General features: G+C 36.0%; 2 protein-coding genes across 3 annotated transcripts; one reads left to right on the forward strand and one right to left on the reverse strand.

Moving 5' to 3' along the window:
* Positions 1-5748: 5748 nt before the first annotated feature.
* Positions 5749-236955, forward strand: LOC133519649 (uncharacterized; the record flags this gene model as incomplete). The annotated part of the gene is made up of 8 exons (XM_061853696.1): positions 5749-5961; positions 26777-26912; positions 148019-148152; positions 170541-170693; positions 172748-172864; positions 174162-174336; positions 235984-236053; positions 236851-236955. Coding segments are annotated over 8 exons (1011 nt in total), but the record flags the coding sequence as incomplete, so codon positions are not given.
* LOC133519648 (uncharacterized) lies at positions 70700-76937 on the reverse strand. Of its 2 annotated transcripts, none has more exons than XM_061853694.1 (2): positions 75385-76937; positions 70700-74751 (listed from the first exon to the last, which is right to left on the reverse strand). In XM_061853694.1, the coding sequence occupies exon 2, from the start codon at positions 74584-74586 to the stop codon at positions 71254-71256; it is 3333 nt and encodes a 1110-aa protein (XP_061709678.1). In that variant the 5' UTR covers positions 74587-74751; positions 75385-76937; the 3' UTR covers positions 70700-71253. Both variants share the same exon structure in this region, with proteins under 2 accessions (XP_061709678.1, XP_061709679.1).
* Positions 236956-254405: the final 17450 nt, after the last annotated feature.

Consider the following 254405-nt stretch of genomic DNA (forward strand, 5'->3'; position numbering starts at 1 on the left):
GCAGTCCTACCCTAGTGTGTATGGCCAGCTTTACGCACAATTGTAGTTTATTGATTTTTTACACGTTACGAACAAGGGTAACTGTCATGAAAAAAATCACATGATAGGCAACGCGTACGTACTCGCATATTAGCGCGAGCGAGATGTATTATATAGAAAGTAAATTATGCAGACGTTAGGCGTCTTCGCACGTCAGTTTGACCTTGTTAAGGCAGTCGTGGTAAACCAGACTATATTTTGTGAGGGCAGACTCCAACCAAAACTTTGAAACGTCAAAAAAAAACAGAAAATAAAAACACAATAAAATGTCTAATTTATTACTTATTTATTTGCAGTTTGTTTATCGTTACCCTGCATAAGTAAGTATAAATATCTTCCATCCCAAATTTTCCGCGGCTGTATCTTATCCATCCAGATCTTACCTTCTAATTTCCTTGCTTTAAGCCCCTTCTTAATTGTGTATTCGTCGTATTTATTATCATAACAGTGCCCACTTAGTCGGCTTAAGCGAATTTGCGTAGGATAGCCTTCGAATCGTATATTTGTCTTAGCATCGTGCCAAATCAACTCAATTGTCTAGGACTGTTAGATAAATAGCCCTGTCTATGAATATTGGTTTATTATCGTCATTTATATATTTATATATAAAACCTATACGTACTTTATATGTGATCTAGTAAGTGTAACTTAGGGAACCAATCAAATTATTTTATTACAATAGGATATAATTATTTTTATTCGTGAACACCAACGAGACAAATTGCATAATATAAAAAAAAAAAACAGAAAGTATAAAGTGCCACGAAATAGCCTCATCTCAGCATGTTGCTGGTGGATTCCAACGCTGATCTTCGATGCGACCATCAAGTGAAAAGAGCCACGGAAAGTAACAGACAAGGGGAAGAAAAACATCATAAAACATAAAGTGAATAAATGGTTAAATAGGAAAAAGTTACACAGCAAGAAGATACAACATAACGCCGAAATTATATAAGGATCATTTAAAGCCTTACCAGTAATATATGATCACGCGCCATATTGAGAAATTTCATTGGAACAAATTTTTTCATACTAAATTGAATTTGTCACCCTATACACAACAATAACAGTGCCCTCTTGAATATGATCATACATTTCTGGTCGGGCTTTATATAAATCAAGCTTCGTAGGTACACATAACACTGTATCGATCCGGTCCAACCATACCTTGGCTGAACATTACAGCTGCATATGCAACTAGCGCCAACGGTAGCTTCTAAAGAGCATATATTCACTACGTTCTACGCTCGTATGTACGTATTAATGTCTAGTTGTTGCCTCCTTGGGAACATTATCGCCAAGCGTTTCTTGTCAACAAGGGAGTTTTCAAAGACTGGTAGCTTCACGAACTAAAAGGCAATGACAGACCAGACCAATATCGAGCGTTCATGAAATTAATTTCACAAGAAATGTTTATTATCAAAACAGCATCAGAAAAAGTCGAATACTCAAATAAGTATGGGGTATCAAGAATGATGCGCTATTGCAATGCAGAAGGAACAAAAACTCGTGGTAAGCATAAGTCAAAGTACAAACTACAGGGTAAATATTAACTAAATATTTTTATTATGATTTTGACACTACTATATATAAATTATTAACTTAAATAGATGGCAACAGAAGGTTTATTCTATAGTATATAAAAATTAACCAAGTTTTCCATAGCCCGAGGCTGGATTACAACCGGTGTCTTCTGCTAAAGTAGCTAACGCCCTAGACCAAGGCTATCCCAATTTCGCTCCCATCACAGGAGAGCTTGGTCACTTTTCTCTAGTATATGACATCTATTTTAGTTTATAATCTAATAAATGTGTTAGAAATGTACGTACTTATATATATTTTGGGAGTTTTTTGCTAACAAAAACTTGAAAATTTGATAACATACTTAAACTTAACACAATTAGGATCGAAAAACCTCGTGAATCTGAATAGAAAAAAGTGTAACAACTCAAAATAAAATGGCCCTCATACACGCATGAAATCTTAACGAATTTGTAAAAATATATTCAACAAAAATCAAGCCTCAAACTTAGCAAAAAGTAAAATCTTGAAATAAATTATTAATATTAACAGGAAACTAACTATTACCTACAGGCGCAGTACCGATCGTGGCAACAATTACATTAAACCCTCCTCAATGCAATATATTACGCTCCGCCGCCATTGCTGCATGTTAACCGATCGGTTACTGTTACACGTGTTTAAGTGGCTGTCAATTAGCGCATAGCTCTTGACTATTTTAGTTGAATAAAATTTATAATATTGATATCGAATACTAAAATCATTTGTCGACTTTTTTTCACAGCTGTAAAGCAGCCGCACTAATGTAAACACGAAAAACATGTTTTTTTTAATAAGGTGCAGTTTGGTAATTTCGAGACCGGGATGATTTTGAAATGGCCTACATTGATTAAATTAGAAGCACTTTCAACTGCAGCAACTGTAAGGGTTTAATCCAGTGGTTGACTGGTAGAGAATACCTTAAGGCATTAAGTCCGTTATTTGTATCTTCATGTATTGTGCAGTTAAGATTAAATAAATAATAAGTAAGGGTAAGTGTTGCTTAAGTATGAAATACCATGCCATTTTCAAAATTACCCCGCCTTCAAAAATTATCTCAATGCACCTTATTGCGTTTATGTGTGTGTGTGTGTGTTTTTTTTAATGAAGTGAAAAAAGTATCTCCATCTCCTCTTTCTTCTTCCTATCATTGTCTCAGGGTTTTGCCACGGCTTATGGTCTGCTTTTTTTGGGGGGGCCTTACCTTTACTATTGTACCTATGTGTTTTCTTGCTCATTTGCTACCTCTTTATTAAATATTATAATTATACAGAATCCAACAACCCAATTGCATTAAACTGTCCTTAATGTAATTGACACAGCCGCCGTTCCCGCATGTTAAACGATCGGCTAATGACACACGAAGGTATATAATTACCAGCCAAATTGTATTATGAATACTTGAGCACATGCGGATATCGAGTTATTCAGATGTTAGCAATTCTACTCACCTCCACTATTTTAAATTTTAAATTAAAGCAGTGATAGCAAGATGACCTGACAGAGACTGGTGGAGGCCGTCCAGAGTTCATGTTACGTTTAGGAGGGGGGTGGGGGTAAGAAAAATATCATATCAAGAATGATCACGATGGGGGTTGGGGGCAGAGAAGATATTATAACGTGTAATTTTTTTTCAAAGCGGAAAAGCCAAAAAGAACAATATTACTCAAAAATTTAATCAAATAAAATAATCCGCTCTATTTTGTATGCGTATTTACCCAATAAAAGAAAACATTCATCGCACCAACATTAAAGCATTAATAATAAAAGTTCGCACCGCATCGCATATTTTAGTGATTTTCGTAGCGAGTAAGACTCACGATTTCACAGTTATAAATAGGCCAAATATGATCACATGATTTCTGGTTAAGACTCGAGTCTTTTGAGTCCTATGCTTTAAGACTCGATTCAGTTTTTCAGACTCTTATAATTAAGACAAAATTTGAGTCCTTTTCGGACAACTTGTATTTTTTTTACAAATAATTTCAAAATGCGTCGTTTTTGTTAATTCATGTACTTAACACAAATCACACTATAACGCCTATTTCCTTTACTGTTGTTTCGGTAAAACCTATAAAATGATTGACTGAGTCTTTATTGAGATAGTCGAGTTTTTTTTTGTTGCGTTTAAACAATACCCAATAAAGGATTTAACTGGGGACTAAAAAGACTCAGAAGTTTTTTTAGCTCTGAGTGTCGTAAAAACAAGTCAAGTTCTTCAATTTAGACTTAATAGACTCGAGTTCCTACTAACACTACCTGATACAGATTTATCAACTTGTTACGGCAATGAACTGAAATAGATGTCATATATTTAAAAAAAAAGTGACGAATTCATCCAGTGGTGAAGGCCGAATTCAAACTTGCGTTTTTAGCTATCCGGGCTAACGCTATGAACCCTTAGGCCACCTCGCCACGGCGGAACAGGTCCCAATTTCTCGACTATATGCCATCCTAGTAAGACTAGGCGACTATGACCTAATATAAGGACAAGCCTAATATATGACGATATAAAAAATATAGATACATCACGGAATAAAATTACATAGGCATATAATCTTATTTTGAACGTTTGAATTTTATCAAAAATTTGGCTATAAAATGAATAACTAATAACTAAACATTATTTTAAACTTGACTGTCTATTGGTTAACGATATTTTGTAACACGATTTTTTTTGCACAAACCTCTATGTGCACATTCATCTCAAAGATTTTGCAATAGTATTGACTGCGGATATCCAACCAAATGTTTAAGAAATCTAATACCGATCGAAGTATTTAAATAGTCGATTATGCTTTTTGTTACTTGCTTAACACACCCACAATGCATAACAGCAGTAACAGGTATTGGAAATCTAGTTAAAATTTTGAATTTAAATGCAAAAATAATATCAACAATTTAATGACTTTTCTAATGGCTATTACGGGCAGAATTGAACGTTTAGGAGAGGTACAAATAATCGTAAAAATTAATTAACATACCCCAGGGCTTTGGGTGCGGGAATAATTTTACACTAACCAAAAATTAAGTAAAAACGGTAGTACCCGAAACTTATGTAACATTTCTAAGTACATTTGGGGTAAGCTTCACCACCTATTTTTTTTCGTAGATTCGTTACTATTTTATAATAAACAAAGTTATAAATACACGAAATAATTTCTACATACAAAACCCCGGGGTATATTAATAAACATACCTAACAAATGTCCTTGAATTTTCGGAAGTTCCTTGTGGAGCCTTTCCCAAGAATTTATCGATATGACTGTTACCGTTTTTAGTGAGAACGCGTTTTCCCTAGTTAAAAGGCCTCGGTGATAACTATTCATAACTAAGATTTCTCAGTCAAAAGTCAAAACTAGTTTTCGTAAAGTGCCTTGGTGAAGACTAATTTTTGAATAATTGTTCAAAAAATATATTTGAATTGGTGGGTTGCAGCAATGACAATTACGGTCGAAATAAAATCAAATTGGAAAAACCACAAATTGGTCAGGGCGATAAATATAAACCCGTTTCATTAAGCAACAGTTGAATGTAATGGTTGCGGTTGCCTGTTAAACCATGTTGACATCAAAGCTTGAACTATTTTCATTTTATCTGAAAACACGCAAAGTTTATGAACAAATGTCGTTGAAGATAAGACTTATATCACTTATAGAAAAACAATACAACAGTCGTTTAATTATTATCGATGTAAGCAAGCAAGCAATGAGAGTGACCGTATAACGACGTGACAATATTTAATGCCTTACGGATGTTTGAACCTGAAATGGCATTAGTTACAACGAATTTGACCACAATCTTCTTAATTTTAGATAATTGCCTAAATTTGTAAAAATACGAATAAATATCATTTATTTCCACTAATCTTTTCAATAAACGTAGCTTTTATTATTACTGACGTAATTCAGAAATATGATATGGGCACAGCTTGGTTAGTTTTAAAGCTATCCAGCGCCATAAAGGGGTCTTATCTGTCTGTTTGGCAGCGTGATATTAACAGTGTCAACTACTTTCCCTCCTGTAAAGTTCCCTACCGAAAAAAATATCTTCCAGGCAGCGTCATCCATCATAGGCTTACTTTTTTACTGCTCTAAAGTGTAATACTACTATTACACTAAATCAACTAAATGTATATATCTCCTTGTTTCAGATACAAAAGCCCTAAAAGACGTCCAACTAATAGCACCATCCGCCGTCCGCCTCGGCGACGAGGTGCAGCTGGGTTGCAAGTGGACGCTGGAGGGGAACGAGACCCTTTACAGTGTGAAGTGGTACCGGGGCAGGCAGGAATTCTTCAGCTATCTGCCTAAAGAGTATCCTTTTACGAGGATATTCCCTCAGCCGGGGATTGATGTTGATGTAAGTATTTTTTCTTTATACTTCAAAATAAGTTTAACGAGCGGTCTAGCCTAGTGGGTAGTGATCCTGCCTATGAAGCCGATGGTCGTTGGTTCGAATAAGCAAGAGGTAAGAGCATTTATTTGTCTGATGAGCACATATATTTGTTCCTGAGTCATGGGTATTTTCTATGTATTTAAGTGTTTATATATCGTTGTCTGAGTACCCACAACACAAGCCTTCTTGGGCTCACTGTGGGGCTTAATGAATTTGTGTAAGAATGTCCTATAATATTTGCAAAAAAAAAGTTTTAAGGCATAAGTTTAATTGGTGCAAAATAGACAATTTTAATTATTTGATTTATTATTCTGATTATTTTTATGAGAAAGTACCTGACAAATCATAAACAAAAGTAGTTATATAATTCTCAAGAAGGGACTGAGGCATGTCTCGTGGTTGACGCCGCATTCGAACCGGAGTCTTCAGCATTCGTAGCTAAAGCCATCACCATAACTCAGGTGCCACGTTTAAAATCCATTGAATGAGATAGTTTCCACTACCCTGAGGGCCTACCGCGAACCACGTTCCACGTGTTACCTCTCTGTCGCGCTTGTAAATGCGTACGTAAGTGTGACAGGGAGACAACACGTCGAACGTGGTTTGCGGTAAGCTCTCTGTTATTCAGGTTGACTAAGTTTTACTTGAAGTTTCGGCTGCTTGAGACTGAATTTTAATATAGTCGACAAAAAAAAAATAAGTCAGATTTACGAGTCATCCCTAAAGGCTATCTTTTACTTACGAGTATAACAAAAGAGGAGTTATTACTCCTCAACTAGATATTTCATGAACAATCTGAGTCAAGCGGAATAGATGTTAATTTCAACTGTTAACATGTTTGGTTAGTAGCAGTAGCGCCGCTAACAATTTCTCTGCTTAGCCTTCAGGTTGACTGGTAAAGCATGCTTTTTGGCATTAAGTCAGCCTTTTGTACGATAAGTTTTTTCAATTATTAATTTATATTAATAATTATATATTAATTTATAATAGTTATTGATTATTGATTGATAAATTCTACCAGCTAACATGAAAAACTACTCAAAAACAGCATCGAATTAATCTTTCTCATCAGTTTTTGAACACTCAAGAGGGTCTTTACCAGCTGGTGTGGTGAAATGAAAATAAATAAACATGAAGATGGGTCCATGGGGTCCCAGCGCGCACAAGTTTTTTGGAGAAATCGCGAAACGTCTGGTTGACGTAACTGGTGACCGAAGAGCTGGCGGCTTCCTCGCACAACGTATCAGTATTGCGATACAACGAGGAAATGCCGCCAGCATCCTTGGTACAATGCCTCAAGGGCCTATTTTATATATAAGCTAGTTATAGTATTCATCTGTATATATCCATTATGTATATTGTTACTGTCAATAAATAGAATTACATAATAAACATGAATATTAGATCAATACAGGGGCTGTAGTAGGTACTTAACTTGATAGGTAGAGTAAATCAAATTTTTGGTCCCAAAAACTTCACATTTCCCTCAACGTGTAATGACGGCGGACGGCGCTTTACACACGTCTACACGTTCCACTACTACACATTTTTCTCACCACCGACACAAATAAATTCTTTAATATCATACACGTGTACGTTCCCAAACTTATTCAATCATGCATATTTACCTCAAGCATTACCAAACTCCTTATCCTTATTGACTCCACAAAAATTACACGTACGTACAATTTAAATTACATTTAATATTTTTCTTATATAAAGAGAATATCTAAAACCCTAAAAAGGTTTCAAAATAATTTGTTAAAAATATTTTGAACTTGTAAGAGGAACTCTTGAAGATTTAATTAATCATTACGGCAAATGACTTCAATTTGCCTTTGTTCTTTGAGGCATAGATCTTAACAAGTTAAAACGTGTTTTGTTTTCATTAGAGGTAGGAGAGGCTCAGGAAATAACTTTAAGGAAGGACTTCAAAGATTGAGATAACAATAGTTAAATCTAGCGAACAATGAGTTTAATCACGATCTGAATAAAATATCTAAATAAAGTGGCGTGTATATCTTAAAAGTTAACAAGGTGAATCGGATTTTTTTCATCATTGGAACGCGAGACCGATACGCAATTTGCCGTTTTTAGGATTCCGTAGCCAAATGGCAAAAAACGGAACCCTTATTTTATTTTATTTTATTTATTCATTTTAATTAACACAGTATAACAGTTAAAACTAAAGCACTGTGAAATTACATATTGAACCTAGACAATCTAGACATGTATAATTGGAAAGAGTTGACATGAAACATCAAAATACTAATTAGAATACAGGTGACACTTATAACACAGAGGGACGAATATCCATCATCTCGCTGAACCTCAGACATTCATTTATAGATTCGTCATATCCGTTTGTCTGTCCGATAATGTCACAGCCACTTTTTTCCGAAACTATAAGAGCTATACTGTTCAAACTTAGTAAGTGGATGTATTCTATGAACCGCATTAAGATGTTCACACAAAAATAGAAAACTACGGAAGCCTAAAAAACAATAAATTTTGGGGGTTCCCCATACTTAGAACTGAAACTCGAAAAATCTTTTTTCATCAAACCCATACGTGTGGGGTATCTATGGTTAGGTCTTCAAAAATGATATTGAGGTTTCTAATATAATTTTTTCTAAAATGAATAGTTTGCGCGAGAGACCCTTCCAAAGTGGTAAAATGTGTCCGTCCCCCCCCCCCCGTAACTTCTAAAATAACAGAATGAAAAAACTAAAAAAAATATATGATATACATTGTCATGCAAACTTCCACCGAAAATTGGTTTGAACGAGATCTAGTAAGTAGTTTTTTTTTAATACGTCATAAAAAATTTAAAATTTTTTTTTTTTTCATCAAACCCATATGTGTGGGGTATCTATGGATAGGTCTTCAAAAATGATATTTAGGTTCCTAATATCATTTTTTTCTAAACCGAATAGTTTGCGCGAGAGACACTTCCAAAGTGGTAAAATGTGTGTCCAAAGTGGTAAAATGTTGAACAAGATCTAGCAAGTAGATTTTTTTTTAATACGTCTTAAATGGTACGGAACCCTTCATGCGCGAGTCCGACTCGCACTTGGCCGCTTTTTTTTTGCAATGAAACAGCTTTGATATAATTATATGCATATATATATGTGTTTAAGTATATAAATAAGTTGACAAGCGGTTACTATTTTGTTTCCTTCACTGTCTTGAACGTTTACGTAGTTTATGACTACTGATTACCCTTCCAAAGTGGTAAAATGTGTGTCCCCCCCCGTAACTTCTAAAATAACAGAATGAAAAAACTAAAAAAAATATGTGATAGACATTGTCATGCAAACTTCCACCGAAAATTGGTTTGAACGAGATCTAGTAAGTAGTTTTTTTTTAATACGTCATAAAATTATAAAAAAAAAAAAATTTTTTCATCAAACCTATACGTGTGGGGTATCTAGGGATAGGTCTTCAAAAATGATATTTAGGTTTCTAATATCATTTTTTTCTAAACTGAATAGTTTGCGCGAGAGACACTTCCAAAGTGAAAAAATGTGTGTCCCCCCCCCCCTGTAACTTCTGAAATAACAGAATAAAAAATCTAAAAAAAATATATGATATACATTACCATGCAAACTTCCACCGAAAATTAGTTTGAACAAGATCTAGTGAGTAGTTTTTTTTTTAATACGTCATAAAATTAAAAAAAAAATTTTTTCATCAAACCCATACGTGTGGGATATCTATGGATAGGTCTTCAAAAATGATATTTAGGTTCCTAATATATTTTTTTTCTAAACTGAATAGTTTGCGCGAGAGACACTTCCAAAGTGGTAAAATGTTGAACATGATCTAGCAAGTAGATTTTTTTTTAATACGTCTTAAATGGTACGGAACCCTTCATGCGCGAGTCCGACTCGCACTTGGCCGCTTTTTTTTTGCAATGAAACAGCTTTGATATAATTATATGCATATATATATGTGTTTAAGTATATAAATAAGTTGACAAGCGGTTACTATTTTGTTTCCTTCACTGTCTTGAACGTTTACGTAGTTTATGACTACTGATTACGTTTGGTGAACAATGGACATTTATTCAAGAATGAACATCGTGTGCAGTGCTCAAGAAAATACCGTGTCGCTTTAACAAAATACACGCGTCGCGTCGCCAGGCAAATGTATTGAATAAACTAAAGCTATAGGGTTTTAACTCTTGTCAAGCTCACTGAATACACTCTGCTCAGAATATATCGTTCGATCGGGTTAAGAATAAGTAAAATCATCTTTCAGCTCGATTCAAAGAATGATTAAGACACGTTTAAGATCTTTAAAAGATCGATTACTAAATGACATGTCAAAATTGACGTTTATATCGATTCCGCAATATGATCCCAATAAGATCTATCTACAATATTTCTAACGTCAAAGTGACATTAGTTGCCCGAATCGAGCTGCTTCTGTCAATTATACGACATACAAACGATATCTAATATAGATAGTTTTCATAACTTATCTAAACCAGAACTTTTCGTTATCGTATCTCCTTCTATTATTTTTCATTTTTCTATTATTCTTAATTCATTTATCTATTTTTCAATTTGTTCACTCTATATTACTTATTTTATGTAGTTTACTTCTTGTCTGTTACTTTATACTTTTTCGTGGCACGTTATACTTTCTTTGTTTTTGTTATATCATGTAATTTAATGTCTTTTTTGTGTTTACGAATAAAAATTATTCTATTCCATTATTTTCTTTCAAATCGGGCCGTTTGTCCGCTAGCCTAACGATGATCGTAACCAACAAAGTCTTTCCTAATTATAGAAAGTGTGCCTTCAACTTGATATTCTAATTAGGAAAGATTTGGTTGGTTACGGGCTTGGCTAGGCCGGCGGACAATGACTTAACTCGAAAGAAATGTAGAGTGTAAATCTGTGGGCTTATTATGTATTTACGCGTAAATATATTATTATTGACGATGTCATTTAACAGTATTAAGAATAGCCGTTACGTACTTAATCAGCGATTTTTGAGAAATAGGGAGTTGATTTTAGAACGCAAGTTTAAGAATGTTATAATTAATTTGGTTGGCAACATACCTATATACATGGTGAACGCTTTCAGAAACCAAATCATTGTAGTTGTAAAATCGATGATCAATGTTTTCCGTGATTCAACGTCACCCCAGTTTACCAGTAGCTGATATTTTTGATTAAACTGATACATCATATTTCTAGTATTATATTCGAACTAAAATCAAACAAATTCTTGTTATATACTTTCCGGTACGAGTATGTATGCAACTATTCCAAATGTTTTTTTTTTTCCGTAGGATATTTTAATATAAATATCATTTCTCATGCTCTAAAGGAGGGTCACAGTTGTTCTGAAAAAAATGCGCAGACAGTGAGCCGTTTCTGCACTAGAAAATATTACTTTCCAAATACGTTTCTTTTTTCTTTTTTTGCGATAAGCAAATGAAATTTGATTTGATTTACATTCTGATATTTTCTCCCCATTCCAGAAACAATTAAGGGGGTATTCAAATCTTCTCGGGTCAGAGGTGTAGGGTTAGAGCCAGTGTAGCTTTATTTGACGTTCATAAGCGCATTGTAATATGCCTACTTGAATAATAAAATATCTTTATCTTTAATGATACTTTTATCTAAATGGCTGATTGTAATTACCCTCAAGAAATGCTATAAAAGTTATACATAATTAAAAAAAAAAACATGTCCATGTCATGTAATTGATGTCCTCGTATTCGAAATGAAAAATAGAGTGTTTCTTAAGTCTGTTGAAAAACATGATGCCTATCATCAACAACCAACATATTTTCTACATCGTTTAATATGCATCTAAACAAATTACTACTTATTACTTGTTTCTAGCAATTTAAGGCATCTATCACACGCGCTCTACATTTGTAGATTTATTAGCTTTAATTGCATGTAATTATTTTCTTTGATTTTGCTTTTTACTGATTTGAGGCAAAAATGGTTAGGTTAGCTTATTTGTCGTGGTTTTTATAATGTGTTTATATGTATTTTGTATTATGATTTACGTGGTTTTATATTTTACTTTTATATGCATTATGTAAAAATCCAAATCTAAGACGGAAAATATTTTTTCGTTCAACCTTATCTTTACGGGGCTAATGTAAGAAAAGCTGTTTTAAGAGTAAAATCTGTCAAACTGCATTTTAAAATCCATAAATCTAGTGTTTTATAGAAAAACAAGCCAAGTCATGCTCCTTCAACCGAGAAACTATGAATAATCGATCGCGGAGCATTCCTACTGACCGTCCACTTCGCTAGTTATTAATGAATCCAACTTTTATAGTTCACATCGCTTTAAAGTTGTTCCGGATAAAAATTATATAAGATTTTCCGAGTAAAATTTTTATTCTTGTTTTTCGTTGTGATAGCTAGTTTGGTTTTGGCTTTTGCAACAATTTATAGTTTTTATAAAATAAGTTTATAGCGATTTGGATTTAATAAATGTTATTTTATCAGGAAACAGTGGAAACCACATATGCTTTATTTTGTAACAAGGAACTTTAAGGGACGTTATAATTTGTGAACATTGAAAACGATCTCAAATGGAAAAAATCGACTACATCGATACCTAAATATCGTAAGTTTAAAGATAACAAGAGGAAATATGTACTCACTGGCTCAAACGTGCATAGATTTGAATTTTGTTCTTTTACGTTTTTGAAGAAGATATGTAGTAAATAAAGACTTGGGAAGTATTAGCAGTACTGTATGCTAAATCAAAACCAAAGGGGATAATGTCACGTGACATATAGAGAAGCGCCATACACATGTAGTTCCCATTTTCCTTATACGAGTATATATTATATGGAATATATTAATAGTATAGAAAATATTTCTACGCAATTTGAACTAAATTATCCACAGCTATGCCCCTTCGTTTGTTTGAATTATTATTAGAGTTAGGAGCTCTTAATAATTTGTATGAAATTCGTTATTCACTACTAACTCTGATAATAACCAAAAATCGAAAAATTCAACCGAAGGTGCATATATATAATGATTCAGGAGACGTGAGCAGAATCAAGTCTGCGCATTCATTACGAGTATAAGCAAATGTTTCGTACCACTATTAGTTGTGACATTAAAGTTATTATTTACTATTCAAAGAAAAGTTTTAATTTAGTTACGACATTTATGTTCATCCTCTTTGTTTTATCCATAACAAGTGACACACTGAATGTCATCGGAGTCTGATTACTTTTGAAGAATTTTCTTCATAATCGAAGTGCTGACATAACGGTTAAAAAGTTTTTATTTTTGTTAATGAAGTGTTATAGGTTGTCCATGATCGTAGGTAATTAAATTTGTCTTTAACAAAAAGTTAAATAACAGAAAAAAGCGTGATGGTTTTTCTTAAATGATTGTCTATGATGGTGGACGATTATAAGAAAATTATATAGTTGCTACATAATGAAGGGCATTAAAACACAAGTGTGGGTTTAACCCCAAATTACAGCCAACATTGGGGCATCGTTGCTCTCTTGGCGGAACTCGCGGATATGTGGCGGTGTCGCCGAAATATCTTTACTTATCGCTCATTTTAAACGAAACTTTTGATATAGTTACTTTAAAAACAACAAAAATAATGTTGTACGTCAAATGGCGGTAAATGAAAACTTTTTTCTTGCATATACGCTTTCGTAGTTTTTTTTATTTTATTCAGTGACAAACTAGAGTTGGGGACCTGTTTCCGTATCATTCGATACAAAATAACATGCGAGATTTGTCAAAATTGTATGCAATTTACATTTCATGTCGAACAAAACGGCATCTCGACTGACATTAAGTAGAATAGAGGTCGAATCGAATTGCTTTTTTTTCAGAGATGTTCGATATTTGAATGTAATTACCAAATCGATTTTGATGTAGCAATTACAATATTTTCACAGATAAGAAATTTGTTGTAAGAAACCAGTGTATCTTAATATTGGCCATTATTTACGGATTTTAAGGCATCATAGAAGGTTTATAATATGTGTGTGGATAAAGTAAATAAATAAACACTAACCGTAACCGATTCCAAACCGAGTCAGCGTTCGATTCGGTTGAGCTACGGCAGTAAACTAGGTTATATAGGCCGTTAACGCACTTTTCATGTTTTATTGTTCTCGTTGTTATAATCCCTTTACGGCCCGCACTAAAAATCTCACCGGGAGTACGCGTAAACAGTAACTGATATTGTTGTGCTATTGATGGCTGCTGTTGGATGCTTTGGCGATCAGATGTCAATTGCACCAGCGTTATTATTGCACCGCAATCCTGCTGGTACGCACGGTAATGCTGCAATAAACGTCAAAATTAATATAAATGTAATGATAAAATGACCTTTCTGACATTTTCTGCAATACCGCTGTAGTAATGGTACTGTGAAGGTTTGAAACCTTCACAGTATTTTGGTAGGTAACTGGCAACGATTATGTATTTGAATTTAGAATTATCGCCCTGCTAGATGAATCTGTCTGCAGGCGGGAAGTCCGAAGGTGGCAATGATTGTAGTTGACTGTGATCTAGCTGAATGATAAAAAAAAATATATAAACCCAGAAATCGACAACGAGTGTTCATCTTCCACCACAATTATAGGCGTCCGTACAGTACATAGCAATAATGCAGACTTAATTTTTTCAGAAATATCAAGCTGTGTTGATGCTTGGATTTTTGACATTTTATTCCGCAATGCTGTATGCTGTTACGCTGGTGCAGCCTGAATCCGCGTGTTAGCTATATGAGTTTTACCTTTAAGTAGTTATATATATATATATATATATAAAGATCATTTGTTCAACTCTTTATCCTTTTTTTTAACTCTTATTTGATTAGTATTACTTCTACTGGTACCTATTTGATTTATCCAACAGATGTCAGGATCGTCTTGATAATGGAGTGCTGGAGCGGAATGATTATTCCTTTTTTCCTCACTCCAAGTGAAGGTGATGCTTAAAATCAAACGTTTCTCTATTTGGCTAACAGGCCAATCCATTCCATACTGACACCAGAATAATATCTGAATGATGGCATTTAGATATCTTACATCTTGCTAGCGCCAATAATGTACGAACAAGAACGATGAAATGCACGATAGCTTAACGTCATCATTTGGATATCAGTTTACGTTCGAATTGGCCTGAAAGACAGCACGAGTTGACAGCACGTTTTTGTTCATCAGACAATGGAGGTTGTAAAGGTATCCACTTTTACAGTCCACATTTGGCGTGTATCTTACCAACCGTAAATAAATATAGATGGTTTCATTTACAAAGACACGTGCCTGGAAGATTTGATAAATCTGCGCGTCATCGTGGTTGACACGACCTATAAAGGATGACTCACGCTAGACAGAGTTGGGGCCGGGCCGGAGCTTCTGGCGCTTCGTTTTCTATGGCAAGCACCACAGGATCACCGATCAGCCATTATAGAAAGTGACGTGTTGGACGCTCCGGCCCGGTCCCGGTCCGGTCTCGGCCCGGTCTAGCGTGAGTCATCCTTAAGATGCGCGGTTTTTTTATAGGTCATTATTAAACAAATTGACTAAGTCCCACAGTAAGCTCAATAAGGCTTGTGTCGAGGGTACTTAGACAACGATATATATATATATATATAATATATAAATATTTATAAATCCTTAAATACATAGAAAACACCCATGACTCAGGAACAAATATCCATGCTCATCACACGAATAAATGCCCTTACCAGGATTTGAACCCGAGACCATCAGCTTCGTAGGCAGGGTCACTACCCACTAGGCCAAACCGGTCGTCAAAAGTCGTGTTATCTATGTGGAAATTGATATTAGTTTTTATAGACATTTTCCGGAAATCGACAAACATTGTACCTACTTATTTTGTGTGAATAACTAGTTAGCGCTACCTCTAACCACCCCAGCTCCTCTACGAAATCTAGCAAAGATTTTCGGTTGCTAACTGCCTCCGTTAGTGTACCCGGGGGCCTTAGTTGCTACATACTTCTACCTGTTTCCAGTCCAGAAGAATGTATTTTGTTGTTTTCTCTGTTTTCATGCAAGCTCTACACATGGGGCTAATTACCCATATTATAGATATGTCTTTTACTGTGTTATGTCCTATAACTATCCTTCTATTTTTTGTAGTCGCTCTCTAGGTGTCCTAAGTAATATTCTTGTGAATTTGTAATTCAGTCCAAATATAACTTCTTTGATCTGCCTACATCTGTTCAGTGCATTTCAGTATTTTAGGTCTGTGATGTTGGTCTATCCGATTGTGTAATGTAAGAAATTCATAGAGGTAGTATGATGGACTCGGGTCCATATGCCGGTTTTTCGGAACCTTTCCGGGCCAGCTCATCCGCTGAATCGTGTCTTCTTCTGAAGTTGATTATTAAATATGTATTGAATATAAATTTGTGAGATCAAGCTAAATCTCTTCGATCTCGATCAGATCATCGGTAGTTTCACCTTGTTACATTCTCTTGCCGCATCTTTCGGTTTACAGCCGCAACTTACCAACTTTACCACTTAATCGTAGTGCAATTTACTCGTATCGTAACATAAATACTCTTTATTGCTCACCTCAGTTATTAAATTAAACATGTATAAGATCTCCCCCAACGCAATGAATCGATTTTTTTAAAACATATCTAGGAACCACCGCTAGAACACCTGCTTTAAAATAATGCTGGATCTTCCCGAGCCCGACCTTCCCTCCGACGCCTCTGTATTAATCAGAGTTTAAATTACAAGACATTTAACAAAACTTAACGTGAAATCCTGACTACTGGAATTACGCCACAGCGTGGTAAATAAATTCTGCTGGATAAGCAAGGAATGATATTAAATAAGAGGAAAAAAAGACTCGACAATCGCATCACTTATACTCGTTCTTCGAGAATTATAATAATGATTTTGATTATACGTGGTCCTTGACCCGGCTGACGTCGAAGATATATAGACTTATTTCCCTGGCAACACGAAATCGCTCTCAACTCGACGGTCAATCGACACTATTTGAGACACAGATTTAATCGTCCGTTAGGCTCAATAGATGTATTTTGCTATCAAAATATTTTTTTCTATTATAAAGCGGTCAAACTTATAACAGAGGGGCTTTTTGCATCGGGAGTTAAAATAGAAAAGAAACATAACTATTTGCAAATCTTAACATTATAACCTTTCATGCAACCTTTTGATAGCGGAAACTATGACAGTTTTGGATAGAAACCCGAATCGGATTTAGTTCAGCTAAGGGAACCTTAATCCCTAATCAAATCAGGCAAGATGCGAGCGTTCATAAACTAGTACACGTTTTATACTTTTAAACTACGAGCCAGCAGAGTATCTTAATAAACTTTATCGTAGCTGAGCTCAATTCAGAAACTGGCTCCAAAAATACCTCATAATCTTTTACGAGCTGATTATTTTTCATCGCATTATTCCGACGTACGTGCGAATCACAACTTTATTATAAGAAAATACTTTATTATTCTGAACTCGTATTTCTTTGATAATATCATTAAGCTATTCATGAAGGAAATTTTCCAAATTGTCTTCGAGGTTATATTTGTTTACGTCAGTTGGTCTTCCTTGTGCTTCAACGTCGGGTTAAAAATCATTTTATTATTCTCTATTCTATATATCTCTATTCATCCATTTTATTGATCTGAAAGTTAAAAAACTAATTCTAGTATTTTTATAACGCTTTTCCTGTAACTTAAAAAAATGATAAATTAACTTTGTTTACCCAGCGGCCTAATACATTACTTTAAGTCTTTTCGGCCAATTCCAACTTTGGCTAAATCCTTGAACCTTCATCCCTAAAACGCTACTTAGGTACATCAAAGTGGAGCGGCAGAGACCGATGATTTCAAAACCAAAATGCCTTATCTCAATATCAATTTCATACTAAATTGCCGTTTCAACTTTGCGGCGTTAGCGGTAAGCGTTACGCAAGTCTTAGCTCTAACAAAAACAGTCGTTTATAAATAAGGTCATTTTATTTGCTGAAATGAGATGAAATTATTAAATTAATACGACAATTTGATTTCGCTTGGGGCGTTCCTGATTATGTTTCGTATCTTGCTCCCCGGGGTTTATTTTCGAGGTCTTTTTAAAATGTCACGCAGTTTCGTTTGCGGAGGTAAGTGCTGTAGTATGTTTTATCTTTGACTTTCTTGGAATCTATAATCGGTCGAGTATAAATTATAGAAACATCTTGACAAGCCAACGCTCCAAAAAATTTATTTACACGACCGTATTTTCAATGTATAAGGCCGCGGACTGGACGCAAGCAGCGCGCAGGACGTACATATATTTGGTCGAGCACAATGTCTTGGTTTGGCGCTCGCCACGCTGCGCGCCGTTTGCGTCCAGTTCGCTGCCTTAGAAGCGTGTAAATATATTTTTGAAACGTTGGCTTGTAAAAATGTTTGTGAACTCGTCTTTACTTACTTATTACTTTGTATACTGTAATACAAAGTAGTATATTATAATAATTGCTTTTTGGCCGTCTAGTATGCCCTGGAGATTGGAAGATCAGATGGCGATTGCTTTCGTAAAACCAGTGTCACTGGCAATCCTTTGAATTTAGTTGCCAAATGCGCAATCAAGGGCTCCTTGTTTTTTTTTTGTTTTTTACTTTTTATATCGTATATCAAATGTAAGCTTATTTTATATATAATCGAACTGTAATAGGTTGCCTTATTAAAAAGTTGTCTAGTCCGTGGTTGCCTAGATTAAGCGCTTTTTAGGGTTCCGTGGTCAACTAGGAACCCTTATAGTTTCGCCATGTCCGTCTGTCTGTCTGTCTGTCTGTCTGTCCGAGGCTTTGCTCCGTGGTCGTTAGTGCTAGAAAGCTGAAATTTGACATGGATATATAAATCAATAAAGCCGACAAAGTCGTACAATAAAATCTATAATTTATTTAGGGTACCTACCGTACACGTAAAGTGGGGGTGAATTTTTTTTTTGCTTCAACCCTACAGTGTGGGATATCGTTGGAAAGGTCTTTCAAAACTAATAGGGGTCTTCAACAAACATTTCTTGATAAAGTGAATATATTCGGAGATAATTGCTCCGAAAGAAAAAAAAATGTGGGGGGACACATTTTTTTTTTCTTCTCTCTAATTTTTGAACCATAGGTCCAAAAAATATGAAAAAAATCTTGTAAGTAGAGCTTAAGAAAGACATTGAATGAAAACTATAGCGGATGTGATCAGTTTAGCTGTTTTTGAGTTATCGCAAAAAGTTTCCCCTTCTTAGTAAAAATACGTACACCCACAGTTCATCCCTTGGTTAACAATCTACCATACTTTAAGCTCCAGTTTACTCTGAGCATGGCCCGACATGCTCTTGGCCAGTTTTTATTTAATATCTACGCGTAGCCGATATTGGCGTTTTCCCGCTTTATAGAGGATCGCTTTCCTCTACGAACAGAGCGCCCGTCGAGATTATAATACAGCAGATGAGCGATATTACTGACGCAAAAGTCAAAATCAATGTTTCTGCCTCGATTTTTGACATTTGCGGCAGTAATGCAGTCGACAGATATGTCGCGCCGCAATGCTGCAGCTGTAATGCTGGTGCAGTATCAGCCGAACGGGGCTTTTCAATGTAACCTGCTGACAAACTTTTACAAGGAACTCTTTCAACCTATTCGCACTGCGTAATGCTTTTCTTAGAGGTCTCCACAGAGACCGGGCGTGTTTGCGTGTCACTCTCGGTCCTCCTTGTTGGGCTTAGAGCATTTAACCAACCCGAGTCGCCTTTAAGAGCTTACCCCCTGTCAAAAACCTCGGCCAATGGTCATACTGTTTTGTACAGAAAATTACAGACAAGGCGTCTCCAGTTGGTTAAATGCTCTAAGTTGCTGGGATCTTCTTTTAGTACAATCGCCATCAGACATATCGGAGCGGCCAAGGTGTTTACAAATATAATATGAACACGCACTCTAGCTTAAAAATAGAGGTGTGTTTAGATACTTATGAGCATCCTGGCCGCTCCGATATATTTATCTGATGTCGAGTGTACCTTCCCCTGGTTCACGGGCACCGCTCGAATATCATTTTCGCTAAAGACCATCGAAAAATGAGAAATAAAAAATACCAAAGTCGAATTTAAAGGCAATCCCCGTGAAGCCCATTATTACCAGATGGTTACCGCATAATAGCTTAATTCTACGCTTGCAAACGTTTTTCCATTAAATCTATCGTATTGCAAATAACACGGCCGTTACGGCCCAAATCTAATAAACACGCAATAACCCTGAGCGCCAATGAAGGTGTTGCACGGATTGCTTACTGCTGGATGGAGCATATAACCTCATAATACGGTCAGGTCTGAAAATATCGATACTAACAAAGTGCCAAAAATATGTATACACTACCCTAATATATGGGCCATAAAGTGGTGTATACATATATTTGTCTCTGCATTCGTGTCGATGTTTTCAGACGTGACTGTACCTAGCTATACAGATGAAAAATCCAAAATTTGCTATAAAGTTTGAACCTACGATATAGAAAATAGAGTTCATTTTCCTATGTTTAAAAATTAAACTGTACAAAACAAATGCAAGTTTGTCCCTATTTAAAATGATTTATTTTTCATCAAACTGAATAAGTACAGCTAGTCACGTTGCTCAAGCCTCAGGAGGATAAGACGACTCGTGTTCACAGGGTCTCTATTGTTTCCCATAAAGTTTTAAGTCATAATGTATTGTTTTTCCGCATTTTCGTCGTAATTTGTTTTTCCTTGGGAACGCGTAACTTCTGACTATTGCCATAAAACAAACCTAACCTAACCTAACCTATCTATAGGATAACCTTACGAAAATCCTAAGAAGTTAACGGTTTCAGAATTATGTTATGACTAATGATAATTATGTTATATATAGAAAGGGATCCCGTGTTCACAAGATATGAAACTCGGAAACATCTCATATTTTTGTACAGGAATCGAAATTATACATTTCCAAATGAAAGTATCCTTTGTTTCCTGTTTATTTATTTCTTTAGTTTCCGAAAATTTTCAATATTTAGGATTTTTTCCGCAACTTGCACAATTGTTTTGCGGTGTCTATGAGACGCAGTCCATATGTTACGGTAATCGTTTCAATCGTATTGGCATCGATCCTGGACCGTTGTAATATTGGATTCTCGAATAGGTTTGTGAGTTAAGAAAATATATTCTATCCAAATTCTGGTTTAAATTACCTGAAGTGACCATGATTACCTGTTATCACTGAAATGGAGACAGTGTGTGCGTTTGGGATTAGAGGCTGATTGTTTGTGTGTTAGTTTGTATTCAGCATCAAAAGTAGCGGATCAGACTATGCGTGAAAAATATCTACATACTATTCTGTAAGAATTTAACAAAAAGAGATATGCCTTCTTCTTCTTCTTCTTTCCATGTTTCTTCCCATTATTTGGGGTCGGCCCTCCTCGGTCTCAAGCGCCAGGTCAGGTTGTCTTTTTGCTCAATTTGGCCTTTATCAAATCCATTGATATGGTACACCACCAAGTAGCAGGCGGGCTACCTCTGCCTCTCTCATTGTCCGGTAGTGCAAAGGCTTTCCTCACGACATGGTCTTCTCATGATACGCCCGTACCATCTCAAATACGATTTGGTCTTCGTTACGCACTTTCTAGAGTCTCATCCAGATATATTGACCAATTAGAAATACTTTTGAACATGAACTGTAGTGATTTATCTCATAGAGAGGAAGATACTTTTGGCGCGTTGTCTCCGCTACTGAGGGCCTACCGCGAACCACGTTTGACTTGTTGCCTGTCTGTCGCACTTGTAAATTCGTACATAAGTGTGACAGAAAGGCAAAATACGTCGAACATGGTTCGCTCTGTTGGTGCGACAGTACATCGATTTAGCTGCGGTTTTCTGCTAAGTACCTATTTTGTAATAAATACATCAGCGATGATTCTTAAATTGGTTTTTAATTCAACAAATGCTATTAGAACAATTTTGTGGGGCTGTACATTTTTAACTTGAAATTAAATTTTATGTATGTTAGCCCAATGAATAATCCAAATTTGTGACCTCGAGCGCCGAACGCAACTTTGTCAAAAATCGAAAAAAATACGTGACTTTTTTTTTAGATTTCAGTGGTTTTAACCCTAAAGGACTAGTTTTTGATAGTACATTTTTAGAGCGTTTTAAAAGTAGACTAAATTCGCTACAATACGAGGCTAGAATTGTCTCTATAGATTTAATAGTTTCTGAGATAAAGCCTTTCCAAATTCATATTTGTTTTCGAACTTGTATTCGTAATAGAATCGCAGACACTATTTGGTTGTCATAGCCAATTGGACCCGCAAAACGTCCTCATAACACTTAGGAGCAGGATTTCACGTAACCGACCTTATTTGCGACGGGCTCCCGTAAATGTGGGATCCTAATTTACCTTGATTGTGTCAATTTTGTAAGGCCTTGATCCCCGATTGATGTCCGGCGCTGCGTACAGCGTCACATTGTAAAGGGTCGAGGGTAGGTTCTATTATTGAACACACATACGAAGAAAAAAAATAGGAATAACTAAGTAAAAGCTAAATTAATAATATAGTAAACTATCTGAAACATTAATTAAAGTAAAAGTAAACAAAGATAGAAGAGAAACCTAAAGATATACTTACTTAAAATTATTGTTATCAAAGTCATTAAAAGAATGTTGGAACTAATAAATTGTATCAGGATTACCATCTACAAATGTACACAGTACTGCAATAAATCATTAAAAAAAAAAGATACCTGGTCTAGAGGGTCTGCCTGCGGCATTGACCCTATAACGCTTGCCGCTTTATTGATTACTGTATGCTTGCCGCGTTACCTCTCTGTATTTCCAGGAATATACGGACGCTGGGATAGGTAAGCGTCAACCAGTAACGGCTGTCAACACGACCCTCTTCCAATGCGTCCCCCCCTCCCATGAAGGCTTTTATATCTACAGACTAGGATCCATATTGCCTCCATTGTAAGCGCCGCAAACTCATAGACTTGCAATAAAAAAAAACTGCGCGCTTGAGTAGTTGGGCTTGATCGGCGGCAGCGTCGATAGTTTTCACATAAGACATCCAAGATTGCAGACACGTGGTTAGTACAAGAAAGGTGAAAAGAGTCAAGCAAAATATGTTATTACCGACACTTAAACCTCGAGTCTTTGTAGACTACAACCAACTAAGCCTCTCATGTTTCCATATAACCTGGGCATGTCGAATTGCGAATATTTGGATGCCATAGCCCATTGGACCATCCCCATAACACTTAGGGACAGGATGACACGTTACCGACCTTCTTTGTGACGGACTCCCGTAACTGTGGGATAGTTGAATCCTAATTTAGCTTAGTTGTGTCAATTTTGTGTAATTTTTTTAATACCACTTCGGTGGCAAATAAGCATACTGCCTGCCCGATAAGCTTAAGCGGTCTTCATAGCCTATGGAAGTTTTCAACTCCAGAGTGTATTAAAAACCGTGTCACCGTTTAAAAACCCGTACACTCCTTTTGAAAGAACCCCATACTGTAGCCCCTCGAGAAAACCTCAACAGGGAAAACCTCAAAAACCTCATTCCACAGCCGGTACTTCCCAGGGAGAAAATCCCTCTCAAACTGAATGGTGTGCGAACATTTAAGTTCTAGTTCTAGGGTGTGAAAATGAACTTAAACACCATGCCGACGGCGAGCAGTGCGGTGATAGAAAGCGGCCTTTGGCATCATGTCAAACGATTCACCAGAGCAAAGCCCATTCTATAAGCGGTAGAACACACAAGGAGGCATCATTTCTCCTTAGACAAGGGTTCTCAATATCGCGTGTAAGTTCTCTGCTTCGGAACTCAAGTAGTAATGATATCGTAAGTTGTTTTATTAATTCTCAAGGGAATAAGTTCCCTCGTTCTATCCTACTATGTACACATTTTTGGCAGCATTATTATGCCTACATCGCTACCCTACACCACAGATTAACGTAGAATTATATTTATTTTCTTTACGCTGCACGCTAGTCACTAGATTTGCTTTGAATGAGCCACACTAGGGTTCGTTGGTTGCCAAATCACCGCGCAGTAGTAGTTTCGAATAGTTTATATAGCTCGTCGGAGTAAAAATGGCGTCTGAGCACGTAAATCGGGATTGTAAAATAGTCCTTAGGGTTTATTTTTATTTGGAAAAGGATTTTAGTAGACGTTTGTAGCAAATAATGTGAGTCATATTGAAGACGCATCGAAATAAATGAGTCCTAAGCGGGTTCAAATAAAAATGACAATAGCTAGGGTTATAGGTACAAATATTTCGTTAGATCTTTTTTTATGATATAGGAAATAAACGAGCAGACAAATCACCTGATGCTAAGCAATTACTGTCGCGCATGGACACCTGCAATAACTAAGGGGTTGCAAGTGCGTCGCCGGCCTAAGAGGGAAGTACGCTCTTTGTGGCAAATGTGTTTGGTGGACAAATTTGTAATGATTAATGAATAGCGAGAATTAGGCACAGATGTGCCTACGCACAGATCTCCGGCAAACACATCCGAGTTTAACTCTCGCCAAATATTAGCACGTTTGTCCGCAAGCATAACAGCCAGACAGGTCTTACGTTGACATCTTGGGCATATTATTTGTACAGTTATATAAAATAAAACTATGGCTCTCAGACGAAACATTAATTGTAAGGTAGGAAGGTGTAAGCGGTCAAAATATGTGTTTTATTTTGTAGGTTTAACATATTTTATTTACAAAATTAGCAGTCCAAACTTTACGAAATTTATTATTTAGATTTAAAATCAGTGCTTTACGCGCGTTTACCTAAACATCCATTAGAAAAAAAATCATTACTAAAAGTAAGTCTGGTTTAAAAAATTTGTTTTATTAAAATGAAAGATAACAAGCCGTGATAATAGAATCTGGTACTTGTTATTTCTAATAGTTAACAAAAGGTGTTCAATTTCATCGACTAAATCTATCAATTTGACATTTTTGCGACTAAAATCGATAACGGCCTCTTAAGTTTCTCGCACAACTGTTATGGAAATTATAGGGGAAAAGCTTTTTCCTGTTAATATTGTCCGATCGTTCGATTTTATAATTCTCAAACATTTTTGCAGCCCGGTCGGCGATTAAAACCTACATTGTTAAAAAAATAAGTCAAGACACAGCAATACGGAACGGAAAATGTCATTTTTATTAACAACAAAGGAAAGTAATCGGTTTTCAAAGTTAAAAGAGAAACAAGGAACAGCATTTTGAAAACAAATCACTCTTATTTTATTAACTGACTGAACTGGAACTTTGTAAATAATATTGGAAACCGTAACATAAAGCATAACCATAGTAAGCTTAGCTTAGAGTGTTTTGTTCACCCCATATATAGATAAATATTCATTTATTTTAAATTGATGATACTTTAGTGAAAGCGTTTTGTTTTATCACTTAAAGTAAAGTACCTAATAACTATGTCTTTTGCTTGACGAAATAAATTAATCTAATCTAATCTATAATAAATTTTAAGCAAGCTTTAAGAAAACTTATTTATAATAAGATTTAAGCATACCAAGTATACCATCTTCACCAAGTTTTAAACTTACGTTTTACCATAACTCCCGGTTTTTTGATAGGCTTGCGTGGGGATATTCCAACACGTAATGTAGAACGCCTGCTGGAATCCGTTCACAGGTACAAAAAAACCCCCATGAGCCGGTCTCAGCAGGGAGTGGGACTATTTCATATTACAGCATTATTATTAAGAACACTCATATATGAGTGAACACTCTAAGCGTACTTATTTCTTTATGCCTAAAGTAAGGAAAGAGCCAAGTCAGGCGAAAGACGATTATTTGATACAATAACGAAGCTCTTATTCATTCCCCTTATAAAAATCAGCTTCATATAAATGGCAGTAATAACCCTTTATTACTGCTCCTTTTTGTTGTCGCAAATATAACAATATCTTCTAAGCGATCTTTAACTTAGTCTCTCGTTCCTTCAAATTTGAACTTTAATGGAACGACTTAACAGTTGGTTTCCTGCCGATTTGTGGACAAAGATACGATGTACTTATAGTTGCTGGCGTAGAAATTAAAATGAGACGACGGGTCAGTGTAAACAAGGGGCGATGGCAGCGTTATTTTCCAATGTTAGATCAATACAGCGAAATGGGGCACAGGATATTGCTGGACGTTTCTAGAAAGAGTTGTTTTTTTTTTTAAATAAAGTCGCCATAATTTTATCACAGGATTTTGTTTTCTATCAAAAGACGGAGTGGTATTATTGATACCCCGTTAACAGTTGTTGAAGATATTGTGAAAATAAATAAAATATACTGGAACTAAAGGTGAAGCGTAGTGGCAATAGCTGTTGACGTGTCCTATATGTTGTGACACGTCAACTGCTATTTTGTGAGATTTTTGTAAACATGGTTTTTATTTTAAAATATATTTGGGTTAAACTAGTTTTTATTTTCAATTAATAATAATAGTAAGCATCCAAAGAATCGAAATATAATATGTGTGTAAAGCCCGACCAGAAATATATGATCATTGTCAAGAAGGCGCTGTTATTCTCATGTATAGGGTGACAGTTCAGGCTTTATATAAATAAAGCAATGTGTGTAACTGTATACAAATAAGCATTAAGACACTTGTGTGATATTTTTATGAACATGAATATAAACTACTATAACTTTCCCTCTGATCCTATACCATCACAAACCTATAAACGTTTGTGATTTGGCTAGGTTCCCTGGACTTTAAACACTGAACAACTACCTTATTTCCAGGTGTCGAAGTCAACGTCGCAGCAGGTCGCGCTGCGAGAGGCAACGCGCGCACTCGCCGGCCGGTTCCGCTGTGAGGTGTCAGCGGATGCACCTTCCTTCCACACGCAAGTGCGGTCCGCGTTCATCCACGTCGTAGGTAAGTTTAGGCATACACGAAACCCGATTCAGATTAACCAATTTGTATCGGTTTTGATTTTATTTTGATACGATTGAAGATCGCTCACGCTGACTGGTGCGTGCGAATTGAAGTTAAAGTCGGGCGTTAAGGTGACGTTGGGATATTAACTGCAGCTGTTGCGGCTTCTTTGCCGCCATTGTATCTGCACATTTCTTTGATAAAATGAGTGATGGAATGAGCGACATAATTGTGATAGTAATGCTGCGATAATAGGGATGCTTCCTGTGTTTAAAATAAATTATTTCACACCATGGACGAAATAAAGCAGAAGACAATTATTAGAAAAACATAGAGAGCAGAATTTTTTGGCATGATTTCTATTTAATGTCTCGGATAGAACTAAAAAGAGTAGGTTACTTATCGTGACGTCACAATTCAGTTTTCATATAAGTTCCATAGTGGCAAATCATTTTTACAGTTCGAAAAAAGAAACTGATTTGACTAGTAAGAAAGTATCCTATTTCACTCATTTTAAAAGAAAATTAACAGATAAGTACAGCAGCGCCGCGACAGCGAACAACGAAGCCGCAACAGAAATAAAGCTAGAGTTAAATAAGAATGAACCTCACGATGCTCTTAATATCGTGTCGATGATCGTGGCAATTCTGTCTTAGTGCAGCGAATATCGCTTATAAAAACGTGTTGACACTCGTGCAAGGAGTAGCGTAGTGAATATCGTTGCATAAAGCGCTAAATCATGACGTCATGAGAAAAGGGTAATTTTTTTTAAACGCCCAACGTTGTCAGCGTTCATGTAAAGCAAATTTACTCGTGGCGTTATTTTCGTAGCCGAGACGCATTTTCATCACTTGCGCAATGTATCGGACCCGTACTGTATCGGTGAGCTTTCCGAGTGGGGTAGCTTTTACCTCTCGAAACATTTAAAACTCATTTTAATATTTACTTTTGGCTACTTTATTCACAACTAGTTTCGTTATGCGTTAATAAACCTTTGATATATGAACCTAAACCCATCATGAATTTAAATTAAGTATTCGCATTTTGATCACTAAGAGAATTCCGTGACTACATGAGTACCTATATCGCTAATAATTTTCCTTAAGAACCCGTATTACTTTCCGGTTCCTGTTCCATGCACGATGTTTCCATATACGGCATCAAAATGCAGATTTCAGTTAGTTTTTTCCGGTAGGAAACTATCTTATAGTCATTTCAGATTCACCCTCATGAACCAAACTATGCGCATGCAAATTGTACGAATATACTTCAAAGAGTTGAACCATAAAATAGCGAATATAGTAACCTACTTATAATATTAGGAAGGATTCATCTTGTTTTACTAAGGTAATACACATAAAGAAAGGCTCCGTTTCCATAAATATAAACTTGTTATGTAGGTTGGTTTTACGCACTTACAAGATAGGTATAGAATGGCCTTACATGATTGCTTTGGCAGAAAATATATGGAGACTCCAACAGAAATTGTAGGGCGTAACAAAATGACGTCGATTTAAAATAAGTTAACAGGCGTATGTGTGGTCAGCTTAATTATAATGCATAGATTTAGTTTTAGATTTATTTCTTTCATAATATTAAATTACAAATAAATTATTATAAGCTATATAGATATGAATTTATATTATGATCGTCAACTATTTATTATGTACAATGTCAAGACAGATAAAATCATTATCTTAGTTAAATATCAATAGCAAAATAAATTTATCACAATGTCAAATAAATATTGGGATATAATTGGGAAATAAATATAATTAATATTATAATACGGCATGGCAGGTTTCCGAAACTCATTAAGTTGTTTTATCTACACACAAATCACAAAACCGCTATGATACGTTAAAGAAATGCAAATAATGGCCAGTATAAATATAAACTTTTTTGTTACAACAAGTTTCTTACCTGTGAAAATATAAATACATATTGAGTATTGAGTACTTTTTATTGCACACCTCAATACAAGAAAATAACACAGAAAGGAAAAAAACAACAACACAAGTAAAGGGTAAACAAGAGGCGGTCATGATAATCACTAAAAACTCTTCCAGACAACCTACAGGTAGTAGAAATTAAAAAAATGTTGACTATCTACTGTGTATCTGTGTTGCAAATGAAATCTATCACACAGTACATCCAAAACAAACAATTTATTTACCATGCAAATGCAAAATGGTTGTATCGTGTAATAATAACGTCGATATCGATTTAAATATGACATTTAACTTTATAAATATCTCTGAAAAACAAAGGAAATTGATTGGACCTCATTTCTAGTCTCAGTCGAGGTGACGTTAAGTGTGTGAAAACTGTGAACAAGTGCCGTAACATGGCGGTTTGAATATTCGATTCCAGAAGACACCATAGAGAGCTTCTAATAAATGTGTAGATAAAACAGTGTATGTGACAATGTGTGTAGTGTGTGTGTTTAGTCTCTGAATGCAGGAATTAGGTATAATAAATACCTAATTATTCGCTTTAGCACAATTCATAAACCCACACTCATATTTTAATGCCTTTAATTATGTAACAGTAACAAAAACTAATAGTGTTAGATGTTTCAGACAACTCCTAAATTTACAATTTGGTCCTATAATTTTCTCGATCCTTAATTAAGCTGATATAGTAATATACTGTCTTGATCTCGCAAAAAAGCAGCATTAAATAAGTTTGAGCGAATTCAAAATGTCTGTATACAGTTCTTATTTAGCTAATGTAAATACGACTGTTTTATTTTTATACGCAACTCCAGCGGCCCTCTATTCGTTATCGTCGCGACTTTAACGTTTTCACTCTTCTTTGTAGTGTATTTTTTAATTCGGAGATATTCTGCTACAATGAACATTTAAGTTGTAGGAAGCATACCTACTCATACTTTCGACTGATACTAGAAACTATACTAAAAAAGTCAAATCAAATTGCTTCGTTTTTCGGAGATGTTATAAATTTAAATGTCATCATCAAATCGATATTTACGGTCTTTAAATTCATTATAGAAGGTTTATTATATGTGTGAAGGTACACATAATTATAAGTACCTACACTTGACTATTTAATATAACTCTCCTATTCATAGTCGGCTAAATAAATTATACATTCAGCTTTTTGTAGTCAACTAAAAACAAACAGAGACCTAAACATATTTTATGGCCCTGTCTCAAAACAACTAAAAGTAATTCCTTTCGCCCGCCAATATGAATCCTGATTCCACATAGTAAGCAATCTACATGTCCGTCCATCGATTCCCGGATCCGCTGGCTCATCAACGAGTCCCTCATATCCGTATCCTGCCTACGTACGATATGTGGGGTAATTTGATGCAAGCTCTATGTAAATATGTGGGGTTGCACAGAATAAAGTGATTGAGAACAAGAATGAAGAGCTTTTAACGCTTACGAAGGGGGATCTTGTATATTTTGTGAATTAAGAGATAGGTTTTTTTATGGCGATGTTAGTTTGAATGGACACACGAAAACTTCCATATGCGTTTTTTATTGGCAATTTTTAAGTATAATAAAACTGTTTATTATATTTTGAGTTAGTACACATTTCATTATTTTCCAAAATATAAGTTTTTTCAATTGACTGATGTATCAACCGACCTTCCATTACCTGTACCACACCAAGTAGTTACTGGCCTCCGCAATCCAGGCTTGCCTAGTGCGGGGACCACCGATACCGACATAATAAATTAGTGAATAAGTCTGTATAATTATATAGATAACTTAAGTTAATTTTACTTGCTTATCTTAAATAAATATATTTTCATTTTAATTTTCCTTTTTTTTCAATTTTTCTTATATATGTACTTAAATTTAATCTTTTACACTTTAACCCCTTACTTCATGTCATAAAAAATATTTGTTTAAAATTTAACTTTAATAGCTGTCAATAGAGTTGGAAATTTAAACCTGCCATAATTTTTGTTTCTTCTATTATGTATCGTTGGCATTACAATGTTGTGTATATTTCCGTCGCAATATTTTGTAATGTGTAATTTTGTATGATTATTGTACAAAATTGTATCTGACGTGTACCTGTATTGTACCAATAAAGATTATCTTATCTTATCTTATCTTATTTTATTCATAAGTTCTGGTGCCAGATTTCTACATAACTGCCCAAATTCTCACGTAAAACCTATTCCAGCTTTCCTAAATCAATCTATAAGTAAATAAACGATAGTGCAAGCTGGATAGATAAACTTTTGTCATTCTTATATTTGTCAATACTTCTCGATTAACGTGGTTATATTTAACTTAATTATTTCCAACGATTACTAACTGTAGGAAAATGTTAAGCAGAAATAAAAAAGCAAAGCCAAGATAATGAGCTTTACAATTTGAATTTTCATAAATCACCCAAAAGATTTCAGTGTCATCCAATTTTTCTGCCCATTCTTAATATACAGAGCGTCAGAAATATATGCGTCGAATAAAACTCCGAGGTCCGCAAGTTACGCTTTAGATCACCCCGATGTAATGAGCAAATTTATTTCATCCATCAGAAACCCAAATTTTCGGTCAGCCTTTTTGTGCCTCGGAATTTTTTCATGGGCAAACTTATTGCGGATCGCAAATTGATACATCCCATTTCTTTGAATATACCTAATTTAGTGCCCTCGCGTACTTTCGCCAGCCAAACTTTTAGTGATACACTTTCGCAAGTTTTGCAAGTTCGCCGCAATCCATTTGAATTAGAAAACTTTCCGTTTGTTATGATAATAATTAACGTACGATATAGACCGCGAAATTTCGAAAGGAATTTTTCATTTAGAAAATTTATGCGCGCTTTATAGCTCTAAATAAAAGGTATGCCGTAAATTCTGTAGTACCAAAAGTCATTAAAAGCCAGGGCACTCTAAAATTTTATATTCCGTTTTGAACGGGAAAGATTGTACTCAAATTTATTCCGTCTCCGAAACCTAATGAAAATAAATTTAAAGGAATGATATTGTTTAATTATCTTTACAGAGGAAGTTAAATGATATGTTTTTATTTAATTTAGCGCATAGCACGCATGATCTGTATTTAAATTATGATTTTATATATTTACGATCTGATCTGGCAGTAAAAACCCGTTAATATTTTTACGTTGCTTATACCACATAATGTACCTACATATATTAAAGACTCTTTTTTTAAATGTAAGAAATAAAGGAAAAAAAAATCAGTTGTGGTGAGAAACCTACCTGTTTTAAGTAGTACGGGTTTTACCTTAGACGCATCAGTATCAATTGTATAATATACAATCAATCATTTTATTGACCATGATAAAACACTTTGTAGGTACCTATTTTACAAGTTTTTATTTAGTTTCACCTGTCCCGTCGTCTGTCTGTAATCAAATCTTGCAAGTTAAATTTGACCCACTTCCCGGTTTCCAATGAAGCTGAAAATTTGCATACAATGTAAGACTGTAAGTCGGGTGACAATGCAATATTATGGTACCATCGAGCTGATCTGATTATGGAGACAGGAGGTATCCACAGGAACTCTGTGATAAAACAACGCAACCTAATTGTGTTTGGGGTTTTTAGAATTGTCTCGATGAGTATTAGTTGCCTGTGGAAAAAAAGGTACAGTCAGCGATAAAAGCTTGTACCAATAATGTAATTATAATTTGATGCCCCTTTGCAGGTAGTTGGTATTACTGTGCACGGTTTACCGTTTTACTAGGTGTTGTTTTTATCGTATTAGAGAGTTTCTTTGGTAGCCGGACTTCAGAAATGAAGTTTGCGGTCTCGAGCCCCGAGGGGGTAAATAGTTCTGATTAGCTCGCTCGAGCACGGGAAGTTGGAGCTGTATTAAAAATTATTATCCCCAAAGACCGGCGAACGTTAGAAGTTACGTAACGTTTAGGTACGCCAACGTGAATCAGGATGCAACTACCTACCAGCCAATAAGAATATTCATTAATAAATAAATATTAAATATAACGACTGGTCCGGCCTAGTGGGAAGTGACCCTGCCTATGAAGCCTTTGGTTCCGGGTCCGAATCCCGGTAATAGTATTACTTGTATGATGATGATGAACACAGATATTTGTTCTTGAGTCATGGGTGTTTTTGTGTATAGGTATGTATTTATCTTTATACGTATTGTATATCGTCGCTTAGTATCCATATTACAAGCTTTTGGGGCTAAGTCGTTCTGTAAGATTGTCATTATGGAGAGGGCTAGTCACTCGGGAGCCGAAACATGATATCTTTTAGTTATTTTAAAGTTTTTAAAAGTCACATGAACCCCCCGCCGTTCGTGCCAAGTTTGATGTAATTTAAGAATGTGGTTGTAAAATGAGAGCGTAACTTCAATTGAATTACGGTTGCTATGTTCATAGGGCTGCTAGGAACCCTTGATCTGTACAAACTTGAAATTATAAGAAGAGACAGGGCCGTTAAGACAAAACTGTGATGTCATTAACACATGTGTTTACATCCGAAACAAATACATTCACATCACGAGAGCTGGAGAGCAATTCGAACTTTATAACCTGCTATAAAACGGTTCTAAAGATATAAGATATAAGATAAGTATAAGACTTTTATGCGTTACGACCACAAAACATGTACGATCAAAAGCAGAAGAAAAATTATAACTTTAAGGTTATACGCATCGTTAAACAATAAAATTTAATAATTCGGCGCTTGCTTGCCTGCTTGTTATAATTATAATAAGACTACTACATATAAACTAAAACATGCAAAACTATTCCAATTTTATGACAAATACGGAAAATGGCTTGCGGGTTATTTGTTTTTTACGCACGATTCCAATGCGCACGCAAGGCAAAGGCGCGAACGAAATCGACAAACAGCCAATTGTTTTTTTAAATAAAGCTAATATTTTCGTATTTCTATTCGACGGATGGAGATCAAATCAATAAAATGTTATGTTTATTCAGTAATGTAATTTACGAGATAATTTAATGTATAAATTATGTTTGGTGTGATAAAACCTCTTTGAACTAACATTTGAAACCTTAAAGTTGGTTAAAAAAATGTATTACTCGACCAAATTAAGAAGGCTCCGTTTCCATGCATATTATTAGCAATCAGTTACCTTCTTAACGCAATCGGATAATATAATGAAAAAGCACGAGTGTTATAATATACTGAAAAAGCACGCGTGTTTAATATCTAGGATTATAAGCCAAAATCGGTGGAATAAAAACGTCGTTTTGAGCAAGTGTGTTGAAAATAACTATTCTGTTAACTCTCTAGTTGTTGACTACTACTGAGTACTACTACTTAGTATACGTACAAAACGCTGTACTTCTGTAACATAAGCAGAATTTCAAGTTAATGTTTAAGTACATTTTTCAGGAATATTATATTTCTACAAATATTTACGACATACTTCACTTCCGTAACAGAATTCGAGTATTAATTATCAAAAACGTCAAGAAATGTAATAAATACAAACATCAAATGCCTTTTACACACAAATAAGTGTCCCGAATTTCTCTTTAAGGAAAGGTCAATAGCAATTTATTATTTTCCCGCGGTGCCGAAATAAAGAATATACTCCCGGCGTCCGGACCGAAAAATAATATTTTACTAGATCATTCGCCCGGTGGTGTTGTAAAAAATTTAACGAATTCACTTTTATGCTAGAAGTCTTTACGACTTCTGTATGGGAGGACAATCGGGTGAATAGTGCACTATAAACTATAAGTGAAATCGTTATTGTGTTTAGAAGAGCAATTGTTGTAAGAATTTAATGGTTTTGGCGACAGCTTCACTTTGTTACTACAATTGAAGTTTTATGCTGTAGTTTCTAGCGCTATTAGAGAACGAAATTTTCTCGAATGATATATAAATTTATGAGTTTTTCGTAACTTATGTACGAAATATTATTTGATATTTACCACTAGATGTTCGGTGAAGGAAAACATCGTGAGGAAACCTGCATACATCTGCGAAGAAATTCGAAGGTGTATGTGAAGTCACCAATCCGCATTGGGCTAGGCGTGGGGACTATAGCCCGAGCCCTCTCGCGCAAGAGAGGAGGCCTGTGCCCAGCAGTGGGAGGTATATAGGCTGAATTATTAATTATTTTTATACATACATTAGCAGAGACCGGAATTTTCGTAGCACTTTTGGATTGTCATACTGACTTCTCATTTATTTTATCGACTTCCGATATACCTACATGATATACCTGGGGGACTGTTCAGAGGATGGGTTTTTTAATGTTTTTATTTATGTTAATTATTTTATTACATTTAATTTAGTTGTTAAATTTAATAAAGACTTATAAACCTACATGCATACATCGAAATATCGATACGAGTACAATTATTATTATAAATTCTTTACTTCAGATTTTATCCATATAATTGTTAGGTATAATTGTTGCTGTGTGTTGTTGTTGTTGTTGTGGTGTTGTCCATGTAGTTGTTGTTGTACAATATAGAACACATCATATAAAAGAAGATTCATTGTAGCAGTAAACATTAGAGCGATCTCTTCCAGATAACTTTTGAATAGTGCTAACAATAAAATAATTGTTCTATTCGATTTTAATGTCAATGAATGTCTCATAGTGGCCAGTATAAGCGGCCAAGTGCGAGTCGGACTCGCCCATGAAGGGTTCCGTACCATTTTTGACGTATTAAAAAACAAACGGTCAAGTGCGAGTCGGACTCGCACAGAAAGGGTTCCGTACCATTATCTATAAAAACGGTCACCCATCCAAGTACTGACCCCGCCCGACGTTGCTTAACTTCGGTGATTGGATGAGAACCTCGAGATTGGAAAGAAATATTTATTTTATTCTGTTTTTTAGTATTTGTTGTTATAGCGGCAACAGAAATACATAATCTGTAGAAATTTCAACAGGCTAACTATCACGGTTCATGAGATACAGCCTGGTGACACACAGCGGATGGACAGCGGAGTCTCAGTAATAGGGTCCCGAACCCTAAAAATTATCATTACAGACCAGATTTCTTGTAAAAACAAATAATTTATTGGTCCATTTTGGAGTTTATTATTGCTTAAAACGTGTAATTTTCATGAGAATGATAAATGTTCCGCTTTAAAATTTGGTGTCTTGGCAAGATTGTAAATTAGAGGCTGCGGGAAAATTTTGGATACTTTGGTGATATTTTAGTAAAGAAACGTAAGCGGTATTTAACCTTGAAGTCTAAGGAGAGACTTTGCCTCCTTGTGTGTGTTCTACCGCTTGTACAATGGGCTGTGCTCTGAAGAATTGTTTGACATGATGCCAATGGCTACTTTCTATCACTGGCGCTCGTCGTCGGCAGGGTATTCATCCTCTCACCCTAGAACCCAAATCGTCACGTACGTTACGGTTTAAGAGGAATTTTCTCCCGCTTCGGCTGTGGAATGAACCCGAGGTTTTCCTGAGGGGCTCTACAATATGGGGTTCTATAACAGGAGTATACAAGTTTTTAAAATGTCGCCAACGCACATCATCATAAAAAAAATATTCTACTTTTTCCTCATCAGAACACGATAAGTACTGAATATGCCCTTAAACGGATCGCCATTATTTTTTTGTTATTATTATTTTTATATATTATGCACTTATCATAAATAAACAATTGAACTAAAGAAACAACATGCAAATTGTTATTCATTTGCCTTTTCCTTCTTTGATATCCCAAACTACAAACTCTTACTTTCTGCTTTCCTTCTCAATTTAAGTTGGATTTGCTACTTGTACAACGACGAGCAGAAAAAAATAAGCTAAAAAACAATAAAAAATCTTAAAGTGAGCAAAATAAGCCGATTTCGCCGAGCAAGGAATCGAGCTTTGTTTGCTAGTTGTGGATGACTTGTGGTATTCATCAGTTTATTCGGCCGCCTAGAAATAGTAAAGTTTTTCAATCGTCATCATCATCATTTTCCCACGCAGACGAGATTGCGGGCGGAAAGTAGTAACTAATAAACATTTTACGAACAATCTCTGCGTAAAGCAATCCTCATTGCTATTCTATCAGCTGAAAACAAAAATGGCGTCACATCAACACGTTTATTATGAACCTTTATGAGTCTGAGAACCCCATTCGCCACAGATATTCATGTGTGTTGAAGTAGACAATGCAAACGCACCTTGTTTACCAGTTTACTAAAATAGATTGTACGAGTTACATACACATAATATATACATTTTAGTATTCGGATTCAAGGTATGTAGTTTTTAAGAGGTCGTAGTACTTTTTAGATTAGAATACGGCTGCCATAAATTTAATTAGCAATCTTGAGGCCTTGCTCGAGGGACAGCATCGATTAGAATCCTTTTAATTTATATCGAATAAAAAATGCACTTAAAAAAAATATGCACAAAAGCTAAAAATATGAAAATTGCTTATTGAAAATTGTTTGGGGGAACGTATTTCTGTTTTATTTATGCAAACGTACACAAAAATAACATAATGTTCGCGCTCCCGGCCATACACTTCCATCTTTCTTTACTTACGCTCAGTGAGAGTGAGAGAAGAACACGAACTTACATGGCCTTAATTTAATTTAGCATTTTTAGCCAGGGACCCGAGCTATCCTTTCTGCGTAGCTGGTGGTTCCTATATCAGTTAATTTGGGCATATCGTTTTAAAATGAAAACCATAATAAGGGCATTTATTTGAATAATATGCGAATCTTTGTTTATTTACTCATTTATGCGATTTAAGTTTCCGTTAAACACAGATTTGTTTAAAAAGTAATGCTAAATGAATTAAATTAGTATAAGTATTGTAAAGTTAGCTAGTCTATTTTAAAATATAATATGTCCGTACCATGCGCGCTATCTACGTCACTAAAGCCTCGTGAAGTTAAAAAGACTCATGAATTAAATATATCACGTCAGCTACTGACCACACCGCGTCCGGCGACCATCTTTTCGTGCTTTATTTTATTTTGCATTCTTGCTTGGATCCACAATCCGATTTGCGTCTTGAGAGTTTGAACCAGTGCAGTTCCGTTTGAAACGAATCGAGATGCAAGTTGGGATTACGGATATTTTGTAGGCGTTCCTTTTTTGTTACCAGTGCCTGGAAAAGGTGCTTGTAAAGCAAACTTTACACTATTGTACTTAGTTGAGTATTTGTTCAAAGAGGGATGAAGACGGTTGTTGAGGGATTTATGATTCTGTTATTTATTTAGTTTAGATAAGCCTCTAGAATAGTAAAAAGCTTTTTATATTTTCATTTTACATAAAAGTATTACTTTATCGTAAATTTTTCCACTCCAACTTTTCTAAATATTAAATTTGTCGATCGCTATTATGTGAGAGATGATAGCTGATTACGAGTAAGACCGGCGATTTAAAAACAAAAACTTTGAGAATTGTATGAAACAAATTCATTTTTAAAGTAGTTCTCATTGCCTATTTTTTTTTCTATCTCAATGTAGCGTACCGCTTTAGGCCAATAGGTAGATGTTTTTCAAAAACTAAAAGGCCAAAAATCATGAATCTTATTGAATTTAGATCCTTGGTTGACTGCGCTTCAATCATTAGAAATGAGCTCTAGAATAACTCTTGTCAATATAGGGCAAACTATTAATAATCCTGTTTAAAAAAAATTACCTACATCTCATAACCGACCTTAGCCGCGTAAAATTGGAGTCTAAAATCTAACGCATATGCAAACTCGATACAAGGTTTTGAAAATACCCATGTTATTGTGAATAGAAAAAGCGATTCCATTGGTTTTGTTAAAAGTAAATTGCTCTATGTCAGTCCCGTGGGGTACCTCGGCGGGCTTTTCCAATTATACTGCTTCTGTGCCTTCGGTGATCCCCTTTCTAATCCTTAAATTCAGAGGGAAGATGGTATTGCTATCGCTTATGAAGCTTGCTTAGAAAACCAATATAATTTGGTCTTAGTTACATAATCGAAGACTACGACTACACTAACTAGGTTTAGACGACGCCAGTACTGCCTGCTAGTTTCACTGGCAACCAGCGCTGGGCTGAGGCAACCAGCGCTGGCTGAAGCGCTGGTGGTGGCCTAGCTATGCGAGCGTGCGACTTGCAATCCGGAGATCGCGGGTTCAAATAAAGTCTGTTTCCTAACATAAGTATCAACGTTTCTATACAATTAGTATGGCTACTTGGAGTACTTGGTTACTTAAGTTGGGGCACCGACGGTACCAAAGAGTTTTTCGGAACTTATGTACAAAATATCATTTGATATTTACCAGTCGCTTTTTGGTGAAGGAACTAGGCCCCAATAAGGCCTAGTTTACCCTCTGGGTTGGAAGGTCAGATGGCAGTTGCTTTCGTAAGAACTAGTGTCTACGCCTGCCAAGCAGACTCCAGGCTCCCACGAGCCGTGGCAAAATGCCGAGACAGCGACGCAAGGAAGATGCTGGCTTGTTATTGGCTTCGTACAAACACTAAACAGTTTTTCAAGACAAGCCAGTCCTGGCAGAATAGAGCGCTGTGGTTCTATTCCCGCCAGTACTGGCTTGTCTGAGGACTGGCGCCAGCGTTACTGGCTTTGTCTAAACCTAGCTTATGTCCTATTCCTGGACACATTGTACAGTCGCCATCAGATATATGAGAGCGGCCAAGGTGTTCACAAATAACTGAACACACCCCTATTCTCAAGGCGTTACGGTGCGTGTTTTTATATTTCTGAGCATCCGGCCACTCCGACAAAACTGATACAAAAGGTTTGTATGAGTTTTTGCTTATTTACGAGTATTAGTCAATTAAAACCACATATATGTATTTTCGGTTCAAATTGATGATTGTTTTGAAAAAAAAAAATAGGAAACCAAAATTCTAATGGCGTTATTCATGAATTTCTGTCAGATCCTAAAAACTGATGATAATCGTTTGTCCCTATCCGCCACTTGGACATTTGTGTGTGTTAAAGGTTTAAAAAAGGCAGAGTTTTATGAATAAGGGGGTTAGTAAGTATGAGAGGGTTCCATAAGTCAAGAGTTCTACTATCCCGCTCTCTGTAATGATTCTGAATATGGGACCAGCTTACAGTGCCCCGTAGGTTGGCCTGTCCATTATTGGCGGGGTGATTGAATTTTTGGTTTGTCGGGACCTATTTGCTACCGTTTAGCCCCCGAAAAGGTTTATTAAGGACCTTATGGGGAATTTAAGCCGTTTATGTTACCAATCATGATGCGAAAGCGATTAAGGGTGCAGTCAGTCTGTCATAGTGAAATTACTTTTGGCTAATATGTTTTTTTTTTTTTTTTGTAAATTTTAATTGTTTGCTTAATTAGTGTAGCGCTTCCTAAGTGTGCAATAAAAAAATAGATACTTTAAATTATATAATTGTTACTTTTGAAATATGCATTCCCTAAAATATATTAAACTATATCCAGTGCGACCTTTGTGACAAAGAGTATGGCCACCAACTTGGATTCCAAAATAGTCATTATTTTTTAAATCTGCATATCCTGAAACCAATTAAACGACATCTATGATGACTTTTATGGCAAATGGCCACCATCTTGGATTGAGAAATAGTCATTAGTTTTGAAATATGCACTCCCTAAAATCTATTACGATACTCATACATTAAGAAATGCCTATTTCTGATACATAAGTAATTAGAAAAAGTAATCAAAAAGTAACCGTGCAGCTACAATTAATAGTTACTAATCAAACCTTTTAACTACTTTTAACGGTTATTTTTGATTACAAGAATCACAAATTACTAACTACAAAATGGAGTTGTAGTTAGTAATCAGTAGTTCGATTACATTTTACCCAACATTGATCAGGATATTCAGACCACCCTGTATTACCTGTACATGATGAAACAAAATTTACCGTTGATCGTTTGTTACATCATGATAGAAACCATCTAAGAAATACAGACAATTTAAAAACTACAACAATTTTTCAAAGCTGAAATACAAGATGGGGAAATGGAGTGTTAAATCACCTGTTTTCTCACCTACAACGGATTTATTTGATTCCTTTGTGGTTTATTTTTCTATCGCTACTGCCGATCACAATACTGCCCTTAAATCACAGAGATCGGAACTAACTCTTGGAAGTACAACGTCTTAACGACTAAAGTAGTTACTATTTTCTTGGAACGTTTTTACTTACATCAATGGTTTTACCCGTAAGAAAGTAATGTTTTGTATAAAGATGACGCTATCTCTTTTAAAAAGTCGTAAGTCTTAGGAGCCACAGGGTAAACAAAGACGATAATAAAATTAAGAATAAAAAAATAGGGGAATTCTATACAGATCGTGCTGATTCCAACTGATGATATTGGTACAATCACGTCTGAAAATATCGATACGGTCAAAGTGCCAAAAATATGTATACACTACCTTAATATATGGACAATAGGGTCGTGTATACATATTTTTGGCACTTTTTCCGAATCGATATTTTTAATTATTAAATATACACCTATATACGTACGTAGAATACATAGATAAGTACTTAACATATGTGTCTAATAAGAGCTCACACTGTATCGAAAATGATGATATACACTGAAAGAAATGGTTTGCATAACTGTAACAAAATTTTGGTTACTGTTTACACAAAAATTGGAACTTGCGAACTATGTGTTATATGTTACAAAACCGTGTTTGGCTATCAGTGTTCAGGTACTGGGTATACACTACAAAATAAGTTTGTAAATTTATGCAAAGTTTATTTTCTTATAACCGTAGTTTAGTTATTTAGTAAAGTTACAAAACCAGTTCGGCTATCTATTTTTTCAGTGTAGATCGAATCGTTTAAAGAAATATTAAGTTTGTGTTTCCTATCAGGCTAATGGACGTACATTGAGCTGCGAAATCACATGGAGATTATGAATGAATTCATTAATAAAGTCGTCATGCACTTTACGGCTGATAGTACATAGGTACCCTGACATTAGAATGATAATAATATATAATACATTTAGTTATTCTGCGTCTTGTTCGTGCCAATACATTTACGGAAAAATATAAAATATATACAAATATTTTTAAATATATACATACAAAAACAATCTGTTAGATTTTCATTGCGTCTCCAATATTATCCTGTATTTCACATGATGTTCTCGGTGTGACATTCTGTACAAACATAGTCGTAATAAGTTATGGATGTATGAAGTGATGTTTTTATTGCTACCCCCTTGTTTACATTTACACTTGTATGGAGTCAATGGACTACTCCTGGCATGATAAAAGTCAGGGCCGTGTACGAGTTTATATATTTTTTACCTAATATAATGGGATAGATGGTATTATAAACGTGTAATTGACCAAGGTCAGGTACAGTCAAGACTGTACAGTAGGAAAATAATAGTACATTATGCAACGAGGGAGGTTAGTGCCATTTTGTAAATGCGATCTTTAGATGTAGGCAGTTGTTGCAGGCTGGAGTGCATTAAAGACTCAGGCACGATTGAACATTTTGTAAATATATTTTTTTAACTTTAATAATAAAAATAAATTATAAACGTCAATATTTTAAAAGTAAAACTCATTTATACCCACTTGGTTCGTATGAATTAGTGACACAATAAAACAAATATAACTCCCTCGGGAGTTATAGATTTTTTTCTCCAAATATTTCGTAGCTCTAATTATAATATTGAATGTTTAAATTTATTGTATTACTAGAAACGAGGCCAAAAATATAAAACATAAAATAAGAGATAGCTCCTGGCCCTAACTAAGTACTTTTTTTATTCCCAATAGTAAGCATATAATATTTATTATCAACTATTGAATAATAAATGAGTAATACAGTCAACAAAATGTCAACTCAGAGACAATTGCCGAAAGCCGTATGCCACGTATATTTACAAATGGCAGTATATTACCACGTTATTACTGCGAGTTGTATTTTTCTCGCACAGAATCGGATTAACCTCTGACATGATCATTTATTTGATCGTTGGATAACAAAAGTTTTTCGAATTATTTGTTTCGTTATACCAAAAGAATAGAGCTATGTGGATAGGATTTGGTTGTCTACAGCTTTGATGTTTTCTTTGATAGTAACATAAAGAGAAATTGTCGATTTAAACTACTATGTAATAATAACATTTACCTATTATAACGTATAACGTATAACGTAGGATACGTTACCGGTAGGTACATATTACCTATTATTCCAGTACCTATTATTTTCAAGTATTATTATTTATGGTGAAGATATGGATGCTTCCTTTTACTATGTCTATAGAGTTGGGTCTTTTTAGGGTTCCGTACCCAAAGGGTAAAAACGGGACCCTATTACTAAGACTACACTGTCCGTCCGTCTGTCTGTCTGTCATCAGGCTGTTTCTCATGAACCGCGATAGCTAAAGACAGTTCATTGCTGTTGCGCCTATAAGAACAAATACTAAAAACAGAATAAATTAATTAATTAATTAGAGCTTCATACAACAAAACTATTTTTTTGCCGTTTTTTGCGTAATGGTACGGAATCGCACTTGACTTATACCACGATGGTGACAAACAAACGTTATAGTAGATTATGTTGTTGGAACGCTCGAAATTCAAACAAAACAAAACACGAAATTTAAAGAAATCACTATATTTTCTACCGTTTAAAACCGATTTTAAGTGGAAATGCATTCTCCTTAGTTAAAACAATTTTTCCGAAACATATAGATAAAAACACGTTTTCACCAGTAAACTACTTTTCAGTAACGCAGTGGTAAAAATTGGCTAACATAAAATACAGGATGGATTTTTTACACGAGTCTATGAGGGCAGCTATCACATCCCATGCTTCTACGCCATAATGGTTTTCGGAAACCGTGTCTAACTAATAACTAACGGTTATTAACATTTACAGATTATGGAAAAAAAAAATCTTGTCCGGGGTACTGCTTTTAGTGTCCCATTCAAAATCGTCCCCGGCAAGCTCGAACAAATTTCACCTTCCTTTACAAACGAGCTTGTAAAAGAGCCCTTAAGGCCTACTTGCAGAATAATTTTTTTAATTTTGAATTTTTTGAATTTTGGAGTTTCGTTTTCATTTTAAAACTACAACTTTGTTCATACAATACCATGAGGTACGAGTCCTGTAATTCATTTATATAGCTTCAGTTTATAAACCAGACAAAATAGAACAAAAACAAGTTTTGTATAAAAAAAATCTCTGTATTACTTTAACTATTGGTATCTGAAGCTACATAAACTTATTACAGGACTAGATACCTTATCCTATTGTAAGTACACAGTTTCTGAGTAAATATAGCTAGTCGTATTAAAATGAGAGCGTAATAGAGCATATTACGTATATTCATGTTTCGAACAGCCAACATTTTACAGCAGCGTACGATAGTTAAAAGTCTATGTAAGTATATAAGAAAGTAATTATAAAGACATTATTTCGATAATCAACCCGCGCCATATCTGTCCCCGGTTTAATATCCATTATTTAAATATCACTCGAAGCGAATCTCATCGAAACCCCTCCGGGCTTATCATTTGACATCGACTGAGTGTTCCAATCCGATTTATTGCTCGACAATACAGATTCCCGCAATTTTCATGTTTAACGTCAATTTTGTGAAATCACGGTTATGTTTATAAACGTTATAGATAATAAAACTTTTACCGTAAAACGCAGTTTTAGTGAAAACGCGTTTTCAATAGTTAAAACTAGTTTTCCGAAACTCCTTGGCTTAAACGACTCTTCACTAGATAAAACTATACTGTTACTACAACTTTGACACTGACATATTCGAGTGAGCGTAACTTACTTTCTATGCATCTTGCTTGTACTGACATATTAGTGCGAGCGAGATGTATAGAAAGTAAGTTACGTAGACGTTAGCGAATATGTCAGTTTGACACTAATAATTAAGGCAGAGTCGTGGTAAGCTACCTACTAGGTTTCCGTAACGCCTTTTTAGATAAAAAAAATCTTCTATTCACTCTATGTTTTTTTTTTGTATAAACATATTTAGCAACGAAAATCACCAGACATAGATACATAATTGACCGAAACGTTAGCGAAGCTCTCCGTTTTGATTCGGGCATTTTACTTTCGTATGTCCGGATGTTCTCGTCACTCTTTACCGATTCTCGTGAAATTTTGTGACCATATTCTATGATTAAATTGAATTTTATTGTCGATCCAGTTTCGGCTTTTTTTAATGCGGAAATTGGCATAAAAAGACTTAAGCGCCAATAGCGTCTAGCGTCGCTGTGATGACGACTCAACGAACTAAGTATTTTTCACTTTGTCTAAGTTTAACGTGAGCTCACAGAGCCAAGAGAGAATAAGTTTCATGGAATTTAGGTGTGTCGTTATAAAATGAGAGCGTTATTTCGATTGTATAGGAGTGGCATTAGCGGCAGGTTCATGTCACTCTTAAGACGAAAGTGGAGGGCCCGCGAGAATCGCCTTTTCATACAAATGTAGTCCTCATTTTCCTGTCTGGATATTAACATTATTGGAAATATTTTGACACAGTTTATTGTATTTCAACCACAGCTATGCCCCTACGTTTGAATACTTCAAATTTTTAATGATTATATAAGTTAGGAGCATTTAAAAATTTGTTTGAATCTCTTTTTGGCTCCTAATTTTCACAATTATCAAAAAATCTAATAAAGGCAAACGTAGGGGCATAGCTTCGGTTAATATACATCAAATTATGTATATATATTTTTTCCATAATGTCAAAATCCAGAGAGGAAAATGAACACTACGTTTATATGGAGAAGCAGCCGCCCCTTTCCTCTTAAAGAATCGAGCAAAATGTAGTATCATTATTTACAAAAACTTTCAAATAATGGTATATTGACTAAACTTTTTACAAAAAAATACCAGTCCGTATCTTTACTTCGCGAGGAAGAAAATTACAAGCGAAATAAATGACACGTGCTACACAGGATGTTGCGCAAACAGATGTAAGCGGTTTATTGCACACAGCGAGAGCAAAACAACGCGCAATTTAGTTAATCGCACAAAAGTAACACCCCTTACGTGACATCACAGCTTGTACTTCTGTACTTTTATCTTTATAAGGTCGTATCTTGCTATAAGTTGATTATGAAAATCAACTTTATTCTGTTTAAAATACAGTTGGTATTCTTATATAATGCAGTATGTTTGCTGAAGGTTTTCAAAATGGACGTTGCTTTAATTCTAATTAAAAGCGTAATTGTTTGTACTATTTCATACATCAAAAGTATTACTCTATTTTTTTGTTAAATATTACTTTTAATATATTTTGTTGCCCGAGTATGTATATTAAAAAAGTTCGTTTCACTTTGTAACATGATGATAGTTGATGCAAGTTTTAAAAAAGGTTAGTAGTTTAGAAATATGCAATACAAACAATACAACGCAAATCCTCTTTACTGCACAACCTCAGAATAAATGTACATGGAAACACATATAATACTCATGTATTCTATGTCATCATCATCATCATCATCTATGTGTATGTTTCATGTATCTTCATAGATAGAGGTAAGCAATAGGCCGTCTTATCGCTACAGAGATTAGTATATGATATACGAAGAAAAATTAACTAGAAAATGAGTTTACCATTGTAATATTTTTCCAAATGTTTTGGTAGCTATTGTTCCACAATCCACCAAAATAAGGTATACATTGAAGTAATTATGTGTAATGTAATTTGGAAACACATATAATACTTACATGAAGATAGAGGTAAGCAATAGGCCGTCTTATCGCTACAGAGATTAGTATATGATATACGAAGAAAAATTAACTAGAAAATGAGTTTACCATTTTAATATTTTTCCAAATGTTTTGGTAGCTATTGTTCCACAATCCACCAAAATAAGGTATACATTGAAGTAATTATGTGTAATGTAATTTTTATACCTGAATGAAATGATATTTAGGATGAAATTTTAATCACCATACATATACATACCTACTCTACGTAATGACTTTATAGGTCATACTGAACAACTTTTACATGCTTTAACGAAAAAGAAATTGGCTGTTTCATACATTCCGGCTGATGTGACGCCGCTGATTTGTTTGTTTGTTTAAACTTTATTGCACAAATTTACAAAAAGAGTACAAATGGCGGACTTAACGCCTTGAGGCATTCTCTACCAGTCAACCATTGGGCTAAACAGAAATAGTTTGGTGCAGGATTGTAAAGAGTTGACATGGAAATAGACACAAGTCGAGACTACTATGATACTATACTTACACAAATATATATTTTAAATATACCTACATACGAGTATATACATGATTTCCATGGGACAGCCAAATATTTTTTTCGCGATTTCAGCATTGGCCCCATAATAAAAGTTGTTCAGTATGACCTAAAAATTCAGTACACAGAGAACGATGAACGGTGGTTACAATTTCAACCTGTATATCGTTTTCTGAGTACTCACAACACGAGCCTTCCTGGGCTTACTGTGGGGCTTAGTCAATTTGACCAATTCTTACTAACATTAACTAAGCCCCCAACTAAGCCCAAGAAGGCTTATTTTCTGTACAATAAAAAAAAACCTCTCCAAACTTCTTCTTCTTCCTCGCGTTGTCCCGGCATTTTGCCACGGCACATGGGAGCCTGGGGTCCGCTTGACAACTAATCCCGAGAATTGGCATAGGCACTAGCCTACTACAGTTGTTAGTAGTTGTTAAGACCTAGTGGTCTTAAGAACCCAGAGGCTAAACTAAGCCTTATTGGGTTCTAATCTCTCCATTCATCATCATTTCATTCATTCATTATCATTGTAATACAATTTTACGTGCATCTCATTTATTTAAAGTATGTATTATACTCGTAATTATTAATGTTGACAAACTTTTCTAATCCTCCTAGCACATACACAGTTATTTTTCCAACCACAGAAACCTTATCGTGGCTTGTATAGCAATAAATAAGCGCGATAAATCAAGTAAATGTTCCACTAAATGAATTTTAATAAGCCCCTGGTAATCCGTTAACGGCCGACATAACTTAAACCCAGTGCAAAGAATTATTGGCTAACACGTAGCGCGCTTAGTGACGTGGTAATAAGCGTTCCCGGTAATATTGCAAGGTTTGGGGAATTTAATTGGGAATATGCATAAATTCCTGGTAATTATTCACTATCAGTAATTTTGGTAGTCATAAATGTTACAATAAAGGCTTGTTATCGTAAAACCCCGTTTTTAGTGAAAACGCGTTTTTTTAGTCATTTCATAGTAGTGTGACTATCAAGATGGCGCTCGAACCGGAAGTCCACGTTATATTTAGGTCTAGATACGTTATGGATCGGATATGTCAGTGTCAACAGTGACGTTTTGTTTGAGGAAACGTCACTTTACTTTACTTAACGTCACTGATGACATATCCCATCCATATCGTATCTAGGCCTAATATTTCACATATCTTAAAGCTCGAATCAGTAATACTGGGAATTCTCTTTTTGAAGTGATTTATTTAATATAGTCGTGGAAAAATCTGCAGATTACAATACTTCGTTTTGTTAGGAATTTAGGATAAACAATAAATTAAACTATATCTGACATTATTAAACTGCGCATTCATCCACGGAAAACCAGTACTACCCAATATTTATTCTATCAGGGAATTCTACGGGGCACGTTAGCAGATTGTTCCCTTTTTATCTAAGCAATGACATATTCCTTACAATCTAGATAAATAAACCGGTAACGCTGACGGCACATCACTACAGATACCCTGCTACCACATAAAAATTATAACACTGAATTTTCTCTTAATATGTATAAGGAAAAAGATTTAAATATCAGTAGTACTTACTTTACTAACAAGGAAGGGTACCCAACTGTCCGACTCCGATTTGATTCATTTTGATATATGTCATAGAGTAGTCTAAAATAACGGACACGTATTTTTTTTAGCTGCCCAAACTCAACCTGTTAGGAGAAAATGGCCTTCAAAGTACTAAAAAGTTAGTAAATCTTCTAACTCCTATAGAAAGTGATGCTCAAGCAACTTGCTAGTTAATGGCTGGTTTGAGTATATGTTTGAAAGCAGCAAAAAATAATGAGCACGTGTTTTGTTATATCTGCTTAAACTCAAGTTTTCCCAAAAAAAATACCTGTCTTTACGTGTAACTTTAGCGATAAGATATTATAAAACTTCGAAAGTCGATTTTTTTAGGAAAAAATGAGTTTTAGCCGATATAACAAAACACGTGCTCATTATTTTTTGCTGCTTTCAAACATATACTCAAACCAGCCATTAACTAGCAAGTTGCTTGAGCATCACTTTCTATAGGAGTTAGAAGATTTTGTAACTTTTTAGTACTTTGAAGGCCATTTTCTCCTAACAGGTTGAGTTTGGGCAGCTAAAAAAAATACGTGTCCGTTATTTTAGACTACTCTATAACATATAACAAAATGAATAAAATCGGAGTCGGACAGTTGGGTACCCTTCCTTGTAAGTATTAGGAATTTATTTCGACAACTTAAATTTTAATATCCACAGTTTAAAATAACGATTATTATCGTATTGTATCATGGGTATTAAATACCTCATTTAAATAGTATACATTTTTTTTAAATACCTAGGCACACAAAAAAAAAACATTTTGTCTCCAAAAGTTAACGACCTGAAGCTCATGCAGATTGTGATTTAGGCCTGAATCCAATTTGTAGGTATTTAGAGAAAACTAATGCTCTTAAATTAGAGAGGAAGAAAAATAATACAAATTAAACCCTCTTTATGACTCAACTTGTCAATGAAACTTCGAAAACTCCAAAGCAATTAAAGCTTAGTCGGCCAAAAAAGTTTCAAACGACGTACAAAACAATCGTGTTAGAGGACAAAGTGTGAAGCCCGCAAACCGGCGTTGGGCTGTGGCGGATGTGGGCGAACGGGCGGTTTCCGGTCCCCGTGGCGGCGGAATTAAAAACAAAATCGCGTTTCTGAGGTCTAAAGGCTTTAGGTAAGAATGATGTGTACATTTTTTCATTTCTCATGCTCTGTCTGTTGCTGAATGTGCCTCATTGTTTATCTATGAAGCGGGCTGAAAAAGATAAGTTTCTTCCTTAGGGCGTTTAACTTTCAAAGTACGTTTTTTTCTCTTTTTTTACGATAGCGAATTCGGTTCTAAATGGATTCCAGACGCGATTCCATATACCGATCCTTTTACTGATTGAAAGGGTCCTAAAAATACAGTCATGGTTTGGAAAATGAATATTAATTTAACTTAACTCATATCTATCCGAAATTAAAAGTATTTTTTTTTTGGCTTGGGTGAAAATCACCCATTCTGACTTGAACTATGACGACCGGTTTGGCCTAGTGGGTAGTGACCCTGCCTACGAAGCTGATGGTCCCGGGTTCAAATCCTGGTAAGGGCATTTATTCGTGTGATGAGCATGGATAATTGTTCCTGAGTCATGGGTGTTTTCTATATATTTAAGTATTTATAAATATTTATATATTATATATATCGTTGTCTAAGTACCCTCAACACAAGCCTTATTGAGCTTACTGTGGGACTTAGTCAATTTGTGTAATAATGTCCTATAATATTTATTTATATTTATTTATTTATTATAACTTTCACTCCGTTGGAGCGCCAAAATGCGTCGTTATAAGAGAGTGCCTTTCATTCTTCGGTTAATGCCATGGTTACGTACCCCTGTCTTTAAACCCTGTTTTTATAGTATTTAAAATTACCCAACATGCATTTCTAGCCAATCCCACAATTGGCCATCAACTAAGCATGTTAGTAAAACGCGATACAACATTTCTTCCAACAAGCTGTAGGTACCACAATCATCCCTTGGACAACGGGACACAATTACAACACAAAATAGTTCATCGATCTACAATATGTATTATGCTGATCCCAGATAACTGGCAACTTGGCAAGTCAAGTAGGGATACCAACCAATAAAGTCAGTACTATAATTAAAATTACAAAATGTTCAGCTAGAGTTCAGCAGAAGAATTTCGTACATTGACCCGGCATTTCCTATATATGTCGCACGCGCACTATTACATTGCTGTCTCGCTCGCACAGCGGCATTGACCGTCGGTATCATGGGAACTGGGCCCGGTTGATGCTGGCTGGTAGCAGCTGTGCAACTGGTAATAATTCGCCAATATGCAGAATTTTTTCTTATTTGTACCTACTTAATGATTTTTTTATTAATAAATATCAGAATCAGAAGATGCCAATTCCTTAAGCGGGTTTGCAAATACAACTTTCATCGCATTTATACCAAAACAAGGCAGTGTGTTAAACACTCGGGTCATAAAATAACCAAACTTCTAATAGTGAAAGTTCCAATAAGTAATGACGCACGATGGGGTAAGTGTGCCGGTCGAGAACCACTTCCAACTTTGGCGGTACAATCAGCGTGAAATTGTGCCGTAAACAATAGAACTGTGAGTGTTGCTAGTATCGATATACGGTACAAAGCCGTGGTCGCTCGCGATTTCTAATAGGAATCTAACTTCTCTAGACGAAAGGTCAGAGGTTATAATGGTCTCCAAATCAAATTAATTTTTAACAAACAGAAACGTCTGCGAACGATAATAATTAACTAATTTAGTATGGGTAGCACGTCGTTACTGGTGAATTTCCAATATGACTTGGAACTCCGGTAGCCGTCGAAGAAGTGTAACGTCCTTACGGTAGATGTCGCTAGGATCCCCTAGACCCATATGGTGGAAAAATTTGCTGCCTATGGATGAGGTCGTGGTGGCTCAGATGGCAGAGCGCTGGAGTATCGATCCAGAGGCCGTGAGTTCAAGTCTTACCCAAGACAGTAATTTTTCCACTTTTAAATTTATTCTAAGTTCAAATCAAATTTCCTGTACATATATTACGTACAAAGATTTACATCATACCTGAGAGCAAATCACTGCAATTTAAGCCAAAATAATGTAGTTCCGAAGTTACCAAACAGGAAAATATTGACTAAATAGTAAGTCATTTTGGTAGTTTTTGTACTTTAGAAAATCAAACATCCAATTGGCTTAGGGCAAAGTAGGGTAGCACTGGACAGTTAAGGAAATTAGATCATGATTAATTAATTTGGATCGAAATATTTTTAACAATATACTTCAAAGGAAGACTTTGTTAAACTTAATTGGCATTTCCAAGACTTTAACCGAAAATAGGAAAGAAGAATATCTAATACGAACGGAAGTTTTTCTTGTCGTAAATCGAAATATTTAAAAATTGTACATGAGGATCAGCAAGTAATTGACTAACATTTGGTATTATTAATGATAATAGATTGATGAGAGAGATTAGTGGTGGAATAATGAATATCATCTTAATACTGGCCTAGCTCGCAAGATTTATCGATGTAATTAAAAAATACTCTTTTTTGTACAGCTGCATAAAAAAACACTTTCACGAGCAAGTTAACTGGAAATTGCATTACTAACCATATGCGTGACTAAGTTATTATTCTGTTAAGCTACAACGCGAAAGTTGACATCCTCTAACTTGTGTTTACTCGTTTAGATTGTTTAGCGGTGGGAACTTACTGGAGCAGTTCACTAAGCGAAGTAAACGTATGCAAGCTGATAATAACGTCTTAGCTCGTTATGCGAAGGCATCAGGTAGGAAATGAAAGCTAGAAGATTTTGACATAAAGCCTCATGCGCGTTGTGGTTGCAACGCTGTATGCGGTTGCGTCCAAACAGAACATTCAAACGCGGTCAAATCGCGGCGGAATGGAAGCCTATTCAGATAGTACTTTTATGAACAAACGGTTATGGATATGATCTGTCAGCTGTCAACGGTGACATCTCTGTCTGATAGACTTCATGGTCACGGTAGCACCCGACCCGGGACCGTCCTTAAACTACGTCCAAAAGAGAGGTATGAGTATTGTGAATGTCATCTCGCTTTGTGTGGTAGGGCACAGCACAGCGGATATCATTCCAAATCTAGAGCAGAGTCAAACTTACAGAAAATCGCATACGCATCGCACGTATAGCAGTCCGCAAGACCAATCGTATCAATGCGGTTCATAAGAATAAACGATTATTGACGCTGAAGAAAAGTTTTACGGAAACATTTGCGTATAAGTCCAATTTGGTTTATATTCGCTAAGAAGCTGACAAAATTCAATTTCATTGGCGTAACATTATATAATGAGGGGCGTTTCAAGTTCATCGAATGAAGACAATGACGGCCTGTGTTCACTACCTCCATAAGTAAATAAATAACATATGCACACCAATCTTCAAAGCAATTCACACAACTCTAAAACCAATTCACCACTTTCATAGTAATCCCAACGATTGGCCAACAGAAAAACAGAATGGAATCGGTGACTTATATATCCAGGGTGGGTAGACAAGAATGCTAATCGTTAACGCTCCGTAGCGAACGAAACGCAACTGTCTCTGTCGCACTAATATGGAAGGGTGATAGAGAGATTGGCAGCTTGTCTATGCACCCAGGGCAAATTGGCCAGTTAGTGTTTCGGAGAGGCAGTTCTGAGTCAAGTCAAATGGTATTATTCGGCCACGGGTAGGCCCCTTTAAGAGGGGGCTAAGGCAAAATTGTAGTTTTTATATTGAATTATTACACGTTTGTACAGACACCAAAACCTTAGGGTCGGCAACGTGCATGTCTCCTCTGGAGTTGCAGGCGTACATAGGCTACGGAGACTGCTTACCATCAGGCGGGCCGTATGCTTGTTTGCCACCGACGTAGTATAAAAAAAAAAAATTCATCATTTAATTGAATTATATACCATAACCCTACTTACCACAGCATTATAATAAAATTATACTATAAAATAGCTAGTAATATAGCCGATGGATTTGACAGGATTTTTTTTTTAAATAAAAGTATAGCTTCATACTTTCAGAGTTATTAGGGTAAAACTTTAAAACCCGCGCAATAGTCTAATCTTCCGTCCTTCTTAGGCCACTCGTAAAGTTCCTAAGTATAATAAAAATATAATAATTTGTTCTCTAGCCCCGTTATGCTCAATGTTCTCAATATAAAACAAAATATTTTATGTAGCTCCTCTCAGGAATTCAGAACAAGGAAAAAAAAGTGTCCTTAATTGAGTGAATCCTAAAGTTCCTTAAAAATGCTTGGACAGGACAAGGCTTATTTAGGGGCTCAAGGGGTATTTAGATCCACTAGTGACTACCCGCGACTTTGTCCGAGTGTAATTCGGCACTCCATAATGTAGCCACGCTCTGCCATCACATTTGTTATATCTAACTACCTAAGAGAAGTAGCACTAAGAATGTCATATCGCTTTGTGTGGTAGGGCACAGCACAGCGGATGTCATTCCAAACCTAGAGCAGAGCCAAACTTACAGAAAATTGCAGCCAAATAACACTACTGATAGTGTTGTATTCCTGCTGGCGAGTAAGGTTGCCACATGTAAATCCTCCGAAGTTGCAGGCGTACATAAGCTAGGGAGACTGCTTACCATCATGCGGACCGTTTGCGACTGACGTAGTAAATAAAAATCTAGCCAAGAAATAAAAATGTTAAGTAAAAATTAGATGTGTGGTTTAATAATTATTTATTTATTCTATTTTACTTCACAAATGTAGTAAAACTGGCTCTAAACATTTTGCACTAACCATAACAATCCAAACGATTGCGTTACAACAAAGCAGAATGGAATCGGTGACTTAGATTACCAGGGTGAATTGGCCAATTAGTGTTTCGGTGGGGCAGTTCCGAGTCAAGACAAACGGTATTGTCTGCCACCTGCCCGCCCGTTCTTTAAGCTTCACTCGTTGGAGAACTGATATAATTTGACCCCTAGAATTACGATTTAACATAATTCAGCTAAAATACGGGTGTTTACTGAAATCATTTACGGGCTGAATATATTGTAGGTCATACTGAGAAACTTTTACTATGAGACCAACCCCGAAAACGCGAAAAATTATTTTGCTCTCCCATTGAAAATGTCAAGCAAAAATGATTTCGGGCTTGGTCCCATAGTAAAAGTTGCTCAGTATGACCTGTACGAGTATATTCACTCCGTAAATCATTGCAGGTGACTAAATGACCGTAGACCGAGGCGAATCGGATCACAAGGCGAATCGGGTCAGATTAAAAAAAAAAATTGAATTATATTGAAAAATATTGCTTATGACTAGCGTCACAGGCTAACAGAAGCCATTGTACCGCGCTATTTTAGTGAACTCATATCAATGCTATATTTCACATCAACGGATTTTTCATCACCAATTCACCCTGTGATCTGATTCGCCTTGGTCTACTCTACTGTTCCCGTCTTCGTTTGCTTGAAACTAGGCACTTTTGACCTTTAATTGTTAAAATTCTGTGATGTGATTCTACCTTTTGTCTATGCCTACCTACCATGTTTTTATCTATCTAAATACAGTGTCATCTTGCTTTTTTTTGTATTTGTTACAAATCATCTTGTTCATATAAGAGCTCAGAAACACAGGGAAATAGTGCAGCTGTGAACAATTTTGTGAATTACCGCTCCACTCTGGTCTCTAGTGCTGCGCCTAATTTGACTGGCTGTGCTTACTGCCCGTAAACTCCATAAGGTTACAGACAAAATTAGGCAGAAATTCGAAATGAACAGCCGGACTAGGTTTGGTACAAAGCAGAGCGTTTTAATGGACATACCAATTTTGGGATAAACTATTTTGCGGTTGACAATTAGGCAGGTATATTTCTAGAAACAAGAAGAGAGATGAAATTATGCCAAGATAACAATCGTTAAGAGGGAAATATACCACGATGATCGACCATACAAAAAGAGAAAACGTTTTTCCACTTCTAAATATTTTCCATTCTCCATTATTTTAAGTATGTTATTGACACAATTAAAAAGGTTTAATAGGTTTTCCTTTTTTTCAAAATTTGCATTAATTTTTTTTCTTTAGTGTGACCATTAAACCTAGAATATATTATGCTGAAGTGATTGCCATCAAAATCACAGTGATTTGTGAAGATTTCGTTAGTGTAAAACATTTTCTCCCGAAATGGAATTTCATAGCAAAAGTACCATTATTTCGCTAGGATCGCAAAGCTATTCTTACTCCATTTAGAACTAGGAAGTAGTCACGTGACTATTCGTAGCATCTATCGTCCCGATACTTTTACACTTTTCGTTTGGCGGTTGTCGATATACAAATTGTCGTCTTCACTAGGCCCCCTGAATAGAACACAGTAGTGTGTTTGGCCAAATTCACAGAAAAAACGTGTATAACTGTATATTCAATGCCGGTCACTTTTTTCAATCCCGGTCACTTTATATTGATTTAAACCAACACGATTTTCATTCGTAATTTTAAAACTAATACGGGACTTAATCGCGTAAACTTACGTTTATTATATGGCCTGACGTTTCGAAAGTGAATAATCAAGATCAAGTGCGGGTAGTTCGCAAAACCCGCGCAACAAGATGTTGATACAATTCCTCGCCAGTCTGCCTGTGACCACGAACATAACGTCCCGGTCACTTTTTTTCAATACCGGATACTTTTTTCAATCCGTTCACTTTTTTTCAATTTCGGTCACTTTTTTCATCCCGGTCACTTTTTTCAAACCCGGTTACTTTTTTCCAGTGCACGTCGTGCCTGGACTACCCTATATTTTTATAGTCCGTCCTATAATTATTTATATAGTTTTTCTGTCTTAAAAACTACTTGGCTACCAAGGCCCTACTCGTGTTGTAGGACCTTAAGTTATTTATTTCTCGTATAGAATTACAGTCATTGGATATAATTAAAGAGTAATAGATAAAATGAAGTCAATGTTCCATGAAAGCTGTTGTTTAGTTTGGATATCCGGATTAAACCGACGATATTGTGTAAACTTAAAAATAAACTAGATTAATATCCAAATCCCCTTTGTCACAGGGGTCTCACAAGACTAGAAGTAAAGACTTTCTTGAATTTTAACATTTGTCAAATACGTGCATTAAATTTCCACATCTCATTTCGATAGAACGTAATAGATCTTAAGCTAAGATTTATGATCGCCAATCCGATATACTCACACCACGATACGGCAACTCGCGACAAAACTCAATTTTGGTGACGCATCCGATACTTTCCGCACTTTGGTAATAGTCTCACAAGACAGATTAAAAACAGTAAGACCTCAGTTTGCATCGGTTAGTAAACGCAACGGAGCGAAAATACGAGTAACTGTTTTTTGCCTCTAGCCATCCAAAAGCCTTTAAAATGGTCTTTCATAATATTGTATTTTGAATGTTCATTTTGATAAATGAAAATTGTATTTGTTTTTGTAAGTTTTAAGGTGTCGGCGGTTAGATGGTATGTTTTTTATACGTAAGATTTCGGTAAGTTGTTGACGCCATGCGCTGCGTAACGTCACATAGTTTGAGAGGACTGCAAACACGATGACAAAAATTTTTACTTTGGTATTGGGATCATGCGAAGTGCATGGTGGGGGTAATCATATAAAAAAAATATTCCTCCTGAAATATTCATTTAAATTGTATGTTGTAAGGAACCATTGTCATCTGTATGACCCATTTTCATTGTCTTAATATAACTAACGTATTTAATTTGATAATTATTAACACTGTATCCGTGTAAATAGCTTTGCAAATGCCACATATTATGTGATATTTTTCTAGAATAGAATAGAAGAATGGGTATAGTGAGTTATCTTTAAAAGATAAACATTAAACATCGCGGACTTTGTTGTAGACCCATGTAGATGAAAGAGAGTCAACCCCACCATACATCGTGTTGTTATAGCTCAAACGGATTAGGCAGCGTTTTCGATTAAAGCTCCTAGCCAGTTTATTTTTTTCCGACAACATCGTTATATTTCAACCTTTTATTTACACAAAACCTTAATAAATTATAGAACGTAAACCTTCCTCAAGAATCACTCTATTGATAGATGAAAGTCGTATGAAAATCCGTTTAGTACTTTTTAGTTTTGGAGTAATCGAATTTAAACTGTCGTGAGACATACTAACATTTAAATAATTCTACAAATTACACTTACGTCATTTTAGTCACTACGTGAGTGTAATCCGTAGAATTATTTTAGTTTTGGAGTAGTTTTATAAGATGTAGTAAATTGACGTTTTCCCCTAGATTTGCGGCTGTTAGGTTGCGTGACAGTCATGCACATAGCGAATACTGCTGATAATTTACAAACCTTTGCGTTTGTGTATCACAGCCAAAGGAAAATATTTTGAAGATAATATGTTTTATTTTAGTTTAATAATTGTAGTTCTCATTTTCAAAGACATTATGTAAAATAACTTCCAAGGCGTCTATCCTGAAAAAACTTGAAATTCCAATAAATGATTTTTCTTTTTGATGGAAAGTTCTAATTTTATCGACAGATTTTGTAGTTGGATCCTTTTCTCTAAGTTATATAATTATTATCAATAGTATTTGTGAATGAAGCTCTTACAACAGAGTTCAAACTAAAAGATAGTCTCTAAATCGTCCATTTACCAAGGGACCAGACTAGGCCTCGTTTTTAGGGTTTTCAGTCAGTGGTTGTCATCACACAATATAAGAAAAATTGAATGCCAGCATTTAAAACATTGCTTGAGATTTCAAAATGAATGCACTTACAATTGTTAGTCATTACAGTATGTATTCCATATTGTCTTTCTTGACTAGTTAATTAAGATATACATAATGACATACGTACTGTCTTCACTATGTGTGCTATGTAATAGCTTGCTGTAACCAACGTTTTTTCCACTCAGCCGTGCGAAGAAGACAAAAAGCGGGTCATTTAGGTTAATATCCTCCCGGAGAATGTATTGTCTAATTACAGAAAATGCTTTGCTTTTTACCGTTTTCCTCACAACACTTTCTTTCGCTTCCACTGTAACACCCTTTCTTTCATATAGCCTATGTGTGAGAGAGAAGGAAAACTAATGGGCTGACTGCGGCCGCCTTTCGTCACTTTTTTTCTGATTAGTATTAATGTTGTCATATTTCTTTGGCGGTATACACGGAAAGTTACTCTATTATGGTACAAGGTAATAATTTCTATGGCCATAAAAAGAAAATATTTTCAAGATGCTTGAAAATGTAGGATGCTATGTTTACTTTTATGATAATTATAAAGAATGAGAACAGTTATATGCAAAAGTATTATAGTTTCACCTTGGAACAGCAGTGAGGCATGACGAATTGTAGATCTTCAAATTAGAAAAAAGCCTTCAGGTATCAATTTTCATACGCAAAAAGATAAATTTGAGCAATTTATGACGCCATTTACAAAATGATTGTATCATGAAACTAAATTTTACACAATTTACACTTTTTATCCAGACTAAACTTAATAATCAGATTATGAATGATATATTAAATATATCTAAATGGGTCACTCACATATTCGAAGACTGCTCGACATGTTTCGCTCCATAACGAAGAGCTCCAACAGGAGCACGCGTTGGCACACCAACGCAGACTCGGCTCCCGAAGCAAACGCTTGATCCGTTGAAGCTCCTCGGTACGGAGAGAAACATGTCGAGCGGTTTTCGACTTAAAAATACGTAAGTGACACGTGTCTGTGTCCCACGGTAGTTTTTTATTAAAATGTCTATGATGTGACGTATGTATAAAATGCGAGCTTGAAGATTTTACGTGACAAATATCAACCATTGCTTAAATATAGAGGTAAATTCTAGGTTGAAATATCTCGCGAGACGTCTGAAAATCAGTTATCCGCCGAAATAGCGAATTAGAGCCGCCGTTTCATAAGTTAAATTGACTAAGCTAGTCGTAAAATTGGCGGGTTTTAGGAGTCTCGGTCTTGGCAGGCCCTGGCTTGTTAGGCGATCGCCTGGCGTGTCGCCAAGTGACAGTTAACCTGACCGTTGCCGTTATGGCGCGGTTGGGGCACGTTGCATGAAAATCGGTCAAGTTTTCGGGCGAGGTAAGGTGACTTGGGGCTCTTGCCTTAAGAACGTACGTACTAATAAATCCTGCAGATAATCGACGTGATTAAAAAGGATAGTGGAAGACGGCTTTTCCATACAAAAGTAGTCCCTATTTTCCTCTTTGAATACAATACAATAAAAATCCTCTTTATTGCACAACCGCAAAATAACATTTACAGAGAGACATGTAAGGTTTAGAGAAAATTATTATTGATTAGCGAATGCGCAAAACCATTACATGCACAAAAAATCTTGCGGAATTAGCGCTTAAGAAAGGGCTATCGCAAAAAGTTTATAAATTTAATTTTTACATGTATTAATTTAAAATTAAACTATATTTATTTGCCAGGGCCCAATGCACATGTGTATTTTTCATTTTTTTTCAGTTATATATCGTCACTCTGCATACCATACCAGTATAAGTTTTTAGAGAGAAAGACAAACCTTAATAAATAAAATTAAAATAAATTTTAGTATAAAGTAGCTCTGCTAGTATAGCCGAGGGATCTGACGCTATAATTTTTAAACAGAAATATCTTTTTTAAAGTAATTGAGGTAAAAGTTAAAAAACCACGCGACGGCCATATCTTCCTTCGCGCCGTATCTTTTGTTTCCTTCTACATTCCTGTTTTTTTGACCCCTCTTAATACACGCAAAATTTGTCATGCTCGTATTGTATCAACAACAAAATCAAGTTGAAGTTGTTAATTTTGAATAGTTATCTAACTCTGTACCCCTAGTGTAAATTTATTCGATAGCAAAACGTGACGTACGCGTTTGCGATAAGTCTCATTTTGAATGGGATTTTGAGTTTCTAAATTCAATACAAAATGAGACTAAACGCAAACGCGTACGTCACGTTACGATATCGAATAAATTTACACTAGGGGTTCAGATAGCGCAGTCAGTGTCTCGTAATAAAGTGAATTTCGATGATGACATTCACTTAATAACGACACGGCTTTATATTACCCAGTGGACTCGAAACTCAAAAGAACTTTACGCTGTGACATTCTGCCAGTTTCTGCCACTCGATATTCGCGCAGCGCCCGCTTTGACACCTCGGAATCGGGCCAAAATTTATAGTTGGACGTTCTGAGTAATGCGCTCTGCGGAATCAAGCCATTGTCACTTTATTTTATACAGAAATGTTACCAACTGTTTGATTGTTCATGTGTGAACGGGCTGAACAGCATGACAGTTAAGGTGAAAATTTTAGAGATAAATTAATACCTATACTTGGTTTTAGTAACTTGGTATTAAGGTTTGTAGTTGAGGAGTGTCTTTTCAAAAGGGCTTATTTCCACTTTAAAACTTTTTTTTAACTATGAATGTAATTTTGCTAAAAGTAGAGAAATACATATATACTTTGAGTTTCAAGTTCTAATAAGTCTTCTTGTCCTCAAAAAAAATTAATTTAAAAATCAAAGTCCGGATCAAAAGGCTTTATTTCTCTCTTATAATATGAGAAACAAATAGGCCTTTTTATAAGTGTGTATTATACATTATTTTTTATCTACATTGAATCAGAACTTTTTGTAGGACTCTAAAATTTGAAGCTGGCTATAAAAAAACCAGATAAAGAAAAAAACAAATGCATTGGATACTTTTTGTCAATGTCGTTGGAATAATTTCCCGATAGTAAATAATTAATTTTATTATGGCACCTAAATCGCTTTTAGATTTAACAATGATCGCTATTTCAAAACGATTAGCAATCAAAGCTGTATATTCTTTTCATTGGATGAAGGGTAATAGAAAGAAAAAGTAAGTTGAAACATTTATTTCATTTAAAATTGGCTCTATTCTGCTTAAACTTAAGTTAGCTATTTGCTGTAGTAGTTGTTAAGTTAATTTCACAATAAAAAGGTATCCGTTTCAAAAGAGTTTATTTCTGTGATGTACAAATCAAAAAGGTTTATTTCTCACAAGGCCGCAACAAAACGGCTTAATTCCAAAAGTTCGCATCAAAAGGACTTAACTCTGAAAAAGATATGTTAATTAACAAAATTAAGTAGGTAGATTAAGCAATGTATGTAGTGCCTTACCTTTTATAGCAACTTAATTTAATATAATATCGAGAAAAAAGCAATTATTTCGAAATGGAAACCGTGGATTTATGTTTTTCCAAATTTCCCAAAAAAAGTTCAAAGTGGAAATAAGCCCTTTTGAAAAGACACTCCTCAGTTGACCCCTCATGTCTTAGTAATTATCTGACTGCTTATTACAGCCGTTACAGAGGAAAGGCGATAGTCGCTTCTCCATACAAACGTAGTCCCCATTTCCTCTATGGATATTAAGTATAGATTTTTAGACAATTTGATGTATATTAACCATAGCGTAGGGGACGTTCGACTTTTTTTGATTATTGTAAAACTTAGGAGCGAGAAAATAGATTTCATAAAAAAAATATAAAGCTCCAAACTAATAACATTTTTAATAATGTTAATATCCAGTGCGGAAAATTAGGAGAGCGTTTGTATGAAAAGACGATTTCCATTGTCTTAAGGTATCGCGCGCGACCCCAAATCACAGATCCGAGTAATGGATCTTGACTATGCCTTATTGGGATTAGTCCGGTTTCCTCACGATGTTTTTCTTCACCGAAAATCTACCCGTCGCTTTAGGTATAAGTTCCGAAAAACTCATTGGTATGAGCCGGGGTTTGAACACGCGACCTCCGGCTAGGCCACCAGCGCTGTTTAGGATATAAATAGGTGTGTGATTATAACTTGGAAACATTGTTTCAAACGCAAATAATTTGCTCAATCACATAGGTATTAATACTTATATTATTATTTATTATTCTTATATTGTCTGAATTCAATACTTCCAACGCCACTTGACATCATTCCTATTTTGGTCGCACTTTTGATATTTGACAGGCAATCTTGTACATGATTACTATCAAATAATGCTTTAATATACGTTAAGAAACTTGACGTGGGGCTCGTACCGGGTGATTATGACCCCCGGTTTGGCCGGTCAACAATTTTATTGTTTAGGTTAGAACAGTGAGCTGTTTGATAGTTCACCCCTTTTTTAAGCCAGGTCATGTTTGACCTTTTACTTACCTTCTTCGTAAGTTTGGAACAAAATAGTCAGTAATTTACCAGTTTAAACTATCCCAGCCAAGTCAGAGTGAAAATGTCCCTGTAATTATCTTTCAAGTCGGCCGTTTGAGTTGGGTTATACGGGCAGTAAGTCCACTTTACAGATCACTGGGTTAAAGACCTTCAGTGCATTCGAACTTTCAGAATCTGATCTTGATTTGATATTTATCTAAATTCAGATCGCTCTTTTTTTGATATTTTTTAATTAACAAGCAGACGAATAGCCTGGTGGTTTCTTTTCTTAAAGATTTGAAGGTCACACCCATGGATAAGTGCGCGTGAGATGCGCTGCGATTTTTTTTTTGCAGATCAGTCCGTAGCGATCGAAACGCAACTATCACTTTCGTACTATTTGGAAGAGTAATAGAGAGACACAAAGCGTTTCGTTGTCGTAGCAATAGCGATTGACACCTTGGCTAGACCGGCAGTACCTACAGCTATGGAGTTATACTAGTATCGACTACATTGGCTATCTCGCTGGTCCAGCGCTGGGCCATTGTTTGGAGAAGCCATATCCATCGCAAGGCTATCTTGCTGATCCAGCGCTGGGCCATCATGTAGAAGAGCCGTAAAACGGTTAAAAACTTCAAGTTGAAACTCTTCCAAGTTTGTTAGTTAAAATAGACTATGACAACCGAGCTATTAAAACAAAACGATAACAAAAATGTGGTCAATTTGATTTAACGCTTCTAGAAAATATACCTCAAAATAACAAATTACCTATAGACAATAATTAGACAATTTACCTATAGAATACGACAATATGCCGTACAGTACGCCGTAGTTTAACAAAAAACCACACTGCTGCAATTTCACCGGCTAAGATTACACTCAATATTAAATGGACATGCGCTGCCAAATGTGCACTAAAATCCTAAATCGTTCCTAATTTGGCAATTATGTGCAACGGATAATGCGCGAGGCTTACTCAGATCTTTTAAATATGATACTGATTTTAATACTTCTGAATTGAGTACTTTTTCAAACTTTTTTGGAACTTTTTTCACTCCACCGAACCAACCAAGTCGAAACGTTCACCTGATAACTAACTACTATGAATCGATTCGATTATTGTAGTGCAACGTTTAGTATAAAAATTCTTTATAAGATTAGTAATTTTGATTATTGAGAAGGAATAAGAGCCATAATTGCTTGAAAGCCCGATAACCGTAACACTACTGTAACAGAAAAATCTCAGTTTCTGTTACAGTAGCTGTGTGTGTGTGTGTGTGTGTGTGTGCGCGCGTGTGCGTGTGCGTGTGCGTGTGTGTGTGTGCGCGCGTGTGCGTGTGCGTGTGTGTGTGTGTGTGTGTGTTGTGTGTGTGTGTGTGTGTGTGGCACAGGCAACAAAAACAGAAGAACAGAGCATTAAGTGCGCATCACAAAATGGGCCCAACTTAGCATAATGATAGCTATGAAGACAGCGCTGTTCTTCCGTAGGACCCATTCGGTGATGACAGATAACACATACATTAAGTATAACATTACAAAGAGAAAATCCAAGAAAAAGAATTACGATTTCGTTAGATTTGTAGCTGGCCCCGACGGGCTAATCCTTTGTCTATTGTTAAGTAAAACGGCACGTGTACCTGCAAAAAAGGGTCGTACAATTCTAATGGACACCTGAGCGCGGGCTAGTCCAACGCTAAAAAAACCCAGTGTAGGTGCGCCCTCCGATAACGCGCCTTTGTTACTCATCTCGAGGACACCTTTTTGACTGATTCTGTAGCGTTTGACTCACCGGCACTCAGTAACCGTAGAGGGACCACACAAGAAATTGCAAATTATCTTTCCATTTGTTCATTTTGAATCTTATTGCAATTTCCATAGGAGTTGTAATTCAATAACCGGTTAAAGTGGCCGGACCATTTTTTTATGCAGGTAGTAGCACGGGCGGTTTAACTTAACAAGTACCTGGGCGACCAAGCTTTGGTCGGTTATAACTATATTTTTTTACTAAATTAAACTTGTCTAAAACAATAAAAATTATAAAATTATATATAAACTTGAACATATAAAAAAAAAAGTTAGTCACCGGGCGAGATTCGAACCCTCAACACTCGTTTAGCAGTCCGCGTCTTAACCCGCTGGACCAGACAGACAGTGGCCGGCAATACGAAATTAGCGACCATATTCTACGTCGAAAGAAAAACGCATGAAAACTCGAAAACATGCGTTTTCCCAAACATAAGACTAATCTAGATAGATTGTATACCCCCAAAAACCCCCATATACCAAATTTCAGCGGAATCGTTAGAGCCGTTTCCGAGATCACAGAAATATATATATATATATATATATATATACACAAGAATTGCTCGTTTAAAGGTATAAGATAGACAAATGACAATAGGACACTGGGGCCTGCTACAAATCGAACGACTAAACAGAGATTACACAAAAATACACTACTAAAAATAACTAAAATAAATACTTACATGGCGCAGCGAACCAAAGTGTGTCTTAGCCTCCAACACGACTGCTCGCTACCGATCACGGTCCTGCCGGCTTAGTGGCCAATGCCAACGATATAATGAGCAGATTTGCATAGAGTTTTTACTTTATCAAATGATCTGCGGTCGCCGCTGTAGGTGACCTAATAAGGCGGACAGATGTCGTATTTACACTGCTTCGGTCACCTAATAAGCGACAGCAGCTGTCGATCGCCAAATGCGGCCGACTAACTTGTTCTTTACACTTTTGTGGTCACCGGCGGCGAACAACATAATGTAATTGCAGCTTCAGCCAAGAAGACAATCGCTATCGTTACGTCAACGAATCGCTTTGTGTCTCTCTTACATATTAGTGCGACAGTGACAGTTGTGTTTCGATCGCTACGGAGCGTAAGCGATTTGCATGTTGGCTACGCGGCCTGTGCAGTTTCTAGTGTTTCTACCCAGTATACAACCTGCAGCTCGCACAGATCCACTTCCACCACATTTTACAGGCCTGTGCACGTTGTTTTTAATATTAGCACGTAATTTCATTTATTTACCTTTCAAAATATCAGAAAAGCAAGCTCTAAAACTTAATATGCAAATTTCTCAAACATTTGCTTTAGATGTTAAGACTATCCGATTTCCGTAGTCAGCAGGTATGCACAAAGACAGCGGAAACAAAAGACGACTAGTACTGTCTCAGATATATTAGAGCGGCCAAGGTCCTCACAAATATCTGTATATGCACTCTAGTAGCTTGACAATAGAGGCGAGTTCAAATGTTAGTAAGCACATCGCCCGCTTTGATATATCTGACGGGATTTGTACCTAGCACAGTTACGAGTAGCCGGCAGGATGACACTAGATACTTCAAGATCTCTTTCAAGATTTCTTTTCCTCGTTGTATAGCGATAGGGTAAAGTATTTTTGGAACACATACATTTAGCCACTAATTTTAAAAATACACCAATGTAATGCGATTGGTTAGAAGAGCTGACCCGGACTAAAAAAGGGATATTATGGTCAAACACATTTTAGAAAAAGGTCACTTCTGTGGACAATGCAATCAAAGTTAACGACTCTTGTACATACACCATCATACCGTCAGGTGATCCGTCGGCTCGTTTGCCTCCTGTATCATAAAAAAAATCCCGTTTTGCTTATCCTGTATGTAATTAACTCTTACTACTAAGCTATTCTTGTAACTACGTTTATTATAAAATATATTATTAAGATTAGTAATCAAAAGGAATTAGAACCATAAGTGCTTGAATGCCTATAAATTTCGTACAACGATGGAAAATCCGTGGAACTAAATTAAGGTTTAATGGGCGATTAATTTAATCCACCTAGAAAAGAAGGCTGGAACAAATCCACTACTTACATAAAATGATGTCTGTACCAGTGGTGTGGTGAATAAATGAATAATATTATATAAGAGGCAAACAAGCAGACGGATTACCTGATGGCAAGCAATTACCGCCGCCAATGGACACCCGCAACAAAAGAGATATAATAAAATCGACATTCGAAGTTTTATAATATCTTATCGCTAAAGTTACACATAAAGACGGGTGTTTTTTTTTAGTAAAACTTGAGTTTAAGCAGATATAACAAAACAGGTGTACATTATTTTTCCTGTTCTCAAATATATACTCAAATAAGCCATTAACTAGCAAGTTGCTTGAGCATTACTTTCTATAGGAGTTAGAATATTTAGTAACTTTTTAGTACTTTGGAGGACAATTTCTCCCAATAGGTTGAGTTTGGGCAGCTAAAAAAAAATACGTGTCCGTTATTTTAGACTACTCTATAACATATATAAATATAAATCAAATCGGAACCGGATAGTTGGGTACCTTTCCTTGTTAGTTACATGTTATAGTGGCAATGATAATAATTATATCCCTTGTGGCTTTCATATTAATTGTCATTGCGACTTCGAATTCTTGATTATTTTACTTACTTTCTTTTCGGATGGATGGATTGGAATGGATCACTTCGTTCTAATTTTTACTGCTCTCAAATGCGTATATGATATTTATTTTTTATTTAAATTGTTCTCTCTAAACGCACGCCATTTCCCTCCTCTCTGTTAAAAAGTTCAAGGGAACAACTTCAACAAACCTGTTAACTGACTATGTAAATATTGCAACTTCTCCCGTTACCGAATTGGAGTGCTTTGAACTACATTTTATAGTGTTGTAAACATAAATCCGTAAACACCAGAAAAAAGTTGATAACGAGAGAAAAATTTAAGAAATTTGAGCTTTATGTTATTCTATTATAAATTCAAATTTCTTCAATTTTATATCTTGAGTTGTCAACTTCTTCCCGCCGTGTACCGAAATATAATTATGAATTTGCGTATCTATTGACTTGTGCATTGTTTTCTCTTTCAAGGTTGTATTTAAAGTGTCTTAATGTTCTAATCACATTAAAGCGATAGTAAATAAAATTGATCCACTTCTTATTAAATAACCTGATAATCGTATCATCAATGTGTATTGTGTACCCAGTTGATAAATGTGCGAAGTAAGGTTGCCTATAATGTGGGCTTTTTTTCCTCTATTCTCTTTTCGTATCAGTATCTATCTCTGTGTGTGTGTGTGTGTGTGTGTGTGTGTGTGTGTGTGTGTGTGTGTGTGTGTGTGTGTAATAAATAGTTCATGTTATATTGGTAAGTTATATATATTTTTAGAAACTGTGACACTTTTTCTATAGAGACTGTTCTCAGTTCAGATTTGAACGGAAACCATCAAATCTTAGGGGACTAAGCAAACCTAGGATAACAACATGGCTTGATAGAACAAAATCACGAAAGCTTGTCTAATTTTCATGAATTTTCAGTTGTATAACGTTATCCTGCATACCATAGTGGTATAGGGAGCGTGCATTAACTGAACGTGTACGAGAACTTGCTTTGGCGTGAAGTGTCAATGTACTTACATGTTTATGTTTCTGATTCAGGCCGCAAGATCCGCAGGCCGTCCACTCCAACGCCCACGGCCCCTATAATTTAGTAGCTAGTGATACAGCCAAGGGGTCTGAAGAGCATAATTTGAAACCAATTTATATTTGCAGAGTTATTGAGATAAAAGTTAAAAATCTCCGCAATGTTCTTACTCATACCTTTCGCGCGGCACGTCATATACTTCGTTCCCTTGGAGGATTTATCTTGGAGTCGCCTTTAAGAGCTTACCCCTCTGTCGAAAACCTCGGCCAATGGTCATATTTATTGTATGGACTGACGTTTATCTGACGTGTCATACATTTGCTGTGCCCCGCAAAAATTGGTAGAAGTTCTTGAACAGAAAATTACAGACAGGGCGTCTCCAGATGTTAAATCCTCTATTAAGTTCGTTCCCTTCTAATTTTCTGACTTTACAACCCCTCCTAAAGTGACTGTAGTTAAACGTAACACAATATCACTTTTCCACAAAAATCTGCGTGTGTTACGCGGATATTACAAAGAATAGGTATGCAAAAATACCTGTCCAAAGTTATAAAATAAGCGCTCAGCAAACGTCAACGCTCAACATTCGCACACGACATAAGTACGTGACATTAACACTTTAATGCCCAAGATGTCACCGACAGGGCGGTCGCCATTTTCATAATCGGGCCCCGATATGCGCCGCACGCCTAAACTCACTTGAAATAAATTAAAATTCCTTTAACATACAGCTGGGAAATCGTGAGGAAACTGTGCTTGTGTTACTTTTGTTTTAATTATTTCGAGTAAAGCTGAGGTAGTATTGCCGTTTCAATTGTTCTTGTTCTATTTTCGTTTTGTGTTCTTAGCAATCTTACTGTCAAGAAGTGCTTTTCCGATTACTTATAAACTCACAATGAAGAATGGGAGGCTCAGCACAGTGTAGACAACACCATTTTTGAGTTAGACCCAGGGAAACGGCCCCAAGGGTTCACGGAAAGCCGAGAAATATGGTGCAGACTTAACCGCCTCAGAACTGGCTTCGGTAACTGTGCGTGCCTCTGGCACAAGTGGGGGTGGAGCGAGTCGGCGGCGTGCGAATGCGGACACCCAGAGCAGACGGTGCAGCACATGGTATTCGAGTGCCCCGTCACGAAATACAACGGACCAGCTGAGGATTTTAAACACCTGACAAAAGATGCGAGTATTTATCTGCAGAAATGTAAATTTTGAATTAAGTTTTTTTATATATGTATAACCAGTGTGTAAACGCCATACGATAAATAAATAAATACAATTAAACAGAAATTATTGGGTCGCCAAAAATAATTGCTACAATCTACTTAGCCGGTTTAAATCTTGAAACTTGCTTTGACTGCGTAGGCGTACGCCGTTACTTGTATAAGCTTTCTTGGAGCAACGAACACAATAACTGACGATGTTTTTAAATGTTCAAGGCAGCCAAAGGGCTAAAATACCTACATGTACCTACAGTTAGTACATTTTGTAAAAACCTTGTTTATTACTTAGTTTTTCACGGTTAGTGCTTGTTCCGTTGGTACAGATTTTTTAATAAACTGAATCGATCAGAACCTTCCGAACCTTCAAAGTCAATCCCGAACCTTTTGAAAAAATATTAATTTAGCGTTTGCCGCTAACGACCTTATTTACGTTAGCGTGATGCAGCACGGTATAGCGACATCTAGTAAGATATTAGGTCAACATACATACATGATAGACACGAGCAGTGCCAACTATTACGAAATCAGATCAGCAGGCACGTCAATTTATAATCTCACAAACGTGCACCAACATAATCGCGTCTCTCAACCATACTGTGGCGAATTAAAGCTACAGGGACTGGCTCGTTCGTCGAAATTAACTTGATCATGCTAATTGACCGCATTAATCCAGTTATAAGCGGTAATAAGCGGTTCAAACCGGGCCGGCTGTCGCTTCGCGAGCGTGTTTTATTCATTAATGTTTGGTTTGAGTTTCGATGACGCCGCGCGGTGTGAATTTGTAACGAGCCTGAAATATTGAATGTTTATTTTTCCGATTAGCGTTGGTTTTAGTTGTTGTTCAATTCTAGTATGGTTTCGTTTTGAAAGTATCAAATATAAGCTTTTGCATGCAATTTCTTCAATGTACGAGTACAATCGAAGTGAACTATAAGTAGTAGGTTTTTCTTAGAATATGATTTCCGGAATACTATTTATCACGCGTTTTATCGTAATATCCACTAGACTTGCATTATGAATGTACATTGGATATCACTAAGTATAACATTTCTATAATTACTTACGGCCCGATTCGAACTTTAAGATACCTAGGTCAAATATTAGGTCTAGATACGATATGGATCGGATATTTCAGTGTCAAAAATGACGTTAACCTTGACCTTGAAACAAAAACATCACTTTTGGCACTAACATATCTGTTAAAGGCTGAACTATGGCCGTAGGGTCCAAATAAGTAAATTTATGAATAAAAAATGCAAAAGTACGTTCATTACGAATATTATATTGTCTAAGAAGAAAAATGTTGACATTGTTTCATGTTACCATGGAAACCAGTAAAGTTTTTAATGTTGCTATACAAACTCCATTCTGCAACATATTCCGCCAACAGAAAATAACATAACTAGGCACAAAATCAATACCTTATTAAAATTTAATATATACTACATTTTACATTAGCACCTTGTATACTTGTATTACACAGATTAATATTTAGAGTGGACTGTAATCTTTTAAGGTTTGTGTAATTGAAATTAATATAACTCTTACTAAAAACTTAATAAGTTGCTATGTAAGCAAGTTCACAAGATTGCTATGAATGTAGTTATGAAATAGTACGTAAAAACATAAGACACATTTCATAGAGCTAAATAAACATTTTAAACATTAGATGCGACCAGCATCCACATATTAAACATATAGTATATGACTACCTACTTTCAGTTATAAATTAAGTATAAGTACAATTCAGTAGGATAATTAGCCATAAATCTTAACTAAAATATCAAAATAGAAATATATAACATTTTTTTAAACATTATTCATCTAAAGGCAGTATACAAACTTTGGTAATGGATGTTGTATGAACCTTACCATTAGCCTTTTTTACTTCTAAGGCTCTTACCTTCCCATCCTGACCTGGAAACACCTTGGTCACTCTAGCCATAGGCCAAGTCATAGGCGGAGTATCTATTTCACGCAAGATAACTAGATCACCTACTTTAATATTAGGCAAGGTAGTCTTCCATTTAGGACGGTTTTGTAAGACATTTAGGTATTGCTTAGACCAATATCGCCAAAAGTGCTGCTGCAGAGCAGTACATTTCCGCCAAAACTTTAATCTATTATCAGGTAACTTTGTGATATCCTGTTCAGGATAGCAAGTTAAGGGCGCACCGGTTAAGAAATGTCCTGGCGTTAAATAGGAGAGATCCTCGATGTCTGATGACATTGGCGTGATCGGCCTTGAGTTCAAAATGCTCTCAATTTGAACTAGCGCAGTGTACAGAAGTTCATATGTTAAAACATGTGAGCCCAACATTCTTTTCAAATGATATTTAACACTTTTTACTGCGGCCTCCCATAGACCACCAAACACTGGAGAGTAACTCGGTATGAAATGGAATGTTGTTCCCATTTTTGCAGTTACATTTTGAACTTGAATTTGATGACATTTATTGTTATTTAATTTATATAGCTCAGACAACTGAGTACTAGCCGACTTAAAAGTAGCGGCATTATCACAATACACCTCTGTTGGAACATTACGTCTCGCAATAAATCGTTTAAAGCTAGCCAAGAATGTATCAGTGGTCAGATCTGACACTAACTCTAAATGTATGGCTTTGCTAACAAAACACACATATACAGCAATATAACCTTTAGTAGTGACAACACTTCTCACTCTTGACTGCTTTATTAGGATTGGGCCCGCAAAGTCTATTCCAACCTTAGCAAAAACACGATCTATGCTGACTCTACCAGCGGGCAATGAACCCATCAGCTGTTTTGCTGTTAGACCTTTTAATCTAAAACATGTGAGACATTTATTCACAAACTTTTTTACCAATCTCAAACCATTAACTATATAATAACGTTGACTTAAATTGCAAAGTACCTCTTTCTGACTGGCATGTAAAAGTTTTAAATGTTCATTTTCAATAATAAGGTAAGTTACCTTAGATTCTTTTGGTAAGATTATCTGATGCTTATGGCTATAAGGTAAGGAGGAGTGTTGCAAACGTCCACCTATTCTGAGAATACCGTTAGCATCAATGAAGGGGTTGACAGATTGTAAATATGACGAAACCTGCCTACCTGCCCGCAAAGAGGCCATCTCGTTGTCAAAGAACTTACTTTGTTCATTTTTTATAAAGAAATGCAATGCCTGAGTTGCCTCGCTAAATGTAATAAAATTAAGCTTTATTTTTTGAGAACCCGGCCTTACATTATTACAGAATCTTTGTATGTAGGCAAGCACGCTAACTGCCTTATTAATGTTAGAGAACTTATCTAACAAATCATTTGCAAGAGAAGCCGATCGATATGATGCCATACACACCGGCTTGGAACCATCAGCATGCTTGATCTCTGGTAAGTTGTCAGGTAAGTTATCACTATCACCGGTGAATTTATACTCTGGATCAGACATGCTATCTGGACCACTCCACCACAGCTGGTTACTTTGTAGTTCACTAGGTTTTACACCTCGACTCAAACAATCAGAAGGATTGAGGTCTGTTTTTATATACAACCATTGGAAACCCTTTGTATATTCGTTAATTAATTTGACTCTATTAGCAACATAAGCATTTAGTTTTGTTGGATCCGTTTTTTGCCATGCCAAAACAACCTGAGAATCACTGAAAAGATGCACACTTTTAATAGATATTTTTTTACTTAATGTATTGTATGCTCTCAGGCATAATTTTGCCATCAAAAGAGATGCATTTAATTCTAATCGTGGCACAGTCAATTTCTTGTCTTTAGACGCAATGCGACTTTTAGAACAAAGAAGCGACATAGTTACTTTGCCATGCTTGTCAGTGACTCTTAAATAAATCGCTGCCCCATAGGCAGTAATAGAGGCATCACCAAATGCTACTAGCTGAGCAGACTGAATGTTATCAACAGTAACATTTCGTTTTATTTTAATTTCTTTCATTGCCTGCAAATCATTATAAAATTCAAGCCATTCTTTTAGTAAAATAGGCGAGGGCACAGAGTCCCAGTCGGAACAAGCCTGAGCTATTTTTTGCATAATTATTTTGGCTTGGACAAAAACGGGTCCAGCCAGACCTAACGGGTCATAGAACTGGCTTATGTAGCTTAAAATTTGTCTTTTTGTGTTAGGGAAATTTTTAGACACTGGACATGAAAGTTTAAAAGAATCTGAGTTGATATCTAACTTTAAACCTAAAGTTTTGATGTCCTTATTCAGTTCCAGCTCCCCAACAACCTGCTGCTCTGCTGGAATATTTGTCAAAATTGTAGGGTCATTAGCCGCCCATTTATGTAATGTAAAATTACCTTTAGTAAGTAATTCTATCAACTGGATTTGAGTGTCAACAATCTTTGTCAAACTATCCTCTGTATGAATGATATCATCTACATATGTAGAGTTAAGTATTGCCGAACTGGCTAGAGGATATTGCCTCTCAAATTTCGTAGCCAGCTCGTTCAAGCATCTTGTTGAAAGATAACTTGATGACTTCATTCCATAGCAAACTGTATTTAGCTGAATACATTTTATTGACTCATTAGGAGTGTCTCGCCAGAGAATGTTTTGCAAAGATCGCTGATCTTTTTGTACTAAAATATTTCGGAACATACGCCTGATATCACAAACAATAAAATATTTGTGCACTCTAAATGACAACAGTATATCAAACAGCTCCTGTTGAACAATTGGCCCATTCATTAAAATATTATTCAATGATATCTTATTACTCGTTAACATAGATCCATCTAAGACTACCCGTAGCTTGGTACTTACTGCATCCGGCCTTAAAACAGCTGAATGTCCCATAAAGTACACAGGATCTTTAGTAAGATCATATGAAGAAATGTCAACATATGACCCATGACCTAAGTCGAGATATTCATGTATGAAATCCTTATAACCTTCATACAACTTTTGATCCTTTTGAAATCTCTTTTCAAGATTATAAAATCTCTTTAGAGCTAGCCCGAATGAATCCCCCAATGTATTATTCACATCATAGATAGGTATCTTTAATGGCAATGAAACTGTAAATTGATTGTCTTCAAGTATGACAGTTTCAGTAAACAATTTTTCGCACTGTTGTTGTTCAGATGTATGTTCCGCATATATTTCGGGTACCTTTTCTGTTTGCCAAAAATTGGACATAGTATCGCGTATATCGGTTTGACATTCTTGACAGAAAAGCGTAACAGCAGGTCGTTTAAGAATAGAAGATGGGACATCACCTCCTACTACGTAACCAAACTGTGTGTGAACCAAGCTGGGTGCGGCATCAGGATCGCGCAGCTCCTCAGGCTGCGACAACAGGCACTGAAAAAAGATATTTGCAGCCAATAAAATATCTATCTCACTTGGAACATGGAAGGAGTCATCGGCTAACGTTATATTTTCAGGGATCACAATCTTTGAAATATCAATTTCAGTTTGTGGCAACATTTCGTTAGTAAATTTTTCTACCACTAACAGATTTGTTTGTGTTTTATATGGATAAACACATGAGAAAATATCTAGTTGCAAACTATGTTTGATAGATTTTTCTTTTAGGGTTACACCAGTTATTGTAGAACCTGGCAAGAGTGGATAACCTAGTTCCCTTGCAAGCTTTGTTGTAATAAAATAATTCTGAGATGCACAGTCAAGCATCGCTTTAACTATGATCTCCTTGCCACTTTTCGAAACTACTTTGACTTTTGCCGTTGGCAACAACACCAGTGTCTTTTTATTAATGTTAGTTAGTGACACCGATGGTTTCTCTTCATTCACATGAAGTAGAGAGTTGTGGGGTTCCTTGCACTCCTTACATTTAAAATGAAATTTGCACTTTCCTAGGTGAATGTTAAGACATAGGTATCTTGCAAAGCTTTGTTTCCTTTACAAAACCTAGTCGTTCCGATATGGAAGCTAGAGCAAATTTAGGGCATGCATATAATTTGTGTTCCTTACCGCAGTACAGACAGCCTTGGGATGCTTTGGTAGTGACAAACGATGATGATGTCACCTTCACTGGAGCTACTTTGCTAGCAGCACAGCTTGCTGTGTCACCCCGTCCCTCACTGTTCTCTAGGGCAAGGGCCCGACCTTCTACAAATTTCAAAAAATCATTAAAGGTTGGCTGTTTTGTGGAATCCCTATGCAAAAAATACTCTCGGTTAGTCAACGGGTCAAGTTTTTTATTCAATAGGCAAATGAGAATGCTGTCCCATTTTTCAATGGCCTCATCAATGTTTTTTAATGCAGCTAAATGCTGTTTTGTAATTGAAATCAATGAGCGTAAAGCACTAGGACTTGACTTAGTTAGCACTGGCAACTCAAACAAAGCATTAATGTGCTCATTGATGATTTTGTATTTATTATCGTACCTGTCAGCTAAAATTTTTAGAGCTTCCGAATAACTTTGACCGATGACAGGTAAGTTTTTGACTAAATCAAATGCTTCAGATTTTAAGAAGCTTCTCAGGTAGAAAAACTTTTGTATACAATCAAACCCTTCATTATTGTGCACAAGTGCAGTAAACATTTCAATAAAAGGTCTATAATCTGTATATTTACCAGCAAATGTAGGTATTTGTATATTGGGTAACTTAACTTTTGACGCAACTTGAGGCGACGCTGCCGGTAAAGCGCCAGCGCCAGAGGTGGGTCCAGGTCCAGACAAATCTGAAATACGTTGGCGCATCGCGGCGACGCATTCATAGTATGTAGTTTCTATCGCTACGGGATCTTCCTCATCCCCTATCTGCAGGCTGAGATCTTCGTATTCATTAAATGCCACCTGGGCCCTCTCGACCATCAATTGTAACATTTGCTTATCATTAATATAGGAGGCATCCATTTTATTTTTGATACGAGTTAACGTCGCTTTCCTTGAGCCTCGGCGTGCAATAAGCTCACGCTTTATTTGTTCTTCGGTTTTTTCCATATTGTTATAAAGACCACACTATGCATATATAACAACTTTTCGTGCACAATCACAAATTGACGTGACGGCAATGGTAAAAACCAGATTTTTTAAGATGTTTGTCACCAAAATCACTCAATAATATCGGGAAAGGAACAATTCACAAACAAATTTAAAAACCAAAAACGTTACTTGTTATTCCATTTTCCACGCGCGGGCTCGCTGCGCAGTGAGTGGTGATGCGTTTATGGAACGCGTTGCTCCCGGCTCGTCGAACGCTGCAATGGTACAGCACAATGGCGGCACCTACAAAATCGGCTACGCCAGACGAGACGAAAGAAAAATTTTTCGTGCTTCTTAGAATCCGCTTCGACGCACTTGATTTTATTTACTTACGGTTCCCGACTCAAAAGGACCATGTTAAAGGCTGAACTATGGCCGTAGGGTCCAAATAAGTAAATTTATGAATAAAAAATGCAAAAGTACGTTCATTACGAATATTATATTGTCTAAGAAGAAAAATGTTGACATTGTTTCATGTTACCATGGAAACCAGTAAAGTTTTTAATGTTGCTATACAAACTCCATTCTGCAACAATATCCGATCCATATCGTATCTAGACCTCAATAATTGACGTACCTTAAAGTTAGAATCGAGCCAATTGTCTCTGCTAATTATCAAATAAAAAATTTACATTCTAATTGATGTAAATAACTAATACGTGTACCCTCCTGAAAACTTTAATAACTCTATATTTTTGCATGTTTTTAAATTGTTGACTACGTTTTTAACTGGAGAGTAATTTTCCTTTTGAAAAATCAAATTCCCCATTTGAAATACACCTTTAAAACCCACGTACTATGTAAAAAACACGAACAAGCTAACGTTGATTTTCACGCGCGACGTCCCCCGAAAAGGGATGGAATTGGCACCGTCACGACGCCAATAATTTACGTGCCAACGAAAAAAGGATGTTTTTGACAAGACTTCTAATAGCTTTTCAGATCTACGGGCGATGTTACATATTAAATAACGTAATTTGCGAGTGAAACTTACACTTTGTTCTGACGTTTTGTACATACTATTTACACAGATAAAATAAAAGGTCTTGAACCAAGGAATATTATTTGATTCAAATTCATCGTTGACTGTACAGGCAACTAATACCCACCGAGACAATTCTAAAAACCCCAAACACAATTAGGTTGCATTGTTTTATAAGTGTTCCCATGGCCACCTCCTGTCTCCATCATTTGCATCGAGTAGTTAGCTCAACTAGGCCTAAGAATTTTATTTTTTCCAAACTCGTCTGAATAAGTATTACCGTCCAACAGTATTTCTTTTTAGGTCTTAAAAATAACTTAGCCGGTGTTAAAGAAGATTATAATTTACAATCTGCCAAACTTATTCGCACCCGCGTGAACTTTCCTCATGAAAACTTGCGATGTTCGCGAAAGAATCGTAGTTGTAAAGTGATTTTCAGGAATATTCCTAGCATCCTTTGGAATTTTTAAGAAAAGTACGCTCTCCGTTAAAGTTTTGAGTTCTCTGTGTTCTTTTCAAGAATCGATGCATTCAATCAATGGAGTTTGCCAAATTTCGCCTAGTTTTACTGGGACTTATGCTTCTTCATTATTTGGTTTAAATTGTTATGCACGTTTTTATACATCCCAATAATGTCTAATAAATGGGATAGCTTATAGTTTCACGTTAAGGTGAAATTTGGCATAAAATTCATATAGACAGAGAGATTAGTTATAAGCTGCAATAACATATTGGGATATAACCACTGTGGGGAATAAACCTATCACTATTTAGTAGAGACCTATGGAAGTTAAGCAAAAGATTGAAAAATCTGTAAATAAGTCGGTCAATAACAGTTCTCATGTAAACACTGAATAAATTTCTAGTATACACTTTCTTAGTTTAACTGTGCTATAGATCTCTGCTAAATAGTGATAGGTTTATTCCCCACAGTTATTACAATGTTGCTGACAAACAACTTACGAGCCTATGGCTGCTTAATCAATAGGTATCATAGTACCTATTAAAGATGTAGGTACGATAACTCGTGTACGATATTTAAATCGTTGCATGTGATGTTTTCGGGATATAATTCAAACAAAAACTACATTCAACGTGGCAACGGGGCTAGTGCAATGGGTAGCTTTGCAGCAGGGACAGCTCGGGGAGAATTTTTGACCAGGCTTACGGTATTGTTAAATTATAATTGTTTTGTTATTTTTTGTGTTATGTTTTTTTACTGACATGAATTAATGTACGTTTTCAATTAATCGTGAGATGTGGTCATAAGTTCCTTTGTGATACGAATAAGAAATATTAACAAAAATACTTGTATAAGATTTCATTTTGATATGTTAGAACCGTTCCCCATCACTGTTACAACACTTACAACCAACCACAGTATGGAGACGGTTGTAACAATAAAAATGACTTACTGAATTCTTTTTGATTCTTAGATCTGTGATTATAATAATATAAGCGATCGACGTAAAATTGTTACAACCACACTCATCGTCCCCTATAATGGCGTTTGAAACTGCTATTAGTTGTAGTTTTTTCTTGTCAAGATCCAAATCTTTAATGTGGTCGATCTGTAAGGCAAAATTGAAATGCCTACGCTAAAATACCCCTATGTTTAATTCAAAACTTCTGTATCTATAAGAATTTACAATGACTATCACTCGGTGTTCAACTTTGGCCTGCTTTCGGACGGTTTACCACCAAATGTGAATTCGAACGGACCCAAGTTGAAGACTTGCGTTTGCTAGTATAATAGGCCCCACTTTTGGATTCTTTGGCTATTTAATCAGCAAAATAGATACGTTAGATTTAGATATTGGAAAGTAGCAGAAAATTATCAAAATTTCCGCAATTTATGGAAATTTTCTGTTCATAAGAAAATTTTCAAAGCAAGTTCCCACTTAGAAAGTTCCCGATCAGATTAGGAATTATAACCCAGTAATTGTTTACTCAATTGACGACTGTTTTATTTAACAATTACGTAACACATTGGTATCTTTTTCATATGTCATAGAATTTGAAACTCGAAACTAACTGTAAAAAAGGTTGGCAATAGACACGCAGAAAAAAATACCGAGACTATTTCATGAGAACTTTGCAATTTTTGAAAATTCTCTTTGGCACATTGCTAGTTACATTAAATAAATAAATATTATACGACATTATTACACAAATTGACTAAGTCCCACAGTAAGCTCAATAAGGCTTGTGTTGAGGGTACTTAGACAACGATAGATATAATACATAAATATTTATAAATACTTAAATACATAGAAAACACCCATGACTCAGGAACAAATATCCATGCTCATCACATGAATAAATGCCCTTACCAGGATTTGAACCCGGGACCATAAGCTTCGTAGGCAGGGTCACTACCCACTAGGCCAAACCGGTCGTCTGTAAGTATAAAAATTACATAGATAATATAACTTGTTTTTGAAACGTTTCAAAGCTGGTTTAAAGTTTATTCAGCGGAAATTTTGAGCTCGTGTTTTTGTTCTCGACTGCTCATTGAAATGAGGGCAGTTTCAGAATTTGCCTCGGGTACAATTTAGCATTTGATATCGGAAAATTTTAATCCGATTCACCCAATTCACCCAGCAAGGCTTGTCAGTGGCTAGCTTTAAGTAAATTTCATTACGGTCTACCAACTTCTAGTTTATTCTAGAATTTAGGAGCAGACTTGTTTTAATTCATTCAATTTGTCAAAGGGTCAGTCGGCCCAGGCGAGACCTATCAAATCGAATTAAGAGCGAATTCTCAAGTCCCAAATGCGACTTAACTCCCAATTTTATTTCGACTCGAATAGCTAATGGCGTCCGCTGCGAACAAAAACGCTTGATTAAAATCGTTTGTCGTAATAAAAGGAGCACTAAAAAGTTACAACCGATCGGAACCGGTAGGCGCGTAAAATCGATCAATTCGACGACAAAAATTTAACGTCGCTCGAGATTAGGGAGGTTTAATTTAGTGCTGGAAATTAAACGCGAAATATTAAATTGGAACCAGACCTCTAGCCGGCACGGCCGTCTTCTGCCAAATGAGCCGTGAGCTGCGCCGAGTATATTTTATTAGCCCCCCTCCTGACGTGTTCCCCCCACCCTATTTACATTCACGACAGAACCAACGGCGTGTGAAATTTTATTTCTTCGACAATCTGAGATGAGATTAGCTGTAAATTGAGTTTATGATGGAATCAAATATGCATGCTCCCGGGCTGCGTTCATGGCTGATCGCATCCATAAATTCTGTATTTGCCTTTCTCACTAGTCGCGTCGGGATGCGAATGAAATATTATTCGAAACGCTTCATAGCCTCGATAATTTTCTAGTAAAGATTTCATTTCGCATTTGTTTTGTTTTTACAGTTGTATTTTCTCACGCATCAGGCGGCTTTCTGACTCGATCTACAATGGATTTTTTCAATAAAACATTTCCAATTTTTGGGCATTAACTCGTAATCCGCTGTTTGTGTGGCTTCAATATACAGAAAGATTTGCAAAAAATTGCAGGATTTTTGACAAGCCTTATAGAGCTTACTGTGCGAATAGGTCGATCTATGTAACATATTCCTATCATATGTATTTATTTATATGCCGGTTTTTAGTGACGGCAAATTTAAGAAAATATAAATACCTTCTGTGGATGAAGCCTATTTACATTCAGATATCTAAAATATTGGATTATGTAGCACTACGAAGCACTTTAAATATAGTCTAACAAAATTTTGTGAAACCATTTTAAATTGAATCTGTATTATACCGGTGAAAAAGCAGAACGGTTTTATTATTACTTAAATCTTATTGTATCGCTCTGCTGGTACTCGTACAGTAGCAGTCTTTTTTAGGGTTCCCTACCCAAAAGGTAACTGGACCCTATTACTAAGACTCCGCTGTCCGTCCGTCTGTCTGTCCGTCTGTCAACAGGTTGTATCTCATGATAGCTCGACAGTTGAAATTTTTACAGATGATGTATTTCTGTTGCCGCTATAACAACAAATTCTAAAAAGTACGGAAACCTCGGCGGGTGAATCCAACTCGCACTTGTCCAGTTTTTTAAATTAATAGATCTGCATAGCAATCGAATAAAAAGAAAATTATCATTCTATAACCTTAATATCCTACTGTTTTAACTACACCAGCGGTGCAAGAGCCGACCATCTTAGGCCTACTGTAGGGCTAAGATGGTCAGCTCTTTATCATTTGTCACCATGCCTGTCATGTTTTAACAAGTATGTAAGTGCGAAAGTGACGGGATAATGACAAATGATAAAAATGGAACCAATGCTGCCACCACAGAGATCTATAAGTCTTAATGTACACGATTACTTGTCAAAATTTAAAAGAAGTATTGAATTGAGAATAATTTAGTGACAGAAAGAATTAAGAAATAGAATTATAAAATAAAATGTTACATATCTACTACGTTTTTGAGATTATAGAAACTTTCGATATGAGTCATATCATATCATATGACCTAAGTATGTAATTCCGTAAATTACTTTTGTAACAGTATTATTATTATTAAAGCCTTTTTCATACGAACTGTTGGCATTCTATTTAACAATTCCTTATTATATTTAAATTTCTATGAACATGTTCGTAATGAATGACTTTTGACCTAGGCCTCTTCCGAATCGCCTTTTTCTATTATATTTAGGTATTTGTCCAACATTTTCTTTCATTCCTGTCTATCTATTGCCATTTATTTCCAGTTTTTTCCGATTGTTTCTATGAGGTCTTTTTCGCATCTTGTTTTTGGTTTGCCCTTGTTTCTTTTGCCAACTTTTGACTTGAATAAGACGAACCACGAACAAACCAATTATACGACATACAAACGATATCTAAACCAGAACTTATCGTTATCGTATCTCATTCTTGGTATCGGGCCGTAAGTATGGGACTTTGATAACTGATCCGTTCGACATTACATTGGCAGCTAGATATTTGATAGGATACCATGTCATCTCTTCACGTCATAATAATTATTTCTATCTTTTTCAGGTATGTACGCATTCTATGGATACACAGTTATATTATTGTGAGTATTTGCTAGAGCCATAAAGTATAGCCTCAAATATAGACATGTCAAACTCTTCATAATCAATCAATTTTTCGTGTTATGGCTCCATCAAGGTGTTGATGATTCTGCCAATGTCGAGGAACTCTTCATAAGTTATAACCTAAGTTGATAATACTCGATGAACGTCAAAGTAGGTACTATGTAGCCCTCTGTGGAATATTGCTGGTATATTGCCGTGCCCTTACAGGGCGTCACATGAACAGCTTTATAATTAAGAACACCTTTACAGTGTACCTGCTATATAATACGCAATAAACGACTTCAGTTTCAAGTTAAAACGAATCAAAATATTAAAGAGGGAACTAATGCAAAATTATAGTTTTTGTATATAATTGTTAAAAATGCCAATACAAATCACACGAAAATATGACTATAATTTGCAAGGGCAGAATGCAATCAAAACCATAAACGATTAAAGTTGTCTCGATAGGAAAAAAAAACACGAATCATATCTAATTTTACAAACTATGTTCTGTATATCGTTAACAGCGGTGTCATCATGGTTCCATTTTTGTCGCCTGTCACTATGCCCGTCACGTTCGCACTTACATACTTGTTAGAACGTGACAGGTATGATAATTGACAAAGAGCTGACCATCTTAGCCCTACAGGGTAACTAAAGCAGTACCTATAAAATAGCTAGTGATTTACCCCCTTATTCATAAAACTTTACGGGCCTGATTTAGTTAAATTATGTTTTATCCCTTTCTTACAAATACATAAGTCAAAATGACAGATAAAGGCAAACGATTCATAGCAAATCCAGGCTAGTAACGCGTTTATGAGGGATCTGACGAGTTTTTTTTAAACAAAATATATATTATTTATTTAAACATTATTGCACAATACGTGAAAGTAAAAATGGTGGATATAATGACAGAAGGCATTCTCTACCAGTCAACCATGGGCTTAACTGAGAGATTGGGTTGGTGCAGGGTCAAAGTGATCAAACAGATTTAACTTAAAAAGATTCTAATACGGAACTATATAATACGATATATAAATAAATAATATATACAGAACAAATAAATATACATGCACATACAAACATATATATACACTATGTATCTGAACGTAAAGCTACTCAAACGCGTTAACGTTTAGGTCATACTGAGCCACTTTTCCTATGAGACTAACCGCAAATTCGCGAAAAAAAATTAGTCTCCCATAGGAAATTTCAACATCAGACCAGCAAAATGTATGACTCAGACAAAAATTTTTTCGCGATATCAGGGTTGGCCCCATAGCAAAAGTTGCTCAGTATGACCTAAACATTTAACGGGTTTAAGTAGTTGCTTTACGTTCAGATACATACTGTTTATACTATACCCATTATAAAAAATCATGAGGACTGCGATAAAACCTTGTCAAACATATACTTAATTGAGATATAAGGTAAAAACCTGCCCGAATGGCCAACGCATATATTCCGTCATAAGTCTCACGCGGCGCGCCATATCTTTTGTTTCTAATTTCCCGACTACATGCCCCCTCTTAAACAATTATATGCTAGCACATTCCCGTGCTCAAAGACAGCTTCAAGTAATTCGTCCGCGAACCTAGTGATCCCAGGTCACTGACTATACAGACACCGCATTTACGAGTTGAAGCGTTTACATATACCACAAGTAGCCTTAGCAGTGTCGCTAACGTCTGCTCTCGTATTAACATTTTTTAGTACGAGCGAGATGTATAGAAAGTAAGTTACGCATACGTCAGTGCGTATGCGTAACTTACTCAGCGAATATGTCAGTGTCAAACTGGTGATAGCTGTAGAGGTCATCACACATGGGTTCAATTTTACTTGTAAAGGGTCATGCTCAAAATATATGACTGCGGTCAGGCTCAATTCCGTCAAACTTTGCATAGATTTAGTATGGTTTGACGGAGTTTAAACGCAGACAAAAATCTAGCGAGTTATATTTTATACTAGTCCTAGTTACACCCTCAAAACTAAATATTTGTTAATATTTTAAATTTGCACGCGTACTGGTCGTAATTCTGGGCGCAAATGAATTAAGCGGTTGCGCCCTCATACAAAATTTGTACGGGAGCGCTTGTGCGCGAGTGGTAACACTGGTAACCACGATTGACTTACCGTACACGGTGGGAAGAAGTTGATAACTCCAGAAAAAAAAAACTAATTTGTACATTATATGATTCCTTTTTAAGTTCATATTTCTTAAATTTTACATCTCGATTTATCAACTTCTTCCAGCCGTGTACCGTATAAATGGACTGTTGGGATATTACATGATTGACGATAAAAACGATTATTTTTACCAATATTTTGAATTTATTCGTTTGTTTGTACAAACATGATAACAACCAATTTACAATAAATATTCTATGACGTCTTCACTATAACTTGTCCGTATTCGAACTGGCCGCTTGTCACTGCTTACCCGCCTTTTTATAAAATTTCAAAATGGCGGCAACCAGTACTAAGAGTCAATTGATACTCTTTTATGAAAATGAAATGAAATATTTTTATTTAAGACTTTTTCAAATCCTTATTTTTGTTAGTAGTTACACATGTAGAAAAATGGTTAGTAAACAATGATGACTATCAATAAATTAATAAATATATATATTTTTTTTATAAGCTAGTCATAAATAAAAGTAAGGATGGTAAAAACCCTAAGCTATTTATAAATAATGATCTTTACAGGGGCCTATTTCTCGAACAGTATTTAGTCTAATATTATTAGTGTGTTGCTATGGTAACCCTAACCTAACCTAATAGTTCGTGGACAAATAATATTAGACCATTACCGTTCGAGAAATGGGCCCCAGTACGTCTAGTAGTTGAGGTGGTCTATGTCCCCGGTATTCAAGGGATGACTATGTTGCATGCAACGTGCACATGTCTCGGCTGAGCTAGCCGGCTATCCCAACAATTTACCTGCTGCAGTGCTGCATTTGATGCCAGTGCATTGCTGCTGCAATTGCCTGGAAGAGACACATAGAGTCAGACCAAGATAAGTTGGCAGCGACTTTGATAGCCCAGATAGTGCAAGTGTCACAAGTAAAGGTCAAATTTCAAACTCGTGCATCGTCTGGTTTTCTAAATCTTGGCTTCACTCTAATAAATTTTGTTAACAGTTTCCAGGTATGCCTTAAAAGTACAATGCAATACAAATCCTTTTTATTGCACAACCTCAAAATAACATTTACAGAGAAACACATACTTATACATAAAGACGGAGGTAACAACAGGCGGTCTTCTTGCTAAAGAGCGATCTCTTCCAGATAACCTTCAGGTAGTGGAGGAATGTTAATATTAATTTAACTTTGGAGGTGCAAAAAACTAAATTAGAAATTAAATAGCTCGAAAGAAAAAAAGTAATAAATATTAAATCTACAAGAATATGACAATACTTATACAGCATACATGTATAGGTACGAGTACATATATAATACAGACATATATAAGTTTACAATACTATAATTGTAGCCAAGTGTGATTTCCAGCAACACGATCAGAGACACTATCCCCCTTATTCATAAACGTCTACTAAAGTTGACAAGCTGCTAATAATCGTTTGTCCCTTTCCGACGTATTGGTATGATGGAAAGGGACAAACGATTATTAGCGGCTTGTCAACTTTAGTAAACGCTTATGAATAAGGGGGTAAGGAAGGAGGATCTACATGTTGTATTAAAATACTGAATATTTAATATGAAACAATGTGTACACGCAAATGTTTGCTGATTTTAAAGTTTTGAGTACGAGTAAGGAGAGCGGAATTAATAAAGTGGACGCACTTCAAAATGGTCTTTTGAGAGTTTATCTAAGGAACGTCTCACATCTCACAAAACACATTCACTATTCAAAATCCATTTTTATGTTTAATCTAATAAAAGAACGAACAGATTAACGGAAATATTCGTAGGAACAGGTTGAAATTAAGAATTTCGGTTTTGTGATTTCGGAACCCCATAAACGGCAATTCCAGTTGCCAAACTATATCCATGTATATTATTCCGGATGACGTAGATGTAGTAATTCAAAGCTCGACTAATGGTTTCTGAGCTGAAACTCTGATTAAGAGCGAGCTTTAAAGTGTAGATATATGTATATTGATTGCATAGGTAAGAGTTGAGGCACCATTATTGGAAATTAATCAAATTAAAATCATAAATGTATAGCTAAGGAGTCAAAATGGCTAACAAGGTCTTCAGAAAACAAGCTAGAGACTACTTAAGAGGCTGTCAATACCTAAAGCGCGCACACTGTCTATTTGTATCAGAGTAAATGAGATAGCACTGTCGCATGTTACTGGGCCTGGGCAAGGGAATAATAAGAAAAATATTTAAATAAAAAAAGTGGATTATTAGTGTAATATTTAACTCGACCACGGTTTAGATATAAATGTTTTGAAATTGTGATTTTAATTGCAGACCCATAAGTCAAAACAATAAAGACATAAAACCGTTTAATTGTGATTTTAAGACCAATCTTTGCAATTATTTTCTATCGAGCCGATTTCGTTCAATCGTGTATCGAGTACAACCACGGTCTTTGAAATATAATTAATATGAACATATATTTTTCTTACTTGACTAAAACAAATAGTCTTTCTTAAAAAACTGTTTAAGTAACATCAATTTCAAGGACATTGGGTGTTGACAGCCTCTTAAGATTTCGCACTAATCTCGGTCGAATTTCACCTTCCCATACAAAAGGGAGTCTTGTTCTCATTTTAAAACTACGTGTTAGATTATAATGAAACTTTGGACATACAATGACATGAGGCATGAGGTATATCTATGCCTGTAATTAGTTTATACGAGTATATCTCCAGTTTATAAAACAAACGAAATAGAGCAAAAACAAGTTTTGCAAGAAAAACTTAATATCGCCGTTTTTTTGTTTACCTTATCCTACTGCAAGTACAAGGTTTCATAGTAATCTAGCTGGTCGTTTTAAAATGAGAGCGTAACTACGTTTGTTTGGACAACCGAGCTTGCTGCGGACTAATCTCTGCCTGTGACTTCGTGAATGTAAAATCGTTTAACATTCATTTTAAAAGTATTGCTCTTCGGTCTTTTAAAACAGACACACATAGCATTTATAACACAAACGATAACTTCTTTTAAAATAACTGTCATACTTTATATTAATTTTAAGTCAGATACGTAAATTGAAATTGCCGCTAATGCAAGATTTTCTGGTAATGACAGCGTTGTTGTATCCCCTTTATATGAAAGCTAATTTGCTGTTCAATAGCAATATTGCCGCACTAGGGAACTAACGATCGGATCATTACAGGTCTCTGACTTAGGGTTATTGTTAATTAAAATTACCGTAAAATGAAGGCAGCTTGCGAAATATGAAATGAGGTTATAATAAAAATACATATAATACAAATACGCACGTAACACACACCGACATAGATTATGCAGACCGTCCGTCCGTCGCTCATTTTGACGTGGAGATTGTCAGCGGCAATGCCCGTTGCCCGATGCTGCAATTTTTGGGCAGTAATTCTTTTGAAAACGGAATATTAACCTTTTTACTACTATTTTGTAGGTACTCAGATTTTTGTTGAGTAACCTTGCTAAGGATGTATTGAGGATGGCGATGGGCTTCTGAGTTCGCAAGGTGTTGGTGGTGAGGGACTTTTATTTATTGCTCTAAATCATTACATATTACATAATTGAGAACCCGTACATAAGAGGAATGATGCTTAGACAACAGAATGCCTAACTAATAAGCCAATGGTTCGCTCCGGTCTCTTCCATACACAGAAAATCTTCCATATTAGTGCGACAGAGAGACGTTAGCGTATCGTTCGCTACAGAGCGAATGGTTGGCATCTTGCCTGGTCACCTTGTTACGATACGATGAATTTATCAAAAACACTACAGACGTGAGGAGTTGAAGCTTAGAGGAAAAAATAATATCAAGGAAAGGGTACAGGGATCAAATAAAGGGATAAGTCTACATCGTGTCATATCCGGCTGTCAGGGAGAGCTGTTGATCGACACACATGTAAATCGCTCCACTGATAAGAGTTTTAGATTAAGAGTAACTCTTAAATATACACAGTGTATCACGAGGAACCCGAAGGATTTTAACCACACATTTCTGAGGTCAAAAGAAGGAAAAAATGCTATATGAGTTTAGGCAAATTTCGACAAAAAAGGTTTTGTGTTTGATTTTTTAGGCGAAGTCCAGAAAAGTTTACAGGACATTTCGATCTTTACATATGGATGGATGTCCTTCGATATCTCTCTGGAGGGAGGTATGCGTGGCCGTATCCTCCTTTCGGCTGCGACGACTGTTGCGAGTCGCTCCGCACCGATGTGGGGAGGTCAATCTTCGTCGTTTTGTGGACGATGAGGCTGCTGGTGTTGGCCAACTCTTCGCTACCGATTGTTACCCAACTCAACGATCCCTAGCCTGGTGATACCGTGAGCGGGGCCAGGTTTCGGAGCCGCGGTGAAAACGACCAGTTAGTTAGCATATGCGGCTTGCTGGTTAGGCTTCATCAGAAGTGTGCATGTGTGTTGTGCTTGCTGGAGCTCTGCTACAGGTGGTCTCGGGGCAAGTACCGAGCCGGCCCAACTGTTGTTAGTTTTTTACCATTTTTGTAACTTTCTTAGCCTAGCACTGCCTTATAAAAATTATTACGAGTAAAGCCTGAACTAAATAACACTAGATTCAATTCTCTTTTTCTAATCTAAATATCACTCTTGTAATCTGTCAATCATGACTTGAGTACTTCTGACTTAATCTATAAAGGAAATCAAAGAGCATATTTTGTCAACTGGAAATCTGCAATATCTACGCACCCCTCCGGAAAACAGCCGCGAATATATGTATATTTCAAAACTCATCAGAACCGTAAAGTGTAACTTCCCTGCCCGGTTTTCCACTAGACTAACCTTTGATTGGGCACATCTCGCTGGTTATTTGCAATATCTTTATCCCCCTAAAAAGTAAGTTGCTCGGAGGCTCTATCAAGATTAGGTGGGGTTAGGGAATTATTTGAAAAGCGTGCGTTAACTTTTCGAGTAGTCTAAACGTAGATTACGTAGATTTATTGCTGATTGCTATTATAACTAGTAAACCTGTGAGCGTGAAGCTTAGAAAATGTAAAAGTGAAAAATAATTAGTTCGTTAAGTCGTTATCACAGTGGTTTTAAGCGCCATAAACGTTTGGCGCTTGAGTCTTTTATGCCAATTTTCCAAAAAAACTGTATCGACAACATTTTTTGTTGAATCATAGACATGGTCACAAAATTTGTTGAGAATCAGTTAATAATTGCAACCTGTAGAGGAGAACATCCGGACATAAGAAAGCAAAATGCCAGAGTTAATACGGAGACCTTTACTAACGCGTCAATAAAATCCTTCGCTTACCAACTAAATAAATTAATGTATGTTTTTTTACATTTTTATTTTAATACCACGACGGTGGCAAACAAGCATACGGCCCGCCTGATGGTAAGCAGTCACCGTAGCCTATGGACGCCAGCAATACCAGAGGCATTACATGCGCGTTGCCGACCCTTTAAAAACCTGTACACTCCTTTTTTGAAGAACCCCATACTGTAGCCCCTCGGGAAAACCTCGGCAGGAAGCTCATTCCACAGCCTAAGCGTTCGCGGGAGGAAATTCCTCTTAAACCGCACAGTACGCGACCATTTAGGTTCTAGGGTGTGAGGATGAACACCCTGCCGACGGCGAGCGGTGCGGTGATAGAAAGCGGCCGTTGGCATCATGTCAAACAATTCTTCAGAGCACAGCCCATTGTACAAGCGGTAGAACACACACAAGGAGGCAAAGTCTCTCCTTAGACTTAAAGGTTCAATACCGCTTGTGAGTTTGGGATCGTCGACGATTCGTACAGCGCGCCTTTGGACTGAGTCGAATGGTCCGAGCTGGCATGCAGGTGCTCCTGCCCAAAGGTGACAGCAATACTCCATATGGGGTCTGACTTGCGATTTATAAAGCAGCAGTCTCACATTATGATGATTTCAATTAAGTTGTACCATGCTAACCCTGCATGGTATTTCAAATGTCAACTTATAGCATTGTCATTACATCAAATTTCTAAGAAAATATGACGTTTATAACAACACGCTTTCTCACACACACTACTCCTATGTCTTGTTCAAGTAGGTGCGAATTAGCTTAGACAGGTAAAGATAAAGATAGTTTATAATTTAAGTAGGCATATAAAATGCGCTTATGAACGTCAAATAAAGCTACACCGGCTCTAACCCTACACTTGAGAAGATTTAAATCCTCCCTCAATTGGAGGACAGTAAGTATCCCAAAATGGGACCGGCAAAAAACTCGGCGGGACACATATTTTCCAAACATTACATCTTATGATTAACATGCATTAAATTAGAAAAAATACAATTTAAATTACTATAAAATTCTGATGCTATGATAAAACACAGAAAAATCGATTATCACCTTGAGTCGTTATCCATTAATTAGTGGGCACCCAGTATATATAGACAAAGGTAATAAGTTATGTACATTATTTAACTACTTACCATGTGGTGTCAGGTTAAGAATTCCACCATCCTCTTTCCTCTCATGGGTGTCGTAGAAATCTGTGGAATATGGACGAAATGTTTTCAAGTGTGTTGTGGGCGATGGGCTGGCAACCTGTCACATTGTGCAATATCACAATTTATTTTGTTTTTTAAACCCCGTTATTGCTAGAAGTGGAATCTAGCAGTTTCATATGCCCTGCCTACCCTTCTTGGGAATACAAGCATGAGTTTATGTACATAATTTAAAGATGGCAATTTTCGTGAAACAACGTCGACCAACGATTCCCAAAACGAACATTGTCTTTAGAATGACTAAGATACAGGCGGAAATCACGAAATGATTGCGAAAAGGAATGGCTTTTTAACCCTCTATATGTCCCTTTCTTACGTCGTCTGAACGGCATTGCCATTACGAAGCAACGATACACGAAATTTCAATAAAACCCAATATAAGGGTGATCCAGAATTGGTACAAGCGTATCCTGGGGATGAATGGTGTTTAGTAATGTTGGCTTGTGTAAGATTACATTTTGTTCGGATAAACGATTTAGAGTTATTTATATAGTCATTTCACGTTATTAAGACGAAAACCGACGGAGACCGCTCGGCTTCTAAATATACAAACGACTTCATTTTACATAAAAAAATACTCTCTGAATATTACCATTACCTATAGAAATATTTTTTAGGCAATTTGATTCATTATGTTAACGTAAAATAAAAGAAAATAATAGAACTGGTAGAGAATGCCTTAAGGCATCAAGTCCGCCGTTTGTACTTATTTTTATTATGCAATAAAGTTTAAATAAATAAATAAAACCCCGTTTGCCTCATTGGAAACTCGATTTCACTAAAAACGTAATAATATTTTCTATTATTTCAGTATCAAAGGAGGAAAATGGGGACTACGTTTGTATGGAGAAGCTGATGTCCACTATCTTCTTAAAGTCGCAGTGGTTAAGAAATATTTTAGTAATATGGTCACCACTACTGCATTGAAATTTTCATTAACTTCGATATAATATAATGTATATAAAATAGCTCGTGCTAATACTGATACCCGAGTAAGCGAAATATTCCAAAATTGAACCACGGAGCGCTCGTGGTTCGAAAAGTGGAATCTTGAGGGTTGCGAGGGTTTCATAATTCATACATACATACATACATAATTATTTATTTGAAATTTTTCGCTGGTATTCATCGAGGGTTAAACAAACATGGCTCCCGAGAGAAACACAACATTTTTTACTACACCAACGTGAGGAAAATACTTACTGTAAACCATTACAAATCAAATTTCAAATGAACGTTATTAAATATTCATCATTCAAAATCATCGCTTAAAACTCGATTCTATCAGCCATTTTTCACTACACCAACACAATAAAAGACTAACTGTAAAATATCAAAGAAAATCAATTCAAAGTTAATGTTGTTAAATATTTATCATTCAAAATCATCATTTAAAAGTCAATTGTAATAGTCAACATAAGGAAACAACTCAAAATTTACAAGTAAATAATTATACTTTGCGCCACATGCGGATAAAATGCAACTTTCTTATCAATTTTTTAACAACCAAGAGAGCCTTTACCAGTTGGTGTAGTGAAATATAAATTATATATATATTACAAATATTATTTTACATTTTGTAATAAGATCCAAGCCTTTTAAAAAACATTTTCGCTTAAAAACTTACACGAGCTTTGAGCGGAAAAATATGGCCGTATATTTCAAAAGATAATTCAATACCCCTTGACCATAACTCAACATAACACCGCTTTGCAAAAAATACCCAAATATTGCCGAATAAATATTCCTTATGCGCGATATTTAAAAATCTTTTTCAGATTGCTGGAATTATTTAGCACTGGGCTTTTAATGAAATCAAATATTCTGAATATTTGCTTAAAATGTTGAGGCTACGTCACAACGTTTTAGCAAAAAGCGTGTTATTTTATGTAGGTAACTAAAAAAAGAAGTTGGTTTTAATTGGGAATTCCTTATGATTTATTTAATTGGGGATTACAGGATGTTTATTTAGTCACCGGCAATAATTTCCGGGGTGAAAATATAGGTCATACTGAGCAACTTTTACTGTATGACTAACCCCTGAAATCGCGAAAATAAATTACTCTCGCATAGAAAATGTCAAGGTCAAACAGCCAAAATGTATGAAAATGTCAATATTTTTTTCGCGATTTCGGGATTGGTCCCATAGTAATCGTTGCTCAGTATGACCTATATATTCATCCCGCCAATTATTGCAGGTGACTAAATAAACATCCTGTAAAAGCGAACTACCAATATATTTTTCCTCGAAGCAAGGATCCCTAAAAATAAATAAGAGTAAGTCAGATATTCTTTACACATCACCGTCCCCTGTCCGAGCCTTCCTTCATAATTCTGTCCAATGTCCAGCCTACGAAGCGTGGTTCCGGGATAAAAATATATTAGAAAAGGACAGAAGGCTTCGTTGGTTTCGTGGCCATAAATCATTTCGGTCGCACGGTGCAAGAAATATGTAGCGCCTGAATGTATTTATGGCGTGGATCGCAAAAGAAAACAGAATGCCGCATTTGACAACTACGGGATTTAGTGCAACGCGAATTTTAGTTGGCTTTGCAGGTATTTAAATTATTTTTCATTTCTCATGCTCATTGTTCTTCTAAAAAGTGTGCAGAAGATGATTCGTTTCTGCTCTGGTTTGTTTACTTTCTAAGTTGGTTTTTCTGTTTTTTTTTACGGTAAGCAAATTTTTTAAGCAATTTCCATTCTGATAGTTAACTCTTCATTTTACCAAAATTGTTAATTCAAAAGTATCCACAAGAAATACTGCTGAAGCTTATACCTATTTAGCCGTGTTTTTTTTAATGCACATTTATTTTACTTTCCTCGTATTTGAAATGAAAAGTAGAGTAATAAACTCTGGTGAAAGGCACCATTTTAATCTTTGTCTATTGGCGCTCTCACTGCATTCGAGCGCCAAACTAATTTGACAGAAATGAGTGCCTTTCATCCTTTGGTTAACAATCTACTATAGGTACTTACCAGTCGCTTTTCGGTGATGATAAACGTCGTAAAGAAATCTTATTATAATCCGAAAAGAGCCAGGTTACCTGATGTAAAAGGTCAAAGTAATCATTACTTCTGTCAAATCTAGTACCTGCGTTTAGGTATTTAATTCTCGGGATTAGGCTGTAAACGTGGGTCCTGGATCTTTATTATTATATACTGGGGTTTAGGGTGCGGGTGCTTTATTCCCGCGCTCAAAACCACGGGTTTATAATTCAATAGTCGAAAGCGCTAAGATGATTTTGATGATGATTTTGAGCTTAAATTATTTATATTTATTACTATGAGTATACTATTTTGGTAAAATAAGTAAAAGTACCTAAATATACATGGTGTGTTTTTGAAACTCCGTTAATTTCGGGGTATGGTTAAGTACATTTAAGAAAATGAACGGCATAGTTATTTTAATTTTTTATTTTTCTAAAAAAGTACTTAATAGCGTTATTGTAACACGGACATTATGTTTAAATTAAACCAAACAATTGAAAACTAGGATATATCAATGACATTTCGAATATCGATCTTCGAGATAGTATTTGCGTTTATTAAACACTAATCAAAATGTAAACAGCCCCTTAGGCAAATGTACACGCTCGTAGAGAACTTATTAGAAAAAAAAAACATTAATTATGTCCAAAATGGAGTTAAGTATACTTGTTTCTTTGAGAAAGAGGTACTTAATTTAAGCTCTGGAAAGCACCATTGGAATTATAGCATGTGAATAAAAACACCGTGTATAAGTAGTTAGCTCGACAGAAAATTCATTATGTAATCAAAAATGTTGTATAGGTTGTATCTGCCCATCTCATCTCAAACAAAATCCGTTGGTATTAGCACTCGAGTTACACAAATACAAGTGCCAAAATAACATCGCTGCTTTTTAAAATACAGGTACATTCATAAAATACCTTAAAATTTACAGTACCTATATGCGATTCCAGGACCTATAAAATATAATGTGAAACTGCAGTAGCGTGACTCGGTCTTAACGTCTAAGCCTCTTAAATTACGATGCAAATGTTTTTATGTGACGTCTCCGTGACACAGCGCAGTTTCGTGACTGTTTTATTACATATCGAATTATAAATCCGCGGGCTCGTATTGCAATGATTTTATTTTTCCAAAATACAACCTTATTGTCTGTAAATAAAGGTGAAAATTTAATGCAGGAGCTGAAGCGAGTTTGGTTTGAATATTGAGGATTTGCTGATTCTGTAAACAAAACATACGAAAACTTGCCAAAGCCGTTTTTGATGCGTTGTTTATAGTAGTGTAATGTTTTTATTGGCTGAAATTCGATATGTATATTCGTTTTTCTTTTAACCTTCATTTTCTTGTACCGTTTAACTTGTTTTCACATTGATAACATTTGTTACTTTTAACGAACCGAGACAATTGGCTACTTGACAGTTTTTACAAGCTTTTAATTACTTTCACCTGACCGTTTGTCTGTTTGTAATCAAATCTTGCAAGTAAAATTTGATCCACTTCCCGGTTTCCGATTGAGCTGAAAATTTGCACACATATGTAAGTCGGGTGGCAATGCAATATTATGGTACCATCGAGCTGATCTGATGATGGAGACAAGAGGTGGACATAGGAACTCTGTGATAAAAGAACGCAACCTAATTGTGTTTGGGGTTTTTAGAATTGGCTCGATGAGTATTAGTTGCCTGTGGAAAGAAAAGTACAGTCAGCGATAAAAGCTTGTACCAAAAATTAAATTTTTGCCAAAAACTTTTTTGTAAATAACGTCAATCGACCTAGATTTTCCTGAGGATCAAATGTCTATATAGGACTCATGTCAGACATGAGAGTAAAAGTCTGACGCTCGCACTCGACGATTGAAACGCCTCTAACAAAATGATAATGTAATGTGACGTCACAATAGTCTGTCCCTGTCCTAAATGTATTTCCATACATAAAATTGCTATTTTGACCGTGAAATATTACGTTTATGGATATAGTTGTTTTACAATTTATTTTTCAATAACATGTAAGGAATTGAATGTTATAATTTTCTTTTTTATATTTGAAAGTTTAAAAAAAAATTGTTTCAGCATTTGAAGCCTTGTATTTTTTTATAATCTCAATGTGTCTTTTTAAATTCCTCTTTTTTTATAATGAATGGCCAATTTTCTATCCATTTAGCTGAATTTTGTTATAATATTCTACATGTGTCAAGTACCCGATTGTGTAAACACTCCTATCCACCCGCGGTATTTCTGGACCAATACGACCTTCAAAAAAGGACGTATGTACTCTCATTTGAAATACCGGCAAAGCGCTTCAATCCCTCTGAATATTGCAGGTGTCCATGGGCGACAGTAGTTGCTTACAATCAACAATTCATTTGCGCGTTTGCCTCCTATTTCATAAAAAAAATGCTAAGTTATTACGTGAAGGGTCGGAATAACTATTGATTTTTGTTTCGTTTAATATATTTTAAAAAAGGTCATAAGTTCAGCAATGTTTATTGTCCAATGAAAAATACGACAAATATGGAAAACTACAGTCAATTTTAGCGTGCAGCGATCGTAAATCCCTCCTATTGGTTTTTGTTCACTGTTCAACGGAAATCTAGTGGCTGGTTCAGTAGAGTGGGCGAAGAACAGAAAGCCGTCTTGATGGTCACATTATATTAAATAATTAACAGCGCAGAGATGTACTTATGCACTTAAACATGGCGACAGATTGCTCGTCCGTCGAGAACGGAGCAAACGTTAGAACGAATGCATGAATGAATGGTTATATTACTGTTGGAGTAACCAAGATTTACTATAATAGTTTTCGTCTAGTTTCCTATGCATGGTGTCTTTACATGCCATTTTATTTATTTAAAATTAAAACAAATTGTTATTAGCAAAGTACTGCCTTAAATAACATACAATATTTAGCCAATTAACATAAAGATTTAGAAAGCAACGTAAAAGTTATTGCGTTTAAAATACGAAAACTGATTTGAAATAAAAATAAATATAGAAGAAACAAAGAAATATTTTTATCGTAAATTTGTGTATTTCTATGTATCTATGTAACTGTTAATATAAAACTGTATTTATGACTTAATTTATTGATTATTTAAATAGTAAGACCCAAGCTGCGAACCAAAATTAGCATAAACATACTCGTTTGATTTACGGGTTAGTTTCCAAAAACGATACTCCATTATTCTACGAAAGCACTTTACATTTCCCTAACTCATAACTCCCTAGCGTTAGAAATCGTAACAATAAGTGGGTACTAAAACACTTAGTGGGCGAATTTTGTTTGTAATTTATTCACCGCGGGCAACGGAGATAATGGAAAAATTTCCCCATACATATTCATAAGGGAATGACTTCTTTGACTTCCCCTAGAGGATGTTAATGGCCTCGGTGTCCTGGTATGTTTGTTGAAACAAAAATACGATATAATATTGAATAATGTGGATAAGTCCTGAATTTTATTTGATCATTAATCGACTTTAAAATGGAGGAGATTCTCAATTCGTTATCCATGATTTTTTATCCATGCTTCTCTATTTTTCGAAAATCGTTGGACTGATTTGGAATTTTTTTTTTGGCATTAGCACTCGAGCTCTTTAGACTGCTTGACGCTGTAGCGTCTAACTTTTGGAATAAAATTACATATTTTTTGCACTTTTTTTTTTATTGTTGAATACTAAGCCGTTAGGCTGACAGCACAGTTATCTACTGTCTCTTGATGGAAAGTGAACAAGGCCTAAGTTGAAACTCACTGGTGTAGTAAAATGTTATTCTTTAATAATATCAGCATCAAAAAGGGCAAGTTAACAATTTCCTGCGGCTTCACGCAGACAAGGAAGTTTGCTTAGGTTTCGTGTTAAACAGTTATCTGTATTTAGATAATCCCAAAAATCCTCTATTTATACAAGACAAAGGGTTCGACCACAAAGTTTGCATTAGAACACCCCTAAGAAACGTTCCGATCAAAGTTATTTAAAAGTAGACCTTGTAATTGGATAATAAGGTTTAAGTTTGAACAAGAGAGGAAGCTAGATGCGACGCTGTTGGATTTGTTGATAATCTTCTCCATCGCAGAACTACGTCATTCTATATAAAGTCTAATAATGTTATTGCAAATTAATCTTTACTCCGTGCGCTTAAGGTCAAATCTCAAATAGAGCGTTCAAGTTATTACGATCTTGTGAAAGTAATATTTGTTGATAGTTTCGAAGTTCCCGGTTCGGTTTCCAAGGGTCCGAAGTTTGGTTGTTTTATTAATATGTTTACTGTAAGATTTAGGGCCAATTCTGTTTATGATGACGTAATGGGTTAATAAACGTATCAAACTCAATTCAGCATACTGAAGGGTTCTAATTTATCTTATTTATTATACCTACTAAAAGCATGAAAACGGATATGAAAGCCACTGCGATATAGAATGCTCTGTTTCCTAAGAGAGACACATTTGACCTTAAAAAAGAACACTTAGACTATTTGTATAGTTATGCAGTAGCGTAAGTTTTGCTAAAGTAGATATTAGTGATTTTCAAAATTACCGCGTTTTCGAGAATAAACAGATGTTCCTATTCTTAGTACAGTACCCCTAGTGTAACTTTGATCGACATCATAACGTGACGAACGCGTTTGCGTTAAGTCTCATTTTGTATAGGATTTTGAGTTTCCAAAACGTCCCGCTTGGCGCGCTCTTTCGAAATTCAATACAAAATGAGACTAAACGCAAACGCGTACGTCACGTTTGGAAATCGAATTTATTTACACTACGGGTACAGATGGTAATCTTACAAAGGCATCTTGGTTACCTAAGTTAAGAAAAAAGTTAAGGAAGAAGTTAAGATGTCCATGCAAAAAGAGAAAACGTTTTTCCACTTCAAATTATTGTCAATCCTCCATGATTTTTTTAGTATGTTAGTGACACAATAAAAAACTAGGTTTATAAGTTTTCCTTTTTTCAAAATTTGCAAATTTCAAAAAGCGAAACCTATAAACCTGGAATAGATTATGCTGAAGCGGTCGACATCAAAATCAAAGTGATTTGTTAAATTTAATTAGTGGTAACCGTTTTCTTCGAAATGGAATTTCATAGAAAAAGTACCGTTATTTCGTTAGGATTGCAAAGCTATTCTTCCCTCTTAAAGTTAGCGTGTGTGTTGTTGTTTTTCATAAATATTTCTTACGTTCAAAATTACACCGTTTTCGCAGTTAGTTCACAACCGGTCTGGCCTAGTATTAGTGACCCTGCTTATGAAGCCCATGGTCTTAGGTTCGAATCCCGGTAAGGGCATTTAGATGTGTTTATCGTCGCCTAGTACCCATAGTACAAGCTTTGCTTGCTTTGGGGCTCGGTTGATGCGTGTAAGGTGTCCCCTGACATGTATTTATTATTATTTGTTTATTTATTCCAATAAAACATCAGTTACCAAAAACCTTCAAATATTATTATTATAGGATTCAGTAAAAAAATGTCATTGTTTACACAAAAAACTAACATAACATCTCATTCCTAAGCAAAACAAATCACTCATTTAATCTCAAAAATAGCCACATTAGCCGACCAAAACGCTCCCCTAACGCTCGGGGAGGAAATTATTATAAATCTTCATGATATTACCATAGAGCAACTTAGGAACTTTGCTCTTTCGCGAGTCGAAAGTGGACGGTAACTCATCGGGCCTACCGAGTACGAGAGGTTCGCGAGAGTTTTTCGCTTTACGAGTGCTTGTGAGTTTGTGGAGTAGCACAGCGTGCTTGTGCTTCGCAGAGCGTGGGATTTTTAGCGTAAGAAAGAAGTGGAGGAAGAAGAATACTGTCACGATATTTAAAGTATTTAGGTCTGAAGAGAATAATTTCCTTAGTATTCATATACTTAGTACCCGTGTTGCTCGGTTCAGACTATTAATCTGTGTCACAGAATTTTTATTTAAGGTGTAACTTTTGTCTTGACTATTTTTTTAAGGTGTGATAAACTGATCATAAATAACGTAATACATATAAATAATCAATTTGCCACTTGCTGCATTTAGAACTCTTTACCATCTCAGCTCCACAGCTGCTATCAAGGGAATACAACATTACAGTTTCAAAAGAACTGACATAATTATCAGTCAAGGTCGCTTCAACAATAACATACAAGCGGCATACATCATTTTAATTAAATTAAAAGTATTTATTAAGTTATAGCGTGACAATAGCTATATTTTCTACATTATTTTCAAAATATTGCTAGGCCCGGTATAAAAATTAAGGACGGGGGAGTGACAATATTTTGATTTTTCACTTAACATTGACAAACGCTTCATTGCTTAACAAAATACGAGATATCCAGCTTGATTAAATAATCTTTGAGGTCCTATATAATTTTTTTTTTTATAAAAACCTGTTTTTTTCTGCATAAACACAACCCTAGTAAGAGTTCCGAGTACGTCACCAACTATTTCCGTGGCGTGAGAAATAGCGCAATTCAACCCTTACATGGGGTTCAGGTGAGGGATGACATACTGACTCGCCCGCGCATGACTTGTGCGCCCGATATTGGATGAGGTAGCATTAGCTGGGTCGTTTTTACATTTACATATTTTTAATATTTTTTATCTGTCGTTGGAAGCGGCGGACCTCGTTGGTAATCATAACTTGAACTCCCTTTTTTGGGGGGGGGGGGGGCAAGTTGATGACAACAGGTTGTTACCAGTGGTAACAACTTAACAAGTGTGAGTAACTGTTGGTTTGAAACTGGCAACAACTGAGAAAAAAAACCCACTAGTTACCACCAGAATAAGTTGGTGGTAACTACCTACTAGGATTTTTTTCAACACTTACCACTAAAATATTGTAATATTCAATTCTGCTAAAACTACCTGAAAAAAAGATCAAAATTTTAGTAAATAACAATGTCTAAGGAAAGTTTACTGTAAATTTATTCGATAGCGAATTTAGTGTAAATTTATTCGATAGCGAAACGTAACGTACGCGTTTGTGTTAAGTCTAATTTTGTATGGGATTTTGAGTTTCCAAAACGTCCTGCTTGGCGCGCTGTTTCTAAATCCCATACAAAATGAGACTTAACGCAAACGCGTACGTCACGTCACGCGTAAATTTACACTAGGGGTTCAGTAATACAAAAGAATACTAAACAAAGTTCCAATATGATTGATCTAACTAAAATAATGGTTTTCCAATCATTTTCATTGTCTGCTATTATATTGCACACAGTTGTGTTTTATTTTGTTTCAATAGTTTATGGTTATTCACCTTTTATGGGGCACACTTAGATTTAATATGCAGCAAAAATTACCTAACATCATATTTTTGACCAAATCGAAGCGTTAGCGAATATCTTTGTTTTGACACAGGCAAACTGCTTTCGTATGTCCAGATGTGTTCCTCTACATGTGGCAATACTTAACCGATTCTGTGAGCAGGTTCGGCAGTTAAATATTTTTTCTGTCGTTTTTTTGCGAAGTGTTCAAAATGGTGACATTGTCATAAACGACTTAAGTGTCATTAGCTTCTATGACACTTAAAACCATTGAGTACGCTGTGGTAATGACTCAAAGAAGTAAGTATTTTTTGTTTTTACTATTTTTAAGCTTATGAATCTTCGCGAGGTCTACAGCTCACAAAGACACTAGTTTGTTTTTTTTTACTACTTGCAAAATGTTTAGGACTTTAAAAGAGGCGATAAGGCGTGAATGGTCAATTTCGTTTAATCTGGACCGTTAATGGGTTACTTGACGGAAATAGCAAGAAAATAAGGTAAAAACTGCCGCTGACCGGCATGAGACCTAGGGTCTGATTTTTGAATTCGAACGCTCCATTTCGTCACTCGTAAATCTCTGGATAACGACGAAATGATATTTTTTACAAGTAATAGAAATAAGGAATCTAGTTGTATAATACTACGGTTACTAACAATTAAATTAACAATCTTTAGGATTTTCACTAGTTTCTAATCAATGCAGTGATTAGAATCCTGATTTTTGACATTCGCTCGATAGAAAAAAAAACACGAACATAGGTCTAAACCGCACATTAAAATTTGTGAAAATGTAGGTATGTTTGCACAAAAGCTAAAAATATTAAAATTAAATGCGCAATATTATCTTTGAGGGAACTCATCGATTACTTTTTTTGTTAAAACTAACAACAAATTACAATTCAAAAACATGATATCCGCCGTATCGAGCACACACATCCATCTCGTTCTCGCTTACGCTCGGTGAGAGTGAGAGAAGACACAAACCTACGTGGTCAAATAGCAAGCAACACATTGCAGAAGAATTGGAGGATTCCATTGGGAAAGTTATGATGTATACTATAGAAAAGAACATCCATCGCTACTGTACGAAATAAATCACAAATACAAGGAAACCGGTCCTTAGCAAAATAAAGCCCCGCCTTAAAGCCAAAGTCGGCATTACTCTCTTTTGTCGAAACAAATCCAATACAAAACGCGGGAAATACATGACATGGACGGCAAGCGCGAATCGTGTTATAAATGTTAGTTCTGCAGCATATAAAGGTAACATTCGGATATAACTGTCAATCTCCTTGATAAAAGTCATGAATTGAACATTGCAATCGCATTTAATCGCGAATATTGCTTGAATGTTTTGCTCCATAACGAGAGCACTCGCTGACAGTCTGCGTCGGTCCACCAACGCGTACTCCCGTATTAATATATTTACTAAGTATCAATTACATATGTAAAAGATGGTACATCTTACTTCTTACAATATTAGAGTCTGGCCAAGATAAGTTGGCAGTGATCTTGACGTCCCAGACAGTGCAAGTATCATTTTACACGTCAAACTTCTATGAAATTGTGACCTTTACTTAACACTTGCACAGGCTGGGCTATCAAAATCGTTGCCAACTTAGCTTGGTCTGACTCCATTTGTTTTATTTTATTGAGTAGTTAGTTAAGGTGGCTTTTGGATGTCAACTGTAGGACGGACCGTTGTCGCCGCTGCTGTATCAGTTGATTTCTTCAAACAAAAACGTCACGTTTGACACTGACAACCCACATGCCACCCAATATTTGACCAACCATCCTTCATTTGCCTTAAAGTTCGAATCGGGCCGTGAGTAACGAAACAAACGTCATAATTGCGGTAGTATTGTGGATGTCACTCACAGACACAGCGGTCTTGTCAAGGCCGGCCCGTAGCGGTAATATCGCCACCCAGTATTGCAGCTGCAGTTTCCATACATAATGAACGTCACTAATTTTGAGGAACTCAATAACACTGACAATTCATGAAACTATTGACAGTCAGCTCAATAAGCCAAACAAAAAGGTCCCCGTCAAACGGTACCCTAAAAATAAACATTTCTCGATCAAAAAAGTGAACGAAGCGTTGACAGAACTAGGAAAATATTGTTCGTGAATCGGCGCTTTTACCCTTTGTGGGGGCTATTTTATGGGAAAAGGCGTATTGGCCGTTATTTGGTGAAAAGTTAGGTCCTTTTGGATGTGCCTAAGTTGATTTCGGAATGGAAGCGAGGCTGGGTATCGGCAAACACGTACAAGTGGGTTATTTTATTAGTAGAGTTATTCCGATTCAATGATCGGTGAGTGAGTTGGATATTATTATGTCTATTTTTATTTTGGGTTGTAGTGTCGCTTAAAGCACCTTTTCGAGTTCCAGCTTATATACGGCTCACTACTGGGAACAGGATTCTTCTCATTATTTAAGACCTGCGACTGAATATATAAATACGAAGTTCTCAATACATTTTTCATGTGACTGACATTTTTCTGCCACATATCACTGAAATTATCCCTTGTTTACAAATATACCCTGTCTGGGGCTTTAAATATTACCCAATTCACCATTTCCCGCTATTACAAATGTTGTTACTCGGTTAATAAAAGTTTTGATTGGCTATAATAAAATTCTATCAGTCAAACATCTTGCGCGGCATTATATTTGACGTGATCAACATGCGCGCAGTCGTGTCATTCACGAAGACGCGTGCCTTGATCGTATTGACATGTAATTAAAGGTTAGATTTGGCAAATCTACGCGTCATCGTGAATGACACAAACTATACACTTGAGTCGCTCGCGGCACAATTCTCTCGGAGTCGTTTTTGAGTTCTACTCAGAGTTCTATAGTTAATCAGTTTGGAGTTTGTCTTGTTTAGTGTCCCCAAAAAATGTGACGTAGTGGAGCTTTTTGTATGAGTCAAAATTAAGTTTATCTATTAAATTAAGTTTATAATAATCTACAGCTACAATAGCATTTGATTTTTTTTATTTGATAGAAAACACATATACACGCATGACAGAGTAAAAAGACTACGAAACGAATTTTGACCCACGAGCCCAGTTGGCGTGAGATCATATATAACAATAAATTTCTACGCATTTGTTTTACCATCTGGCTTTCAACGTTTTGATTGTAACTATTAGTACCTAATAAAACAAGTTTTTTCGTAATATAAAAAATACCTTTTACTTGAAATACATTGTCATTGTCATAATCAATAAAAAATGAAACATTTGATAAGCAGAGAGTACTGTACCCCTAGTGTAAATATTTTCGACAGCGAAACGTGACGTACGCGTTTGCGTTAAGTGTCATTTTGTATGAGATTTTTGACTTTCCAAAACGTCCCGCTTGGCGCGCTGCTCAAAAACCCATACAAAATGAGACTTAACGCAAACGCGTACGTCACGTTTCGCTATCGACTAAAGGGTGTAGCAGGATAGCCTAGGAAAAACTGCCCCCAGCGATTTTGGGCCGAAACTGTAATCAAACGATGCCTTTTGGGGAGGTTATACTCTGCACAAAGTTTCATCCCTCTGTTACCCCCTAGGGGTGAAAAACACCCGATTAACCCCAAAACTGTTTTAATTATTTTTGCTTAAACTATGAAAGTGACGAATTTAAAATTTTGTACAAATATTCATAAGACTAAAAGCTATGTGCTAAAAAAATATTAACCCCCTAACCATTTAAATTCTTGTAAAAAAACCGAAAATAAAAAAAGAATTACCCTGTATATCAAGTTTGGCTCATGGTACACACACCATTTTTTTTTCAAAAATGAACCAGTTTATATTCTACATTATACAAAAGTTTCATGGACCTACTCCAGAAGGAACATTGCGAAATTAATATGTATTGGCTCTTTGGTGCGTACTATTCATTGAACTCCCACTAAGAGCCTTGCATTATTAATAAACAATGGCTTGCGATCGGACCGCTGCTCGTGCCCGATTTGAAAAAGGTGGGGATAAAGAAGTATGAATCAAACTCATTTGTATTTATAAAAACATTTTTAGGGTTCCGTAGTCAACTAGGAACCCTTATAGTTTCGCCATGTCCGTCTGTCTGTCTGTCTGTCCGAGGCTTTGCTCCGTGGTCGTTAGTGCTAGAAAGCTGAAATTCGGCATGGATATATAAATCAATAAAGCCGACAAAGTCGTACAATAAAATCTAAAAATTTAATTTTTTTGAGGGTACCCCAAAAATTCACCCCTACACGTAAAATGGGGGTGATTTTTTTTTTTGCTTCAATCCTACAGTGTGGGGTATCGTTGGAAAGGTATTTCAAAACTAATAGGGGTTTTCAACTAGGGAATGCAAAAACCGGAGGTTTTTCAAAACCGGTTTTTTCTTCGGTTTTACAAAAAAAACCGAAACCGGTTAAAACCGGTTTCGGTTTTTAGAATCAACAATTCTTAAATTCATCGCCATGGAATAAAGAAAAGATTGCTTCACGTGTAAAAACGAATGCTAGTATAGTATATACACGATTTTATCACGAAATTAAAGACAGAATATCTGACTATTTTATTGTATTCTATGGGAATTGTCAAATGACTTAATGTTATTTGTAACTAGGAATAGGAACAAACCAATTTTATTAAATTATTTTTTTGTTTTTTTGTTTAGACATTGTCATTTGTCATTTTTTCTTAAATATATGACAATATCAATTTATAATTTAATGTTATTTGTCTTAAATCAAATGGCCCAATCCGAAATCTTGCTCTAAGTTTTTCGCTGTCTTCTAGTATATTAGAAACTGATGATGTTAGCTTAAACTGGGCAAACACAGGTAGTCAAGTAATTCCATTCTTTAGGGTTTGAACTACCCTTTCCTATTAGTGCGAAAGAGACAAAAAAGGTTGTCGGTAAGTCGTTATCACCGAACCAACCAAAAGACTCTAAAGCTGCCATTGATATAATTGATTACGTGGAATTTTTCAACAGCGCATCGCATAATAAAATTATAAATAAGACCTTTTATACCCATTTTTATTAAAAAGTACTACTATACAATTCGTACACCAGCACGGATGTCCTGCCACTGCCAATACTTTAAATTATTTAAATCTTTCGTATTTTTGTATTTTGTACCCTAAAAATTCATTTAGCGTTACAAATGATCAAACTAACACAACACCACATTATTTGATTTGATGTCGATTCAACCGGTTTAGGACCGGTTTATACCCTTATAATGAATAAAACATGCAACTTAGGTAAATAAATAAAAAAACCGAATAAAACCGAAACCGGTTTTTTCAAATTCTAAAAACCCGGTTTTGGGTTTCCGTCAAAAATCCGGTTTTTTCGGTTTCGGTTAAAACCGGTTTGCATTCCCTATTTTCAACAAACATTTTTTGATAAAGTGAATATATTCGGAGATAATCGCTCCGAAAAAAAAAAAAAATGTGTCCAAAAATGTGTCCCCCCCTCTAACTTTTGAACCATAGGTCCAAAAAATATGAAAAATATCGTGGAAGTAGAGCTTAAGAAAGACATTAAATGAAAATTATAGCGGACATGATCAGTTTAGCTGTTTTTGAGTTATCGCAAAAAGTTTCCCCTTCATAGTAAAAAGACTTTAATTAGGTACTGATTGTGCAAATTTGCCTATTTGTTTAACTCGCGTGAAAGGTAGCGTTTCATCCCTTGGTTAACAATTTACTATACTTTAAGCTCCAGTTTAGCTTATTGTGACGGAAGAGTAACTACGGAACCCTACACTGAGCGTGGCCCGACATGCTCTTGGCCGGTTTTTTTAAATTATTTTGTTTTCGGGTCCGAGACGTTGCGTATTAAGCATGATATGAGTATAATGATTAGTGGCTACGAAATAGTACGTTTATTTTAATTTCGCAATGTTCCTTCTGGAGCAGGTCCATGAAACTTTTGTATAATGTAGAATATAAACTGGTTCATTTTTGAAAAAAAAATGGTGTGTGTACCATGAGCCAAACTTGATATACAGGGTGATTCTTTTTTTATTTTTGTTTTTTTTACAAGAATTTAAATGGTTAGAGGGTTAATATTTTTTTAGCACATAGCTTTTAGTCTTATTAATATTTGTACAAAATTTCAAATTCGTCACTTTCATTTTTTAGGAAAAAAAATTAAAACAGTTTTGGGGTTAATCGGGTGTTTTTCACCCCCAGGGGGTAACAGAGGGATGAAACTTTGTGCAGAGTATAACCTCCCCAAAAGGCATCGTTTGATTACAGTTTCGGCCCAAAATCGCTGGGGGCAGTTTTTCCTAGGCTATCCTGCTACACCCTTTACACTGATAAGTTATTCAAAAACCCGAAATTATACCTCCCTTTACAAGTCGTCAGAAAAGTTGTAGAAAGGGAAAGTTAAAGCATTTTAGTGACCTTTTTAATATTAACCATCCCAAGATGCGATAAAACTGCTGTAAATTTAGTACTTCTGAAACCTTTTTGGTGCTCTTTCTTTCACGGCAACTGCACTACATTACTGTTTCCCTGCAAGCAACAGAACCTTGAAAAATAACCGTCTGTGGAGAGTACTTTATTTAAACTACCATTCCTTACCGCCAAGCGACTAAGCTACTAGAAAATTCTTCAACTTATAACTCTTACCTTCTACCATACGCTTTTCTTTCCACTTCAACTGTAAACCGTGGCGCTTTCACCGCAAGGTCGATTTTCCGAATACATATACAACTGAGATAATAGCTTACAAAGGTTGCCAATCTGGATCCATTCCAATGTACAACTTTTGCAAGATCTTATGTACTCATCCAGCTGTTCAAAATGGGACTTTATTATGTTAGCTGCAAGGTTTAATTTGCTAGGACGGGTAGGTGAGGTAAGTGTCCGTGTAGGTAACCATCATGTGGTATTAAAGCGAACCGCGCGAGATAAATTCCGCCGTTCCATTAACGCCACTGTTGACAGTCCGCCATCGCTCAGCATTGCAATACACGCCAGTGTGCGCGTACCCTAATATTTTCGCTAGCTGTTTCTGGTCGTTTTGATTAAGGACCCTTCGTCTTGGCTAGCTGAGTCTTAAAGCGTTCGTATAACGTATTTTGTAGACTAGTAAAAACATTGAACCAAGTAACCTTTTAAGGGGAATTTAAATGAAATTATCGTTTTAACTCTTCAGTGGTATGGAATAAATAAGTTATGGTATTAGCTCGTGTGTTTATTCAAAGAAATCTAAGTTTGAGGGAGCATTCAGGTAAGAGTAAGCCAATATGCCCTGTTCTGGGCCTAGAGGCGTCAAGCTCTTCGGAGCTGGGCACAGTTTGATGAATTTATCTCTTCTCTACCACTATTCCTCCAGTTTAGCTGTACTATTATATCGGCAAAACCTTAAAAACCAAGTAAGTTGTGGCGCGATCATATGGTAGGTATATTAGTTTTGTTAACCTCTTAACACCTAAGGTTTGCCAACCAAAAACTTAGAATTGAATTTTGAATATATGTCCTGATATCCAATCCGGGAAGCGTTAATACAAACTTAGAGATCTAAACGTATTGCTAACTTAAAAAACAAACTTAAAGTATACGTCGATCAAACACAACATTTTCATCATAGGCAATTTGTATGTTTCACATTACCGTAAAACCACCCAACTATAGTCCAAAGCTCCCAACTATGGTCCACAAATAAACTCAATTTTTCATGTTCAGGTGTGTATTTTACTATATTTTTGTAGTTCTAAGGCAAAATATGTTTATAAATGGAAGGTAAAACTAGGAGTAAACCACAAGGAACATTGGTATAGATACTTAATTTCCTTTTGAACTTGTGGACCATAGTTGCAGTATTGGACTATAGTTGGGTAGTTTTACGGTACCCGCTCCTTTTTGTTTTTAGTAAATTACAAGCTGAACTGACGAGATGTTTTAAAGTGTTCACTTTCATAAAAGCGATGTTTTTGCAATCCATACTAATATTTTAAATGCAAAAGTAAATCGGTTTGTCTCTTTCCTCTTCACACTTAAACCGCTGAACCGATTAAATGAAATTTAATATGGAGAGTCTGAGTCCCATAAAAGGACAAGATATCACCCCTTAAAGGGTGAAAGGGGGTTGAAATTTTGTCTTAGGAACGAGTACATTTTCGAGTGAACGACTTTAAACTTCATAGAAGGGCACCATGTTAAAGCAACGTTTTAGTATATCTTTATACATGGGTAATATTTTTTTGTCCATTTGAGCACGTTCTTAAAATTGCAAGCGCCAGTAATGCAGTGGGTCTGGCGTTGACTGATCAGCCGCAAGCTCTCTAAGACGTGGACTGAGCGGCTATTATACTACCTCTTTGTCTCCACTGTTAAACTGCCCCAAGACGTAACAGTTATAAAACTTACATAATGTTCAAGCACATTTATACCAGAGTAACTAGGGTAAATTAAAAAAAATGTATGACCTTTATTTAACATAACAATATACATAATCGATATATACAGTTGTTTACTATAACTAGCTTAAATCTAAAATAAGTCCTTGAGGAATTGTACCAAGGATACTGGCGGTATTTCCTTGTTGTATCGCAATACTGATACGCTGTGCGAGGAAACCGCCAGCTCTTCGGTTACCAGTTAAGTCAAACAGACGCTTCGCGATTTCTGCAAAATAGGTCAGTCATGGTTTGTCGTACGCGGAACTATCACCAAAGCCTCAAACAACAAACCAAGTAGTCAGATAAAAACTAAAAGTCCAAACAACGTACCATTAGTACAAATAATACAGTCAGCAAGAAAGATCGCCGTATAGTCGATTTTCATATTTTCATTATGAGACGATTGATCTAAACTTTTAATTCTAAAGTTATGGGTTTCCTGTAATTTTCATTTTCTCATTAACTGCTTGCTGTTTCTGCCCTCTGTAGATTCGTGTCATTCACGACGACGCGTGGATTTTTAACTTTACATACCGCAATACTAATTCAACTTTAACAGTTTACATTTCATGGAGGTATTGCTACAACTTGTTATTTATGTTTAGAGTGAATGCTTTAGCTTCACTTGTCAAAGGTTAAAAAAAAAGTCGATTTAATGTTTTTTTATTTCGCAATTTTAACACAATATGCCGCGGGAGTTAGTAAATGTCCAACAGTTTTCAACAATTTTATTGGAAAATAAAACTATATTTTTTATTAAAAGGTACCTTAGGCAAATGCATAAAGTTCTTTTTATTAACGGCAGCCATTATATTTTATACCGGTTCTGAATGATGTACCTACTAGAATAATTATCATTTAAGTTTTGAATGTAAGCTTCTTGCTCTGGCTTGTGTTTCTATGAATAAGGTCTAAAGTTCAAAGCCCAAGAGACATTCTAATAAAAATAACAAACCCAATATCTAAATTGAATTTCGAACGTCAAGAGTGGAAATATTTTCGGACAATTACTTAAGTTAACCGTACTTATTTATTTTTAGTGAAACAAAGAGAATTTAAATTGAAGTGAGAGCTATATATTGCGACGGTGGCGCCATCTGTTGTCGTCAGCGGTAATGGCGGCGCAGTAGATCTCACTTTACCGACACTTCTACGGCGGTGCTTTTATGGGTTTCATGAATCTAGCGAGTCCATTGCACTCTCAAGTCTTTCGGGCTAGGGTAGTAATGAATATTTGAAATGGAAATCGAGGCTGGGATGCGTTACTGATAGACATAAGTTACTTTTAGAGTCCGTTTAAAGTACCTTTGCACCGAATGAATAGACCAAAGTTTGGGAGTGTCATTTTAAACGTCAAATTTTCATAGAAATGATGGATGATTAGTTATGTCATAATAATTAAAGATAATTATTATAATATAGGTACTAGTCGATAGGAATCATGAGTGCCGTAAAAAATATCCTTCTTGCCAGGGTAGTCTTGATTAGAGAAAAAAAAAGTAGGATAATCGCGACTGAAACTTTGAATCACATTATGTCTCAACATCGTCTGATGAAGTATTTACTATGATATAAAAATTAATAATGAAAGATTGAAGAATGAAAAAAATCACAATATTTTTTCTAAAATGATATCTCATCAGAAATCTAACTGGTTTTACATCCATGACGTCTTTCCCAATTTACATAACACAGCTAAAAACGAAGGGGATTATCGTATTACAAAAATAACAAAATCAATCGCACTCCGGCCTAAGTCTTAAATTCACATGACACAGAAAGATGAGAAATCAAATCTCCAAGCAATGGACCGCAAGAACCGTCGACACCTCATTTTTCAATAATCCGTCTTAATTCCCGTTTCGCGGATAACGGCATAACTCCACAAAGGTCGGGAATTCCTATTGAGATTGTGATGTGAAAAATGTCCTTTTGCACAAATTATGTTAAAGCGAGAGACGTAATCTGGAACACTCCCGAGTCTATTGTGAGAAAATTTAATTTTGTTGATATGAAAAATTTCTTCTCATTTCGTTGCATATATATGTCATGGCTGGATTTTAGAATTGATCATTTAATGATCACTTCACGAAAGGATAGTTGCCTACACTATGAAGTAACCTAACCTAATTATAACATGAAGTTATCAGAATGGCCATGATATATATACAGTAACTGGATTTGGAATTTAAAGGATGGCCCCCTCGGTTATTCTAAGAATTAATGCAGGCATTTATCCGGAGAGCTATCAGACTATCCAACTCAGAAATAAAGTTAGACCTTATAGGGATTACTCCGATTTTCTTATTATACATATTTACATTAACATAAGGAAAACCTCGTACAACCTCAAACCTCTAGGTAAATTTAATCTAAGTAAATGTTGTCTTTTTTTATTTATTACTTAAACTTAAAACAAATCAATATGTTGTTGACATAAGAATGCTGATAATCTATATATTGGTAGAAGGGGTTTTAATGCCACATTTAAGCCTTTTAAAGAACTCACGATCCTAGCTATAGTACTTATTCAGTTCGATGAAATTTAAATCATATGCAAATGGAGCAGAGTTGCATTTGTTTTGTTTTGTTCAATTGTCAATCAAACCAAAATCAACTCTATTTCCAACAATATGAATACAAATTTCAATAGCGAATTTAGCATTTTTCATTTGTATGGCTAGGCTTTAGGAAGTAAGAAAAGGGCGGGTAAAAAGAGGAGTCACCCTGCAACGTCAAAGCGGAAGTTTCGATCGCGTCTAATCCTCCCGGTGATTTTATTTGATTACGGACCCGGCGTTTTGACGGAAATCCCCCCGGGGCTGATAATTTATTTAAATTTAAAAAGATTATTTTTAAAGAAGAAAATCAAGGAAATGACGGCGTTAGCAGCCTTTGCGCGATCAAAAAATAGATGCGAAGACATTCGGGTCAACATTCACCTAAATTATTTGCAAAAATGTATTCTGGAGCTTCATTTTATAGATAGATAGATGCAAATTAAAAACGAAAAATATGATAATCATATATTGCTTAAATATTAAACTTACGGCCTGATTCGAAGAATGAGATACGATAACGATAAGTTCTGGTTTAGATAAGTTCTCATTTAGATATCGTTTGTATGTCGTATAATTGACAGAAGCAGCTCGATTCGGGCAACCAATGTCACTTTGACGTTAGGAATATAGTTAGATCTGATTGGGATCACAGCGGAATAGAAATAAACGTCAATTTTGACATGTCGTTTAGCTATCGATCTTTTAAAGATCTTTCCGAGATCTTAATCGTGTCTTAATCATTCTCGATTTTGTGGCTTTGAAAACAAAAAAGATCTTTAAAATGTTTTATGTGATCCCCTTTACCGAATTAAAAATAAAATCATCATAAGTCCTTAAAATTCACATTATGCATGATATCTACTTGCAAATCCAAATTTAAAATAAGAACTTAAGAACGTCCCAAAACCTTTAATATCAGATATCACATTTCATATTAAACTTACCAGCGCCAAAACCGTGTACCTAACATGAGAGGGAATTCTTTCTCACATGTGTCCCGACATTTGCATTGCTAATGGCAGGGTGCGGCGGTGTTTTGCGGTGTCACATGCCTCGTGATAACTGTGTTTTATAGCTGAGAGAATATAATCAACTGTTCTACGAATATTTCCATTTCAAATAATTCTTGGGTCGCGTGCGCGGTTATTAAGTTGGTGTGCGTAACGTTTGAGGTTATGAAATTGTATTTATGATTGTTTGTGCTCACAAACGATATATATAGGCAGTGGGGAGACACTAGAGCGTTTGGTCATTCTCGGCTCCATTCGGCTCAGCATTGCATTGCAGCAATTATTAGAGTTGGCACAACTTTTTTTTTTTGACGGAGTGGGAATGCATTTACGCACGGTGTGTGGGACTCGCCACTCCTTTCCCCTCTCCTGGGAAGAGGGGGGGGGAGAATTTAGCCCTACCCACTAAACCCACTCCGGCGTTTCACCCTCTTTGCCGTTTATGAGGGCGCACTGGGATCCATGATGACATTCACCACGGCGCCCTCCGGCAGCCCCGGCTTAACGCCAGGGCACCCTCACAATGGAGGGGGGGATCAGAAACGCGTGATCCCCCGCCCCCCCGACGACGTCTATGCAATGCGGGTCCAGTGCCCGCTGGCCCTAAGGCTCGAGGCGAGCATGCGCTCTCTGCCTTTGGCCCTGCCGCCTGCGACGGAGAGGAATCGCGTCAGCAGACGTTTCTCGCTCCCTCTCCGCCTTCTCCTTCTGCGACATAACTTCTTCGCAGAAGGAGGCCACCGCTTCCCAATTCCTCTCGCTACCCAGCATCGCCGCTATTATGCTGTGTAGCGAGAGGTCTACAACCCCCGTCGCCGCCCTAAGGGCCGCTCTTTCCACGGCCCAGCGGTTGCACTCCGCTAGAGTGTGCTGGGCCGTGTCGTCCATCGCACCACATTCATGGCACTGGGGCCCCGGCTCCCTCTGTATTTTGTGCAGGTAGTGCCCGAAACAACCGTGTCCGGACACCACCTGCGTTACCCTAAATGTAAGGGCCCGTCGTCCCTTTGCGTGCACGACCACAGATAAGATAATGACTTGACTTTTGACAACCCTAAATAGCCAAAAGGGATAGTGCCATATATTAGAAAGAGAGCATGATTTGTCCCTGAATCGCTGTCAAACTTCGGTGTAAGAAGTGTCATTTACCGCCTCATGCTTTAAGAGTTGAATGTCCAATTCGTCCTTTATGCTTTCTATGTATTTAATAAAAGCTATTGCCATTGGTTTCAATATCATTAAACAATTAAAACTATGTTTTTTTTCTCCAGTCATGGGATGTATGGCGCCATAAATTTTCAAACTAACAAACATTAATGAAATAGTGAACTTATGCAGCTCTTTGGTTCTTGTTTATGGTAAAATGTTGCCAGCGATCAAAAACTGATGGTAAATACTTGTTTTACAGGATTTGCCTATACCATCCCATTACTGGTGGCCTGTTCCATTATAGGGATGTTTACTATAATATAAATTTTAACCTTCTTTTAACACATTGAGTGCCGGGAACCTGCTTGGCGGGCGCTCTGTTCGTAGTCGCTACGATACCAACGCATTCACTGCCAACGTTTTCGTAGCGCTACATGCGTAGCCGATTCTAGCGTTTTCTCGCTTTGTAGATGAAAGCGACTACGAACCGAGTGCCCGCCGAGCGGTTTCCCGGCACTCAATTTGTTAAATGATCATTTCACACAATGTCACGTGGCAAACCAAGAACAAGCGGGCATCTCACTCGTTTTTTCCCAGAACGTGCAAGTTGTGGAATGAGCTACCTTCTGAGGTGTTTCCCTTGCGCTATGACATGGGGTTCTTCAAGAAGCAGGTTTTTAGGGTTCTCAAAGGTTGGCAACGCATAAGTGGCTCCTCCGATGTTGCTTATGTCCATGGGCGGCGATGACTGCTTCCCATCAGGCGACTCGTCTGCTCGTTTGCAGCCTATTACATAAAAAAAAAAAATATATTATAGCGATTAGGTACTGTGTAGATAAAAATTAGCAAGCCCGAGTCAAGACTCCCGAGATAAGTGCTACGTACGATCGTATGCATCTTTATGACGGGTTATATTATAGGCATGTTTATGTACAATGTATATTGGGGTTAATCTGTTAATAGAATTATTACAAAAAATCCTCATATTAAGCGATACGAATACACTGAACATATATTCTAGATACCTATGATTATGACTTCCGACTGCCGTTCACTCATAAGTACATTACAAGTTTGTTATCCCGTAAAAGACTCGAGTTTTTTTACAATCTAGTTTATTAAGTATTACATTCTATTAAACTGGTTGAAAATTTGAGTTTTCTATGGAAACTTAAATAATTTCTAGAAAAAATATTTTTCTCGGAACAGGGCTCCAGTTGAACGTTGAAGACGTTGGAGTTTTTTTAAGCAAAGTCTCGTGGGATTGCGTCAAGTCCATTGTTTAGGGTTCCGTACATAAAAGGTAAAACAGGACCCTATTACTAGGACTCCGCTATCCGTCCATCTGTGTGTCCATCTGTCACCAGGCTGTATCTCATGAACCGTGACAGTTAAAATTTTCACAGATGACGAATTTCTGTTGCCGCTATAACAAAAAATACGAAAAACAGAATGAAATAATTATTTAAGGGGGCTCCCTTACAACAAACGTGATTATTTCGCCCTTTTTATTTACTTACACTTACATAATATAACTGTTTAAAATCGATTAAAAAAAACTGAGAAAGACAATTCAGATATAAAAAAAATTATACAAATTTCAGTGCATTTTACTCGTACTTCAGGTATAAAAAAGATTGTCAAATCTATATTAAATAATTATTAAATTTAATTTGAATGCTACGGGTTACGGTACAACGTAGAAGCGTACAACATGCAAGCATTTAACGACCTCCACCATTTCTGCTGACTTTACGTTATGCACATTAAGCACTTAAACGCTACAAAAAGCTCATCTGTCACACACTGAAACAATCACTCTAAACGACGACATCACATGACATTGATTGCAAATAGCGCCCAAACAAAATCCAACTTTATCCCCGTCTGACAAGTTCCATTTTCCAAAAGCGGTTTTTTTGTAACAAAACATTTGTCGGAAGCCAATCTGTCTGTCACTGCGTGCGAGACGCAAAGTCGGTGATTCTTCTTTGTAATACTGATTGACGCGTTCTGATAAGCTAAATTCGACGCTGATCCTTCGGCTTAGAGTGCACAGTCGGGTGATTGATGTGCAGTAGTTAGCAGATTAGATACGTCAAGTAATTGAAACCGGTTTTAGTTTAAGGCTAAATCCTGCAGATTAAATTTTATCATAGAGTATATTCGAAGTTATTACTTAGTCGTAAGTAGGAGAGAATTAATTTCTTCAATATAGCCCAAAGAGCCGCCCGACCAGTAAGTACAGTGTCTATCGGCATTTCTTGAGAGCAAATCGTATACCGGTATTTATATACGATGGTGATGGATCTATGTTTATTATTCAGTTATCTGATTATACAGGGTATAGGAGGAGGTTGGTTTAGTTTCGTGAGTGTTGCGGATTGGTTATTAATAATGGATCGCTGTCCAGGCAGAGCATCGTGCATATACTTATTACGAAAGGCTTTTCACTTTAAGTTTTTTATTGATTTCGGAATATGCGGACAAGTTTGGAGGAGGACGAACACAGCGAAGGTTGGCATTTAGAAAATGTGATTATCAAAAAATGAAATTCGTCAAAAAAATATAGATAGTTTTGGTTTATCTATTTTAGTTTTTAAATTCGGAAATTTACCGCCGGACAAGTTGTATATAACGCAAGCGTTTACACTCAGCCTACTGTAGATAGAACCTAAGAAATTTAAAAATGTAATTTTTCAATTTCATCCAATATTAATACTCGGATGGAAGCCGTGAAAAGTTTGATATAAAAGTAAAAAAAAAAACAATACAATATACTTACAGAAAAACATATTAATATGTTATTCTTTTATGTTAATAAAAAACCTAACCTAGGGTGCCCCGAGAAGCGGGGCAGGGCCTAAGCTGCCGGAGGTCAGGGCCGCAGAGAGAGGAACCGACATACTAACTATACGCGTCGTGTTTAGGATTACCGCCTTCTGCTTCTGACCCTTGACCCAGCGAGAGTATCTCTAGGTGTTGGTTCAGATTATTCGCTATGAGAACGATCGCTATGTAATGTTATGAATATTGTTTATTTCTCGCAATGCTATTTATTATAAAACTCTGCACCAATTACATCAATAATCTTAATACTAGGAAGATATTCGGGTATCAAAAGGTTTATATGCTTTATGACTGAGATGTTCTACACAAAACAATACTCAGCCTTGAAAATCTTAAATGCTGAATTATACTGTTTAAACAATAGGTAATATACCAAAATAGCATATTACACCTATATGTATAAAGCACATAAACAGTGAATTGTCTTTTAAACAAATATTTATTCTGTAACGCTCCAAAAACAAATAAACGTAACCATGAAATCATATTAACGCAAGCATCATTGGCTCATTAAACCGTTTAAATATTTCACACAATCAACTCTTTACGGTACCGATAAATTCAGCGTCCATTACACAGTAAAGGCAAAATTAAAAAATATTGGAAAGAACTTGTCAGAAATTCATATCACGCAAAGTTGCATTGGGGGCAATAGTCACGGGCTGCTAGGGTTGTCGCATCCGGTTGTGGGTGACCGGATTTCGGGCGGATAACCGGGTAACCACGGAGCGTAGAGTGATTGAAGCGTTTGGCGGGTTATGTTTTGTTTGTGGATCCACGTAGGTTATTTAGTTAAAATCACTTTATGAATTGTGGCTGTAGAATTTAAGTTTGGTTGATTTTAGAATGCAACATTATGTCATGTAGGAAATATCGTGTATTTTTTTCGTTTAGATAAGCTCTCAATGTCAGCGGATCTGATACTAATTTCCGTCCGTCTGTCACGAGGCTGTCACCAGGCTGTATCTCATGAATCGTGATAGTTAGCCAGTTGAAATTTCTACAGATTATGTATTTCTGTTGCCGTTATAACAACAAATACTAAAAATAAAAATAAAAAAATATTTAAGGGGGCTCCCATACAAAAAAGTGATTTTTAGATAATGGTACGGAACCCTTCGGTTCGGCTCCTTTGGCCGGTTTTTTTTATTAACATACTGCCTTCTAAATTATGATGATCTTTTATACATATAATTAAAAACATAACATCTCAGAAATTCTATCGTGCTTTGCCCCATAACGAAATAAGTTAAATCAAAACAATTCGTCATATAGGACATGAGATAAGATAAGATAAGATAAGATAATTCTTTATTGTACAACCGTGTTACAGAGGTGTTATTTAATTACATGTGTAAGTTTCAACGGTAACCCAATTCGGGTATACAATATACACTTAAAACTAACTTAAAAGTAAGAAACACATTTCCATTAAACACATCATATCAATCTATACAGAGTATACGGTATCATGACGAATATAATTCAAAGAAATCCTTTAGACAGTAGAATTCATTCTTAATAATCCATTTTTTTAAACTACGCATAAATTCCATGTCATCTAACATTTTTAATTCATCTGGAAGCTGATTAAAGACTCGATAAAGTGTAATATTTTCATATCTATTTGTATTTATCTTACAATGGTCTACCGAAAACACAGTGTTCAGACCACTTTTAGACAAAGTCACCTATAATAGAAATAAAACATATAACATCTATAATCGTTTTGAAAGCCGGACAATTGTCTGCGCCTGGCTTTTCGCGACATGACCTGATTTATGTGTCATACAAAATTAAGCCCCCTAAACCGGAACCAATAGTCGTTCACTTACGTGGCTTTGCGCGCATTGATGTAAATAAATTAAAGGAAGATGCCACTAGAGCCGATTGGACGGGCACGCTGCAGGCACCAACAGTTGATGATAAAATCTCTCATTTCAATTCTGTCCTTCTGAAGCTGTTTGATGCTCATGCTCCGGTTCGACCAGTTCGGCTAAAGAGGCCACCAGCGCCATGGATTTCAAAAGGCGTGCGTATGGCGATGATGAAGAGAGACAGGGCTTTCCGTGCTTACAAGCGAGATCGGTGCGAGGATAACTGGCGACTTTTTAAAGTAGCCAGAAATCGCTGCAACCAAATGGTAAGAGCAGCGAAACGACGTTACATACACGACAACATCACGACATCTTCTCCCGCGGACACGTGGAAATTTCTCCGATCACTCGGGATTGGTAAAACCAAGGCCGATATCGACTCGCTTCCTTTTTCTCTTGACTACTTAAATTCGCATTTCTCTCAAACTCCTGTTCTTAATTCCATAATAAAGTTTAAAACCCTATGTTATATCGCGTCTCTACCTACTCCCAATGTTGATCCTTTTTCTTTTGCCCCAGTTACGGATGATGAGGTCCGAAAGATAGTCATGTCAATTAGGTCGAAAGCTGTTGGACACGACAATGTGAGTAGAGTCATGATCACCCTTATCCTCGACAGCATATTGCCCATCGTCACCTATATTGTAAATACTTCGTTGCTCACTGGGGTCTTTCCTTCATGTTGGCGTAAGGCCTTTGTTATCCCACTTCCTAAATTATCTAACCCTAGTTCTCTAAATCATTTTCGGCCCATCTCCATTCTTCCTTTTCTCTCGAAAATTCTTGAGGCAGCAGCTCATAAACTGATTTCCAAATTTATACACGGTAACAACCTGCTTTCTTCGTTTCAATCGGGATTTAGATCAGGGCACAGCACCACCACCGCACTTCTCAATGTTGTTGAAGATGTAAGAAATGGCATGGAGAATTCCAGAGTAACGGTGTTGGTGCTTATCGATTTCTCCAACGCTTTTAATGCGGTTGATCATGACCTACTTGTTGCGACTCTTACACATCTGAGGGTCTCATCAAAAGCGACTGAGTGGTTCGCGTCTTACCTTTCTGACCGCGTTCAGGCTGTTAAAGCCAGTGGATGCTTATCTGCTTGGTGTGACCTGAACACGGGGGTACCACAAGGTGGGATCCTTTCTCCTCTTTTATTCTCAATCTTTATTGACCAAATCACCTCCAAAATCCGCAGCTCTTACCATTTATATGCAGATGATTTGCAACTTTACAACCATGCTTCTGTGGAAAACATACATTCTGCTGTTTCCCTCATCAATGACGATCTAGTTCACATAGCTGAATGGTCCAATAGCTTTGGCATCAGTGTCAATCCGGCAAAATGTCAGGCTATTATTCTGGGTAGCCATCATCAACAAGTAAAGCTTGGTGCGGTTTCTGTCGCGCCGATTTTGTTTGATGGCACTGTTATTCCAGTAACTAAACAAGTGAAAGATCTCGGCCTTGTATTAGATTCTAGCCTTACCTGGAATGACCAAGTCTCTGAAATAAGTCGGAAAGTTTCAGGAACATTGCGTTATCTCTATAAATTTAAGAATTTTCTCCCAGTAGGTACTAAGAAATTACTTGTGCAGACTCTAATTTTGCCAGTTATTGACTATGCGGACGCGTGCACGACTAATATCTCTCAGGAGTACCTCAATAAGCTAGACCGTCTTATGAATAATGGCATACGTTTCATTTTCGGACTTCGCAATGACATATGTTTCTTTTTATCGCCGTCACCTAAATTGGCTCTCCATCCGTCGTCGTAGGTCCCTTAGAATCCTGAGTATTTTATTCTCCATTTTGTTCGAGCCTTCCTCCCCTGGTTATCTTAAACGTAAATTCACTTTCATCACCCCCCGTCCAGGATGTGAACTCCGTTCCTCCCGTTCTCTCAAACTCTCGATTCCTTCTCACCGTACTGGTTTTATGTCTAACTCTTTCGCCGTTGAGGCAATCCGTCTCTGGAATTCCCTCCCTCTCTTTATTCGACAAGCCCCAAGCAAACCCGTTTTCAAAAGACTACTTCGCAAGCATCTTCTGTCAGAAGAACTTAAATAAGGTTCACCATCATGTATATGTACATAATTATATGTATAAGTCTATCTTTTATACATTATATAAGTAGTAGTATTTAACTATTTATATATTTTTAATATTATTTGACTTCACGTTTAATTTTTTCCTTATTATTTGTTATTATTTTTTCCTGCACCAACATACACAAATGTCTCTGTTTGACCCAATGGTTGACTGGTAGAGAATGCCTTTTGGCATTAAGTTCGCCATTTGTACATTTTTCTTTATGTGTGCAATAAAGTTTAAATAAATAAATAAATAAATATAATTGACGTAAAACATTTTTCATAAAAACAAGTATTAACAAATTAATTAATGACAGATACACCAAAGCAAGCAAGATCAACATAGTATATAGATACAAACTTGTTTTCAGAGTTAAAATTAAGTGACAGGGTAAGATGGTTGCTCTATTAAATATCCGGGTTCGCAGCCCTAGGCTAGAGCGGTAATAAAGGTGCAGCGTGATATCGATTATCCGGCCCGGCCGGGCGGGACGATCGCATCGGTATAAATCATCCGGATCATATAAAATCGAATGACGGATGACTGAAATCTTTTAAGGGATATTTTAAAATTTCTGAAAGCTTAAGGTCTATTTTAGGTAAGTATTATTTTAGTAAGCTCTTGTTTAACAAATAATGTTTGTATGTAGGTATGTAAGTATGTATCTTCCCTTAATTGATTTAGCTAAAACTTCACATATATTATGTAAGTGGTGTGACAATGCAATATTAAGGTACCAACAATCTGATCTGATGATGGACACACGAAGTGGCCATAAACTCTGTAAAAATAAAAACGCAACCTTAATGTGTTTGGGTTTGTCAGAATTGTCTCCATGAGTATTAGTTGCCTTTTAACAGAAAAGTACAGTTAGCGCTAAAAGCTTGTATAAAAAAAAATGTTTTTTGCCAAAAAACTTATTTAAGATTACTTATGGTTTAACGACCGGTCTGGCCTAGTGGGAAGTTACCTTGCCTACGAAGCCGATGGTCCTGGGTTCGAATCCCGGTAAGGGCATTTATTGGTGTGATGAGCACAGATATTCATTCCTGAAACATGGGTGTTTTTCATGTATTTGTATATTACATATATCGTTGTCTGAGTACCCACAACACAAGCCTTCTTGAGCTTACCGTGGGACTTAGTCAATCTGTGTATGAATGTCCCTATTTTATTATTTTTTGATGTGTGTCCGCCTATCCATCTGTTAGTCTGTCAGTCAGTGTAGATACTTATTACTTTCTTGAACTGTAATGTGTACCTAAGATGTTAAGGCTGACGCCCTCACGAATGCTTGCCTTCATCAGTACGACTACCTAAAGTATTATAGAAAATACAATTTCGAGAAAATTACCTCCCTATTCAATTTTCTAAATTGACAACTCAGCTAAATCGTCACGCCGTTCTCTGGAATTTAACCGAATGTATCTCAAAAGCGTCCAATTTTTTAAAATGCTAATTTAAAATCTTCTTATAAATATATTTTCTAATAAGTTTATTTACATAATGCTTGTGGTGCTGATTAGAGAAACTAGTGAAAATAGATTTATAATTTTAAGTTCATCAGATTTTTCAATTTGAAGTTTTTCTTCTTAATTGCGTGATTGCGTGGTTACAGTGGTTGAAACATTTGAATACTAAGTATATTAAATTTGACAAAGCCCGGTGTTTCTTTTTACCATGACGATCAAAACCAATTATCCACTTTTGGCTGAAGGGTGTGGTATTACTGTGGTTCCGTGGGAATTTGCGGAATCTTGCACCAGAATTGGTGTCGCAACAGAAAAAGTATCACCAAAATGATTTCTAGCTTTTAAGATTTTTTTTATTTTTGTTTGTATGTTAGTTTGAAAGGTATGTATGTATGGGCTTTAGTACCTACACAATACGTATAATCATGCCTGTTTCCCGGAGGGGTAAGCAAGGACCACGGATTTCCACTTGCTATGATCCTGACATACCTCTTTCGCTTCCTTCATTTTCATAACATTTCTTATACACGCTTGCCGGCTTAGGGTGCTCTTGACCTGGCCTTTCTTCAGGATTTTCCCGATTTGATCAAAGAAAGTCCGCCGAGGTCTACCTCTTCCAGCTCCCTCTTCTACTACTCCCTTATACACTATCTTTGTTAGCTTTATTTCACTTATTCTTTCCATGAGTCCAAACTATCTCAACATACTTTTTTCTATTTTTGTCACTACATCTTCGTTCAATCCACACGTTTCTGTTATCACACCGTTCCTTATTACAAGCATACGGCCTTCCGATGTATAGCAGGTGACGTGGCAAATGGACACTTGCAACTTCAAACGTGTCGGACGTTGGCAAGCAATGCCTTATGCAACACGACGCCACATATTTAGTGCAAACTGTCTGTGATATAAATATAAATGTCCAATTAAGGCATTTTTAATATATGGAATGCGCCAAACTAAACTCACGGTCTAGTAGTATTAATAATAATAATAAAATATCTTTATTTCGAAGATCAGGCTTCATAGTTATTATGTGATAACAAAACAAACAAACTTAAAACTAAAGGTTAGTGTTATCGGCACATTTAACATTGCTTAATTATTCCCTCAATGTGGGCTAGTTGCTACCCCTCAATCCAATGAGCGAGGATTGGGCTATCATATTTGTTAGCAATAGCATTCAGAATACTGTTGGGACTGCTTCTAACTCGACCTAGCAGAGATACTATTTTCTAGCGCATGATTGTCGGAAAACAGTCTGTTCTAGCTTCGCAGATGCACTACATCTACTAGGTAAACCCAACAGCATTCTGAATGCATTGTTGTACTGCACTTTTAGTGCATTAAAGGCTCGCTTCGTATAGTTAACCCACAGGCCGCTCGAGTAAAAGGATTGGCAATATGCTCTAAAGAGCGTTACCTTGACATTACTGGAGCATCGAGCAAACCTGCGGGCCAACATATTTCCCCGAACCGCCAATGCCCTGCGTTCTCGTTCAATATCCTAGTATTAGTAGTACATACTATTTGGCCCTTACCAATTTGTCCTTATTCAGTGCCCAAAAACATAAACAAAATACTGTCTTTGTTCGGTTCAGTTTGATTGAACGTTGCAACTTTTGAATCCTTTAAATGTTTACAAAACTGCTTACCTACTCATTAATTATTCACCAACACAAAATTTGTAATGAAAATATTTCATTCCAACGAGTTATTTTGTTACAAACGGTAAAAAAGCAAACACGCACCCATCCATCAGTGAAAATAAATGTGATATTGCAATGAAAAATTCTACATTTAAGCCCAAAACCTCACATACAAGTCACAATATTAAAACCAGGGCCGGACTTACGAAGCTCAGTAGGCGGTAACCACTTTAGCGTTGTAACCTCATATTTCGAATTTTGCAAGCGATAGAGGTACCGTCAAAGGTAGCGCTGCGAAAAGGCGGGTTGACTTTGTAATTCAAATCCGGACCTGCGCTACCGCGTTAAGGCGATGCGATATTTAAATTTGGAATATTAGATTGGCGAAAATATAAAACGTTAACATTCAGTCGGAACGGGAATGTAGTGCTTTCTGGGCTTGGTCGGAAAAGGCGAGATTATTGTATTGTTTTAAACATTAATTCTGCTTGGATTAGAAACTCAATTGTATATTATATTTGCGTTCTCTCGTTTCGGAGGCCAAGATTCTTTTTGGATCGCTGAGCCAAAGCAGTTAGTTAGTTATATTATATTTACCGATTTCAATTAAATAATTTAATTTCTCTTTTATTGTTGCACATTGTTAAGATAAATACTTACATACACCTTGTACCTAAGATGGACTACTTACCTACTTAATACATAAGTACCTATAAACTGCTGTAAAAAGTTATGAAATAAACGTATTTGTATTTGTATTTTGTATTACCGTTCATGCCGGTCGCATCTTCAATGACTGTTATTAAAATCATTTAATAAAATATCATACACCGTGATGTTTTTGATGTACATATGTGTGAAATTGGCAATAAATCACAGAGTTCAAACCACGAAAACACTTTTAACTTTAACAAGATAATGTAAATAAGTATTAAAATATGTCTGTGAAATTATTGTAGCAAAATTTTTATTAATATTTGGCAACATTTACGTATGCTTTCATATTTAGAATACCTCTGTTGAAAGCTTACAGCTTACACACCTACACGCCCTCATGTATTTTATACGCTATTCTTGATATTTGATGCGTGTTGAACTAAAATAGACATTCTATAGAAATTGTTGCTCCAACGCTCAAAGTTGCAATAAGTACTCTAAAATAGAAAGCATTTCAGTCTAAGCCTAAGTGCTTGACCATAATCAAAGGGGATGGAGCCCTAAAGCGTTACTAAGTTAGTTCATCCCTTGTTTACCCGAAGTTCCCTCCAATTAGCCCGCTCCATGCATCTTTACGATGTACAATAGTCGTAAAAGCACAATCACATTAAGTATTTAGGTTTTGTATTGTATTAGTATTGATTTGTACGATACATAATTAGTTTTAAATTAGAAATAAAATTATTCGCTTTATTAAAGTACAGCTTACTTCGGCCATATCTACAGAAATAGTAAATATAACATATTGAGAAAAAATTTAGAAGGTAAAAGAGGTAAAGGAAGACCTAGAAGAACATAAAGTCAAAATATTAGGGATTGAACCGGTACCAAGAACGCCGCCACTCTTTCTAGAACGGCAAAGATTAGAGAAAACTTTCGCATGATGATCGCCGACATCCGATAGGATATGGCACCATAAGAAGAATAAAGTATTATGCGTGACCCGACACGCACTGGGCCGGTTTTATACAATATAAATAAACCTCCAAAAAATATAGAACGTGTAAATTTGAGAAATTAAAGAAGCCGGTAATAAAATTAATTGACAACCAGTCTGGCCTAGTGGGTAGTGACCCTGCCTATGAAGCCGATGGTCCCGGGATCAAATCCTGGCAAAGACATTTATTATTGTGATGAGCATGGCTATTTGTTCCTGGGTCGTAGTTTTTTTTCTATGTATTTAAGTATTTATAAATATGTATAGGTATATTATGTTTATCTAAGTACCCACAACACAAGCCTTAATAATGAGCTTAATGTGGGACTAAATAATCAATGTGGGTTATATTTATTTATTTATAATCTTTCATAAACAATATGAATAACTAAATTTCTATAATTTTAATATAGCTTGAGTGACTAAAAGAGACCTGTCACAGTAATAAATTGAAATAAAAAAAGTACTCAAAATAAGTTTTTGCTTTCATTTAATTACTTTTAACATTTTTTTTCTCTTTGTTGTCCAGAAAATCTCCAGTAGTATTACGGGCATTCTCGTTTTATATCGGATTGCGCTGAAAATAGCTTTTAAACTGAATAAAACGAGATTGTAACTATTCAAGGTTTAAAGTCCATGAAATGTACATGCGATTGTTTAAATTTGCATGTAGGCTTATTTCGGAATTGAACTATGCGTAAGTTATTATTTATTATTATTTAAATATTTTGATTTGTGTTTTAAAATAGTCATACTACTATATATAAATCAAACTGAAATAATGTGATATAGTAAAAAAGTGACTATCCAGTTCATTCGGCCTCCGCCACTGGAGGGCTTGGTCGGTTTTTATTTATTTTAATTTTAGTATATGACATCTCTTTTATGACTAAAAAAATGGTTCTATTTTTTATAAGTGGCGTTCGGATGGCAACTGCAGCTACATTACTGTTGTGACATTACAGCTGCGACTTTGATGTGGGCGCTGTGTTTGTCAATTTAAATTTAGTTACGGATTGAACGCCTTGAGTCGAAGTAATAATGCGGCGGCGAACGTGACTCATTTTACCAAGGAAATTGACACGTACATGAACGCCGCTGCAATAATATTGCACCAGTAATGCAGCTGCTGTTGACATCCGAATATCACCTTTAAACTGAGAAACACACGTTTTTGTATTAAGCCTCCAACTCAAATCAGTTAACCACGCGACGCGAGAAAGCGCTTAGTGCCACTAAAGCTGCTCTTTTATTTTACAGACACGATTATGACGAAATTTACTATATACTTAGATTTACTTTCGTACATATCTGACTATTGAAAACAACTAACCCTTAACACGATAACCCGGATTAACATAAAAGGTACATTTGTAAATATAGATTTAAATAGCAATAAACATACTTATATTTAGGTTTGTGGTCAACTCAGTGTGCTCAACATAACGTGCTCATTTTACACCATAAATTACACACATTAGCTTGTGTACCCACTTAAATATCCTCATGGACACAACAATCACATCTAATTTTAACCTCAACCGGCCTCTCATACAAGAAAACTTGGCAGTCAAATTTGAATCAATGGTATTAGAAAATACAATTGAACTTGTTTCGTTCTAAAATCGAAGGAAACAAAACAAAAGCGTCTCTGTTCCATTTAATAATTATTCAAATTTAATTGGAGGTATTAAATTTGTACTATTAATATTTAGGACTGTGAATATACAATACAATACAATATAAATATTATTTGTTGCTCACCAATATCAAAAGAAACATGACTTAAATATAGCATGTAACTTAAACTATGGTAGACAACAGGCGGTCTTTTCGCTAAAAAAGTGATCTCTTCCAGACAATCTCAGGTTAGAAGAGACAAGTAAAAAAAGTTATGTAAGGTTCATCCCATGGTTTAATTATTATATCATTCGTATCATTCGTTATATACCTAGTGTACTCCTGGTGATTTTCAAGATATACATGTGTATTACGTTACTGTATTATTGTCAATAATTTTATTCTAAAATAATACACTAATGAAACAGAATGCAGTGTAAAACAACTGATGAATCAGGAGAATCAAAAGCAAATCCATTTATGTAAACGAATTCTAAAACACCTTTCCGACCACAACCACCCATAACATATCACGCACGAAAACTCCACGATCCTGTATTACCTTAACTCCGGTTTTACAGCCAACCTCTCTCGAATGTAAAATAGGTGAAATATCCGAAGTGGGTACAAGAAAAACACATTTGTGGGTGAAAGTTTCGCTAGATGGGCCGGCCGCGTGGCGTTTTACGAGTGAGTTTCATGGCGCGATTTGAGACGTTATTGAATCCGGCCCTGCTTTAATTGAATTCGGAAGTTGACGAAATTTATGATGGCCGCCGGGTTGACGGTTATATTGTTATTTGTATATAAACATTTTTCTAGTTTATTCCCCAATTTAAGTTTCTTGATTTTACCGATTTGGTATTTAAAACTGTGCGTATTAAATATCAACAAATTTTTTTTTTTTTTTTGTTGGCGTTTTTCGAGTTAGTTTCATGGTGTGATTTGAGACTTTAATGAATCCCTGCTTTAATTAAATTTGGAAGTTGATGGAATTTATGATTGCCGCCGGTTTGACGGTTAGATTTTTATTTGTATAGATAATTTCTTTAGCTTATTTCACAAATTTAAGTTATTTAATTTTATAGATTTGGTATTAAAAACGACAGTGTTTATTGAACAAAATAAAATTGTCTTTTACAGTACATACCTACGGTGCTACTTTCCCGCACGTGTGTGGGAATGAGGACTTTGGCGTGCATATGTCGAAACTTTAAAGAGCCATATGTACTGTAAAACGTTATACGATACACGTACTAATAGGTCATTCGCAACTTGTGTCGATTTAAAACACTCCCTTCGGTCCTGTTTTAATTTATCACCACTCGTTGCGAATTTCCTATTTTCTGCACTTGTATCATAAATAACTATTTTGTGATTTTTATTATTTACGAGTGAGTTTCATGGTGCGATTTGAGACGTTAATGAATCCGGCTCTGCTTTAATAGAATTTATGATGGCTGCCGGGTTGATGATGATGGTTAGGTATATTTTACAAGCTTTTATATTTAACTTGCAATGAGGTTGAAAATTTGAATACATGTGTAAGTCGAGTGACAGGGCTATATTATGGTACCATTGAGCTGATGATGGATGATGGAAACAACGCAAGCTAATTGTGTTTGGAGTTTTGAGAATTGTCTCGATAACGATAAAAGCTTGTACCAAAAATAGAATTTTTACCAAAAACTTATTTACTTGTATAAACAACTTACTTTACTTAATTTACTTGTGTTGTTGTGTTGTTTAGTTTATTTCACAAATTTAAGTTTCATGTTATTGCCTTGGTATTAAAAAGCAGTGCATGTTGAACTACCTATTGCACAAATAACTTTTTTTTGTCGTTTTACGAGTGAGTTTCATGGTGTGATTTGAGACTTTAATTAATCCGGGTTAATTTGATTTTTGTGTAAATACCAAAAATTTACAAAAACTTCGTCTTTGTATTATTATAAAAACTCATGTTTTTTTTAAACTTCCTTAAGAGTAAGAATAGCTTTGCGATCTTAACCGAACGTACATACATTCTTGATGAAATTTCCATTTCGGGAGGAAACGGTTTCCACTAATTAAATCTTAACAAATCACTTTGAATTTCATGTCGATGCTTTCAGTATAATAGATTCTAGGTTTTTAGGGTTCGCTTTAAAAGAGTACATAGTTTTTTTATAAAACAAACGGCTTAATTTGACCAAGTTTTAATCACATTTTATAAAAACTATGTATTTTATAAAGCAAAACCTATAAACTTAGAACATATTATGCTGAAGCGATCGACATCAAAATGAAAGTGATTTGTTAAGATTTAGTGGAAACTGTTTTCTCTCAAAATGGAAATTTCATCAAAAATGTACGTACGATCGGTTAGGATCTTCCCTCTTAAAACACGAACACGCTACACGTATATACCTATGTCGATGAAATTTTGATTATGTTAGTATAGTACATTCTTTACCAAGAGATGAAAAGCACTGATTTACTAAGAGTTTAATTGAAATCTTGGTGCTTTTATCGGAGTTAAACATTCTACTTTTGATTTCGAATACGAAGAAAGTAAAATACATGTGTATTTTACGAAACATGACTAAGTTAGTAGAAACACAAGTAACATTATCCTTTTTTTTTCAATCCTGACTCATCGTATGAGAGAGAAAGTTTTACTAAAATATATTTTGAACATTCGATTGAAAACAATTCGATTCGATACAAATTCCTAAAAAAATACTTTGAAATTAAAGCTTTCTGAGGTCAAAACGTATCACTTTCAACCCGCTTTATAGATCAACAATGAGCTACTTTAAGAGTATGAGAAAATAAAAAGTGGAAAACACCGGAGCAATTATGCAGTCCAGTAAAGTTTTGTTATTAAAATCTAGGTTCAGAAAAAAAAACTTCAGTTTAAAATTTTGTACAAATCTAAAACTTAACAAAATTTCAAAATTTTGAATTGCAAACCAAAAAAAGTTTATCTACCCACTCTGCCTCATTTTTATGCCAAAAAAACAAGCACTCTACCACGCTAATTCGAGAGCAGAGACTCGACCACTTAGAGTCGGCTGGCGGCGTGCATATCAAAGCCAAATTGAGGACGCTTGCTGGCCGGCTGGCGCGATATTTGAATTTCGGTCCTAGTTTCTGCGTAAGTTATGAGAAGATAGCGGAATATTGTCATTACAATCATCATTAGTCTTTTATCTTAAGTCAAGTAAATTTTAACTTATTCAAAAAACTAAATATAGAACAATTTCTCCAAATTCCGTCCGGCATGCCTGGTCGCAAGTCGCAAGAACGCTAGCGGTGTTACCCTTCTGCACCGCTAGATTTCTGGGCAAAAAAAAAAATCGCCCATTATGATCGCGTGTTGGACGACCACGGGCCCAACCTGACCCCTCCACGTGGGATAGAGCCAGCGTGCTCACGAAATTGGCCTTTTAACATACATATCACCTGTCTTTGTATACTGCGATGGATGAAGCGCAAATGGAGGGCAAGCGAGAGTTCATTTGACAATAAAAGGGCTCATTTATTTAAGACGGTGCTAGAACTCGTATGTGAATTACATTACGTTGTGGTATTTGATCGGTCGGCTGAATTGAATGTAACCTCGATAGGTAACAGTTTTGAATGATTTATGGTTAGTTTCAATAGACTTAAATCCATCCATATCCATTTGTCCATATCCCGGTCGATTTAAGTGTATCTCAATATGTAGTCTAGTAGTTTAAATGAGCCCTAAGCTAAGGCTTATTTGATGATATTACTTTTTTTTACTCAATCAGTGTCACGAGAACGTTGCCTACAAAATTAAATGTAGGTCTCTCGAGACGAGACAGCTCCAGTTATAAGAGCAATAAGAGAGAACCAGGTGCTGGTACATGAGATGCAGGTGACACCTGTATCATTGCTCTTCGAGATATCTGGTAATCTTACTCATCTACAGGAACACTATACTTTACGGTTACAGCTCATCTCGTGGCGCAATACGCGCCTAGCCAAGATGAGAATCGTTGATACTCGTAGAAAACGCCTATCGAAACTTTAATAATTTGACCTATACAGTGTGTATTTTTGATACAACCACGTAATCAGAGGGTAGTTAGTTTATATAAAAAAAAGCATATAAAAAAATCAGCAAGCAAGGAATCACTACCTTGTTTTAACTCAAAACGTCGCAATAATGAATGACGCGACGCCACAATAAAATAGTCACTACGAAGTAATTACGAAGTACGAAATACATTGCCGTTAAAAAAAAATACAAAGATTTAATATGATGTTGTGGTATTAATTTTAAATCAAAAATTCCTTTCATAATGATTTCATACCTCTTAAACCCACATCTCGTTAAAGTTTGTAGTTATATAAAAAAATAGACGCAGTATACATTCTTTTCTTTCCTCTTCATCTCATAACGTGCACCAAGAACCGGCCGTTCCTTATTCCAACACTGGCTAACCGGTTACAGATCTCCTACATATATTCATCGTAAGTCCCCTTATCCGGCTGAATTTGTTTCGAGAGACTCGGAGCCTCACGGGTTTAACATTCCCTAATACCCTACTTTATTTTTGAATTTTCTTACAAACGGTTTCAGTTATCGTGAATTTTTGGGGTTATGTTATAAGTAAACTTAAGCTTCGTTGTGACATAAACGTCTAAGAAAACCGGTGGATTTATATTGCTTATTTTTTAGGATTTCGTACCGAAAAGGTGTCAACGGCGACCTGATATAAACTGAGCCTGTGATGTTTGTATGTTACTTACATATAGGTATATTAAGTATGTCTTTTGATAAGTCACCTCTAGTGTAAATTTATTCGATAGCGAAACGTGACGTACGTGTTTGCGTTAAGTATCATTTTGTATGGGATTTAGAAACAGTGCGCCAAGCGGGACGTTTTCGAAACTCAAAATCCCATACAAAATGAGACTTAACGCAAACGCGGACGTCACGTTTCGCTATCGAATAAATTTACACTAGGGGTTAAGTATCTCATAAAGCGTTCGGTTACTAGAGCGTCTTTTGCCAATATCGATAAAACGAAAAACGTTATCTGCCTCTCTATTGCTATCGCGTAGATATACGAACGATAGAGAGGCAAATAACTTTTTCCAATTTTTAGATATTGACGGTAGACCCTTAGAAAGACTGCTCAAGTGCTCATTTAAAAATAAGCAATAAATGCTACATTACACAAATCAACTTAATAATTATGTAGAAGTACGTCTCATTTTAGTTTAAATTAAGAGGATTTATTTATTTATTTGAAGGATCTCTTCAAGCGTACCACCTCCGAAATTGCCACAGAACTAATTATTTTTATCAAAATGAGATTATTTAGTAAAATTTAAATAGATTTCGTGGCAACGACCTTGGTTCTCCTACAGAATTCCTCATTTCTAATTTGTTCTCTCAGTGCAACCTAGGAAACAACCTACAACTACAGTTTAAATAGCTGGTATTCAATATAATAAAACGAGTCACTTACCTATTTTAATTCAAAAATTGCTCAACATGTTTCGCTCGATAACGAGTAGCTTCAACGGCAGCACGCGTTGGCGGATCAACGATGCAATTAGAGCAATTTTTGACTTAAAATAATTGTTTGACCCGTTTTTTTATTTAATATGTCTGGCAAGCCACTATTCTAACGTGCACTTGACATCAGACCAATACTTAAATGATATTGGAATCATAATATATCATCAGTTAGCTGTTATTCGCAGCTTGATTTCGTTTTGACTTGTCCTTATTATATATTAGGAGACGCCGGCGACAATGACAGCTAAATGATATCATTCCAATATCATTTAAATATCGGTTTCATGTGAGGTGCAAGTTCGAATTGGCCCGTGGTCCCCCAGAAGTTTTGCTTTTAAATAGCTACTCAATATTCAGATCCACTTAATCCAATTTCATCCACGCAGAAAATAATCACGTAGTACGAAGCGCGCACTTTATAAAAACATCATTTGAAGAAAATTCACAAGCTTCAGGGGCAATATAAACATGAGCTCTGATGACACATGTTTTTTACGGGCGTCAAGTTCAAGTTGTGCTAGACATGATTGGCTTAATGTTTTGTGAATTATGTGGTTGCAGAGACAAGCAGATATTAAAGACAACATAGAAAAAAAAGATAAATATATATAGACGCTGATGACTGGAAGAGATCATGAGATCATCAAGAGATCCTGTGCCATATTTGTGTCTTTGTGTATTCTGTACAATAAAGAGTTAATATATACATAATCATAACTACATACTTAAAAGTGCAGTTCTGTTATCCATCTTATAGCGACCACAAAGTTTTTAATAAGTTTGCGGTCAGGTTGTAACCGGAGATCGTGGGTTGAAAAACTCTGGCTAGTACCATATGTATCTACTGTGTATACGTGAAATCGGATGTTTCGGTATCTATATATGAAAATGGGTGTTTATAAATAATGTTAGGCTGTTGTTGAACCTAGGTCAAAACGCTACGAAACTTGAAATGTTTTATCTACCGAATGTTTCAGGATTTTAACTCATAATTAAAACGAGGCTATCGGTACAACTTTCCTAAATTTATTTATATTGACTTACAAAAGTGACATGACGTTCTTTATTGCAACAGCTGCGGAAAAGTGGTTTAGTCCGCTCTGTTACAATAACTTTAAACGAGTCTTAAGTTCTCGCTAAACAACGCGAGATAGCATTGTTGTCACTACAATCCATAGAGAAATAAGTTAGCATAGAGTTCTCACTCCGTACATCAGTTTTATTACCAAAACGCTTATTATTTTAGTAGTCGACATCTAGCATCGAGTAGCGGAATTATCATTACTGCTACTTGACAATAGATGTTGTGAGGAACGAAAAGTCTTATGCTCAACAATTTTCAGCTAATATTATAACCGGATTAACCGGAATTCTATTTTCAACTCCTTCTGCTTGTAATATTAGTTGTAAATTGTTGAGCAATACAATTTTCGTCAGTCGCAACACCTGAGACATCTAGTGTCAAGACTGATAATTCCGCTTCTCGATGCTAGATGTCAACTACGAAAATAATAAGCGTTTTGGTAACTAAAGTGATGTCTGGACTGAGCACTCGATATATTTTTTTCTCTACAAACCAACATGTAGATTCCCAGTCTTTATTGCTTTAGTCTCTGTAGCTATTCACATTATTATTCGTTTGTGAGGGGGAACTGGGATAATGTATCTGTTTTCGTGCATATTATGACGTCATAAATAACTCAGGTTGGCGACGCACGTCACATGGTATGAGATCTTAATTCGGTTCATGAGTTATGGTGTTCTTTGGGCTGATAAATCTTGAAGCTTTGTTAGGTATGGAGGAGTGAGATTGGAAGCCATTTTGGTGGTTTCAGGAATGACAAATGGCTTAGTGTTGCCTTAATGGTATCTTAGCCTAGTAAACGGTTGTCTAAGTCTGCTGGAGCTGAAGCTGTACCCCTAGTGTAAAGTTATTCGATAGCGAAACGTGACGTACGCGTTTGCGTTAAGTCTCATTTGTGATCCCTCTGATTGATTGATTTGTGATCATCTTGAGTTTCCAAAACGTCCCGCTTGACGCGCTGTTTCTAAATTCCATACAAAATGAGCCTTAACTTAATTTCTGGAGGTTCTTGGTTAGAATCCCGGTATAGCCATTTATTACGAATATTTTCTATGTATTTAGGTAATTATGTAATTATTTATAGTGTGTATATCGTCGCCTAGGACCCAGAATACAAGCTTTGCTGAGTTTGGGGCTAGCCAGCATCTTTGTAAGAATTTCCCTAAATTATCTATTTATGAACTGTAGGGCAGCATGATAATCCCCTATTCAATAGCGTGATTGTGAGTATCTAGTTTAAGTTTGTTTGCTCGCGCCTATCGAACGACGAGCGTGAAATGCACGCCGATCACCTAGAAGTTCGTCAAGGTCGAATCAAAACCAGTTTAACCTGGACCTGAAGAGTGGAGATCAAATAGCGGTATTTAAAAAGCTTCCCGTACAAAACCGAACCCGAGTTTCTCAATGATAGAATGATGATTATCATCATCATCATCTCAGCCAAAAGACGTCCTCTGCTTGACAAAGGCCTCCTCAAGGATCACAACGAACGGTTATTCGCTGCCCTCAACCAACGATTTCCCGCAACTTTAACCAGATAAACTGATCAAAAATCGAAAAGATCAATAATAATAAATGCAAAGGACATATAGCTTTCCTTTATCTAAACTCTTTTCCCCTTATTCATAAAACTTTACGGACTTGATTTAGGTAAATTATGTTGTATCCCTTTCTTACAAATGACAGATAAGGACAAAAGATTCGTAGCTAATTCAGGCCACTAACGCGTTTATATGTGTATGTATTTATTTGCAAAGAATAAGTAGGTACAAAAGTGTGTATGAATAAAGCCATTTATCTTAACGTATTGAAATAAAAGTAAACAAACAATTTGTACATTTTCGGGTAGTTGTAACAGTGATTGGTTAACCAACCAAATATAAAATCGCCTGGATCTGTAACGACTTGACTTTAACCTACATCATTTGATCATGTAATGTTTTCATCTACCCACAACTAGCTTAAGGAGCCATTTGAGGGTAGATTTTGTTTACTTTTATTTAAATACCTACAGATACAGAGTATAAATTAGGGTGTGCTCGTAATGAACCCTATAAATAAAGGCCTTAGGCACTAATATGTGCCTGTAGAGTAAAACAACGAACTTTATAAAATCAATGTAAATACCATAAGATGTGTGTTAAATTGTCCATCTACTCTTATTCCCGTTTCGTTGAAACATTGCGGAAATCGTAAGCTCTTGAATCAATACATCTGTTACAATTACCTATCATTATATTATACGCGTTAGGGCTGGAAGAGGGAAATCCACATCGATTTCCCCATAATTATGTTACGCTCTCCTTATTCGTAACTAAAGCCTTACGTACACTGGAGCAAACGCGACAATGAAACGTAACACACAATACCGTAAACTTAAGTAAGTTTAGTCCACAACTTACAACTATCGGTCAATTTAAAGTTAAAGTTTGTGTAAAATATATTTTCTCAAACTTGCAATGAAATGTTGACATGACTTACTTCAAATTATGTCCGGAAATACTACGTATCCGGTGCGATGAGTGAAGATGATATGTAAAGGAATTTTTATACAGCGTTACACGGTCTGTAAAGCAACCTTTTGTTTTTAAACGTCAAATTGTGACACGTCTTGGCATTCAACCGTGAAATAGTAGTAGATTCGTAATTTGTTTTTAGCTTTACCTATGAATAAACAAATTGACTACATTGTTTTTTCATTGCAAGATTGAGAAAAGCACTACACAAATCTCGGCGAGAAACGGGTTGCGTATCCCTATCCACTTGGCTATCTATATCTACTTGGCCTACAACCTTTCGTTTCCGGGCCTCTATAGTAATGAACGAATACATATGTATTGTTTGAAATTATGTTAAGTTTGTGATATAAAATTGAAGATTATCCAATCAAGGGATCTCACTGCATTTGAGAGCTTCTACCAAAAAACCTCGACTGAAATGGGTGCCTATTATTTGTGACTGCGGCCGGCATAACGTCCCACTTTGTCGCTTGCTATAAGGACGAGATTTGCTTGTATGTATATAGTTATATACGAATAACCCGTCACGGCATCCATATGGCAAACGACAAAGTGGGACGTTTTGCTGGCCGCGGTCACATTTTATGGTGCCATCTAGTGTTATCTTTTTTTTAACCTTTTCTAAGATTACAAGAGTTCGTACTTAGATTCAGATTCAGATTTATTTATAACACAACATACAATTACAAATTAAATTCATGTCAAGTTATATGAATATATGTTGTAATCGTCTTAATTCTGATAATGACTAAAAATAAAATCATAATCCAGATAGCAACAATTGTAAAATGGAAACTTTCACCTGAAAAGCATCGTCAAACCAGGATATATAAAAAAAATCAATAATAAAATATAAATAAAATCAATAAGAAAGAAAAACAATCTCAAACATAGAAAAATTTATGATACATTTATGTCAAAAAATTCACTTATTGAATATAATGAGTTGTCTAGCAAAAAGTTTCTCAATCGACGCTGAAAATCGTATTGGATGTTCCCGTCCTTATTTCTAAAGGATAAAATGAAAATATTAAATAAGGATATGTTTTTATTATGCTTAATTTGTACTTTCAGCCAGGCAAGTTTGATTTTACGTTTAAGAGTCATAATACTCGTAGTAAATTTAGTAAAAAAAAACACATATAACAATAATATAAAAAAAAATACGAAAAAATTAATCACATTTAGACATTGTGATAAATTTTTAGAAAAAAATTAAGTCTAAAATTGCTCCTAATTCCCCAGACCCGTTAAAAAATGTCTCAGTCGATCTCAATAAAAACTGTAGCCTCTGAAATAACAAAAAAAAACATACTGCGATTGACATGTCAGACTATGCTTAATAAAGAAATAAATGAATGAATGAATAAGTACACGAAAATGTAACTACCTTAAAAATACACTGTAGTATAAATCGCCAGTCTAAACGCTGTACAGGTTCTAAGAGGGTCCCCTAAACCTTACAACATAAATTAACTTCCAAATAATCTCGGATCGAGAGGCTGCAGCTTTTATTGAGATCGACTGAGACATTTTTTACGTGTCTGGGGAATTAGGAGCAATTTTATACATTGTGATTTGTTTTTTTCGTAAATTTTTAATAAAACCTCAAACAAATAATCATTTTTTTTACAATAACTCATGGTTGAGTGGTATATTGTTTCCTTGTTTGCTTTGTTTTGATTTGCTGGCTTTCTGGTTTTATTTATTGAACTTTTTATGGGACGATAAAACAGGTTTTTTAATAGCAGTGGTTATTTTCATGGATAAAAAAAATGTGATAGATATGTTCATTATTTAAATGTTATGATTGCCTCGTTGGACATTAAATTGTTTTTCGTACCTCATTTTACAAGTATGTCTATTTAAGTAAGTTGTACGGTTTATCCTTTTAATTTCTGTGTTATTTGTATTCATATAATCGCTTTTACTTATTTATACGTTAATTTTATTACTTTTTACAGCAGTTTTTACTCGCAAAGAGGAAAGAGAACGGCTTTTTCTCCATAAAAACGTAGTCACCATTTTCCTCTCTGGATAGTCTGGACATTATAGAAAATATTTTGTACGTAATTTGATGTATATTAACCACACGATCGTCCATACAAATACATAATTAAGTTTAGTATGTAAGGTAAAAAATAAATATAAAGAGTGTAACTTGTCGCCTACAAACTGTCATGCAGTTTGGCGAAGCTTTAAAGAAAGTATCGTACATTAAGGGTTTGTATAAATAAATAAATAAAAAAAGAGAAAACGTTTTTCCATTTTTAATTCTTCTAAATATTTTCCATTCTCCTTGATTTTAGGGTTCCATACCAAAAAGGTACAAAAGGAACCCTTGTTTAGTATGTTATTCACACAATGAAAAACTAGGTTTATAGGAATTCTTTTTTTTTTTCAAAATTTGCAAAACAAAAATATTTTTTTTAGCGAAACCTATATATTATGCTGAAGTGATCGACATTAAAATCAAAGTGATTTGTAAGATTTAGTTAGTGGAAACCGATTTCTCCTGAAATGGAATTTCATAGAAAAATTACCGTTATATCGTTAGATTCGAAAAGCTATTCTTCCCTCTTAAGTAGTAGTGTTTGTAGTCGTTTTCTAGGTAAAAATTGTTTAGTATCCATACGTATGAACTAGGTATAGACGTTGTTTACAGTACATTCAAAACACGACACATCCCCTGAGACGTTTAATATTTACCATGACTCTCTCTGATTGGCTCGTTACTGCAGTTGTGTGTTTGCGTTGCCGGTTCGTTGGCTCGGGGGTGTTTTTTCAGGAGCTAACGATGGATAAAGTTATTGGAAGACGTGTTGCCTTGGAAAAACACCTTTGAAATGGCAGTGGCCTATTTGTTGGCGGAAACTTGCGTTTGCGATACACGTTCCAAGATGTGAACGGGGATTGATTAAAAGTTTAAGGATAGAGTGAAGGGGGATTTTTATGGTAATACACGTTTTTTTGCAGTACTTACTAACAAACCTTATTTATGATTCGTTTTATAATACAGTAACTTTATATCTTTATTTTTTGCAGACTTGTTTATGATGTTGGCTCAATGAATAATGCAAGTTTGTGACCTCGAGCGCCGAACGCAACTTTCGTTCCGATTCGAAGAATGAGATACGATAACGATACGTTCTGGTTTAGACAAGCTCTCATTTAGATATCGTTTGTATGTCGTATAATTGACAGAAGCAGCTCGATTCGGGCAACCAATGTCACTATGACGTTAGAAAAATCGTAGATAGATCTTATTGGGATCACAGCGGAATCGAAATAAACGTCAAAATTTAACATGTCGTTTAGTTATCGATCTTTTAAAGATCTTTCCGAGATCTTAAACGTGTTTTAATCATTCTTAGAATCAGGCCTTTTGTCAAAAATATAAATCACCGCGGAAATTTATGTTATATATAATTTCGGGTTTCATCGATAGGTACCAAAAAAAAAGGTCTAGTAGTACTTTTTAGATAGCTTTGGTACGGTGACAGCTGTCATCTCCATACCATACAACTTCCGAGTATAACCTTAAAAAGCACAATATCCAAAATATGTATGTGAAAAATATTATGATTCTCAGAAAACTAAGAGAAACATGCAATCAATTTCAAATTTAACTTGTACAAGCTTCTATTTCTTCTTTTAAAATATGGCTTCCACTTTTTACACTTAAAATAAGTTTTAAGTGTGCTCCTAGAGCATGACGTTGTTCGGTACTTTTAGTGAAGAGCTGATAGCTGGACTTTACTAAAAGCCACGATGGATTGTCGGGTGTTGATAAAACATGGTTAAACGCGTTTCAAGATTAGTTTTTCATTAGCTGCACACTTCCATTTTTTACTGCATAATAAGCTATCAATATTACACTTTAAACGGACGGTTACAGTTTAAGGTTCAATTTATAGTGGTTAATGGCCAATAATTTTTAATTGCATTAACTTTTTGGCCAACACTGATCCGATATATCTGATGGCGACTACACAACACAGCAATAGCAACAGTCTTGAGGGCCTACCGCGAATCACTTCGCTTGTCAGTTCGTCTATTTGTCTCTTTTTCTATCGTTCGAATATGAAAGAGCGATAAAGATAATTTATTATAACTCAAAATAGGTTATCGGCGTTCCAAAGTTACAGTGACAAATTGTATCCCATGAAAAACATTTTCATGTAAAATGTTGCCAAGACGAGACCATAAGGCTCGCACTGACAAAAAATTATCAGATCTCTTGTAGAGTTAAGTTTCTAACTGTACAACCAAATACACCTACCCCAGGATAGTATTAATCCTATAAACCAAATTGCAGCTTACTAGGACTTCAGGAATTACTCTAAGAATTTTGATGATCTCAGACAGGCTCAAACCAAGCTCTCGTTTAAGCGAATGTTACGCAAGCACTTTTTCAACAAATTCTCTGGTTAATTGTCCATCGTAGTCATAGTATTTTTTGCACTGAGTACATAAATTAATATAATGTATATTTAATTATAGTATATTTATGTAAGTTTATTACCGTTCGTATATATTATTTATCGCTATTTTGCTTGTTTTAAGTGTTTTGTTGTGTTTTTTTTGTTTAATGCCTGCACGTACTACTGTTTCTGTTTAGCCTGATGGTTGACTGGTAGAGAATGCCTTTAGGCATTAAGTTCGCCATTTGTACTTTATTTGTTATATTGTGCAATAAAGTTTAAATAAATAAATAAATGATCATCAGTGACTGAGTGAGCGAGTGACGAAATCGGGTTTTTTTTAGATATGAATAAAATCTAAAGTATGAAAGCTATGCAATTGAATTTATTTGTGCTTAATAAATTCATTTTTGATATTATATCCCGTGAATTTTGTTTTTCTGGTATAATCTAAACCCAAGTTATGAGGGTTCAAAAAAGCGATGAAGGGCTTCGAAAAAAGGTAGGTGCCCTTGCGGTACGCTTTGCTCGTCTTGGCGCCCAGATATGTGAGAGATATGCACGTGCTAACGAGCTCCCGCTCACCGAAAGAGAAAGAGACAAGAACATGTTTAACAACGAGAATGAGAAAGATGAAAGAAATGCGAAAATTAATCAAAAATAACAGATTTCTTCTTAGGTAAAGAAATAAACATGGAAATATTTTTTGTGCTCCTTTTGTATGAGTATTACCTATCTACAGTTATATAATATCATTGTGAGGAGGCAAAAACAGAAACTCGAATTTACTTTTTTTCCGGTAGATCAGAATCGATTGGCATAGAGTGAGCCTTATTAGCCTTATGTCCTTAGAGTAGAGTTTACGTATTGTAAGTTAACTATGTGGACGGTACGAATGGCTCACATAAATTACGAGGATAATAGATGTCAAATTTCTTGGTCTGTATGGTAACATGACCGATCTCAAGTAAATAGGATAAAGGCAAGCAAATAATGATGATTAATTTGTCTCCATACTTAACCCCAGTTATAAATAGAAAGACTCCACGGCAGCATAATACGACCGGTTTGGCCTAGTGGGTAGTGACCCTACCTACGAAACCGACGGTCACGGGTTCGTTAGGGACATTTACTTGTGTAATAAATACAGGTATTTGTTCCTGAGACAAAAGTGTTTTCTATGTACTTAGATAATTATGTATTTTTCTATATACGTATGTATATCGTTGCCTGGTTGCCATAGTACAAGCTTTGCTTAGTTTTGGCTAGGTCAATTTGTGTAAAAGCCAACCCCACACTAGTGTCTCCCAAACGTCGGCGTTTTATCTACTCTATGGCTGCTGCTCGACGCAACGTTGGCGCAACTGCGCAGCGACTTCATTTTTCTATAGCGCCGACTGGACGTTGACGCTCAAAAGACGCTAGTGTGTGGTGGGCCTAAGATTGTCTCCAAATATTTATTTTATTTATAACTTTTATATAACTCAAATTATTCGCAAATTATCTCCAAAATTAGAAATTCTATGTGGTTAAATCAGTAACACCATGGAATAACTTATTTTATAAGCAACAGAAACAAAGCATTTACAAGCTAGCATTCAATAAACAAGTTATCATAACTCAAATTGGAAACTTCTGGAAATCTCACAAATTAAATTGGCAGTTAAAAACTGGTGCCCGAAATACAATGTTTAATAAAGTTTTGTTGCGAACAAGCTCTTCAAAGGGCGCTTTCTCTATGCATAGGGTTGGCAACTGGAAGTTTGTGAAAAAAAACATTTTTTTCGTGTCAATAAACAACTTTCTTTAAGAAAAGGTTTCAGGGAGCTTTTATTATATACCGGCTTTAACACACAGCCCGATTCGAACTTTTAGATACGTCAAATAATCTAGATAAATGTGGATCGTTTGTGAAGCGACGTTTTTGTATATAGAAACGTTACTTTTGACACTGATATATCCGATCCATATCGTATCTAGACCTAATATTTGACGTATCTTAAATTTCAAATCGGGCTGATATTGCACTGCTGTAGCACTGTCCGTTTTCGTAGCGCTACGCTACGTGAACGATGAGTTCATTAACCTCTGAATCTGTTCACCAGTAGTTGTGGAAATTCTTGAGGGATATTTTAGATTTCTTGTATTCAAAATGACTAGCATAATATCACTCATATACACCGTCGCGTAATTAAAAGCCATTTGTTTGACAATAAAAAGCCATCCATTTAGAATTGGCCTTTATATTAAGAAATAACCCAAAATATATATGGAAATTTTAGCCTCCATCACGTCATAAATATACGCAAAAAAGGTCAGACTAAAAACGTGACGTAATGGAAGTGACAACTCTGGAATAATTTTTAATGATTGAAGCAGTGCTCTCGGCTAAAGATTATTAGTGCGAAAATGCAAAAAACCTGACAGTTTAAATATTTTTGAGCACTCAGCACTAGTAATATGGAGTTCTTCAATTTGTTTAAGATCTTCATACATTTAAAAAAAGAGTGCACTCCCATCTTAGAGGCCGGCAACGCATTTGAGACTCGTGTTGCAGGTGTCCATTGGTGATGGTAACTGCTTACTATTTATTTAAAAAAATAGGTCACTTGTATTAATTTTGATTGCACTTGACTATTTATTAAAAAAATATCAAAATCAGATCTTAGGCAACCCTACGTATAGTAGGTACGTATTCCATATAATTTTCCTCGATTCCTTTCGGGACGTATTCAAACATTTCCTACGATTTACCTTTGTTTTTGATAAACACACGGGACTGTTTCTGAGATCCTTGATTACAGTTTACCGTACGAGGGCAAACCTACCGTACCTTTCAGATCGACTGGTATTCAGGGATCTATTGTTAGACTCGCATGAGTGATCAAAGTGGTCAATATGATGGGTAATTTTTTTTTTTCCGAATGTTGTGTGTAACGACACGAAGGCGGATATTATGTAGGTGGGTCAAAATTATTTTCGATGTCTTGCTTTTTGTTCCCAAAAAATGTGACGATGTGTAGTAGCTTTTTGTATGAAATGAAATTATTTTTAAACTGTTCTCATGCAAATTATAATCTACAGCTAGAAAGAGATGCAATAGCACTCGACTATTTTTAGGGTTCCGTAGCCAAATGGCAAAAAACGGAACCCTTATGGATTCGTCATTTCTGTCTGTCTGTCTGTCCGTTCGTATGTCACAGCCACTTTTTTCCGAAACTATAAGAATATACTGTTGAAACTTGGTAAGTAGATGTATTCTGTGAACCGCAAAATAGAAAAAAAAAACAATAAGTTTTGGGTTTTGGAAGCGGTGGTGGCCGAGTGGATATGACGTCCGACTTTCAATCCGGAGGTCGCGGGTTCAAATCCTGGCTCGTACCAATGAGTTTTTCGGAACTTATGTACGAAATATAATTTGATATTTACCACTAGCTTTTCGGTGAAGGAAAACATCGTGAGGAAACCTGCATACATCTGCGAAGAAATTCAAAGGTGTATGTGAAGTCCCCAATCCGCATTGGGCTAGCGTGGGGACTATAGCCCGAGCCCTCTCGCACATGAGAGGAGGCCTGTGCCCAGCAGTGGGACGTATATAGGCTAAATTATTATTATACAATACAATACAATACAATACAAATATACTTTATTGCACACCTCAATACAGAAACAGTACAAATAATACAACACATAAAGAAGAGGTAAACAACAGGCGGTCTTATCGCTAAAAAGCGATCTCTTCCAGACAACCTTTAGGTAGCGGAATTAAAAAAAAAAAAAAAAAAAAAATGTTATGACAGTAGGTGTTCCAGATGCAATAAAAGAAGTCTAGCACAGAATAAACACAAAACTAAGCAATATAATTATCATATACAAATATAAATAAAAAAGATATATAAATACATATACATACATATATTAAAATACATATTATATATATATATATATATATATAATAAATATATATATATATATATATTATTATTATTATTATTTTAAGTTTTGGGGGTTCCCCCATACTTAGAACTGAAACTTAAAATTTTTTTTTCGTCAAACTGGTGGGGTCTTCACAGTGGGGTGTCTATGGATAAGTCTTTAAAAATGATATTGAGTTTTCTAATATCATTTTTTTTCTAAACTGAATAGTTTGCGCGAGAGACACTTCTAAAGTGGTAAATTGTGTCCCCCCCCCCCCGTAACTTCTAAAATAACAGAATGATAACACTAAAAAAAATATATGATATACATTACCATGCAAACTTCTACCGAAAATTGGTTTGAACGAGATCGACTAAGTAGTTTTTAGGGTTCCATACCCAAAGGGTCAAAAACCCTATTACTATAACTGAGACTTCGCTGTCCGTCCGTCTATCACCAGGCTGTGTCTCATGAACCGTGATAGCTAGACAGTTGAAATTTTCACAGATCATGTATTTCTGTTGCCGCTGTAACAACAAATACTAAAAACAGAATAAAATAAATATTTAAGGGGGGCTCCCATACAACAAACATAATTTTTTGCCGTTTTTATAAACAATGGTACGGAACACTTCGCGCGCGAGTTCGACTCGCGCTTGCCCGGTTTTTTTTAATTCGTCATAAATGGTACGGAACCCTTCATGGGCGAGTCCGACTCGCACTTGGCCGCTTTTTTATAAATATTATAGGACATTATTACACAAATTGACTCAAGACTACTTGTGTTGTGGGACCTCAGACAACGATATATATAATATATAAATATTTTAATTCATAGAAAACATCCAAGACTCAGGAACAAAATATCCTTGCTTCTCACAAAAATAAATGCCCTTACTGGGATTTGAACCCAAAATCATCGGCTTCATAGGCAGGAGAGCGCCCGTCGTAATGACAGACAGAGACAAGTTTTCGTGATTTTTTTTCTACCGAGCCATCAAATTTAAGCCCTTAATGTTTTAGTTGGAGTTTGCCCTAGCTTGCTTCTATGTGATTTTTATGGTACTTGTCTTTGTGGACACGTGTTATAATTCAATATAAAAACTATAATTTTGCGTCAGCCTGTTAACTGAAATACATAGGTCACTAGACTAGATAAGTTTTGCAATAGACAAATATGAAACAGATAGGTGGCTTATGACATATACTTTTTTCAAATATTTTTGTCTGGAAAACATTTACTTTCTTTTTAAATTTACTTATTAAAAATAGATTTAAACTTTGAATGTCGGCGTGGGCTAGAGACGACATACGATTATTTTATATAATATTTTCATTTCATGCAAAGTTAAATCTATTTTAATAAGTAGATTTACAAAGAATGAAAATGGTTTCCCGCCAACTATTGTCTATAGAAATATATTAGTTTTAAAAAGTATATGTCATTTCCCCCTCTTTGTTTCATATTTGTTATACATTGTCATTAAAAAAAAACTTATCTAGTGACATAGGTATATCAGCCCCGCGACAAAGTGGCGCGCAGTACATGGATTGTAAACTCATTAACGCAAATTCGTCGGCCTTTCGTCGGAGCACGTAATGGTGATGGGTGCCGCTAAGCTCCTCGCTCATTCTGGTTGGTTGAGTGTTTCTTGGAACCAGTATATTGTGACCTCGGGCGTGTCATTTCACTCGCATTTCTGTAAATTTACCTCTTACTAATGTGACGATGAAAAGCTAACAACATTCTGGAAATGTTTTCACATTAAAACGTTTCGGGACAACATCACATCCTTGGTTATGAAATTTAATTTTTCCATAACAAAAAATTAAACTTTCTTTAAGTAATACTTGTAAATTTTTCAAGTACTTTTCTAATTATTTGGGATTTTCACAAAACTTTTATACAGGTTGTACGTACCTACTACGCTACGCTCCTCGATTTTTTTTTTGATAATATCTAATAATTGTTTTATTGGTAACGACAAAGATATTTTGTCAGCAATTATTTTAACTTGAAGTAAATCTTAGATTGAGGCAAACACTGCCTACGTTGGCCTAAAGCTTTCGAACTGTTGCCAACATTGGCCCAAAACCTTCACGAAGCAAGTAGAGTAATCTCATAGGTGCTGAAGTTACTGCCACGGTGTAATCCTCGAGATTATTCTAAGAACGGCCTTGGGATGCTGCATGCATTGAACTATTCCACTTTATATGCATACAGTATGTAAACTAACTACGGATAGTTAGAGAGAGCTGAGAGAATCATAATATTTATCTTTTCTTTAACGCCCCAACTAAGTGCTACAAGATCTCGTGTTGCTCCAGACTTCATAAATGTCACGTAAAATAAATGATTCTACAGTGAGTATTTTTGATATTAACCAAAAACGTAAACTAGTACGAGTATAGGTTTTAGTGCGATAAAACGATTCTTAAAAGTTTTTTATTTAGTCTCAACTGCCAAAGCATAATTAATTTTTGATTTTTATTCGAGCTGCAATATATTTCGTACATCATAGTTGACACTTCTGACGTCTCATCATTAAATGCAACGTTTTGAGTTAAAACAAAGTACTAGTACATTGCTTGCTGAATTATTTTATATAGAAAAATAAAAATCGTCTATTTTTAGTTAAAGTGAGAGTGTGTTTATTAAGACTTAAACTAACTATCCTTTGGTTATGTGGTGGTATCAAAAATACATACTATATAATAGAATGCAATAAAGAACAAAATCAGATAGCTTTTACATTGGCACTGATGAATTTACGTATTGAAAAGATAAACTATTTGCGCCACAATGTTACTAAACTTTTTATACGAAAATTTGCCGACCTTAAACTATACCACTTGTTGTTATATTCACTGGTAATTTCCCTTGTCCACAGAACTACCTCCAGACAAGCCAACAATAAAGGCGGAAAAGGGATGGTATGCATCAGGCGACTCGCTTCGCGCACAATGCTCATCCCCGCCTGCCGACCCTCCGGCAAATCTCACGTGGCTTCTAAATGGACGAGATGTAAGTAAATTGCCGCAGATATCGTTTCACATCAGATTCGTTATTATCATATCCATCAATACTTAGGCGCTCAGGCACGCATAAGAGCAATGACAGCGCATCTCATCGCACGCTGCGCGTCGAGCGACAGTACGCGACGCGCGGCTATCTGTACTGTTCATGCACAGTCAGTGCTTGAAAATGGAGTCATGTAACCGTAACATGAGTTGATACTGCGTAAACTCGATCGAAATTTATCTCGCTCGCATTGGTGCGATAGAGAGGGAAACCGAAACATATCGCGCGAGTGACTTAAAATACGTGAGCCAAATCGTAAAATTAGCTGGACATACTTAATGTGTGCCAACAAATAATATGTATATTAAGTATGCGTAACGTATTACTTTAGCACTTATATTATGAGTAACAATATGCTCGCCAGTTCGAACTTATTATAGAAATAGTTAACTTACCTAACCTTTTCGAATCGTTCAAAAGACTTCTCTCGTCGTTTAGTTTAATACAACTTTCGGAGTAAAACTTCATGTACAGAAGGCGAGATTGAATCTTTGTTTCGATTCAGAGCAATGCAGCAATGTTAATTTGGCAGGATTTTTTATTATTATTTATGTTACTTTGTTTGAAGCGGTGGTGGACGAGTGGATATGACGTTCGACTTTCAATCCGGAGGTCGCGGGTTCAAATCCTGGCTCGTACCAATGAGTTTTTCGGAACTTATGTACGAAATGTCATTTGATATTTGCCGCCAGCTTTTCGGTGAAGGCAAACATCGTGAGGAAACCTGCATACATCTGCGAAGAAATTCAAAGGTGTATGTGAAGTCCCCAATCCGCATTGGGCTAGCGTGGGGACTATAGCACGAGCCCTCTCGCGCATGAGAGGAGGCCTGTGCCTAGCAGTGAGACGTATATAGGCTGAATAATTATTATTATTTATAATGTTACTTTGGTATTTTAATTGTCCAATCTTGTTCATAATGTATACCATGCTGTCACCTTGGTTTAATCGTGTACCTTCAAGTGATAAGTTTACTTATTAGAAATTGGCAATGTGCGATTACCTACAAGAATTTTACTTATTAAGTAGTTGTTCACTTAACACCGTTCATCGACGTCGTCATATAAAAATACAACATCCAGCGGAACAACGATCGTTATTTACTAAATTTTCTCAATTGCATTTACCAGTAGGTATTTTATTCAGTACTTTTACAGAGTAAAGTGAATTTTATAAAATGGAGCAGGTTTTTCAGCATTTCCACACAATGCCCTCGTTCATGTTTGAACAAATTGGATTGAACTGAACTGAACAAATGTTCACTGCATTGAATCTTTCCCTGGCAAAAATGGCATTATAGTTGTATTATTGAAAACTGGAATAATACATTATGATACAAGTGTGCTAAGTTGGTCATCACACACGATGCGATATTGTGCGCGCGAGCTGTAAGCGAGCGCACAATATGAAAACCGATGTGGGTAATGATCAATGCACACGCGTTTCATACGACGTTTTCAACACACTTGCGAGGAAAAACAAAACTCATAAATTAGTTTTTTTTTGTCAAAACAGTAAAAGTACATTCAAAATAGTGGCTTACAGTCTTAACATCGATTAATTGCACCAATTGCGTGCTGGACCTGTAGGCACTTATTTGCCAGTTCACTGAAATAAGCTACTAACACGTTTTCTAAGAAAGACTGGGCGTTTTTGCTGATTTTCCATTGAATAAAAGTTTCATATGCTGCCAATTATTTTTCACCCGATTTTTATGGTAAAAGGCTATCGTTCTCGGCTCTTGCCTCTATTAGTATTACTGACAGCGTCAATTTTATGTGTTCTTCATTTTCAATGCTTGAAAATGAAATTTTCGTCAATATAACTAAAAACTTGCAAAACTATTCCAATTTTATGTCAAGTACGGAAAATGGCTGGCGCGTTATTTTTTACACACGATTCCAATGCGCGCGCAAGGCAAAGCCGGGAACGAAATCAACAAACATATAATAATAAAATAGTACATTTCGATGCTAGTGCGGAAAGTATATAGAAAGTAATACATTTCCGCACGTGTATCGAACGACGTTTTTTTTATCCAGTTGCGAAAAAATAAGAAGAACAACAAGTATTTTTTTATGCATTTCTATACGACAGAAACAATTGTATATATAAAACATTGTACTATCATTACCTAAGTATCGTTATTTACGATTATTTGTGTAACCTATTTAAATAACCTATTTAAATTGTGTAGAAACAATATCGAATGTTGCATTGGAAATTAACCTAAAACCTAAGACACGCTGCCACAAAAACTGTCTTAAATAAAATTTATGTTGCTCTGGCTCAATCAATTGTCACATATTGTATACCGATCTGGGGTGGGGCCACAAAAACTAAATTCCTTGAACTCGAAAGGGCCCAGAGGGCCTTTTCGTACAACTGACCTTTATAAAATGTGTGACTTACTGACAGTAAGAAAACTTTACGTGTTAAATGTTATACTAAATAAACATAAAAATACCATGTATAAAAATGACCCTATCACTTCACGTAGAAAACCTCATGTAATTCCCGTAGTTATCGCCAACACAGCATATGCAAAAAGACAGTTTACTGCTCAATCTACAAGATTATATTATATGGTAAATAAAAATATTAACATCTACCCTGTGAGGCTCAAAGAGTGTAAGACAATGCTAATCAATTGGCTTAAAGATAAAAGCTATCTCGAAATTGAAGATCTCTTAACATAAGTAAGATACCATACATTCATCATAAAATCAAATTCTGTGTAATATGATAAATCCTGTTGCTTTTTATTATATACACTATTTGCTATCATAGATAATATTATTTACCTATAGACATTTCAGATACTCTCCCATACACACGTACACGCGCGCGTACTCACAGACACACACACACGCTCATGCACACACACACACACACACACACGCACGCACATGCACACTCACACACGCACACATACACGCACACGCACACGCACACACACACACATACACACACCCCTCCCCCTACTCCCCTCTTAAGTGAACTGGAAACCTGGCATCTTTACCCTGTAAGTTTATTAATTTTCTTTTCTATTTTCTACTCAACTCATCATGTTATATAGCATTTTCTGTATTTTAAGTTAATCTGTAATACCTTTGTTAGTTAAGATACTTTACTGCGGAAGAGCGGTGTCTCTTAACACAAGTATCTCTGAATACTTAAAAAGAGACATCTACCCTGTTATTGTAAAAAGCATATAATATGCTAACGAATAAATAAAATTTTATTATTTATTTTTAAACTTAAAACATGCTTTTGCAGTAAAAAAACGCCTCTTCTTTGACAGGCAGCTATTCCGTTTCATTCAGACAACTTATTAAGAACGGATTTTCAATATTCAATATTAAAAAACAAACGTGTTATAATGATGAAGAGGTAAGTAGTAAAGTATGAAATGTGTATATTTTTATTATTCTTATATTTACAGTAGGTTTTTAGTAGTAGTACGAGTAGTAGTACTAGTACAACTCTTTATTGTACAGAAATGTAAACATTAAAGCTCTTTGAACTAACCTTTGAATCCTAATAGTTGGTTAATAAAATGCATTACTCGACCAAATAAAGAAAGCTCCGTTTCCATGCATATTATTAGCAATCAGTTACCTTCTTAACTCAGTCGGATAATGTAATGAAAAAGAACATCTAGGATTATGAGCCAAAAATCGGTGGAATAAAAACGTCGTTTTGAGCACGTGTGTTGAAAAACATATATACGTTCTAAGTTCCGCAAGCTTACAAAATTAAAAAAACAATAGGATTTTTCACGTATTTAATGGAACAGTTTTGGTTACAATATAAGTTTTTATTTTTGTAGTCATTGTCGTGTCCTGTTTTCATGTGATACTCATCAACCATTAAATAAATAAGTCAATGTTTTTAAACCATCTCGTGTTTTTCGTTTAAACATAAATTACAGCTGTTATTTGCGAAATACGACTGCGATTTATCCTGAAACTCAATCGAGAACTAAGCTTGTTTTCGCCCAGTAGAGTACCAAGTTTTAAAGGTTACTACATGTATTCGATCGAATAGCAAATGCACCGTAGAATATTGTTTTTCATTAAAACTAAATTCACCGCTTTGGCTGAGATCGGAGCAGCTCTGGGAACTCTCTCCCCTTTATCAGATAAGCTATACCATAGGCATACACGATCACGGCGAATATTTCCATCATATTTCTGGCCGCAATGAAAAACACTTGATAATATAATAAATGGCGTCGTGCCGTACAGTTTTAATTAGTTTATTTATTTAAGCAATCACTTTTTGATTGAATTTTTAAACAATTTTGATTATAAAACTGTTGTGAAAATCAAAATTATTTTAAAACTGGTCACCCGCGTAAGTTCTAAGTGAATTTTGATCGATATGGTTCGATCTGTTTTGAGGATCATCAGTTGAAGCAGCACGCAATAAAATTACATCAATTTAAGATACAAAAAGTACAATTTCAACGACAAAATCTATCAATTTTACATTTTTGCTCTAAAATCGTAACCGGGCTTTTAAAACAATTTTTATACGTTTGAAATGTCAACACTTGACGAAATCAATTTTGTTTATACTGGGTATATATGTATTTACTTGAATGAAAGCGCTACGCTATACTAAATACACATTTTTACCGAATATTCTTTGCGCGAAATTTCTATTGTGTTATTTTCAAAGTGATCCCCTGGTAACGCTATAACCGCGGTCACTTTACCCATTTCGAGCGTTCAGTTGAGAACTTTTAAAACTTACTACAACGCCCGGTTATTTTTAACTCTTATAAACAGCTGACTGTAATATATCTCTTAACTTTTAAGAACTTTTAAAAGCTGACCTTGCAAAAGAACATTAAGGATAAGCATATAACGTAGAATTCAAGGTTTAAGTGTTGCTTCTAAACTTGTACGCGCGTCATATCTACGGTACTAAAGCTTAAGTGAGTGAGTGAGTGATCTGTCGATACCCCCCGTCAGGGGGGTATGAGGGGCCGCTACCGCTCCATGGCTGCGGCGGCTGTCGCGGGTCGCTTCCCCACCGACTGGTGGGGTGGTCGTATGGCCGTCGTTTTGGGGACGGTGTGGGTAGCTGGTGTAGGCCAGCTCTTCGCTACCGATCGTTATCCAACCCCACGGCCCCTAACCTGGTGATACCGTTTGAGCGGGGCCAGGTTATGGAGCCGCGGAGAAGGTGACCGGCAGCTTAGCTGGCGTGTGTGGCGTGTTGGATCCGAGTGTGGTGTGGTACTAAAGCTTAAATATTTTATACATTGCTTAAATATTAGTATTACCCGCACGTAATATATCACTAACACATTACGTTAGTGGACCAATCAAATTCGATTTTTTCGTAAAATTAATTCGCAGCAAGCTGGAAATTGATTTAATATCTTCATTTGGTCCTAAATGAGTGTAATCCGAGTTTGCACAATCCCAAAAGTTAAGAATAATTTAAAACATGATATAAATTCATATCTGAGAACCTTAATATAAATTTGTAGTAGAAGGTGTAAAAAATGGCCGCCATTTTTTATTTTTTATTATTTTTTGGCATGAACAAGTTAAAATCTCTGATCCACGAAACCTTGCCGGTACTGCTGTAAGTAATATTGTAAGGTATAGTAGTATTATAAGTGATGGTGGGTTCTTTCTACATCGAGTGCTTTACATCCAAGGAAGTATCTCCCAAGGCTCCCAAAATTTACATCGCCTAGGATTGGCCAAACTCGAATTACATGTATTCAGGACCAAATGAAGGTATTAAATCGATTTCCAGCTTGCTGTGAATTAATTCCTTAAAACGCTTTTTAGTTTAATTTATTTCAATAATAATATTTTTTTTAGTAAGTCAAACTAACACTGTATGGACCTAGGTCTGAAATAAATGATTTTTATTTTATTTTATTATTTATTTATGGATTTAATTTGGCCTACAAGTACGTACTCGTATACGAGTAGCATACCTTACCTATAAATTATTATTGTTCCGCAGTGTCTTTAACGATTAATATCAATTGCTAGGCTAGGAAAAGGAGTATCGAACTACATGACACTGAGCCTAAACAACTAAACTGGTGAACACGAATAACTTTAATTTAGTATTAAGCAAAAACGCGCAAATTATACCATTATTATTATGCTTAGAAATAAGCCACACTACGTTTTACGTAGAATTCAAGTTTTATGTGTTGCTTCTAAACTTATACGCGCGTCATATCTACGGTACTAAAGCTTAAATATTTTATACATTGCTTAAATATTAGTATTACCCGCACGTAATATATCACTAACACATTACGTTAGTGGACCAATCAAATTTGATTTTTTCGTAAAATTAATTCGCAGCAAGCTGGAAATTGATTTAATATCTTCATTTGGTCCTAAATGAGTGTAATCCGAGTTTGCACAATCCCAAAAGTTGAGAATAATTTGAAACATGATATAAATTCATATCTGAGAACCTTAATATAAATTTGTAGTAGAAGGTGTAAAAAATGGCCGCCATTTTTATTTTATTTTTATTTTTTGGCATGAACAAGTTAAAATCTCTGATCCACGAAACCTTGCCGGTAGTGCTGTAAGTTCTTTCTACGTCGAGTGCTTTACATCCAAGGAAAAATGTATCTCCCAAGGCTCCCAAAATTTACATCGCCTAGGATAGGCCAAACTCGAATTACACGTATTCAGGACCAAATGAAGGTATTAAATCGATTTCCAGCTTGCTGTGAATTAATTCCTTAAAAGGCTTTTTAGTTTAATTTATTTCAATAATAATATTAATTTCCTCAAAGGTTAACTGGAAAAGATCCCATACAGGGATAAGTTCGCCTTTGTTGTATTTAATTTACTCTGTAACTGTGTTTTTCGTGTTTTTATTTCTATGTACAATAAAGTATTACATACATACATACATATTTTTTTTTTTAGTAAGTCAAACTAACACTGTATGGACCAAGGTCTAAAATAAATGATTTTTATTTTATTTTAATAATATTTTATTTTATTACGTATACGAGTAGCATACCTTACCTATAAATTATTATTGTTCCGCAGTGTCTTTAACGATTAATATCAATTGCTAGGCTAGGAAAAGGAGTATCGAACTACATGACACTGAGCCTAAACAACTAAACTGGTGAATACGAATAACTTTAATTTAGTATTAAGCAAAAACGCGCAAATTATACCATTATTATTATGCTTAGAAATAAGCCACACGCCGCAAGCATTGTCTCTGGCAGGCCCTCAGGCAGGGGTGGATACTATCATGATATGTTGGAAATTTACGCCGTCAACGGCAAGTCTGAGCTGGTAGGGCGGCGGGCTGGTGGTGTCCCAGACTCGCGAGTTCGAATGTTGCCGGAACTGGGTTTTTAATGTTTTCCTTTATTTATATGCATTATGAATCCATTCGTATAGACATTTTTCGTCAACTCAGGGAACAAGAAAATAATTTTCACGATTCACAATATGCCTATTCATGATTTTCTGATTTTACGATCAGCCACCTACATATATAAACGTATATACGTAGAAAACATCCATAAGTGACCCCTCTTGATTGCTTTTGAGTATATAAACAATATTATAAGCATAGACTCAGTTAATAACCCTTTTAGAAAAACGTCTTTATTATGTCTGGTAACATTGTTCGATTACGTAATGAAATGCCTCCGTTTGGCAATTAATGTGTACGCTTCAATTGGATACGTTCCTTTGACGGATCGCAGTCAAATTATAACGATAAAGTCCTTTGTCTGCGACGTTAAAACGGGTTACAGCTCCGTTTATAACACAGACAAACGCTAGACACCTTCAAAATAAATAGTACATTGTGTAACGACGGGGGTAAGTGAAATTTTGGATACGAGGGAATTAAAGACCTGACTTTGCAATATTCTTACCCTCGGAGCTACACACAATGTTTTTCATTGCACTTGCGAAAAAAAACCTAATTTTCAATCATTCTTAAATACGGTGATATAATATATCAAACATTCGTCCGCCATTTTGTAATTTCTTGACCGGTTAGGCATCAAAGGCCTATTGACCTATTCGCTGCCTATTCGGCATTCAGCCACGATTGAAACATATGTAAAAACATTTTTAAACGGCTGTTAAATTAAACAAATGAAATAATTTTAAACATAAACAAAAACGTCAGTAGTTTAAAAGTAAAATTCCTTTAAGCTACTAGATTTGTACGAATAATAAGTGACATAATAAAAATAAAAAAGCTATAACTCCATAGGGAGTAATAGTTTTTTTTTCACAATCCATAACTCCCGTGGGAACAATATAGTCATTTGTCCTTCAGTACACCTGCATGAAATAAAATCTTTTTCGGTGTGATGAAAGAAATAAAACTTTTATGACTAGATACTACTACTGCATAGCACTAATACTGCAGACTGCATTGCTGCAGGAAATTTAAAATGTACCTATATCTCTGAATAAAATTACCTTTCTTGCAATTTCTTGCACTATTTGTCGACAACATTGCCTTTTAGCAATCTGCAGCATTTACTATGGCACAGTCTGAATCCAAATGGTCCGGGACGAGGCGTTCGTTTTCTGGGACAGGTGAAATAATTGGAGCAAAGGACACACATTTTACGATATAAGTACAAAACAAAATATGTGAAATAAAAATTTCCCCGCAATATTTTATGTCGTATAATTATTGGATCCGTATAATTATGTACATTTTCAAAGCACACTCCATTATTCTTGAAAATACCATTTTTGCTAAAAGTCGTTATTGAAATAAAATCGAACCCTCTCACGCGACAATTATTTTGGGTCGAGCTAAAAGCTCTTGTAAAAAGAGATGTGTTCCGTTAAGTGTTGGGTACATACGTTGTTTGATGCTTGAGGACTTTGTTGAACTTCCGCAATATGTGATATTTGTACAATACTCGTACATTCTGAACAATTTCTACTATGGAACCAAGCACTGCCCACAAAAAAACATTGACATATATCGAGGGCTTCAGGCCAAAGGGGCGTATACGCAAAAATGCCATTTTTCGTTTTTAACGGCATCGTATTCGTCTTGTAACAATACGTAAGCACAATTTTTTTCATAATTTTATCATAACAATTAGTTAATTAAATAATTAAAAAATCATTTGGCGTATAACTGACAGTCATCATTTTAATGTCGTTCCAAAAGGCGTACTGAAGGCGTATAAGTGATATTTTCATTCAGTCCCCAATATTCATCGGAGTATAAAGGCGTACGTACATACTTCTCTCACGTGACAGTGCGAACCACGAAATAGTGTCACGCTATATAGGCGTACATACATACGACCATAAACTTTTAACAACTATCCTCAAAGTGCGTCGCGGCAAAGAGGCGTATGAACATACGACCGTACAAAAATTACGTTGGCCTTCAAATAATGCCGGGCCAAAGGGGCGCGGAGACAGCGTCCTTGATTGCCGCATATTGCTATCCCTTTCTGTCAGGCGGGTAAGCGCACTAGGGCCGCCTGTCTCTCAGTCAGTGTCTAGTGCATTACAGTATGGTGTGCATATCGTGCGAATAATAACAATGAAGTGGAGCGCTCTGATGCTGATGGCTCTACCCTGGGCATTTAAGAATGACGTGGGCGGCTGTCTCCTCTGCCTCCATGTACGCTCTGATGAGATGGGGCTATCTATAGCACGTAGGGTAAGTAGGTGTTTGTTTAGTGGGGCGTGGCCGGTTATGGCCCCAGTCAAAAGCCGGAGCTGTGACATCTTCAGCTGTCTCAGCCTCCTCGACAAACCGGGGTCGATTGTCGGGAGGGCTTCCTTCGCCTGCCTGCACGTGCCTAGGTTAGACCAGTACTGTTGGTGTTTTACCTTGGTGTTGTGTCGCAGCATGTTCCGGAGCCAGGCATAAGGCAGAGGTTTAATTGGCTCCGGTCCTGCCACCCTCAGTTCCGAACCTCCTCTCGCCAATATATCGGCCGCATCGTTCCCTCGCGAGTTGCCGTGTCCCTTGATCCACTGCAGAGTTACGCTAGTGGTGGTGCTCACCTCTGACAGAGCTTTGTGGCATTTGTAGATTAGCCCTGAGGTCAAAGTATAACTTTGCAGAGCTTGTAGTACTGACCGACTATCAGAGAGTATGCGGATGGGGTTATCCAATACTTTCCTTGAGGCGATTGCGTGTGCTGCCATTATGATGCCCATATATTATGCCTGGAAGACTGTGTTGTGGGCACCTAGTGGTGTTGAGATATGTATGTTTAGGTCCTCTGAGAATACTCCAGCGCCATTGCCTGACCTTGTCTTTGTTCCATCCGTGAAGATTCTCAGCTCTCTTGGGTTGAGCCCTTCACGAGGTTCTTCGTGTAACTGTATCTTGTATTTCTTGTCGAAGACGAATTGTCTGGGTATCCTGTCAGTCACCGCTTCTATTAGCGGTTCCTTACCTATCGCCTCGTAGAGGATCTCGGTGTGTGGTACCCTAGGTGGTCTCCAGAGATTAGATTTTTTGAGACGTACCGCCGTAGCCTAGCGCTTCCTGTTGTATAAAGAGGTGCAGCGGCGGCAGGCCCAGTAAGGCTTCCAGGGCCGCGGTTTGTATTGTCCTCATGCAGCCCGTGGTCGCCATACAGGCCAACCTCTGGAGTCGTTGTAGTTTAGCTTCAACTATGGATAGTTTGGTGCGTGGCCACCAAACTACCTTAGCTTATTATTGGTCGTATGGCTGCCTGGTAAAGTCATAGAGTTATCTTTGGGGTTAGCCCCCAGGTTCTACCCACCATTTTACGACATTGCCAGAATACGACTGTGGCTTTGTCAATTTTGCCGTTTAGGTGATTGCTCCAATTCAATTTGCTGTCAAGTATTACCCCTTAATACTTTACCTCAGCAGATAGTTGGAGTTCAGTGTCGAACAGTTTGGGAAGGCGGAAGTTTCCCAAGTTGCGTTTGTTGGTGAACATAACCAGCTCAGTTTTGTTAGGATTGACTGAGAGTTCGTTGTTAAAATCATTAGCTTATATCTATGAAGGTTCCTAGGCACATGGATCTGTTTTTGATCGCCACCTCAATTTTACTTACTACTGCATGAAGTGCCGATTCTGTAGATTTGTCAGGGCTGTAGGCATATTGGTTTGGATGCAAGGGCACATGAATTTGCACCCTCTCTCTAAGGTACCTGTCACACAACCTCTCTAATGTTTTCAACATGAAAGAGGTTAGGCTGATGGGCCTGAAGGATTTGGGGTCCGAGTAGTCGTTTTTACCTGGTTTCGGTATGAAGATAACCTTGACCTCCCTCCATTGCTTCGGCACGTACCGGTGAGCCAGACAGGCGCGCAGAACGATGGTCAGCTTCAGAATGAGATGCTTCCCGCCCCATTTAAGAAGCGCAGGGAAGATCCCATCCATTCCTGGAGATTTGAAGGAGTCAAAGCTGTTTAAGGTCCACTGCGTGCGCTGCGGGCTGATTACCTCATATGTCTGTAGCCACTCGTCCTCCGTCGGGGTGGTAGTAATTCTTAAGTGTAACATTCCTCTGTTATAATTTGATGGAGACGTAAATGAGTTAAGTTGTTTGCTAAACTACTTTTAGGTTTATTAGTACAGAAGATTTAATATTGTTTCTTTTTATGAAATGACGATAAATGATGTCGTATTTATTTGTTTAGAAGTTTTGAATAATATTTTATTGTTTAAGATAGTTATAATTTTGTTACCAGTGGTACCATTAAAGAAGGAGTAATGTTTATTTTATGAATACAAGTTTTGATACGTTTTAACCTTTTGTTCTAGTTAATGCACTCTAAATTTAATCGTTTGATTGTTTCTTGACTGCTTTTTTAGTAAAGCTGTCATTGTGTTGTCTTAGCAATTTCTATGCATCCTTTACTACCGATTTCAATTCTTTTCTGTAAAATCGTTCTGTACTACTCGACTTTTGAGTGACTACCATTTATCTAATACTATCACAAATAGTAAAAATGATCATATTGGAATTCAGTTAAGTCAGTTTTCTTAAGTAAGCCCACACGTCTTAACGCTAACTCCCACCGAACGGCTAAACGACTGCTATTATAGGCAAAAATCAGAGTAAGCGGCGTGATTGTCTTTTGAAACACTTCTTCTTATCGTGTGGGTTGTAAGATTCTTCTTCTTCTTCTTCAGGTACCATATCCTCAACGGATGTCGGCTACCACAGTCCGGAACTCTTCTCTATTTGCAGTCTTTCTGCCCGGCGAGGCAGCGTCCATTCCCGTCCAACTCCTAAGGTTATCCATCCATGTAGTTTTTCTTTTCCCTTCGATTTTTCCCTCTATTGTCACCAACGACTTTACATCGTGCCTTCCGAAGCACAGAATCATCTTACTTTTCGGATAATCAGGTGATTCAGCCTGCAATGTCCTAGCCAAACCGGGAATAGTCTCACAAAGTTACAACGCGACTTTTGCTTGACAGTGTCCCCACCGGGATTAGAACCCAGAACCTCCGAATCGAGAGACAACCGCTCTAACCACTAGACCACGGAGGCTATTGAAACACTGAAATGCTCAAAGTGGCAATTCAAAACAGTTACTTACCCAATCGGTAACCAGCTCGAGTCGACATTGCTTAATCTCGTGGACAGTTGTGACACTATCAAAACCATCAGGAATCATTTTAATGGTAAAATCTAGATGAACTTATGAATATTTACTCAAAATATAATTTGGCGCCCTATTATACGACCACAAATAAAGGATACTTACACGATAGATTCGTCAGCCCAGACGGGCGTATAAAAATCAGAAAAAATAGAAGAAACTACACAATGATTACTAAATTACTGTAAAATTAAAGTATTTCGAATTATTAACAGTATTTCCACCTTTCATGATTAAATTATCGAATAGAAAAAAAATATGAATTATACGACCATAAATCTCAAGTATTTTTCAAAAAATTTCAACCTAAATGTCGGAAATTATTGTCGTGGTAAAGAGGCGTAACTACATAATTACTGCTTTTTAGAATACGTAGAACGAAACTAGGCATGACACATGAAAAAGATAGTAATTTAAATACTCTATGCAAAATTGTAGAACAATCGGTACATTGTAACAAAAGTTATTCAGTTTTTTGTGTCTCCTGAAAAGTAGGGTTCTTGCTTATACGCCCCTTTAGCATGAAGCCCTCGATATAATTCGCCGAAGTGTATGAGACAGCAGAATTTTTTGCATTTTCAGGGTTGGACCCGTAGTAAAAGTCGTTAATTATGACTTATGACGTACATATTCACCCCTCCGACTATGGTCATAACTCGTATGTGACATTAGGGACCTTATTGTCGGTGGCGCTTACGCCATTATCAACGATGCTCCCATAATTATAAACAACGCCGCGCTACGCATTGCGGCGTAAGGGCCATCGACAATAAGGTCCCTTTTCATAGATAATGTCACATATATCTTTCTTCCTAGCGTTGTCCCGGCATATTGCCACGGCTCAAGGGAGCCTGGGGTCCGCTTTGACAACTAATCCCAAGATTTGGCACAAATCACACACACACAAATATACCTTACAAAATCTCTCTGTATACGTATATTTCTAAAAAAACACACATAGTAACCATTCATGCTGTGTCGGTTTAATAAAATCTTGAAATGAATATCTAAAGCCGTATTTGCATAATCTTTGGCTTGATTCTAATTTGGACATCACAAGCCCATCTCGCTTGCACCGACGGACATATACGAGTGATATGCAAATTGAGATTCGTATGCAATCAAATAAATCAAATGCACTTCTGTGAACCTTGTCCATAGAAATCTAATAAGTATAGGGCTGGTGGGTAAATACTCTTTTTTTGTTTAATGTTTGGAATAGATATCTCTCATTGAACCTGTGTTAATTGATTTTATCCCCGACAAAACGCAGGGCATTATTATAATTTATTTTGGCAAGAATTAAAATTAATAGTTATACTTTTTTAATACGACGTGCAACAATAGTAGATTATTGTTAACCAAGGCATGAAATGGTGCTTTTCACACGAGTTAAATAGTCTACTTTTCATGTTGAATTCGGGGAAAGTAAAATACATGTACATTGAAAATAACACGGCTAAGTATAAGCTTCAGTAGTATTTTTTGAGCGTACTTTCAATTAATATTTTAAGTAAAATATCGTTATTTGTGGAATGGAGAGTTAATTATCAGAATGGCAATTGTACAACAAATTCATTTAAAACCAACATTTTAATTCATTATCGTAAAAAAAGAAAAAAAACGTACTTAGAAAGTACAGTGCTCTAGAGCAGAAACGTATCTTTTCCTGCACACTTTTTATAACAACAGCGACCCACTTTCAAACCATGAGAAATGAGAAGAGTATTTGCATTTAACACAACTTACCTAATGTGATAACAATTCCCATTACTGCAATAATTCCTAGATCTAAATCAACACGTCGACGCGCACGTCACCGCACGTCACCGCACGTCACACGTCACCAATCACACGTCACTTCGCGCGTGCCGTTGTCACAAGCACTTGTCGCTAAAATAACAATTGTCGAGTCCAGTTGGGAAGGCTTTTTTGCTCCTTATCCGCTTAGTTTTGTTGGTTTAAGAAATGTGTTCTTGTTGGACAAATAAAATTTGCGGAATGGGAACTTTTATATACGTATAGCTTGGCTGTACTAGCTACATTCTTAGCTATCTTGTAATTAGAATAGGGTCAACAAATTGTCAAATAACGCTGTGGATAATGGCAGTGATTTCAAGAATAATTGAATTTAAGGGAATAGTTTTAATTTTTTTTTTCATATTATATGATAATTTTATATAGATGGAACTAGTCCCACAATAAGCTCAATAAGGCTTGTGTATTATTATGGGTATAACAACAGACGACGATATAATATTATGTATATATATTATATATCATCGTTTAGTACTCACATATATGATCCTCAGTTATGGATGTTTTTATACGTATATAAACTGAAGAACAAATATTTGTGATTAGCACACAAATAAATGTATCGTTTCCAAGCAAAAGGTCCCACTTTGTCGCTCGCCATATGGACGTTTTGATAGGATATTCATATAAAGATACCAGCAAATCTCGTCCTTATGGTAAGCGACAAAGTGGGACCTTTAACTACATTTGACACTAATGCCCTTCCAGGATTCAAACACGAGACCTCCTGCTTCGTAAGCAGGTTTTTTACCGACTAGGCTATGAGGCCGACAAATTGGCGTAAGCTGTTCATGAACTCTTAATTTCATTGAATAATTGAATTTAAAAAATGCATTGAAGCGATTAACTTGACGCTATAGCGAACACCAAAAAAAATTTTTGGAGAAGAATGTTTCCAAAATTTTCATTTCACACAAAATGACTACTAATGAAACGAAAACTAAAGTAATACAATACAATAAAAATACTCTTTATTGCACACCTCAATACAGAAACAGTACAAATAATACAACACATAAAGAAGAGGCAAACAACAGGCGGTCTTCTCTTCCAATCAACCTTTAGGTAGCGGAATTAAAAAATATATATGTGTCATGTCAGTAGGTGTAATCTACTATTATCCATCGTACCAAAACTACATCTACTTAATCAGAACAGTACGTCATCGTCTATCGATATCCACTCGTTCCACATCACTAGAGATCGGTTTATCGGCGAGATGGATGTCGCCGATTTATCATGTTACCTACTTCATTTTCTTTTTTATCGCGCCATGAACCAGTGAACCTATTTCTAATAAAAAGTTGCGAACGTTCTAGTGATCTCTCAATTTGTTTTCTATGGTAACATATCTATTGGGGCAGCGAAGGAATATACTACTAGGGTTCGAAAATACGATCAAACGTGCCGAAAAAAGATAGGCACTGCCTTTTGCCCATTGTCTCGTCTTGGCGGAGGCACGTACGTGCGTCCAGATATAAACGAAGTTCTGGGTACATTTTTGACTTCGAAAAACAGACCTTATGACTACTTATCTGACACATATCATAAATGTTAGTATATTTATTTTCCTTTTTATATTAACCGATTACAATCTATAAAGTGTATATAAAAATGTCAATTACAATGAAAGAAATCAACGATGATCAACTCTGGTTAACGTCGAACCCACATCTTTGGATTGCCGGTCGAAGACTCTACCAATTGCGCTAGCCGACCAATGATCATCCGTCATTCACCGCGAATTTAACCATTGTAACTGTGACAATGTCACTATAGTGACATCTGCACTTTAAGGTTAACAACCTTGACCATCGAAAATTATCCCTTCCCGATAATAATACCTCGTCCGCAGCTTTGGATAAAAAATGTGAAATGTGATTTGTTAGTGGCATTACAATATTTGAATTTGTTAACATGCGCGCAGTAGGTACAGTTGAGTCGCTCGTGGTACCATCAGCCGTCAAAGTGCATGGCGACTATTATCAATGAATTCATTCATAATTTCTCCATGCAATTTCGCACCTCACTGTACAATTCCCGTGGTATCTTTTATAGTTTGTTGTATTGGGGAATTTTAGTGGTGGTAATGTTTCAGCTTGGGCTAAAATGCTTTCGTATGTCCGCGTTGCAGTTCGCATTTCTCAACCGATTCTCGTGAAATTGAGACGGTTCAATACTTAGATATAATATTTCGTGTGTTTTGTTTTTTAATAAAAGTTCAATATGGATGAAATTGGCATAAATGGCTTAAGCTACAGTAGGGTCTATGGAATTCAAGAACATTATATTTTTAGTTTTTACATTTTTAAAGCTTTCATGAGGTCTACAGCTCATTAGTGTAGTAAGTTATACGTTTTCTCACGATAAGTCACTTTAAACGAATTCAATCTTACTTCATTTGCAGGTACTTTGCAGTCTTTGCATCTTTTAAAACAATATTCGTTTCGAACGACCTATCCAATGATACCCAACACCGTTGGGTAAAAGCGATTTTATTTTAAATCACTTTGTATTTGAGGTACCCTAAAAAGTTTTTTTGTAGTTTTTATTTTACCGTTCTATTGCCATGCATGATTTATGTATTCATACCAAATTGCAGCATTTTAGCACGGACGATCACGGAGTAAAGCCGCGGACGGGCGGACAGATGGACATGGCGAAACTATAAGGGTTTCTAGCTGACTACGGAACCCTAAAAACGTGATAACCCCCGATCACAGTTCATTGACACCTATTAAAAACTAAGGCAAATGACAAAGTCCGATTATATTGTATGCTTATCTTTGCTTCTTCTTACCTAATTTGGGAAAAAAATTACCTGAAATAGGTATTACCATTATAGAAAATGTAGATGACACACGCGCGGAGTCACGTTGCGAGTTGTGACAGCGCCTGTCAGCAAAATAGGGATGTGTATGAGTTTCAGGGTTGTAACCATCGGCCGTATTCGAACAATGCTTATAAAATGACACAGCGATATGATAGCGATCTGTCAGTATCATAAAGGATGTTTTTGGTTAAAGAAACGTCACTTTTGACACTGGCAGATCGGTAATTTATCGCTGTGACATCTTATAAGCATTGAATCTTTATTCACTTACTTTATTTACTTGAAACCTAATACATGATGTCTCAGACTTACACTTAATTACAAAAGACAGGTATGTAAATGTTTCATTAGGATTGAGCCTCTGTCGCCTGAACTAGGTCAGAGCCTGTGGCTCAGAATTCAGTGATTCCTCCGAGGAAAGTGGTACAGATTTTTTCATTACATTGTTCGAACACGGCCGCATATTTCATTATTTATTTTTCTTTTCATCCTGTTCCCTCTGTTGGGGTGAAGGGCATTCTTCCAATGACTCCGGTCCTGGGGACCTACCGCGAAATCTGAAATTCCCAAATTGCGGGGAGCTTTCTCTTGTACTCACACTAAGACGTAATTAAAGTGACAGAGAAATGCCCGCAATGGGGTTGGCCGGTCGAAGTATTAAACAGATGGCGCCATCATAGCTTGCCCTGTCAATCCCTAGAATTGTGTCAATTTCTTGTTTTTTTTTTGTAATTTTGTGACCTGGATTCCAGTACTTTAAGCCAAATCTCATAGAACAAAACTAGAGACAGGGGCAAGCTATGATGGCGCCATCTATGCAAACCTTTGACAGTTGCCAACCCCATTGAGGAACTTCGATTATCGCGGTTATAGCCCTGAGGACCTACCGCGAACCACGTTCAACGTGTTGCCTCCCTGATCCTGCTACGTACGAATTTACAAGCGCGATACACATTCAGCAAAACCATTCAATACCAGTTAAATAAAAGAAATATCCAATTAGCCACATCCTTATTACTGAACCATCTGTTTCTTGAAATTAAAGTTGATTAAAATTGTTAACTTATCTGCTTTGCCTAAAGGTTGACTGCTAGAGAATGCCTTACGGCATTACGTTTGCCTTTTGTGCAATGTGTTTTCTTTTGTGCAATAAAGATTAAATAAATGAATAAAAATTTAAATACAGATCTATAATATTGACTTCGTAGGCCGACTAGGCTAAAGAGATCGTCAAAGATACTAAACATTCCTGCCCACGTAGTCAAGATGCCCATCGTTAATGTCGCACTAATAGGGAAGAGTGATAGAGAGAGATGAGTACGCTACGCTACTGAGCGTTAACGATTGGCATGTTGGCTTTGCCAGCAGTTTCAAGTATGTAATATCTCGTTTACAAATCAAGTGTTAAATTGAATATGTCACTGTGACATTCATATTTGACAAGTATCAAATTACATTTGATATACAAAACGAATGACATTTTCAATTTGTTCCCTATTTTATGACATAAATTATACTGATACGTTAATTAGTACCTAGTAATAGCATTTCAACTACAAAACACAACTAGACAAACAAAGAGACAAACATTTGTGGTAAGATAATCACAGTAATGCCACAATTTAATGTCGAATTGTGTGCAAGTGACAGCCCTAGCGCTGACCGCGTGACGTTACGTCCTAAATCGTGGACCTTTTGACTTATCTGTGATATAAATCAAGCGATATGAGCTATAGTAAGAATTTTGGCTCATGAAAAATATTATTGTTCGGTAAGTTGCCATCAACAATACATATCGTTTTCATCACACTGGCTCGAAAATGATCATATTTCATGCAGGTATGCTGAAGGACTAAGGACTATATTGTTCCCGCAGAAGTTAAGGATTGTGATTTTTTTTTATTGTATCACTAATTCATACAAGCCAAGTAGGTCATGATTTAATTAAAATACTGTTTTGTAAAATTTAAGTTTTGAGTTTAACTTTTAAAATACTGACGTTTATAATTTAATTTTATGTTTTTATTTAACAATAATTAATTTGATATAATTAATAGCCGTTTTAAATATATAGTTATAAATATTTTACACTTACATTTTCAATCTTAGCTGATTGATGGATGGGTGCCTAACTTAGCAAACGAAAAAAACACCATGTTTATTATTATCAATCGCTGGCCTAAACTGTCAAACACTAACAAATTAACAATATGGGTGAAAATTGTTTTGAAAATCATAAAAATATAAAGAGGCCTTTTTTCGGTGTGAGATGTTTTAAGCAGCATCCTGATAACGACACTTGCGTTCGTGGCAGCCCTATGCGAGGGAGGATCCCACGTCCATACACGCGGCAGGTAGGTAATATGGGTAGCTAATTTGTTAGCACATTATTAAATATTCCGTCGCTGCCTCTAATATTCTAATAAAATAGTCATCAAACTGTTGCATTGACTTATAAAGAGCCCTTGGAACCCCTATGCGATTAAGTAATAGTACATGCAGAATAAAAATATAAATAGTATAAGGATAATATTACATAAATTGACTATTTATGTTTTTTTTTTTATACTACGTCGGTGGCAATCAAGCATACGGCGCGCCTGATGGTAAGCAGTGTCCGTAGCCTATGTACGCCTGCAACTTCAGAGGAATTACATGCGCGTTGCCGACCCTAAACCCGCCCCCCCTCGTTGAGCTCTGGCAACCTTACTCACCGGCAGGAACACAACACTATGAGTAGGGTCTAGTGTTATTTGGCTGCTGTTTTCTGTAAGGTGGAGGTACATCCCCAGTTGGGCTCTGCTCTAGATCTGGAATGACATCCACTGGCTGTGCCCTACCACACAAAGCGAGATGACATTCGCAATGCCCATACCTCTCTTTTGGACGTAGTTTAAGGACGTACCCGGGTCCGATGTCCCACAGTAAGCTCAAATAAGGCTTGTGTTGTAGGTACTATATACATAGGAAACAGCCATGACTCGGGAACAAATATCCGTGCTCATCACACAAATAAATGCCCTTACCAAAATTTGAACCCAGGACCATCGGCTTTATAGACAGGGTCACTACTCACTAGGCCAGACCGGTCGTCAGAACGAGAGAGAGAATATATTTTTTAATTTTGTATTTTATAGAAGTTACTTATTGACTGTTCAAAGAAAAAAATCGGCGATAAAATATTGTAACAAGCAAGAATAATTATTGTTGTTGAGAAACTTATGAAAATCAATATTATTTAAAAGCGAGTAAATGTAACTTGTAGGTATTTGTGAAAATCACGTGTATACGTAATTTTGCGTGTATTTACCCAGCTGGATTTGTTAAAGCTCATTCTACCTTATTGAATGTTTTTCTTCCTCCGCAGGCAATATATTGCGTGTTTTGTTCAGCGCCCCGTGAAGCTATTGTTTTAACAAATATTACGATACGCCGAGAAAAGCCTTGCGAGAGAAGTTTCATTGAAAAATAAGACGTATGATTTCGTTTCAAATTACCAAGTCTTTTCTATTCGCTTTCTAAAATAAAATTAAAAGTTAACATAATGATAATCATGCCCTTAGTCATTTCGTCGAGATGTCGCGGCCAATCACCCCGATATCCCCGAATATATCCCGATCTGATCTGGGATGTAATTTAAATTGATTACACGCGATTTAATAAAAAATACGTCCCGATCTGATCCGAGATGTATTTTATATACTCGTATATTATACGCGACTTAATACATTTCCATAGTATTATTTCATGATTGACTATCGCGGTAACCAAAGACAATATTATGTGATGTACGAATATATTGTAAAATATTTAAAAATAAAACAAAATAAATCGTGTATATACGCGACCCTTTCCAGCTTCATTGGGATAACCTGCACAGGCCATCTAACTGATTGATTGACTGATTTATTAGTTTTATTTTATTAGTATCAATTTCTAATTTTATGTGTGCAAGTGTCATTTGTAATTTTACTTTATATTTCTTTTCTAGTTTTGTTAATAAGTTATTAATATTATGGATCGCATGTATACGAAATAAAATAATTAATTATTATTTATTACTTAATTTCGTTTTAATATTAGTTAAGTATACATTATTTTCATTGTTACCATATGTTGTGTTTTGTTCCATAAAATAGTAAACGAAACTGTAAAAAATACAAAATTAGAGATGAACATAGGCCATAGGGTGCAAGTCAATAGTGCTAATCACCTTGTAGGTAGCATTTTATAGTAAATTTGCATATTATGTGTTGCGACGTAGCACTTTCTGCACACGCTTCAGAATGCGTTGCATTTAGTCTGTGGTTTCTATTATAGACCCACTTGTACCTTTGAAGGACGTTTCTCCATTTCCCTATTATAATACACCGTCTACCTGTATTTTATTAAACATGTTTTTCGGGTTCAAGCAAAATTGCTACCTAATTTACTTGTTCGACTCTTGAAACTGACAGATTGATTGATGGCTTCCAATTTCATTTCCAGAGGCTTTGACATGTGTGTCAAATAAATACCCGATACGAATGATATTTAAATACTGGGAAAAGTTGCGTTTGTATTTTTATATCTTGCTTTTTGAGGCAGTGGCGTATCCAGATTTAAAAAATTGGTTTATTATTCTCTCTTTTGAGTTCCTGCAATATTCTTTTTAATATAAAAATTACTGATTCTGGCGTAGATTTCAAAATTTCCTCGCAGACTATTACTTTTATTAATATATAATATATTTATTTTTTTAAATAAGGTTCACATTCATTGATAAAGAAAATATACATCGCCGCATGCTAAATGCGAACTCATGGTTTTAATTAATTTTTATATTTAGTTCTCTAAAAAAATACTAATTCTACGTCGGTACCCACAAGAGCTAGCCGCATTGTCCCGCTGGTTAGTAATGCTGGGCGATACCTAGTGTTTCACTCATTTGATCTCCAGAAGCATAAAGTATTTTTTTATTTTTTTCAGATTTCCAGGGGCAACTTGGAACTAAGGTTTCAATCCCGAAATCCGCAAATGTGTAAGTAATTAAAATATGTTTTTTTTTTTCAGATCCAGGGGAAGCCAGTAATCCAGCAGCGCATCCTGCCCAGCCCCGCCGTGTCCATAGACTCGCCGTACCGGAGCTCTCCGCCCGGCGACGAGAACAACAACATCATATTCAGCCCGTGGAAGGCTTTCGGCCCTTTTGTGGACACTGTGCAGGTACGAATATATTATATGCGGTCATAGTTTGCGTCATCCACGATGACACGCAAATTTGTCAAATCTAACCTTTATTAACATGACAATACGACTCAAGTCACGCGTCTTCGTGAATCAAAGAAAAACAGAACTATATAAAGTTAGCCTTATGTGTGTTCTTTCGCTTGTATCCTCATACCCTGGAACCTACACGGTTCTTTTGCGAACTCTTTGAATAGAATGTACTACGACGAGGAAAACCTCGGAGAAGGATAACCAAATACGGTAGTCCACTGGGAGAACTCAATGGAGTACAATGTACAATACTGTTTTGTACAATGTTGGGTTCTTCATAAAAAGTGAACAGCGTGGTTTTCTTTTTACCTTTATTGCTCATGGCACCGCAGTAACATGAATCAAGTTAGCAGCGCATCCATATTTGACAAATGAACAAATGTTCCCGCTATCCGTCTAAGATTCCCAGGTTATCCTGTGTGATTGAAAAAACAATTCTGTTACCCATTGCCAAATTCGTTTATCTGCCACGTTTCACTGTAAAATTTAGGGGCACTTAGTAGAATTAAAAGCGTTTACAGCCTCCTTTTGACGACCCACTACAACAAAGCGGATGGATAGGAGTAGTTAATTTTTAGAATTGTGACGTTGTCCTTTGTGACTAAAAGAATGCGTATGCATGCAAAAACAATATATCCACATCTAGCACTGTGTAGTTTTCAATGCGAGATCTTTTATAACCACTCACTTGCTTCATATTTTTCAGTGACAGCTGGTAACCACAGTTACCAAAAGCAAGTGAGTGGATAAATGAGTCAATGTAAAATATAGCCAATGACGTGTAGTAGTTAGTTATCTTTACTGGTGCCGAGTACGTACGTAGTGTGAAGGTTGGAAACCTTCACAATCTCTTGATAGATAACTGGCAACGATTAATCGAATTCAGAATGAAAACGCCTGCAGACCTTCGTACCACCACTTTTATCGCGGGTTCGACTGAGCTGTTGGCTATTGGTATAATGCTGTGTTTAGATATTTAACCTTCTTTTAGAATATTCGGATAACGGCTTCAGCAGCATTAATGTTACGTTACTCATTACCGTTAACGCGGTTGATGTTACTATCAATGTTTTAGTAATGCAAGTGACGGATTTTACTTCAGATCGTGGCAGTAATATGGGTACGAAATCGACGCAATTTTTAAAGTAAATAGACATTGAAATTTCTTGCAACAGTAACCCTAATTCACGTTAAATTTTCCTATCTAAATATTAAGTTTATCTCAGAAGTAACTACTCGTTTCACTCTGTCACTAGCGCACCTGTAAAACGAACCCCGCTCTAATTTGTATCGGCAAACACTCTACCTTCGGCTCGGGGGTTAGTTTAGTAAAAGTACATTTCCTATCGTATTTATTTAGCGCTTTACGGATTTGGTCATTAATAGCGTTGATTGAGGGAGATTGTTTGTATCTGTGGGGTGGATAAGGAATATTTAAAAGGAATTGTGATGAAGAACTACGTCAACATGAAAAACTAAACTATTTAAAAAATTGTTCAGTATGAGTTAGCACATCGTTACTGGTGAATTTTCAATATTACTTCTCTGACTCTGGTGTCATTAAGTTAATTGTTCTAAGGCGTGTAAACAAAAGGAAGAAGTTGATAAATTCGCGCGCTTCTGGTGAGCTTCAGTAGTTCAGTGGGTTAAGATTGACCCGCGTTCCAAATGGTCGCAAGTTTGAGTCTTGTTCGAAGTGGTGAATTTTTCCTTACTTGAGGATGACAGGAGGACAAGAATGTTGTAATAACGCTGCATTTTTTTCGTGAAAACTCTTAAATATCACAAAGAATAAAACAATCGTGAAGTTTGACATAGATTCATTGCATCATGGATGATAGAAATGATGATCTGCTTCAAATCAGCATATATACTTATATAAACATACCTAGCACAACATAATCATTTTAAAATTTAAATTGAATTTAGAATTTTGGAAAACATTTTGGAGCAAGATACGTATTACGTTAGTAATGGATAATAAATTTCTTTGTCCGCAGGAAGGTGAATTGCTCCCAAGCCAGGACACAGTGGTGTTGCCGACACCGAGACAGCCTGATCTGTCCCTAGACGAAGACGCCACAGACCCGATACCCACGAGAGTCACGTCCAACAAGGTGATATATGTTCCCCACAGAATACCTTATAGACTATCCTTAATTTAATATTTTTATTTATATGTTTGCTTATTTTATGTATATTAAATAGATGCAGATCACAATATTTTATCGTGAACAGTAGAGGGTGCTTAGCCAACATACCAATCGTTAACGCTCCCTAGCGTAGTGTAGTCGTCTCTCTCTATCACTCTTCCATATTAGTGCGGGAGTGACAGTTGGGTTTCATTCGCTACGGTACGTAAATCCTGAGGGCTTAGCCAAGATGACAATCGTAAATCGACAAAAGCCAAACGAAAAGTAAAAATGTATCGGAGTGACAGATGGTACGAAAAGTAACATGATTATTTCCACACACTATTTAAGTTGCGATTGGCGTTGTTATCTTGGCTAGGCAACGAAAAATAGTCTCATCTATTTCTGAAGTCCTCAAATTAGTTGCTAAGTCGTTATTTTCTACGAATGCGTTTTCACTGAAACTGTGACAATCTACTCCCTCTTGTTTCTAACATTTGTCCTGGTTTATTGCAACTCATAGAAACCTGGGCTTCAATCTACTAATATTATTATAAAATAATATTCCTAATAATAATTATTAGAGACGGTATGCCCTCTCTTGCAGCGCGTCATACATAGCTTGTGGGCAAGCCGGAACTAAGTTGACTTACTTTGTCTTTAAAACTTTTAAGACAAGATGCGCCGCTGCTGTCCCTTGCTACTTAAATTTGACGTTTGCAACTCCCTCATTGAATTTTGATACCTAGATATTTTCTCTCCTGCCGCGTGGCCCGACAATCTTGTCCAAAAGGTAATACGACAAGGAATTTTAATTCCTCACTGTCTGACCACTCGGACTATAAAGAACTTTATATTCCACTGAGTTCGACCATCAGATCAAGATGAATTTTAAGATTCCACTAAGTTCGATCGTCGAACCACGAGGAAATGTTAAATTCCACTTAGTTGCGATTAAGCAATGAGAAACTCTAAAATTCCACTTAGTTTGAACCAGTCATGGTTTGAGAGTTGTACTAAGTGGAATTTTACATTTCTTCGTAGTTCGATGATCGTAATAAGTGGAATTTTTGGAATTCCTTGTGGTTCGATGGTCGAACTAAGTGGAATACACTTAAAATTTCTTATTGTCCGACATTTTTTGACATTCTGACACATAAAATATTCCTTTGCCAGACTCAAAAGAATTGTAGGTATCATCTTGATGGATCTTAGGTAGAGAGGAAACATTAATTATTTTGACGTGCCCAAAACATATTCCTATATTAAAAATCTTCTCCAGGTGGCATCAGTAAGCCAGCTGTCCTTCATGGTGCGTCCAGACAGCTTCGAGCGCGGCCAGCTACGTCTGACGTGCATCTCGTCTGTGCACTCAGTGTACAGCGAGCGAGCAGAACTGGTGATCAATGAAGAGCGACCGCAGATCGCGTCCGTGCTGGGCACTAGAGACCGAGCAGGTAGGATTGTAGTTAGATTAATAGTATGACCACTAGTGGGATCTAGATGCAGTGTATCTCATCCATACACTCTTTGTATATCGAGCGAGCATGCAGAAGCCGTGATCAATGAGGGACAATCGCAGATCGCGTCGATACTGGGTACTAGAGACCAAGCAGGCAGGATTTTAGTATTACAATGTCGCTATAGTGGCATCTAGATTGACGTGTATCTCGTCTATCCACTTAGTGAATAGCGAGTGAGCCGAACTCTTTATCAATGAGGAGCGACCACAGATCGCTTCGATGCTGGGCATAAGACACCGAGTAGGTAGGAGTGTAATATGACCTTGTGGCTACTAGTAGCATCTAGGTAATGTGCATCTCGTCCGTGCACTCTATGTATAGCGAGCGAGCAGAGCTCGTCATCAATGAAGACTGACCGTTGGGGCGCATTTGTCGAACGGTATTAGACTAATAATATTAGTTCACGAACTGTCAAATCATAATAGTTACCATGGCAACACACCACACAATCTAATACCATTCGAGAAATAGGGACCGTGCGCGTTGGAGGGTCTGCCATCTTGTGGCCTGAATCGGAACCATAAACATGTACATTTACACGTCACGTGTGTTCTTATGCATAGTAAGTTCTGACATCTTGTGGGCTACATCGGAACAAAAAACATCACATTTACGCCTCGCGCCAAAAATCTGACGGATCATGTGCTGCCTCCTATAGTTCATGCACGCTCCCTATAGGCTCCGGATCGCTTCGGTGCTGGGTACAGTCAACACGAAAAGTAGTTGACGAAACAACCCACCAAAAGTATCTGCCATCCTGAAATACTTTCCCAAATAGAGTTTTTTCTCTTCAGTTCGCATTCAAAAGTTAATTTTACAGTTTTATTATTGTTCTACGTATAGAAACATATTCCTTTATTACCTGTGGAGCAACCACACCAAAAAAACATTTAGGGCTCTGCGTGTCCAGTATAACAACGCCTTCAGGGGTTTGGTGGGGCTGCTCTGGCGCTGCAGCGGGTAGGGAATGTTCTCTGAGTGGAGCACTGACGGCTTCCACGCAGTGCTGCGAGAAAGGGTGGCGTCCCTGAGGGACCGCGTATGGGGCAGCACCAACACACTCCTGAAGGTGGCTGCGGATAGGATGGATAGCCCTCTTATCACTCATTGGATCTATATGCATGTACGATCCAATGAGCTCTATACTTGTTACTAACATATATTTATATTGTATTATTATGATTATAATGTTGTAAACAAACATATAGACACCTAGTGTCTGAAATAAATATTTTAATGTCTATTAAGCTGCTAGAGAATGTTAGATACTTTTGATGCGTAGTCTGATTCGCTCCTTTTAATGCTGACTGTACTAGATCCCAAGTGGATAGGATTTTAGTATTACAATGTTGCTATTTATAGCATCTAGGTGACGTACCTATATTGGTTCTTTGTTAACGATCAGAGCTTGTCAATAAGATATAGACTTCGTATATCGCTTTGGTGCTGAACACTGTAAAGGCTAGGTACACCTTGAGCATTACCATGTCCCATCACCTGGGCGTAAGGAGCAAATGCATCTTAACGTTGATAATATACCTGTATAAGTACAATTTATTTGCACGAAGCGATCTATCACATCATTCTTGGTTTAAAAACTTAAGGAATTTAATCTTGCGAGAAAGTCGTCAGGAATTAACGGCATTTTTTACCTTAAGCTGTAAAAAATATTATAATTTATTCTTACATAATTATTTGGAAGCTTCCACTCAAAGGAATTTTAATATGATGTATTGCGTTTTTTTATACGATTACAGAAAAAAAAAGATATATTTCGTTCGCATTAAGAATGAAGTAAAATCATCATTTTCCATCGGCCTAGCGATGGTTGTAACCAATCAAAATCGTTCCTAATTAGAAAATATGCCTTCAACTGTCACTGTGAACTTGACTTTCAAATTAGCAACGATTAAATTGGGTAAAAGCATTTTACTGCAATCTAAACGCGAACGAACTACTTATAGATACTTGCAATATTGATATCTTTTTAGGGTTCCGTAGCCAAATGGCATAAAACGGAACCCTTATAGTTTCGCCATGTCCGTCTGTCTGTCTGTCTGTCTGTCTGTCTGTCTGTCTGTCTGTCCGAGGCTTTGCTCCGTGGTCGTTAGTGCTAGAAAGCTGAAATTTGGCATGGATATATAAATCAATAAAGCCGAAAAAGTCGTAAGGGTACCTCCCCTACACGTAAAGTGGGGGTGAATTTTATTTTTCGCTTCAACCCTAGAGTGTGGGGTATCGTTGGAGAGGTCTTTCAAAACTAATAGGGGTTTTCAAGAAACATTTTTTGATAAAGTGAATATATTCGGAGATAATCGCTCCGAAAGAAAAATAAAATGTGTCCCCCCCCCCTCTAACTTTTGAACCATAAGTCCAAAAAATATGAAAAAAATCGTGGAAGTAGAGCTTAAGAAAGACATTCAATGAAAACTATAGCGGACATGATCAGTTTAGCTGTTTTTGAGTTATCGCAAAAAGTTTTCCCTTCATAGTAAAAAGACTTACTTTAATTAGGTACTGATTATGCAAATTTGCCTATTTGTTTTACTCGGGTGAAAGGTACCGTTTCATCCCTTGGTTAACAATTTACTATACTTTAAGCTCCAGTTTAGCTTATTGTGACGGAAGAGTAACTACGGAACCCTACACTGAGCGTGGCCCGACATGCTCTTGGCCGGTTATTTTACATAATATACTAATACACACCCTATTGCTTCCAAATGCGCCAGGTAGGTAATAAAAAGTGTACAAATACGAATCGTTATTAATGGTTTTACAAATAAATGTGAGTATGAAATCGTAATGATCATACCGATTGTAGTGATGTGGTATTACCACTAAAACTACACGCGTTTTCATTACGTTACATAGGTATTATTATCTACCTTTATTCATTTTTTTTTAAATATAATAGCTAATATATCAATTCTCCAGGAGCTCAAAGTTACACAAAGACTTTCGGCAATCGTTCACTCTCGCATCCTTAGCTACTACGGTCACGTTAGGGAAGACGACGCGATGGAGAGGCTAGTTGTTCAGGACAGAGTGGATGGCACAAGACCCAGATTGCGGCCCTCAATGCGATGGACCGACCAAGTGAAAGCTCTCACCGGGTCACCTTTGAATCTGTGCGCGCCGCAGGCAATAAATAGAGAAGCATGGCGGGAAACAGCGAAAAAAGCCGTACAACGACCGCAATGACCACGACTAGAAGGGCGAGACAAGACGATAAAGAGCGGGTCGAGAAGGGAGCAGTATGTCCATACTCGTTCTCGGCTTACCTTGGGGTCTCGACGAGTGTATACAGCTGGCATTAAGGCTACTGTAAATTACTCGTAAGTTTCGTCAAGTTTCGAAATGGCAGGCTAATAATAATCGGCAAGAAGAAAATTTTGAGATATTTTGTAGGTTAAAAGGGTTCTAAAAATAGCGGATAGGAGTATAAAAAAATACCGCGGTTAGGTAAATTAGTTTTATCTCCTAATCAAAACAAAATATTGCATACATAATTATCACTAAAACTGAGTATAAATAGAAAGATTTTCCGTTTTTGTGTTGTAATTCAAATTAGGTAGGTACCTCATCTCACATTTAATTAATTATAATTTCAATTACAGAAAGTAAGAGCCAAAAAGAGTTGCCTTCGTCAGAAATAAGTATAACAGAGTTGTGACTTAATAATGATACATAAACAGTAAGTACTCATAGATTATTTTGTCTTCTCTGAAAAACCGAAAACCGTTATAAGCCATATAGATTTAAAACGGGGAATGAATTTAAGCCAGCATAACATTTCCACAAATGAGTCGAATGCGTAAACAGAAACGCACAAATCCCTACAAAATCACGTTCGGAAACCTTACTGAAACGTTGTAAACTCGGAATGCTGCGCCAGCCTCTAAATCCCGAACGGGCAGTCAATGTAGGGATTTCTGCCGAAGTGGCCGGGCATTTGCTATAAAACATCGATATTGCACGAACCATGGCGTGGATAAAGGTGAATGTTCACGTGTGCACTTAGGTAATGGATGTTTTTGTAACTGTATATATGAAAGTTTGTGCAGTATTTCACACTATTTTGTAGTTGTTTCACGTATAGCTGTCACACATATTTATGGAGTACTTGGCAAGTTTATTTGCCATACTATAATGAATGTGATTGTCATTTTATCTGCCTATTTCTGAATCGATCATTAATTTTCTACATGCGTAAGTAACAACTTAATTGTAAGCGCGTTGTCGCCTCGAAGATAGTTTCAGGCAACTGGTCTGCCGCACGCGTTAATTTTAAATCATAATATGATCCACGGAGATTTCCAAGAACTAGTTACATTTCTAAATGCGTACGCGTGTCACGTGCATATCGGCCTAATTCTAATTTTAATATACATCCAAAATTTGATTTAGATACGATATGGATCGGATCTCATAGGTATGTTATTTCTCTCCGGTCGTGTGGAACGACAGCCTTGTCCGACATGTGTTATTTAGTTCTCTGGATAGATATACATTAATTTTTTGCAGTGAACAGCCAGGTTTGATTTATATAAGTCCGTGAAGGCAAAATACACATCCATATTTTTTATTTGATTTTCATTTTTATATTACTTTTTAGGATTTCCTTTAGAATTTATTCCAAGTAATTTTTTTAACTCGTAGGTCTACTTCCTCTTCGTTACATTGAATTTTAAATGATATCGAAGGACAATGTAGTTTAATTCCTCGATGTCCAACCATTCGGTCAATAAGGAATTTTATATTCCACTTAGTTTCACCACCGGTGTGGAATTCTAAAATTCCACTTAGTTCCACCATCGAACTACGATGAATTCTAAAATTGCACTTAGTTCAAACATCAAACAGCTGAGAGATAGCCTTAAAACATCGCTATTACACCGCGACTGTGTCACAAATAGACCTGCTTGAATGCTCTGCGTAGCTATCAGTCAAATATTTGCCGCCGGCGGCTGTTTCACTGTTTGTTCTGTGTATACCAGCAGCAGAGGTAATATTTAGTGTATGACGATATTGACGATGCATCTTGTTGACTCAGCGATTCTATCAAACATGTGACTGTGGTACCAGGTATAAGCAAACGATAAAATAGGTGTTTTTAATAATAATAATAAATTCTTTATTTGGCAGGCAAGAAACCCAAAAAATATATATATATTACAATGCACATAATAAAAGGTGTAAAAGAAAACATAAAATACAGTAAAGAATAAAAATAAAATAATAATAATGCTTATAACCTAAAACAATGAAATAAAACATTTACAAAACTTATGCACTAAAAATGGCCGTTCTCGGACCGGTGCAGTTTTCGCCAATGTTTGTTAAATTCGTCACTGTAGTCTTTAGCTACCAGTGACAGAATTTCATTGTTGGAGGCTAGCAATCTCGCCCGAAAGGCAGCCGACCTGGCTCTCAGAATGGCGAAGAAGTCAGGGACTCTCGCGTCCGCGAACATGCCCTTCGCACTGCAGAAACGGGGTAATTTCAACAAAATACGAAAGGCATTGTTGTACTGTACTCTTAACGCGTTGAAGGAGTGCCTGGTGTACCTGTTCGTTAATAATTTTATGGACTCAGATTTTCACTTCGCCTACTACGAAACTTTTGTGTCTAGTCTAGTAAATATATATGAAGTCGATGTTCACGACTTCTCATCGAAAAGGCATTTATTTATTTGCGTGATTAGTTCAAGTCATAAGTTTAAGCCTCTCTGGCGCTGCGAAAAATCTTGAGTTCCATAACTTACGGTAACTTTAGTCCACATCACACAACTATGGTCGTAATCAAATTCGTATTTATTCAACATCAAAACCTTACCAGATTTTAAACTTCGAATCGGCTTCCTGATTACAAGTCAACACGACATGTCTCGACACGTGTCCACGAGCCACCGGGACATGTATACACGCGTGTAATCAACCGCATATTGTCTAATTTCACGGTTTACCTGCACAATTATGCCACGTACATTATTCTGAAGAACGTTTACTTTCCGAATGATAATATAACCCGCGCTTACAAATGTACAAATTGTACAGTTGGCTTTTAGTCGCGGCTAGGCAAGCTACCGCTATATACGGGCTAACGAGCTCCCGTACACCATAAGAGAAAAAGACAAGCTTTTTTACAACAAGAAATATAACAACTAACAATGGCTTGCGAAAACTATTAAAAAAAACGGATTAATTAATTCATAATATTTTTTGTGTTCCTTATGTACATATGACTTTAAATTATCTATTAATCATTTAATTTAAATTATTATTATAGTTACATCCTTGGTTTTTTTGCATAATTGGTTGTATAGTCAAGGTCTAAAATATCGATAACGGTTAACGGATAAGGGGCCAAAAATACCTTTACACAATTATTAATAGAAAATGACTTTCTACGGGACCTTTTCAAGGCTTAAAGCTTCAGAGGTAGGAAAACTATCTTTACCTGATTCCATGTTACGTTATAAATACAACTTATATTACCCGGGAGTGGAGGGAGAGAGGAAAAAGAATTATTACTAACTACTACGAAATTCACAAAAGAACATGAAGACAAAAAAGCAAAAAAAACCAACATGGCTTTTTTTTTAAATATAAGAAATTTGCTTTACAGTATAATATTTTAAATAATATAGTTGGGATTATTTTTAACGTGTCAATGTTCGGACTGGCCGCTCATCATTTCCATGATAGACATATTCACCGAAAACTTCAATATTATTTGCTTAGTTACCGAGATGCAGCCCCATTTCAACTGAAAGTTCTGAGGCAAATTGCAGTGCAAGTCGTTTGCGGCAAATATTTGAATTGTAGAGTGGAATTGGTTCGCTTTCTGCGTATTCTGTGAGTGTTTACAACGAGAAATAAAAATTCCCCGCTGTGGTTCTAAACACCCCATTGAGTCGGTACTCTCATACATCTACTTTTAGGACTTTATATGTGGGTAACTAATTATCTATATGTAAAGTCCTTGACTTGTGGTTTTCATTATCACCCCATCATCATATCGGCCTTTCATCGCCGACTGCGGCCACTGCTGAGTATAGGTCTCTCATCTAGTACGCCATTTATCCCGATCTTAAATAAATACATATTATAGGACATTATTACACAAATTGACTAAGTCCCACAGTAAGCTCAATAAGGCTTCTTGATCTTGAGCCAATCTCATCCAGTCATTCACGACGACGCAATCCTTGCCTCGGTCGTGTCCGCCTTCCGGCTACGATGGCTGTTACGGGTCGCTCCCGGCTGATATGGGCAGGTCAGTTATCGTAATTTTGGGACGATATGGCTGCTGGGGTAGGCCAGCCCTTCGCTACCGATGGTTACCCAACCTCACGACCCAAATTATAGATCGTGTCATTCACGAAGACAAGTACCTTGACTCGTATTGTCATGTTATTAAAGGATAGATTTGACAAAACTTCGCGTCATCGTGGATGACACGAACTGTTGTAGTAACTGTGGTTTTAAATGGGTATAATTATTGGTATAAGTACAGCAGCATCAAAAGTAACGGATCAAACTACGCGTCAGAAGCATCTACTGCCATTATTACTACTTCTATTATCTACAGTGATCGGAACTATGGGAGTAAAACTTTAACAAAACTTATCAAGCGGACGTAAAAAGGGTGCTTAAGTAGCCATAAAAATATTCGAATATCTATGAATGTAAATATTTTTATGGCTGTAATTGTACTATACTATTCCTATCCCTATGGACATGAATATTTTTAGGGCTGTATGCACTATTTTATGTCCGCTTAACAAGGTTTGTTAAAGTTTTACTCCCATAGTTCCGATCACTGATTATCTATCATCATAACAAATATACATATGATATTTTTGGAAAAAAATGATGATTTCCGGCAATTGATTTATCAAATAAATATAAAATGACTTAAATAAAGTATATATACACTAACTTATTTAAATGCATCAAATACAAAAAGAAATTAACTTGAATAAAGATACATATTTATATAAATATATATATTTACCTACAAGTAAAAAATGGGGGCTAGCTCGTCGCCCGATGATAAAAGGTGCCCAGTAGGCTGTTGGCTTTACGTTTGTACCATATCAATGTTTGAACAAAACCGTTTGTAAGTATTCCTAAAATAACAAAAAAATATGTTATAATTGACACTCATTTGTTTTAATTTAAAAGACTTTAATTTTCAAAAAGGTTGTGTTATATCCTCATTTTCAAAACCTTGTGTCATGTCATACATTCTACGTTTAGCATGTACTCATCAAAAACGGATATGGCAATAATAAAAATGCTTTTATTTCATGATTACTATAAATAGCTTAGTAAGCATATGTGGTTAAATGATAAATCAGTTGAATATTTCCTACATATAAAGCATTTCGAAAAATATTCTTCAAAAAAAGTGTGCATATTAATGAGCAAAAAACAAAGAAATTATTCACGAGGCGTGGTCACTGATCACTAATAACAATAAAGCACTCGAACCGGAAGCCCCAGTTACAAAGACAAAAAATTAATAAAAAAAAAATATCTGTCAATTTCAAGCTAAATTTGACCAAGGTTGTTCTTGAATTAAAGCTATCCATGCACTAGCAAGCTTATTTTCTGTAAAAGACTATCGCTGGTTGCATGGACACGTTATGAACGAATTCATTCATAAAATGCCCATGCAATTTTGCTGCTAAAACATGCACTTAAATCAGGGTTTACGCTCCGCAGCGAACGAAACGCAACTGTCACTGTTGCACTAGTATGGAAGAGTGATAGAGATACACAAAGTTTTTCGCTGTCGTAGCGCAAGCAATTGTCACCTTTGTTTGGCACCCAGTAAAAAAACCCTTGATTAAAATACCAAAAATCGGCCTAAACATACCGCGCCTTAAGCTCAGTTCGTTTATATAATGTTTATGCCTTTTCAAAGGAAAAGCAATATTTAACGAAGTTAAGGTGCAAACAAAGTGCAAAACGGCAAAGTTTCGAAGTTGGACCTCGGATTTGCGATTTAAATGTAGTTGAGCACCTTTACTCAAGTTTATGGCACGAGATCCGATTTGTGAAAAGACTGCGATATCCTATATTTATATTATAGAAGGAATGTTTGGATAGGGAAAGGCTCAAACAATATCTATGATATGACTGGTATGTTGTATGAATAAAAACATTATTTATCTACTTGTAGATTTTGCTTCCAGGACAGTTTATTTTGCATAAAATGATTTTTTTATACAGCTCCGACGACAAAAAATGTTTGTTTAACACTTTAACGGTCAGGATTTAAAAAAAATACACGATTCAATCTTCATCGCCTCCTTTAAGACGTAAAAAGGTTAAATTAGTCGTTTTTGGTTGTTAGATAATTGTAAAATAAGAAATACGTGTACTTTTTTTTAATTCTGCTGAATTAGCTTTAAGTATAAAAGAGCATAATTTAAAATAAATATTTTCCAAGAACTCGTTAATTAAGGAAAATGTTTTTGATGAGCAAGAACTTCTGAGTTTAAAACAATTAACAAGTTACTGTAAAACAGAGATTCGCAGAAATTTAATATAACATTCAATTATAAAATATATGTAGGTAATAACCAAGCAAAAAATATAGGTACATTTTAAACGACTTAGATTATTCCATATTCCCGCATAAATTATTGTTACAAACATTTTTTTTTTCGAAACGAGATCTCAAAGCGTATCCTACATAAGTGAGGCCCAGCTAACGGCCTGATTCGTAGAATGATTAAGACACGTTTAAGATCTTTTAAGGATCGATAACTAAACGACATGTCAAAATTGACGTTTATTTCGATTCCCTTGTGATCCCAATAAGATCTATCTACGATATTTCTAACGTCAAATTGACATTGGTTACCCGAATCGAGTTTCTGTCAATTATACGACATACAAACGATATCTAAATGAAAATTTATCTAAACCAGAACTTATCGTAATCGTATCTCATTCTACCAATCGGGCCGTTAGTAAGTATTGACTAAACTGTTAGGTGATTTGTTTTGAGAAACACTGTAATTAAAACTAACTATTATGGTGTCTTTAACAGTTAAAACTATTTTCTCAGTGTTCAGATTCCCACTAAAATATTTGAAATGGAAGTTATACGTTTTATATTTTTGATAAAAAAAAATATGAAATATAATGTTGAAAAAAAAAGGAAATTTTCGTGCCACAAAAAGCTAAACAAAAACAAGCTACAGCTTCGGGATTGGTATTTAGACTCTTAGGTATAATATTATAACTACTGATATACATACAAAATGTGCGCAAATGTGGCAAAATGCCGGGAAAACGCGGGGAAGAAAAAACCTTTAAAATCTTCCTCGCGTTGATCCGGCATTTTGACACGGCCCATGGGAGCCTGGGGTCCGCTTGACAACTAATCACAAGATTCGGCGCAGGCAATAGTTTTTACGATAGCGATTGCCATGTGACCTTCCAACCCAGAGGGTAAACTAGGCCTTTAGGATTAGTCCGGTTTCCTCACGATGTTTTTCTTCACCGAAAAGCCATTACCATTTTAAAACTTTAAAACCATTTTAAATATAAAATGATATTTTGTATAAGTTCCGAAAAACTAATTCGTACGAGCCGGGGTTTGAACCCGCGACCTCCGGATTGCAAGTTGCACGCTCATATAGCTAGGCCACCAGCGCGTCACGTTAAAAAAAAACCGGCCAAGTGCGAGTCGGACTCACGCCCCGAGGGTTCCGTACAAACCTGTAGGTATATATTATTATATGATGTAACTAAAAATTTACGGTTTTTCGCAACGCAATTTTTCCTTTATCTGTGCTATAAGACGTTGCTTCGCACCAAATTTCAAGATTCTGAAGAAGAATTCACGGGAAGTACCCTGTAGGTTTTGATTCCCTTGCGAGTGCCAAAAATTTGTGGAAACTTGCGGCATAAACGGCTGTATCTTTTGATTGCGTTGGCTTAGAAATTTTTTTTTACAGCTGTAAGGGACAATAGACCTGAGTATTTGATATAAATTTCAGCTTGATACCTCCACGCATTCCTGAGAGAAAAGGTCTTGACAGACAGACGGACGGACGGAAAACAAAGGGATCCTATAAGGGTTCCGTTTTTTTCCTTTCGTTGTACGGAACCCTAAAAACATTAAACAGGAGTATAATATAAACCAACTCACTATGTCACCATTTGCATCAGGCGTGGAAATAAGATATACAGAATCTATATGAAGGCTATGCATTCACGCTTAATGTTGTGCTATCGAAAAGTTTCCAAAAATGCGAAAATTCCACATAGAAAAAAAACTTAAAAACTCTCATCATCTATTTTTGTATGCGAATCTAAATTTCCATTTCATTATGAAAGTTTCACTCCTGTAAAGTTTTCTGAAATTCCCTAGAACTTTTTCAACTTTTCAGAAAATTTACGCAACTTGCACATCTATAGTCACGCTGCAATTTCAAACAAACTTTTTTACGCTCGACGCTTCTAGCGTCAGCGTAGACCGAATTCCCTTACAACTTTTTTTTCTTAAATAATATTTTGAAGAAATAGGTATGTTTACATATGAGTCGCGTAAGTGTAAGGCTTGAGTGGACGCTAGAGTTGGGTGTGCAGCGGGGCCGGGCGTACGGCGTGCATGTTAAACAAATGTAAACGTATAGGAGCGGCCTTAGTGCACGCTGCCAAATCACTTGTGAGCCCGACGCCACGCTGCACGCCCCGCCGAACGCTCCGCTTCGAGCGTCCACTCAGGCCTTATTAAGACAACGGGTCAGGGGTGCAAATGCCTCTGATGATTTATTAAACTACTGTTGACAGTGGAATGGCCACATTGTCTCAATACATCTTAAATGTAATAAACCTGTCAGCAACATTGTCAGCTATCTTGAATAGACCTATGTTACTTTATTGTTTGAAGGCAAATCTTAGCTTGATATTTGGGGACTGCCTGATGGGAATCGATATTATCTCCTGTATAAACAAAGTACAAACAAGTACTTGTTGCTTATACGTACTCTTAGAGATATGGATGTGAACCAAAATTTGAACTTACCCATTTTTCAAACCAAATATCGATTTTCTTGTTTCGCGGTAGACCCTCAGATTGTGATAGTATGTGGTAATGGCGCCCCCTACGCAGAGCTTCGCGTAATATTCCCTATTAAATCCGTTTTTAGCCTATTGTTAGTCACCTACTTTACTCGTAGTATATTGACTAAATGGCCGGACCATTTAGAACCCACGGGAGGGGGGAAAGAACCCACGTCGCTACGAGGGTTCTTCCCCGAACATTCGTAAGAGCAATTTAAAAACCAGTTTAAATTCAGAAATTATAATCGTAATATGAGAATACTATACAGAATTTAATGTAATTTCATAGTAAAAAACTGAAGACAATCGATTACCGGACCATTTAGTCATTGTACTACGAGTAAAGTAGGTTACTAACAATAGGCTAAAAACTGTGTGGCACCGCTGCACGGAACGGCGGATGCGCTGCGTGAAATTTTGTATCACGGTGTCTAATCCGCCTAGACCGAACACACTGTGTGAAACGGCGGAGGCGCGGCGTCGTGTGTGTCGTGTTACGTTTTCAAACTAAACATATTTGAGTTTGAAAACGTAACACGACACACGACGCCGCGCCTCGCTTCTCGACTCGCCTAAAAAAAATGTAACCAGAAATTGCAGCCTCCGCATTTTTGGACTAATTTTGAGTTGTTGAACAACGATTGTAAAATTTTCTTAATGTATGTAGCCTATTATTCCTTTATGTCCTAACAATAACCAAACGACACGGCTAATAAAGTAGGGTGAAGTCGACTTGCAAGATTTGATTACAATAGTTTGTTTGTTACAAGTATAATGGTCCTGTTATATAGCAGAAATCGTGAATAGCATCTAAGTTAGTAGCCGCACGGATGCAGTAACTTCACGTCAAACTATTGCTAACTGTTGAAAACAATTTAATTAATCTCACCCCCTTTACTACCCCTATAGAAGTTGACTTGCATTCGGCGAAGTCTGTAGACTACCCCCTCTAGACTTAGTAATTACGGAAGGTGGAGATAAAGAACGAAATCTCCATGTACCAAAAAGTGTCATCAAAAAACTTTAAATAGGTGGCGCTACAATACCTAGAGTACTTGAATAAAAAAATCAAATCATAGACAGCGCAATTCACTCCGTCAATAACGCCTAGGTTCTTAGCTACTCTAGCGCTACTCTGGTGAGATTTGGAACTATTAGTTATAGCTGACAGCTGGACACTTTTGCAACAGTTCTACCATAAGAGATGCCACTCCTCTTAATTCCACACACCATATTAGTAATATTAATTTTCAATAAAAGTGTACCAAAAATGCTGATGGTAATTGCCTCGTTATATCGCAATGCTGACACGTTGTGCGAGGAAGCCGCCAGCTCTTTAGTCACTGATTAGATCAACCATCATACTTCGCGATTTCTGCAAAAAACTTGTACTCGCTGAGACTCCATGTACCTAGAGTTTTAACATCAAATGGTACAAAATGGTACCTTTTAATGGTTATATTTATTACGTTTTGATATTTCGGTGCTTTCCACCGCTCCGCTTGCTTTTATGATAACTAACATCCGTTCCAAGCTCCAAGGAACTAAAGACACCCCATCAGGCCTCTTGCCATCATCCCTGATAATGCCGGTTTACTTATATATTTATGCTACATCTTATGGACTAGTGATCTGAGGTCAGGCTATTAAGTTTGATACGTATACGAAACTCTGAACATAATTAGTGTGTGCGCAATCCACATAAGATGAAATCGGAAACTATCTGAATTCAAACCCAAGATAAATCGATATTTACCAATCGAGTTGCATGTTGATAGAGTCGGATATCTGCTTGACAACTTAAATCCAAGAATCCAAGATACTACTTGTACTTTTGGGTAAATCAGTTAGATGCCTCACAACGTGGGCGCTCGCGATAATACTTGTGCGGTTTTTTTGTCCTTCATTGCACCTACGATTTTGTACCACCGCACACATACGCAAGGTTAAGTAACAAGGTAAAGTTCTTCATCTCAGCAGCGATATCTGACCCTACTAATAAAGGGTCTAAAATAAAGCACTTATCAATATTCTTCTAAAAAAGGGGCGTTTTCTTCATTAACGCTATTAGGCTAATGATTCCCTCGAAACGATTTTAATCACGAAACAAAGCGTTATAATAAAGATTTTCTTCCCTCCAATTTTCCTGGTCTGTGCGTGCGATTTCATTGGCTACGCGAGTGCGGGTGAGTCGAGTTCTCGATCAACCATTGTAAGTACAGTGCGTGAGAGTGAGATGCTACGAAGCTACCACTCGCTGCCACAAAATACCATATTTATTTGATATAAATGCCATAAAACTAGGGTTTAAAGAGTGACCCAGGGAACCGTAACCACGGCAAGTTGGCAACGAGTGTCGAGAAAAAGTTGATTCATCCTTTATGAATAATGAAACATAGGTTTATTCTGGTTTTGACTCCTCTGCTCGTCTACGTTTGATGAGCAATCCGAACGCGAGCTCCATTTTTTACCTTCCAATTGTTTTTGCCGTCGTGATTGGCTGATTTAAACGGTTACAACAATTCGAATTGTTTTTTGCGAGACCAGTTTTTCACAAGGTCATAATTAGGGTGACTCCCAGGAAGCTGGACACAATGAAAGGGAAGTACGAAGAAGAATTTTATTCGCAAATATTTTAAGGCAGCAATTAGAGGGGCTGGGTCAAAATTATTTTCGTTGAAACGTATTGTCCCCAATGTGACGTAATGGAGCTTTTTGTATGAAATGAAATTTAGTTTTTGATTTTTTCTCACGTTAAATGTATCTACAGCTAAAAAGACATGCAATAGCAGTCGTCTTTTTTTATTTTTGTTTGTTAAAACACAGAAATACGAGGTGCGGTCCAAAAGTGTCCGGCCTAACAAAGAAAACAAGTAAATATATTTACAAAACCTTTTTTATTTTTCGATATGGTCCCCCTCTATTTCAACGCACTTTGCAGATCTCGTGATAAGCATTTCTATCCCCTTAAAAAAATACTCTGGAGTTTTGTCCTCAAAATGGGCGAAAACAGCTTGAGCCACTTCATCATCCGAAGAAAATCGTCTTCCCCTTAAGTCTGCCTTAAGTCTCGAGAACAGATAATAGTCGCTTGGGGCCAGGTCGGGGCTGTAAGGCGGGTGGCGAATTTCCTCGAAGCCACATTTTGTTACAGCAGCTTTGGCAATTGCAGCGGTGTGAACGGGAGCATTATCGTGGAGAAGCCGATCACCTCTACTGAGTTTTCCACGTCGCTTCTGCTTGATTGCCTCTCGTAATTGCTCAATAAGGGTGGCGTAGTAAGTACCATTTACCGTGGTATTCCTTTCTTTTATATCAATCATTAGTATTCCGTGACAATCCCAGAATACCGTTGCCATTATCTTTTTGGTGGATTGCGTTACCTTGGCCTTTCTAGGCGGCCTTTCACCAAGACGGCGCCACTCCATCGATTCCCTTTTCGACAGAGGATTATAGTATAAAACCATGGTTTCATCTCCCGTAACAATCGACTCCAAATAACTTTTTCCGTAACGCCTATACGCATCTAAAACTTCTTGAGAACACGCTTTTCGCTCAGTTCGCTGCAAGCTCGAAAGAAGTTTGGGTACCCACCTAGCACTAACTTTATTCATGTGAAGATGTTCATGAAGAATCCTAAGTACTGAAGTTTTCGAAAGCCCGGTTCTTGCCGCTATTTCTTTAGTCTTAAGTCTTCGATCACTCAGAACTTCCTCTTCCACTAATTTGACACAGTCCTTGGTGAGTACTTCCACAGGCCGGCCGGAGCGAGGTTCGTCGTCAATGGACTCCCGCCCTAAACGAAACTGCTTACTCCATTCTTTTACCGTGGAAAATGACGGAGTAGTATCCCTGTACACGGCATCTAACCTTTTATTTATATCGGTCGGACTGACCCCTTCCTTTGTCAGGAATTTGATCACGGAGCGATATTCCAATTTGAACATTTCGAAAATTCTTCGACTTACTATCGTTAAAACGCCGTGAAATCAAAACAACAACCAACAGAAATCCCAAAACCATACACGAAAAAGCAGAATAAATGACAATCGCGATGACATATTTTTTTTTTTTTTTTTAAGCCGCCAAATTTCTCCAGCCAGAAATTTTTGGACCGCACCTCGTACAAGCGTGACTGAGTGGTCCAAACAAGATAACGAAAGAATTCTGACCCGGCTATTTATTACTAATGTGAAAACCGGGTACATATTTATTTATTTATACAAGGAATTCCAACAGCTATAAAAAATACATTAAACTTTTTAGATAGTAATACAGAGCCAATTACAGGAACTCGCAAATAGAAACTGTATATATGATTACAAAATACATGTGACACAAGATATTACAATATGAAATATATCAAGGTTACAATTAATAAAAAAAGAGAGACCAAGAAATAGATATGAGCAATAAGCAAGAACACTTATAATTTATGAAATTACACTAAGATAAACAACTTATATTCGCATTTAGATGAACAACATGGACCGGGCTCAAATACATTAAAGTTACAGATCACATTTCATAGCATATCAGTACCTGCAACATATTATTTAGAAGCACTGCATATAAGCAATGCATATTTTTTACTCGGCTTCGTAACAAGGAGGAAGTTCTCAATTCGTCAGAACCTTTAATATATATCTTATCCATGTTTATTACGTAAACTTACAATTCATAGAACCAAACTTCGCAAGCAAAAAAGTAAGTAAGGTCAACTAAACGGGACGGACGGACGGAAACGGTTAACGGACAGTCGAGTTGATTTATTTATAACGTCGAATTTGTTAGTGACTTGGGTAACGTGATCAGTGAGAGAAGAAAATGATTTTCTTTCGCGAAAACAATTTTTCATTTCATCATGGCGGAATTCATTTATTTTAGGTAGAAATCCAAATATACCTATCGCGTGTCTTGCTGTGTCGTAAATTTCAGAACTTTATTTTAGGTAATAGCGTAAAGTGTATTACTAAATAAAACTATATTTGGTAAAAACATCCAAGATATAAAATCAAATGCTGTTATTTCCCGTTAATCTAGCTAGAATCTAGCGAACATAAGAATAAAATGTAACTAAGATATTTCTGGAAAAAGTCTAAACTCTGCCTTAGTTAATTAAGTTATTTAAATTTAATATTCAGTGCCTAGATAGTTTATGTAAACAGTGGTTTACATACGACATTGTACAGATGTAATTAACACAAGAAATGTTAATATGAACCACCAAAGTACAGACCTAATACATTTTTCAAAGAAAATTAAAAATGAAAAGAATGGATGTGTATTATAGATTGACGGCCGACAGTCTAAGTGAATGACAAAAATATTTTTCGAGTAATAATCCTCGTGATAGTGAAGTTTTCACCGGACTAAAACAATGAAAGGTGATAATGTGTATAAGTTTATGATCGCAAATCTCAATGTTAAACTAATTATATTTGAACGAAACTTTATAATAACATTTGACCATTCCGATTACCACCTGCCATTGATTTTGTTTACTTCCCTTTGTCTGTTACGACAAAAATATTTGTTTCATCTGAACCAAAAATATAAAATAACATTGTTTGCAAGCATTCCTCAGCTCCAGATATGAACGATCTTTAATAAAAATAAAATTATTTGCATCCTTCTTCATAATTACTTATTATTGAGTTTCTTTTCATGTCAGTTACAAATTATTCGTTTTAAATTTTAGTAGTTGTTTTTAACCCTTAGTATGTTTGTAATTTAGGGACTATAGTTTTTTTTGTATCTAGACTATAGTTATCCTACTCCATTAGCGCAAGGACTTTTTTCTGATGGAAAGTCCTTATTGTAAAACAAAAAGACCCTTGTGTGATGAAAATCATGTAAGAATTAGAACCTTCAATCCGTCACTCATTTCATCAAGGAAATTGACAGTGACAGCACGCACGTCAACACCGAAAGCAGTACCTTCTGTAATAAGGTACACCGATGGACAATTAACAGTGCGGGGGATGGTACCTACAGCTTCAACGGTAATGCAGTTTCTATTTGGCTGTCAATTTCAATAATAACCGTAACCGATAAACGGCGCATTACTCCTCGTATTCACATTCCAAATTCGAAAATTGAAAATCGATCGTTCAAACGATTTGCATAAACACTTTATTAGACTAATAAAAGTTACAAATGCACATTTAAATGATGCGTCAGCAAAACGGCACTTGTGGATGATTTCCTTCTTATAGGTCGTATGTTTTGCTGAAATGTTATGTTTTGTATGTTAGAGTTATGATGTTTTAAAACGGCATGAAAGGAGAATAACCGGGTAAATTATTCGGCCAGTGCATTGCGTCAACAAGTATAATAAAATTAAGCGCAGTAGAGTAATACTTAATAATGTTTTTTTAGTCGTCGACTATAATGGTTGAATTAAGATTTCGTATACCAGACTATAGTTGCGTACTTTGCATGTATGGGCTCCCGACTCAATTATAAGATTCATTTCGATACGCTGAGTAACTATAAAAAAATGGACCAATCACATGCCGCCGCGTTCCCATAGAAAATACTTAACGAACGCCGGGCACAGGGTCACGCGGAGTCCCGCGTTTATGTATTTTGTATAAAAAATTTCCCTTCTGAGATACATACCAATTTTGATTAATGATTTAGGTTTTATAGTAAAAAAAATACGATTTTAGATGACTCGTAAAAAAGTATTGTATACAATACAATAGTGATATAATCAAGCTTTTCTATCTCGTACCTTAATTTAGGCAACTCAGCAAGCTTCTTTGCCGTGATAAGGCACTCGACTGAAAAGCTCTCTATTAAATCACGATTGTTAAAATACTATTTTATATGCGTGGGCATTTTTCGTGGTGTTCCAAGCCCTCTAACCATGTAACTAGAGGGATAGATGAAATAATTTTTGATTCGGTCCAGCCGAAGAATTAGGGAAAATATTTACATGAAAAAGCTTTAAAAGACACATTGAGTACCTATATAAAAGGATTCAATTCAATTCAAAAGCTTTCATGTCAAAAAAACACATGGCAAACATTACTATAAAACTAAAATAAATTTAAATTAATATCAAATTCCAATAACTAACAATACAATATACGGTAAAATTATATACTAAAATAATAACTACTCCATGTCAAACTACGAATGTAAAAACTCTAAGCAAAAATACAAGACACATTTTTTTATGGATTGTATGCAATGGCTAGTCAAAATACATTTCCACGTCATCACATCAGTCAGGAAATTGAAAAAAAGGACAGTTAGTGGTATCAGCTGAGTGCTGGGAACCGCTCGGCAGTTTCAAATCAGGGGATCGTAGTCGCTTTCCTCTGCAAAGCGGGTAAACGCTGCGATCGACTACGAACGTAGCGCTACGAAAACGTTGGCAGTGAATGTGTTAAAATATTTTACTTATCAATCCACCAAACTTATAAAAACTCATAGAAATTCAAGTGAAAAAGTACGTTAGAACACAAAGACATGAGCCATAGATTGAATCTCCAATTACGTACGTATTTAATGACAGAAATGTCACCCGATGCGTCCGACAAATTTGCACGCCGTCCGAACGGGGAATATCGACGCAAATGATCTGCAGCGGCGGTGCATTACGTCGACAGTGTCGCAATATCGATGCGATATGCGTGCAGAAGACACACGCAGTATTAAATAAAATGTATTTGGTAGGCATACAAGACCGAAATTGGGCGCTCTAGATAGACTGATTAAGTGAAGGTACATGCTTAGTACTTAGCATAGATAATAACTACTAATGTAATCGCTACAGTTTTTATACTTTTATTCTTATAGTTTTCTCTAGAAATATATTAAAAACTACTAACAGAACTAATATTAATACCTCATATACAAAATACAAATTATTTATTTGCCATAATACAGTAGGAATGTAGATGGTGACATCCATCTCCTGCTCCTCTTCCTTCTCCTCGATTCCCTTAGATTCGTCTTAGATTGTATCATAGTTTCCCCTATATGGAAGCCTCATATACCTTATTAATAATAAGCCACACATGCTTCATAAGTGGATAACAGTATGGCGTTCCTGAATGATTAATTGATTTATCTCGATAGTAACAGATTAAACAACGCGCCAAAAGTTAAATCCTGGAAGACTTTAAGTTGATTTAAACTCACATGATTTTCACTCTTAATACTTTACCAAAAAGACATGTTATAATTATCTCCTATTTTATTTTATTTTTTTATTTTATTATCTCCTTAGTTCAAATTCAAAATATCTTTCACAGTCTACTCGTAGTATGTATGAGATATATATATATCTCTTTGTATAAAGTTATTAGAGAATGAGATACATACCTCTACTTTTGACGTATATAAATTTGAATGAGATACCTAGTCTGATCCGTTACTTTTGATGCTGTTTTTGATACTTTTGATACCACTGTACATTCGTTTGAAATTAAATTGTATTAAATAAATTGAGCTGAAAAAAGACTCGCCAAGTTACTGATTTAATTTATTTTCCATACCTACTATCTTCTCTATACTGTGTCATCGGAAATTAATTCTCGCGGGATGTGGCACCACCGGGTTATTGCGCGCGGCGAACGCTGCGTTATTGCCGTTTGAGTGGCCTCGCTGTTACGTTTGTCTGTGCCGGTTTACATACACACCGAGATGTTTGAGTGGCCCCGCTGTTGCGCTTGGTTTGTGTACGTTTTATCGACCACTACTACAAACTTTTAACTAGCAATTGTGTTCGATTCTTGGTTTGTATTTATGTTAATAAAAATTTTATATGCTAATTTTGACTCCATAGCTCGCTATTAGTCTTACCGTGCGATAAAAACTCCGATGCCTGCTTATAAACCTAAAAGCTCTATGCATGCCAAATTTCGTGCTTTCTGACTAATGGGTCCATAGATGAGGCTAAGGAGACGCAATAATTGTACATTTTATATCAATAACATGGCAATAAATGTATAGTTTTTCTTCTTTATGTTTTTCAAATCTCTGCTGGAGGCTAAATTTACTTTTTGACATCATAATGATATCTAAATTATGTATTTTTCTTACTTATATGCGTTTTTATGTGTGCGTCTCGCTCATTCCAATACAGTACAAACAAAATGCACGCTCGTCTGACATCATTTAGACATCATTTTGATGTAACTTTGATGGAAATTTGAATTGGTCTCCTATTCAATTACTGAATCGTTCTAAACGATACGGTATCTAACAGTCCAAATCCGCAAAACAAACCCAATAACCCCGGAATCTCACGCGCGATACCGTCAGAATTAACGGCCAAAAATACATTTTTTATTTTTTATTCCCGCCCATGTAAACACTTGAGCATTATTGCCGCGCCGCATGAAAAACGCGCCGCGAACGCGTCGGGCTGTTAGGTTATTACTTCCGTTTTTGCGCGCGGGAAATAAAAATGTATAGTCTACGTTTGTTAATAATGCTCATATATTTCCTGTAACTATTGTTGTGTTTTAATGTGAGGAATTTTGATTGCATGTTTTAATAAAACGTAGCTTTTAGGTGTTAAATTGATATGGCAGTTATTTTAAATTAAAGTTGGAAACATTGTTTTGTGAATGGTTTTATATGGTTTTCTGTTAGTGAATAATTTCAATGTCGAAGTGTTTATTGTTGTATTTCTAAGGCAAGATTCCTTTCAAAATTAAATATGTACGTATACAATACTTGGCTCTATTAAAAACTAGTAGTAACATCAGTTTTCTTACAAAAACGCTTATTATTTTCATAGACGACATCTAGCGTCAAGTAGCAGATTTATCAGTATCGCTACTTGACACTAGATGTCACGAGTGTCGCGACTGATGAAAAGTGTATTGTTCAACAATTTACAACTAATATTAAAGGCAGAATTAAAAATATAGTTGAAAATATAGTTCCGGTTAATCCGGTTATAATATTAGCTGAAAATTGTTGAGAATTAGACTTTCCGTTCGTCGCGATATCTATCGTCAAGTAGCAGTACTGATAAAGCCGCGTAAGAAAACTGGTGTATGGAGCGAGCACTCTTTGCTTACTTATTTTATTTTTTGCTTTTTATTTGACGACCGGTTTGGCCTAGTGGGTAGTGACCCTGCCTACGAAGCTGATGGTCCCGGGGTCAAATCCTGGTAAGGGCATTTATTCGTGTGATGAGCATGGATATTTGTTCCTGAGTCATGGGTGTTTTCTATGTATTTAAGTATTTATAAATATTTATATATTATATATATCGTTGTCTAAGTACCCTCAACACAAGCCTTATTGAGCTTACTGTGGGACTTAGTCAATTTGTGTAATAATGTCGTATAATATTTATTTATTTATTTATTTATTATTTATTTCTTTATGATATAACATACAGCTGTTATACGCTTGATGGGTAGTATAGATCTGTATTGTATCTAAATTATCTTCGTCTTAGTCCCGTGAAGTAAGATTTTATCCCAGTATTTCCGGAGAAGTAGCAATTTCTTACTAAACTGAGTTTCTGGTCCCTTTTTTACATTTAAATGGGGAATTTGTGTTTTTCTGATTCGCACATTTGGTATCAAAGTCGAGTCATGAAGTGTTGGAGCAGAATAGTAAAAAGGTAACCTGTGCCCTGTGATTTCGTTAGATTGGAAAGGGGAAGTAGAATGTTCGTTTTTGGTTGTGGAATTTGGATTTTTTTACCAGACTTGTTTGAGTTGAGGGTAAGCATCCTATAGGAATATAAAGTAATATATACAAAAATGTACATGCCTAAATTTAAAAGTCGATATTTTAACTTATCTAGATAATACGTTATGTTCATATATAAATATTAAACATTAGATCAAGTCCGACGAAAATCTTGTACTATCTCTCTTTAATTCATTTTTAGCTTTATGCCATTTTTCGTCTGATTATTGGATGGATAATACCACTGGAGCATTGTTTGTTGCCGCACGTGGAAACAATTTAAGCCATTGTGAAGGTTAGACGTAGTACGATTTAACCAGCAGTACAATATAGCCGACTCTCCACTACATCTCACAGATAACAAATTGTCTAACTTTGAGTCGTGTTTATTGCAACAAATTAGAATTTGATCCTCATTTTCAACGAAACCAAACCCCTCCAATCTGCAAATTACTTAAAATTATTCTTCATTAAATTCAATTGCGCTTCAAACTTCGACTAATTAGAGGTAGAAAGTTGGAGTAAAAAGTTGGCAAAAACCTGCATCGCAGGGACGGAGAACGAATAAAAATGGCTACTTTTAACTAGTGACGTGCTAATTTTGTTTTAGATAGAAACATTCCAACACTCGGAATCCGGAACTCGGTTCCGGCATTTTGCCACGACTCACTTGGGGAGTCTGCATGGGTTTTCAGCAACTTACTCGCAGGAATTTCCAAACACACTAATTTTTAAGGCTCCGTACCTCAAAGAGGAAAAGCGGACCTTTATAGGGTTCACTTGTACGTCTGTCTTTCCGTCTGTCACATGCTGTTTGCTCCGAAACTAATAAATGTACGTATTTTTTTATGGCAAGAGCATTAATGATACGTACAAAATCAAGAACAGATCAAATGCAATTGATTGCAATTGTATAACACTGTGGGTGGTCTTTAATCTAAGTTTTTTTATTAAAACGGTAGTATACCTAGTTCTTTAACTTTTACGTTCCGATACAAATGTCCCCTTCGATGGCACATCAGTACATTTGACACGCAGCATAAGAATTGGAATTAGACAAATTTCGTCTTTAAATTAAGGCGATCTCGCTCCCGGAATTGGATTTGGGGTAAATCTCCCGAGGCAGCGTTCCCGAAACCGCGCTTCCAAACTTAAACGTCTTGCACGTGATTGGTAAAAATAGAAAGTGTATTTACTTCTAATTTGGTTTTAAATTGGATACAAATGGATGGTGATTTTTTAACGTAATCCTACCAAGTGCGGCGGGGTAAATTATTCAGCTTAGGCCGGGGCGAAAATTGAATCAATTGATTGAAACAATATTAAAATTTCAGGAGGCTATGCTGGGGTTACGGGCTAACTCTGCTTTTAGTCGGATTATGGGTAATTTTGCTTAACGCTTGTTTCTGACTTCCATTTCCAATATTGGCCGACCCCTCGACATTTTCACTTTGTTAGTTGTGAGTTAGTTTAAAGTTGTTATGTGACATGTGACCCTAAAGTAAGGGTTTTCGCCTTTATATGAAAAGGTGTCATGAGTATGTGACGTGTGAAAAGGGTATTTAGTTAATAGTTCTAAGGTATCGGGCCAGTCTCTAAAAAGCATTTCGGTTTAAATAAGTTTCACTCATATTATAAAACAAAGTCCCCCGCCGTGTGTGTGTCTGTATGTTCGTCATAAACTTAAAAACTATTGAACGGATTTTCGTCCGGTTTTCATCAATCAATAGAGTGATGCTTGAGGAAGGTTTAGGTGTATATTTTGTTAAGGTTTTTTGTAACCCGTGCGAAGCAGGCGGGTTGCTAGTTTTAAATAAATTTGATAAAATAGTAATGACAATTCGTATTAAGGTAACGTTCGGACGGCAAATGAAACTTAAAATATTTTTTGCCAATAAAGAAACTAAACTAAACTATTTCTGTTGGTATATTATACTGTAGTTGCCATCTGAATGTCACCTTTAAGAGAAACAGTACAGTTAGTGATGACTTTGACAAATGTCTCGACGCCACTCTGGTCTCATTTCAGCCTGAGACTCCCAATCGTGAGGTTGAATATTGAAGCAGATCAGGTCCCTCTTTCAGCAATCCTTAAATATGAGCTTAAGCGTCCAACCGGCCTCCTGGCGTTTGCGATTTGATTTTGATTTGTTCCCAAAGCGGGTGTAGATAAACATGACACTGGACTGGTTAGAGAACCTAAGGCAGAAAAGACTCCACGCAGCTAGACCTTCTCCCTTGAACTCTCGTTATGTTTGTGATTGCTGCGGCAGGAGATGCCGCTCTGGTATTGGACTCTTCTCTCTCAGGGAACCAACCTCCCCACAACACCTGAGCTTACCCGACGCTGCAACAATGATCTGCTATAGATGTTGTGGCCAATGATGATGATGATGATGACAAACACTTCTTACTAATTGTATGTTACTTTTAATATGTATTTTTGTACATATTAAAAGTGACTATGTTAACTGCACCAATCATGGAACATTTAAGAGAAAATTTGGAGTATTTTTGATATTTGACCGACACCTGTAAACTTTCTACCGCTTTACGCTTTAAAAGTTGACTATCCAATTCGTCCTTTATGTTTCCTATGTATTTAATGAAAGCTACTGCAATTGGTTTCAATATTATTAACCAATTAAAACTGTGGTTTTTTGCTCCAGTCATGGGATGTATGGCGCCATTCGTTTTGAAAATAACAAATATCAATGAAAAATTAGACTTACGCAGCTATTTGGCTCTTGTTTATGGTAAAATATTGCCAGCATTAAAAAATTATGGTAAATACTTATTTTACAGGATTTGTCTATACCATCCCATTACTGGTGCCTGTTCTATTATAGGGGTGTTTTCTATACTACTACTACTACAAATGTCAATATCATGTTAATTTAATGTAGGTAATATGTTGATACATACGATCATGGCACTGACATTTTGCAAGTATATAATGCAATTTTCCTTGATAAATTGAAATCATGCAATTTTAATCCCAATGAAAACAATAAACGAACACGTTTAATGATGTTCCAGTGAGCACGACACACAATTCTCGTTGTAATGCGGTATCCTAGCCATTAAGTACTACCACGCTTTTCCGCTAAAATGTCGCAGAAATACCGCTTTTGCCGATGCTTGATTTATGTTGTAATCAATGCTAAAATGTATTATCCTCTGGCCGCCCACCTATAAAATTGTCTCCCATTCCATCTTAATTTAATTTATATTTTGACTAGTCAAAATTATCTTTGTTTTTGGCAAGGTTTGACTTCTGGACTGTTAGAGATTATAATAAAAAAAGCACAAAATACATTGAGATTTTACAATATCTAAAAGTTTTGGTGTGCATAAGATAGTTTCACTTCGAGTCATGTCAAGTTAATTATGATCAGTAATCAACAATTACACTTTATAATATATAACGTAACTAAAATCTTGTTTTATTTTTCAAAATATCCCGACCAGCGGTGGCAGCATGGTTCCATTTTTATCACCTGTCACTATGCCCGTCACTTTCGCACTTACATACTTGTTAGAACGTGACAGGCATGGTGACAAATGATAAAGAGCCGACCATCTTAGACCTACTGCAGTGGCAGCATGGTTCCATTTTTATCTCTTGTCACTATGCCCGTCACTTTCGTACTTACATACTTCTTAGAACGTGACACGTGAACGTTAGGTATGGTGACCAATGATAAAGAGCCGACCATCTTAGCTCCACTGAGTAAGCTAAAAATCAAAATCTTAATTCTTCCCTCGTACCTAGTAAGTCTAGTATAGAAAGTCTTGGATAGACTCCAACGCAACACAGTTTCATCCGACGGCTATGAATTAAACGCGTTCGTAAACATGCCCCGGGCTGTAGTTGAAAAACTTTTATAATATCGCGAATTTGCTGTAATTTAATATGATGTTAGTTATGTATGTCCTTATGTTCAGCAGGCGTATTTAATTATCGTTGTGTTTGTCACGTATGGCATGATATAGAATATACGTTACTTTCTGACAGTGCGCATTAGTAGGAATGGAAGCGAACGCTGAGCTAAGTGAATGTCAAGCACAATTAATATCGACCATACTAGGCCTGGTAAGCTCATGGTGCGCGTCGCCATCAATTAATTTACGAATTAATCCACCTCGCAGTAGCGTCTCCCGAGCGTCGGCGTCTAGTCAACTTTATGGCTGCTGCTTAACGCAGCGTTGGCGCAACTGCGCAGTAACGCTATTTTCCGTAGCACTGACCGCGTAGCCAACATGCCAATCGTTAAGGCTTCGTAGCAAACGAAACGCAACTGTCACTATCGCGTTAATATGGAAGAGTGATAGAGAGAGATGCTACGCTACGCTACGGAGCGTTGACGATTGGTATGTTGGCTACGCGGGCAGACTAGACGCCGACGCTGAGAAGACGCTAGTGTGTGGTAAATAAAAAGTTGACTGGAAGACTGGCCTTATGGCCAGTTATTAAATTAGCCTTGTGTACAATGTGTTTTATAATGTTTATTAAAATAAAATAAATGAGGTTTTTTTTTCAATTATTTTATAGCCCAAAAAATCTGTAAATTTTGTTCATGGCCGTCATGTCAAACAATATATTTTCATGTAGTGCATGCATGACGCCCTAAAAACGCTGCGTTAACGCACTATTTTTTATATAGAACGCAAGAAACTTCACTATATACAGGCGCTTTAAACGACCCTTTTACATATTAATAGTATATGCAAAAAACCCGCTGTCCACCATTTCGAGATATATTGCCGAAATCGTAGAACAAACGTGACACGATGAAAGGCTGCTAATGCCTTATAAAATATCGTAGCGAGGAATAAATCGCTATCAGGACGTAGTCCGTCAATCTTATTGTCATTCAATTTGAATTCTCGCGCTGGGTCGGTTTTTGCGATGGTTTGGTGTGGGGCTATAAAAAGTGCTATATACTCGTATATAAATAGTTTCTTACTGATGAAACTGAGGGTTACGAATATTGCAAATCTGTTGGCAAAGCGAGTTCATAATTTCAAATGGCGGATGTAATGTTTTTACCGTTGTTGCCATGATTGGGTGTTTTCAGAATTAGGGTCCGTAGCGTAATGGTATTCCCTCCCACCAAAAATAAATAGATAAATAATTAAAAATGGGTTTAATTAAATCTACTATTTCGATATTTTATGAAAACGTTGCTTTCTTTCGATATAAATTATTTATATTCTCATGTATATTGGCCTTAGTTGCCTGAATTTTAATTCTTTAAAGCGAATGCAACAATAATACTAAATATAATATACTGTTTAGAAACGTTCAAAAATGGATTCATTTTTGATTCTAACGTCATAATTTTATTCTTCTTCTTTCTTTCCATCCTGTTACCCCCTGCTGGGCTCGAATCATATTCTTCCACTGACTCCGGTCCTGGGTGGCTATAACTGGGACTTCATAATTTTACGTATAATTTAATATCATGTACTTATCAAAATATTGTTATAATAAAATATTCAATGCATTATATAAATTCAATCATAATTCAATGTCTCTATGTTCAAATTCATCTATGGCAATTTTATTCTCGAAATATTGACAGTTCATAGAGCTTTCAAAAGCTTACCGATTGTTTTCTCGATTTCTTAATGACTATTCACTTTGCCAATTTTTGTATTTTTGTAATTTGGAAGTAAACCAACGTCAATCTATAGTCCACGTATTATTTCACCACCTTTACCTATGTGGCTACCACCAGTTTGGCACTGACATAAACGCTATCGAAAACGTACCTTATTTTCTATGCATCTTGCTCGTACTCATATTTATATAAGTGCGAGCGAGATGTATAGAAAGTAAATTAAGTTCTCGATAGCGTATATGTCAGCTTTGATACTGCCAGTGACTCATGGTACGGGTACTGAGACCAGCGAAGGTTTTACAACACTTAATATTAAAACTTCTTCCCGCTCGTTCTGTGGCCCAATACTCTGCCACCGTCGGTCGAGAGAAATGTTACATTTGTCACTGCATCGGAATCTGTTGAATTAGATGTTCGAAGGGTTCCCAGAGATGGGGAATCGAACGATTTTTTTGTTTTCTTTTGTCTTTAAACGTGCCTCGATTCCTTAAACTCTAAGGCTTAGAGGAAATGTAATTTACGATTCGAATTGTTAATTAACTAATTTCAACGCATTATCGTTTCCTTTTTTGTTTTAACGTACAGGTTTCGTAATAATCCGTTTGATATTTTACCTAATTCACTGTCAAAAAACTTGATGAAAAAAGTATTACTTAATACTACGGTTTCGGTAATTACCTAGTAGCTATTTTTATATAAATATTTATTATATTTAATTCATTAATTTATAAATTATACATTTTGTATATGGTTTGCCCTTTATGATTTTTAAAAGATTTGTGTTGTGTTTCTAAGGTACAAAGAACTTACCGTCTTTTTTTTCGGCCGTCTGCTCCGTGCTTAGCGATCTGCGTTCGGAGAAGGACCAGTACCCCTAGTGTAAATAAATTCGATTTTGAAACGTGACGTACGCGTTTGCGTTTAGTCTCATTTTGTATTGGATTTAGAAAGAGCGCGCCAAGCGGGACGTTTTGGAAACTCAAAATCCTATACAAAATGAGACTTAACGCAAACGCGTTCGTCACGTTATGATGTCGATCAAATTTACACTAGGGGTACTGAACTCACGGCGCCTTTATGTAATTTGAGTAAAAAAAGTTTGTACAATCAGTATAACGATTAGCTTAGCACCCATGCATTGCGTAATTTAAGTATGCCGAGATGGAAAGCTAATCGTTTTGCTGACTGTATCTACACTTATAAAATAATTCGGTTGATACTATGCACAAAAACAAACAACTTATAACGTTAATTATTCAAGGTCAAAGTTTGAAGTTTTGGTCAGAACAATCACATTTTATCTTCTCCATCCTCGTATCCTCATTACTGCGGATCGCGATCACATGACATGTTATATCCCCCATTTAGTGCGATCATAAGCCTTGTAGACTGCACTATGCATGCTATAGCCTACCTCTCCATAGCGTTAGATACGAGCCCACCCCAAATAAAAAATAAAAATCTTTATTTACTTGAAACCTAATACAAAATGTGAGGCTTACATTTAATTACAAAATAAACTTATTTTAGGTTTGTAACAGTTCCATTTGGATTGAGCCTCTGTTTCCTGAACTAGGACAAAGCCTGTGACTCAGGATTCAGCGATTCCTCCGGAGAAATTGGTACCTCAGGAGTCCACCCTGAGCACGTTGCTGATCATTAGGCCTAAAATGCATTGGTGACCGGGTAATGTGCCTGAAGAATCTAAGGGCTCGCTCATGGCATCTTGTGGAGAGTTTAGTGGTTTCAATATTGATTGAAAGACAAACACCTATTTTATTAATCAATACGTTACTTCAGAGTCGGGTTAACAAACAAAACTTTCTGAACAATTCTGAGATTCAGGAAAAACTGGGCAAAATTTGCCGTTAAAAACTTTTAGCCAGAGTTTTTTGTTTCTGATTTAACGGATCCAAGTTACTGGTGAGAGGTTAAAACTTGTCATTATTAAAATGTTTATTCATTTACAATACCATAATAAATATACAAAAACTGAGGTACGGTTACGTAGGTAAGGTTTAAGTAGAAACGCCAAGTGTCGAACAATTTAAGCACCTTTATCTGATATTAAATCTTATTATTTATTTGTTTATATTATTGTAATTTTTTACGTTTTTAAATATATTTTTTTTTTTTTGTAAATTAGCTTTTTATGGCAATAATAGGTGTATTATATGCTGTTGGGCGTTTCTTATATCCTGGCTCGCTAACATACACAGCCGCGTCCACTTTTATGTTCACTCCTCGCTCCCGCGAGTTGCTCCACCCGAACGGTCACCACAGACCCTCTCGTTACGCGCGCTATATATGCCCGAGACAGGTATGATGGACCTCTATGATGTGTGTATGACATGCTGTTTGAGACAAGTACTTTCCCGTCTAAACTTGTACATACACTACAATAGGTATAATCGACTTGAAGCAATTTCGGCCCGATTCGAAGAATGAGATACGATAAGTTCTGGTTTAGATAAGTTCTCATTTAGATATCGTTTATATGTCGTATAATTAACAGAAGCAGCTCGATTCGGGCAACCAATGTCACTTTGACGTTAGAAATACCGTAGATAGATCTTATTGGGATCACAGCGGAATCGAAATAAACGTCAATTTTGACATGTCGTTTAGTTATAGATCTTTCCAAGATCTTAAACGTGTCTTAATCATTCTTCGAATCGGCCGTAGTTGTCAACAAAGCAGTTTTTATTGTGTTATTGAGGGCGAAAAAAGGTTATCAAACATGTGATTCGAGGTTTTGTAGTTTCATATATTATTTAGGTATGTTATAACAGAAATTGTCAAATAAATAAATTGAGCAAACAACCTTCTACTCAACCGCCGGGCCGCGCCATATGTACGAGTAGCATGTTTTCTTTATTTCACCGTTGTAGATATATAACAAAACGAACGCAATTCCCTCCGACCAAATACTCAAGCTGCTTATAAATTAATGGAATATGTTACCAGTGCTTGCACTCAATTTCATTTGAACATTAATCATATTAAACATTAACGGGAGCACAAACAGGGCTTTCATCAATAATTTGATTGCATTACTTTTATGCTTACACGTAAATTTATGATACACTCCATCAATCTTGCCTAATTACGGCAACGAAACTTCAAGTCAGCGTGAACGTGATCACAAACACTGGAAGTTTGGTGAAATATTCACATGAAGCGGGCGCAGCATAATTAGCATTCAGCTATCAAAAGTTCAGCCGGGATTGAATCGCTATGGAAATTTGGATGAGCAAGTTTGAATACGGCTGTGCCTGTGACTCTGGTAGTTATCTGGTGTTCTTGAGTTGGTTTGGGATTGCCTAAAGTTGACAAGCCGTTAATAATCGTTTGTCCCTTTCCATCATACCAATACGTCGGAAAGGGACAAACGATTATTAGCGGCTTGTCAACTTTAGTAGACGTTTATGAATAAGGGGGTTAGAACTTAGAATCGCCTTTTAACCAGAGCTAATTTCTATATAAATCGTGTCAATCACAACGACGCGTGCCTTGACTCGTATTTCCATGTTATTAAAGGTTAGATTAACAAATCTGCGCGTCATCGTGCATGACATGAACTATATTTGACGACCGGTTTGGCCTAGTGGGTAGTGACCCTGCCTACGAAGCTGATGGTCCCGGGTTCAAATCCTGGTAAGGGCATTTATTCGTGTGATGAGCATGGATATTTGTTCCCGAGTCATGGGTGTTTTCTATGTAATTATGTATTTATAAATATTTATATATTAGGTATATATATCGTTGTCTAAGTACCCTCAACACAAACCTTATTGAGCTTACTGTGGGACTTAGTCAATTTGTGTAATAATGTCCTATAATATTTATTTATTTATATTCCTGACAAATACTAGTAGACCTCGGGTGTCGAATGATGGTCCCTATGACAGCTCTTTTTTAAATGGAGTACAGTCAGCATCAAAAGTAGCGGATGAAACAACGTGCCAAAAGTATCTGATATTCCGGATAACTTTTCCAAATATGGATAATTCTCTAAAAATCACCATCAAAACTATGACTTTTACAGTCTAAATTGGTCTACATAATAGAACCATCAACTTTTGTTAAGCTGTTACAGAATGGTAGATACTTTCGAAACCTTGTTTGATCCGCTACTTTTGATGCTGACTGTACCTGTTACGTAAAATTATTGTAGACATTTTTGTGGAAGTGTAGCACAATAATTTATTTAGAAATGTAACATTTATATAATAAAATGGTACAGACATATTTTCTCCATTGTTTTGAGGGTTCCGTACCCAATGGTAAAAACGGTACCCTATTATTAAGACTACTGTCTGTCTGTCCGTCTGTCTGTCTGTTTGTCTGTCCCCAGGCTGTATCTCATGAACCGTGATAGTCTTCTATTGCCGCTAAAATAAAAAAGTCAACCGCAGAAACACAGACACAGACATAGGAAGAAACCGGTTTTTATCCGGGTTCTAAACCGGTTAATCTGACAAGAACTGTATGAATATATTTTCCTAAAAAATGGGTTTAAAAATAACGGTTTTACGAACTAAACCGAAATAAATAGGTTTTGCTTCAAGTACGTGATAACAGTTTGTAAATTTAACCGGTTTACGAGCCTCGTAACTTCTTTTTTCCTGACAAATACGAGTAGTCTCTAGGTATCTGCGGTTGCGACTGCAGCAGTGACTTACATTTTGTAAGTACTTATACTTACATGGTAAAAACCGGCAATGTAAAACTCAATTACGGTTTTTTGTAAAAAAATACTTGTCAATTTGGTAGAAAATGTACCCTTTATCACCCGCTCCATAAAAACGAATTGAATGCGAACTCACCAAAATCGGCACAGTAGGCTTGACACTATACAGATATACTTATGAATGTAATTTGTGACGCAATCGTGTGTTGTGTAATAAATAAATCTGAATCTTAAAGACAGCTAAAGTCTAAAAAGGATAAAAGGCAACCATCCGATGATAAAGTTAAAATGTAATTTTCAGAATAACCCAAATAAAACCTTTACAAACGTTTAGGACTTGGCTTTGCACAAACGTTATTAACATTGAGAAGTTTTGCCTAGTAGGTACAATCAGCATCGAGTAACGTATCAAAATATATGTCAAAAGTATTTAAGTTTCACTAATAGCTTCACAAAAAATATATGTCTCTATATATAGTTAGAATTATTCGAGCAATAGATACATTTGAACGCGAACTGTAGCGATATATAAGTTATACTTTTCAAATAGTGATATTATATCACTATTTGGAAAAGTATTCCAGGGTAGCAAATACTTTCGGCGCGTTGTTTCATCTGCTACTTTTCTTGCTGGCTGTACCAACGTAATAACAGGCAAATATTATACGATAATCATTTTTGTTCTTTGCCCAAAGGCAGCTTTATTATTGATATTTTACCGTAAAAGAACACACAATAAGGATATTTAATGGACTTTGATAGTTTAAAGAGAAAAAATCAATAAAGCCAAAGCCGCAGGCAAAGGCCTTATTGGAAAAAAGTATATTAAATTTAAATGCCAAAGATTTTCTTTGCCGCCGGCATATCTCTAAAAACTAGTTTAATAACAAAATACCAAAGAAAATAATATTCTTCATATATGAAAGATATATGTATAATTATGTCAACTTGGTAGGGTTGGAACGCGAACAATATTACGATATTAAGGAAACCCGGATTGGATTACAAAATATCCTTATCCGGGTCTTATTAACGGAATCGGAATCTTTGGGGTCATGGGAATGAAGATGTTGCAGGAAAATATTGCAAGAGATATTTTCCGTACATATTGGTTTGCTGTTATTTATGGAAACCCTACTAATGATATAAATGCGGACGTAACTCTGTGCGTCTCATCAGTCTGTTACCTCTTTAACCACTGAACCCACTTAGAGAAAATTGTATAAGGAGATAGTTTGAGTCGGAGGAGGGAAATAATCATAATAAATTCATCATGGAAATCATAATTTTAAGCAGGCGAAGGCCCGGGCTAGAAGGCAGTGAAAGATATTTCTAAAAATATTTTTCAAACTTATGTTTGAGTTTAGGTACAGGAATTTAAATATGGATTTTTGTATGGAGAAAAAAGTGATACATATTCACGTTATTGTTTCATTTATTTTATTAGCCACGTAAATTATGTTGATTGCTCTAAAAATTGACGCGGATAGTTTTAATGTGTTCTAAATAAATTCAAACCTTGTGGACCGGGATCATTCACTACACCTAAATGATACTCAATTGACTTATTGTGACCTGCCCGCTTTACCTACAAGTTTTACTTAGAGATCTTAAAACGGGGAGATGTATTACTATATTCATATACAAACTATACTTAACATATCCTCCCTTGAATCTCGTCGTCTCTTACATGACTTATTATTCCTTCACAAACTTCTGCATCATAAAATTGACTCACCTAGCTTATTATCCCTAGTCACATTCAATAATTCTCGATTTAAATCCCGTGCTCCTAAGACTTTCGCCCTTCAGATCTACAGAAATAATACCTTTTTAGGGTTCCGTAGCCAAATGGCAAAAAACGGAACCCTTATAGATTCGTCATATCCGTCTGTCTGTCCGATTATGTCACAGCCACTTTTTTCCGAAACTATAAGAGCTATACTGTTCAAAGTTAGTAAGTGGATGTATTCTATGAACCGCATTAAGATGTTCACACAAAAATAGAAAAAAAAAAACAATAAATTTTGGGGGTTCCCCATACTTAGAACTGAAACTCAAAAAATCATTTTTCATCAAACCCATACGTGTGGGGTATCTATGGATAGGTCTTCAAAAATGATATTGAGGTTTCTAATATCATTTTTTTCTAAACTGAATAGTTTGTGCGAGAGACACTTCTAAAGTGAAAAAATGTTCCCCCCCCCCCTGTAACTTCTAAAATAACAAAACGAAAAATCTAAAAAAAATATATGATATACATTACCATGCAAACTTCCACCAAAAATTGGTTTGAACGAGATCTAGTGAGTAGTTTTTTTTTAATACGTCATAAAATTTAATTTTTTTTTATTCATCAAACCCATACGTGTGGGATATCTATGGATAGTTCTTCAAAAATGATATTTAGGTTCCTAATATCATTTTTTTCTAAACTGAATAGTTTGCGCGAGAGACACTTCCAAAGTGGTAAAATGTTGAAAAGTAGATTTTTTTTAATACGTCTTAAATGGTACGGAACCCTTCATGCGCGAGTCCGACTCGCACTTGGCCGCTTTTTTTTACAATCCAATCGTCAGAATGTGCCGTGAGTAGGTACAATGATTTGGTATACAAAAATAGAGAAATTGACATTTTCGATTCACGACTGGCAGTATTCAAGAGGCAGGTTGTTAGGGTTCTCGGCCATCATACTACACAATAATATTAAGCAATTTGACATGTTAAAATTATTTATGTTATTCTGTAATTTAGTGTAGTTTTAGGATATACCTACATATTTTTTTTAAATAATTTTAGGATAGTTACTGCTCGTTTTAATTTTATGTCGCTGTGCATGCTTATTTTGGATGGCATTCTTATATAATACCTACCTATCTATATATTGTAAAACAAATTTGAATGTTGTCTGTTTAGTGTGCCTTTAAATAAAATAAAATAAAATAAAATAAAATTCGTTTCTCACGCTCGGTCTACAGCGTGTTCAATTTAGCATCATATTTAATTTTAACGTTTCTAATTTTAGGTTCGCGACGTTCAAACGTCCGACGTCCGACAAGGTCTCGCAATCACCCAGTTTGTCATAACTCTACGAAACTCGGAGACGTCAGCTAATAAAGTAAAAAGTAAATTTGACCATTAGCAAGTTGGCAAGTAAATCAGGGAGGCAGTTGCCGGCACCTGACCCCACTGCCCGTTGAATTATTACATTCCGCCATTTTTTGGTTAGAACCAGAGCATGTTAGGGTGTAATGCAGATTGCCTGAAGCGACCTGCTTGCGCGCAAGCTATTTTTAAATTGCACGCTTACCCGAAGGCCACGAAACGTACATGTACGCTCGACGCTCACGCCTATATTGGTTAAAACAAACGCATGGCGGTTGATGTCAACGCCGAGCGTGCAAGCGTCAGGCGTTAAGGTGACCCTTGCATGAGTTGCATTAATAAGCGCCTTGCGCATTTGGGTAATCTAGATGCACCTGTACTATTACCTATACATCGTCATCGTCTGGTCACATACGAACCGATTTACTTGCGCAACTTTACTGCAACGTGTGTCGGAAGATACTTGCGCAAATTTTGAACTCGTACAAGTTTTTAAAAATGTTTCACTTTTTGATTTCCAACTTGTGCAAACTTTCGTTTGCGCAAGTCTACCGAAACGTATAGGCAGCGTGCGTACAAGTTTAAGTAGCGTACTAGCCGCTTACACGTATACACGTTCTGCGATCGTTTTTCCCGACAAAAAGACTGAAACAACTAAAATGCACGCGAGATTTAAGAAGTATTTATAACTATTTATAGCAATGAGTCATTTATTTGACTTATAAAAAGTAAAGAGTATCACAATAGGGATAAAGAACGAATGCCTATAATAAATTAATTAATTGAATTGAAGTATACCAAACGCCAACCGTGATATGATTGTTAAAACATTGAATGGCTTCCATACGAATCACCGCAAGGAAAAGCAAAAGTTAGAAGAAACAACACACCTCGACGCTCACTTCAACAGAAATTACATTTGAACAAGCGTACTAGAGCAGTCTGTATCTATACTGTACTCTGTAGTTACTTTGAAATACCTTTTATTCGTGCAAGTCTAAACTGGCGCAAGTAAATCGCATCGTGTGTCTAGACCGTTGAAATCGGTTTTTGGCCCGGTATTTGTTAACCGAAAATTTGTATTTAACCTAAATTTATAGATAAATAAATATTATAGGACACTCTTACACAAACCTACCTAGTCCCACAAATAAGCCCATTAAGTTTTCTGTTATTGGTACTAGACGACGATATATAAATACTTATTTACATAGAAAACATAAATTACTCTGGAATAAACAATTGTGATAATGATAAACACACAAATTCCCTTACCCTAGGAATCGAACCCGGGAACACCAGCTTCGTAGGCAAAGTCACTACGGACGAGGCTAGGTGCCAGTTAATTAACTTTCATTACTTTTTAGACATACTTAGGTAATAATTTCGCGAACATTGTACCTAAGCATTATGGCAATAAATGTTGTGGGCTTTATTTGCTTTCAATGTCTTAGTCAAAGAACTGCTTTACACTAGTATATTTAGACTGTAGCCAAGTAGTACGAGTAGCAACAATTCCGGTGCAGATGAATTGTTATTTTGACGCGGTAATCTCTCAGTTTTAAGTTTCGCTCGGAGCTCCGTTGCATTTTATAGCGGCAATCTGTTTGCAGTAATGGCGGTGGTATACAATTTTATCAGTGAAATTGGAATACGAGTTTTACCCTCTTTATTTAACCTAGTTTTAGAAACACAAATAGTGGAAGTGAAACTTGAGAACTTAGAGCATTTAACAACTGGAGGCGCCTTGTGTGTAATTTTCTGTACGAAACAGTTTGCCCATTTTTGCGGGGGAGGGGCAGGTCCATTTGTACGAAACTTACGCTCTAATTTTAAAACGACTGGCTAGCTAGATTGCTCACAAATTTTGTAATTACCATAGAATAAGGTATATCTATACATGTAGTTAATGTAGCTTCAGATAGGTACCATAGTTAAGAAAAATAACAGCGAATTTAGGTTTTTCATTCTAAACTTGTCTTTTCTCCATTTCTTTTAATTTAAATACCTACCTAAATACCTGGTATACCTTTGTACACCATGTCATTCTATGTGCAAAGTTTCATTACAATCCAACACGTAGTTTTAAAATGTGAATGAAATTTCGTTTGCATGGGGAGGTGAAATTCGGCTGAGATTGTCAGCCAGCAAAAAAGTTTTTTGAAACAACATTCCCATTCATTTCTTATTAAATTACTTTCCTATTGGAAAACCGTCTCGTTACAAAACAAATACCGTAAGGACAGTAACCTCATTTTACCTTCTAATACTCAGATATTTCTATTGTGAAATCAACTTCAAAGATGTATACAATTTTCGTCTTTAATACGACTGGATAAGGAGTAAGTGTAGTGTAGTAGTAGTAAGAATATTTTTTTAACCTTCTTTAGTTACGCTCTTTTTGGATGCTATCAAGAAAATTGAGGAAAATCCGTGACCGGAATGTATTGGTAGTATTTAGGTAATTCTAATTATTGTTATAATATGCTTCCTCTACGTGAGAATTGTAGTGGTTATACAAATGTCTTTGAGCACATGTGCTTATACTCTTGAATACAAGTAGCTTCACTTAAGCAGAAGCCGACTATAAGTATAAAAGCTAGGACATGATATGTCGAATTACGGTTCGATTTTTACGAGTTGAATATTGTAACAAAATTAAGCTAAATGGATACAAAAAGAACCATCAATTATAAAAAAGTGGAATTTAAAATGACATGTTGAGATTATAAATAAATTCAAGGCTCCAGTTTATTTTTTTTTTAACTTTCACCTACATGTGATTGAAAACAACTTAATTCATAAAAGCAATATTTAAGGGTCAAAATAGCAATTTTCTTGATCTATATATTTAGAACAGACTAATGTAATGTGCCGTCACACGAGGCGATTCAATTGTCGAGTGCGAGCCTCAGATTTTAACTCTCATTTCTGACCTTAGTGTTGCTTAAATGCCATAATTATAGACCTCTAGACTAGACTAGACCTATTCCTGTATAGACATTTGATCCCCAGGAAAATAAAGATCGATTGACATTATTTACGAAAAACTTTCAACTAGCCAATTCTCTAATAGTGTTACCATTTAAAATACTATTCATAAAAAACTGCAATAAAATTTTGTATTTACGAGAAAGAAAACATTGAAAGCTGATTTTAAGGGCATCAAAACGAAAGGCGAATAGTATCTTTTAATAATCTTTAAAATAAATTTGTCCCCTTTCATTCGTGAACTTGCTGTAGATACATATTTTACGCATTTAAAACACAATGTAGAAGTTCTAGGAAACTGGAGAATTATAAACACTAAACCACGCAGCTCTGCTAACACAGCAAGGTTTAAGTAAATAATGTTTCTTAAAACAATTACCAAGTCCTTGTGTTGAATCTACGACTCATATTAAATTTCTAGAATATGGCGAACTAGAAATGGTTCTTGTTAGACGATGCCAAAACCGCCTGGTATTATTTATTAAAATTGCTCAGTACGTAAGTGCTCACATAAATGAGACATTTTAATATATGGCTTAACGCTGGCTTACCAGCTAAAAGGTTTTTATTTTTACTAACAGGGTTTTTATCGAAAATTGTGCGAACTATAATGTCACAGAAAATTAAAATGTTGGATATACGAACAATATATTAATTTGGTTTTATTTCGGCTTTACCATAATACGAGGGGCGTCTGAAAAGTTCTAAGCCTAAGGTATTTAGAGGTTATATATGCGTTTATGATACTGGCCACTAGAAAGGCCATTTAAAAACAATTTATTTTAAAAAAAAACATGTCACATTCTGTTTCGCGATATTCTTCAATTTAAGAGCAGGGCTCTTGTCGGTGCAGCTCGATGAAGTTGTCTCTACCTTGGTCGATCCGATGCTAGCCCTTTAGTGTGTTTGGAGATATACAACGCAAAAGTACATCATGTGTGAATTACCAACGAATATTATGAAAATTGAGCACCGTGCTGTAATTAGGTTCCTAACAATAAGTGACAAATCACCGCAGTGTATTTTTGAGGAAATGGCTATTATTTACGGTGCTTCTGGGCCTTCTTATACCATAGTCAAAAAGTAGACTCGCTTATTTAAACTTAGACGGGAATCGATCGAAGACGACCCCCGCTCAGGTCGGCCAATATCGGTAGTGACCGGAGAAAACGTAGCAAAGGTCAAAAAGCTGGTATTAGAAGATAGAAGAATTAAGGTTTGGCAAATAGCTGTGGTCTTAGGTATTAGTAAAGAAAGAGTCGAAGAAATTTTACATGAACATTTGTACATGAGTAAAGTTAGTGCTCGTTGGGTACCAAAAATGGTGACGGCCTTCGATAAAGAACGCCGTGTTGAAACTTCAAGGGCGTTTTTAGAATTGTGCGAAGATGATTTAGTTGAAGTTTGTTCCCGAATAGTAACTGTTGATGAAATATGGATCAGACAGTATGATCCGGAGTGTAAGTCTGAAATTCTGAATCGATGCAGTGGATTGAAAAGGGTGAAAGGCCGCCTTAAGTTTAACGACATAATAGTAATGATGGCCTACTTTATATCAGCATATTATGGACATACCTACTACAATATAAGTAAGTATACATTTTAAAATTTTAATTAAATTTCTAGTTTCGAAGCAAAGTAGGCACATTTTACCATCATTAAAAACGTTACTTTTAAGTACTTTTGTTCTATTGCCTAGTTTTTTTAGCATTTTCACAGTTCAAGCTACAATTTGCCTCAGCCCGTCAGATCACGTGAACTCGTAAAAAAACATTTAGCGTCCAAACGAGTCCAAAAAAGGGGCCAAGACAAAAAGGAAACAAGCAAGCCTAATGGGCCAAGTTCGAGAAACACTTTGGCTAAACATTCCCTAATGGAAATGGAAGGCAGCCAGTAACCGTGCTCCGCGTATTCCGATCCCAAACCAAGTAAAAGTTAGATAAATTAAGCAAACCAGCGTATCTTTGGACTCCACTGTAACAACGTTGAGTAACTAACGTGCGTACTTACCTACTACTAGCTCTGTAAGCGTCTGGCGAGATGCGTTAGGAATATAGCCCCAGTGGTTGTTTTTTACACACGTTTCCCAGTTGCCAAAATGTGGCTGTGCTTTTTGTTGCTTGGAGCTAACGTATGAGTAAGTTATGCTGTTTTTGTTCGCGAAGTGAGAGCAGAACGGTTTGGGAGCGATACGAGTATTATTGCAGTGATCTCCTTTCAATTGTTTCAATGTCTTCTGTCTGTTACGATTATTTTCGACTGCATTTGATCGAGAATTATTATTTAATAATAGGTACGATTTAGGAGAAAATTATGTTTGAGCTGATTTTGACCGAAAGATAAATTAAGCAACACAATATACACCAGATAAATGGTGTCACGTAAGAACGTAGCGTTAGGCACATCTGTAATTCTACAAGAAAGAACACTTGAATAACCTACGTCATTGAAATAGTTATGGTAAAATAAATGTTGGTGAAACCTTCATACATATATCATAGTTTATACAGTATAATCTTATAAATATATCCACAAACATAAACATATATAATATATGCATACTTATATCATTTTCTACACAAAGTAAAATAATCTTAGCCATACAGTTTCCGATAAGCAGCAAGCAAATTCGTATTGTACGAAGGGTCGGCCTGAAAACCAGCATTGTAGTAGGTAAGCCTGCTGCAACACATGCTGAGGTTCGCTCCTTTTTAGCATCATCATTTTAAAAGTTTTTATATCTACATGTAAACATTCATTTGTGCCTACTTTAGTCTAATAATATTAAGGCTTGTAATGTTTTGTAGCATTGCCTGTAAACATTTTTCAATGTGGTGTTAAATAAAAAAAATCTATGTCTATGTCTATGTCATACCTGCGGTGTAATCTTACCTTAGGTATCTGAGGATACAACCGTTTATCACGTATCGATTTTTTTAACAAAAGTTCATCGCGAGACCGATTTGTCGAGCAAGCTTTACTAATATTTTTCTCAAAATATCTAAACTTCGAATTGACGTGATGTCATTATGCCTTAATCTCAACATACCGACATTAATAAGCGTTATATTATCCAATGTATTTAGTTTCAGCAGAATTTTAAAAATAGTTGTTAATAGGACAAAACGTATAAAATTGCAATTAAGACGTCTGTAGTATAATTCTATTTATTGACAATAACAATATACATAATGGATATATACAGATGATTACTATAACTAACTTATATCTAAAATAGGCCCTTGACGTCTGTAGTTAAATTTTATTTATTAAAAAAAACGGAAATTCGGGATACCTACTTTTTTACATGGGTATTTCGGGACTTGGACGATATGAATATGATACTTGTCCATTTTAGGAAGGAATCAATTAGACATTTAGGCAGTTTTTTTTTTTTAATAAACACAATGGCATTATAAAATCAAAGTGCAATGAAACCAAAGCGATTTTTCGAATGGATTAGCTTCTCCTCAGTAAGTTGCGCTCGAGGAAGCAATAACAGTGGCATGCCGCAGTTGCCGCCGGGTTGTTATTGCACTGAATTATTTATGTGCAGGTCATCGACCTTTCAGGAGAGACGTGATAACGATGTAGGTTAATACAATGTCGTATTTACAGATGCAGTGTTATCTTTGAGTGATAAATTAGTTTGAGGAAAAGATTATTTACTTGGATGTATAGGGTGTTTTTTCAATTTCTCGCTATGCTCGGCGAGCTAAATATGGAAGGTGTTTCTTAGGTACGACCAGTCATTAACAACTGCTACTATAAGACAACCCTCAAATTGCAAAAAAATAGTACCTACTCAAAGCCAACAATTGTTATTTGTTAACATTAAATTAGGAAACATAATAGTTGCTTCCCTCGTGTTAATATGGAATTCGAGCGAACGAATGATTACAAAAATTAACCTTGGGTGAGTGATTAAAAATTTTCATTAAATGACTTTGTTTTCTACAGGGTAAAATGCAACTATTCACACTGTTTTCAAATAATAAAAAGAACCATTCTATGCGAATGTGGTGAAAAAGTATATATTGTGTGCATTTATACTGTAACTCATACGCTCCATTGCCAACAAATAATCTATATACAACAATATAGGATTAAAGACGAATTCGATAAAATATTAATTATTTTACTATTTTTGTAAACTAAATTCTCTTTGTTTACTATATCGAAAAAATTAAGTAAACCTGCCTCAAAATGGAATAGAGGAAAACATGCTTTGCAATTTAAAAGTTTTCACTTGTTTTCGTAGAAGGATAATTTGGTTCATTTCATAAAGAACCTTAATACCTTCGCTAGTAGCTTGGAAACCCGGCGTTTATTTAGCACATCATATTTTGCTTAAGCCCTGTGTAAACAGTAGAGTTGGGAAAAGTCGAGTCCTATAATAATATGAGTCAAAATTCGACTCATTTTTATGCGATTACACCTTAATTTTTAACAAGCAGAAACGTCTGGGAGCCATGCTAAGAAGTTTAATGTTCTTACGGTAGATGTCGCTAGGGTCCCCTAGACCCATATAGTGGAAAAATTTGCTGACTATGGATGAGGTATTGGTGATTCAGATGGCAGAGCGCTGGAGTATCGATCTAGTGGCCGTGAGTTCAAGTCTCACCCAAGACAGTAATTTTTCCACTTTTACATTTATTATAAGCGATTACTTTGTTATTAAATCAAACAATTATGTCAAAACTAAATTTAAGCTAACAGTTCAAAGGAAAATAAAATACTATGGAAAACCAATAGATACACTTTCTCATTCGTTTTTGAACAATCAAGAGGACATTTACCAGTTGATGTTGAGTAAAAGAATATTCTGTCATAACGCTGGCCGCGTTACCTCTCTGTATTGCCAGCGATACAAGCTCGGAGAAGTATGATTGCACGTAAAATACTTATGAAATTTGAGTTGTGACACGAATAGTATCGTGAGTTTTTTTTTTTGAAAAATAGCTCAAAGAGAATTAGGACTAGTCCTAGTACCTAATAAAGAGGCCGTGAACAATCGTCAAAGTTCAATAGCGACATTTTTATGGTAAATTTATATAATATTTTATGACTCGTGAAATTGTCGCGATATGAAAACCTTAAAATATGAATTGTGTGTTAATTCTTACACCTCTTGAAATAGTTGCCAAAAATTGGAGTAGCTTGAAAAGACAATATCAATAACCTAAGTTTTGACATAGATTTTTATTTAGATAAAGCTCCTCGCTGTTTCAAAATCGAAAATCGCGAAAAAAAATGTACTCTCCCATAAAAAATGTCAAGGTCAAACAGCCAAAATGTATGATACCGCCAACGTTTTTTTCGCAATTTCGGAGTTGGTCCCTTAGTAAAGTTGCTCAATATGATGTATGTATTCACCCCATAAATTATTGCAGGTGACTAAATAAACAATCTGTATAGATGTAAAAAATCTTAAGTGACACTTTTTTATGTTCTCAGACACATAAGTAGCAAGAGTAATTTGATACTACAAATCTGAGTCGAAACCGATAGATGAGAGCTCCCAATAACTTAGCAACACTAGTAAACAGTTCATATCACTATTATGAGTCTAATATTAACGCTACCAATATAACCATAATATTAAGATCTTAAGGAGATATGCGTGATCGCAGATCAAGTTATGCTGGTCAGTTAAGTTTGTTCGCTTTAACACTTTAGAAATAATCGCACGATTATTTTCAAAGAGAAAATAAGCGCTGGTCGGAATAAATATGTTGCTTTATTTAACCATGCTTTTGTAATTTTAGCTTCATAACATTTTCGTTGGATTTGTACTTTCAGTTTAAAGTCGCAATTGTTTGGAGTAAACGTTTGCGAGAGCATATTTTTATTACTACTGCGACGTGATTTAAGTGCACACCGTACTTTATTAAACATTAATAGGTGTATAAATAATATAAGTATATAAGTAAATATATTACAAAATGCAATTAAATGTGTCATACTCTAAGGTCTCCGAGACATCGCACCGAGCCGTATGGACATAAGTGTTCTTATCGAACATGTGTAATAAGAGGTATACTTTCTGTGCTTAAGAATCCGTAAGGATACATGCCTATTGGCAAGGTACGCAGTTGGAGAAGGAGAAGTGGCGCTGATTATTACAAACACACGAAATCTTATGGAACGTCGCACATTAATGCTAGTGGCAGCCGTTTGAACTAGTTTTACTCCATAAGATTTAACGTAGAAAAAGCCGATCTACAGAAGGAGGGCGGTACCAGTCGTGCACCTAAAGAAATATACTATAGTACACAATTAAGCCTATTTTACACACTCTTCTATCTAATTCAGCATCTGCCATCAATAGTATCTCGAGGATTCATAGATTAGGCACACTATTTTTATTTGCCAACTATGTGTGAAGTGTGAAAATCACAGCAAAAGCTGATGTTAAACGTCTAAAAGCAACAACGAAGAATACATTTGTATAAGAAAGTTGTTCATGTTGCCGAGTGAGAACCTTAATAAGAAAATAAGGAGTTCTCGAATTTCTTGCGGCCCGGCCCTCAGATATAATTAATATGTCGGAGTCGACCCTTTGTCACAGATCTTGAAGAAACAGCGATGTCAGTAAAAATTTTGTGATATGAATCGACGTTTCTGCAAGAAATAAAATAATAATTATTCCAAATTAAAATAATTTGTTTATTGTTTGATGTAAACCTTTTTACAAGCTTTTATTTAACTTGCCCTGTTAGTATGTATGGGACAAATTTTGCAAGTTAAATTTGACCCACTTCCCATGATGAAGGTGAAAATTTGCATACATATGTAAGTCGGATGATAATGCAATATTATGGTACCATCAAGCTGATCTGATGATGGAGACAGGAGGTAGCCATAGGAACTCTGTGATAAAACAACGCAACCTAATTGTGTTTGGGGTATTTAGAATTGTCTCGATGAGTTAGTTGCCTGTGGAAAAAAAGTACAGTCAGCGATAAAAGCTTGTACCAAAAATGTAATTTTTACCAAAAACTTATTTCAAATCGTACCTAGTGTCCATTTGTCTACTAAATATAACTAAAAGTAAAGCAATTACTCAAAGCCGTTAATGTTTACCTCATACTGAGCAACTTTTACTATGTGACCAACCCTGAAATCGCGAAACAAAATAGACTCTCCCATAGGAAATTTTACATCAAACCAGCAAAATGTAGAAACAGACAATATTTTTTTTTCAGGATTGGTCCCATAGTAAAAGTTGCTCAATAAGACCTAAACATTAACTTGTTTAGTGTTGTGTTCATGCCGGTGAGTAAGGTTGCCAGAGCTCTTTAAGGGGGGGTGTTAGGGTCGGCAACGCACATGTAATACCCCTGGAGTTGCAGGTGGACCGTATTTTTTGACAGTCGCCATCATATGTTATCGGAGCTGAGGTGTTCAAAGATATCTATCGCCTTGACAATAGAGTTCAGATATTTGTGAGCATCTTGGCCGCTCTGATATATATGATGCGTTTTTTGCGTATACAGATAAAATAATAACATGAATTTTGATAACCCTAAATGGCCGAATGGGATAGTTCAATACATTAAAAGGGACAACATGATTCGGCCCTAAATCGCTGTCAAATTTCGAAGTTTCCTTTCTGTATATACGGTAGTACTATTATTTATTGTGTGGTATCAGCGTCTAAAATCAAAGCCACAACGCTATTTTAAGCTACATCGATCCCAGACCTCCCGCCCTCCAGTTCCACCATTATCTTACACGCTCTACACGCAATTTTATGGTAATTACATTTTTATCACCGTATCTTTATTCTATTAAAGCTAAAAGATATGAATTGTCAGTTCCGGACTTATTAAATTCGTTAAAAAGAGGCGAAAAATTATGATTGCAATTTTGTCGGCAGATTACAGGGAAATGTGCCCTAATAACATGACTGACCGTGTATTCTTTAAACTTGGCGAGCATTTGCTTCCACAAATCAGTACCCCTAGTGTAAATTTATTCGATGGCGTAACGTGACGTTTGCGTTAAGTCTCATTTTGCATGAGATTTTGAGTTTCCAGAACGTCCCGCTTGGCGCGCTGTGTCTAAATACGTACGTCACGTTTCGAAATCGAATAAATTTACACTAGGGGCTCAGTTTAACCTTTTCGCCGAAGAATGAATGAAGTAATAAAGTGTCATCAACATCATGTCAATAATTGTACGTATACAAACCTGACCAAAGCCAAGACTTGATATGAAGTTGTGGCGTGTGGGGCATGAAATGTACTGACTTTATATCAAGTCAATGGCGGGGAAAAGGTTAAAGGTATTATATGATTTCTGATTCCTTCCTAAAAATTGTTTTTTGTCTACCCGTGCCCCATATCTATAAATACAGTGTCTATTAATAAGCATAAATAATTAAACTAATTGTGCTGTAAAAGCGGTAATAATATTTAAAAATACTGTTTTCCTTCATAAACTCAACATTTAATCTACATCGATTAATAGTAAATTTCACTCTTTGTTTCTGGCTTTTACTCCCTGCCAATTTGCACAGGGTGAATTCACCAATATCGGTGTTGACTTTCACACGTGAGGAGTATGTTCGGTAAATTTCACTTGACCTTGCACTTTTTAAACGTCATACCAAATTGCACCTGTCAAACCGGTGCATCATCATCATATTTATTTATTTAATTGTTATTAGTCAAATAAGTATCACAATATTATTACAGTAAAACCAAGGCACTGTGAAACTACAAAATAAAATACAATACAAAGAAACAATACCTATATATGAAAACAAAATACAAGTTACATACATACATATAATCACGCCTATTTCCCGGAGGGGTAGGCAGAGACCACGGATTTCCACTTGCTACAATCCTGATATACCTCTTTCGCTTCGACAAGTACAAATACAAGTGAAACATTAGATTTGGACGACGACCTGATGGATAATGGTTTGCTTTACTCGAACGCTCAACTCAGCTAGCTCATAAGGCGATAGGATTAGCAGCCCTAGAGGGGCATGATGGTAAAAATTGATGGGTTTTTTAATGACTTAACAAGTGAGAAGAGCGTTATGAGTTTCATTAAAGCGGTAATGGTCGCAGGTATCGGGTTTTAGGTCAGATGGCGCAATTCTGTACGGTTATTTGATAAGTCGTGATATCAAAACTTCTTTCGACTTTGGCTTTCGAGTTTTTATAATGGTTTATCGTGTACTTGCCTCAGCACCAAGTAATCCTACCATACCTACCTACACCTACTCACAGTGTTGTGTTTCTGCCGGTGAGTAAGGTTGCTAGAGCTCAACGAGGGTGCGGAGTGTTAGGGTCGGCAACGCGCATGTAACTCCTCAGGAGTTGTAGGCGTAAGTAGGCTATGGAGACTGCTTACCATTAGGCGGGCCTTATGTTTGTTTGCCACCACTTAGTATATAAAAAAAGTGGCGAGTCGGGCAATATGGCCTTGATCACACCCAAGAACAGTGGCGTACTCGGTACGTGTGACCAAGGCTTAAGAGTCAGGTGCCGTACGTTTTATGCATAATACGGCTGTACCTGCACTACTGTTGAGAGTCCCGCTCCATAAGGCCGTGCAAGTGCGAAAGGGATAGCACGATTCCGTTCCGATGATTAACGACCTGACTTGCCACTTCGTTTTGCGGCAAGTATAATCGGTAATGGCCCTGCCTGCGAAGCTGGAGGTCCTGGGTAACTAACTACCTAACTTAATACCATTGTTCCATTATTTTTGTTTAATTTAGACTGCCATCATGTAGGGTACATTGAGGCGAATCGAATCACAGGGTGAATAGAAACAGACAATTTTTTTTTATATGTATTTTAAAAAAATCACATGATTGGCGTAGCAGACCAAGAGAAGAGATTTACGGTGCTATTTTAGTTCGCTCATATTAATGCAATATTTTAAATATCAACAGATTTTTCATCCTGATCCGATTCGCCTCGGTCTACCCTAGCTTGCTTTTTAAAGAATTTCAAAAATCAAATTCAAATGTTTTAGTTGGGGCATTAGATACCATTTTTTTACACAATGGCAATAGCAAGTGAAATTTTCTCTTTAACATATTTTTTCAATAGTAAAAATGTGTTTTAGATACCTAATAAGTTATAAACCTCATTTGAATATCTCTTTTTTTAAATAATCCAACACGTGTATTGATAAATTCACTTTAGTCAATCTGACCCTTTTCCTTATGGAATGCCCTCCATAAATCAACATTTATAAATTTAACATAGATTTTACCTTTCAACGCATTAATATTAGCATTTTCATATTCATCTATAATAAGCTCACGAACCAAAGCACAAAATTCAAAAGTCAACAGCCTTTCGGTGGATAATCTCTGAAAAGTCCCTATTTAAATCTCGGATTTATATTTGGAAGACAGGGTTGGCACACGCACATTTGATTAGCCTAATTAACGCCTCATTATGCGCCTGCACACGATCTAATTACGAAGCCCTACGCGTTCCACTTGGGGCCTACTTATTTCGACCTTGTTCGAGCAAATTTTAATGTTTTTATGTATCTGGGGCATCAGAGTTAAGTAAGATCTGTCAGTAAAACTTAAAACACATTATCATACAAAACTATACTTACTACTTTGACGCAGGGGCCCAGTGTGTGGCCTCCAACACGACTGCTCGCCACTGATCCCAGTCCTGTGCAGTTTCTCGCCAGTCTTCAACCTAGAGCTCGTGCAGATCCGTGTCCACCACATCCGCACATCGATACCTACGTCGACCGGCCGGGCGGCGTGCTGTCAGTTTTCCCTCAAACGCTCTAGATGGCCAAACCACAAAACTATGGGCGATGTGAATACTTAATATGGATCGAGAGTATTAAGTTACATGTACCTATAGGCTTCGATCAAATGACAGCGTAATCACATTTATAATGTCTTAAAAACTAAAAATCATTCTAGCCTCACAACAGTATTTTACTGCGTTACCTGTTCTAGTGTAGGATTCAGCAGATCCACAGAACCGCCGAAATACCACACCCTTCGCAATGCTTTATAGCCGCGGTCGCGGGACCCTGCACCACGAACGAAATGTAGATAATTTATTTTATTTATTTGGGGCATCAACAGCAATACAAAAAGTAATACATAGCATAGTGAACAGAAAACATTGCCAATAACAGCTGTCCACAAAAATACAACTAACATGCAATAGCTAAGTGGAAACAAAAGATTACAAAAAAAACAGTTAAAAAGCACTTTATACAAAGTAGATATGGCTTGCGTAACGTGTGGGTGTGTTTTGTTTGAGTTCGTGTGTGTATGTGTGCCTGTGGCCTAACATTATAATGGCAATGATAATATTCTGAAATAACTGACCAACAGTTATGAAATGACATTTTCGGAGGCCTAACACTATATTCTATAATGGATACCATAAAGGTTTGTATTATGCGATAGACAATTTCAAATTATTATTACCTCGCAACCGTAACGACCCAATTCAATTGTCTTCGGGAGCGTTCGTCGCATGACAATCAAGTGAATTTCAGCTCTCGATAATTTAATTAAAGTAAAGGTTTGCTTGGCAATATGACAACTAATATAGGAAAAAATTGCGGTGATATTATAATATAGATTACATCGATATTAAAAGATAATTTTTATGTTAAAAAGCTCAGCACTTGCGTTATTTATACGAACTATTGGTAGATTTTTAGGGTTCCGAAGCGCATTTGACATCAACGGAACTATAGACCGAGCAACCAATGGATGTGATTTTTCCATAAAGATTAGTCCGAGGGTAGAATGGCTATTTTATGGAAGAAATGTACGGTTCCTAAGGGATACACAAAATACTCGCAAGTGACGGAACCAAGCATTTTACGTGTTTGACATACATTGAAGGAATAAGCTGCCAAAGGTGATTTCGCAAAACCCATATTTAGATATTAAAAACCTGTACGTTTCATATACTTAGTAATTTAAAGATCAACGAAAGAAAAAAAAAATGGCCGTATCGACTTTAAAGTACCTATTTACCTAATGTAATTATTACTTTACTTTTTATAGCCTTTTATAATTATTTTTACATTATACTAAACATAGAGGGGAACAACGTTGCACCTTGGACTTTACAAGTGCAACAGAGAGGCACTATGTTGCACTTGTAAATTCCAACGTAAGAGTGACAGGGAGGCAACATATCTAGTCCTGAAATTAGTTTATATAGCTTCAGATACCATAGTTAAAAAAATACAGTGAATTCAAGTTTTCCATACAAAACTTGTTTTTGCTCTATTTCGTTTGTTTTATAAAACTATATCTACTAATTACAGCAGCGGAATCATGGTCGCATTTTTATCACCTGTCATGTCATGCGTCACTTTCACACTTACATACTTGTTAGAACGGGACAGGCATGTTGACAAATGATAAAGAACCAACCGTCTTAGCCTTACTGCGGTGGCAGTATAGTTCCATTTTTATCGCCTATCACTTTCGCACGTTACAGGCATGGTGACCAGAGATAAAAATGCGATCGTGCTACGACCGCTGGACTAGATATACCTCATGTCATTATATATGCAAATTTTCATTACAATCCACACGTAGTTTTAAAATGAGAACGAAACTCCGTTTGTACGGGCGTTTGTTTGGCCGAGCCTGCGGGGAACTCATAAAAGAACAGGTAAAGGGTCTCAAGAGGAGCGCGCCAGTCTTAAACCGCGATTAACCGTCGTTTAGCGCGACACGTGTCTCGCCACCTTAATCGGGAGTCAGCGGGTTTATGAGCTCTCGCGATTATGACTGATTTACGTACAGTTCAACCCGCCCCGTGACTTAGCCGGAGTCTTAGCTAATCCAGTAAACGTGTCGCTTTTAGGTTACATTTAGAATCTAGGATTAGCTCAAGAAAATTTACCGGAATGTGGGCAATCAGGGGAAATAATTGGTGTAGTTTTGAAAATTGGTAAACTTATATATTGTGGTCTCCAGATAAACATACTAAGAGTCCTCGAGGGTGGGGGTTGTGCTGAGGGTGTAGGGGGGGAACAACTTACCCATGATTTAACAATTTAAAAAGTAAATATAACAGTCTCGAGTCAGTAGCAAAGAGAATTTGAAATAGAGGTGGATTGTCAAAGAAAACTTTGTAGCCACAGTAAATTTACTGCCATCTTTCGACACATGATTAAAACTTATAGAACGCCATTTGACTTTGATCCTCATTCTTTCACTGATATATGTTAAATTTATTAAATATCAAAAAGTGGCGCAATCTTCTGATGCTGCCATCCTTTGACCTTTGATTTATTAGATGGCGCCAATTTTGATATTTAACAAATTTAACACATATCATTAAAATAATAAGGATCAAAGTCAAGTGGAATTCTAAAAGTTTTAATCATGTGTAATTTGTGTTCGGTTTGTCTCAGAATGACGTATTTATTTATTTCATATCTGCGTATCTATATAAAATAATTGCAAATAGAACTCGAGCAACATTTGTAATAGTTACTGTATTGTCAATAATACCTAACGTTTACTCAAAGATACTGTTGACAGTGGGAAGTATCTCAATCATGGAGGGCTCTAAGGATAATACACTGGCGGACAAAATAAGGGAAGTTTGTATAATAAATTTATACGACCCGGAGACCGATTGAGATCAACTTTATAGAGTTTCGATCTTATTTTAATATATACGACCTTGAAGATCACTCAAGCTGATTGGTGCGTGCGATCACCAAAACGATCGCCAAGGGGTGTATCAAACCAGTTTATAATCATAACAAGTTAAACTAGGCATAGTACGATTTATCGGCCACATACGCGCTATTAGAACTTCAACCTTAGGAATCGGTTTTAAGGTTCAAATTAGATTAGACTTTCTGGAAATGTGCCTTATCTTTAAATGAATCATTAAAGCTGGATTAATTTGAATAAATTAGAATTTGATGGAAAAACCTTGTACTTCTCTGGAGTTGCAGGCGTATATAGGCTACGGAGACTGCTTGCCATCAGGCGGGCCGTAAAAATAACATTGGTGCGGCCTGGAAAAGGGTTAAATGTGAATGGGGGTCTCGATTTTGTGTTCCTTTTTATTATGCTTTTGAAGTAATGTTAGAGACAAGTACCTAATTAAATAAAAATATTTTTTAATATCAGATGTGTTAATTGTAGAAAAAATATAAAATAAAAGTATGGAAAACATTTTCGGCAGTCAATCATAACACAAAAAGAGATTTTAATACCAGTGAATTTCTATTATTAATTTATAATTTACATATTTTGAATTCATGCGAGGTTTGGAAATAAAACAATAGAGAATTTTAAGGCAAAAAATGAATCTTAATAATATACTAAATTGAGTTTTTTCACCAGCGCAGTTTATAGGTACTTATTTTTGTTATACCCGATCAAGAATTTTTACATCCATAAGTAATACATATACGTGTGTTTATAGTGCTATAGCACCTACTATTAAGTATTATATATAAAACCAGTAAGTAAAATATAAATAAAAAAGAAATAAAACAAATAAATATCGCACAAACTATTATTACGACTTTACGACTAAACGCTTACTAAAATGTCAATTAAGAATGATGAAATGATTTTTTTTTTTAATAATTAGATTTGTCATGTCCAGAGCTGAAAGACGTTACTTACGGCTAATTACAAATTGGGGATATGGTATGATTATTTATGTGGTCATTGAAAATTAAAGACTATCTGCGACTGTAGCACATTCGAATTTTTATCACGTTGTAACAAGTATAAGTGCGAAAGTCACAGACATAGTCAGAAGTTATAAAAATGCGACCGTACTGCAGCCGCTGAAATCAATCTATATGTGGTTTGACGTCATCAACACTAAAAGCTTGAGCCCGCCGGCCCGATTAAATTTTTAAGATAGGTCAAATATTAGGTCTAGATACGATATGGATCGAATATATCAGTGCCAGAAGTGACGTCTGTTTAAACAAAAATGTCACTGACATATCCGATCCAAATCGTATATAATATTGGACGTATCTAAAAGTTCTAATCGGACCGCTGGTTTTGATTTGATGTTACAGAATGATACCGTCTGAATTGTCAATTTTCATGGCCAACATCACACGCTACTTGTACCCGATTGTTTGCTCATCTGCTCTTGTCTAGTGGATAAGAGAGAGATAAAGAGTATTTATTGCGTGTTCTGAGCGTAGAAATAAAATGGCGTGATGTGTGCTAGAGTCAATGGCGCATACGTTTTTTTTGAATAAAAGAGGAAGATCCATTTTCTTGTTTGGGTTTATTATTAAGTAGGTATAGGTTTGTTTATTCAATCATTGGCTGTTATTGTCGTTGCTTAAGGCGAGGTATTTCTAGGCAGATTTTGTATTTTTGGTCTGATTTTATTAAGTGCGTCCTTTATATCCTTTAACAATTTAGTAATAATATCCCTAGTACTGAATTTAACTAAATATATTACTAACTAGCGACCCGCCCCATCTTCGCACGGGTAAACCTTAACAAATTATACACTTAAACCTTCTGCAAAATCACTCTATTAATAAATGGAAACCTCATAAAAATCCGTTCAGTAGCTGTTGAGTTTATCGCGAACTGGCCCGATTCGAATAATGATTAAGACACGTTTAATATCATGGAAAGAAATTTAAAAGATCGATAACTAAACGACATGTCAAAATTGACGTGTGATATTATATGTGATAATAAGGGATAATAAGACACGATACTTCTAATGTCAAAGTGAAATTGGTTGCCCGAATCGAGCTGCTTTTGTCAATTATACGACATACAAACGATATCTAAATGAGAACTTATTTAAACCAGAACTTATCGTTATCATATCTCGTTCTTCGAACCGGGTCGATACATACAAACAGACAGACGCGGCGGGAACTTTGTTTTATAAGATGTAATAATAGTAGTCACGCGAAAGTCAAGAACTATAAGAAACAAGTTGTTAAGGGTTTTTTCTAGAAAATACGTATTTACTGGGTGATCTTGGGGTCGCGATCCTTAATGAGCACCAGAAGTAGACGAAATGCCATGCCCAGGAGTATTTTTTTACGATTTCATATCGGCCCGATGGAAAATTTTGATCAGTATTATTAACCATCTTAATTTAATACATTTCTGACATTTGGAATCACGACCCCAAAATGATAATGGCAATGGCAATGTATTTTGTACATTCAACCAATTTGAATCCTAGGCCACTATAGGACCTTGTCGCTTTAACTACTCTATACATGACATGCATCACTCAATAAGCACTGTCGTAGAAGGTAGAAGTCATTATGACATGGTTCTATAGTGGCCTAGGAATCAAATTGGTTGACCGTAAATTATAGTCACTTGTGACAGTCGTGACGTCGCATCATTAAATGCGACGTTTTTAGTTAAAACAAAGTAGTGATACATTGCTTGCAGAATTATTTTATATGGAAAAATAATAGTCTGTTTTTTATAAAACCTATGAAAGTTTGTTCATTAAAGCCTTAACTAATTACTCTTTGGTTATGCAGTCGTATCAAAAATACACGCTGTGTGTGTGTAAATCTACAACCTCATCCGGTGAAGAAATGGACTGAAATGCACATTGATAGGAAGCAGACCAATTTAAATTCCAAGTCTGGCGTGGAGAAATATGTGGGGCTCTCCATCTACCTCTTGCCAAATCGTGCTATTAAGTAGGCATTACATTGGCTTTTAGGATTTAATGTTAGTCTGTAGGTACCGAGAGGTCGGAAATGTAGAATGTGATAGCTATTTGATTTGAATTGCAGAGGGTACATTACGCTCAGATATAATTCTGGAGGCCCATTGTTTTATCAATTTTTTATAGTTTTGATCTTGTTATCATAATATATTTATCGTGAGTGTAGGTATAAAAACGGTGATGAATTTCGTAGGTAAGTACTAAAACCATAGCCTACCATCTTAATGGTGTACAATATTTGTTACTTAAGGCAGCACTCGACGCCAACGGCCTCGCACGATTGGGCGGAACTTCTACCCCTAACCGCACCACCCGCTGCAAAAGATCGAGCGGGCAGAACTATGCGTTCGAAATAGAATTTCGCCTGCTCGCGCGCGCAACGCAACACAGGTCCGTCTAGCAACACGACTTGCCCCGCACTGACTATACGGACGAGAGCGGGATTATGGCAGGAACTTAGGTGGGATTAAGGCTTATTTTTTAGGAATTGAGGCAAAGTAAATTTGCAAAAATAAAGGAAATCAAATCATTTTATAGTGTTTTGTGAGAAAGATTATAAAGTCTCATATATTTTTGATAAAAGTTGCAGTAGTAAAAAGGATACAACTGAAAGAAATAGGGGTGAATTCAAGATTTTTTCTTCACTTATTTAAATTAACAGAATATTTCAGAAAAAGCATATCATTTCTCACACTTTGTTGATTGTTATATATTTTTTTCTACTCAGAAAGTGTCATATTTAATATAAAAAATGGTTCAGAGTAACTCAGTTATACGGTATTTTGCTGGAGGAGGAGCCTTAAAGCTAAAAATCGGTGGCGGCGAGCGGTGCGGTGGTAAAAAGTGGCCGTTGGAATCATATCATACGTGCGACACTTAAATGTAAAAATATAATTATTACATTTTTATAAAAAGATTTTAGTACTAACTGTTAGTATAAACATGAATTCAATAACATAAGTCCCTCATTTTCTTGAATCAAAATGGGAAGCCTCCATTTCGGTAGCAATATCGTACAGTCTAATATCTTTCTTGCTCTGGCCGAATGTATTGTTCATTTGATCGACTTTATTAAATAAGGATCCGCGTGGTAACATTTGGTCCGGTCTCGTGTACGACCAGCAATCGTACAGGGTGTTTTTTAGGGTTCCGTACCCAAAGCGTAAAACGGGACCCTATTTAGTAAGACTCCGCTGTCCGTCCGTCCGTCTATCCGTCTGTCACCAGGCTGTATCTCATGAACCGTGATAGCTAGATAGTTGAAATTTGCACAGATGATGTATTTCTGTTGCCGCTATAACAACAAATACTAAAACGTACGAAACTCTTTGTGGGTGAGTCCGACTCGCACTTGTCCGATTTTTTTCTTATAGTCCTTTATCCTTTAAATGAGCAATTGTTGTACATATTTATATAATTCTCGAATCTCGGAAACGGCTCTAACGATTGCTATCTGGGGGTTTTCGGGGGCGAAAACTCTATCTAGCTTAATATTATATCTGGGAAAACGCACATTTTTGAGTTTTTATATGTTTTCCGAGCAAAACTCGGTCTCCCAGATTGTACCTATTAATGATCGCATCCATTCAGTACAAAGAAACAAAAACCACAGAGGTTCTTAAAAATATTTACAGCTAGTTTCTGCCCGCGACTTTGCCTGCTTATTAGTACCTATTTCCATATGTCACTTTAATGATAAATTCCATTACCCATTTCACCCTTTTGAATTATGATTATTATGATAAAAACGATCCTAATATGTCCTTCCCCGGGTCTCAAACTATCTCCATCAGTTCAGTGGCTTAAGCGTGAAGAGGAGACAGATAGACAGACATACGGAGAGTTAATACTAACACATTAACGTATGGATTGTATTCAAGAAAATTGTTAGGTACTTAAATACTAGTCATTAAATTTGTCAGTCCAGTAAGTTGATGATATTTAACAAATACAGTATACAGAGAATATACCATTGTAGTGTTATGAAATGCAACACATTGTTTCTGTTAATAATAATAAATTAATAAATAGATTTTATTGTGTCTGTGATAGCTATCTAGCCTGACCTATATGATCACGCGCCATGTTGCGGAATTTCACTGAAACAATTTTTTTCATACTATACTGAATTTGTCTCCCTACACATGAGAATAACAGCTTCCTATTGACAATGATCATATATTACTGGTCAAGCTTTAAATACTAATTACAGTAACATGATTTTTTTGGTTGACTTTTGAACTCAAAATTTTACCGATATGAGAGATCGCAAAGTAAAGAGATTAATTAATACCTATTTAAACATTTTTAATTATTATGTTAATTTTATTTGCATTTATTTTTATTTTATTGTATTTTGTTTCCATTGTATTTTGTATGATTTAATTTCACTTTCCAATTTAAATTAATTAATTAATTCTTAATTTTATTGACATTCCTATTATAGTGTATAGTACTAATTATACATAATATATGTATTAAGATATTTGTACAAACAATAATGATCTCTGTTGGTCTCTCAATAATATGAAATTGAAAGCATAAACAAAATGAAAGACATCTACATATAAAAAGCTATTTTTCCTATAGAGACCGCTCACCGTGTTCAACAAATACAAAAATAATACACGATTCATACTGTATCCTTCCTTGTATCAAAATGAACTATATTTTTTCTACGTATTTTTCCAGCGGTTAGTTTTCGTTTCATTACTGTATGGCGCGGGCTTGTGGGTTATGTCTGACGTCACACAAGTAGTGATATAGTGTTTCTACTATATCTCTGAATTCCCTGAGAATTTTAACGGTATTTTTAATTTAGAGTTTTTTGGTCTTAAAAAGCACTAAAACACTGAATGGTTGCATTTTTTTTATTTAATACATATCTTATTTTAATGTCTATTTTTGTGATGTAGATAAAGATAAATATCATATATAAATATGCAAGCAGCAATATATGATCACGCGCCATATTGTGGAATTTCATTTGAACTAAATTATTCAGGCGAAACTGAACTGTCACCCTATACATGAGAATAACAGCGCCCTCTTGACAATGATCATATATTTCTGGTCGGGCTTTAATACGCTTTGAGGCCAATTCAAACGTACACTGACATCAAAATGACATTTGAATGATATTCTTTCGAAACTGATGATATTAAAAAGTAAAGTGCTATAAACATTATAATAAAAACAAAATTAATGTAACATTTAATATTTTGCACGTGACCATTTACAATTTCCTAATAATGTTTCCATCACTTTTCGATGTCCAATTGAGTTAATATATGATCCTAAACGTGTTTATACTTATACAGATACAAGAAACTTATAATTTTGAAGCCAGCAATCACCTGTAAAAAATTTTTAACGTGCATATCCACAATAATTGCAACAATATTGTTGATGATTTTAACAAAGCTTGTGTATCCAATTGAAGTTGTTATTGATTGTCTATCAAGGCAATACAATTATATTTTGAAGATAATGTTTCCTTTCAGTTAATTGATTGTAGTTTTCAGATATCTGTGCATGTAAAAGACATGTAAGTAAGGAATTATTCCCTAAAATTGTATGTCAACGTATTTTTGACCACTCTGTAATGTACGTACATCGGGGTTTTTGTTGACGGAATGTTGCCAAGAAATAGGTAAAAAACTGGAAACACCGATACTATTTTGACATCTCTTAGTACATTTGTAACTTCCTACATATTTATAAGTAACATTAACAATAAGTAGATGATCTGTTTCTAAATAAAATCAGGAAACAAATGTTGTTTGCTTAGAAGCACGTGCTTTTTCAACCGAAAAGAAAGATTATTTTTTACAACTTCATATTAATTAAGTATACCATATTTTTAAAATGATACAGCTGCTATAACAAGGCAAAATTCATAGACATATTTATAACAATAATAATAAATTAGGTGTCAATACTATGTAAACTAAACGAACGCAACTTAAATGCAGATGGTTTCGATACGGTCGTCTCAAAAATGTTTATTCATTTGTGACAACTTCGTACAATGCATCCGTTGCCATTAAATATGATACAGATGGTAAAAATACCACATTATAGAACGAATCAGCTGCGGTAACGAAGCACAATTCATAAACATTACAATAACATCAAATTAGTCGTCGATACTATGTAATCTTAACTAACGCAACGTAAAAGCGATTGGTTCGATACGCTGTAGTTATAACGGCTGAATAGGGGCGAAGCACCACAATAGCCCGCTATCGCAACACTGGCAGCTATTAAGCGTTTCAATTACAAATACCTATGTTATCTCTAAATTCCTAGAGATTCCTCTTTGATGGTACTAGCAAAATTATTAATAGAATATTGAAAGTTTTCTGTTACTGTAGAATTGAAGAATAGAATTGAAAAGCTCCAAAAGAAGTTTATAAAGTCGCTTGATTTTATTTTATTTCTTAGGAAAACTTACAGTTAAAGTAACAAAATTGGTTTCGAAATAAAAACAGTAAGCCAAGTTCAAGTTTCCACAGGTAGAAACTGCGTAAAACTGCGTAACTAAAAAATATATATATTATAGGACATTATTACACAAATTGCCTAAGTCCCACACTAAGCTCAATAAGGCTTGTGTTGAGGGTACTTAGACAATGATTTATATTATATAAATATTTATATATACTTAAATACATAGAAAACACCTATGACTCCCAATCGGCGTGACTGTGCAGATTCTGTTTTACTATATAAAATACTAAATTTCAAATTAGAAATCCCTTCCTTACTTGAAATGGTTTATCGCAAGGTCTCTCGTGCCCGTATACGTCAATGTCGCAGAAAGGAATTATTATTGTTCACTCTCCCTTTTGGCAAAACATGTTATGCTCGTAATATACATATTTATAAGACGTGCTTGCAGACTTTTTAATGAACGTGAAGAACAGATTTTGATATTTTTAATAGTAGTATTATATCCTTGAAAAATATGTTCCAATGATTAGCAATACATTTCGCCACTATAACAAAACCTTTAGATAACATAAAATTTTACATTACTTAAAGTTTCTCACATAATGTGTAACTTCTCTAATTTTTAAATTTAAATACTCTTATTAGTTTAAATTCATGTGTTGTTCAATTAACTCATATTGTATTTAGCACATTTACAATTTAAGGAAACTGTAGGTCTTATATTTACCAGAAAGTATTTTTGTATACTCTTTTTTTGTATGTGACCGTTTGTTTCTCAATGAATAAAATAAAATAAATAAATCGGAAGCGTTACTCTTGATATAACGGTGCCATTGCTAGTGATTAATTAAATATCCACTCAAGTGTTATCGATATCGATAGCTAGCAATTTCTAAATCATACTTGTCTTCGTACTATTTAATCGTCAAACCGAGAACAATGAAAGAAATTTTCTTGGTAGCTATAACGTTCAAGAGGTTTATTAATGCAAAAACATATTGCTGAGCATGACGTTTTTTGTTAAATCGTGATAACTTTTTGACATTTATCAGTCCATTAAAACATGACCAAATTGATATATTATTATATTATGTATTTATTGACGTGTTAGCTATTTTTCTTATCATTCTGTGAAATATTATGTTCTTTAACATACAAGCCGTATGAGCTCTATCTATATAATGTTTTTGGAAATGCAATTGACTTTTTCTAATTGTCAACTTTTTACTTGTACTCAGGTGCGGTCGGTTCATCGTTGGCGCTCACGCTGTTTTGTACATCGCTTTCTATTTACGAGATAATAATCAGGTGAGTTCAGGAATCATCATTATCATACAAAATTTACAAATAAAATTACTCGTTAGTGATCACCTCAAAATGAAAAAACAATAGTTTAAACATGTAGACGCAGCTAAAAAACGGGCACCGTAGCTAAAAAAATGATTGCTTCTACAGAACATTTGGGTAGAGAGACATTTAAAAGGTAATTTGAAAGATATGAAAATTATTTGAGAAAACCATTGATACGTTATCACAGCTATAAAACATAAGTAATATTAAAGTCTAACGAAGGTACAGTAATATGCCCGGCACTCTCTGCCTACCCTAACCTAACCTAAAAAGAAGGAAAACAGATAAAACAAATATTTTGAAAGAGATTGATATCAAATTGACCGTAGATTATTTTTTACAAGTTTTCATTAAAAGGTCAATATGGGTATTGCCAGTATACAAAAGCCAGACGCACTTACTCGTATTGACTTAAATATTACTATTTTGAATCTTGATTCCTTTTATTTATTTTAACTGTAACAAAAATAATGAAAATATAGTATAATCTGCTACTGAAATGTATTACCGTAGCTACACCAAAGTATATTGCATAATTCATACTAATACATTCTGTAATTTGTCTTGTACTCACGCAAGAAAAATAATGTATTAATCTTGACTACTTAGATCATCCAAGCAATCTAAAAGTGAATAAAGCGGTGTTCTTTCTCCGGTAAACCACGCAAAATAAAGCAAAAGTGTTGGAGCTCGAATATTCCCTCGCTCCATTTTCCTACTGTTTCCGCATTTCATCCTTTATTTTAATATTTCAGAGTCCTCCGATGATGTCAGGCCCCGGGCGGCTGGACCTTCGCAGTTTGTACATAAAAGAATTTAAATAAGAACTACCATTATAAGAATCGGTTGTATTATAACTACTCTGCTACCTTATGTTTAGAGATTATTTAACATAGACATCGGACTTTTGAGGCATAATTAAATGAAAGGAATCTAGAGAGTTCCTATATCGATGAATTCTTTACCGATGCTTTTACTATGTAGGTACTAGAGATTACTCTAATTTTTTCTTGAAAAAATAAAATTATATTAAAAGGTTGACAAATGATATAACAATAACTTAATTTTCTTCTTCATTCAAAGCCGATTTTTTAAACTTCAGTCAACATTTCGTTTTTCTTCAAGTGTCTTTGGAATAACTATCCAAGCAGTACAATGATACTAATACTTTATCCGGTACACTATTGAATTATATAAAGAGATAATAATAAAGTTATATGGGATTAGCATCGATAATTGAGTTTATCGATATAGGAACTCCCTACCTGTCTTTTAATTTTGCCGCCAAATAACCGATGTCTGAACATAGCATAGCATATAGCCACGTGATCTTCCTTTGTCCTTTATATTATGAATCAGTTATTATTGGTCTCGCCTCGTAGAAAGCGGCCGAGTATAGAGTAGACTTGAGAGTATTAAGTTTAAATTTAGAATTCTCATCTTCATAGTTTTATACTTGTGTGTAAAATTCTGCTGCCGTTTTCTAAATTACGATACCCATTCACTGGTTACTGATTAAGAGGTTCTCATGTGTTTTCCATAGAATGTATTATATTTCGATAAGTCTGAAAATAGTTCTTGTGTTGACCATTCCTTAAATGCCACTGTTTTGATGAACAAATGAGAATAAATATTTCGAGTAGATACCTAATTTACTAGAAACAAAATAAGTTGTATTACTTTTGTCAATGTAAAACTGGACACAGAACAGCAGCGTCTTCGCTTAACATCATTTTTTATGATATAATGTGCCTCTATATTTGTGTGAAAACTGGACAATTTATGAAATTTAGATATGGTTAACGATTTGTATAATTGAAATGAAATATAATAATTTTTGGTTACAATTTTAACAACCCTTGCTTTCGGCCTCAAACAAATGTACAGGGTGGACAAATAACAATGATACACTTTGTTTTTAAATTTTAATTACAAGAAGTGGAAATTTTATAAATTTTATTAAATATTTTTTTCATAAATATATTATTCAAGGTTGGCAATTGTATACGGAAGATAATTTCTGCCAAATATCTACCACTAGCAGCAAGCAATTTTATCTCAAATGTTTCTGTTGTTTAAAACACGTTGTTTGCTCGATTAATTTTGAAAAAAAGTGACAGTGATTGGCACCCGAATTCCCCAAATGTTGCAGCTCTTGACTTATTTCTATGGGGCTATCTAAAATTACGTGTCTATGCTAACGAGCTGATGAAATTTAAACAGTTAAAACCGAGTATTCGACACAAATGTACTAAGATAATGCCAAAAATGCGCGAATAGATGCTGAACATTGGGATGATAAGGGCTTACATTTGCCTGCTGTTAGAGGTGGACATATGTCAGACATTATGTTTCGCATGAATTTGCCAACCCTGAAGAATATATTTTTAAAACAATACTTAATCATTTTTGAACTTAATACAGTTAAAATTTAAAAACAAAATTTATACTTCTTATTTGGCCAGCCTGTATACATTATTGTAAGTATTAGAAAATTAAAAATGTGCATCGACTTTATGTAAAATTCATTTACATTTGGATTTACAGTCAAATTGAAATATCCTTATTTTCAATTTTCTTTCTGACCGAACAACTATACACTGGGATATTTTCATATTTCATATTAAGTTCTTAAATTTCTAGCGCTTAAATTGAGTAAATGTATGTTCAGATACACTTAATCGTCTACCTAGTCATATTTTTATTAGTTTAGACGTTTTGAATGTGACATTACGCTGTTCCTCACTGGCCGGCTCGGACTGTGGCGTACGCGCAAGAAGTATTAAAAAACCGTTTTGCTTTAAATAATAAATTTATAAAGAACATGGTTATAGCCACGGCGTGGCGGTTGGCGTGGTGCCAATATTGATACCAAAGCAAGCAATAGATTCAAAAATTAAAATCTTGAGCGTTGCGGGGGTTTCAAGGCACGAGGGTTAAAAAACATAGCTACTGAGGGAAACACAAATTTTTTCACCACACCAACGCGAGAAAAATACTAGCTGTAAAACATTACTAAATCAAATCGAAATGAACGCTATTACAGTTACTTATTTGTTTTACAAGGGGGCAAAGTTGTTGTTTAACCGCTCGTGATGATATTGATACCCGAGGAAGCGAAAGATTCCGAAATTGAACCATGAGCGTAGTGAGTGGTTCGAGTAGTGGTATCTTGAGCGTTGCAAGAGCTTCAAAGCACGAGGGCTAAACAAACTTTGCCTCCGAGTGAAACACAAAAATGTTCACCACACCAATGCGAAGAAAATACTAACTATGCAATACCAAAAACCTCAAACTTAATCAAATCCAAATGATTGTAATAAAAAATTCTACCAGCAAACATAAGGAATCTACTCAAAATTTTCATCTGATTACATTGCCCCAGATAAAATGCAACTTTCTCATTAGTTGGTGTGGTGAAAAATATATTTCATCCTTCAAAATCATCAAGTCAATTCTGCCAGTTAACAATGAAGAATCAACTCGAAATTTCCATCAAATTACTTTGCCACACCTGTAGATTAAATGCAACTTTCACGTCAGTTTTGAAGAATCAGAGATCTTTCACGAGCTGGGGTGGTGAAAAAATTATAGTTGCTTATAAACCCCTTTTACAAGCATAACTTTGTTTTGATAGCGTACGAGACACACATAAACACGATAAATTTGGCTGTATTCATTGACGTATATCTAAGGACGGGCCTTACGGGCAATAGGAATGGGGCCAGTACAGCGGTGTCACGCACACGAATTCGAGCCAATAGTGCAGTCTAACGCCACGACGCGATTGGTTGATGAGTTCGCATCACGCACGCAATTGGTCGCAACTAGTTGCGTTAGACTGCACGATTGGCTCGAATTCGTGAATGACGCCACCGAACTATTAGCTCCATTCTTATTATTTAATTATTTTTAACAATTTTTTTTTTATTTTGATTGTGTAACTATTATAATATCGTCTGTAATGTAGTATTAAGTTTAATTTTAGTGCCCAGAAGGCCCGTCCTTATTATTCCGGCTCTATTCGTTTGAGATGCTTAACGATTCTTAAGTTCGATTTCCACATTTTGTACAGCCGCAAGCCGGCCGGCTCCTCGCGGACGCGGTCGGCGGGAATCATACATTAGCATTCGAAGGGTTCCCTTCGAGAACTTGAATCTCTATTTGACCGTAGTACTATTTTAAAGACCGTCTTAAGATTTACGGATAACAACGAAATAAAATTTAACGAAGTTGTTTTAAAAAAATCTTCATTTGTGACCGCGGCCGGAAAAACGTTCCACTTTGTCGCTTGAGGACGCCTTGTCAGGTTATTTGTATAAAAAACAAGCAAATTTCGTCCATATGGGAAGCGACAAAGTGGGATATTTTGCCGGTCGCGGTCACATTTACATTTATTGTTCTCGGCAATTTGTATAAATACGAATATGTACTCATCGCGGTTTGTATATGTACTAAGTATTGTATATAATAATTATCCTTATTATAACTGTTAAGTAAATTAAATAGGACCGTCCGGTCATGATTGTTATGATTAAATCTTAGGTGAATAATATTAATTATATATATTAAATATGTAAAATATTATAATTGTTCTCGTAACTAATGTGTGATCTGTAGGTTTTATTTAGTAGATGAACTATTAGAGAAATACAATGTAATAATAATAATAAAGTTACAATATTACTTTTGGTTAATTACTTCAACTTCGAAAAGCTCAATATTTTTTAGAATACAAAATTGAGTAACGAAAATGAACTAGTGTCCTATAAATAGGACAATATGTAATAAATTGTCGGGCTCTTAAAAGGACTGTTTATTTTTTTATTTGATCGCTGGCCGTTATTCGGCATTGTATCTTCTGATAAAATAACTACGAGGCTTACAAATATAATTTTACTTTTAAAATTCTAAAGAAACAAATATTTAAGAATTAACTCCTTAAATGATGATACCGATGGAACTGGGATAAAATGACTACAGTTTTTTTATTAAAAAGTTACATACAGAACCCGTCCCCAAATTGCTAAAGCCATGTTACTATTATAGTTATTTGTTTCACAAGGAGGCAAAGTTGTTGTTTTTACTCCTCGTACTAATATTGATATATGATATATAGCAAGCGAAAGACTCCAAACTGAACCATGACCGTAGCGAGCATAACGAGACACTTTGCTACTGAGACACAAAATTGTTCACCACACCAACCCAAATAAATATTACTTGCAAAACATTACAAATCAAATCTAAATGAAAGATTTTAAACATTTATCAGTTAAAATCATCACTTTAAGGTCAGTTCCACCAGCCAACATGAGGAAATAACTCAAAATTTGCATCTAATTACTTTGTCACTCTTGTGGATAAAATGTAACTTTGTCATTAGTTTTTGAAGTCGGTATCAAGAGAGCCTTTACTAACTGGTGTGGTGAAAATATATTTGCAACTGCGATGTGTTAGCGCCTTAGTTTGAAAACCTTTGTTGAATACGTATAATCTATCCTGTTCGAAACACACGGGGGACTAAAATTAAATACGTGTCCCAGATCGTCTCAATTCCTTGTTTGTTATAAATTATACGCAGTAATTCATAGAATTGAAATGTAGAAACTCAGCGTTTCGCGTACATTTTGTAGAGATTTCTAGGAACTCTGAATTACAAATCTGAAGCTATTTTCATTTCGGCTTTTCTGAAAGCTTCCTGTGACGTTCAGAAACATTATTTAATATGGAGTATTCTCGAAGATATACTGAAGAGTCATTTGAGATTCAAATATTCTGAGTAACGTCGAGTTATATTAGTGGGTGTTATTATTGCATTTTAGAATTGTAAACTCATATAGATAATTTGACTTTTTTTATTGTTATAGATCTCTCTTTTAGATTTTTACAAAAAAGTTTATTCTACGGAAATCAGAATATCTATTTACCGTTTCATGCGCGTATAAAAGCTTGTTTTATCATAAGCGCTTATGCGTTCCCATGAGCTCGATCTCCCTGATTGGGTTAAACAGAACTCACTGGAGTTCCATCTCATAGTATTTTATTGTGGTTAATTACAGGTAGCACCTGCCGCTGCTTTATTGTATAAGCATTACTTTTGGCAGTGACAGTGCAACACGCGTCCACGCCGCAGCAGTAATCATGTCAGGTCTAAAATACAGTTAGGATAGACCGAGGCGAATCGGATCACAGGGCAAAACGAACATGAAAAATCCGTTGATATTTGAAATATTGCACCGTACATCTCTTCTGTTAGCCTGCGGTGCCAATCATAAGCAAGCAATATTTTAAATATCAAGTAAGCAATATAGTAAACACACCTATCATGGAACAGGCACCAGTAATAGGAAGGTACAGATAAATCTTTAAAAAAAAATTTGTCATCAGTTTTTAAATACTGGCAACATTTTACCATAAATAAAGCTTAACGTTTAACGTTTCATTGGGTTTTCTATATTTTAAAATTATTGGCGACAAATTACATCCCATGACTGGAGCAATAAAACATAGTTTTTATTTGTTATTAATATTGAAACCAATTGCAGTATCTTAAATTAAATACACGAATAGAACATTCAAATTTTGACACATGAAATGGTAAAAGTTTTCCAGGTGCCGAGAAAATATCAAAATACTCCAAATTTTCTCTTAAATGTCCCATGACTGGTATCGTTAACATATTTCAATTTTTTTTTTTGATCTGATTCATCCTATGATTCGATTTGCCTCAATCTACCCTAAACGTTTCCTACCTTTTGCGTGCATACACTAATTTCGACATACCAGACACTCTCTATATAGTGACAGGCAACACTCGCGCCCCTTTACCCTGAAAATACTATATTTGGCCCTGAGATAATATATCTAGTATCACGACAAGCAGCTTACATGGCAATAATGCACGGACGTCATATATACTAAATATGCCAGCACCGGTCATGTCAACGACTAATTTCAAAACACTGTTTAAATATTGTATTTGTTACGCGATCCTTCCTCCCTCATTTGTTATGCAGTAATTTTATCGGTGAAAATGTTTTATTGTTTTCAAAACAAGTTTTGTTGAGTCTTTAACAATCTTTTTGACAGTTTTGAGGTAAAATATTTATAGCTGGGAAATATTTTCTTCTTGTTTACATCTGATTCAATAACTTTCAACGTCTGTTGTTAAATCGTATGCTTGTCTGTATAATAATTAAGTTCTACTAAAATCAGCAACATAACGAAGGCTAAATACAATCTTGTCAGGGGTAATATAGTATGATTTACGTATCGACATACATCACGTCTATACGCTCTTATAAGCGCTTACAAATCAAGTATATACGCGCTGATAAATCGCTTTTCTTACTAAGGTTAGGTAGGTATTTTAGAATGAATAACAAAGATTATAAAATCAAATTACTTGACTGTGTGTACATGTATAAAAACCTCATATTAATAATAAAATATATTATTATAAGTAAGAAAAAACTTGACTTGTAGATAATAAATGTATGTAATTAGTTAAATGAAGTAGACAATATTTCTATAAGAATCTATTGGAAATAACGAAAACTGTTGTTAGAATTCTATTATTAAAATTTGATTTTGTGGATCGTTTTATTATTAAATACTATTAGAATAGTTTTTTTGTTGTTGATTATATGAATACATTTTATACGACATTTCATGTTCTGCAATTATTTGCTCAAACATGGCAACTTTTCTTAAAAGTCTGTTGAATAAATTATTTAAATTAATGGTTGTGTTATTTCATAAAACAGGAAAATTATCCTTTTCCTCATGAAACAATTTGCATTTTTAAGTCAAATATACAATTGTTTAATATTGAGTGGAGACTTCCCGTTTGCTTTAACTTTGAAATAAGTTTTTGGCAATGATTTAATTTTTTGTGTACAAGCTTTTATCGCTGACTGTACTTTTCTTTCCACAGGCAACTAATACTTATCAAGACAATTCTAAAAAACCCAAACACGCTGCCTTGCGTAGCGCCCAGGGTGCGTTGTGCGCCCAGAGACTTCCTATGGCCACCTCCTGTCTCCATCATTAGATTAGCTTGTTGGCTCCATAATATTGCATTATCACCCGACTTAATTTTCTGCTCAATCGGAAATCGGGAAAAGGGACAAATTTAGCTTCCAAGATTTGACCCATACTAACAAACTTATAGTTGGTGTCATCCACGATGACAATACGACTCAAGGCACGCGTCGTCGTGAATGACACAATCTATATTACAAACAGAAAACTACAGTAAACTTATAAACTAAAACTAGAAAAACATAGAGAGAGAATGAGGTTCTGAGCTGGACTGCGGTACAGATACAGATGTAGTGCATAATCCTATACGATCGTATTTTCACGGAAACGTATGAACGTGTCATGCTATTTCAGTCAGTATCAGTGCAAAAAGTACTGAGGTTGACTGCAGTAGCATGCCAAATACGAACGTTTCCGAGAAAATACGATAGTAAACTATGCCCTACATCTGTAGGGCTATCCCGTCGTCAAAGCTAAGGATTTTTTTACCTAAGCCAAGCCACTAAGATCTATTCCAGTAGTCAGCGATAGCTTCACCGAGATGTTTAATGAAAGCGGACAATTGAGAACCGAAGACTCCGTCAAATGATGTGACAAGAGGGGTGAATGTTGCATGACGTTTCTCACAGGCGCTAATGTATTTACGTTTTTCTCGTCTTCTGCGGGCGTGGGATGTACATACGAGGACGCGTCGGTGTCTAGGTACGACACGGATGTCAAATAACGCCTCCTTTTGTGCATTCCAGACGCTGCGGCAGCAGAGATCTCCACGAAGACCATAGTCACCTTCGGTGAGGATCGGTTCACTAATAAAATTTCCCAAAGCGTTTTGGCATAGTTCGCCAAAAAGGTTTCTGATTTCGTTGTGACACGTCAATTTGGGAATTGTAGCGAGTATACATTTTGTAGTCGGTGTAACTGAGAGCCAGTTGGAGCCAGTATTTTAATTACGAATGGATACCAAGAGGAAGTTTCTACTTGTAATTATCTCGAGAGAGGTCATCAGCTTATCAGAATTTTCATCATGTATTATATTAATTGATTCCTAACATGCAGTTGGAATATTTAATGAAGTATTGTATTCAATTTAGATTTCATTTTGGAAACTCTTATTTTAAAAGCTTAGTGTAGGATTGGCACAACTAGAGAAAACGGGAATATAAGAAATTTCATTGTTTTACTTAAATTTACAACATTTTTGCTTCACGCAGGTCACATTTCGTCTATGGAGAGGTAGCATCGTCTTTATCAAATCGGCATATAGATATATAGGTTAATTAATGCTCAAAATCATCCTTACTTTATCGAATAATATATACCTATCCTTAGTTCTACCGTCTTGTGTACTTACTTTCAACACAGTAACTTAATTTAGCAACCACCATTTTATATTCTCATACCGACTCGCCGGTGTATCAGTGCCCGGTATATCCGCAACACCCAGTTATCCCCCGTAATACTTGTAATTACGTCGTAATTCCTGTAATTCGGCGTAATACCTGTAATTTCGCCGCGCAATATTTGTGAGCGGGCGACTAAGAGCGCGTAAGATTTTAAAGGGCCGCTATCTGCTGCGTAAAACTGGCCCTATATTCACAAAGCTTATTGTGGACAAGCGAGCGTTTGTCTCGTCATATGTAAACATCCTTGATATACGTGTAGGCAAAGGACAGAAAGTATCTACTGTCAGTAATCAATATGTTAGTCAGAAAATATTATGTATTGTGAACCAAACAGTTAAAACACAGTACAGTACAGACAACCTTTGGGTTATAAAAGCGTGTATTGAACCACAATTTTGACAATAACTAAATTATATTAACAGAATCTGTTACAACATATTTGGTGAAAATAATATAAGTATCTTATAGCTCATTAGTAGTTTATTTTAAACCAAGTTAATAGCTTTTGCAAATCAAATCAAATCAATCAATTTGCAAATGTTTGGTTGGTACATATTTTATAGCAAACTCGTTCGCGTCTTTTCTGTAGACGTCGCAAATTTAAAGGAATCTAAAGCTAATTTTTACGCTCCTTAAATTTTATAATATTGTCATACAAGGTGACCTTTTTTTGAAATGTGTTTGACCCTTACATATTTTACGTAATTTATTATAAATGGTATAGCGATTTTTTTCGGCGAAACTATGTCTGCCAACTTCTAATTGGCATTGGGAGATTCTTATCTCCCAATTGTTACTCGAGGGGATTAAAAAATGGCCCTCCATCATAATTTATAGGCGAATGCTCGCCTACGCCTGGTAAGATGTGCAGTAACTGTGGAAAGATAATCTCTTTAGGCCTCTCCCTAAATTCTTACTTACTTCTAAAAGGTAGTATACACATTGTGAGGGCCTCTAAAGGCTGGCATCCACTAGGCTCGCCGAGGCGAATCGAATTGAATCACAATAATTCGCCTTCCACACATTTATTATGAATGGTAAATTCGATTCGACGCGCCGCGACTCTTCGTCAATAGACACAGGTTTATAGTAAATGTGCCTACATTGTAATTTGCCTTCTCGTATACCTAGATATGAGAAGGCAAATTATTGCGATTCGCCTCGGCGAGCCTAGTGGACGCCAGCCTCAATAATGACTTTTTTAGAACTGCTGGCTGGATTCTGGTAGATTAGAATTGAAAAGTACTGACATAGTTACCTATAACTAATACAGTAAATGAGTAAAAATCACTGACAACTCAACTGACGATTTAATACAAATAGAATGACAGGTAGTACCTCTACCGGTATAGTACGCCATTTTCTTTTTCCCGCCAATACACGAACCATCCGCCATTCCCGCCATTTTCGAACGTACACTGATATCAGAATTTTATCTGAATGATGTAATTTAGCTAACTTGCGTCTCGCTCACGACGATACAGTCACGTACGGACAAGTACAGTCAGCATCAATAGTAGCGGATGGAACAACTCGCCAAAAGTATCTGATATTCCGGATAAGTTATCCAAATATAGATAAATTTCTAAAATTAACGTTCAAAATTATATTTTCTACTGTTTTAATTGTTCTACATATAGAACCACCACATTTTGTTAAGCTGTTACATAATTATACATTTTCAGCCTTAGTCGGCTTTAGGAGCTTACCCCTCTATTGAAAACCTCGGCCAATGGTCACGTCATACTTATTTTACGGACTGACGTTTATCTGACATAGCTCAAGGTTGTCTGGAAGAGATCGCTTCTTAGCGATAAGACCGCCTGTTGTTACCTAACTTTTACGTGTTTTTTCATTTCCTGTCTATTTTTAACTGTATGGTGCACAATAAAGATTATTTACTTACTTACTTACTACGTTACATTTGATGTGCCCGGCCCTCAAAAATCGGCAGACTGTTTTGTACATAAAATTACAGACAAGGCGTCTCCAATTGGTTAAATGCTCTAAGTTTTTAGCCGTACGTTTTAATTTTTTATTATTTTACTGCTCATATAAACTTATATGTCTATGCAGTGCCTTTTTTTCCTTACACTAAAAATCATCGACAAAACCGACATCGGTAATAACAAAGAAAGTGAAGTAAAAATAAATCGAACACAGCACTCACAAAGGTAAAAATCACAAAATATCTACATTCAGTGAAATGGATTTATAAAATAGAAGTCAGGCTTACCTGCCCAACTAATATTTATTATTCACTCACCAAATCTTCAACCTTATAAGTTAGTCAATAAAGGTTTAGTCAAATGCAAAACTGTTTTGGTAGACACGTAATAAGCTCCTTTGAGTGGATTTAGTCACGTAACAAATGAAAGAATAAGGAAATATGCACGTATTTCTCGCGTTCCATGTTCCCGAGTGACAGCAAAAGTAACAGGAGACAGGAAGACTTCACACTTTACTTGTGACTATTGATTTTGAATATCAGTACTTAAGTGAAAGTTGTCTACAGTTACAAAGAGAGCCTTTTCACGAAGAAGTGACGAATCCTTTTTTAGCGTGATTACCGATATCGCGAATTTATTTTGTTTACCTTTATTTCCAACGCAAGTAACCGTTTCGAAGCAAGTTACAGTGGTCTTTTTCGTGGATAAAATAAAGTTTGAAGTGTTAAAATGTTTTATATAGGTATCTATAGGTACAGACTTAAACTGACAGCAGTTTTTTTTCCACTTCAGGCTTTTATTGTGAAAATATAAATAAGAAGGAATCTAACCATGGAGATAAAGGTAAGTTTCATTGATTTACTTTCCATTACTCCTCTTCTCATCTCTCTTCTCCTTTATTTAATTCAGAATACAACTGTACGATTATTTAGATGTCGTTTCATAACGTTTCACGTTTTTTTAAAGGTACAGTCTCAAGTGTAAAAATATGCGTGCATAAGTTGCTCATAAATATGTCCCATAGTTCGTACGTCGGCGAATTAAGAGCTATAGGACATATTTTTGAATAAGTTGGGTGGATCCATATTTTTACACTTTTTTGTAACATTTTCATTTTCACGGTCGTTGTCACTGAATTTCCTAGGAAAGTGAGTGACGTTCGTTATAGCATTAATGCCAGAAAGTAGTAGTAGAATGTTCAATTCCTAATACTATTTATCAAGGGGATAGACAATGGCATCGTCCGCTTCGACGCTACAGCAGTAACATTGCAACAGTACCTCTGATGCAGTCAGCATCTGAATGAAACCTTAACTACTGATTTGAGTGATGACCCTTGTATGTATGCTAACAGTGATGCTGTCTCAAAAGAAGTATCTAAGCCGATAGTTGAGTAGGTCAGTACCATTGTTAGCATACATACAAAGGGTCATCACTTATGATCTCGTGTGTTCCTAGCACACAGCTGACATAGAACTACATGAATAATGGTTATTTGTTTTACAAGGGAGCAACCTGGTACTAATATTGATACCCGACAAGCGAAATATTCCATGATTCCAAAAGTTGAATCTTGAACGCCGCGAGTCAAGGCACGAGGCTTAAACAAACTTTACTACCGAGTTGGCAGGACAGTGACAAATCAAAGGGTTCTTGAAAAAGCGCAGCTGCCCAGTCTTGCCGCTCTTCTCAAACAGAGACGCTTGCGGTGGCTGGGGCATGTGCACCGGGTAAAACCCTCTAGAATACCTTGACGTGTCTTGCTTGGTGCAGTTGCGTATGCTAAAAGGAACGTTGGAAGACCGATGCTGCGCTTTAAAGACTGTGTTAAGCGAGACATGTCAGCATTTAAAATCGACCACTATGCCTGGGAAACCTTAACTGACGACCGTGATGGATGGCACAAGCGTGTTGTGGAGGGGTGAAGGTTATGCGACCAAACCTGGTTTAATGCATTAGATAGCAGAAGGTGTCGCATAAAGCAAACCGGGACTAGAACCTCAGGTGGCATGAGCTTTCTCTGTCAAAAATGTGGGAGGTCGTGCCGCTCACGCATCGGCCTCCACAGTCACCAAACCCGTTGTCTAAACAGCAATGCTTAAATCGTCTGCAATAGACGTAAAGGCCTGTGATGATGACGGTGACCAACGTGAGGAAAATACATACTGTAAATCATTACAAAGCAAATCCAGTTGATTCACGCTATTAAATATTTATCTTTAAAAATCATCTCTAAAACGTTCATTCCGCCAGCCAGCATGAGGAAACAACTCAAAATTTGCATGTAATTTCTTCACCACTCTTGTGGTTATCCATATCATGCAACTTTTTCATGTGTTTTTGACAAATAAAAAGCCAAATTTTTGACAAATAAAGAGCTGGTGTGGTGAAAAAAATACTATATACGTCCCACTTAGGATCCACAACGTTTGCATGACGGATCCGAAGGCCTCTCATGCGCGAGAGAGCTTGGGCTATAGTCCCCACGCTGGCCCAATATGGATTGGGGAGTTCACATACATCTTTTTAATTTTTTTTGCTAGTGTACTCGTATGCAGTATTCCTCACGATGTTTTCGTTCACCGAAAACCTAGTGGTAAATTTCAAATAACTAATATTCCATACATAAGTTCTAAACAACTCATTGGTCCGTGCCAGGATTTAATCTTGCGACTTCCGGATTGAAAGTCGGACGTCATATCATATCCACTCGGCCACCACCCCTTTTTGGTGAAGTGAAAAACTATTTATAATGTAGTAGCTATAAACATTTATCCATTTCACTATTAAATATTATTTTTATAAGCCTCTATCGCTCGTTCATATTAGTGCGACAGCGACAGTTGCGTTTCGTTTGCTACGAAGTGTTAACGATTGGCATGTTGGCTACACGGGCTGGTGAGTAAATATTTTTTTTATCACCAAACGAAAACAAAGCTACAGTACAAATAAAGGTTATTTTTATCAAGCAAATATGTCTGCTAGCGATACTATAAATATTTATTTAGAAGGAATAAATTAAAAAGATTCACCGCTTCGGGCAAGACTGGAACTTGCGACCTTTCCAAATATCGGTCCAATTGCTCTAAACTAACTGAGCTACCGAAGCTTACCAGAAGCGTGTGGAACTTTTTTTTTTCTTTTTTATACTACGTCGGTGGCAAACAAGCATACGGCCCGCCTGATGGTAAGCAGTCTCCGTAGCCTATGTACGCCTGCAACTCCAGAGGGTTCACATGGGCGTTGCCGACCCTAGCATCCCCCCCCCCCCCTCGTTGAGCTCTGGCAACCTTACTCACCGGCAGGAACACAACACTATGAGTAGGGTCTAGTGTTATTTGGCTGCGGTTTTCTGTAAGGTGGTGGTACTTCCCCAGTTGGGCTCAGCTCTAGATATGGAATGATATCCGCTGTGCTGTCCCCTACCACACAAAGCCAGATGACATACACAATGCCCATATCTCTCTTTTGGACGTAGTTTAAAGACGTACCCGGGTCCTTTTCGTTCGTTCCTTCATTTTTGTTTACACACCTTAGAAATATGCTAACCCATACAAAACTATTTTTTACCAAGCAGGTACATCTACAGGATACTTGTTTGTACACCTTAAAGAGACGTAGCGACATCTACCGTAAGAGCGATCTGACCGGTGTTCCGAAATGTCGCAAGTTCGAGTATTGCCCGAAGTGCTGAATTTTTCAATCTTTTCTTTAAGGTGGTTCGACTAGGTTACCCAAAGCTTAAACCTCACTAGATGGCGCCACAATTGCAAATTTTGAGTTTATTTTTTTTTGTGGAGTAGTCTTTGGTATTTCTATACTGTAAATTATGTTTAGCGCACTCTTTAAATAAATATTGAACTATTAAAACAAACATTGAACACTTCATTGTACAAAAACTACCCCTTAATGTCGACAGAATGTTTCTTGACTCTATTTCTAACTATCACTCACACATTCAAACAGTCGTACTGGGATCCTTGTAGTAGACAATTTGGCACAGCGTGAGTAGGCTTCGATAGCGTTGCGGTATGTACGTGGAAATACATGCAAGAGGATGTGGGTTCGAGACTCATTATTTTATTTTTTTTGTTTTTAGTATTATCAAGTACCTATTATTAATAAATTATTTTATGAGAAATATGAGCGTTTTTCCATAAAAATATTAAAAATCTGATTCTCACACATCATGATATTTTTGGGTTCTTCCAACTCAGAATCACTAGCATAATCAATCCTCGTGCTATAAAACCCGAAAATTTGTATTGAAATTTTAGTTTTACACTGAAATTTCTTTCACACTAAAATGTGACGTAATGGTATGGATATTTTAGGATATCTTTTTTTAATGCTAGGGTGGAGAAGATTCTAAGTAGAATGAACCTAAGAAAGTCCAAATTTGTAAGTCAGATTTTCCGGTATTTTTTTCAAAAAAAAACGCTGTTTTCCCTTACTGCCCAGCCTTTAAAAAAGTAGGTACTATTTTACAGTAGAATTAAAACTTTTTTTTACGATACATTTAATTAAATTACAGTGAGTTACAAAATTGCATGGCCTTCTATTTATAACCATTATAAAAAGAAATGAGATATTTACCATGTTTGTTTATATTATTGATTTCCCGATATTTTGACACAACTAGAAGTTTCACACAATGCCTAGGGATAGAAAATTATTTATTTATTGTCAATTTCATTCAACGGATCACATCATATCCAATTTATGTGTTTATGTATTGCATTGTTTTCTACCTACTTGGTTATTAAATTCTGTTACTGCAATAATCTTTATCTACATAAAATATACCAACGAAAGTTTAATAAAGTATATATTATAAAATAATAAGTAAAATGAAGTACACAAAATCAGGAATCACATATGACAATATCATTCAAAATCGCCTCCTCTGGCTTTGACACAGGCCCTGAAACGACGAGGCCAGTCATCAATAGCGGCACGCACGATTGTCATGTCTAATTCCGCCCGCCCGCTTGAGGGAGTTAAGATTTGTGTGGGGTTTAGCACAGGCTTTCTCCTCAATAACCTGCTATATGGCATAATCCAGGGGGTTAAGGTCCAGGCTGGAGGACGGCCAGTCTTCGTGGGCAATAAAGTCAATTTTGTTCCTTCGAAACCAGGCTTGAGTTGTTTTTGCCTTATGTGCAGGAGCTGAGTCTTGTTCAAAGATCCATGGCTGGTTTTGAAATAGGGTGTGGCTTAAGGGCTTCACTATTGGTTCGAGAACGGTTTCCACTTTCCGGTTTTCACACCTTTTTCACAGAAATGAATCTGTGTTAGCCCTGAGTATGACACACCCAAAATCATGTTTGGCGGGTGCCCACATTTGTGCAACGCAATAGGGTTGTTTCCATCTACAAATCTTTTAGGGGACCTGTAATGACCATATTTTTGTAAATATTGAATTTAAAATATCTTTTGGCACACGCCACGTGACCAAACTCGAAACGTCATTGAAGATTCTGATGACGTCACAACTCTCGGACTGACACTGTTGACTGTTAGGCGATTAACAACAAATGATAAATATCAGTTGACAGTTCGTATCTTCTACGTGTGTATGTATAAACTGTGACGTCACACAATTTTCAAAGAGCGTTTTGGGCGCGAAAGCATCTGTAAAAATATATTTTGTTAATTTAACATATTTAAAGCCGTTTTTAGTATAAAAGCTGAATTTTAAGGCAACTTTTAGTTAATATAGAAAGTAATACAAGCGTTTCAAAAAATTGGAATACGATTCTCTTTTAGGCCCCAATTCATTATAGATACGACGAGATAAGCGTTATGTGTGGTATATAATTATAGCTCACAAATCCACCACATTATGTCATTTTTTATTTTTTCGGTAGCATTTGTTTTAACGGGAATAAAGAGGTTGCAAATCGAGTAACAGAACTTCAGAACAGATATCATTTGATATTTACCAGTCGCTTTTCGGTGAAGGAAAACATCGTGAGGAAACTGGACTAATCCCAACAAGGCTTAGTTTTACCCTCTGGGTTGGAAGGTCAGATGGCAGTGGCTTTCGTAAAAACTAGTGCCTACGCCAAGTCTTGGGATTAGTTGTCAAAGCGGACCCCAGGCTCCATTGAGGCGTGGCAATATGCTGGGACAACGCTAGGAAGAAAGAAAGAAATCGAGTAACAGAACTTCGTAACCAACTAGGTTTATTAGTTATGATGTAAATGTCCATATCATGTTGGAGTCATATATTAGCCAACTAATTATTCAAGATCAATACACTTAGCTCCCTTAGGTATTCGCCTAAGTACAATCTCGGGCACAATTGAGTTTTATAAAAATGAACTAGTTTCTAGGTCATATTTTCTATGAATTGGTCATTTTTGTAGACTCCAATTACAGTTACACTTTTCCTGGTTTTTCGCGGACCAGAATATCGATGATTTTTGTAACTTGATTTAGACGTTGCTATCATGTTCAATCCAAAAACACATAAAATCACAATTCAGAACATGCGGCAGCGTTGTTTTCTATCAAGTACGTCAAGCACCAGGGCGGCTACCGGGAAAATCGAAATTCGTCAATTTCGGGCATTTTTCTCTGTCACTCTAATTACGTCTTAGTGAGAGTAAAAGAGAAAGATCCCCGCAATTTGCGAATTTAGGTTTTCGCGGTAGGCCCCCAGGTCCTGTGAAGTTTCAGCAGTGTTGCCAGGCGAGCGGAAGAGAATTATCGTACTTGAGTGTCAATATTATTGTACCGTTGAAAAAAATATCGTACGCCAATCAAAAAGGCTGCCCCTAAAAATGTCTAGCAAAATAAGCTTAAATTTCCAATTAATAATAAAAAAAAGACAATTTTCGTCTAAATTGCGCAAAAAATCTGTTTATGTTTGTGTATTTTTGGGATAGACTCAAACGGTATACAGGA

This window comes from Cydia pomonella, chromosome 7 (genome assembly GCF_033807575.1).
Source record: "Cydia pomonella isolate Wapato2018A chromosome 7, ilCydPomo1, whole genome shotgun sequence".
Lineage (NCBI taxonomy): Eukaryota > Metazoa > Arthropoda > Insecta > Lepidoptera > Tortricidae > Cydia > Cydia pomonella.

Coding starts and splice junctions, on each gene's coding strand:
- LOC133519648 (XM_061853694.1), bottom strand. CDS start 74,586: ATGTCCAATTTTTGGCAAACAGAAAAGGTACCCGAAATATATGCGGAA.